This window comes from Phyllobates terribilis, unplaced genomic scaffold, assembly GCF_046119375.1.
Source record: "Phyllobates terribilis strain yellow unplaced genomic scaffold, ASM4611937v1 Scaffold_1__5_contigs__length_1240528914, whole genome shotgun sequence".
Lineage (NCBI taxonomy): Eukaryota > Metazoa > Chordata > Amphibia > Anura > Dendrobatidae > Phyllobates > Phyllobates terribilis.
The window spans coordinates 274,531,578-274,819,935 of record NW_027362761.1 but is presented as its reverse complement, the minus strand read 5'-3'; the positions used below and the strand labels follow the sequence as shown (position 1 = coordinate 274,819,935).

The window sequence follows — 288,358 nt, the reverse complement described above, 5'->3', positions numbered from 1 at the left end:
CAAACTTTACTTTTCTTCTGAGACACGTCTGATGTGTGTGTTCTTTCTTAGTGTGACAGGTCTGATGAGTGCGCTGTGCTTGTGTAATGTGGATGATGTTTGCGCTGTGCTTGGATCATATGTCTGATGTGTGCACTGTGATTGTGTGACATATTTGATGTATGCGCTGTGCTCGCATGTACAATGTGTCACTTGTGTCACATGTACAATGTTTGCGCTGTGCTCGCGTTAACGTGTATGATGTTCGTGCTGTGCTCATGTGACGTTTACAATGTGAATGTTGTGTTTGTGTGACATTTCTGATGTGTGCACTGTGCTTGTGCGATATGTGTGCTTGTGTGACATCTAAAGTGTGCGCTATGCTTGATGTGTCTGATGTGCTTTTGTGATGTGCCTTACGTTTGCACTATGCTTGCGTGATATGTATAATGTGTGTGCTGTGCTTGTGTGAAGTGTTCAGTGCACTTACAGTAGCAACTAAAAGTTTTGCACTTTTTAAAAAGTGTGATTACTTCTGTCTGGTTGTTGTGATTCCAATTTCCTGGTGATTTTAGTAAACCGGAAGCAAATAATTGTCGGCTATAAGGAAGAAAATTGTGTTGGACATAGTTTTCAACATTTGTGCCAAATGTTCTGCATATTTTGTCATGGTTAGTCGAATTTTTGCCTACATTTTTTTTATTTTTTTTGTGTGTTTTTAGGTTAAAACATGGGAAAGACAAAGCCAAATTTATCACCAGATGTCAGGAAGCTTATTATTCTGAGAGTGAAGTCAGGCAAAATCCAAAAAGAGGTAGCTATGGAATTCAACTGTTTTCAGAGTCAAGTGTCACGTATATTAGAGAAAGAAAAAGAAGGTTATGGAACAGCTGACAAACCTATAAGTGGATGTGAGAGTAGGATTTATATTTATCTATCTGGACTCCATCTTGGATATTCTAAGTCCATTTTCTGTTTTCTTAAATGCAGTTTGAGCCAGTATGTGCGTGTGAGATAAGGAGTCTTTGGAATGTCTTTCTCTAAAGACTTAGAGAAACATAAGGAAGAAACGAAACTAGAAAGTGAGAGATTCCTATGAATCTAAAATCTGGGTGTAGACAGAATTATCTTTAGCCAATGAGATGTATGTATGCTAATGTCAGCACATATGTAGAGATAAGCTGAGCCAATTATATTGTTACCATGTATGACTATTAACAAGCTATAAAACCTTGACCGATGATGTAATGAAGTTAGATCTGCCCTGATGCTCAATGTATCAGACGTGGTTTTTCCGTGCACGTATTTGAATTTTACAATTTAGTTTGGAACAGGCACAACGTTTCACATTATGTGGCAACGACATGGATGACCACGGAAAACTTCCTCCAAAGTTGATCACATCATTAAGAAAAAGTCAATATCTGATGTCCATAAAAGTGCTGTACAGATTTCGCACAAAATGATCAAAGAATATGGGGTCAAAGTGAGTTGCCAAAATGTAGTGCAACGGCTAAGAGCAGTAGGAGTGAATGCACGAGCAGTAGGAGTGAATGCACGAGTACCAGTCAAGAAGCCTTTCATCTCTGCAAAGAACCGGAAGGCTCTTTGAGTTTGCCAAAGAACACAACCAATGGAAAGAGACAGATTGGTCTAAGGTGTTGTGGTCAGATGAATCAGAGTTCAATCTGTTTGATAGTAAAGGCAAGCAGTATATATACCGCCCAATTAGAAAACGTACTGATGTAAGGTAGCAAACACCTACAGTGAAACATGGTGTTGGCAATGTCATGGTTTGGGGCTGCTTTTCTGCATCTGTCATTGACCCTCTGCATATAATTGATGGAAATATGAATGCTGCCATGTACAAGGATATACTGGATAATGTAATGCTTCTACATGGTAAAACCAAAGTAGGCAGGGGGATGGAAACTCCAGCAAGACAATGATCCTAAACACACATCCAATTTAGTAAAAAATTGGTTAGCAAAGAAAAATGTTCGCATGTTGCAATGGCCAAGCCAATCACCTGATTTAAACCCTATAGAGCACCTTTGATATGAATTAGGGTGACAAGTTGGGAACCGTACCCATAGCAATAAAGATGAATTGTTTGCAGATTTGCAAATGTCATGGAGCAAGATCCCTCAAGATGTCTTGAATACCCTAGTGGCTTCAATGCCCTGTCAGTGTAGAGCAGTAATTAAAGCAAGAGATTATGCTACAAAAACACTAAGTTATGTCACTGTAAACAATGAATTACTCTCTATGTTTTGATCAATAAATAGTATATGCAAAACCTTTGGCAGTCAGTTTTCTTTAACCTCTTCACCCCGAAGCCTGTTTTCATCTTCCTGACCAGGCCATTTTTTTGAATTCTGACCACTGTCACTTTATGAAGTAATAACTCTGGAACGCTTTAACGGATCCTACTGATTCTGAGAACATTTTTTTGTGACATATTGTACTTCATGACAGTGGTAAAATTGATTTGATATGACACATTTATTTGTGAAAAAATGGGAAATTTGGAGAAAATTGTGAAAACATAGCAATTTTCAAACTTTTAATATTTATACCCTTAAATCAGAGAGTCATGTCAGACAAAATAGTTAATAAACAACATTTCCCACATGTCTACTTTATATCAGCAATTTTGGAAACATAATTTTTTTATTAGGAAGTTATAAGTGTTAAACGTTGACAAGCAATTTCTCATTTTTACAACAAAATTTCCAAAACCATTTTTTTAGGGACCACATCACATTTGCAGTGACTTTGTGGGGTCTATATGACAGAAAATACCCAAAGGTGACACCATTCTAAAAACTGCACCGCTAAAGGTGCTCAAAGCCACAATCAAAAAGTTTATGAACCCTTCAGGTGCTTCACAGGAATTAATGGAATGTGGAATGAAAAAATAAACATTTAACTTTTTTCACAAAAATGTTACTTTAGACCTATTTTTTTTTTACTTTCACAATGGTAACAGGAGAAAATGGACCCCAAAATGTGTTGTGCAATTTCTCCTGAGCACAGAGATACCCAATATGTGGGGGAAAACTACTGTTTTGGCACACGGCAGGACTAGGAAGGGAACGAGCGCCGTTTGACTTTTTGAATGTAAAATTTGCTGGTATAACTAGCGGACTCCATGTCGCATTTGGAGCCGCTGATAGGCCTAAACAGTGTAAACCGCCCACAAGTGACACCATTCTGGAAACTTAACTCCTCAGGGAACTTGTATAAATGTGTACTGAGCATTTTGAACCCCCAGGTGCTTCACAGTTTATAATGTTGAGCCATGAAAATAAAATAAAAAATCACATTTTTCCCACACAAATGTTTTTCAGCCCCATATTTTGCATTCTCACAAGGGTAACAGAAGAAATTGCACCATGCATTTTGTTGTGCAATTTCTCCTTACTATGCTGATACCCAATATGTGGAGGAAAACCACTGTTTGGGCGCACGGCAGGACTTGGAAGTGAAGGAGCGCCATTTGACTTTTTGTATGCAAAATTTGCAGGAATAATTAGCAGATGCCATGTCGCGTTTGGAGAGCCCGTGATGTGCCTAAAGAGTGGAAACCCCCCAACAAGTGACACCATTTTGGAAACTAGACCCCTCAGAGAACTTATCTAGATGTGTAGTGAACACCTTGAACCCCCAGGTGCTTCACAGAATTTTACAATGATGATCTGTGAAAATGAAAAAAATATATTTTTTCCACAAAAATGTTGTTTTAGCCCCATATCTTTCAATTTTCACAAGGATAGCAGGAGAAAATGGACCCCAAAATTTGTTGCGTAATTTCTCTGGAGTAAGCTGATACCCCATATGTGATTGAAAACTACTTTTGAGGCATAGTGCAAAGCTTAGAAGGGAAGAAGCGTCAGTTTAGATTTTGCTGGACTGGTTTGAGGGTGCCATGTCATATTGGTAGAGCCCCTGAGGTGCCAGAACAGCGGAACCCCCCCATAAGTGACCCCATTTTATAAACTACACCTCTCAATGAATTCATGTAGGGATGCAGTGATCATATTGACACCACAGGTGTGTCACAGCATTTTATAACATTGGGCAGTGAAGAAAAAATAATTACATTTTTACCACCAAAATTTTGGTTTAGCCCGATATTACATTTTCACACTGGGAAATGGGTAAAAATGGCACCAAAATTTGTCCCCCAATTTCTGGTGAATGTAGAAATACCCCATATGTGGCCGTACAGTACTGCTTAGCCACATGGCAAGACTCGGGAGGGATGGAGCGCTATTTGCCTCCTGGAGCACAGATTTTTCTGGAATAGTTTGCAGACTCCATATACAGAGCCCCTAAGTACTAGAAGACCAGAATCCCTCCTCAAATGACCCCATTTTAGAAATTATACCCCTGTGGGAACTTATTTACAGGTGCAATGACAATTTTGACTCCATGGGTATTTTCTAGAAACAAACAGCAGTGGATGTTGCTGAGTGAAAATGTCAAACTGCCATTGTAGTGACCAGTACGTTGTAGTGGCCAGTATGTTGTAGTGCCTGCACATTGTGCCCAGCTAGTGCTTCTGGAGACACCCACCCGTAAATTAGGCAGGCTCTCATCGCTACAGAAATGCCAAACATGTGAATGCTAAATGTGGTTTAGGCACACTGGGGTTCAGAAGGGAGGGGGGCATTTGGATTTGGGAGCGCAGAATTCACTGCATTTCTTTTGGGGGGAGAGGAGCCATTTAGCTTTTCCAGAGCCTTTTTACTAACAGTAATGTAGAAGCCCCCTATATTTCAGATAACAGATAACGGACTTGAGTGGGGGCTTTTTTTGTGGATTGAGTTGAAGCTTTTATTGGGAACATTTTACATAACATGTTGGATCACATTTATCCAGCGCACTACGCTGAGCACTTACTTTTGGGTTTCCATCTAAATCTTCGAGGGAAGTGATTCAAATGAAACCCCCGAGGGATCAATTTACTATGGACTTCACCTGGCTTCTGTTCAGCGTTGTCCTTCTTTTCAGAAGTGCACAAAACTGTGGCAGACCGCACTTTTATGCATTGTAGAAAAGACAGATCATAGGCCAGACGGCTTCCTCAGTGTCTCCATCTGCCTCATTGTAGGAAATCTTCCACTGCTGGTTCTGTCTGAATCCCGTATTTCAGAGATTTACAAGGAAACCCCGGTGTACGCGCTCAGTGCAGAGTGCAAGATAAATGTGCGCCGAGCCATACTGTGATCTCTGGGAGGCAGAATGAACAAATCAACAGCAGGTGAAGAATTGGTTTTATTTCTTTTTTACGTCATTCCTCATGCGGTATAAGTGATTAGACTACTTTATTCTTCGGATCTGTGCGATTACAGCAATTACACAGTTAAATATAGGATTTTTATGTTTGGCTGCTGTCACACACTAAAAGATGCTTTTTTTTTGCAAAAGCATCGCCATATTTTGATAGCTACAATTTTTCCATATTTCGGCCGACAGAATTCCATGCTTGGCAAACTTCTTAATAACATTTCACAATGCTGAAACTGGGATACCAAGGTCTTTTGAGATGGCCTATACCCTTTGGAAGTCATGTGTTTGCTAATAATAGCAGTTCTGATGTCCTCAGACAGCTCCTATGTCTTCCCCATTGTGACAAAGGATCAGGGCGCACCATGTGGCTTTTTAAAACACTGAAGTCATCATTCACTGGCTAATTCATGCCACATGGGCACTGACAATTAAGCACAGGAGAATCTTTTTTGTGATTTACCACAAGCAAGTCAGAATGTGTTTCCATACTAAAGTAATGCAAAGGGTGCCAATACTAGTGACACAGCAAGTTTTAGGTTTTTCTATTTTTCCCTCCCATTGTTTTTGGTTTTAAATTATTGTTTATCATTTGCTCTTTTGTATTTAACACGAGGGCTCTATACAAAAAAACTGTTTCACTTGATTCATTTTTTTTCAAGAGATATTCCACATTATGTACTTAAACTTCATGGGTGCCAATAACAATGAACAGGACTATATACGGCACGTGTCAGGTAGGGGTTAATTAAATGACCATACCTATATTCAAAAGCATTTTGGTTAAAATTAAGGCCTCGCATTATGATAACTTCATGCACTTTCAGTTCATCACCAGGAAAACGGCATCACAATAACCAGACAGAAGTAATCACACTATTAAAAAAAAAATGCAAAACTTTTGGTCGTCACTGTATGCTATGCATTGCACTGCTTTTGTGAAGGGTGCTTCATACTTATGTGACGTCCGAATTGTGTTTTTTTGTCCAACCTCCATTTTATTTAATACTCATAGCCTTGTGCTAGAGAAAAATAATGAAATTAGCTATTCCTTCTGTATTTGTTTACAGGTCTGACACTACAACACATGACCACTTCAGCCAATCACTGAGCCAAGGTAGACGGTACAAGCGGCTGAGTCCAGTGATTGGCTGCAGCGGTCACGTGTAATTGTGAAGTAACCGATGCCAGCTGCGAAATAAAACTGAAGCAGTTGTGGAGAAGCTAAATAATTCTGATTTTCTTATTTTCCCTCAAGCATATGGGCATAAATAAAATGGAAAACCCCTTTCAGAGAGGGGGTCCATACACTATTCTCACACAGGGGGTCCTTTGCACTCAGTGTCTGCCCCACTCATATTATATCCCACAGTATATACTATACTATATCCCAAAGTTTACCATACACTACCCTATGTCCCATATTATACACTATACTATAAAATATCCCATAGTTTACCATACACTACCCTATGTCCCATATTATACACTATACAAGTACAGCACACCACTCTGTGGAACACAGCAGCCTGCACACGGAGCCGCCATCCTGCCTCCACCTCACGCAGGACTCGTCACACTCCTGAGGTAATCGCTCGATCCAGTCATCCGTCAGCTCCTCCCAGTCAGGTCAGTAGAGCTCCTCCTCCAGGATCCCGGCCCCGCCCTCCTGCTGCAGAGATGGAGCACGGCATGGTGCTGAGGAGGATGGAGACTGTGCGCGGGCTGACACCGCTGCTCCTGATCCTGCACCTGTCACTGTACACACACAGCGGCCATGCCCAGACAGACAGCACGCCGGAGCACAGCCGCCCGTATCATGTGCTGCTCAAACAGAACCTGGGTGAGTCCAGCGCTCTGTCCGCCCGTCCTCGGGCTCAGTGTACGGGGTGGGAGAGGAAGGACAAGCAGGAGCGCAGACTCAGCATCACCAGGGCCAAGGCAGCTCCTCCAGGACAGCGGAGCGGGGATGGATCTGCTGCCATGTCTACAGCCATTATCCCTTCATTATTGGCGCGGGTGTTTGTCTATAGGGACGCAGATTCAGAAAATGGGGTCATGGGCAGCAGCTGAAGTGAATCCAGCACATGGCAGTCTCTGCCAGCCACAGGGCCACCTACAACAGCTGTAGTCGTGTGTGGCTGCTGCTTGATGCCTTGATCCTGTATATACACTCCTCCACATGACATTGCAGCACCCAGAAGGAAAAGTTGTGCAGTGATGGATAGACATTAGTGATGAGCGAGCGTTAACGTTTAACCCTTTCGCCGAGCACGCTCGGGTGCTTTCCGAGTATCTTCGGCATGCTCGTATATTATGTTTGAGTCCCTGCGTCTGCATGATCTACGGCTGTTAGACCGCTTCAACACATTCAGGGACTGCCTGTTTGTTAATGAATCCTCACATGTGTTGAGGCGGTTTAACAGCCATAAATCATGCAGATGCAGGGACTCTAACATAATATACGAGCACGCCGAAAATAGTCGGAAAGCCCCCGAGCGTGCTCGGCGAAAGGGTTAAATGAGCACGCTCACTCATCACTAATAGACATGATAATGATATACGTGGTCATATAAATCGTTTAAGAGTTGAAATCCTGCTGACAGATTCCCTTTAAAGGGAAATTCTCAATTTTGAAAGTTAAATGGATAGGGATTAATAGGGAATAACTTCACTATTGCTGGGGGTATGACCGCTGGGACCCCTATAAATTTTGAAAACTGGGGTTCTATGAATGAAGCAGTGGTCTATCTCTGGTTCCACTTATTCTTAAGGGAGTGCAAAAGACCAGCTGAGCACAGCGAGCTATCTCCGGCAGTCTCATTATGAATGAATGGAGCATCAGTTCAACCACCGCACCATTCACACAGGGCTTTTTAAACACCGATTCTCAGGATCGGTGGGGTTCCCAGTGGTTGGACCCCCAGAGATCAAAAAGGTATCCCCTATATTATAGTGATCATAAGGCTGCTTAGTTGAAAACTCTGAGTGAAGCGGCATGATGTTCTTCAGGACCGATACAATATTGGGCTGGTGGTTTTATTATTATGGCAGATTAGTGTATATCATATGCAGCACCAAAGAACAAAAGTAATAAAGTATGCAAGATGCACAACAAAGCCTAACAAAAGAAAGCCACAAATATAGATCTAAAGATGTTTGGATCAATTTGTTCCTTACAAAAGCAAATTGTGTTCGTATGTCATCCCTGCCTAGACTATACACCTCCAGCACTTGTACAACAAAAGTTTATAAAGATTATGCATTTTTACCCGGGGCCACAAATTCTGTTACATTGGAAGCAACGTATATGGGCTGTTGTTTGCCATATGTCACAGCTCAAAATGATTCATTCATACAAACTGACTAAAGAATAGTCGGGACTCGTACTTTTCTGTTTACATCCACCACTGGCTTTAAAATTAGTCTGTCAGCCCAAACTTACAATATAAACGAAACACTCAGCTTAGTAGGGGATATAGCCGATATAAAAATCATACGTTTGAGGTATGTGCACATTGAGTTACTTTAGGATTTTTGGGGGCTTAAGAACCAAATAGTGTAAATATGATATAAAACATCACTAACTTTATTGAAAATGCATCAGATAAAAACATATAAAACAATAAAATTAAACCATAAAATAAAAAAGAAGTGGGACAATCCAAAGTCCTATATACAGTGGGGAAAATAAGTATTTGATAAACTACCGATATTGCGAGTTTTCCCACCTACAAAGAATGGAGAGGTCTGTAATTTTTATCGTAGGTACGCTTCAACTGTGAGAGACAGAATCTAAAAATAAAAACCAGAAAAATCACATTATATGATTTTTACTTAATTACTTTGCATTTTATTGCATGAAATAAGTATTTGATCACATACCAACCAGCAACAATTCTGGCTCTCACAGACCTGTTAGTTTTTCTTTAAGAAGCCCTACTACTCTGCACTCGTTACCTGTATTAATTGCATCTGTTTGAACTCATTACCTGTAAAAAATGCACCTGTCCACACACTCAATCAATCACACTCCAACCTCTTCACCATGGCCAAAACCAAAGAGCTGTCTAAGGACACCAGGGACAAAATTGTAGACCTGTACAAGGCTGGGATGAACTACAGGACAATAGGCAAGCAGCTTGTTGAGAAGCTTGTATTGAAGGGAGGATGGATGGGGTCATGTATCGCGAGATTTTGGCCAACAACCTCCTTCCCTCAGTAGAGAATTGAAGATAGGTTGTGACTGGGTCTTTCAGCGTGACAATGACCCGAAACACACAGCCAGGGCAACTAAGTAGTGGCTCTGTAAGAAGCATTTCCAGGTCCTGGAGTGGCCAAGCTGGTTTCCAGACCTGAACGCAATCAGAAATGTTTGGAGGGATTTGAAACTCAATGTTGTCCAGCGACAGCCCAGAAACCTGAAAGATCTGGAGAAGATCTGTATGGAGGAGTGGGACAAAATCCCTGCTGCAGTGTGTGCAAACGTGGTCAAGAACTACAGGAAACGTCTGACCTCTGTAATTGCAAACAAAGGATTCTGTACCAAATATTAAGTTGTTTTTCTATTGTATCAAATACTTATTTCATGCAATAAAATGCAGATTAATTATGTAAAAACCATACAGTGTGATTTTCTGGATTTTTTTTTAGATTCTGTCTCTCACAGTTGAAGTGTACCTACACTAAAAATTACAGACCTCTCCATTCTTTGTAGGTGGGAAAACTTGCAAAGTCAGCTGTGTTTCAAATACTTATTTTCCCCACTGTATGTGTAAGGTTAGGCACATATAGAATAACACATTCAAATAATTCCAAACCAAAGATAATAGGTCTATGTATAAATATGCTTAAAACAATATAGCAGCTGTAAATCCAAAATGTAAAACATTAAAAAAGGACTACTATATCAAAACATATCATAAATACAGAGAAAAATCATAAATATGTAAATAGAAAGTCAAGATAATAATGATAGCCAAGAGATCATAGTGGGCCCAAATTCACAGAGATAATATCAAAGTGCCTATTTATTTTTTATTATGAAGTTATGATTATTAAGCTGGTCATATGTTCAGTCTTTTTGAGGCAGGTGCCAGGATTTCGCCTGGAACCCGCCTGAAAAAGCTCCACACAAAGTGAACATAATGCACAGCAATGTAAAAACGACTTTACTGTGCACAAATTCTGTATTTTGTTTCTTCTGTTAACCACTTCAGGGTTCAGAAAAAGTGAAGCTGATAAAAGAAGTAGCATGTTACTTCTTCTCGCTAGTTATAATTTAAACAACTGAAAAAAGATGCCGCAGAAACAACTGCAAAACCGCCAGTGAAGCCACTTCAATAAAACGTCTGCTGGCTTTTTCCTGAATTGTCTTCAACAAAGAAAGTCTTGGTGGCTCCACCGTCAGAATAATGACATCATGTGCACATACCCAAAGAAGGAGCGTTTCCTGAAGCAGTCTCCACTTGAAAACCTCTTATTTTTGACCACCTCAAAAAAATTCTATATGCACATAGGCAAAATTTTGAGTGAGCTTTACTGTTGTCAAAATTGCCAATAGTAAAGCATCCTGAGACCATTCGTAAGTTGGGTTGTTTTTCATCCAAGGGAGTAGGGTCACTCACAATTTTTCCTAAGCGCACTGCCATGAATAAGGAATGGTATCTAATCATCCTGCAAGAGCATCTTCTCCAGCATAGTGGAGCACCAAGGTACAAGGCAAATATTAACCAAGTGGCTCGGTGAGTAAAACATTGACATTTTGGTTCAATGGCAAGGAAACTCCCCAGATTTCAATCCTATTGAGAACCTGTGGCCAATCCTCAAAAAGTGGGCAAACAAAACCACAGAATTTGTGATACACTCCATGCATCGATTAGACAAGAATGGGTTGTTATCAGTCAGGATTTGGCCCAGACACTGTTATCCAGCCTGCCAGGAGAATTAACAGAAGTCTTGAAAAATAAGGGACAGCAAACTTTGTGAAAACTAAGATTTGTGTCAGTCTCAACAATTGTACATGCCACTGATGGAATCATTGACTTCAGTGAGGCAAATGGATTCCAACTTACTGAGTTTGACCTCATTTCCGGTGGTAGCTGTCATTTTAGCCAGTAACAATAGCATAGACAGAAGCACCATACAGGGTCACAAACAAGTCATAAACAGGGACACAGACATTATTTGAATCTGACGTAGAAGAAAACTGTAAAAAAAAAAATCTAAACATCTCAGAATACTTATGACGATAAAGGTATGATAAATTACTTGTATAAGTTTCCATTCTAAATGTGCACTGTAATTATTTCATTAATACATTACCATTGCTGAAATTTAGTTGATTTCCCTTGTACCCGGTAGAGTACTATGGTTTACTTATGTGAAGACTGAATCTGTAGAACAGTGTAATGGCTCTTCATTCAGCCTATGATCGCTTTGCACTTCATAATACAAAGCAATACTTTTGTACAGCAGCCTTCAAATGCTATTCACAATGTCAAAAGAGGAAAGAAGACAAAGAAAGTCATTTTAAAAAGTCATGAGAAAAAGTAACTATATATATATATATATATATATATATATATATATATATATATATATATATATATATATATATATATATATATATATATATATACACAGTGTATATGTGTGTGTATATATAACACAGTTGTGCTCAAAAGTTTACATACCCCTGCAGAATTTTTCCTTTCTTGGCCGTGTTTCAGAGAATATGAATGATAACAAAAACTTTTTCTCCACTCATGGTTATTGGTTGGGTGAAGCCATTTATTGAGTGAATTTCTGGAATCCAGACAGACTTTTACATTTTTCATCCAGCCACTAACGTTTCTGGATTGTGAGTCATGGGGAATGCAAAAGAATTGTCAACGGATCTACGGGAAAAGGTAGTTGAACTCTATAACACAGGAAAGGGATACAAAAAAATATCCAAGGAATTGATAATGCCAGTTAGCAGCGTTCAAACTGTCGTTAACAAATGGAAAGTCAGGAGCTCTGTAAAAACCAAATCACAGTCAGGTAGACCAACAAAAATTTCGGCCACAATTGCCAGGAAAATTGTTCGGGATGCAAAGAAAAACCCACAAATAACATCAGCTGAAATTCAGGACTCTGAAAACTAGCGGTGTGGCTGTTTCAAGATGCACAATAAGGAGGCACTTGAAGAAAAAGTAGATGCATCTGACTAGCTTTTTAGAAGGACCAGGGCCTGTGTGCGTCAGTCTGCTGGATGGAGCAGAGTTAAGAGTGCTGCTGGTGAGTGACCAGCCAAAATGTGAGCTGCAGCTGAGAGAGAGAGACTTGCCGGGGTCTCTCTCTGAATGGCAACTACATGAGTCAGCTAAGAAAACTGAGCAGTCTGTGTGTGCAGATAACCATGTGAAAGCTGCAGCCTGTTCAGTGTGAACTGTACATGTAGTTAAATACTTTTGTTTGGTGCTGGAAGCTGCTGGAGCAGCATATTTTCATGACAGATCACTTTATGGTGTAGAACTTTTTTGCCATTGCACGAACCATTATTAAATTATGTTTGAAACATCCAAAAAACTGATGTTAGTGCCAAGTAACTCCACTAGGGGGTTGTCTTGTATTGGATTTAAAGCTAGACCTAGTAGTTACCATAGGGTTATGAACGTTTACAATAGGACGGTCTGACATGGCTGCTTTTTCCAAAAAATAAACACTTCTTTAAATGGGTTGTCTGGTATTGCAAGTCATCTCCATACAAATAAATAGGACAGAACTACAATGTCACACACAAACTGTAGAGAGAGGTGGCACTATTTTTAAAAGAAAGCAGCCATGTTTTTCGAAACTTGTGTCAGTTAACATCTGAATACACTATGCACTGTAATACTTAGACTAATTATATATTTTCTTCCAGTTCTCCTTGGAAGCGTCTTAGGTGTCCTGTTCATTGCTATGATCCTCCTGGCTGTCTGTGTGTATAAACCTATAAGAAGACGATAGCAGAGATATGGACTAAACAGGAAAGAAGGATTAACAACACCCCTCGATCATCAGTCTCTGGTCCCAGGGAGTGGTTGCCCAACTTTCATCAGGATGGAAAAAGAGATTTCTGATTCTCTTCTGTATGCTGCTTCTAATGATTTTTTTTCTAATAATTATTTTATTATTCTGTACATAACTGTCCTCAAAACAATGCTCAGCTTCAATTTATGTGACCATAAATACAGTGATATTTTTTGGTGTGCAGCAGTAAGGTTGAGAATAAAGTAATTACAAGGGCTGAAATGATCTTCCACTGACAGGTACAATTGTATTTGTGTTGCCTCAATCCTTATTTGAGTGGGTGACCCAACTTCTATATGTTATATTTCTTTGGGACACTGGACTAAATTTCTATAATGTATGTGCAGTATTAGATTTTTGACTATTTCATTGTTTTTTTTCTTTCTGAGCAAGCATGTCATTTAAGTTTTACTATGTATTTAAAATAAACAGCAAATGTGCTTTTTATGTTAAACTTGTGTGTTTCATGATATGACCACACATTGTGGTTTTGCTGCAAAAAAATGTTTGCAGCATTTTACTGTACCAGCATGCTGCTTATTTTTTCTTTGCAGATTTGAAGCAATTTCAAAACTGCACGATGTCAATTCTTTAAGAGTTTTTCACTCAGTCAAATTAATCGGAAAACACTTATAAAAAAAACCACATGAAAAATGCTCATATGTTACACAGCATTTTTTCTGCCAACACTCCATAATTTTCAGGCAATTTTTCTGCTGCAAATAAAGAACATATGCACATTCCCTAAGAAGGTTATAATGAATGATGAGTGTGTTGCTAGTCACTACTCACGGACAAGCTATAAGGCTGGTAGTCCAGATGTCTGGGGTCAGATACCAAGAGGGCTAGTCATAAACAAAGGGGTAAGGCTAAGGTGTAGTCAGGTCAGGATTCCACGAAGGTAGCAGATAAAGATAAAGGGCTAGTCAAACGGATGGTCAGAGGCAAGGTCAGGCAGCAGCAAATCAGTGACAGAACACTGAAGAACAAGGCAAACATTCACTACCGAGCTAAGGCTACAGGTGGCAGTAATCGGAGGCAGCCAGCCAGCTAAATAGCCAGAAAATCACTCAGAACAGGAGACACCTGTAGGAAACTCATCACGCCACCACAGCCTCAGATTGGACGGCTGAGCTGTCACTTACCACACTGAGTGGAGTAATCGTGACAATGAGAGTAACCTAAATTTTTCAATGAGTAGCCCCAGTTTTTCATTAAGTCACTTTTTCTATTTTGTTTTGTAGTATTTGTCGTAGAGAATCCATACAGATCTCTCCAAGGAGAGGACATGTCCCCCATATATTGAACATATGGGCAGAGAGAAAGAACTAACACTTCAACCTCCATTTAAGTAGATCTCCACATTAAACATATAGGATTAATTATAGCTGGGAAGAGAACTAGAGCCATCTCCATTGAAGTAGGGCCCTCCTGCGGTGATCATTTAATTACAGCAGGGAGATTTGCTGGGAAGAAGACAAAACTGGGATTTGTTTAATCAGAGGTGGAGAAGTATCTTTCCCAGGGATAGTGGAGGTTTGCAACGATCCGATATTTAGAGGAGATATATTTTCGGTGTCGTAGTGAGCAGTGATTTGGTCAGACTATTTCCCGCACAATGGTTAGGTGATAGTCATGACATTGCTGGACATTCAATGTTGCCTTTCACCTTAACAGATGCAATCTTCAGCATACATAACTTCCTTTTCCCAGAAGAAAAACCTGAATCTAAACAATACAAAAGACGCAATGTTTGTCTTCAGCTGTCTATGGTTTTCTTATCCACAAAGACTTTTCAGCTAGACCATTATTATCTCTAAATACATTTGATCCAATGTGTTATCTTTAAGGTTAGGAAGCTAATTTGATGTTAAACGGACTGTCAGCACAGAATGACTGTTAAAATCAAGTACAGGTGCTCGGTGCATCACGGCAGGACCAAACATTTAAATACACCTTCCCATCTATTTGTTGTCCCTCTATCTCCACCGCAACCTTATATGATTGGCAGCTCTAGCTGTCACTAACAACTAGCAGTCAGGATACAAATTAATGATATCATATTTTTATATGAGTGAGTAGGGAAAATGTAGACTTGGTTAATCATATCTCTGCAGTGTTGACCCCTGTTATCTCTTATTTTTGTGTCACATTGTTTAATGTTTGCTAAAGATGGGGATTTTTCCTACTGGTTTTTGATAGTTATCAGACAGAAGTAGTGGATAATATGGAGAGAAAAAACACATTAATGAAACATGAGACTTTACTTTGGGTATATTTGTGGCCTGTAAATCTAAAGCATGCGCCAGTTTTAATGAATGGCTTGCTGGAGTATGATACTTCCAATATAAGTCTATTTCCGCAGAGTATCCAATTCAAACTACTAATATTGACCTACAAAGCCATCCATAAACTGTCTCCTCTGTATATCTCTGAACTAATCTCCCGATATTTTCCCTCACAATCTCCGGTCCTCCCAAGACCTCCTTCTCTCCTCCACACTTACTCGTTCCTCACCCAATCGCCCCCAAGACTTCTCCTGAATATCCCCCATCCTCTGGAATTCTGTGCCCCAACAGGTCTGACTATCCACCACATTCAGAGCCTTCAGACGGAACTTGAAAACCCATCTCTTCAAGATAGCCTACAGCCTGCCATGACCCCGCTACCTCCTCAACACCACTGGAGCTGCCACCTCACCAACCCCCGAGCTGCTGCAACCTCCCAATTTACTGTCTCCTTCCCCATCATCCTGTAGAATATAAGCCCGCGAGGGCAGGGTCCTCTTCCCTCTGTACCAGTCTATCATTGTTAGTTTGTTTACTGTATGTGATATCTGTATTGTGTATGTAACCGATTCTCATGTACAGCACCATGGAATCAATGGTGCTATATAAATAAATAATAATAATTTGTAAAAAGCAAAGTTGCCTATTTTTTATTTTAAAGCAATAAAAAGAAGTTGAATTCAAAAGTAAATATAGCCTCTAAATCAGGGGTCTCAAACACGCGGCCCGCGGGCCGCATGCGGCCCCTGAGGCTGCTTTATGCGGCCCGCAGGCACAGACCCCTTGACGATCCCGACCTGGTCCAGGAGGAGCCGCCGACAGCAGCGCTGAATTGCCGCACAGAGACTGTTTCCCAGCACTGTATTTCCAATGCCAGCCGCTGGCCAATCAGAGGCCAGCAGCTGATATCTGCGTGTCGGCGCAGCGAGTATGACGTCATTGCCATATGCAGATGTCAGCTGCTGGCCTCTGATTGGCCGGCGGCTGACATTGAAAATGCTGTGCTGGGAGACAGTCTCTGTGCGGCAATGCAGCGCTGCTGTCAGCGGCTCCTCCTGGACCAGGTCGGGATCGTCAAGGGGTCGGACTCTGTGGTGCCTGCGGGCCACATCTGCAGGAAGGCCGCCGAGGGAACGGAGGACAGGTGAGAATCATCTTTTTTTTTTTTCTATTTTATGTGTGTGAAGAACAGCACAGGGGGCACAGAGCCACAACATGGGGACCAGGATGGGGCACATAGCCACAAGAGGGGACCTGGATGGGGCACATAGCCACAAGAGGGGACCTGGATGGGGCACATAGCCACAAGAGGGGACCTGGATGGGGCACATAGCCACAAGAGGGGACCTGGATGGGGCACATAGCCACAAGAGGGGACCTGGATGGGGCACATAGCCACAAGAGGGGACCTGGATGGGGCACATAGCCACAAGAGGGGAACTGGATGGGGCACATAGCCACAAGAGGGGACCTGGATGGGGCACATAGCCACAAGAGGGGACCTGGATGGGGCACATAGCCACAAGAGGGGACCTGGATGGGGCACATAGCGACAAGAGGGGACCTGGATGGGGCACATAGCCACAAGAGGGGACCTGGATGGGGCACATAGCCACAAGAGGGGACCTGGATGGGGCACATAGCCACAAGAGGGGACCTGGATGGGGCACATAGCCACAGGATGGGGACCTGGATGGGGCACAGAGCCTCAAGATGTGGACCTGGATGGGGCACATAGCCTCAAGATGTGGACCTGGATGGGGCACATAATGGGGACCTGGATGGGGCACAGAGCCACAAGATGGGGACCAGAGCCACAAGATGGGGACCAGAGCCACAAGATGGGGACCTGGATGGGGCACATAGCCACAGGATGTGAACCTGGATGGGGCACAGAGCCTCAAGATGTGGACCTGGATGGGGCACATAGCCTCAAGATGTGGACCTGGATGGGGCACATAATGGGGACCTGGATGGGGCACAGAGCCACAAGATGGGGCACAGAGCCACAAGATGGGGACCAGAGCCACAAGATGGGGACCAGAGCCACAAGATGGGGACCTGGATGGGGAACATTGCCACAGGATGGGGACCTGGATGGGGCACATAGCCCCAAGATGGGGACCTGGATGAGGCACATTAGTACAAGATGGGCGCCAGGATGGGGAACGTTGCCACAGGATGGGGACCTGGATGGGGCACATAGCCACAGGATGGGGACCTGGATGGGGCACATTAGTACAAGATGGGGACTTGGATGGGGAACATTACTACAAGATGTTTTCCATTATTACTATATGATGCTAATTGTAAGACAATATTACTGTATGTGGCCAATTGGGGGAAATAAAATTGTAAAAAAAATAAAAAATAAAATAAAGCATGAAAAAATATTGGGCACTAAAAATGCTGTTTTATATGTAAACTAAAGTAAACACAAAAAAGTGCACGTTTATTATCGCCACATCCATAACGACCCAAGCCATAAAAAAATAAACACGGCAAAAATGTTCAAAAGGTGTACACAAAAAAAAATGGTATCACTAAAAATGTCACATTGAACAAAGAATGCGGCCCCCCAAATTAAAATTTTTTCCATGTGCGGCCCATATACCCAGCCGAGTTTGAGACCCCTGCTCTAAATAGTATGTCTATATAAAGCTTGTGTTCACAGGGGTGCTGTAAAAATATTTGAGGGGGGGGGGGTTATAATCCACCCTAAATGCTATATTAACGATAGATTTCATCACCACTAACTTTAACCCCTTAACACAATATCATGTACATGTCTCACTTAAACTGTCACCACACAAAATCGCACTTTGACAGTTTATGGAAATCTATTGTCTCAGACACCGGAGACCTACTGCTCACCGACTAGGGACCAATCAGCCTTGGCTTTGCCCCGCGATCACTGTGATTGACCAGTTAGACCAATTGTATAGACAGACCAATCACAGTTAAGTTACTGTCATAGCGCTGGTTTAGCCAACTTTCCTGGATCTAATCTCAGAAGAAAAGACCAGAGCCGGTTTTCTTCAGCCTACAGTCGTCATATTAACGCCTTAGCACTTCAAAGTTATTTAAATTGACCCTTTAACTGCACAAATCGCCCCCAGCCTCTGTATTTTAATCACCCTCCCAGTATGGAAATTACCACCCCCAGTATACCACTCACCTGCAATCACACACCAGTTTTCCAGTCACCTCCCTCAGTACCCAAATCGCCCCCTCTACTGTTCTAATCACTCCCCCAGTACTCCAGTTGCCACCCCAGTCTTCAGTACTCCCATCATCAGGCAAGCCAAGTACTCACATCATCACCTCTCATCTTCTCACACAGTAGTAGCGCCTGAGCTACCAATAAGTGTCTGCCTATGTGGCTACCAGTTTATTTGGAGCATTTCTTTTTCCTCTTCTTTTTTTTGTTCTGTTAAAAAAAATGAACAAAGCAAATATATAAAAAAGTTTAGAGATAGTATCACGTCATGTTTCCTTTATCTCTCTCTTGGCATAAATGGCACGCCAGTATCACCACATAGTAAATAGCTGTGCTTATTCTTAATTGGATAATATATTTTTCTTCTTTTTTTTTCTGTTACAAAATAAAAAATGAAATAAGAAATTTAAAAGAAAAAAAACATTTCGTTATAGGCACACGTTAACATCTTAGCATGACAGGCTCCCTTAAAAAAGTATTAACTCTTTGACTTAAACTGTCCAGTGACGTTACTGTCAGCCTGTCAGTGAACCAGTTATAACGTGTTCGGTTACATTGTAGTTTTAGTTTAGATAACACTTTATTATTTGCGGCTTTTTAGACATTTAGAAAATGTTTCAATAGCATTACATTACTGATGAGGCTGTTGACATTTTATGGTCAGACTCTGGTGACAGTGGGGATGAGGTGCAATTTCTTCTCTCATCCTCTTCTTCTAGTGATTCATCACTAGATGGACCTCCCCACAGGTCCATCGCGCCCGCACACATATTTGGTATTGCTGCATCCGGAACGACCTGACCTATAAATCTGTCCCACTAGTTAACCCCTTTAGTGAAAACGGTAAAAAAAATAAATAAATAAACGAAGCTAAAAACAATGCTTTATCAGCATTCTGACGAACAAAATGTGGAATAAAATGTGATCAAAAAGACGAATGTAAATAAAAATGGTCCCTCAAAAATAAGCTCTCAGAATAAAGCGATGCAAAAAAAAAAAAGTAAAAACACCAAAACATAAAAAAATATAAATGTAGTATCGCTGTAAAAGTACTACTGACCTGAAGAATAAAGATGCCTTATCAATTTTACCACTCGTGGAACGGCATTAAAAAAAAAAATACTAAATTGTTGATTTTTGTTTATTCTCGCAAAAATCGGAATAGAAAGCGATCAAAAAATGTCATGTGCCCGAAAAAGGTACCAATTAAAACATCAACTTGTCCCGCAAAAAACAAGCCCTCACATGACCCTGTTGGCCGAAATATCAAAAAATTATAGTTCTCAAAATATGGCAATGCAAAAACTAGTCTTTGCAAAATAAAAAGCGTCTTTTACTGTGTGACAGCTGCCAAACATAAAAACCCGATATAAATCTGATAGCGCTGTAATCGCACCAACCTGAAGAATAAGTCATCTATGTGTCCGTCTTTTTATTAGGCGTGCATAAAAGCGTAAAAAAAAGTGCGGTCGACTGTCGGCCACAGTTTTGTGAACCTCTGAAAAAAAAGGACACCGCCAAACGGAGTCCAGAGTAACTCTGCTGCCTCATTATAGTGAATGGATACCTTGAGATAGGGTTAGGGTTGTGTTAGGATTAGGGTTGTGTTAAGGTTAGGGTTGTGCTAGGGTTAGGGTTGTGTTAGTATTAGGGTTGTGTTATGGTTAGTGTTAGGATTAGGGTTGTGTTAGGGTTAGGGTTGTGTCGGGGTTAGGGTTGTTTTAGGATTAAGGTTATGGTTAGGGTTGTGTTAGGGTTGCATTAGGGTTGGGGTTAGGTTTGTGTAGGGGTTGGAATTTTTTCAAAAGTAACAAAAAAAATGATGACGATATGGCGACTGGTGTTGAGCGCAAATCCTCTCTACTTAAGTTTGCATCGGGTGCTCGGTTATGCATCGAGTATCACGGGTGCTCGAGTGACATGCTCCGCCCCATATATTTCGCGGTTGTTATACTGCCAAAAAAACACGTGGGGATTGCCTGCTGTACACGAGCAATTCTCGTATGTTTTTTTTTCTGGGTGTCTAACAACTATGAAACATGCGGGGCAGGGACTCGAGCATGTCACTCGAGCACCTTTGATACTTGATGCGTACCCGATGCAAACTCTAGTAGTGAGCACTTGCGCTCAAGGCTAATGACAACATATTGAATATGATGACCTAATGTTATCAAATTTTGTGTCGTACCTCTGGGTTCAAAATGTTTGCTATACACCTTGATAAAATCCTTTATGGATGTAGTTTCCAAAATGGGGTCACTTGTGGGGGGTTTCCACTGTTTAGGCACATCAGGGGCTCTCCAAACGCAACATGGCGTCTGCTCTCGATTCCAGCAAATTTTGCGTTCAAAAAGTCACACAGTGCTCCTTCCCTTCTGAACCCTGCCGTGCCTCCAAACATGGGTTTTTCCCCACATACGGGGTATCGGGCTACTCAGGAGAAATTGCACAACAAATGTTTTGGTGCATTTTCTCCTGTTACCCTCATGAAAATGCAAAGTTTGGGTCTGAAATACATTTTTGTGGGAAAAAATTTTACGGGTCAATGTTATAAACTTCTGTGAAGCACCTGGGGGTTCAGGGTGCTCATCACACATCTAGATAAGTTCCTTGAGGGGTGTAATTTCCAAAATGGTATCACTTGTGTTTTTTTTTCACTGTTTAGGCACATCAGGGGCTCCCCAAACGCGACATGGCGTAAACTTTACATTCAAAAAGTCAAATGGCGCTCCTTCCCTTCTGAACCATGCCGTGTGCCCAAACAGTGGTTTTCCCCCACATATGGGGTATTGGTGTGCTCAGGAGAAATTGCACAACAAATTTTGTGCTCCATTTTTTCCTGTTACCCTTGTGAAAATAAAAAAAATTGAGTCTAATGTAAACTTTTTGTGAAAAAAAGTTAAATGTTCATTGTTTTCTTCCACATTCCAAAAATTCCTGTGACGCACCTGAAGGGTTAATAAACTTCTTGAATGTGGTTTTGAGCATCCTGTGGGGTGCAGTTTTTAGAATGGTGTCACTTTTGGGTATTTTCTGTCATAAAGGCCCCTCAAAGTCACTTCAAATGTGATGTGGTCCCTAAAAAATAGTTTTATAAATTTTGTTTGAAAAATTAGAAATCGCTGGTCAACTTTTAACCCTTATAACTTCCTTGCTGATGTAAAATAGAATGTGAGAAATGTTATTTATTAATTATTTTGTGTGACATATCTCTCTGATTTAAGGACATGAAAATTCAAAGTTTGAAAATTGCTACATTTTCAAAATTTTCGCCAAATTTCTGATTTTTTCACAAAGGAACGCAAGTCATATCGAAGAAATGTTACCACTTTCATGAGGTACAATATGTCATGAAAAAAACAATCTCAGAATCAGTGGGATTTCTTGAAGCATTCCAGAGTTATTACCTCATAAAGTGATGCTGGTCAGAATTTTAAAAATTGGCCTGGTCATTAATGTGCAAACAGCCTTCTGGGGTAAAGGGGTTAAAAAGAATTTGTCAACCATCCTAAGCTATCTATATAAGCATGTTGGTCATTGGAAGCAGAATAAAATGATACCTTGATACAGTTAGGTCCATATATATTTGGACAGAGAAAACATTTTTCTAATTTTGGTTCTAGACATTACCACAATGAATTTTAAACAAAACAATTCAGATGCAGTTGAAGTTCAGACTTTCAGCTTTCATTTGAGGGTATCCACATTAAAATTGGATGAAGGGTTTAGGAGTTTCAGCGCCTTAACATGTGCCACCCTGTTTTTAAAGGGACCAAAAGTAATTGGACAATTGACTCCAAGGCTATTTCATGGACAGGTGTGGGCAATCCCTTAGTTATGTCATTCTCAATTAAGCAGATAAAAGGCCTGGAGTTGATTTGAGGTGTGGTGCTTGCATTTGGAAGGTTTTGGTGTGAAGTAAACATGCGGTCAAAGGAGCTCTCCATGCAGGTGAAACAAGCCATCCTTAAGCTGCAAAAGCAGAAAAAAAACATCCGAAAAATTGCTACAATATTAGGAGTGGCAAAATCTACTGTTTGGTATATCCTGAGAAAGAAAGAAAGCACTGGTGAACTCATCAATGCAAAAAGACCTGGGCGCCCACGGAAGACAACAGTGGTGGATGATCGCAGAATAATCTCCATGGTGAAGAGAAACCCCTTCACAACAGCCAACCAAGTGAACAACACTCTCCAGGAGGTAGGCACATCAATATCCAAATCTGGCATAAAGAGAAGACTGCATGAAAGTAAATGCAGAGGGTTCACTGCACGGTGCAAGCCACTCATAAGCATCAAGAATAAAAAGGCTAGATTGGGCTTTGCTAAAAAAACATCTAAAAAAGCCAGCACAGTTCTGGAAGAACATTCTTTGGACAGATGAAACCAAGATCAACCTCTACCAGAATGATGGAAAGAGAAAAGTATGGCGAAAGCGTGGTACAGCTCATGATCCAAAGCATACCACATCATCTGTAAAACACGGTGGAGGCAGTGTGATGGCTTGGGCATGCATGGCTGCCAGTAGCACTGGGTCACTAGTGTTTATTGATGATGTGACACAGGACAGAAGCAGCCAAATGAATTCTGATGTATTCAGAGCCATACTGTGTGCTCAGATCCAGCCAAATGCAGCCAAACTGATTGGTCGTCGTTTCATACTACAGATGGACAATGACCCAAAACATAAAGCCAAAGCAACCCAGGAGTTTATTAAAGCAAAGAAGTGGAATATTCTTGAATGGCCAAGTCAGTCACCTGATCTCAACCCAATTGAGCATGCATTTCACTTGTTAAAGACTAAACTTCAGACAGAAAGGCCCACAAACAAACAGCAACTGAAAACCACCGCAGTGAAGGCCTGGCAGAACATCAAAAAGGAGGAAACACAGCATCTGGTGATGTCAATGAGTTCAAGACTTCAGGCAGTCATTGCCAACAAAGGGTTTTCAACCAAGTACTAGAAATGAACATTTTATTTACAATTATTTAATCTGTCCAATTACTTTTGGTCCCTTTAAAAACAGGGTGGCACATGTTAAGGAGCTGAAACTCCTAAACCCTTCATCCAATTTTAATGTGGATACCCTCAAGTGAAAGCTGAAAGTCTGAACTTCAACTGCATCTGAATTGTTTTGTTTAAAATTCATTGTGGTAATGTCTAGAACCAAAATTAGAAAAATGTTGTCTCTGTCCAAATATATATGAACCTAACTGTATCTGTGATCCAGGTATCCACTCTATGATACAGCCCACACCTGCTGATAACAGAGCCATGTTCAGTTGCTGCTGTTTAACCATTTTCAATCTCTTACAGTGGCATAAATAGAGCCATTGTGTTGCATAATTATTATTCCTCCCATCGCCCCCATAACAAGACCACAGGGAGTCAATGAGTTAATTAAATGGGGCCTTGATTGCTTGCTTGTAGCACAGAACTGCCCTTATAACATCTAAGGGCATGGCCCCACTATCAGTGTTTGGTCAGTATTTTGGCTGCCACTCCTGAGAAAAAATACTGACCGAATACTGACCAAATACTGATAGTGGGGCCGTGGCCTTAGGTGTGGTAATGCTGTTGTTCATAATCCTTAGTATTTGAACCAGAACTTGTAATGCACTTATCTTTCCCAATTCCCCAATTAAACACTCCTGTGTTCTTTAACCCCTTTACCCCCAAAAGGCTGTTTGCACCTTAACGACCAGGCCAATTAAAAATTCTGACCACTGTCACTTTATGAGGTAATAACTCTGGAACGCTTCAACGGATCCCACTAATTCTGAGAAAGTTTTTTCGTGACATATTGTACTTCATGATACTGGTAAAATGTCTTCAATATGACTTGCAATTACATGTACTTGTGAAAAAAACAGAGATTTGTCGAAAATTTCAAACATTTTGCAATTTTCAAACTTTGAATTCTTATGCCCTTAAATCAGAGAGATATGTCACACAAAATAGTTAATAAATAACATTTCCCACATGTCTATTTTACATCAGCACAATTTTTTTAAACAATTTATTTTGTTAGGAATTTATAAGGGTTGACCAGCAATTTATCACTTTTCTAACCAAATTTATAAAACCATTTTTTTAGGGACCACATTACATTTGAAGTGACTTTGAGGGGCCTTTATGACAGAAAATACCAAAAAGTGACATCATTCTAAAAACTGAACCTTTCAAGGTACTCAAAACAACATTCAAGAAGTTTATTAGCCCTTCAGGTGCTTCACAGGAATTTTTGGAATGTGGAAGAAAAAAATTAACATTTAACTTTTTTTTCACAAAAATTTTACTTTAGACCCAATTTTTTTATTTTTGCAAGGGAACGAGGAAAAAATGGACCCCAAAATTTGTTGTGCAATTTTTCCTGAGCATGCCGATACCCAATATATGGGGGAAAACCACTGTTTGGGCGCACGGCAGAGCTCGGATAAAAAGGCGTGTGATTTGACTTTTTGAATGCAAAATTTGCTGGAATAATTAGTGGACGCCATGTTGCTTTTGGAGAGCCCCTGATGTGCCTAAACAGTGGTGACTTCCCACAAGTGACACCATTTTGGAAACTAGACCCCTCAGGGAACTTATCTAGATGTGTGGTCAGCACCTTGAACCCACAGGTGCTTCACAGAATTTTACAACGTTGATCTGTGAAAATAAAAAAAATATATATTTTCCCAACAAATATGTTGTTTTAGCCCCCAATTTTTTCCCTTTTACAAGGATAGCAGGAGAAAATGGACCTCAAAATTTGTTGTGCTATTTCTCCTGAGTACAAAGATACCCCATATGTGGTCGAAAACTACTTTTGAGACACATGGGAAAATTCAGAAGGGAAGGAGCACCATATTGGAGTTCATATTTGTGGACTGGTTTGACAGTGCCATGTCACATTAACAGAGCCCCTAAGGTGCCAGAACAGCAGAATCCCCCCATAAGAGACCCTATTTTACAAACTACACCTTTCAATGAATTCATATAGGGGTCCAGTGAGCATGTTGACACCACATGGGTCTCAAAGAATTTTACACCATTGGGCGGTGAAGAAAGAATAATTACATTTTTACCACCAAAGTTTTATTTTAGCCCCAGATTTTACATTTTCAAACTGGGAAATGGGTAAAAATGGCACTAAAATTTGTCACACAATTTCTGCTAAATATAGAACTACCCCATATGTGGCTGTGCAGTACTGCTTAGCCACACGGCGAGACTCCGTAGGTAATGAGCGCTATTTGTCTCCTGGAGCGCAGATTTTCCTAGAATAGTTTATGGACTCCATATACAGAGACCCTAAGTACTACAAATCAGGAATCCCTCCTCAAGTGACCCCACTTTGGAAATTATACCCCTTTGGGAATTTATCTACAGGTGTGGTGACAATTTTTAACTACATGGGTGTTTTCCAGAAACAAGCAACAGCGGATGTTGCTGTGTCAACATTGCAAACTGCCGTTTTAGTGACCAGTATGTTGTAGTGCCCAGTACGTTATGCCCAGCTCATGCTTCTGGATACAGGCACCCATAAATTAGGCGGGCTCTTATTGCTACAGAAATTTCCAACATGTGGACGCTAACTGCGGTTTAGGCACACTTTGGGGCTCAGATCGGAGGGGGGAATTTGGATTTGGGAGCACAGAATTTGCTGAATTTCTTTTAGGTTGAAAGGGCCATTTCGCTTTTGCAGAGCCCTTGTGCTATCAGTAACGTGGAAGCCTATATTTCTGTTAACAGATGATGGACTTGAGTGGGGACTTCCTTTTTTTTGGATTGAGTCAAAGCTTTATTGTGATCCAAAATGTTATGTAAAATGTTCCCATTTATCCTGTGCTCTACGCTGAGCACTGATATTGGGATTTCCATTTAAATCTCTGAGTGATGTAATTCAGATGAAATGCCTGAGGGATCCATTAACTATAATGAAGAAGCAGAGATACTCTGGACTCCGTCTGGCCTCTGTTCAGCTGTGTCCTTCTTTTAAGAGGTGCACAAAACTGTGGACAACATTGTTTTTATGCACGCCTAATAAGATGGACACCACCGGATCATATGCTAGGCGGCATCCACAGTGCCTCCATGTGCCTCATTATAGGGAATCTTCTGCCTGGGGTTGCATCTAAATCATGTATTCCAGAGATTTACACAGTGTTAGCGCTCAGCACAGGATAAATGTGCGCTGAGCCTTACTGCGATCCTTGGGAGACAGAATGAACAAATCAACAGCAGGTGAAGAATTGGTTTTATTTACTTTTTACACTGTTCCTCGTGCGGTATAAGTGATTAGACGACTTTATTCTTTGGGTCGGTGCGATTACAGCAATACCAGATTTATATAGTTTTTTTTATGTTTGGCTGCTGTCACACACTAAAAGAGGCTTTTTTTTGCAAAAACTGGTTTTGCATCGCTATATTATGAGAGCTATAATTTTTTCAATATTTCTAACAACAGAAGTCTTATTTTTTGCTGGACAGTTTGATGTTTTTATTGGTACGATTTTCAGGCACATGACATTTTCTGATCGCTTTCTTTTCTGATTTTTGGTAGGCAGAATAAACAAAAGCCAACAATTCAGAAATTGTTTTTTGGGTTGTTTTTTTCAGGTACCGCACTTTTTTTTGTCCATCAGGATGAAAGCGAATCCATGCTCATGTCTAGCATCCCACTTTCAGACCATATAAGGGGTCCTGTTTTTAGCCAGAAAAAAATCCTCCCGACATGTTTCTGCCCTATTCAGGATTCATCAGAGGATAGAATGATTTAGACAAAGAGACAAAGATAGGTTTTCACCTTCACCACCTGTGTGAAAGGATTCACTTTCATCCTGATGGACCAAAAAAAAAGTGCCCTACCTGAAGCCTGAAAAAAACTGCTAGCCTTGGGTAAGAGAATTCCTATTCTTTATAGGAATTCCAGACTTATGGTAAAGCTTGCTTACCTAGTATGTGGGACATTTTTTGGCTGATGACATTGCATTCGATTTACACTTGGTACGTTTTTTTTTTTGGGAACTTGAACAAATACTTTACTTCTGAATATTCATATGTGTTGTAGTTCAGGCTTCTTGCTGTTCCATTGCTCAAAATAGAGTTTTCTCAGTAGCTTTACCTGGTAGCCTGTTTTGAAGATAGCAGGTAGTGATGAGCGAGCACTGAAATGCTCGGGTACTCGTTACTCGGGTCAAGAAAATCGTAATGCTCGAGTTCTCGACCCGAGTAACGAGTACAATGTACGGTAAGTCAATGGCAAACTTGAGCATTTTTCCATCTTTACGGTGCCCCCCCCACCGAGGGGGTCTAAAATTGGTAAAATAGTTGGAAACAGTGCTGAAATTACATGGGAACAACATGAGGAAGACCCCTGCCTGGAAGCTTCTCTGAATCCCAGGTCACTACTGTGAACAATGTTGTCAGAGTATTACGCCACTTTTACAGACTGAGAATAAAACATACAAAAACAAAGCTAAAATGGATTTTCCTGGAAAAATGTCAGAAAGCTGGGTTTGCACCCTAGGTCTTCCATGGGTCTTCTAGGAAACATACTTCAAGAAGCACCCAGAAATGGATGGAAACACAGCACTGGAGAGTTCTGAAGTAGTAATTCCAGCTCCATTCAGAAGCTACAGAGAAACTGTGAATGGACACATTACATCAGGAATTTTTTTTTAACTTTCATTAATTACTGTCAAATTTGAAGAATTTCTACCAACTTCGATGAATTTCTGTCAACTATGATAAATTTCTGTCAAATTTGATTAATTTCTGAGTACAGATCACCGTAAAAATTATGAATCGGTCAATGAGTGCATGGAAAATATCAATCAAGTAATGCACTGTGGAAGAGATGTATGTGACGACAATTAACACTCATATCCAGCTGACGATACCTGCATTTACAATAAGGAGAGGTGCAAGGTAACAATGGTATCAATAGGGAGTATATATATATTTATGTATATATATATTTATATATATTTTTTTCAGCACGGAGTATAATACAATAATCCCTGACTAGATGCCTGTAAAACGCTATTTCTACTGCTCACCCATACACAAATCACAGATAAGAGAGGTAATATTGTAGAATGAAAAATAGAATTTAACTGGCTCCGAAGAGGGTTTTTTTTTTAATGCACTGTGGAAGATATGAATGTGACAATAATATGAACACTCATTTCCAGCTGATGATACCTAGCACCTGTCCCTATTCTAAAAGCAGCTAAAAGCGGTATCAATAGGGAATATTATTTTTTTTTCAGCACAGAGTATAATACAGTAATCCCTGACTAGATACCTGTAAGGCACTATCTCAACTGTTATTGCTCATCCGTACACGAATCTCAGATAAGAAAGGTAATATTGTACAATAAAAATAGATTTTAACCGGCCCCAAAGGGTTTTTTTGGGCTACGTGACAGCATCAAACTATGGAGGAACGCAAGCAACCCTGCCTGCTTTGATGAATTTCTGAGTGCAGACTATATTAAAAAAACATGAATCTGACAATGATTTTTTGAAAAAAGCAATTAACTTATGGATTGTTATAGAGATGTATGCGACCGGAATGAAGACTCATTTCCAGCTGATGATACCTAGCACCTGTCCCTATTCTAAATGTAGCTAACAGCGGTATCAATAGGGAATAGAATTTTTTTTTTGCAGCAAAGAGTATAATACTATAATCCCTGACTGGATGCCTGTAATACGCTATCCCTACTGCTATAGCTCACCCATACACGAATCGCAGATAAGAGAGGTAATATTGTAAAATAAAAAATTGATTTTAACCGGCTCCGAAGAGGTTTTTTTGGTACGTTGCAGCACCAAACTGCGGAGGAACGCAAGCAACCCTGCCTGCTTTGATGAATTTCTGAGTGTAGATTGTATTAAAAAAGATGAATCTGTCAATGATTTTTGGAAAATAGCAATCAAGTTATAGACAGTGTAAGAAATGTATGCGACAAGAATGAAAACTTATTTACAGCTGATGATAGCTGCATTTAGAATAGGGACAGGTGCTAGGTAACAGCGGTATCAATAGCGAATAGATTTTTGTTTGTTTGCTTGGAGCAGCAAGTGTATAAGGCAATACTCCCTGTCTAGATGCGTGTAATACACTATCCATAGTGCGATAGCTCACCCGTACACGAATTTCAGATAAGAGTTAATATTGTAGAATATAGAATTGATTTGAATTGGCCTTCCCATTATTAAGGAGTGGGTCTCCTATACTGTTATTGAGTATGCAGTAAGTGCAAGGGCTGCCAAAAATTAGGATGCACTCCAATACAAATTTGAAGAGACGTAATGGAGGGAGCAGTAAAAAAAATATTTTCTATTATTAAGTAGTGGGTCTCCTATACTTTTATAACGTATGCAGTAAGTGCAAGGGCTGCCAAAAATTAGGATGCACTCCAACACCAATTTCAAAAAACGTAGTGGAGGGCCTCAGTAGAAAATGTATTTTCCATTATTAAGGAGTGGGTCTCCCATACTGTTATTGCGTATGTAAGGGGGAAGACCGGGGTGTAAGTACTTTCAGAACAAGGGATCCGAAACTGCCGGGGCCGTGCCTCTGGTTGCAGGGGGAAGACAGACTTCGAGCACAGGAGTCAGGTGACCGGGAAGCTGCGGGCTTTTCCAGAGCTCAGGGGTCAGGTGACTGGGGAGCTGGGGGCGTTTCTAGGAAGAGGGAGAAAAAGGAGTTTTGCGCTGGAAAGCAAACAGTTGACAGTTGGAGTCAAGCCCGACTAGAGGGAGAAGAGACGCAGGGTCCGTGGAGCCGAGCAAGTGAGGTGCAGTGTTATGGACTAGGGGCTCAGCAGGTCAAACCGGAGACCGCCCACTGCCGCCAGAAGACAGAGCATTATTTAGGCAGGGAAGCCAGAAGAAAACAACACCGGCATCAGCCGGCATCTGCCTTGTGAGGAACAAGAGTCAGCTAAGTGTAAAACTGCCGATTACAACCATTTCGACTCTACTACATCTAGCCAAACTGTGGATTGTCTGTTATAGCCTGTTAACTGCTACTCCCCTTGTTGTCCCCATATTTCCCCTGTTACTCCCTGCGTGGAGATTGACCCTGTTACAATAAATCCCCCCCCCCCGTTTGTTAACCCTGTACTGGCAGCTCTGTGTTTCTGTGTCACTGCATCTAAAGTACCTGTGTCACATGTATGCAGTCAGTGCAAGGACTGCCAAAAATAAGGACGCACTCCAATACCAATTTGAAGAGACGTAGTGGAGGGCCTCAGTAAAAAAAATTATTTTCCAATATTAAGGAGTTGGTCTCCTATGCTGTTATTGCGTATGCAGTAAGTGCAAGGGCTCCAAAAATTAGGACGCACTCAAATACCAATTTGAATTGAGTCATAGTGGAGGGCCTCAGTAAAAAATTGTTTTTCCCATTTTTAAAAAAAATCATGTGGGTGTTGCATGATGGTCAACCTGGTGATATGGTGGTGGTGGAGGATGAGGAGAAGGAGGAGGATGACATAAAATGGACAAAATTGTGAAGCGTATATTCATGTCTGGGTGTGAAGGGGTGCATTGGAATAGACCCTCCAAAAAAAAACACTGGATTTGAGTTCATGTTAGGCTGCTATCATCCAGTTGTGTTGAGAAGTCTGGCGCAATCCAGACCTTGTTCATTTTGATAAGAGTCAGCCAGTCAGCATTTTCAGATGACAGGCGGATGCGCATATCAGTTATAATACCCCCGAACGCACTAAAAACCCGCTCTGACAAAATGCTAGTGGCAGGGCAGGCCAGGACCTCCAAGGCGTAGAGAGATAGTTGTAAGACACAGAGGAGTCATGGAGGATGCTGGTACGGTCAGCAAGGTACTGCTTCAGCATCTTCCAAAACTTTTCCCTCCTTGTTAGAGTACCCCGCGCATCAGGGCGTGGGTGCTGGGAGGGTCTGAGAAAACTGTTCCAGACCTTTGACAGTGTACCCTGCCTCTGCTGCTTCTGGTTTGTGTCTCTCTCACCTGTACCTTTGGTTATCCAAGGCACTGTGACCTCTGCCGTCAGCGTTGTCAGATGGGAATTTTTTTAATAATTCTTCAACAAGGGCCTTCTGCTACTGCCACATTTTATTAGACCTCTCCCCCATGGGAAGAAGAGATAGAAAGTTCTCCTTGTAGCATGGGTCTAGAAGTGTAAAAAAAAACAGTAACTACTGTTGGCCAAAATGCGTACAATGCAAGGGTCACATGAAAGGCTGCAGAACATAAACTCAGGCATGTGTGCCGGACTGCCAACAGCCTAGACTTCCTGGTCCCCACCAAGAGGACAACTGTCCACATTCTCATCCTCCTCGTGGTCCTCCTCCTTGTCCTCTCCCTCTTCAGGCCATCCACACTGAACAGACAGTATGAATGTGGTGTGGGTAGTACCGTCTGTAGCGCAGGAAACCAGCTCCAGTTCCTGTTCCTCCTCCTCCTGCTCCTCCTCATTATCACCCAATCCCCATTGAGATGAGGCTGGGCTGTGTAGCATCACCCCTTATAGTTCCTTGCACCATCTCATCGTGCTCCACCTGCAAATGCCTCCTCTTAAATTTTGGACAGAGAGCGTTTCAGTAGACAGAGAAGCAAGATGGTGACACTCACCATCTTGGTCGAGTCCTCAAAGTTTTGGAGAACGGCACAGATGTCAGACATCCATGCCCATTCATCAGCTCTTATGTACGGAGGCTGACCGGAATACCGACGGGCATATTGAAGCTGATACCGAACAACTGCCCTCTGCTGCTCACAAATCCTTCCCAATATATACTACGTTGAGTTCCAACGCGTGGTAACATCGCACACCAGTTGGTGAGCTGCAAATGCTAATGAAGCACTGCCAGGGCGGCGAAAGCTGCAGCTGACTTTCTGAAATAGGCACACACACGGCATACTTTCACAAGCAGCTAAGGCAGATCTGGGTAGGTTTTGAGAAACCGCTGAACCACTAAGTTGAGCACATGGGCCAGGCATGGTACATGTGTAAAGTTGCCAAGCTTCAAAGCCGCCATCAGGTTTCGGCCATTGTCACACATGACCATGCCTGGCTGTAGGTTCAGCGGTGAGAGACACAGATCTGCCTGCTCTGTTACAGCTTTCAACAACTCTGCAGCGGTGTGCGGTTTGTCACCTAAGCAGATTAGCTTCAGCAGAGCTTGTTGCCGCTTGGCCGAGGCAGTGCTGCAATGCTTCCAGCTTGCGACTGATGTGGTCATTTTGGAGGCTAAAGAGGAGGAGGTGCAGGAGCTATAGAATGTGGGGGCAACCCTGATTGACCCAGGACCCGCAATCCTCTGCGTCGGGAGGAAGTGTTGCGTCCCAGTGTCTGACTGGGCCCCAGCTTCCACAATATTCACCCAGTGTGCCGTCATTGAAATGTACCGTCCCTGGCCACAAGCACTTGTCTACGTGTCCGTGGTTAGGTGGACCTTCCCAGTAACTGCATTGGTGAGGGCATGGGTAATGTTCTGGGACACGTGTTTCTGTAAGGCGGGGACGGCACACCAGGAGAAATAGTGGCGGCTGGGCACCGAGTACCGAGGGACAGCCGCTGCCATGAGGTTGCGGAAAGCTTCCGTCTCCACGAGCCTAAAAGGCAACATTTCTAGTGCAAGCAGTCTAGAAATGTGGCAGTTTAGTATTGTGGCCTGTGAGTGGGTGGCTGCGTATTTGCACTTGCGTTCCAAGGACTGGGGTAGGGACAACTGAATGCTGCTTTTAAATGGAGTATAATATTTTGCAGCTTGCAAAAAATGTCAGGATTATTACCGCAGAAATATTTGATCACGTCTGATGACCATGTAGAGATGCAGTGGCGGTATAGCGATGCTATTGGTCATCGACCAAGTGTGAATATGTTTTGAGCATACAACTGGCAGACTTTAAATGGAGTATAATTAGTGATGCACTGCTCGGTGTTAGAACTCTCCTGTTAGGTTTTTTTTTAGTTTGCTGGTCACATGACCATTTTTGCCTATTTAATCCGGCTCCGCCCTCCTGGTCTTTCTGGACTTCATTGTATTTACTACTCTTGAGCTAGCTTGGTGCTCTGTTGCTGTTCTCTGTTAGTTTTGCTAGGTCTTCTGACCTCTATGCTTTTTGTTGTGTGTTTGTCTTTGACTGCTACTATTTCTGCTAGGAGGTGTCCAACTTATCCCAGTCCCTAGTTCTTGTAGGGATCCCTCCCTCACATCTATAGGTCTTCGTACAGACTAGCCGAGGACTTTAGCGGGTCTGATCGCAGGATCAGGTTCCCCGTTACATCGTAGGGATCTAGTTTAGTTCTATTGTAGGGACAGTTCTCCTGTCTTTCCTTAGTGCTTGTAGCAGATCATAACAGTAAGTCCAGCCCTAAAAGAAAAAAAAAATTTTCTCTAAGGAAAGACCTCCAGTTTTCCATCATGGTCTCGGTTCAAGATTTGGCTCAACGCTTGCAGGGACTCTCTCTGGAGGTGGCCGAGCTCCAACAACACGTGAGTAGCTGTTCTGGAGCGCATTTTGTGGAACCAAAGGTACGTCTGCCTGATCTATTTTTTGGCGAACAACAAGATTTTTTTTCTTTTAAAAATGCTTGTTTATTGTATTTTCGTTTGAGACCCGGATCCTCTGGTGATGAATCACAGCGCATAGGGTTCATAATGTCACTTTTGCGCAAAGATCCTCAGGGATGGGCCTTCTCTCTCCAACCTAGTGATCCGTGCTTTAGATCAGTGGATAGTTTTTTTCTGCTTTGGGTTTGTTGTATGATGATCCTGATCGTGTCTCATCTGCTGAGTCTGAATTGAGACGTTTGAGGCAGGGATCAGGTAATGTGGAAAAATATTGTTCTCACTTCCGTCTGTGGTCTGCCCAGGTGGGGTGGAACGATTCAGCTTTGAAAAGCTTGTTTCTTGCAGGGCTAGGTGAAAGGGTTAAGGATTTACTGATTGCTTATCCCACACCTGGAAACTTGCAGGAGGCAATGCAATTAGCTATACGGGTGGACAGGAGACTGCGTGCAAGGGTTAATGAGAGCAAATCCTCTGCTATGTCAGCTCGGAGTCCTGAGAGGGTCTGTGCTGACAATGGAGAGCCGATGGAGATTGGGGCGATGACACCCCGCTCTCAGGAAAAAGACCGCAGGCTTTCTGAAGGCTTGTGCTTCTATTGCGGAAAGTCTGGTCATTTTATTAAGAACTGTGTGCTTCGTATGAAGAAAGAAAAAAAAATGGTCAGTTATGCCCGTATTGCCTGTTTAAATTCTAAGGGAGTATTCCTATCTGCCACTACTGCTGCTCAGGATGAATTAATTGAATTTCGGGTATTTGTGGATTGTGGTTCTACTCGGAATGTGATTGATGGGGGATTCTTGGAAAAACTTAGATTAGAACCTAAAACTTTGTCATCCCCTATTGCTGTGGTTTCTGTTGATGGCTCTCCCTTGAAGAGTGTTACTCATAAGGTCTGTGAATTTCCCCTCACTATTAATGGTATTCATCAAGAAAATTTGGATTTGGTGGTATTGGATAATTTGCCTTCTCCAGTAATATTGGGGTTACCCTGGTTAAAATTGCACAATCCTGTACTGGATTGGTCTACCAATGAAATTAAGTCCTGGAGCCCTAAGTGTTATGACAAGTGTTGTAACGGACGTATTGCTGCTGTGGATAAAGGGGAATTGCCTGTATCTATTCAGGATTTTTGGAGAGTTTTTTCTGAGGAGGAGTCACAAATTTTGCCTCCCCATAGAGACTATGATTGTACCATTGAATTTGTCCCTGGAGCGACTCTTCCTAAAAGTCGTTTATTTAATCTTACTATTCCTGAGAGAAAGGCTTTGGAGGAATACATACAGACAAGCTTGGCCGCCGGTCACATTAGGCCTTCCAAGTCTCCTGTGGCTGTTGGATTTTTTTTGTAAAAAAAAAAGATGGCGGTTTACGTCCTTGTCTGGACTTTCGTGAGATTATTAAAATTACTGTACGCAATCCTTACCCACTGTCATTGATTCCTGATTTATTTAACCAATTAGTAGGGGCCAAGTGGTTCTCTAAAATTGATCTCCCGGGGGCATACAATTTGTTGCGCATGAAGGAGGGTGATGAATGGAAGACTGCTTTTAACACTCCTGTGGGTCATTTTGAGAATCTGGTTATGCCTTTTGGTCTTACCAATGCTCCAGCATTTTTTCAGAATCTTATTAATGACATCCTTAGACCTTTAATCGGCAAAAATGTGGTTGTGTATTTGGATGACATTCTGATTTATTCGCCTGATCTGGAGTCTCATTGGCGGAGCGTACGTGAGGTATTACAGTTATTAATGGACAATTCGCTTTTTGCTAAGCTGGAGAAATGTGAGTTCGCTGTACAGAGAATTAGTTTTTTGGGCTACATTATCTCCAGTGAAGGTTTTGAGATGGACCCGGTTAAAGTTCAAGCTGTGCAGGAATGGCCTAGGCCTATTGGTTTGAAATCGATACAGAGGTTTTTGGGTTTCGCCAATTATTACAGAAGATTCATAAAAAAATTTATATTATTGTCAAACCGCTGACCGATCTCACCAGGAAAGGTGCTAATGCGGTTCAGTGGACTTCTGAGGCCATTGAAGCTTTTGTGTTTCTAAAGGAGAGGTTCAGCTCTGCTCCCATCCTTATGCAGCCTGATGTGACTAAGCCGTTTTTGGTTGAGGTTGATGCTTCTTCGGTGGGGGTCGGTGCGGTGTTGTCTCAGGAAAACAAGGATGGAGTACATCCCTGTGCCTTTTTTTCCAAAAAATTTTCTGAGACTGAACTTAATTACGATATTGGTAATCGGGAATTGCTGGCGATTAAACTCGCATTTGAACACTGGCGTCACCTCTTGGAAGGTGCTGAATTTCCCATTCAGGTTTTCACTGATCATAAAAATCTGATCTATCTTGATGCTGCCAAGCGCTTGAATGCCCGTCAGGCTAGGTGGGCACTTTTTTTCTCGCGGTTTAATTTTTCCGTTACTTACATCCCGGGTACCAAGAATGTTAAAGCGGATGCTTTGTCTCGCAGCTTTTCTCCCATGGTCGGTGTTGAGGAGGAAGAGGAGAGCATTTTACAAGAAGGTGTTGTGATTGCTGCTTTGGACTCCGTTTTGGAGGATGAGATTCTTAAAGCTCAGGAGAATGCCCCATCTAACACTCCCCATGGGAGGTTGTTTGTGCCTAGGACCTTTAGGAGAGATTTGTTTGTTGAGTGTCATGAGTCTCGGTTGGCAGGTCATCCAGGAATTTCTGAGACCAAGAGACTTGTGGGTCGCAGTTTTTGGTGGCCTGGATGGCAGAAGGAAGTCATTAAGTGGGTGCGTCAATGTACTGTGTGTGCTAGATCCAAGTCTTCGCATGCTCCTGCAGCGGGGTTGCTTTGCCCTCTGGAGGTTCCTAGTGCACCTTGGACACATCTGGCTATGGACTTTATTACTGACCTTCCCCCCTCTGAAGGTTTCACGGTCATCTGGGTGGTCGTGGACCTTTTTAGCAAGATGTGTCACTTGGTTCCCTTCATCAAACTGCCTTGCGCTAAGACACTCGCTAAGGCCTTTGTCAAGGAAATTGTCAGACTACATGGTGTTCCTACTGACATTGTTTCTGATAGGGGACCTCAGTTCGTGGCTCGTTTTTGGCATGCCTTTTGTGACAGGTTGGGAGTTCATTTGTTGTTTTCATCTGGATATCATCCTGAGTCTAATGGCCAGACAGAAAGGAAGAACCAGGATGTTGAGCAGTTCTTGCGTTGTTTTGTGGCAGACAATCAAGAGGGGTGGTCTGAGTTTCTGCCACTTGCTGAATTTGCTCTTAACAACCATACATCCTCTTCTGCTGGGTGTTCACCTTTTTTTTGTTGTTCTGGGAGACATCCGTCTTTTGGGTCATTTTCCAAATTGGTTTCGGCTGTGCCTGAGGAGGAGAGTTTTTCCGGTGATTTGGAGAGAGTTTGGACGGATGTGCGTGGTAATCTTCAGGAGGCTAACAAAAAATCTAAGAGGTACTTTGATAGGAAACGGCAAGAGGTTTTGTTTGCTGTTGGTGACATGGTTTGGTTGTCCTCTAAGAATCTGCGATTGAGGATTCCTTCTAAAAAATTGGGTCCCAAGTTCGTAGGGCCCTTTAAGGTGCTTCAGATAGTTAACCAATCTGCTGTTAGGTTGGAGGTTCCTACGTCCTGGAAGATTAACCCGGTGTTTCATGTTTCTCTGTTGAAAAAAGCTGATGTGTCGGATGGTGACGCCTCTGCCACTGTTCCTCCGGTGGTGGAGGACGGGGAATATGAAATTTCCCGCATCCTAAATTCTAGACGGTATAGAGGGAGTTTGCAGTATCTCGTCGCTTGGAAGGGTTTCGGACCTGAGGATAACTCATGGGTGAGGGCGGATGATGTTTCTGCTTCCAGACTTGTCAGAGCGTTTCACAGGAGGTTTCCTGGTAAGCCTGGGCCAAGGGGATCCGGAGGATCCTCTTAGAAGAGGGGGTACTGTTAGAACTCTCCTGTTAGGTTTTTTTAGTTTGCTGGTCACATGACCATTTTTGCCTATTTAATCCGGCTCCGCCCTCCTGGTCTTGCTGGACTTCATTGTATTTACTACTCTTGAGCTAGCTTGGTGCTCTGTTGCCGTTCTCTGTTAGTTTTGCTAGGTCTTCTGACCTCTATGCTTTTTGTTGTGTATTTGTCTTTGACTGCTACTATTTCTGCTAGGAGGTGTCCAACTTATCCCAGTCCCTAGTTCTTGTAGGGATCCCTCCCTCACATCTATAGGTCTTCGTACAGACTAGCCGAGGACTTTAGCGGGTCTGATCGCAGGATCAGGTTCCCCGTTACATCGTAGGGATCTAGTTTAGTTCTATTGTAGGGACAGTTCTCCTGTCTTTCCTTAGTGCTTGTAGCAGATCATAACACTCGGTACTCGCCCAAGCATCTCACTGCTCAAGATGCTCGGCACTCTGCGAGTATTTCCTCGTTGCTTGGGCGGGAGCTCAGGTCTCCGCCCTGCATGTTTGGAGCTCTTTAGAGAGCCAATGAACATGCAGGGATGTAATGTGTGCAGTAGCCATGTTGGTTGTGGAATTATATAGTTAATAAAAAAGTGTGAAACAACTGAAAATATGTCTTATATTCTAGTTTCTTCAAAGTAGCCACCTTTTGCTTTGATGACTGCTTTGCACACTCTTGGCATTCTCTTGATGAGCTTCAAGAGGTAGTCACTGGAAATGGTTTTCACTTCACAGGTGTGCCCTGTCAGGTTTAATAAGTGGGATTTCTTGCCTTATAAATGGGGTTGGGACCATCAGTTGTGTTGTGCAGAAGTCAGGTGGATACACAGCTGATAGTCCTACTGAATAGACTGTTAGAATTTGTATTATGGCAAGAAAAAAGCAGCTAAGTAAAGAAAAACAAGTGGCCATCATTACTTTACGAAATGAAGGTCAGTCAGTCCGAAAAATTGGGAAAACTTTTAAAGTGTCCCCAAGTGCAGTTGCAAAAACCTTCAAGCGCTACAAAGAAACTGGCTCACATGAGGACCACCCCAGGAAAGGAAGACCAAGAGTCACCTCTGATTCTGGGGATAAGTTTATCCGAGTCACCAGGCTCAGAAATAGCAGGTTAACAGCAGCTCAGATTAGAGACCAGGTCAATGCCACACAGAGTTCTAGCAGCAAACACATCTCTTCAACAACTGTTAAGAGGAGACTTTGTGCAGCAGACCTTCATGGTAAAATAGCTGCTAGGAAACCACTGCTAAGGACAGGCAACAAGCAGAAGAGACTTGTTTGGGCTAAAGAACACAAGGAATGGACATTAGACCAGTGGAAATCTGTGCTTTGGTCTGATGAGTCCAAATTTGAGATCTTTGGTTCCAACCACCGTGTCTTTGTGCGACGCAGAAAAGGTGAACGGATGGACTCTACATGCCTGGTTCCCACCGTGAAGCATGGAGGAGGTGTGATGGTGTGGGGTGCTTTGCTGGTGACACTGTTGGGGATTTATTCAAAATTGAAGGCATACTGATCCAGCATGGCTACCACAGCATCTTGCAGCAGCATGCTATTCCATCCGGTTTGCGTTTAGTTGGACCATCATTTATTTTTCAACAGGACAATGACCCCAAACACACCTCCAGGCTGTGTAGGGGCTATTTAACCAAGGAGGAGAGTGATGGGGTGCTACGCCAGATGACCTGGCCTCCACAGTCACCAGACCTGAACCCAATCGAGATGGTTTGGGGTCAGCTGGACCACAGAGTGAAGGCAAAAGGACCAACAAGTGCTAAGCATCTCTGGGAACGCCTTCAACATTGTTGGAAGACCATTTCCGGTGACTACCTCTTGAAGCTCATCAAGAGAATGCCAAGAGTGTGCAAAGCAGTCATCAAAGCAAAAGGTGGCTACTTTGAAGAACACTTTTTTGGTTAGTATATAATTCCACATGTGTTAATTCTTAGTTTTGATGCCTTCAGTGTGAATGTACAATTTTCATTGTATACAGAAAAATCTTTAAATGAGCAGGTGTGTCCAAACTTTTGGTCTGTACTGTATACTTACCTTCTGATGGCCTCCGGAGTCTTTATTCCATCCATCCTGGCTTGCCGGCAGCTCGCGGTACACTGAAGGACCTGCCGACATCAGCGTCGCATGACCCGTCACATGACTATGACGTCAGCGCAGGTCTTTCAGTCCACCGCGAGCTGCCGGCAAGCGAAGACAAAGACACCGCGGGCCATCAGAAGGTAAATATAATGTTTATTTTTTATTTTATTCTTTTTTTTACAGGTTCTATGGTACCCGGGTTTGGAGGAGAGTCTCCTCTCCTCCAGACCCGGGTACCATCCGCACATTGAAACGCATGGATTCCGCATCTACAGATGCAGTGATGCATAATCCATGCGTTCCAACGCAAGTCAATGGCGGCGAAAACGCAGCACTTCTGCAAAATAATTGGTAGTGCTGCTTTTTTTTCCGCAATGATAACCCGCAGCGGAAATTTCCGCAGCATGTGCACAGCACATGCGGATTATCATTGGGGAACATGGCAGGCCTTCTACCAAGCATTTAAGCGTTTCTGCAGCGTTATTGCCGCTGCGGAAACGTTTAAAAAACGCATCGTGGGCACACAGCCTAACAGTGCAATTTCCTGCCAGCTCATTACTGCTGATCTAAGCTGGCGAGAGAGCGTGCTGTCATTGTGCACATATCTCAGGCACTAGCCACTTCAAGTCTGACCACAGATTCTCAATTGGATTAAGGTCTGGGCTTTGACTAGGCCACTCCAAAACATTTACACGTTTTATCTTAAAGCACTCGAGTGTTGCTTTAGCAGTATGCTTTGGATCATTGTCTTGTTGCAAGGTGAACCTCCATCCCAGTCTCAAATCACTGATAAATATCAAAGACTGACTGTCACTTCCAAACAGAACAGGTGTGAACAGGTGCATATTAACTAACATATATAACTAACAAATAACGTTGCACTCTGTAAGTCTATAGCATGCAAATATTCATCTCTAGGAAATAGGAAAAAAATGAAGATACTTGGCACATAAATTGGCCAATTCATATATGCCCAGCAGCCACGACAAGATGATCTTCCTTGCTGGTAACCTAGGTTTACACTCGCTCTCTGGCCGAGCACTCCATCCATCAGCATATGGCAGTTTAATCACAGCAGGATCCTACCTACCCATATAAATGTAGGCTATCAGCCCAGGAGAAGAATCACATTAGGCTAGGTTCCCAACAAGTAAGATCGCCTTGTCGTGGCTACTAGGCATACATGAATTGGCCAATTTTTGCACTAAGTATCTTCATTTTTTCCAATTTTCTAGAGCAGTAATGCAATTCCAATTTCATATATTTCATTTTGCATGCTACAGAGTGCAACTTTATTTGTTAGTTATATATGGACACTAATTCAAAGTATCTAAGTTATTAGCGCAACTTAGAACTGTCTTATTGTTTTGCTTATTATGTCTATTCTATTTGGCCAACTTATACAATGTAGAAAATAAGTATTTGATACACTTCTGATTTTGCAAGTTTTCCCACCTACAAAGAATGGAGACTGAGGTCTGTAATTTTTATCGTGGGTACACTTCACCTGTGAGAGACAGAATCCAAAAATAAAAACCAGAAAATCACATTGTATGATTTTTAAATAACTAAATTGCATTTTATTGTATGAAATAAGTATTTGATCACCTACAAACCAGCAAGAATTCTGGCTCTCACAGACCTGTTAATTTTTCTTTAAGAAGCCCTCCTACTCTGCACTGTATTACCTGTATTAATTGCACCTGTTTGAACATGTTACCTGTATAAAAGACACCTGTCCACACACTCAATCTATCACACTCCACCTCTCCACCATGGTCAAGACCAAAGAGCTGTCTAAGGACACCAGGGACAAAGTTGTAGACCTGCACAAGGTTGGGAAGGGCTACAGGACAATAGGCAAGCAGCTTGGTGAGGCAACAACTGTTGGCACAATTATTAAAAAATTGAAGAAACACAAGATGACTGTCAATCTTTTGGTCTGGGGCTCCATGCCAGATCTTGCCTCATGGGGTAAGGATGATTCTGAGAAAGGTCAGGAATCAGCCCAGATCTACACAGGAGGACCTGATCAATGACCAGAAGAGAGCTGGGACCACAGTCTCAAACAATACCATTAGTAACACACTACGCCATCATGGATTAAAATCCTGCAGGACATGCAAGGTCCCCCGGCTCATGCCAGCACATGTCCAGACCCGTTTGAAGTTCGCCAATGACCATCTAAATGATCCAGAGGAGGCATGGGAGAAGGTCATGTGGGCAGATGAGACCAATATAGAACTTTTTGGTATCAACTTCACTCGCCGTGTTTGGAGGAAGGAGGAGGATGAGTACAACCCCAAGAACACTGTCCCAACTGTGAAATATGGTGGGGGTGCTTTTCTGCAAACTGGACAGGACGACTGCACCGTATTGAAGGTAGGACTGATGGGGTCATGTATCGCAAGATTTGGGCCAACAACCTCCTTCCCTCAGTAAGAGCACTGAAGATGGGTCGTGGCTGGGTCTCCAACATGACAATGAACCGAAACACACAGCCAGGGTAACTAAGGAGTGGCTCCGTAAGAAGCATTTTAAGGACCCTGGGATTTTCCGTTTTTGCATTTTCGTTTTTTGCTCCTTTTGTTCCCAGAGCCATGGCGTTTTTATTGTTTGGTCAATATGGCCGTGTGGGCTTATTTTTTGCGGGACGAGTTGTACTTTTGAATGACATTACTGGTTTTACCATATCGTGTACGGGAAAAAAAATTCCAAGTGTGGTGAAATTGCAAGAAAAGTGCAAATACCACAGATTATTTTTTTTTTTTTTACCATGTTCACTGAATGCTAAAACTGACCTGCCATTCTTATTCTCCAGCTCATTACGAGTTCGTAGATACCAAACATGTATAGGTTCTTTTTTACTTAAAAAAAAAAAATCCAAAGTTTGCTAAAAAAAAAATAAAATAAAAAAAAAATGCCGCCATTTTCCAAGACCCGTAGCGCCCATTATTGCATTTTATTGTAATTTTGTGGCGTCTAAAAAATGTAATTCTGCCGTTTAGAATTTTTTTCTCGTTACTCAGTTTACCGATCGGATTAATTCTTTTTTTATATTGATAGATCGGGCGATTCTGAACGCGGCGATACCAAATATGTGTATGTGTTTTTTTTTTATTATTATTTTATTTTGAATGTGGCGAAAGGGGGGTGATTTAAACTTTTATGTTTTTAATTTTTTTTATATTTTTAAGAACTTTTTTTTTTTTGCACACTTTTTGCTTGCTTCTATAGTCTCCATAGGAGACTAGAAGCAGAAACTGTCAAATCTCCTCTGCTACATAGAGGTGATGAGCAGATCACCTCTATGTAGCAGAAATGCTCCTGTGCTATGAGCGCCGACCACTAGGTGGCGCTCATTAGTGATCAGTACATGACAACCACTGGGGTCTGCTGCAGACTCAGAGTTGTCATGCCCACCCATCAGTGACCCGCGATCACGTGACGGGGTCACTGATGGGCAAGGTAAGTGACGTTCTTGCGGCTCTGTTAAATGCCGCTGTCAGAGATTGACAGCGGCATTTAACTGGTTAACAGCTGCGGATGGATCGCGATTGCACCCGCAGCTGTTGCGGGCACATGTCAGCTGTATAAATCAGCTGACATGTGCCCGGTTCAGTGCGGGCTCAGCGCCAGAGCCCGCGCTGAACAGGGGGTGATAGTACGCACCAGGCTATTACGCCCCACGCTGTAAAGGGGTTAAGGTCCTGGAGTGGCCCACCCTGTTTCCAGACCTGAACCCAATAGAATTTTTTTGCAAGGAGCTGAAACTCAAGGTTGCCCAGCGACATCCTGGAAACCTGAAAGATCTGGAGAAGATCTGTATGGAGGAATGGGCTAAAATCCCTGCTGCAGTGTGTGCAAACTTGGTCAAGAACTACAGGAAACATCTGACCTCTGTAATTGCCAACAAAGGTTTCTATACCAAATATTAAGTTCTGTTTTTCTATTGTATCAAATACTTATTTCATGCAATAAGATGCAAATTGTGATCTAAAAATCATACAATGTGATTTTCTAGATTTTGTTTAAGATTCTGTCTCTCACAGTTGAAGTGTACCTACACTAAAAATTACAGACCTCTCCATTCTTTGTAGGTGGGAAAACTTGCAAAAGCAGCAGTGTATCAAATACTTATTTTCCCCACTATATGTTTGACCGAATGAAATTCAATGCACAGTACCGTATATGAAAGCTGTACTTACTGAGTGCTGTCCTCGGGCTAGGCTGATTTCAGGGACCTAGGTAGGAAGCTTAGGGCAAGGACCTCCAAGGTAGTTTTCTCAGAAATACTACCAATCCCGCGAGCCACACAGGAGCGCCAACGGGAAGTTAGGGAGGTGAATAAGTGGCTAAAGAGTTGGTGCAAGGCAGAAGGGTTTGGGTTCATGGAGAACTGGGCCGACTTCGCGGTCGGCTACAGGCTCTACCGTAGGGACGGGCTGCACCTCAATGGGGAGGGTGCAGCGGTGCTGGGGAAGAAGATTGCTAATAGGTTGGAGGAGTTTTTAAACTAGAGACGGGGGGGGGGAAACCAAGGAAATAGGTGGGATGTGAGGCAAGCAAGGGGGAAGGGGAGAAGTGAATATAATGAGGGTGGAGAGGGGGGTGGGGATAGTACAGTTAGATCGTTAGAGAAGAATAGGATGCTAAATAACATCAAAGTTTTATCTTGCATGCTGACCAACGCAAGAAGCCTGACCAATAAGGTGGATGAGCTGCAGGCGCTTATATCGGAGGAGAGGTATGACATCGTAGGTATAACAGAGACTTGGTTAGACGATAGCTACGACTGGGCGGTAAATTTATTAGATTATAGTTTATTTAGAAGGGACCGGAAACAGGGGAAAGGCGGAGGAGTCTGCTTATATGTAAAGTCATGTCTAAAACCCAGACTAAGGGAAGATATAGGAGAGGGAGAAGAGGGGGTCGAGTCCATGTGGGTAGAGATAGAGGGAACTAAAAATAATAATAAAATATTACTGGGGGTCTGCTATAAGCCACCAAATATAACAGAGGAGAATGAGAATCTGCTATTAGGACAAATAGACAAAAGTAGCAAAACATAATGAAGTGATTGTAATGGGGGATTTCAACTACCCGGATATTGACTGGGAAACAGAAACCTGTAGATCTCAGAAAGGAAAAAGGTTCTTGACAAATATTAAGGATAATTATCTCTCCCAACTAGTGCAGGAACCAACGAGAGGGAAGGCCGTGTTGGACTTAATATTGACTAATAGGCCTGATAGAATAACTGAGGTACAGATAGGGGGGCACCTAGGTAATAGCGACCATAATATTATTGACTTCAAAATGCCCTTCAGTAGGGTTATCAATAAGGGAACAACAAAAACATTAAACTTTAGGAGGGCGAAGTTTGATCAGCTGAAAGAAAGCCTTCAACTTATTGACTGGGACAAAGTACTTAATCAAAGGAATACGAATAGTAAATGGGAAACCTTCAAAAGAATTCTGAATACTCAGTGTGAGAGGTATATACCGTATGGGAATAAAAGGGCCAGAAATAAGAGGAAACCAATATGGTTGAACAAGAACGTAAAAGGGGCGTTAAATAGCAAAAAAGAGGCATTCAAGAGATTAAAACAGGAAAACAGTAAGGAGGCACTAATGTGTTACAAGGAAAAAACGAGAACCTGCAAAAAACAAATAAAAATAGCGAAGGAGGAAACAGAGAGACGTATGGCTAGGGAAAGTAGATCAAATCCCAAACTGTTCTTTACGTATATAAATAGTAAAAGGATTAAATCGGATAATATTGGACCGATAAAAAGTGAGGAAGGCAAAATCATAGAGAAAGATGAGGATAAAGCTAATCTATTAAATCATTTTTTTTCGACAACTTTCACAAAGGAAATCGAACTAACAGGCGAAATGAGAAGTGACAAGCTTAATCCTCCACTAAGTACGACTAATCTAACCCAAGCTGGGGTACAGAAACGCCTCAGTAACATTAAAATAAACAAATCACCAGGACCTGATGGCATACACCCACGGGTACTAAGGGAACTAAGTAATGTGATAGACAGACCATTATATCTTATATTTAAGGACTCTGTTGAGACTGGGTCTGTGCCACTTGATTGGCGACAGGCGAATGTAGTGCCAATATTCAAAAAGGGAGCGAAAAGTGACGCCGGAAACTATCGGCCGCTGAGTCTGACGTCCGTTGTGGGCAAAATTTTTGAAAGCTTCATTAAAGAGGCAATTACGGAGCATCTTGATGCTAATAATCTTTTAATCCCGAACCAACATGGATTCATGAGGAATCGCTCCTGCCAAACAAACCTGATTGACTTCTACGAGGAGGTTAGCTCTCGATTAGATCAGGGGGAACCAGTGGATGTCGTGTATCTCGACTTCTCAAAAGCGTTCGATAGCGTGCCACATAATAGGTTGGTATACAAAATGAGAATGATGGGGCTGGGGGAAAATGTCTGCAAGTGGGTAGCTAACTGGCTAAAGGATAGAAGGCAGAGGGTGGTTATAAATGGAATATACTCAGATTGGGTAAGCGTCACTAGTGGGGTACCACAGGGGTCTGTACTAGGCCCAATGTTATTTAATATCTTTATTAACGACATAGTCAACGGGATAAATAGTAAAATATCAATATTTGCAGATGACACAAAGTTATGTAAAACAATTAATACAAAAGAGGACAGTGCAGACCTATAGAGGGACTTGGATAAGCTGGGTAGGTGGAGCATTAAATGGCAAATGAGGTTTAACGAGGAGAAATGTAAGGTCATACATATGGGAAGGAAAAATGGAAGTCACCAGTACTCACTGAATGGGAAATCATTGGGGAATTCAGAGATGGAGAAGGACTTGGGCATCTTGATTGATAGCAAACTAAATTGGAGTGCCCAAAGTCAGGCCGCTGCTGTAAGGGCAAACAGGGTAATGGGATGTATCAGAAGAGGTATAGCTGCAAAGGATGAGAACATTGTTCTTCCACTGTACAAAGCACTGGTCAGACCACACTTGGAATACTGTGCTCAGTTATGGGCCCCAATATATAGAAAGGATATAAATGAGCTTGAAAAGGTACAAAGGAGGGCAACAAAATTAATAAAGGAAATGGAGGGACTGCAATACCCAGAGAGGTTGGCAAAACTAGGACTATTCAGCCTGGAAAAGAGAAGGCTGAGGGGGGACATAATAAATGTGTACAAATATGTTAGGGGACAGTATAGAGACCTTGCCCGGGATTTGATCAAAAGGAGGGATATTACGGTAACAAGAGGGCACTCACTAAGACTGGAAGAGAAAAGGTTTCAGCACCAGCATAGGAAGGGGTTCTTTACGGTAAGAGCAGTGAGAATATGGAATTCACTGAGTGAGGAGACGGTAATGTCGGATTCACTACACCAGTTCAAGCGGGGACTGGATGCATTTCTAGATACCAGGCAGATTTCAGCATATACTTAAAAATAATATAAAATAGTAGGTTGATACAGGGATTTATTCTGACTGCTGGTTTCAGAGTCGGGAGGGAATTTTTCCTCAGGTGAAGATTGGCTAAATCATTTGGGGTTTTTGCCCTCCTCTGGATCAACTTTAGCAATTACAGAACTAACAGGTCGAACTTGATGGACGCAAGTCTTTATTCGGCTTTACAAACTATGTTACTATGTTACTATGTTACTGTTCGATTGACCAAGTGTGGGGTTGCTAGAGTCCCACAATACAAGCTTATTTATGTTCCTCGACATGGTCGGTTTTTTGAGTCCGTGGAGGCGTTTTTTTTGAGGGGGTGGGAGGGTGGGCGAGATCTTGGTTGCCAGAATGCTTCTGGCTGAGAACTTCCTGTGGCTGATACAATTTTCTGGTTCTTTTGAGTTGTGAGAGTATAAAAATCGGATGCCATACGGATGGTCCATGTGGCGTTGTTTTTTTTTCTCGCACCCATAGACTTGCATTGGCAAGTCTAGTCCGATATACGCGGCCACTCTCAGCCTGCTGCGATTTTTTTTTTTTCATGCCGAACACCGATGAGAACATCCACAGATCTGCACTACCTTATTGAAAAACATTGGTCCGAGTGCAGTCCGATTTTTTATCGGATTGCAATCATTCGATTTATACACAAGCGTGAGCGAACCCTCAAAAATAAAATAAAAATTTGGGTTTTGTTATTAATATCAAAATTGGCTACATCACTAAAGGCGCAAATCCTTTGACGAATTTGTCACAAATCAAAAAGTCACTGATTGAGAGATGTTCATGCTAAAAACTGGCAGATGTGCAACGATCGGGCCCAAAGGTTGTTTTTTTTTGTTTGTTTTTTTTAAAACTCCTCCTAGTATAACTATACAAACATCACTACTGGGAGCTCAGCTCAAAAATAAATAGGTTTGCATTAAACAAACTCCTTCTAGTTACTGCAGTCAACCGAAAAACTTTAATTATCCCAGATATTTTAAGATTTCAACAAATTGGAAAAACCCATTCTACAAAACATTTTCAGTTATTTTATTTAACGAGTTAGTTATATATAGATGTACTGAAAAAGTCCATGTATAATAAAAATATTGGACATTTTACCGTATATAATGGATACATTTAGAGTACATTCATACATTTTTTATGAGCATGCCTCAAGGTATTCCTTGTTCCCTTATATTTCCTATGCCCGTCCAGGAAACAATTCTTTGACGGAATGGTTTTTCATTGTTGTTAAATCACAAGATCTCCTTTTACGGACCGTACGCCTCTGTCTATTTTGGTGGCTATCCTCAATGGGCACTAACCTTTCAGGGATAGAGCTCTCGGGATCTCAAAACACAAGGCCTGTGGTCCCACAGCGCACATTCCAGGAATGGACAACTGGCTGACAGTGCTTCAGCTGCAAAAGTGTCAAAAAAGGCTAGATTCACACATCTGTGTTTCTTAGTTTAAGTATGGACCAACTTACATGGCCTGGTCACGGGTCTCTTCACTTGAATTCAACAGCCTCATAGGCATGTATGAGGCTGTCACGTTTGGGTCAGGATACCTGCAGCTGATCCGTACTCTGACCGTGAAACACGGATGTGTGAATCTACCCTAAGGTGGATAATCTCTCTCCCTGGAGATCTTGAACCAGATAAGCTCCAGGTGGGCTTGGGTCAACACCCTGTTCGCTCCTTGGGGGTCAATTCAGTCTGCTCTACATCTTCCTTATCCTCATCCACAGGACTCTCAAACAAGACATCGAGCATACCAACAATCCTGGTAACTGCACACTGGGTTTGTTGGGCTTGGTACACTAAAATGATATCTCCACATCTGGCAACTGTCACTCCAGAATGACCTTCTCTCCCAAGGACCTCTGTTCCACCCATATGTAGAATGGATAAATTTAATGGGATGACTTTTGAAGCTGCCGTTTCAAGGGATTGCATATTTTCAGAGTTGTTATCCAAACTAGGTTTAAGGCCAAGAAAGCCTTAGTTACTTACCGGTAACGGGATTTTTCGGAGCCCATGACAGCACCACGTGAGAGAGAGGATCCGCCCATCAAGGACAGGAAACCTACAGGTTAAAAAGGGTGGCCCTCTCTTCCCACCTCAGTTTAGTTAACAGAGCATGAGAGTACCGCCAAGGTTAGTTATAACAAAACATAATCACATTAAGTACATTACTTTTCATCAATTTCCCGCAAGGGTGCACAAAAAGAAATCAACTCTACGGGAGTGCACAACACCAGTGAAGGGAGGGAATATACGGGTGCTGTCATGGGCTCCGAAAAATCCCGTTACCGGTAAGTAACTAAGGCTTTATTCGGTCTCCCATGACAGCACCACGTGAGAGAATTACAGAGACGAAGGAAATTAGGGAGGGACCACAGCTTGAAGCACCCTTCTCCCGAAAGTGAGATCTGCAGAGCCACCCAGATCCAATCTATAGTGCCTATAGAAAGTAGAGGGAGAAGACCAAGTGGCAGCCTTACAAATTTCCTCAATGGAAAGCCCTGTCTTCTCCACCGAGGAGGTTGATACCGCTCTGGTAGAATGCGCCCTCAATCCCTCCGGTATCTCTTTATCCCCTGAGGAGTATGCGAGGGAAATGGCCTCCTTGATCCATCTAGCGATTGTAGCCTTTGAGGCCTTACAACCCTTTCTAGCCCCCTGATAGCAAATAAATAGGGACTTATCCTTTCTAAATCCACGTGATACTTCTAAGTACTTTAGTACGCACCTCCTAACGTCTAAAGTGTGAAGCCTCTCCTCTTTTGGATTTTTGGGCGGGAAGCAAAAAGTCGGGAGAACTATCTCCTGGGTTCTATGGAATCGAGTGGCCACTTTAGGAAGAAAGGCTGGATCAGGTTTTAATATAATCCTATCGTCCAGAATTTGCGTAAATGGAGGGCATATTGAAAGGGCCTGTAGGTCACTGACTCTCCTGGCTGAAGTTAGCGCTACTAACAGGACCGTCTTTAGGAAAATAATTTTGGGGGAGACTAAATCTAGTGGCTCAAAAGGAGGACTGGTCAAGGCATCTAAGACAAAATTCAAATCCCAGGGAGACATCTTTACCTTGGTAATGGGTCTACACCTAAAGGAAGCTTTTATAAAACGGGCTATCCAATAGTTATCTGCAATATTGGAAGAAAATAAAGCCCCCAACGCCGACACCTGTACTTTCAAGGTACTGGTAGAGAGACCCAATTCTAAGCCCCGCTGCAAAAATTCCAGAATTTTCCCAATAGGGGGCCCCACCTCCACCTTAACTTCTGCAAAGGACAGAAACTTATTCCAGGTCCTGGCATAAATACGGGTGGTAACAGGTTTTCTGCTAGCCAGGAGAGTATTCACTACATTTGCGCGGAATCCGCTGTTGGTCAATAACACCCTCTCAAATTCCACGCAGTCAAATGTAGACTCGGGGTTGGAGGATGGGAAAGTGGCCCCTGAGTGAGGAGGTCCGGAATCTCCGGAAGAACCCAGGAATCTGATATGGACATCTTCCGGAGACCAGGGAACCACGGTCTTTTGGGCCAAAAGGGGCATATGAGGATCACTCTGGCCCGGTCTGCCCTGATCTTTCTTATTACCGCTGGGAGCAGGATCATGGGAGGGAAGGCATATGCCAGAGGAAATCTCCAGGGAACCATGAAGGCGTCCACTGCCAGGGGTTCTTCTCTGGGGTCTAAGGAACAAAAATTTTTCCACTTTCCGATTGGCTCTTGTTGCGAATAAGTCCACAGTCGGAAGGCCCCACATTTCTACGATTCTGGAGAATATTTGCGTATTTAGGGACCACTCTCCCTCTTTTACAGAAGTACGGCTGAGGAAATCCGCTGTGATGTTTTCCTTCCCTTTTAGATGAGTAGCCGAAAGAGAGGGACAATGATCTTCGGCTTTCAGCAGAAGTGCGTTCGCTACCCTCATCAAGTTTCTTGAGCGGGTTCCCCCTTGGTGGTTTATGTAAGCTACCGTGACTTGATTGTCCGAGAGTATACAGACATGCTGGCCCTGTAAATATATAAGGAACTCGTTGAACGCATGCTGCACCGCCAGAAGCTCCTTAACATTTGATGACATCTGTCGCTCACTGCTTGACCAGGTTCCCTGCACTAATCTCCCTTCAAAGTGAGCTCCCCAACCTGTAGCACTTGCATCAGTGGACAAGACTGCAGTTGGACTACGTTCCCAGGGAACCCCTTTAGCAAGATTGTCTTGTTGCAACCACCAATGAAGGGACCTTATGGCACGAGGACCTAGCGTAAACTCACGGTCTTGATGCCCCTCTAAAGCTGCGTTATTGTACAACACATCCCACTGAAAAGCTCTTGAATGTAATTGTGACCAACGAACCGCAGGAAAAGTGGAGGTGAAGGTTCCCAATAGTGACATGGCCTTACGGAGTGACATAGAAGGTTTACGCATGCATTGTGCTACCAACCCCCGGATTCTATAAATTTTTTCTTCTGGAAGACAACATAGCTGTTTCCTGGAATCTAATATGACCCCCAGATATTGTTGTACCTTGAGTGGAGATAGAAAAGTCTAGACTAAATTTAGAAACCACCCCAAGCTCTTTAAGACCGACATGGTCTCCCGCAGTTGGGTCTCGAACTGAACCAACGAGTTCCCCACTATCAGGAGATCATCCAGGTAAGGGATAATTAGAATGTCCCTTTCTCTTACATGTGCCATAACTTCCGCCATTACTTTAGTAAAAACTCGCGGGGCTATAGCTAAACCAAAGGGGAGTGCAGTGTATTGAAAGTGTTTAACCACCCCGTCAATTTCAATGGCCAGCCTCAAGTATTTCTGATAGTGACTATGAATTGGGATATGGTAATACGCATCTTTGAGATCGAGCACTACCATATAGCAGTGGGGAAAGAGATTAGTTACTTACCGGTAACGGGATTTCTCGGAGACCATGACAGCACCACGAGAGAGGGAATCCGCCCACCAAGGACAGGAAACCTACAGGCTTAAAAGGGGGCGGCCCTCCCTCTCGCCTCAGTTTGGATTACAGAGCATTGAGAGGACCGCTCGGTTAGTAGACATAGCAACATAATCATGAAACAAACAGTATATACATTTTCTTACAACACCGATGTGTGAGAATAAAGAATGAAAACAGATAAGAAGTGCTCCCAAAAAGGGGTGAAGGGAGGGAATATATAAGGGTGCTGTCATGGTCTCCGAGAAATCCCGTTACTGGTAAGTAACTAATCTCTTTATCGGTCGACCATGACAGCACAACGAGAGAATTGCAGAGATGAAGATTCTAGGGAGGGACCACCGCTTGGAGCACCCTTCTCCCAAATGTGAGGTCAGACGAAGCACCCAGATCTAGTCTATAGTGCTTATAGAAGGTAGATGGAGAAGACCAGGTAGCTGCCTTGCATATATCCTCCATCGAGACGCCAGACCTCTCTGTCCATGAGGTTGCCACCGCCCGGGTAGAGTGAGTTTTCAGGCCACGTGGTGCTTCTTCTCCGCTGGATACATAGGCTAGCGTAATGGCCTCCCTAATCCATCTAGCTATGGTGGATCTAGAGACCTTAAGCCCCTTCCTAACCCCCTGATAGGAGACAAACAGGGAACTATCTCTCCTAAAGGGCTGAGTGACAGCAAGGTACCTAACCACACACCTTCTCACATCTAAAGCATGGAAATCTGCTTCTATCTGATTACTAGGGTTCGGACAAAAAGAGGGTAATATTACTTCCTGAAGTCTATGAAACCGGGAAGCTACCTTAGGCAAGTATGCTGGATCTGCTCTAAGAATTATTCTGTCGTCCAGAACCTGAGTGAAGGGAGGGCCAGAGGACAGAGCCTGAATATCACCAATCCTCCTAGCAGATGTTAGGGCTACAAGAAGCGCTGTTTTGAGGGTAATAGATCTCAGGGATACAGAATCTATTGGTTCAAAGGGTGCCCCAGCTAACGCTTTCAGAACCAGGTTTAGGTCCCATGGAACGACATTAGTTTTGGTAACCGGCCTGGACCTACCTACTGCTTTTATAAAGCGGGAAATCCAATAGTTTTCTGCGAGAACACAGTTATAGAGGGCACCTAGTGCCGACACTTGGACCTTCAAGGTGCTCGGTGCTAACCCCAGCTCGAAGCCCCTTTGTAGGAACTCTAAAATCTTCCCAATTGGTGCTCCCTTATCCACTGAAGATTTAGAAAAAGATAAAAACTTGTTCCAAACTTTTGCATAAATTTTGGTAGTGACAGGCTTTCTACTACGTAATAAAGTAGATACTAGACTCTGGGAAAAACCTTTTAGTTCTAGCAGGGACCTCTCAAATTCCACGCCGTCAAGTGGAGGCCCGGAGCTCGCGGATGGAGCACTGGACCCTGGCTGAGGAGATCCGGAACTTCGGGCAGGACCCAAGGGTCCGAGATGGACAAGTTCCTCAGGCATGAAAACCAGGGTCTTTTGGGCCAAAAGGGGGCGATCAAGAGGACCCTTGCCTTGTCCTCTCTGATCTTTCTTAGTACCATAGGCAGAAGGTTTAACGGTGGGAAGGCATAGGCCAGACTGAAGTTCCAAGGGATTTGGAGAGCGTCTACAGTCAGGGGCCTTTCTCTCGGATCTAGGGATCAAAAAACCTTTGTCTTCCGGTTTTGTTTTGTGGCGAAGAGATCCACCACCGGAAGACCCCATTTCCGGATTAATAGGGAAAAAATGTCCTGTTTTAGCTCCCATTCGCCTTGCCTTAAAAAATGACGGCTTAAGAAGTCTGCCTTTGAATTTTCTTTCCCTTTGATGTGGAGGGCTGTTAAAGAGAGGAGATGGTGTTCCGAGATCTGAAAGAGATGATCCGCCACTCTCATTAGCGATCCAGCACGAGTGCCCCCCTGATGGTTAATATAAGCTACTGCTATATTATTATCGGACAGGATCCTAATGTTCTTATTGTGAAGGAATGGTAAGAAATGATTAACAGCCCTATCAACTGCCAGTAGTTCCCTAGTATTAGAGGAAAGAGCTCTCTCAGCGTCCGACCAGAACCCCTGGGCAATCATATCCCCCAAGTGAGCTCCCCATCCATGTAGACTTGCGTCAGTTGTAATTATTTCAGGTATTCTGACCACCCAGGGAACTCCTCGAGACAAGTTTTCTAAATTCACCCACCACTGTAGAGTGTCAATAGACCGGGGAGATAGGAACATCAGTCTCTCCAAGTGCCCATGTAACGAGACTGTTATGATCTGCTACAGGGACTAAGGAAAGACAGGAGAACTGTCCCTACAATAGAACTAAACTAGATCCCTACGATGTAACGGGGAACCTGATCCTGCGATCAGACCCGCTAAAGTCCTCGGCTAGTCTGTACGAAGACCTATAGATGTGAGGGAGGGATCCCTACAAGAACTAGGGACTGGGATAAGTTGGACACCTCCTAGCAGAAATAGTAGCAGTCAAAGACAAACACACAACAAAAAGCATAGAGGTCAGAAGACCTAGAAAAACTAACAGAGAACGGCAACAGAGCACCAAGCTAGCTCAAGAGTAGTAAATACAATGAAGTCCAGCAAGACCAGGAGGGCGGAGCCGGATTAAATAGGCAAAAATGGTCATGTGACCAGCAAACTAAAAAAAACCTAACAGGAGAGTTCTAACAGAGACCTCATTCTGTAGGACGTCCAACTGTAAAACTCTGGAGTGGTATTGTGCCCACATTACCTCTGGCAGACAAGATATCAGGGTACCAAGTAAGAACATTGCAGCCCTAAGGGACATGACCGGGTTCGGAAGAGCTCCTTCCACCAGCCTTTTGACCTTCTGTTTTTTGGCTTCTGGAAGGAAACACATCTGGAGGTCTGAGTCTAGCATGATACCTAGGAACTGCTGTACTCTCGAAGGGACTACCCTGGATTTCTCCAGATTTAGGATCCAGCCCAGGCCTTCCAGAATAGAGGAGACCAATTTAAGATGGGAGAGACATTGAGAGGCTGAGTCTCCAATGATCAAAAAATCATCTAAGTAAGGGATAATTAACACATTATGTTCCCGTACATGAGCCATCACCTCCGCTATCACCTTCGTAAATATTCTAGGGGCTATAGCGAGACCGAATGGCAAGGCCGCAAATTGGAAATGTCTGATTTCATCCCCTATGACCAAGGCCCCTCTAAGGTATTTTTGGAAGCTTCTGTGTATAGGTATATGGTAATATGCGTCCTTTAGATCCAGTACTACCATGTGACAGCCTGAGAACAATTGTTTTATAGTAGACTTAATGGACTCCATTTTAAAGGTGGGAATTAACAAAAATTTATTCAGGGCCTTAAGGTTAACAATACACCTAAAGGATCCGTCAGGTTTAGTGACCAAAAACAACGGTGAGTAGAACCCCAGTCCCTTCTCTGCTATCGGGACCTCCACTAAGACGGCCTTCTGGACCAGATTCAGGACCTCCACTTGTAGGGCCATCTGCTCCCGTGTTGAGGACCGGTTTGGGGTCAGGACGAACCTCCCACGAGGGACTCGCTGAAAGTCGAGTCTCAGGCCGGAACCTACCAGACCAAGGATCCAATTATTAGAAGAGATATTTGTCCAGGCAGGTAAGAAGCCCAATAACCTCCCCCCTACCTGGACCGTGAGTCATTGGCTCGGTTTTCGGGGGCCTTGGCTAGCGGAAGAGGATCCGAACAGGAGCCCTTTACCTTTCGGTCTACGGTCTTCCCATTTATCCTTACCCTTCTGGCGCTTATTACGTAGAAACCTTCTTTTCTGAAAAGGACGTTTGTACGTGGGGGCAGATAGGTTAGGAAATCCCTTTTTTGTGTCACTTGCTCTATCCAGTAGCTCATCCAGAACCGACCCAAAGAGATGTCCCCCTTCACAAGGGATAGCGCAGAGTCTTGTCCTCGCATGAATGTCCCCCGGCCAACATTTTAGCGACAAAGCTCTCCGGGCCGAGTTAGACATGGCGGCCGACCTTGCTGCTAATCTGACGGAATCTGCTGATGCGTCCGCCAGAAAGGCTGCCGCCCCCTGAAGAAGAGACATGTCCGCCAAGATTTCCTTCCTGGGGGAATTGTTTTTAAGATGGGCTTCCAGCTGGTCCAGCCAGATCATTAGGGACCTGACGGTACAAGTAGCTGCCACCGCGGGTTTTAGGGCTCCCACCGAAGTCTCCCAGGTCCCTCTAAGGAAAGAATCAGCCTTTCTATCCAGGGGGTCTTTAAGAGCTCCCATATTATCAAACGGAAGGGAGGAACTCTTAGAGGCTTTGGAAATGGCCACATCAATTTTAGGGGCTTTTTCCCAGGAGGAAGAGGCAGATTCCTCAAAGGGGTACTTCCTTTTGAAGAATGGAGGTAGAGCGCCCTTTCTTTCCGTTTTTTTCCATTCGCTAAGGATTAAGCCTTGGATTTTTTCGTTCAACGGAAAACTCCTTCTCTTCCTTTGACCCAGCCCCCCGAACATAACGTCCTGGACTGACTTCTCCTGCCTGGCCTCTGTGATGCCCATGGTGGACCGAACCATTTTAATCAATCTGTCCACTTCAAGGGGGAAGCAATTTTGTCCCACACCACTATCAGAGGAGGAAGCAGAGGAAAAGTCTGCACTATCTGAATCCGACTCATAGGGAGAGGATAGGGGGTCATCCAAGACTAAGGGGATCTCACAGTCCTAGTTCATTTTCTCTTTAACTCTTTTGGAGAGGACCTTGTGAATCTCTGTTTTAACTAAGGTTTTTAAACCAGAAGCTAGAGCAGGACCCTCTTCTGCCAGTGTCTGGTTTATGCACAACTGACATAGCTTTTTAGGGTATCCGTCAGGAAGAAGAGACTTGCATAGCGCACACTGTATATGCTTTGCCTTGGCGGTACATTTCTTCCCCTGATAAAATATGGAAGGGGAGAAGGGATACCATATTACTAAGTGAACTTACTCGAAGATCACTTACCCAGGCAGCTCAGGAAGAATAAACAACTGGTACCGGATTGGAGGAAGGACCCTTCTCAGCCGGGGGACCTTCCCTAGAGGCTGCAGATTCGTCCGTTCTACCAGAGGTATGGTGACCAGACCTAGACCCCGAGCTCCGTTTTCCTGAGGACCGGCTACCAGGACCACGTGCGCAATGCGTTTTTTGGGGCTCCCCAGACAGCCGCTGAGATGAAGATGGCGGCTGCTCAACCTGCTGCTGCTGCTGCAACAGGACACCTTCAGACTCCATAATGAAAGAATGAAGCTTTGGGAAGCACTGAGCCATGTTACCTGATAGTTTAAATAGGTATTGACTCCTCCCCTCTAGCAGCGCATCAGCACACTTTTTCCATTTTTTTATTTTTTTTTTGAATTTCGCGCTCTTTTGCCGGCACATGAACGCCGAGTCGCAGTGACGTCATCGGGCCGCGACTTACCGAAACCCGGAAGTACGCGCCGCACGAGCTTCGCGTGAGGACGCATGCTGTCAGCGCTACCTCAGGTAAGCCGCACTTTAGCGATGCACCGCGCTGCGTTCACCCAGGGCAGGGCGAGGGGACATAATCACCTTGGCCCTCACCCCCCCTCCCCATACTTACGGAGGGTGATGGTGGGCTGTCACCCCCACTCGGGATGCTGACCCCACCGCACTTTTGGGGCTCAGCCAGGGCCTACACTCCCACGGGAGGCGCACCTGGCTTGAGGCAGAAAAGGGGATGCCACCCCAGACAGGGGCGCAGCCCCACTGCAAAAGGAACCCCCAGTGCTCAGGATGCTGTGCCTCTCCCATATAGGGGCGCACCAGCATAGGCCAACGCTGGAGCTGCCGTCCCCAGACAGGGGCGCAGGATCGACAGCCGTCGCCATCCACGTTCTTTCGCCTGCGACAGGCTTCCTCCATCAAGGACGGGAAACCAAACTGAGGCGAGAGGGAGGGCCACCCCCTTTTAAGCCTGTAGGTTTCCTGTCCTTGGTGGGCGGATTCCCTCTCTCGTGGTGCTGTCATGGTCGACCGATAAAAAGTAACTTTATTACTGATTTTAAAGATTCCATTTTAAAGGAGTGTATTTTAAGGAAATTATTCAGGGATTTCAGATTTATGATTGTCCTGAAACTTCCATCCGGTTTCGGAACCAAGAAGAGCGGGGAGTAGAAACCAAGACCCTTTTCAGCCTCCGGAACCTCAATCAGGACGTGCTTTCTTATTAGGGTTTGTACTTCCGAAACGAAGGCAGCCTGGCGTTCTGGGGAAGAACTGGAGGGAACAACCATGAATCTTTTATGAGGCAATGCTTTAAATTGAAATTTAAGACCATACTTAATCAGGCTTAAAATCCAATTACTATGAGAAATCTTGGGACAAAAAATGACAATCTCCCTCCCACCTGGGCTGATTGTGTATCCCCTGGCTTCTGCTCAATTTTTGGAGACGGACCAAAGAGTAGACCTCTACCTTTTCGACCTCTTTCGTCAGACTTGTCTTGCTCCCTGAAATATCTCTTCCGGAAAAATTTCCTCTTCCGGAACGATCTCTTAAAGGAGGGTAGAGGTACTGATGGAAACCCCCTCTTAGGGTCCCCAGCTTTCTCCAATAAGTCATCCATGGTCTGACCAAAGAGGTATTCTCCTTCGCACGGGATTGTGCACAGTCTGGATTTAGTCTGTAAATCCCCTGGCCAGCATTTAATCCACAAGGCTCGCCGAGCCGCATTTGACAGTGCTGCTGATTTTGCTGCCAACCTTACTGAGTCCACAGATGCATCCGCAAGAAAAGCTGCCGCCCCCTGAACCAGTGTAAGGGAAGAAATAATGTCTTTCCTAGAAGTCCCATCCTTCAACTGACTGTCTAGCTGTTCAAGCCACACCATCAGGGCTCTGGACGTGCAGGTAGCTGCTACTGTTGGTCTCAGTGCTCCCGCAGCTGTCTCCCATGCCCCTTTCAAGAAAGTATCCGCCCGTCTGTCTAAGGGGTCTCTCAATGCACCCATATCATCGAACGGGAGGGAAGTTCTTTTCGCTGCTTTGGTAACAGCAACATCCAGCTTGGGTGCTTTTAACCAGGAGGAACACATAGCATCCTCAAATGGATATTTCCTTTTAAAGGATGGAGGAACACTACCCTTCTTGTCAGGTTTCCTCCACTCCTTATCAATGAGGTCTTTCACCTTTGAATTTACCGGAAAGACCCTTCTTTTCTTTAGCCCCAGACCACCAAACATAACATCCTCAGCTGATTTCTCTGCCCTCGTGTCCACTATCCCCATTGTAGATCGGACGGCTTTTACTAGGGCATCGACCTCCTTCAGGGGAAAGCACTGTCTATCTGGCTCACTGTCAGAGGAAGAGAAGGCGGAGGAGGAGGCGACAGACAGTTCAGAGTCTGAACCCGGCTGGGTTTCTTGAGGAATATGCCCAGACTCTGAACCCTGCAATGCTTTGCCTATTTCTTCCCTTATTAAAGTTCTTAGGCCTAGGGAAAAATCTGGGGTTTCCTCCAACATCATTTTGCTAATACAAAGCTGGCATAACCTCTTGCTATATGAATCAGGGAGTGGACCGCTGCATAAGGCACATTCTCTGTGCTTGGATTTCGAGGAACATTTCTTGCTCTAAAAGAAAGTTATAGATAGAAAGAAGGAGGAAATATTAGTAGAACTTTCACAAAGATTCCACTCACCCCACAGAGCCTTCGGTACCGTAGAAGCAGAGGAATCAACATGCATGGCGAGGAATCACGCCGCACCGGACCGTAGTGACAGCTCTTCTACCTGAACGACCAGACCCTAGCCGGGAATGGCGCTGCACCACTAGTTGTGAGGGCTCCCCAGGGGGCTGCTCCTGCAGCAGATGTTGTTGCCTAGGTGACAGCTCTTGTGAAACTTCCATAATTACAGTGTAAGAATGGGCTGGGAAGCACCTCTGTATGTTACCAGACCCTTTATATACTGGCCATACCGGTACCATGTGTGGGTGTGTGCTCTTTTTTTTTTTTCCCCCAGGAGGGCGTTACCTGCTCCTTGATCTTCCTCCCCAGGTGGCCAGGTGGGTTCCAGGTGGGCTCCTCGCCGCCAGGACCTTAATCCCCCGGCTTTCAGCTGCTCGCGCGCAAAATACAAACGAGCTCCGCCCCTTCCGGTGACGTTACAGGGACTTCCTGCCCGGCGCACCGGAAGTCACGTCAGTAGGTCGCGCCCATCACGTGCCCCGCTGGCGCGACCTGGATCTCCTGCAAATTGTAGCGGGGGGGAGGAAGCCCGCTAGCGGCCCCACACCTGGCAGACATCTACCTCCCCGTGAGGTGATGTCGCGCTCGCCGCTATGCTCACGGAGGCGCCCCACTGAGCCCTACCGTGGCGTCTCCAGAGGACCGGGACGGACCGGCTCCAAGCACCTGCTGTGGCCCTCTCTGGGACAGGAGTCCATCTTCTGCAGGTAAGCCTGCGAGGTCTCCCATCATGGACAGGAAACCTAAACTGAGGCGGGAAGAGAGGGCCACCCTTTTTAACCTGTAGGTTTCCTGTCCTTGATGGGCGGATCCTCTCTCTCACGTCGTGCTGTCATGGGAGACCGAATAAATATTCCTTTAGAATCTTCACCCAGTACGCTTTTGTTTCCAAGGTAGCATCTTTCCTCTAACAGGGTGTACATTTTGACTGGCTCTGGCTTCCCTTAAGCCCCAGTCTCGGGCTTGTCGCTTCATTTCCACCACCCAATGACCTCCTTACAGACATCCTTAACATCTGTGGCACCAGAATGTTTAAGGTCATTTTCCAATCTGCATCTTTACTGTTACAATTTTATGGGGAGAAAATCTGCTGCTTTTAAACAGTTTAAGCAAAGTGGATATGATTTCAGAAAAACTCATCCCCACTTTGTGTTTAAAAATGCTATTGAACTATTAATCTTTTGGTTCAATTTTTCTCTATAGGAGTCTATGGGGAGCCTTAAAAAAATATTTAAAAAACACAGCTGCATTTTTAAGTGCAGAATCCCAGCACTTCTATACTAAAATAGCATGGCTTCAAATATGTACCAAAACACAAAAAAAGCAGCAAAAAAGCAATAATCAGAACCGATTGCTATTGCATATTGTGTTGTGGATACCTGCAGAAAAAAAGCAGAGGAAAAAACAAAAACATTTTTATATGTGGAAACATGGTTCAACAATTCACTTTTCTTTTTAACTCCTGTGGGAGATCATCATTGGTCTTCTTTTATGTAGGTTATCGTAAGGAAGTCCCCAATAAGTAAGGAGTTTCTGAACATGCACAGCTTTTAACCTTATACATGCTCTGGAAAAGAAAAAAAAATACTAGAGAAATAACGAGCATGCATATAAGTTCTGAGGGTTCTGCATGGAAAAGCTGTATCTTCACATCAGTAAAGGAAACCAACCACCTGACAAACCGCTAGGTAGCATGAATCACTTTAAATATCAGTCCGGGGATTATAGTCGGAGAAGAGACTAGACCGGTCATCGGCTGGCTTTTCCAGCACCACTATAGGCAACAGGTGTTGCAGAGACGCCGCTCCACTTACCGCCGTGGCACTGGTCCGGCATCTTCCGCTCCTCCCTCCTGCTCCGTCGTGTTTACCTGGGGTGCACGCACCGCGCGCATATCCCCGGGCACTGTTCTTAGGATACGCGTGCTCCCTGTTTCTTAAAGGGGCCGCACGCGCAGTCCTAAAATGGCCGGAGGACATCTGCTATATAAGGCACCTCCTTTAAAATGGAGGTGCCTGTGCAATGTTGTAGTTTGTTTTTCTAACACACTCTCCAGCCCTCAGGTCCCATGGCTTGCCCGCCAGCCTGTCTGCCTACCAGCCGTGCTCATCTGCCAGACCATCCGCCGTGCCTGTCCGCTTCGGCTGCCAATCCCATGGGGGTTGCCTGCTCTGAAAAGGTCGGTCCCAGAGTGGCACCTGGTCCACCTTCCCGGTCCCTCCTTGGCTCATGGAGACGACTAAGCCGCCGTGTAGCCAGGGCCGGTCCGGGTAGGCTTAGTTACGCTCCTCTGGCTTAACACCACAAAATGCTTTTACAACTAAAATCATATTGCTAGATCTTCTCCAATGTATCTACTGCAACGAACTAGCAATGCTGCTCCCACAAAAGACTAAAAAGAGGAAAATTACGTCCCTCTCTAGAGCTTGGTAGTCATGATTAACTTCCATGTTGAGGGGGTGGCAGTACCGATAGCACAGCAACAGTAGGTCATTTGCTGTAAAGAAGGTGATTAAACTGGATATGCAAAGCTGTACTGAATGGAAATAATGGCAGCATGGAGGCTGTCATTCTATTGTAAAATCACTGAGAAGGTATGTCGTAAGTAAGTGTCATGGAGTCTATGACACAACAGTAAGCGATTTGCTATTGATTTGTCTAGAGCTCTTCTAGAGTGTGGTTTCAGATATCCAAACTGGTGCTGACCAGCCTTGAGGGCTCTAAGTGCACCACACTGGTAGTCAAAGCACGTTTTTTATTGACGTTACTTTCGGGATCACATTGGATTTGTAAGATCATTTATTTTAGAGGGAAGCTATAATCAGAAAATGACATGGATTAATATCAGGTTTTTATGTTACATGCATTTAAACATTTTACATTTTTTATTCATATCACAATTATTGAAAAAAAAAAAAAATAGGTAATCTTGCAATTTTCACACTGACCACTGGGGCTTACTTGGAAGATTACTTCCAGTCCTTTCTTTTCAGTAGAGAAATGATTACCATGACAGGTAACTATTGATGAGAGAGCGTGCTCGGATAAGGTGTTCTCTGAGTATCTTGGGCATGCTCTGTCAATATGTTCGAGTTCCTGAGGCTGAATGTTTTGCAACAATAGAAAGATGCAACACATTCAGGGATTTCCGATCAAACAGGCAATCCCTACATGTGTTGCATCTGTCTACCGCTGCAAAACAGGCAGCCACAGGAACTCAAACATATTAGCAGAGCATGCCCAAGATACTCAGATAATACCTGATCCGAACACGCTCGCTCATCACTACAGATAGTGCCTCTATACACCGCTGATAACACAGGATCCACCAATCACAATAGGTGATGTCACATCTGACCCTGTTCACCTTCCCTTCCCAATGACCTTTAAACACAATCATTACATGCTTCAATACAAAAGATGGGGCTGAGGGCTGTTCATTGAGGTTATGTACATGTAAAAAGAACACTTCTACTCACCTCTGTTGCCATTCCAGCAGGAAATTAAAGCTGTGGCTGCTCCCACTTTCCCTGGAATCTGATTTGTCTGAAGGAGAGGAGAGCGAAGCCAGCGCTGATTGGCCGCAGGGATCGCATGACATTGGTATCCCAGGAGAGCCAGTGCCGACACTGCTGGAACAGCGCAGGCACTGAAGGTGTTACTTTACCGGGGAGAAGAGGGATTCAGAAAAGGTTGTCAGTCAGTAGTGGACAACACCTTTAAAAAAGGTAGACCCAAGTGTATTCAGCATTATTTTCTGTCAGAGAACAGAGCTGTCAGATCTAAATCTGATGAAGACGATCTAAAAAAATAATGCAAAAGTGGCCTAATGTGAATGTGACCCATGTATAAGTTTTAATTAAAAGATGACAAAAAACAACAGGTTACAAAGCCTATAGTTAGTAGAATAGACAGAGTGTGGCTGTCAGCTAGGGTATTTATTGTGAACAGGCCATACAGACTCTTAAAACATTCACAAGGCATCCCCAACACCGTGGCAGTCAGTCTCCAGCATAAAGCCACGTTCACACGTTCAGTATTTGGTCAGTATTTTATATCAGTATTTGTAAGCCAAAATCTGGAGTGGAGAAATCAGAGGAAAAAAGTATAATAGAAACATGTCACCGCTTCTGTATTTATCACCCACTCCAGGTTTTGGCTTATAAATACCAATTTAAAATACTGACCAAATACTGAACGTGTCCTAATTCTTCTTCACTCCACTTATATTCCACAAGGAAAAAACCTGACTGAGCAATAAGGAAGCATCACTAGCAGAGATTATATGTAGGTATGGCTACCACCTGCTCGTTGTGCTTCTTACAGATACTATAAAACATCCGAAAACCCTAAACAAGTTGACAATATTCAAATGATTAGAATATCATGCTCGCCTTCTGAATCTTACCCTGTAAAAAAAATGTAAATAAAAAAAAAAAGGATTTGCAGAAAAAAAAAAAAAAAAAAAAAGAATAAAAATATGTTGTGTTCTGCTTTATTCATACCGCGTGCACTCAATATACAACACAACAGAAGCCCTGGACATTTCATCTCCTCCGCTGACAACAGCAGGCTTCACAGCTTCTTTCCTGCATGGGAAACTAACCCACGGCCAGAAATATCTGGGCTGAATTAATCAGCAGTAAATCGTTTGCATATATTTATAGATTAAGAAACATATGAGTTACGTTACTTTCAAAAAACTAAATCCTGCAGCAATATAAAGTCATATATACACACCACATATTCAAATACAAGAAAATATAGAAAAGCGTTTGGAAGAAACGGTATATTTTAATTTATTTTTAAGCCATGGAGTGATCATATATTACATATAATGGATTAAAGATTATTTAGATTTAATGTCATAGAATACAAAAATGACCAAAATTTGTCTGTAAAAATAGTGGTGGAAATATGTGACGTTTGTTCTTTTGGCCTGGCAGTCACAATAATGTAACATTCAGTACTGTATGTACACCACAATAGCTTTGCTCTAGCAAAGTTATTACAAAACTAAATGTCTTAATAGTTCAGAAACATGTCACAGCTTTCACCAAGGTCATCAACGTAAAAATGAGAAAATTTGGCTCGTGAAACCCCAGTGAGTCTTGTTGCCATTCAATAGTCCTAAAAACAGACTCCAATCATCCTATTATTTTACAATGCTAAAACCCATCAGTTATTGGCAGGCTTGAAGATATTTAGAAGGTTAATATACAAATCCCTTATTTAATTTTAACCCATCCCATTTTTTTTTTTTTTTTTTTTTTTTTGTTTCCTACTCCTATGTGGGGGGACACGCAAGACATGGCTGACATTTTCTGGGTTGGAAACATACAGTATATATAAACTAATACTAATAAATAAATGTAACTGGCTGCTACAATGTAGAAACCATACTGTAACAGTGGCTAGAGGGAGGCTATGGCACTTACCACATTACATATACTGTAATTTTTCATTTTATATTGGACTTTTCCTTTATGCTTCTGCCCTATGTGGAAAGCTGCATATTTTATTTATTTATTTTATTTTTTTTTTTAAGAGGAAAAAAATAAAATAATCAAGAGATTAGTGACATCTTTTTAAAACTTCAAAATTGTGATGAAAATATCTTGTCTATAGCACCAGAGTCAAAGGCAACTGTAGTCGTCCACTTCATTTATTAGCTGGTAGAGCCTTTTGGGATCAGTAATGCATCAGGACTAAAGAAGACAAATCTGTTATCGATCAGTTTGGTAAAAAAAAAAAAGACTATATTGTCCCGGATTCTTTAAGTGAACCGCCATGTTGAAAATGTTATCTGATCTGTAGGCAGGATGTTATTATAGAGCAGATCAGATTAGATTTTTGTGGGAAATGTTTCACTAACACTTGCACTTTATTCACTTAAATCCCTGGTGTTTATATGTGTAAGAGTCCAGTGGGCGGTCCTACTAGTGATTGACAGTCTTCCCTGTATGACTATACATGCAGAGACAGCTGTTAATCACTACAAGGACCGCCCACTGGACTAGTATGTATACCAACAACAGGGACTTCATTAAAAAAAAATAAAAAAATTACACTGGATCTTTTCATCATTCTGCTCAGCTTCTCCTCCTTTATACAGTGCTGTCCACCAATCAGACTGCATGTACGTGCTCTTCCCTTTAAATAAAGCCTAGGTGAGCTGACCTGGAAATGTTTTTGATCCACTGTTACAAATTAGTTTTGTTCTATAATTTTATTTCTATACAGCACTTAAATACACTCTATAAATCATCCACGATGCAGTAGCTACTGATGCCAACTTCTGGTCACCTCTAGTTCAATAAAAAGACGCACCAGGTATACAGTATTTACATGCCAGTGCCCCCCACATGGGGTCTACACTGCTCTGCATTCACTTTAAATCAAAAAAGGACACTTCTGCTGTACTGCTTCCTGAAAAAGAGAAAACCTGTAAAACAATTTATTCCATTTACATCCTGAATTCAGCTCTTTAGCAATGGTTGTTCATTACAAACTGCCTGTTCGACTACAAAGAAATCAGAAAGGAGGAGGCAGAGTCCCTGGTTTGAAACAGAAAAAAAAATAGACATCAGAAGTATCAAAAATGTACAGTTCTTTGGTGGATACAGAGTCTGTGGGTGACTTTTAGCCCCCCCCACTCATGGCATCTTCACTGCTGGCATTAGAAAAGTGAAGGCTAGACCCGTATCATAAGAGGTTCACAAGCCAGTTTCATTTTTTGTAATTTGTACAGTTTATTTCTCTAAAAGCGAGAGACGTAGAATCTCCGCCAGCTCAGCCTCTTCTTGTAGACGCATTTTTTCCTGTTCTTCTTGTTCCTTGGCAGAGAGTTCCATAGCAACTTGTAAGTCTTTGTCGAAGCTCTGAGAATGGCTGCTAAGACTTGAGTGGGCACTTTGAGAGTTGGCAAGAATGCTTTCCTGCAGAGCCCTGGTGAATAAAGATAATTGTATTACTTCTCATTTTTTTGTAAATGTGAGCCTTTATAAAAGAGGTAAAATATAAGATACTGCGTGTGGATATACAGGTGACTCTCACTAAATTAGATCATCAAAACGTTAATTTATTTAAATTCTTCAATACAAAAAGTGAAACTCATTATATAGAGTCATTACAAACAGAGTGATCTATTTCAAGTGTTTATTTCTGTTAATGTTGATGATTATGGCTTACAGCCAATGAAAACACAAAAGTCATTATCTCAGTAAATTTGAATAATTAACAAAAAATACCTGCAAAGACTTCCTAAGCATTTAAAAAGGTCCCTTAGTCTGTTTCCGTAGGCTCCACAATCATGGGGAAGACTGCTGACTTGACAGATGTCCAGAAGGCAGTCATTGACACACTCCACAAGATCCCAGAGTTCCAATTTTCATTTGGAAATCAAGGTCCCAGAGTCTGGAGGAAGAGTGGAGAGTCCAATATCCAAGCTGCTTGAGGTCTAGTGTGAGGTTTCCACAATCAGTGATGGTTTGGGGAGCCATGTCATCTGCTGGTGTAGGTCCACGGTGTTTCATCAAGACCAAAGTCAGCGCAGCCGTCTACCAGGAAATTTTAGAGCACTTCATGCTTCCCTCTACCGACAAGCTTATTGGAGATGGAAATTGCATTCTCCAGCAGGACTTGGCACCTGTCCACACTGCCAAAAGTACCAATACCTGGTTTAAAAACAACAGTATCACTGTGCTTGATTGGCCAGCAAACTAGCCTGACCATAACCCCATAGAGAATCTAAGGGGTATTGTCAATCTAAGGGGTATTGTCAAGAGGAAGATGAGAGACACCAGTCCCAACAATGCAGACGAGCTGAAGGCTGCTATAAAAGCAACCTGGGCTTCCATAACACCTCAGCAGTGCCACAGGCTGATCGCCTCCATGCCACGCTGCATTGATGCAGTAATTGATACAAAAGGAACCCCAACCATGTATTGAGTGCATTTACTGAACATACATTTCGGATTTTAAAAACATTTTTCAAGCTGTTGTTATAAAGTATTCTAATTTACTGAGATAATGACTTTTGTGTTTTCATTGGCTGTAAGCCATAATCATCAACATTAACAGAAATAAACACTTGAAATAGATCACTCTGTAATGACTATATAATATATGAGTTTCACTTTTTGTATTTAATCTTTTTGATGATATTCTAATTTAGTGAGATGCACCTGAAAAACAGATATAAAAAGTGTATACATGTCCACTGCAAGAGTTGGAAACCCAGCAGTCAGTACCAGCCTAGAACACATTTTTGACCTATCCTTTTGTAGAAAAATTACTTTACGACAAACTTACAGGCGATTGTTGATTAGTTTACCTTTCATACTGAGCATCAAACACCTGATTTGTAGAAATACTTCCATTTGAAAAGCTTGGCGACATTTGCTACCGGAACAAAAGAGAAGGAGTATTAATATACTTCATGAAGTAATGGTGTTTTAGAGAAAACAATGGTTACAAAGTACAGTTAAGAAAAAAGATCTGCGCTGCCCTTTTAAGGCGTCCCAGACTGGTCCTCCCTGGCAGCCAGACCAAGGCAGTCTTATCAGATCTTGACCATACTTCAGTGCTTCTGGTGCACAGTTCTTTAAGGCTACGTTCCCATGAGGAGTATTTTTTTTAAGTTTTTGAGTCTGCAAATTAGGTTGCTTGCATTTTTCATTGACTTGGACTGCGTTTTTTTACATAAGTTTTTATCGTGTTTTTGACTTGAATGTCATGTTTTAAATATAGCTACTTTGATTTTCATACATCTTGGTATTTAGCTTTGAGAAAACTTTATTGACACAGTCATGTGCGGATTACATGCGTTTTTAACCAGCAGATTTTCCGAACCTAACTCCGCATACCGGCAAGAAGAAGAAAAAAAAAAAAAAAAAAAAAAAAAACCCCAACAAGTTTCAGAGAACAAACACTTTTTGGTGCAGCGAAAACAGTCAAAAGCTCACCAAAAACTTATTGTGCTAGAGAAGCACAGCCATTCAAATTTTTATCCTCTTAGTATATTGCAGTCATCATATTCTATAGCACTGTTTACTTACAATTGCTCATTTTGCCTTTCTACCCAGTTAATTCTTCTCTTTTCCATTAGGTCTGTGACATCATGTGGTTTAAAACTGACTAGCTGAATTCTATTAAGCTCTATGTAGAAACAGGTCTCTTTTCCCTGCATGAGTCAGCATTACAACTACAATTCTACATAACTGCAAAATCCCTGGCAGGAAAGGGGAGCGGAGTAGTGGGGTCAGGAGTTGAAGAGGGGAATGACTCTTGCAGGGAAAAGACTTCCTGTTTGTACATAGAGCTTAGAAGCATTCAGCTAGTCAGTTTTTAATCACATGAGGTCATAGACCTAATGGAAATCAGAAGAAATAACTGGGTAGAAAGTCAAAAGGAGCAATTGTAAATACACTGTGCTATATAATATGACGATTGCAATATATTAAGAGGATAAAAACTTTAATGGGAGGAGTGCTTCTTTAACTTTGTTATCTTCATGGCCCTTTTGTATCCAGCTACCTTTTTACTGGATTTGATTGAAACAAATATGGCCAATTTGAACTTTCTTTTTGAGTAATATGAAGGAAATTAAATTCACCTTGAATCGATTTGCTCATTTCTACTTTTTACAATATTTTCACTGGATGCATATGTAAAGCTGACCTGATTTCCACTGGACTCTAGAAGACTTTGCTGAATAGCAAACTGCATGATTTCATCATCTTCATCACGGATATGAAGGCTCCTTCCATTTTCCTGAATATGGTAGGACGGTGGAATCTCAAAGACAGATTGATCTACTTCAAATTTTGGAGCAGCAGTGGCTAAAAGAAAGAAGAGAAGGACCAGTGTATGAAATATGACCAAAATATATACAAAAAAATAAATAAATTTACAGTATGTAGAAAGTTATCAGCTATGAACCTTCATCTGGCGTTCCACTTGGAGTACTCGGAGAACTCTCTTCTGCCGTGAAGCAGGTGTTCACATTTCCAAATGTAATTCTTGCATTAAGCACATGAAATAATGGGATTTCTGTAGGAAGAAACATGGACTTTAAAAGGGAACCTGTTACTTCCAGAAACACAATGTACCTACAGATATAGGAGTAATCTGCAGGTAATTAGCGTTAAAGCCCTGTGTAGCTGGCTCTCTCAATTATACCTAATTTGTATGGTATACAAGAACCCCTAGTTTACTCCACAAAATGGGAATTAGGCCCAATTCACGGTGTCAGACGTGTGGTAAGGATGAAGCTCATTTATTGCACATGCTATGGGAATGCACAAGAATTGGAGTATTTTGGAAATAGGTGGTATCTCTGATAGAACTTTGGTTAGATCCAAGAGTGTGTATTTTGGGTATACTAGAAGAGGGGATGGACCTCGTGATCACGATAGTGATCGGTATGCTCCATATTTTATTCCAAGCTCGCAAATTACTTGCCTTACACTAGGTAGATTCCAGTCCCCCTACTACTGCAGAGTTTTAATAAAATAAATATAATAAGACTTAAAAAAAAGCAGTGTATCAAAAAAGAAATGCACTGCACAAATTCGAAAAAAATGGATGGATACTCTAGGGTTGCCTTCTAGTATGTTAGTAAGGCCACGGCCCCACTGTCAGTATTTGGTCAGTATTTTTTCTCAGGAGTGGGAGCCAAAACCAGGTGAGGAACAATCAGAGAAAAGGTATAATAGAAACAAGTCACCAATTCTGCATTTATCACCCACTCCTGGGAAAAAAATACTGACCGGATACTGATAGCGGGGCCGTGGCATTAGAGAAGGGATGATACATCATAAAAGCACTGAAAACATCTGTATCTAAATGAAAACTGATAGAGGTTGCATTTGGCTTTTGACCCGAAACACATACTAATGGGATGGGGGGGTTGTCAATTTACCTTTGCCTAAAAATAGAAAATACTGTTATTTATTATTTCGAGTTTGAGAATAGGCTTAACTGTGTTCACATAAGAAATATGCAACTTTCAAATTGTGTTATATGGATAACGCCTTATATTGTATTTCTTTTTAGTGTTTGTGCTTTGTTCCCTTTTGGAAAATGGAAAATGTAATGCAGTGGTTTTTTTTCCAATAAAATTTCTCTGATTTCAAAAAATCTGATTTATCAAAATATAGAATACATACAGTAGATACGGTAAAAAAAAAATAATATAGTCATTTTGGTCACCTCATCCTGGAAAAACAAACAAACCACGTATGAAGAATATTCTACAATAAATCACATGTGCCCTGGTTGTCAGGTTTCCAGGCACAGCGTAACCCGACTCCCAGCTGCAAGAGAGAAGGCTTCAGTGCCAGTGTCCCTCTGCAGCTGTGCTGACAGGCAGGCCCCCTGCAGTGATCCTTTCCTTTGTCCACTAACATGTGCTGTTTTGTTAGGGTACTATATTTCAATACAGAGTTGTGGAAGATCTATATCTCCCAGCTCTTCACAAAATGGATATTCTAGCTCAGGGGGAGATAGCGAATGCCAGACTGCATCCCAGCCCAATCTAGCGTGCAGGGATGAGGAGATACACGTCCCAGCCTTTTGGAACCTCCTAGGACAAGTGTGTTTGGTATCAACACAAAGCAGGGGCCCGGCTGGGTCCGTTGACACCAGAACCGGTTCCCTGGGACCTTCCAGTAAGTAGGTATGGCCCACTTTAGCTCTTGGAGTCTCTCAGCTAAGCAGGGGTGGAGACTTGGGCTTGCGCCAGGGGGGCGGTAGTGGGAGCTCCCAGAGATTTTGAAAGTCTCTCTAGCTAAAGCCTATTGTCTTTTCCTGGGGAAGCTGGTGACATCAAGACGTGGGAGAAGTCCAGCAACCAAGCAGGGCCCACATACCTTACCCATGTGGCCGCCCATCCCCCCGAGCCATGCTTTCCATCTACTGGTAAATGACTTTAAGATCGGTTATGATTGATGTACCATGCTTTTGTATTTGTAACTCTGACCACTGTATACGTATAACCCTGATGTACATAGTAGATTGTTTAGTGAGCCCTTATGGCGATTAAATATATAATTTAATCTTGGGCTGTTCTTGTATCTTGATCCACGAACCCTACGTCTGTTGTTCGGTCCAACGAATGTGCTACCGAGCTGGTTTCTAGCCCGATATATGTCTATTATATCAAATAGAAACTAGTGGCAGCTCTATCCAGGCCAACAAGGCTCTGCTTCACTGGAGTAGTGAGAGAACCTCTCAGCCTGTCAGGGGTGTGAGAGTGTGGGGCCACGTCAGCATCTGAGTTGACCACCTAGTCCCACTCCCTGGTACCTCTCTGTACACGTGTGAACAGGAGGTGACTGTATAGAACTGTGCCAATATGACCTTACGCGTCCTTGAGGGGGTTGCGGAACGTCACGTTGGTGCAAAAGGTAAATCCGCATCACGTACTCTGTCTGGCGTAGTGTGAGTCAGGCGGGTGGCGGAGTGGGGATCCACCGGAAGAAGCGGCGACAGCGAGATTTTGTGGCCCCCCTGGTGCAGTTTCTTCACACCACGCAATAAAAAAAGCTTTTAAAAAAACGCATGTTCCCCAAGTTGGTAGCAGTAAAAATATTGGCTCACCATGCAAAAAAACAAAACAAAAAAACAAGACATACCTTTTTTTTACAAAAATTCTACATTTTCTTTTTTTTCATCACTTAAGTAGAAATAAAATCAATCAATTCAAGTTTGATATCACTGTAATTGAATTCAAAACTACATCTCCCACAAAACCTCATACATCTATGCCAACATGAAAATAATCATAAAAAAAAAAAAGTTAGAAAAGTTATGGGTCTTGGATAAAGGCGGTAAAAAGCACAAAAATGAATTGTTTTTTGTTCCCCTTCTTCCCAGAGCCATAACTTTATTTTTCCGTCAATATGGCCATGTGAGGGCTTATTTTTTTTGCGGGACGAGTTGTACTTTTGAACGACACCATTGACTTTACCATACAGTGTACTGGAAAACGGGAAAAAAAAAATCCAAGTGCGGTGAAATTGCAAAAAAAAAAAAAAATTCAAATCCACAATGGTTGTTTTTTTTGTAGTTTACCATGTTCACTAAATGCTAAAACTGACCTGCCAATATTATTTTCCAGGTCAGTACGAGTATGCAGATACCAAACATGTATAGTTTTTTTTTTTTTTTAAGTGGTGAAAATCCACAACTTCCCCTCCCCACCCAGAAATTAGTAAGGGATCTGGTGAGGGCTTATTTTTTTGCACCCTGAGCTGAAGTTTTTATTGGTACCATTCTGGGGTAGATACGATGTTTGGATTACAGTAAAATACAACAGGCAATGTTGCGGAGGCCAAAAAAACAATTCTGGAGTGTAGATTTTTTTTTTTTTCGTGACGCAGTTTACCAAATCGGATTCATTTTATATTTTGATACATCAGACATTTTTGAATGCAGCAATACCAAATACGTGTATTTTATTATTTATTTTTTGTAATTGTTTTATTTTCAATTGGGAAAAAGGGGGGATGGTTTGAAATTCTATTAAATATTTAAAAAACTTTTCTTTTTTTTTTTTTTTTTTTTTTTAACTTGAGACTTGAAGCTGCGATCATCCGATCGCCTGCGCTACAGATGTATCAGAAATCGTCATCCTATCAACAGCCACGAGCCAGCCTTCACAAGAGATTTACAATGACAGGCACGGGGGTCTTCTGCAGACACCCGGCTGTCATGACAACACATCGGCGCCCTGTGAGCTCGTGACAGATCAATGTGCAGGGAAAGATGCGGGCTCAACGCTGGAGCCCACATCAAATGCAGGTACACTACCTTAGACGTATATATACGTCCAAGGTCGTGAAGAGGTTAAAGGACAAAGATAGTCCGTTGTAAAATTCATGTTAAGCAGTCCCTAGTGTTTACAGGGTTGTCCGAACTGTAAAGAAATGTTATAAATTGTAGCGAAATATTGAAAATAATAAAATCAGGCATATCCACTTTTTAACACATGTGGATCAGCGCAGGCTACTCCAGTGATCTACGTTATTGGACATGTCTCTGACTACATGCTGTCCCAGTCACCTGACCACTGCAGGCAATCACAGGACTCAGTGGTAAGGTGAGGAGAGAATGGGAAGTCATGGCTTCTGGTCCCGCCACAAACTAAAGTGGCCCACGTTGGATCAACAAGGATTACAGGTGGTGACCATACCGGATTTTGTTTAATAAATTCCTGCAGTAGCTTGCAAAATTTCTCTACAGATAGGACAATCTATTTCAAGGGAACCTGTCACCAGAAATAACACTATTAACCTGCAGATATGTGGTCAATCTGCAGGTTAAAAGTGTTCTTATGCTGCCCGGCGTCTGCATGCAGCCGAATGTAGCGGGGAGAAAATGAACTTTATAAGCTCTTCGGCCCCGACTGACGGGCAGGGGGCGCGATTACAGAGGCAGCTCTGTATACTCAGGGTGGTGACTGAACCTTCGCTCCCCGTGACCAAATCCGAATGCTGGCAGGGAGAGTAAAAGTTCATTTTTCTCCCGGCTGCATTCGGCTGCATGCAGGTGCCGGGCAGAATAATAACACTGTTAACCTGCACATTAACAGCGTCATTTCTGGTGACAGGTTCCCTTTAACAACCGCAGCATCAAAACAGTGACCGATCCATTTTAGAATACTAATAATGGAAAGGGATTAGTGATCCTGATAATATATTTAAGAACAGGAAGATTGCGTAGGTTGGATAACAATTGTACCAAATGCTCTGCTGTTAGAGGTGGCATTTGTGTGTTTTTAGCCTCTGAGTGGAAACAGCAATATTCACATTTATCAACAAACTATAAATCTTGAAAATCATGTAGAATTAGAGAAAAGTATATTTGAATGCAGAGTTTTTCCTTACACAATAATTGCACTTTACTAACATTACATATAGTACATAAAGTCGCACCTATTTTTACTGGAAAGCCAGGAGGGAATTGTAGTGTTATAAAGTCCCGCAGATGAGCAAAGTGAGAACTTGTCCGAGCCATTAGATCAATGATGGGAGTGACTTGCTCAACTAGCGAGAGAGGGAAATCTTCGCACATCCACAGAGTGCCTTTAAATCTGTTAATAAGTCACAGGTTTTCTACTGAATATACTGAGGAGAATGAAAAGCACTCACACATTATATACATTTTATATACAGTCATGGCCAAAAGTGTTGCCACCCTTGAAATTGTTGCAGAAAATGAAGTCTTTCTCACAGAAAATTATTACAATTCCACGTTTTGTTATACACGTTTATTTCCTGTGTGTGTGTAATGGAACACAAAAAAAAGAGGCAAATTGGTCCTCATTTCAGAAAAAAACCACAAAAATGGGCCGGACAAAATTGTTGGCACCCTCAACTTAATATTTAGTTGCAAACCCTCTGGAATAAATAACTACAATCAATCGCTTCCTATAACCATCAACAAGCTTCTTACACCTCTCAATTGGAATTTTGGACCACTTAAATTGCAAACTGCTCCAGGTCCCTGATATTTTAAGGGTGCCTTCGCCCAACAGCAATTTTAAGATCTGTCCACAGATGGTCAATGGGATTTACATTTGGACTCATTGCTGGCCAAAAGGGTAGAACAAAACATGTGTAATTGCAATAATTTTCTGGGAGAAATACTTTGTTTCTGGAACAATTTCGGCCATGACTGTATATTTGTGTATACACACATAAATTAGCGGTAAGACATGCCTCAGGCCACAACATAAAGGACCCTTGCTGCACATACAGGACTATAGCCTGTCACACCTTCGTTTCCTCTACCCAACAGCTAAACACGGTAATCCCCAGTATAGTGTACAGGTTGTGGCCACATTCTGCTATTTCATTGACTAACTGGACATACAATATCCACTATCCATAGCGAATTCAGACCGTTACATTCTTCAAATCTCCAATTTATATGATTTCTAAAGCCCCTGACGAAAACCCATGTGGGTTGAAACGTTGGGCAGGAGCCTCTTTTTGCATTCGGATTTCGCTGTATGTACATCAATAAAAGGACATAAAAAGAACCCTTGACCTCTGTGTAAATGTTATTTTGAGGGCCAGAACCTTATCTTTATTTAATGCCTCAGTCAACGACACTATGAATATCCTTGTATGAAGTATTAGGTGTAAATTTACAATATAGACACATACATGTAGATTCTGATATATTGTGAAAAATCATCAGCATAAGAGTAGGTTCACACAAGAGTAGAAAAAAAAAAAAGTTCAGTTTCATCCAGAAAAAGATGATTATTTTCTCCCTTATCATCCGGGTGCAATCAGTTTTTTACAGCAGCAGCTATTAATCACTTACAAGCCCACTTACAGTTTCCTATGCTATAGAACTGCAATGTATCGATAAAAAATGGGTGCTATACTGTCGCTCTGTACGGCATCCAATTTTTTTTGGGTACCAATAGACTTGAATGGGCGAGTCTCATACAACTTATGGGAGAAACTAGTGCATGCTACGATATTTTTTCACACGCAGATTTGGTCAGGGAAAGAAAAATAAACATCAATCATTTGCACTGTCCTATTGGATAACATTGGTCCAAGTGCGGTCGGTTTTTCATAAACGGCAATTGGGCTGAAAATACAATCGTAAGAAGGGGTCCTCACAGAAAGGATGCAAATCTTCATTCACACCTACTCACTTCTGGGTCCTTATGGCCAGATCCTTAGGTCTTCCAATGTCCCGGTTTTTAAGGTCAAAATCAGGATTGAAGTATTCCTCTGGAGTGATAGCTGTCGGATTGTTGGCTGTTGCAAACTCAGTGGTAAGATCCTGAAAGACGGCAGTAATACAAGTACATTGAGAAGGTATACCGGAGACAAAACCAACAAGCGCTTGAGCACTGTTCCCTTTAGGCCATATTGGTATTAAAAGGCCGTGTGTGCCATGACTAGAATATTGCCACCGTTCTTCTCCTATGAAACCCTGCGTTGCAAGTCTGGTACATAACATGCTTTATTTCCTTCCAACCCCCACCCTCTTTCCTCCCTGGTCCATTAACTGAATGTAATATAACAAGAGGAGATTCTGTTACAGGAGAAGCCGGTCCTATACCCTGCTTCTCCCAAGTAATGATTCACTCACTCATTTGGAAGCCTAATGACAGCGACAGTCCATGAGTAATGAGATCCTGTACATCAGGGGTGGGGAACCTCAGTGACCTTTTATTCGGCCCCCGGCAGATTCCCAGGGACTATAGTGCTTGGGCCAGCAGCTGTATTTTAATGGCCGCCAGCCCTTTAATTTCTTCTTGCATTGTGAGCACACGCAAGCAGTGTTCAACTACTGAACGCTGAGGCGCATGTAATGAAAGACTATGTCCTGACACCAGTGCCAGGACCGCATTATTTGTACAGCCCCAAAAGGGTGGTACAAATATCAAAATGGCCCTTGGAAGAAGAAAGGTTCCCCTCCCTGCTGTACATGTAACATTAATATTTGGGCAGGGTCTTTTATAGTTAGAAAGCAAAACATCATTGCTCTCATTGATTCGTTGTGTTAACAGGACTTAAGCCAACGAGAACCATGGCAGCCTATACGCACTGAGCAATCTATTACAGATCGTTTCGTGATCATAGTTTACTTTGGTCTTCCTCCGTAAACAGGCTATTAAACGACCGCTGATTGGTAAAAGTTTACAGATCGGAGGGCGAATCATGCAGACGGTCGGTCAATGAACACAAACCCCAAGAAAAGCAGCTGAAGCTTCCAGAACAAGACTTTAATCTATTTAGAACTACATGCCATGGACAATACATGGTCCTGCTAGTTAAAACTGCGCCATCGAGAAATTATAACATTATTTTGTTAGCCTAAGAAATAAAATTGTAAAAAAGTTCTGTTCAAAAGACCACGCAGTAAATTGATAACTGGAGCGTTTTAGGTCTAAATGAAAAGATCATTTTAGCAAAGAAAGTCTCAGGCAAAAATACCCAACTGGAGATGGCAAATCAAATAGAGGATTTTGAGCAGCTAAAACTGCTTTAATTTTACCCCCTCAAACCCACCAATCTAGTGCAGACCCTTCAATGTTGGCTCCAGTCTTTGTTTACATGTGGCCAGCATGTGAATACTGCAGCCAACCAGTGGCTGTCACATCACGTGTTACTTTCATCATGGCTGGTCCACTGAGCAGTGATGGGCACAGTATGCAACGATTGGCTGCAGCACTCACATGCCATCTGAATGTAAATAAAGACTGGAGTCATTAGGGGAAAAGATGATGAGCGTAGTAGTTTTTGATCTTTTAAATAAAACATCCTCAATAGTTTGTAAAAAAATTTTTTTACATTCGATTACCCCTTTAATGTGCAGGAAATTTTGCTTTGAGATACACAAAATTATTTGCTCAGGAGATGGTGATAATACAGACATATATTACACAAGGCAAAAGCATGATTATATAGAAAGATCGCTAAAAGGCAGTAAAATATAGAAAGAGCACTAACACTCACCCCTTGTGCTCCAAACTGGTGCTCTACAGTCCCCAATAAAGACTCCAAAAAGTTTCTGTCAGCTAAAGGATGAAAAGAAAGAAAAAAAACAAAAAACAAACCCATTATGTCTAATATAGAACAAATACATACATATACACACAGCACTGGGCATAGTATGAAATGCACCCACTTTTCAGGAGTAGCTCCTCTTGCACAAATTCACTAATATGGCAGCGCAGTCTTATTTAAAAAAATTAATAAAAATAAATCGGTGTAAAGAAGGGAGCAAATGAATTCTCACTGAAGTGCTGTGGTCCCTTTCATCAGCTGATTGCCAAGTCTGTGGGGGGGGGGGGGATCAACCCCCACTGAACTGTTCATCAATTTTGTAGTCCTGAAAAACCCCTTTAAGGCTATGTGCCCACAATGCAGAAATGCTCCGATTTTTTCCTGAGTGTTTCTGCATCTCCCTGGCAGAAAAACCGCTTTCCAAGCGATTTTAGCATCACTTGGAAAGTGCTTGACAACTTGGTCACACTATATAAATCCATGCAACCGGCATGGATTTATATAGTGTGACCGTAAAAGAATGGTAAAAAAATAAAAAAATAAATATTATACTTACCTTCTGATAGCCCCCGGAATCCATGTCCTGGCATGCCGGCAGCTCGCGGTGGACTAAAAGGACCCGTGGTGACGTCATTTAGTCATGTGACGGGTCACACGACCGCCGATGTCAGTGGTCGAGTGAGGACATAGCAAGTGAACATTTCGGATGATCGCAGCTTCTAGTCTCCCATAGAGACTATTAAAGCATGCGAAAAGTTTAAAAAAAAAAAATCAAAATATACACATTTGGTATCGCCGTATTCAGAATTGCCCGATCAATATATATATAAAAAAATAATAATCTGATCGGTAACAGACGTTACAAGAAAAAAAAAAGTTAAAAAGCCAGAATTATGTTTTTTTGGTCGCCACAACATTGCAATAAAATGCAATAAAATGCAATAACGGGCGATCAAAACATCGCATCTACACCAAAATGGTAGCAATAAAACATCAGATTGGTGCGGAAAAAATGAGCCCTCACCCAGCTCCAGATCCCGAAAAATGGAGACTTTTTTTTTTTTTTTGCAAACTTTGGATTTTTTTTCACTACTTGAATCATAATGGCAGGTCAGTTTTAGCATTTGTGAACATGGTAAAAAAAAAAAAAAAAAAAAAATGGTGGAATTGCACTTTTTTGCAATTATATTTTTTTCCCCCCATTTTCTAGTACACAATATGGTAAAACCAATGGTGTCGTTCAAAAGTACAACTTGTCCCGCAAAAAAGTGGCTATGGGAAGAAGAGGGGAGCAAAAAACAAAACCAAGGTGGTAAAGTGGTTTATAAAAAAAAGAAAGAAAAAAAAATTATATATTTCAACTGCTGGAATTATGCCATATATTGTCTATATCATTTATTGGTCATTAAAAAATATATATTATGCTACCTTTATACCGAGACTTTTCTTCTTCTGTTAAATGTTCTGTCCTTGTTTTTGTAACAACATTTACATTATTGGCAGAGTAAACCTGATGAAAAGAAAATTATTAATTAATCCGTAGAACAAAGAAAGAGCATGCGCTTATAACCATAGCATTATATCTAGATGGCAATGTATACACAACCATTACCTTTGCTTCATAACCATTCACCGATTCTGCTTTATCGGTTCTCCAGCCCCAGAATCCAGACTTTGTTCTGAAAAGAGAGAATTATGAAAATAGCAAGAATTATGGTAAGAAGTGTTTTATTTCAGACGGAGAATAGAGGTCTCTTACTTATGGACATGCTCTCCAATACCTGTCATATTAATCTTTCTTTAGAAAATTGTTTAATTTTTAGTTTTTTCTTTCATAATGAAACTAACAAAATGGAGTTACAGGCCAATTGAAAAGTGGTCAAATGCCTGTACTTCTAAATGTAATGACAGAAACTTCAGTGATCAGCTCATAGGCTGTGTGCCCACTATGCGTTTAAGCGTTTCTGCAGCAGCAATTCTGCTGCAGAAAAGCTTAAAAAAAAACGCTTGGTAGAAGGCCTGCCATGTTCCCCAAAGATAATCCGCATGTGCTGTGCACATGCTGCGGAAATTTCCGCTGCAGATTATCATTGCGGAAAAATCCGCAGCACTACCAATTATTTTGTGGAATCGCGGCGTTTTTGCCGCCATTGAATTGCATTGAATCACATAATATCCGCATGACTACATGTGCACATGCGGATATCATGCGGTTCAATGTGCGGATGGTACCCGGATCTGGAGAAGAGGAGACTCTCCTCTGGACCCGGGTACCATAGAACCTGTAAAAAAAAAAGAATAAAATAATAAATATACATTATACTTACCTTCTTATGGCCCCCGGTGTCCTTATCTGATCTGTCCTGGCTTGCCGGCAGCTCGCGATAGTCTAACCACCGGGGGCCACCAGAAGGCAAGTATAATATTTATTTTTTACCATTCTTTTCAGTCACACTATACAAATCCATGCTGGTTGCATGGATTTATATAGTGTGACCAAGTTGTCAAGCACTTTCCAAGTGATGCTAAAAATCGCTTGGAAAGGTCTTGTCAACCCGAATGTGGAAATGCAAGTGAAGAACGCTTCACATCCTCATGTCCCTGGCAGGAAAACGCATGTACAATCCGCATGTACAATCCACATGCGTTTTTTTCTGCCAGGGAGATGGAGAAACGCTCAGGAAAAATCTGGAGCATTTCTGCATTATGGGGACATAGCCATATTGTCAAAATAAGGTTTGCTAGGCCATACAGAGGAAATGTATTCATGTACACATGAATAGCTGACCTTCTAATTCACATGCAGCCAAGTCTGCCAAAGTAGTGTGTGTATATATCCTTTAATAATAAATTAAATCATATTATATTATATATGTATAAATAAGTGTTTCACTCTGTTTCATTGCAGCCATTCACTTTTTTTTTTTCTCATTAAAGTACACTCTGCACCCCATCTTGAAAGCAAACATTTCTACATTTGTTTTTTTTTCAAATTTATTAAAAAAGAAAAACTGAAATATCACATGATTATAAATATTCAGACCCTTTGCTCAGTATTGAGTAGAAGCACCCTTTTGAGCTAGTACAGCCATGAGTCTTCTTGGGAATGATGCAACAAGTTTTTCACACCTGGATTTGGGGATCCTCTGCCATTCTTCCTTGCAGATCCTCTCCAGTTCCGTCAGGTTGGATGGTGAACGTTGGTGGACAGCCATTTTCAGGTCTCTCCAGACATGCTCAATTGGGTTTAGGTCAGGGCTCTGGCTGGGCCAGTCAAGCATGGTCACAGAGTTGTTCTGAAGCCACTTCTTTATTATTTTAGTTGTGTGCTTAGGGTCATTGTCTTGTTGGAAGGTGAACCTTCGGCCAAGTCTGAGGTCCAGAGCGCTCTGGAAGAGGTTTTCATCCAGGATCTCTCTGTATTTGGCCGCATTCATGTTTCCTTCAACTGCAACCAGTCATCCTGTCCCTGCAGCTGAAAAAACACCCCCATAGCATGATGCTGCCACCACCATGTTTCACTGTTGGGATTGTATTGGGCAGGTGATGAGCAGTGCCTGGTTTTCTCCACACATATAGCTTAGAACTTTTTGGTGATAATTCTATCTTCGTCTCATCAGACCAGAGAATTTTATTTCCCATAGTCTGGGAGTCCTTCATGTGTTTTTGAGCAAACTCTACGCGGGCTTTCATATGTCTTGCTCTGATGGTTGATTTTGTGGAACTTTCTCCCATCTCCCTACTGCATCTCTGGAGCACAGCCACAGTGATCTTGGGGTGGTTCTTTACCTCTCTCACCAAGGCTCTTCTCCCACGATTGCTCAGTTTGGCTGGACGGCCAGGTCTAGGAAGACTTCTGGTGGTCCCAAACTTCTTCCATTTAAGGATTATGGAGGCCACTGTGCTCTTAGGAACCTTGAGTAATGCAGAAACTCTTTTGCAACTGTGGCCAGATCTGTGCCTTCAGCTCCTTGGGCAGTTCCTTTGAGCTTATGATTCTCATTTGGTCTGACATGCACTGTGAGCTGTGAGGTCTTATATAGACAGGTGTGTGCCATTCCACATCAAGGCCTATCCGTTTCATTAAACACAGCTGGACTCCAATGAAGGAGTAGAACCATCTCAAGAACAACAAGGAAATGGACAGCATGTGACTTAAATATGAGTGTCTGAGGTAAGGGTCTAAATACTTATGACTGTGATATTTCAGTTTTTCTTTTAATAAATTTGCAAAAATTTCTACATTTCTGTTTTTTTCAGTCAAGATGGAATGCAGAGTGTACTTTAATGAGAAAAAAAAATGAACTTTTTAGAATTTACCAAATCGCTGCAATGAAACAAAGAGTGAAAAATTTAAAGGAGTCTGAATACTTTCCGTACCCACTGTACATACATTCCATCTCTCTATATATACACACTGCTCAAAAAATAAAGGGAACACTTAAACAACAGAATATAACTCCAAGTAAATCAAACTTCTGTGAAATCAGACTGTCCACTTAGGAAGCAACACTGATTGACAATCAATTTCACATGCTGTTGTGCAAATGGAATAGACAATAGATGGAAATTATTGGCAATTATCAAGACACACTCAATAAAGGAGTGGTTCTGAAGGTGGGGACCACAGACCACATCTCAGTACCAATGCTTTCTGGCTGATGTTTTGGTCACTTTTGAATGTTGATTGTGTTTTCACACTCGTGGTAACATGAGACGGACTCTACAGCCCACAGAAGTTGCTCAGGTAGTGCAGCTCATTTAGGATGGCACATAAATGCGAGCTCTGGCAAGAAGGTTTGCGGTGTCTGTCAGCGTAGTGTCCAGAGGCGCTACCAGGAGACAGGCCAGTACGCCAGGAGACGTGGAGGGGGCCGTAGAGGGAAACAACTCAGCAACAGGAAAGCTACCTCCGTCTTTGTGTAAGGAGGAACATGACGCTTGGCATTTGCCACAGAACACCAGGATTGGCAAAATCGCCACTGGCACCCAGTGCTCTTCACAGATGAAAGCAGGTTCACACTGAGCACATGTGACAAACATGACAGAGTATGGAGACGCCGTGGAGAGCGATCTGCTGCCTGCAACATCCTTCAGCATGACCGGTTTGGCAGTGGGTCAGTAATGGTATGGGGTGTCATTTTTTGGAGGGTCGCACAGCCCTCCATGTGCTCGCTAGAGGTAGCCTGACTGCCATTAGGTACCGTGATGAGATCCTCAGACCCCTTGTGACCCCTGGGTTCCTCCTAATGCAGGACAATGACAGACCTCATGTGGCTGGAGTGTGTCAGCAGTTCCTGCAAGATGAAGGCATTGAAGCTATGGACTGGCCTGTCCGTTCCCCAGACCTGAATCCGATTGAGCACATCTGGGACATCATGTCTCGCTCCATCCACCAACGTCACGTTGCACCACAGACTGTCCAGGAGTTGGCGGATGCTTTAGTCCAGGTCTGGAGGAGATCCCACAGGAGACCATCCGCAACCTCATCAGGAGCATGCCCAGGCGTTGTAGGGAGGTCATACAGGCACGTGGAGGCCACACACAATACTGAGCCTCATTTTGACTTGTTTTAAGGACATTGGAAGTTGGATCAGCCTGTAGTGTGTTTTTCCACTTTAATTTTGGGGGAGACTCCAAATCCAGGCCTCCATTGGTTAATAAATTTGATTTCCATTGATTATTTTTGTGTGATTTTGTTGTCAGCACATTCAACTTTGTACAGAACAAAGTATTCAATGAGAATATTTCATTCATTCAGATCTAGGATGTGTTATTTGAGTGCTCCCTTTATTTTTTTTGAGCAGTGTATATATGCTATATGACCAACAAGTTTATGCCTGACTTCCCCTAATGATAATGCATGCTCTGAAAACAAACATTACAGCCATAGGTGCAGACAGATGGATGACCCTTTTGGTAGTGCCTACCTTTTTAATGAATGGATTCAGCATTTTTCAAAAACAAATACATTCCTTGCACTTGGGTACGTCAAGAACTATGAACAATACATACAGGGGCTGACTCAAAGTTTTTTTGATACAAAAGTGGCGTAAAAGCTCTGAAAAGTTACCAAATTTATCAACAGTGCTGGTGTTTCATAGGCCAGAAATGCTACTTCAGTCTTTGACTGGAGTAGCATTTCAGGCGCAGCGCACCTCATTCAGCAGAGGCGCTGAATTCATGAAGTGGTGTGTATCTCTCAATTAATTTGGCGCCTCCTGTACTCCATCAAGAATGGCGTAGCGTGATTGTGTGCTACACCAGTCCTGATGAATCGGCCCAATAGACTTTAAATCCTAATAATACAATGCCACAAGGTGTTTGCAATCAATAGGAAGAACCAAATATTTAAACGTCCCAAGTGATAACATTTCTGAGCCTGGAATGTGCTAAAAGCATCAAGGAAACAATAACTAAAATGGGTGAGTAACACTGCCTAAACTCCGGCATGCCGCTGTACATGGACTACCTTTCAAATGCAATTGAAGTGGTGTCCAAGGAGGTGTTAATAACCGGAGAGGTGAGCCTCTTGCTGACTTCCCGCTCTGCTGGCTGCATCGAATCCAAAGTAATGCCCTCGATTTCCTGCGAGATGTCAAAGCGTTCCTTTGTGACGGTCCGGTCATCGTGGTTGATCTCCATCAGCTCTGCCCAGTTATCTGTGGACATTGGAAGTCTGTTTGTTTCTTCACAGCATTAACTGGGAAATTAGATTTAAAAAGCTCTCAACATGAAAAGAAGCCGCATCCTTCTGTGAGTTAATCAGCCCTCAAAAGCCTTATGTCAAGGCTTATATTACAAAAGGGACTTGTCGATAAATGGCACTAAGTGGCGAGAGTTTAGAGGATATAAACACTTTCTTTTATTTAAACGGGTTATCCGTGACTTTTTTCATGGTGGTAAGAACAGGCAGGTAGTAAACTATCTGACTATTCTTCCCGACGCTGCTTCTATGATCATTGACCATGCCTGAAGGCGATTCTGCAGCTTCGCGTTAACAGAGCTGCTCTGTTGACCTGCAGTTATGCAGCAGGGAGCTAGTTGTTAATTAGTGTGACATCGACCGTCACACCCAGTCAACAGAACAGAGCGGAAAAGAAGCAGCTGCTTTGTCGACGTGACCGGAAGCTGCAGAATTCCCAGTTGGCAAGGATCAGCGCCAGGCACAACAAGAAAGTAGTTAGCAAGTTAGTTACCCACCTGCAAGCTCTTGGGCCCATGAAGAAGAAAAAAGAAAAAAAAGTCCCGTACAACCCCTTCAAATACATGCATTTTTGGTTAAAAAATAGAATAAAAATTTGTTTTTACATATTGCGGTCTGAAAAATTGGTCAACTAACAGTCAGCACAGCACTGCAGACTACTGGAAAAGGGAATTTCAGCAAATCCATGATTACTATTAAGGGTGTTTGTCAAGCCAGAAACGCATTAGTATTTTAATCTCTGCATGGATTTGCTCGTTTTAATGGATTTCTAATAAAGGAATTTTAAACTACCGGGTGGATGTGCCAAAATTCCCTTTTCCAGCAGTCCCCATTAGAACTACTTCACAGACTTATTCCTAGAGAATGCATTCTGCAGCCAGCAATGGAAAGTGCAACATGGAGGCTGTAGAAGGCAAAACCAGCTAGCAACAGAAAGTGCAACATGGAGGCTATAGAACACAAAACATTGAAAATTCTTTAAAACAATAAATACAATTGCAAAATTGATTTCTAGCCTAAAATACACTTATTTAAAAGGTTATTCTAATGTCCCCCTATCAGGAATGCACAGCTCCACTCCTCTGCCTCCCAGCTTTTTGCTTGCTAGGGAATGGCAACTTAGAAGAATGTGATATAGTCAGGACAGGTTGCAGTTTGAAAGAAGAAACAGCTCCTGAGATGTGTCTCAACTGTCAGAGCTGCAGCATAATAAACATTAATACCTCAGTCGGATGCTGCAACAGAGCAGTGACACGAGAAGAAATCTCTCTTGCTGACTGCACACAGAGGACGAAATCTGGATGAATTATTATTATTATTATTTTTTTTTAACCCCTTAAGCCCCGGAGCATTTTCCGTTTTTGCATTTTCGTTTTTGCTCCCCTTGTTCCCAGAGCCATAGCGTTTTTATTTTTTGGTCAATATGGCCATGTGAGGGCTTATTTTTTGCGGGACGAGTTGTACTTTTCAACGCCATTACTAGTTTTACCATATCCTGTACGGGAAAACGGGAAAAAAATTCCAAGTGCGGTAAAATTGCAAAAAAAGTGCAATACCACAGTTGTTTTTTATTTATTTTTTTTACCACGTTCACTGAATGCTAAAAAACTGACCTGCCCTTCTTATTCTACAGGTCATTACGAGTTCATAGACACCAAACATGTATAGGTTCTTTTATATTTAGGTGATGAAAAAAAATTCCAAAATTTGGTAAAATAAAAAAATAGCGCCATTTTCTAAGACCCGTAGCGTCTCCATTTTTCGTGATCTGGGGCTGGTTGATGGCTTATTTTTGCGCATCGGGCAAACGTTTTTATTGATAACATTTGGGGTAGATCCGATGTTTTGATCGCCCGTTATTGCATTTTATTGCAATTTTGCGGCGACCAAAAAACGTAATTCTGGCGTTTAGAATTTTTTTCTCGTTACGCCGTTTACCGATCGGATTAATTCTTTTTTTATATTGATAGATCGGGCGATTCTGAACGTGGCGATACCAAATATGTGTATGTGGGTTTTTTTTTTTATATTTTATTTTGAATGGGGCGAAAGGGGGGTGATTTAAACTTTTATATTTTTTTATTTTTTTTTATATTTTTTTTTTACTATTTGCATGCTTCTATAGTCTCCATAGGAGACTAGAAGCAGCAACTATCCGATCGCCTCTGCTACGTACAGGGGACGAGCAGGTCCCCTGCATGCAGCAGAAATGGTCCTGTGCTATGAGCGCCGACCACTAGGTGGCGCTCATAGCGACAAGATCATGACAACCACAGGCGTCTGCTGCAGACCCTGGGTTGTCATGCCCACCCATCGGCGACCCGCGATCACGTGACGGGGTCGCCGGTGGGCGGGGCTTATGACGCGCTACCCGGAAGCGCGCGTTAAATGCTGCTGTCGGAGATTGACAGCGGCATTTAACATTTTAACAGCCGCTGGTGGATCGCGATTCCACCCACGGCTGTTGCGGGCACATGTCAGCTGTAAGAATCAGCTGACATGTGCTCCGTTCAGTGAGGGCTCAGCGCAGCAGCCCTCACTGAACGGGCAGTACGCAAATATGCGTACTAATACGTCCCCGGTAATTAAGATTTATTTCTTCTCATTTCACAACTCTGCAGTGCTACTCCTGGGCACAGTTCTATACATACATACACACACACACACTTTTGAAGGCATCCTACATCAATTACATCAATTAGTAGTTCAGAATCAGGTGTATAGTTGTCTTCTTACTGTATTCTCCACACTTTCAAGTGTTTTGGGGTCATATGACTGATCACTAGTCTGTGACATCATGGAAAGTCCTAGAACTAATTAGGAGCTTTGATCTCCTATCCTGCTGCCCTGTTCCTTTTTATGTCTTTTCAGGACCATCAGCATGGGAAAGATCCATGCAGGTCCTGTTCCGTTCTGCCCTGGTAGACCAGTGTCGGACTGAACACTTGTGCAGCTGCACAGTTCCCTCATTGATCTTGTAGGACGGTAAATAAGAACTCCTCTCAATCACAGTAAAAAGCTGCCTGGAGACTATAAGACGCAAACTTTTTTTTCAATATACAGAGCAATACTACATACAGTATTGGTCAGAAGTTGGGTCACATCGGTTTATTTAATGGTTTTCCGTGTTTTTATTGAAATGTGCCCATTGTGGACTCAGACTGAAACAGTAAAATCATAAAGGAACATGCATGAAAACAAGAAGTAAAAAAACAAATGTGTGAAACAAACTAGAATGTGTTAAACCTTAGATTCCTCAAAATAGCCCCCTTTTACTCTGACAGCTTTACACACCCTTGGTATCCTCTAAAGCGGCTTCATCAAGTAGTCAATTGGAATGGCTTTCAATTAACAGGTAGTCCTCATCAAGAGTTCATTTATGGAAGAGCCGGCCTTCAAAAAGGGTTTGCAAGAGAATGCCAAGAGTGTGCAAAGCAGTCATCAAAGCAAAAGGTGGCTACTTTGAAGAACCTAGAATATAAGACATATTTTCAGTTGTTTCACACTTTTTTGTTAAGTATATAATTCCACATGTGTTAATTCATAGTTTTGATGCCTTCAGTGTGAATGTACAATTTTCATAATCATGAAAATACAGAAAAATCTTTAAATGAGGTGTGTCCAAACTTTTGGTCTGTACTGTATATACACATACATACATACACACGTTATGTAGTGTTTTATATGGGTGGCGTATTTGGTTTGGTCAATCCTCCATCTATACAATCCACGCCATACTTCCCATGAGTATATTTATGTGTTTCTTTGTTGTTATTGCCACTATTTGGACTATGGGCATTAAATTATCCATTTCCAGTAATAGTAGGCAGGTTCTATTTCATTACACTTTCCAGGTATCCACGCTTTTTAGCCTCACTTATGCTGTCTTTACATTAATACTTATGGTACTTGACGTTTTATATTTGAATAAAGTGATTTCTTTGCATTATTTTTGGCTTGTATTTTCTTTATTAGTGTTGCCACAGCATTCTGCAATGACATGCCATCCCATCTGGTTTGCACTTAACGGGACCACCGTTTATAATGCAATTCTACAACGATCCAAAATATACCTCCAGGCTACGTAAAAGCTATGTGATCAAGAGGGAGAGGGATAGAGTGCTGCGTCAGATAACATGGCCTCCACAATCAACTGACCTCAACCCAACTGCGATATTTTGGGATGAGTTGGACAACAGAGTGATATCAAAGAACCCAACAAGTGTTCAGCACCTCTGAGAACTCCTCCAAGACTGTTGGAAAGCCATTCCAGGTGACTAGTTGATGAAGGATGCCAAGGATGTGTAAAGCTGTCGGCCGAGTAAAAGGGGGGGACTGGGTACTTTGAGGACTCAAAGTTTTGACAAATACTATAATTTGTTTCATTACTCCTTATTTCCATGTGCTCCTTTGCAACTCAAGACTGCAAACTGTGCACAATCCAAAAAAAGAACAAAAGAAAAGCATTGCATGAACAGGTGTGTCCAAACATTAAAGCAGTACAGTATATTGGAGTAAGATTTGATATTTTGTCTCCTTTAGCATCAGAAAATTTCCAGGAGGTGATAGTGCCTCTAAGTTATGTTCACATCTTGAGTTTTTCAACTAATCCAGTTTTTGTGAAGGAAGACCATGAAAAAAATGGATGCAAACAAAAGCATTAAAACTTTCAAAAATATACAAAAACTTTAAAAAAAAAATATATAAAAAAAAAAATAATACACCAGTTACTCAACTAATTTCCTTATCAAAAACACAGAAATTTGGTGTAGCCAAATAAAACTGAAGGCAACGGAGATTAAAAAAAAATAAATAAATTAAAAATGGTCATCGTTCTACATGCTTCATTTTTTATGTTTTGGGTCAACAGAACTGAAAAGTGAAAGCCCAATGCAGATTTGTACCCAGTCTAAACAAAGAAGAGAATATAATGATAAAAACCACAACTGCCAAATATTTTTAGAACCTGGCAGACAAGGTCATAAAGAATATCAGATCTTACCTTCCTCTTTAAATATAAAGCTATGCTTTCCTCGGATCCAGCTCATGTTCTCAAAACCCAACAGAGTAGCATCAACACGAAGTTTGGCCCCACTTTTCCATATCCGACAAATATCGCTGGGACAGACCCTGGACAACAATGGAACTGCAAGACAGGGGACAAATAAGTTTACTTTTTTTTTTCTCTCCCATGCACAAAACGGTTATTTTGGGGGAAAATTTGCTATACAGTGGGTACGGAAAATATTCAGACTTCTTTAAATTTTTCACTCTTGTTTCATTGCAGCCATTTGGTAAATTCTAAAAAGTTCATTTTTTTTCTCATTAAAGCACACTCTGCACCCCATCTTGACTGAAAAAAAAAACAGAAATGTAGAAATTTTTGCAAATTTATTAAAAAAGAAAAACTGAAATATCACATGGTCATAAGTATTCAAACCCTTTCCTCAGACACTCATATTTAAGTCACATGCTGTCCATTTCGATCCTCCTTGAGATGGTTCTACTCCTTCATTGGAGTTCAGCTGTGTTTAATTAAACTGATAGGACTTGATTTGGAAAGGCACACACCTGTCTATATAAAACCTCACAGCTCACAGTGCATGTCAGACCAAATGAGAATCATAAGCTCAAAGGAACTGCCCAAGGAGCTCAGAGACAGAAATGTGACAAGGCACAGATCTGGCCAAGGTTACAAAAGAATTTCTGCATTACTCAAGGTTCCTAAGAGCACAGAGGCCTCCATAATCCTTAAATGGAAGAAGTTTGGGACCACCAGAAGTCTTCCTAGACCTGACCGTCCAGCCAAACTGAGCAATCGTGGGAGAAGAGCCTTGGTGAGAGAGGTAAAGAAGAACCCCAAGATCACTGTGGCTGAGCTCCAGAGATGCAGTAGGGAGATGGGAGAAAGTTCTACAAAGTTAACCATCACTGGAGCCCTCCACCAGTCGGGCCTCTATGGCAGAGTGGCCCGACGGAAGCCTCTCCTCAGTGGAAGACATGAAAGCCCGCATAGAGTTTGCGCAAACACACATTAAGGACTCCCAGACTATGAGAAATAAGATTCTCTGGTCTGATGAGACGAAGATAGAACTTTTTGGTGAAAATTCTAAGTGGTATGTGTGGAGAAAATCATGCACTGCTCATCACCTGCCCAATACAATCCCAATAGTGAAACATGGTGGTGGCAGCATCATGCTATGGGGGTGTTTTTCAGCTGCAGGGACAGGACGACTGGTTGCAATTGAAGGAAACATGAATGCGGCCAAGTACAGAGATATCCTGGATGAAAACCTCTTCCAGAGTGCTCTGGACCTCAGACTTGGACGAAGGTTCACCTTTCAACAAGATAATGACCCTAAGCACACAGCTAAAATAACAAAGGAGTGGCTTCAGAACAACTCTGTGACCATGCTTGACTGGCCCAGCCAGAGCCCTGACCTAAACCCAATTGAGCATGTCTGGAGAGACCTGAAAATGGCTGTCCACCAACGTTCACCATCCAACCTGACGGAACTGGAAAAGATCTGCAAGGAAGAATGGCAGAGGATCCCCAAATCCAGGTGTAAAAAACTTGTTGCATCATTCCCAAGAAGACTCATGGCTGTACTAGCTCAAAAGGGTGCTTTTACTCAATACTGAGCAAAGGGTCTGAATACTTATGACCATGTGATATTTCAGTTTTTATTTTTTAATAAATTTGCAAAAATTTCTACATTTCTGTTTTTTTCAGTCAAGATGGGGTGCAGAGTGTACATTAATGAGAAAAAAAATGAACTTTTTAGAATTTACCAAATGGCTGCAATGAAAGAGCGAAACATGTAAAGGGGTCTGAATACTTTCTGTACCCACAGTATATGAAGTGTGATTTTCAGCACTTTCTAGCTATACTGTTTACATTGACAGTGTCACGCTGATGGGTGCGGACCGGGGAGAGCCTGGATGGGCCTAACTGACCACATGGTTCTTTACTAGAGCCTCTGATGGTGTGGTTAGACTTGAGCCGCGGGTGGTAGTCAGGTACCACTCCAGGATAGATCCTGGAACCGCAGCAGCTGACCGCAAGGGGACAGTAGCCGGAGGGGCAGGAACAGGATCACGGCCAGAACGGATATTGAAGCTGGTTCAGACGGAGCTCTGACCGCGCGCAGGTGAAGCAAAACGATCTCACCCAGATGTCAGACCTGTATGAGCACAGAGGGCAAAAATCACTGCACACGCTTCCGTGCTTCTCTGCAATCTGCATCCTGCGCACGCTGTCAGACCTGTGTGAGTGCAGGGGGCGTCTCACATACGTTGTGCACACTGGGGAAACTCTTTATGATGACCAGAACTGCACATGCTCAGCCAGCTAATCGGCCACTGGGAGGACAGATAAAGCTCGCAAGGGGAGTATTTCAGAAGATGAAAGTTGTTATTTTATTTGCTAATAAATATTAGCAAATACCTCCAATTAGAAATGTAGAATAGTTCTTCTGATTCGCTATGTCGCGTATCCCGTGTGCAGGGCATTGCAGTAGCTTATGGATCAGAACCTGTCCATCTCCCCACACCCCTGCTTTTTCCAATAGCATTGTCCCGCAACATGGAATAAAGGACATTACTTTTTAAACAGATGAGTGTGTAGTGCCGGCGTCCCTGCCCTCTGCTAGGCAGGGACGCTGTTCCCCTCACCTCTCTGCTCCGTGCCCGGCATCCTCCTCCCGCTCTGCTGGCAGCGCGCGCTCCTTCCCGGCCACTGTGCTTAGGGCGCGCGCGCGTGCGCTCCCTCCCTCTTAAAAGGGGCCGCGCGCGCCGTCCTAAGGAGTCCCCGGCCAATGGCCGGAGGACTTCACCATATATAAGGCACCTCCTCCAAAATGGAGGTGCCCGAGCAATGTTGTTGCACTGTTCACTACTCTGCTTCAGCCCTCAGGTCCCGTTGCCAGTTACCTGCCAGATACCTGCCAGATTCCTGCCAGCTTGCTGTCTTATTCCTGCCTGATTATCTGCTACCTGCCTGCTAGTCTGAGGTCCGACGGTCTGCCTTACTACTCCTGTCAGTCTGTCTAAGGACCAGCCTGTCCGCTCACCTGTGAGCGCACTTCAGCCACCTGCCTGCTTGCCTGAGGTCCGACGGTCTGCCTTCCAACTCCTGTCAGTCTGTCTATGGACCAGCTTGCCTGCTCACCTGGGAGCACACATCTGCTACCTGCCTGCTAGCCTACTTGGAGGCTCCGCCGTCACGTGCTGTGACCACATGCCTGTCCAGTGACTCCTGCCCGCTCACCTGGGAGCGCTCATCTGCTGCCTGTCTGCTAGCCTACCTGGAGGCTCTGCCGTCACGTGCTGTGACCACCCGCCTGTCCAGAGACTTCTGCCCGCTCACCTGGGAGCGCTCATCTGCCGCCTGTCTGTTGGTCTTCCTGGAGGCTCCGCCGTCACATGCTGTGACCACCCGTTCATCCAGAGACTCTCGCCTGCTCACCTGGGAGCTCACGTCTATCATCAGCCGCCACAGGTCGTACCAACCCTTTACCCAGAGACTGCCCCGGTCACTTGCCGTGACCATCTGCCCGTTCATCCAGAGACTGCCCCGGTCACTTGCCGTGACCATCTGCCCGTTCATTCAGAGACTGCCCCGGTCACTTGCCGTGACCATCTGCCCGTTCATTCAGAGACTGCCCAGGTCACTTGCCGTGACCATCTGCCCGTTCATTCAGAGACTGCCCCGGTCACTTGCCGTGACCATCTGCCCGTTCATCCAGAGACTGCCCCGGTCACTTGCCGTGACCTCCAGCCAGTCTTCCCTGGTCGCCACCCGCTCCCTTACAAGGACCGCCCCCTTGTATAGTAGCTCAGAGGTTCCGCCTCCCAGACCCGTTACAGTTTGCTCGGGCCATGGAACCCGGTGGCACCCAAGCTCCCTCGCTCTCGGACCTGTGTCATGAACTGTCCCGTCAAAGGTCCCAACAGGAGTCCATCCTGGGTCACCTGCAGAATGTCAATACTCGCCTGGACACTCTGACTGCTCCACCAGCAACCTCCGCCAGTGCCATGTCTCGCAATCCGGCAGCTCCGCTGCCCACTAATACCATGGTATCCTACCCCGGACCCCGGCTTTCTGCACCTCCTCGCTTCGGAGGCGACTCCGCCCAGGCTCGGGGCTTCATAAATCAGTGCACCCTGCACTTTGAACTATTGTCCCACCAGTTTAACTCCGACCGAGCCAAAATTGCATTCATCATGTCCCATCTCACCGGGGAGGCCCTGGCCTGGCTAAATCCTCTATGGGAGAGAGGAGACCCCCTGGTGTCCAACTTGCCTGCTTTTCTCACGGCTTTCCGGAAAGTCTTCGACGAACCCGGACGGAAGACCTCATCCGCATCATCACTGCTACGCCTCCGTCAGGGAAGTCTCACCGTGGGCCAATATGCCATACGGTTCCGTACCCTTGCCTCGGAGCTGGCCTGGGATAACGACGCTCTGGTATCCGTCTTCTGGGAGGGTCTGTCCGGCCGTATTAAAGATGAACTTGCCGGTCGGGACATCCCTACCACTCTCGATGACCTAATAACTCTTGCCACCCGGATTGACCTACGGTTCCAGGAGCGTGCCAAAGAGGTCACCCGTGAGAGGAGGTTACCACGTCTAGCTCCTACTTTTCAGAAACCCGTCACTCCCTCCGTCTCTACCCAGGTACACTCTCCTGAGCCTATGCAGGTCGACCAGACCAAGATGGTCAAAACCCGTCAGGACTTACGCCGTGCCGAGGGGAGCTGCTTCTATTGTGGCAGTAAGGAGCACCGGATCCGTATCTGCCCGGAGAGGTCGGGAAACGCCTGTGTCTAGGTTCGCTCAGAGAGGTCGACCTAGACAAGAATAAATCCTCTCCATCTCTGCTGCTGTCAGTCTCAATTATCTGCGGGGAGAACCGTTTTTTCGAACTAGCCCAACTTGACTCTGGAGCAGACGGGAATCTTATTTCACAGTCCCTGGTAGAGAAATACCGCATCCCCACCAAACCTCTGGCTGTACCCTTGTCTGTTGCTGCCGTGGATGGGGGTCTCTTACCACGCCCCATCCAACTCATCACCGAATCCATTACTCTGCAGGTGGGAATGCTGCATTCTGAGAGTATCTCCTTTAATGTTCTGCCTGGACTCTCCCACGCCCTCTTGCTAGGCCTACCTTGGCTCCAGAGACATGCACCCGTGCTTGACTGGCAGACCGGAGAAGTCCTTCGCTGGGGACAGGACTGCCATAAGACCTGTCTGGTTCCCGTCCATCCCGTCCGTCCTTCTCCTACCCCAGCTAATCTACCTGGACTTCCGATTCCTTATTGGTCTTATGCTGATGTCTTTAATAAAAAGGAAGCAGAGACACTACCCCCTCATAGACCATACGACTGCCCTATCGACCTGTTACCTGGTACTACTCCTCCCCGTGGGCGTATTTATCCATTATCCGCTGCTGAGACCCGGTCGATGTCCGAATATATTGAGGAGAATCTGGCCAGGGGATTCATCCGGAAATCTACCTCCCCGGCGGGAGCAGGCTTCTTTTTCGTCAAAAAGAAGGACGGCTCTCTCCGTCCCTGTATAGACTATAGAGGCCTTAACCAGATCACGGTGAAGAATAAGTACCCCCTTCCGCTCATTCCGGAGTTATTTGATCGTCTGAGGGGGGCTAGAATCTTCACCAAACTGGACCTCCGTGGGGCGTACAACCTGGTTCGTATCCGTCAGGGGGATGAATGGAAGTCGGCATTCAACACCCGGGACGGCCACTATGAATATCTGGTAATGCCCTTTGGTCTCTGTAACGCTCCTGCCGTCTTTCAAGAGTTGGTCAATGACATCTTCCGGGACCTTCTCTACTCCTGCGTAGTGGTGTACCTGGACGACATCTTGGTCTTCTCTCCGGATCTCCAGACTCACCGGAGGGACGTTCGTCAGGTCCTGCTCAGGCTTAGGCAGAATCACCTCTTCGCTAAATACGAGAAGTGCCTCTTTGAGCAGACCTCGCTTCCGTTCTTGGGCTACATTATTTCTCAGACCGGCCTACGAATGGATCCAGAGAAACTGTCTGCCATCGAGAAATGGCCTCGACCGGAGGGGTTGAAGGCCATTCAGCGATTCCTGGGCTTCGCTAACTACTACCGCCTCTTCATACCACACTTCTCTTCCCAGACTGCCCCAATTTCCGCGCTCACCCGTAAGGGTACTAATCCCAAAGAGTGGCCGCCCAAAGCAGAGGAGGCCTTTCTTTCCCTAAAACAGGCCTTCTCTTCCGCCCCGGTGCTGCATCGCCCGGACGGCAACAAGCAGTTCTTCCTGGAAGTTGACGCCTCCTCCTCTGGAGCCGGAGCGGTACTTACTCAAAAATCATCTTCCGGGAGAATGGTAACTTGTGGCTTCTTCTCCAAACTCTTCTCCTCTTCTGAGCGCAACTATTCCATAGGAGACCGAGAGTTATTGGCCATCAAGCTGGCGTTGGAGGAGTGGCGTTACCTACTCGAGGGGGCTCTTCACCCGGTAATAATTTACACTGACCACAAGAACTTGGCTTACCTCCAGCATGCCCAGAGACTTAACCCGCGCCAAGCCCGGTGGTCCTTGTTTTTTGCTCGCTTTGATTTTGTTCTTCATTTTCGCCCGGCTGACAAAAACGTCAAAGCAGACGCCTTGTCCCGATCCTTTCTGGTGTCTGATCTCGAGGAGGAACCGAAACACATCATCGATCCCGCCAGAGTAATGCAGGTGGCTCCCGTGAGTCTAAATCGTCTCCCTCCCGGTAAGATGTTTGTTTCAGTACCTGATCGGAAGAAGATCCTACACTGGGGCCATTCGTCTAAACTAGCTGGCCACGCCGGTCAGAAAAAGACCCTCCAGCTTATTGCCCGGCACTACTGGTGGCCTACCCTGCACAAGGACGTAATAGACTTTGTTTCTGCCTGTGTGTCCTGCGCCCGCAACAAAGTCCCGAGACACCTGCCAGCCGGTCGCCTCCTTCCGCTTCCTGTGCCTGCTGCCCCCTGGCAGCATATTGCTATGGACTTCAAAACTGATCTCCCCGTCTCCGCCGGTTGTACGGTCATTTGGGTGGTCGCTGATCGCTTTTCCAAGATGGCTCACTTTATTCCCCTGCCAGGCCTCCCGTCTGCACCCGAGCTGGCTAAAGACTTTATCCGCCACATCTTCCGTCTTCATGGCCTGCCCCTCCACATCGTGTCGGATCGTGGGGTACAGTTCACCTCACGCTTCTGGAGAGCCACTTGTAAACTGCTAGACGTCACCCTGGACTTCTCTTCCGCTTACCACCCACAGTCCAATGGTCAAGTGGAGCGGATCAATCAGAACCTGACCAGTTACCTCCGGCACTTCGTTAATGCCCATCATTCAGACTGGGTGGATTTCCTACCATGGGCCGAGTTCTCTTATAACAATCACGAGAGCGAATCCTCCTCCAAATCCCCGTTTTTTGTAGTCTTCGGTCAGCATCCTCGGATTCCTTTTCCTGTCTCCACCTCTGTGGACAACCCGGCTGCGGAATCTCTCGTTAGCAAATTTTCCTCCATTTGGGAGAGTACCCGATCCGCACTCCTTCAGTCGTCCGAACGGATGAAAAGACACGCTGACAAAAAACGCCTGGATCCTCCACAATTTCGTCCTGGAGATAAAGTCTGGCTCTCATCTAAATATGTCCGACTCAAGATACCTTCTTACAAGTTAGGGCCTCGGTTCATCGGTCCTCTGGAGGTCATCAGTCAGATCAACCCGGTGGCCTATAAATTGAAACTCCCGGCCAACTTACGGATCCCTAACTCCTTCCATGTATCTCTCCTCAAACCTGTGGTACTTAACTCTTTTTCCAAGTCTACAGGTACGCCTCCTGCTCCGGTTTCTGCTGAGGACGAGTTTGAGGTAGAGAACATTCTTGCCACCAAAAGGGTAAGAGGAAAGACCTTTTTTCTAGTAGATTGGAAGGGGTTTGGTCCTGAGGAGAGAACGTGGGAGCCCCGGGAGAACATCCATGCCCCTCTTATCCTAGCTAAATTTCTGTCTGGCCTAAAAAAGGGGGGGCCTAAAGGGGGGGGTACTGTAGCGCCGGCGTCCCTGCCCTCTGCTAGGCAGGGACGCTGTTCCCCTCACCTCTCTGCTCCGTGCCCGGCGTCCTCCTCCCGCTCTGCTGGCAGCGCGCGCTCCTTCCCGGCCACTGTGCTTAGGGCGCGCGCTCCCTCCCTCTTAAAGGGGCCGCGCGCGCCGTCCTAAGGAGTCCCCGGCCAATGGCCGGAGGACTTCACCATATATAAGGCACCTCCTCCAAAATGGAGGTGCCCGAGCAATGTTGTTGCACTGTTCACTACTCTGCTTCAGCCCTCAGGTCCCGTTGCCAGTTACCTGCCAGATTCCTGCCAGCTTGCTGTCTTATTCCTGCCTGATTATCTGCTACCTGCCTGCTAGTCTGAGGTCCGACGGTCTGCCTTACTACTCCTGTCAGTCTGTCTAAGGACCAGCCTGTCCGCTCACCTGGGAGCGCACTTCAGCCACCTGCCTGCTTGCCTGAGGTCCGACGGTCTGCCTTCCAACTCCTGTCAGTCTGTCTATGGACCAGCTTGCCTGCTCACCTGGGAGCACACATCTGCTACCTGCCTGCTAGCCTACCTGGAGGCTCCGCCGTCACGTGCTGTGACCACCTGCCTGTCCAGTGACTCCTGCCCGCTCACCTGGGAGCGCTCATCTGCTGCCTGTCTGCTAGCCTACCTGGAGGCTCTGCCGTCACGTGCTGTGACCACCCGCCTGTCCAGAGACTTCTGCCCGCTCACCTGGGAGCGCTCATCTGCCGCCTGTCTGTTGGTCTTCCTGGAGGCTCCGCCGTCACATGCTGTGACCACCCGTTCATCCAGAGACTCTCGCCTGCTCACCTGGGAGCTCACGTCTATCATCAGCCGCCACAGGTCGTACCAACCCTTTACCCAGAGACTGCCCCGGTCACTTGCCGTGACCATCTGCCCGTTCATCCAGAGACTGCCCCGGTCACTTGCCGTGACCATCTGCCCGTTCATTCAGAGACTGCCCCGGTCACTTGCCGTGACCATCTGCCCGTTCATTTAGAGACTGCCCCGGTCACTTGCCGTGACCATCTGCCCGTTCATCCAGAGACTGCCCCGGTCACCTGCTGTGACTTCCTGCCCGTCTTCCCTGGTCGCCACCCGCTCCCTTACAAGGACCGCCCCCTTGTATAGTAGCTCAGAGGTTCCGCCTCCCAGACCCGTTACAGAGTGCTGTTTATGATATTCTTTCTACTGGTTTATTATTACTAGACCTAATACATATAGGGATAGGATCTTTCAGCTGGGAATACCTCTTTAATGTTACACAAGCGCCAAGAGACCTGGCACCACCATCACTATAACTGCACCAGTGTGGAGGGAAGCGGTGGATAGGTCATTTTTATTTTACTTGAGGGACTACAACATTTAAAAAGGGGGTTGTCTAGATAGTGGATAATGCCCTAAAAGTGAAAATTGTACTTTCAACAAATAAATGAATAATTCAAGCGAATCTAAGAAACTTTGTAATATATCTTAAAATTGGAGAAGAGACACTTCTTCCCCCCCGAGAGGGCAAGAACAAAAATGTGCTGGGTTTTCTTACAATTTGTTTTACCTCACTCCCAGAGCTGGACTCACATCTACACAGCTCAGTACTGCTGTATAATTTCATCCACTTCTGTCTGTGTGCTTACTAAGGGATGAAGAGTAAGAATTCCTCTCTCTGTGTGTCATGCATGGGAGACATTATAGCAGATAGTCTCTTCCCACCAAGACAGAATTTTTTTTTTTCTTCCTCATGTGAATATCATATCCTGGATACAGCTGGGGGGGACACTTAAAACTGATAAGGAATATAAAAGCATACACTATTGACAAAATACCAATAAAGACCTGTATGGGAGAGTTAGATGGAAAAAACGTTTTTTGTATTACATACAAATCGGTATCAGCTTACCCCAGCTTGTGAACTCCCACTTCATTTCCACATAAAAATCAGAAGCCTAATAAAAATAAAAAACAAAGAAAATATGAATGTGCCATTTACTAATAGATGCTAAATAAAAATTAAAATAAGTTAGCTCTGCCTCTCATTAGATAGAGTTTCTAAAGTATACTTTTAAAGCGGTTATCCAACAGTAATAAATACATACTACAACCCCTGGCAAAAATTATGGAATCACGGGGCTCGGAGGATGTTCATTCAGTTGTTTAATGTTGCTGAAAAGAAGCAGATCACAGACATGGCACAAAACTAGTCATTTCAAATGGCAACTTTAGGGCTTTAAGAAACACTAAAAGAAATCAAGATTAAAATTGTGGTACTCAGTAAGGTTAATTTTTTCAAACCAAGCAGAGGGAAAAAATTATGGAATCACTCAATTCTGAGGAAAAAGTTATGGAATCATGAAAAACAAACACACAAAAGAACACTCCAATACATCACTAGTATTTTGTTGCACCACTTCTGGCTTTAATAACAGCTTGCAGTCTCTGAGGCATGGACTTAATGAGTGACAAACAGTACTCTTCATCTATCAGAATAAACATACTCCGAGGCTGGTGATTCTGTAATTTTTGCCAGGGGTTGTATATACAGTTGTGCTCAAAAGTTAACATAACCCCAGGAGAATTTTTCCTTTCTTGGCCTTGTTTCAGAGAATATGAATGATAATAAAAAAAACTTTTTCTCCACTCATGGTTATTGGTTGGGTGAAGCCATTTATTGTCAAACTACTGTGTTTTCTCTTTTTAAATCTTAATGACAACCAAAAACATCCAAATGACCCTGATCAAAAGTTCACATACCCCAGTTCTTAATATCATGTATTGCCCCCTCTAACATCAATGACAGCTTAAAGTCTTTTGTGGTAGTTGTGGATGAGGTTCTTTAATTTCTCAGATGGTAAAGCTGCCCATTCTTCTTGGCAAAAAGCCTCCAGCTCCTGTAAATTCCTGGGCTGTCTAGCATGAACTGTGTGCTTGAGATCTCCCCAGAGTGGCTCAATGACATTGAGGTCAGGAGACTGAGATGGCCACTCCAGAACCTTCACTTTGTTCTGCTGTAGCTTTTCAATTATTCACTCGTATCAAAATCTCTGCTTGCTCTCAGTAAATAAAAACACATGAAGAGGCAGAAAGTGGAGCTGACCTGCAGTACCCAGCAGTGCCTGCTACATATCAAACAGAGCTGTGTAGTGCAGCTTCATTCACTATTTACACCCAGCCACCACCAGTGCTAATAACAGCTGATCAGCGCGAGTCCTGGGTGTCATACAGCCACCAATCTGAGATAGGAGAGGTCATCAATATTATATGCCCAGACAACCACTTTAAGCTGCTGATGTATTTAGCTCACAGCAGTGGTTTCATTGGAAATGGTTTTCATGTCTATAAGTCCCTGCATGTAGTAATGAATGTTATCATTCACTGAATGAAAGCTAGGATGTCGAAAATGGTAAGGATCTGAAACACAAAGTTAAGCATCTTATGATAAAAAAAAAACAAAAAAACCTTAAAGCAAGTTTTTGTTTTGTCCCTTTGTTAGGGATCACACAGGTGAGCGTAATGCATGTAGTCACATACTCAGTCTTCACCAATTTCTGTCCCACTCCGGCACCACATGACTGCAGTTGTGACCGGTCATATCACACAGCGATTGCTGTGAGAAGCAGACATCACTTTTTAAACCTTCTCAATGCAAGTCTGCGGGAATTAAGAACAAGGCTCTATAGTCTCATTCTAAGGCCACGGCCCCACTATCAGTATTTGGTCAGTATTTCTCAGGAGTAGGAGACAAAACCAGGAGTGAGTGATAAATGCAGAATTGGTGACTTGTTTCTATTATACCTTTTCTCTGATTGTTCCGCACATGGTTTTAGCTCCCACTCCTGAGAAAAAAATACTGATCGAATACTGACCAAATACTGATAGAAAAATGACTTTTGGAACACACAGTAATCCTGCAAGTTATAAAAGTTGTTACCTGATGCCAGAGTGGGGCTGAAAACAAAGAAGATGAAGAAGCAGGCAGGTGAGTATGTAACTACATGCATTATACTCACATACAAAAACCCTTACAAAGGCATAAAAAATAAAAAATACGCTGGAGTAGTGCCTTAAACAGTTGGCAGATAGAACACTTGGAATAGCACTAGGAAGCATCAATTAATAAGTAGTATGCTTTTTAGGTACGAGTAAAGAGGTTTCTAACAAACTACCCTGCTGTAGAAATGTCTGTTAAAAAAGAAATCCGTTGCCCATTAGGAATGAAGGAGCCTGCACTAGTGACTTGGGGGGTGGTACACAGTCTTTAAAGTACATTCAGATTGGGAGTAAATATGGCAAAAGCTGCAACCTTAGATCTGAAAGTAAAAACTGTTTGTTTAAATAAAATTAAAAAAAAAGGCTCTCAAATAATTGGTTGCAGGGTTGACTTGGCCCTACAGCATTTTGTTGCAAGAATAAGATAAGGTCACCTCCAGCGTTTTCTTCAGTAGTTCAGGTACTCCTCCAAGGGCTGTGGATGCCTTGTGAAATTCCCGATACTGCAGAACCATCTGCACCATCTCTGGGTCTCCGGTGCTGACTGCTTCATGCAAAACTGGAAGAGATCATGTACTGTAAATACACTACAAATGTACAGGCATTACAAGACGAATGCAGTTAGTGACTATGGAGGTTGAACATCATTCCCTTTGTGAGCAAGTGTGTTATACAAGGATCACTAAATACTTCCTTCTAATCAATTCCAAGTATACTGTGTAATTCATCTTATCAGAGAAATAAGCTTCTTCCCCCACTTATCGGCCACTTCTCTTCCGTTTGCCTCCTGAACTCATCATTCATTATGAAAAACTTCTAAAATCTTCTGACTCAAGACAAGACTGTCCCCTCAATGAGGGGCGAGGGAGGAATACGGCGAAGCAGAGATACAGAGAGATGCATAGAACACCCCAGTGTCAAATTCACAGCTACACTGCTCAGTGCTGATGCCATTTGTGGGAGGTGTGCTAAATAAGGACAGCAAAAATCCCTCAAGTCTGTGTACAGCAGACCTGATAACACTATTAACCCACTAGCTCAGATGATTGCAAATTAAAGATACAGCTATCAGAGGGGGGAGAATGTGAAAAATGCACAAATCATGTAATGAAAAGAAGAATAGGTACTTCATGTGTAAAATCAGCGGAATTGGAGTAGGGAATAGAGACTTGTTGGAGCCGCTCCCCTGATCAGGTTTTGTAAGGTAACTCACTTTGGGCTACAAGGGAATGTTCTATCACACTGAATCTATTCAAATTAATAAAGCATAAAGTTTAATAGAAGGGACAAAAAGTACGATTGATGTTTTACCAGTCCAGCCATCACTGTTTTCTTTTGTGACATCTGCTTTATGCCTGAGAAGTACTCTAGCAGACTCAAGATGTCCTAGGGAAACCGCAAGGTGCAACGCTGTCCTGCCCCGTGGGTCCAGCTCTTCAATATCCTGTTTGAAAATATGAAAATTAGGAATTAAAAGTGATCGCATAATACCATTTATTTTACTAGAAGAGACCGGAGAAGGTTGAAGTAGAGAAATGTCCCTTCTGTCATCAGTACCCTATTCGGCTTTGACCTTGGATACAGCGCATGTGACCAATTTATATTTACTGCTCCACTTAATGCAATTAAACTGGTAGGAATATAGCTTAAATATCCAAAATGTATATATGGAGCGCTTTAGAGTCATAGGTGCCCCTAGGTTCTGGATATCAATAGGGTTAGAAGGCATCAATGATATGTCCAACTGCAATTAAAGTGGTGTGCTCATCTTTCTTAAGGGGGCGCACTGCCCCTCTTCTTCCCGATTTCCTGCTTGTTGGAGCGGTGGTGCGTTCCTGAAGATTGACAGTTCAGACCAGCAGGATGGTTGGTCTAAAAACTATACCCTCTCCCATGCTGTTGAGAGACTAAAGGCAGTTTACCGGATTCGGCTAGCTTCAGAGCGGCGCTTGCATGGGCACGCTTCTAGCTTAGGAGACTGGTCATTCTGTAGTCGTTTGTCTAGCTCACCACGTGCTGTACACTCTAGAAATAAAAATACCTCCATTCTTGGGAACGGAGAGTATTTTTAATAAGATGTCAGTTGCAAAGTTGGTCAGTTTTTACATATTGTTACCATTAATGAACACGAGACAGCCCCCTTTAAATCCAGACACACTGTAATGGAAATCTACCAGAGTGATCATAATATCAGCCCACAAACCCATAGATATCAATAATTCATGCACTATTGTTTAGTCCGCTGAAGACACCTCGACTATTAAGAAAACCATTTGCTATTAAACCTCGTTTTTTGGCTGTCAGACATGATGAATTAGTATTAGAGAAGCCACAAATACAGAAATTACAGATCCTGGCTTGGAATCAACTTTATTAGAAGAATATTCCTTCAGTGTGGCAGGCCATGGCGAAGCGAGGGGTTTTTGGGTATAGCGATCATATCCCAGACTTTACACCACCCACAGAGTCAAGAGGATTTCGGAGATTCCCTGTAGATCTGGAATACCTGTTCATTATCTACTGGCACCTTGGTTTATAACAGGATAGAAGTCTTCCAGTTTATTTGTTTTGTCCTACACTGGTAAAGACCTGGACATAAGCCAGCACTAAAATGAAAACCTCCAGCACAATAAGACTAAAGACGTAATTAATGTTAGTTAATCCATCGCAATTACCGTAAGTGCCTGTTAATAGTAAATGGTGTGGGGTAATAGTAAGAGGATTACAATAATTAGGAATATTACTACAGTACCACACAAGATTTTAGAGGAAAAAAACCTTTAGTGTATGTAAGCTGGTACGCATATTTATAGAAATCCTGCCAATTAATCTCGAATATGCGGCATATCTGCAATATGAAACCCCGGCAGGATGTCTCCAATGCAGCAGTGAAGGCTTAGTTATCAGCATGCTTATTACCAGTCAATAATGATAGAAGGAAAATATTATAAAGGGATAAAACCGTATTCCAAAATATAGCAATTGAAAATATTAATAAACCTTCATATAATGCAACGATTACTATAGGGGTTACACTACACTAACAAGAAGGCAACACTGCCCTGAATACTGCTAGGGGCTCCTACTTTGAATGGATCTATCATATCCTAGTTTTAGACAAATAAGACCCATTTTAATTACTTCTACCATACACATTAATGGCACAGTCAGACGGCAGTATAAAATCGGACAGAGATCTGACTGCAAGGCATGGACTGGCCAAAGGATCTCCCGACCCAAGTGTAACAGCTGCATAGTAATGTATAAAGCTGGCACACTCTGGTTGGGAGAGCCAACGGCCAGTCCATGCATTGTGGTCAGATCTCTGTCCGATTTATACGGCCGTCTGACTGTGCCCTAAATGGGTTGCCCCCTTTCACAAAAACTTTGGCAGTAATAAATACAAACTGAGTATTATTTACCCATTTAGGGTCCAGCTCGCTACCCCGGTATCTATTGTTTGTTTGCAGCACTGAGGTCACGGTGACAGCACTGCAGCTAATTAGAGCTCAGATATTACAGCAATATTCGGGTTATTTTTAATTTTATTTTTTTCAGAACTACTGCAGATTATAGCCCAAATTTTTGTGAAGGGGGACAACCCCTTTAAGGCCATCCTCCCGCATAGGGCAAATACTACCTTATTTTGTGTGTTCACAATTGAATGTAACAGTTAATGAAAAGTGGATTTGATTTTATGAAAACTCATGTCCACCATGCGGTTAAACTGTTCGCTCCCCCCGCCCCAGGGAGCTTGAAAATAAAACCCACACATTTACGGTTCCTGCACTAAAAAAAAAAACCAAAACCCTCAATGACAAATCTGCACCAAAAACAACGTAGCAGAAGCAAACTAATCAAAGAAAATTGCTATTGTGCATTTTGGTGTGGACATGTGCAAAAAAAAAAAAGTCAATGCTTCACGGAGTTTTCTTGGATTTTAGACAATTTGCCCGAGAATAGGAAATGCTATAAAATATACAGAATTAAACAGCAGTTACCTGTTGAATTTCACTCAGGTGGGCAGTGATCGATTGCAGTAGTTATATGAATGATGGAGACAAAGTGTAATCACTGCAGGACTACCAGAATGGTGACAATGGAGTAACTAGTCATTCAACAGGTAATATTTCCTACTTTAGGGGCAAATTTGTAAAATCACAGAAAACATCTAACTTCTATACGGCGTCCTTGACTGCTGAGTATAATAAATCAATAAAACTTAGTGAGCACCATGTCAAAAAATACATAGTCACGAGTGGTAGGCTGTGTGCACATAGTGCATTTTAGCTGTGTTTTTTTCCGGGCGGAATTGGCCCAAAAACGCAATGGAATCCTTATGCCAGCTAAGTCAATTAGAAACCTGAAGTGCTGTGCACATAATCAGTAATTTTCCTTTCAGGATTTGCTGTGCGTTTAAATTTGCAGCATGTGAATTCTTTGTGCTGTTTTGCCACATTTTTCACCCATTGACTTCAATTGAGTCAGTCAAATCCGCAGGTATAAAAATGTTTGCGGATTTTTGCTGCTTATTTGACTGACTCAATTGAAGTCAATGGGTCAAAAATGCACAAAGAATTGACCGCGGGGTCCCAGGAGTCGGCTGATGAGAGACTACTACTCCCATCAGCCTACGTCTGTTGTCGCTGGTAACAGCGAGATCAGGAGCCGTTGACTGGAGAGGTCATCAGCTGGCGCCTGTGCTCATAGTATAGAAAAAAAAAAAAAAGTTGAAAGAAATAAATACTGAAATAAAAACAAACACCACATTATATTCACCTAAAACCAAATCCCTTAAGTCCATGTCACCAGTAAAAAAAAATAAATAAATAAACCACCATATCCCTCATCTGTCCGCCCTAATCCATGTAGTCCAGAGTTTCCCCCCGGCAATCGGATCATTTGTAGAACAGTCACATCAGCAGATTTGACTGTTCTACCCGGCAGCTGGCTACATACTGACCGGAGAGTAATCGCTGCCGCAGTGTACAGCGCTGATCTGCTGTGAGAGCGGTCACAGCAATTCATCAGCTGATGAGATCTGGTGATCAACTCACGGTAACCGCTCTCACAGCAGCTCAGAGCTTTGCACTGACACAGGAGTCATTGTCAGTGTTGGCCTGCTGTCATATAGAGCAGTCACATCTGCTGATGTGACTGATCTACAAATAAACAGATTGCCTTGGGACAATATGGATTATTTCATCACTTCGGACAGGTGAGGTATATGTTTTTTTTTTTTTACAGGTAACAATGGCTTCAAATGGATTGGGCATTAGTAGAGTATAAGGTTACTTTTTTTTTTTTTTTTTTTTTTTTTTTTTTTTTTTACAGGGGACAATTGCTTCAGGGATTAGGCTAACGCCTAGAGAGTATATGGTGTCTATGTTTAAATAAATGTAAAATCGTGTGGATTTTTTTTTTTTTTTTTTTCAGACCGTGTATTTATTTCCAAACTTTTACTATGGGTTTAGTAATGGGGGATGTCTTCTAGACGCCTCTCCATTACTAACCTGGGCTTCACGCAAGCTGAAAATACAAGACTAACATGAACCTCAGCGAAGATATGCTGCATCCAAAGCGCTGCTGTTCCCGATTGTGGGGACGTAGCCCTAGGCCACCTTCACACGTCTGATTCCAGTACATGTGGCATCATTTTTCACACTTAAACGATGGGGCTGCATACATGTCCGAGTTTTCAAAAATTCTATTCCGGTACGTGTCACCAGAATGTTACACACAAAACAGCCAAAAGAAAACCACATGGATTGTTAAAACGGAACGTCTCATGCATAAGTTTTGTTGTTTTTGTTTTTTTAAGTGTACGCGTGAATGGGGACTCAAATACTTATTTTTCCACCTCCAGTAAGCAAAAAACGGATCATTTTCAAATGGGAGAAAAACTGACTGTTATTTTATGGATCAGTTTTCCATAGAATTCAATGTTTACTTTTTTTCTTTTTTTTTTTTTTTAAAACATTGAATTCTATGGAAAACTGATCCATAAAATAACAGTCAGTTTTTCTCCCATTTGAAAATGATCCGTTTTTTGCTTACTGGAGGTGGAAAAATAAGTATTTGAGTCCCCATTCACGCGTACACTTAAAAAAACAAAAACAAAACACACTAACCCCCCCAAAAAAAACAGCATCTATTAAAAACAGCGATTTGGTTTTTTTTTTTATCATACGGCAAAAAAAAATACTAAAATGTAGTAAACGAAAATGTGATTATTAAACGTGGATAAGACTAAATTATTTCAGACAAGATCTGGACACTGAAGGAAGAGGTAAGGTTTCAACACCATGGCAGCACATAGCTGATCATCACCATTCCTCATAGGCCATAAGGGGCGGATAATGGCCATCATAATTTTTTAAAGTTTTTATTATGCTTTGCTTATATAGAGCCATTATATTCTGCAGCGATTTACAGACATCATCAACACTCTCTCCATTGGGGCTCTATCAAATTATAGCAGAAATCCCTACATAAAGGCCATTTTTTGTTTCTGGCAAGTACGCTGCCGATTTAGTCATAAATTTGCATCCAAATCGGCAGGTGTTACACGCGGGTTTGCCAAGGCCGTTGCAGAATTGACATAGATTTTACTGTATGCTTTATAGAGGAGATGGCCATGATGAACACCAAAGAGAATGTGAATGCCTGCATCGCATTTTAAGTTACATGTGGAATATATTTGCAATTTGTAGAAGAAATTTGTGAAATACATGTATTACACCACGGACATGCCTCTGGAAAATCTGCAACCTATCAATATACACCAGCAAATCTGTGGCTAGTGGGAATGAGCCGTGATCGGACATGTGTCCGTCCGCTCTACACAAAGGTAATGGCACTGAAGGAAACCACCAAGAGACCTTATGGCTAGAAGGAAGGTGATTGGGGTCCCCCATTCAGATAAAAGGTTCTTACCCATCTAGTAGTCATTATCCTGCAGTGGATAAACAAAAAAACGTTCTGGCTGGAATATCCGTTTTAAGAGGACCTGTCACCAGGTCAAAAGGAACCAGTTTTATTCTCATGTTTCCGCTGGTCACCTGAGCGGCCCATTATTTATTTTTTTTAAGAAACCCACCGTACAGTTTCAGAGATATTGGCCTTTTTAATTTAGTGCAAATATTTACAGTACAATACCTGTAGATGAGGTTTTCCAATCCACACATAGGTGCAGAAATCAGAGCAAAAATGTGAACATGCTGAAGATTTTAACATTTTAGGAGATTTGCCGCCAAGTAAGCAACAATATTCAATAGAAACTGCAGTAACACCAGATGAGAAGGCCAAGGCTAATCTCAAGCTATTGGTTGTGAATATTAAAATGTGTTATAGTGGGGGATGGGTTCTGTGGTGTAGCATGTAAAAGGGGGTGTTGCTGTAGCTGCCAAATTCTATGGGGGTGAAAAATTTGAAGTGAGTGCCCGTCTGGCGAGCTAGACGAGAAAACATTGGACTGCAGTCGGTGCTGCAGGTTCCTCAACAGGGAATACTGGTTAAGATGAGTTTACCATTGGCTGCTGCAATATGAATAGGCAGAAGCGCGATGACAAAGCTCTGTCTATGAAGAGAGTTTAGTGATCCAGGTTAATGCCTATGCAGAGCGCCGCAACCGAGGACAAACTCCCCTCGACTGCAGAGTTCAGCATAGCCAGTGATGGCAAAGGCTGCGCTCCTTGACTCTCCTCTCACATTTGTAAGGCTGAGTTTACACGATGCGTATTTAATGCGTTTCCGCGGCGTTTTTGCAGTTGCGGAAACGCATTAAAAACGCATGGTAGAAGGGCAGCAATGTTCTCCAATTGAAATCCACATGTGCTGTGCCCATGATGCGGATTTTTCAGCAGCGTAAACGCTGCGCTCAAAAATCCGCAGCATGTCAATTAATTTTGCGGAAACGCGGCGTTTTCGCCGCCATTGACTTGCATTAGAGCGCGCCAATTCCGCAAGACTGCATCTGTACTTGCGTAATTGGCGCGTTCTAATGTGCGGATGGTACCCGGGTGTGGAGGAGAGGAGAGTCTCATCCACACCCAGGTACCATTAAAAAAGCTGTAAAAAAAGAATAAAATAAAAAATAAATGTATTCTTACCTTCTGTCGGCCCGCGCAGCGCTCCTTCTTGGTTCCCGGCACTTGCAGTGAGTTGTAGGACCTGCGCTGACGTCAGAGTCATGTGACGGGTCACGTGATGCTGACGTCGGCAGGTCTTTCAATTCAAAGTTGCCGGCGAGGGAGAATGGATTGAGCAGGACAGCGCGGGCCATCGGAGGTAAGTATATACACTCTCTCGGGTCACACTATATAAATCCATGTCGGCTGCATGGATTTATATAGTGTGACCTAGTTGTCAAGCACTTTCCAGGTGATGCTAAAATCGCCTGGAATGCGCTTGTCAATCCACATGCGGAAACGCATGTGAATCCGCATGTATCCTGCAGGAAAAACGCATGCACAATCTGCATGCGTTTTTTCTGCCAGGGAGATGCTGAAATTTTCTGCTTCATTTCTGCATCGTGTGCACATACCCTTATAGAATAAAATTTTGCGCAACTCGTGCAAAAATTTAGACTTGGCGTTTTTTTGTTATACCAATCCTAGCCGGCTCTGTGTTTTTGAAAAGTGGGTTGAATCCCTGCACCCCTGAGCCTGTTTTCACCTTCATGACAAGGCCAAATTTTTACAATTCTGGCCAGTGTCACTTTATGTGGTAATAACCAGGGCTGTGGAGTTGGCAAGCCAAACCATGGACTCAGACTCCTCAACTTATCTGACTCCCGACTCCACAGCCCTGCCTCACTACTGAGCGTGTACGGAAAGTATTCAGACCCCTTTACATTTTTCACTCTTTGTTTCATTGCAGCCATTTGGTAAATTCTAAAAAGTTCATTTTTTCTCAATAAAGTACACTCTGCATTCCATCTTGACTGAAAAAAAAAAAAAATGTAGAAATTTTTGTAAATTTATCAAAAAAGAAAAACAAATATCACATGGTCATAAGTATTCAGACCCTTTGCTCAGACACTCATATTTAAGTCACATACTGTCCATTTCCTTGTGAGAGCACAGTGGCCTCCATAATCCTTAAATGGAAGAAGTTTGGGACCACCAGAAGTCTTCCTAGACCTGGCCGTCCAGCCAAACTGAGCAATCGTGGGAGAAGAGCCTTGGTGAGAGAGGTAAAGAAGAACCCCAAGATCACTGTGGCTGTGCTCCAGAGATGCAGTAGGGAGATGGGAGAAAGTTCTACAAAGTCAACTATCAAAGCAACCCTCCACCAGTCGGGCCTTTATGGCAGAGTGGCCCGACGGAAGCCTCTCCTGAGTGCAAGACATATGAAAGCCCGCACAGAGTTTACTCAAAAACACATGAAGACTATGAGAAATAAGATTCTCTGGTCTGATGAGACGAAGATAGAACTTTTTAGTGATAATTCTAAGCAGTATGTGTGGAGAAAACCAGGCACTGCTCATCACCTGCCCAATATAATCCCAATAGTGAAACATGGTGGTGGCAGCATCATGCTAGGGGGTGTTTTTCAGCTGCAGGGACAGGACGACTGGTTGCAATTGAAGGAAACATGAATGCGGCCAAGTATAGAGATATCCTGGATGAAAACCTCTTCCGGAGTGCTCTGGACCTCAGACTTAGCTGAAGGTTCACCTTCCAACAAGACAATGACCCTAAGCACACAGCGAAAAAAACAAAGGAGTGGTTTCAGAACAAGGTTACCAGTAACTTTAATTAGGTTTAGTAATGAAAGGGTCTGATTGACACCTTTTCATCACAAAACAGAACTGCTAGGTGTCAGCTAATCCCATACACCCAATCTCATTAGCATTTCCATTCAAGTCATTTCTGGGGCAGCTGGAGATGCTATTTTTAGCCTAGGAAGGTGTCATTAGGCAAACATGTTCCCTGACTTAATAACAGCTCACAGCTGTTTCGTTAACCGCCAAGTCCCCACGATCAGCAACAATCAGCACTTTGGACCCAGCGTATTTTCGCTGTGTCCAAAAGGCTCTGCTCTGATGCCGCACTTTTGCTGTCAATACATGTGGATCCGATCCACCGTATATAATTACACTTCAATCGGTCAAAATCTGCAGCAGAGACTAGCGTGTCCGCTACAGAAATTGACATGCTGCGGGTGAGCTTGAGTATGCCCATGGGTACGTGCCATGGGCATGCCCATGGGTTCGTGCCCATGATCAGGAGCCGCTGCGGGTTTGAAGCTGCGCGTTTATGCAGCGTCAAACCAGCAGTGTACAGATGTTACAGCATAGTGGATGGTATTTCTAGAAATCCCACGGCCACAATGCGTGCATCTGAGGCTGCGGATCACCCGCGGACACTGACATGCGGCATGTCTTTCAGGAGCGCAGCATGTCAATTTCTCTTGTGGAGTCGCTAGTCTTTGCAACAGAAATTTGACCACTAGAATGTATTGAATGGGGTGAATACGCACTGTTCAGTGAACACATGTGGATTTACGTGCGTTCAATAGAATGCAACGTTTTGGGCGAAGTAAAAATATGCTGCGTCCAAAGCGCTGCAACATCCGAATCGTGGGCACATAGCCTAAAATTTTTTTAAAAAATGGCGTCGGCTCCCGCATCATTTTTATAACGAGCAGAGGGAAAGCCGACCGCTGGGAGCTGATATTAGTAGCCGGAGAAGGGGCCCATTAGCCAAAAATGGTCCATGGCCATTAATAACAGCCCACAGCTGTTTGCTTAGCCTTTACGGGCTAGATTAGAGGGGGGACCCCAGGAAAAAATTTTACGTAGGGTCCCCCTACAAAATCTGGACAGAAAAGGCTAAACAGACAGCTACGGGCTGATATTAATAGCCAGGGAAGGGGCCATGGATCCTGGCCCCCTCCGAGGCTAATAATATCACCGCTAAGCAGTCCCAGAAACGATGCATCCATAAGATGCGCCAAATCTCGCACTTAGCCTCCGCTTTTCCCACTGCCATGTAGCGGTGGCAAGGAGGGTAATAGGGTTGGGGTTCATGTCAGCCTTGTATTGGCGGCTGACATGAAGCCCAGGTTAGTAATGGAGAGGCGTCTATAAGACGCCACCATTACTAACCCCGTAGTAAAGGGTTTCAACGCTTTTTCAAGAAAGACACAGCCAGAAAGAAGTCTTTTAATGAAATAAGTTTTTAAAACCGTGTGACATTTTATTTATTATACTCCTAATCCCTCATCTCCTGAAAAATAAAACAAAACAAACAAAAAAAAAACAAAACAATATCCCTCACCAGTCCGCCGTCATGACGTAATCCAGATTGTCCAACGGCGAACCAGGTCACTTCTATAGCAGTCACATCAATCACTGATGTGACTGCTGTAGAAGACAGCACTGTACACTGACAGGAGTGTAATCACTCCTGTCAGTGTACATTGCTGCTGCTAGATGAGGTCACGTGAGTTCATCAGCTGATAAACTCCAGTGCTTTCATTACTGCATCAGTGAGGCGTTGAAACATTTGTGAGAATATTCCCACACAGCAATGGTGCCGTGTAGTGAGGTCCCGGAGCTAGTCAGCTGATGAACTCATGTGACCTCACATACACACCAGATTGGATGAGCAGACTATTTCTCCCCTCAGCCGCGCCGCTCTCACTGTTATCAGCAGGGGTGGCGGTTGGATGATGGGAGAAGTAGTCTTCTTTCCCGGCCTGGGTACCATTCTTTGTGTGTTTTTGCGCTGCAGAAACGCTACAAAAAAAAATGGACATGCTGCGGATTTTAATGCAATGACAATCCTGAACGGAAAATTCCGTATCATGTGCACAGCACATCAAGATTGTCTTTGCAATAGCTGGCAGACAGATTACCTAGCCGGGTGTCAGCTGAACACCTGGCAGCGCTTGTGTGTGCACAACTCCTGTGCTCGCGTGATCACCATGATACATCTATACCTTATCGGTCGGGAGCTCCTTCCCTTCCATGACGTATAGATACGTCAAATGGCGTGAAGGGACCTGGCTGTGCATGCCCGAAAAAATTCATCATAATTTATGGTGGCGAAAATTACAACAGAAAAGAATTCCAGAAGGGATGCGGCAGCTGAAAGATGTGCCACATCCATTAAGAGGCAGACTGCAATGAGTTCGGTGCATCTTACTGAACCGTACTATGGAGGGCCGGAGACAGAAGATAGATACACAAAAAAAAAACAACCATAATTTATTAACCTGTTATGATGTATTTCAGCAAAAAGAAGAGAATAACTACAGGGTCAAAGGGGGGGGGGGGGGGTGCAAAATCCTTGCCAGGGCGCTGACAACCCACCCACAGTGCAGTGCACATATATACCCTCCCCACCCCCATACACTGGAAGCCAGCTGATAAGGAGCCATCACATGACAGCTCTGCACACAGGCAGCCTACTCCGGCGCTCTTACCTTTCCGTCCAGCTCCCTCTCCAGGGCTCGGAAGTCATTATTCCAGACCAGCACATGCAGGGGATACTCGGCTGGCGGCTCCTCTCCGGCACTCATCCTACAGCACAGGCTGCGCTCTGGGGCCTGACTCCGGATCTCCCCCTCGGCTCGGGCCGCCCTGCGGACACCGGGATCTCCAATACAACTTTTCAAAACAGGGAAGTGCCGGGAGGCTCACAAGTGACAGCTGCAGGGGGGACACAAGAACAGGACATCACTCCACAGTCAGCGAGCCGGCGCAGGCGCACAGTGCACACATAGCGGCATGCTCAGACGCTCACACATGAGTGCGCCACACCCCAGCGTCACTGGTCTACAGCAGCCGGCATTCTAGCGCAGCAGCTGGACACCCCCGCTGGGAGGTGCTGCAGATGGTGCGGTCCATGGGATGGACGCGGCCATTGTCACAGTGCGGGGAGGAGCTCGTCCGTTCTCTTGAGTTTCCGTAGATGACGAAGGCCCGCTCTGGGCGCGACCACTTGTGCTTACGTTACGAGGTGCTGGAGACATTCCCATGAGTCATAGCCACATACCTAGTAGGGGCTGTGACCCCCGTCATATACGCAGGTGCGAGAATCCCTCGGAAAGACATGCGGAAGTTAGAGCAGCCTTTTGCGTTCCAAATGTTGCGTTTCACGTCTCTGTCCCCGCGCTGCTGTACGTGCGGCCGCTGTTTGTGGGCGGAGCAATAGTGACATATTGCAGTTCTTACGCTGAACGTTCACTCGCTTGACAGTATTCAGACCACGCCTATACCTGCATCCGCCCAAGGCGATTGGCTGGAGCAGGCTTGTCTGGTAGTCTGCTGTTAGGCCTTGTTCACACACTGCAGAGTGAAGCATTGCTATTATCACAGTGATGCTAAATCCTGGAGGTGACACAACAGTCACTGAAAACATCAGCAAGCCAAACATCCCAGAACAGCAGCCCCACTTACCTGGTCACAAAAGCAGTGCACTGCAGGATGCATGATAACAGGGGGCACATACTGATGAACAAGCCCTCTCCCACCTACCACCTATGGGGGCCCAAAATGTGTTTTAATTAGGCTGCACAGTATTGTAGAAGATTTAGCCCCTATAACAACCATACTATCACTGTACCTGTTACTGGTACAATGCCTAAGAAACTAACTTCATTTGTTTGCAAATGAGGGGGCTTCCGTCAACTTAGGCATGGGCAAGAGTTTGGTGCACCGTTATGCCTCCTCATTTCCATATTGGGGCCCTTCCCCCACTTCTGACTGACAGCGCTCTCTTCCCAGAGTGAGCACGTTCCGAATGCGCTGGCGTGTACGCGGCTGCACGAGTTCTCTGCCCTGTCTCCTTCCCTAAGGCTGGCTGAATACAGACAGTTTTGGTGTCTATGCAGCACTCCTAATCTGCAGAGGCCAAGCTGCCGGCAACATTGGTATACATGCCATTCAGACTAGCAGCTTAATCATGCAGCTGGCCCAAACTGTCAGTTATCGGGAGCACATGTCCTCTGGCAAGTGAGAAGTCGGGAGAACAGTGCTCAAGAAGAATGGTCGTGAGAAAACCCCTTGTAATTGGAACCTGTCAGGCGATTCGGGATAGGGGTGCACACGTGCTGGGTTGTGCACACGTCTTCTTGTGCAAAGTGGCTTCGGAGATAAGTGGCAGCTATTTCAGAGGCCATGGACTAACATCCGTCTTCTTCTCTTTTCACACAGGTACATGCTCTTCTCCTGCATAATTCCTCTGCTTGCTGTATATGCCGCCATCTAATTCTCTGCTCTCCTGATTCAACTCACTGGTACATGCTCTTCTCCTGCATAATTCCTCTGCTTGCTGTATATGCCGCCATCTAATGCTCTGCTCTCCTGATTCAACTCACTGGTACATGCTCTTGACGCGCCCCTGGGCCTGTGTCGCGCTGCGTTGCGCACGCGGGAGCTTACCCGGAGCCGGATCTGTTGAGGGTTGTAGTCTCGTGGCGGTGATCCGGTCCGTGCCCAGGGAGTCAGACTAAGTGGCGCTGTTTTAGCGGTAGATGTTGGACGACTACGCCACCCGTTGAGTGCAGCCAGGGGGCTGCTGCTGCAGGGCAGACCGCTGAGGCCGGTGGTAGGATTGTGCAGCGTGATAGTATAACCCCCAACGGGAGGGGTATGGCCTCAGGGCAGCCGACGTGGATGATGGGGGTAGCAGGAACCACTCGGAGACGGTACTGTGTAGTTCAGGGTCTTTACTGGTGACAAAGATAGACCCTCCCGGAGTACTGGCTAGCGATTGGGGCCTGGTCAGTCCTTGAGCAGATGGGATCTCCCCTGGCCGGGCGGAGTTGTAGGCCTCCCAAACTAACGATACTCTTCTGGCTACCTTGCTAGAGGCGGGTATAAGTAGCCCACGTCCCTGAGTGTACCGTGTGGTGCTCACCCGTATGGCCGGTGACTCGGGGCCTTCGGGTTTCTGGGCCAGAGGACCTGCAATCCCCTGCCGGTCGGTTTCTGCTGCTGGATAGGAGTTAGTCCCCACAACCTCGGACTCCTGGTCCGGTGATAACTTCTCAGTCAGGGCGAGCTCTGCAGCTGCCAGCCCCTGACTCTTTGTAACACTGCTCCCACAGAGCTCCTGTTGTTTCTTCCTATATTTGCTTCTTTTCTCTGCTTCTTCTCTACTACTCACCCTGCCTCAGCCCTAGGTTTATATAGGGCAGGGGTCTCAAACTCGGCTGGGTATATGGGCCGCACATGGAAAAAATTTGAATTTGGGGGGCCGCATTCTTTGTTCAATGTGACATTTTTAGTGATACCATTTTTTTTGTATACACCTTTTGAACATTTTTTCCGTGTTTATTTTTTTATGGCTTGGGTCGTTATGGATGTGGCGATAATAAACGTGCACTTTTTTGTGTTTACTTTAGTTTACATATAAAACAGCATTTTTAGTGCCCAATATTTTTTCATGCTTTATTTTATTTTTTATTTTTTTTACAATTTTATTTCCCCCAATTGGCCACATACAGTAATATTGTCTTACAATTAGCATCATATAGTAATAATGGAAAACATCTTGTAGTAATGTTCCCCATCCAAGTCCCCATCTTGTACTAATGTGCCCCATCCAGGTCCCCATCCTGTGGCAACGTTCCCCATCCTGGCGCCCATCTTGTACTAATGTGCCTCATCCAGGTCCCCATCTTGGGGCTATGTGCCCCATCCAGGTCCCCATCCTGTGGCAATGTTCCCCATCCAGGTCCCCATCTTGTGGCTCTGGTCCCCATCTTGTGGCTCTGTGCCCCATCCAGGTCCCCATCTTGTGGCTCTGTGCCCCATCCAGGTCCCCATCTTGTGGCTATGTGCCCCATCCAGGTCCCCATCCTGTGGCAACGTTCCCCATCCTGGCGCCCATCTTGTACTAATGTGCCTCATCCAGGTCCCCATCCTGTGGCAATGTTCCCCATCCAGGTCCCCATCTTGTGGCTATGTTCCCCATCCAGGTCCCCATCTTGTGGCTATGTGCCCCATCCAGGTCCCCATCTTGTGGCTCTGTGCCCCATCCAGGTCCCCATCTTGTGGCTCTGTGCCCCATCCAGGTCCCCATCTTGTGGCTATGTGCCCCATCCAGGTCCACATCTTGAGGCTATGTGCCCCATCCAGGTCCCCATGTTGTGGCTCTGGTCCCCATCTTGTGGCTATGTGCCCCATCCAGGTCCACATCTTGAGGCTATGTGCCCCATCCAGGTCCCCATCTTGAGGCTCTGTGCCCCATCCAGGTCCCCATCCTGTGGCTATGTGCCCCATCCAGGTCCCCATCTTGTGGCTATGTGCCCCATCCAGGTCCCCATTTTGTGGCTATGTGCCCCATCCAGGTCCCCATCTTGTGGCTATGTGCCCCATCCAGGTCCCCATCTTGTGGCTATGTGCCCCATCCAGGTCCCCATCTTGTGGCTATGTGCCCCATCCAGGTCCCCATCTTGTGGCTATGTGCCCCATCCAGGTCCACATCTTGAGGCTATGTGCCCCATCCAAGTCCACATCTTGAGGCTCTGTGCCCCATCCAGGTCCCCATCCTGTGGCTATGTGCCCCATCCAGGTCCCCTCTTGTGGCTATGTGCCCCATCCAGGTCCCCTCTTGTGGCTATGTGCCCCATCCAGGTCCCCTCTTGTGGCTATGTGCCCCATCCAGGTCCCCTCTTGTGGCTATGTGCCCCATCCAGGTCCCCTCTTGTGGCTATGTGCCCCATCCAGGTCCCCTCTTGTGGCTATGTGCCCCATCCAGGTCCCCTATTGTGGCTATGTGCCCCATCCAGGTCCCCTCTTGTGGCTATGTGCCCCATCCAGGTCCCCTCTTGTGGCTATGTGCCCCCTGTGCTGTTCTTCACACACATAAAATAGAAAAAAAAAAAGATGATTCTCACCTGTCCTCCGTTCCCTCGGAGGCCTTCCTGCAGATGTGGCCCGCAGGCACCACAGAGTCCGACCCCTTGACGATCCCGACCTGGTCCAGGAGGAGCCGCCGACAGCAGCGCTGCATTGCCGCACAGAGACTGTCTCCCAGCACAGCGGCCAGCAGCTGACATCTGCATATGGCAATGACGTCATACTCGCTGCGCCGACACGCAGATATCAGCTGCTGGCCTCTGATTGGCCAGCGGCTGGCATTGGAAATGCAGTGCTGGGAAACAGTCTCTGTGTGGCAATTCAGCGCTGCTGTCGGCGGCTCCTCCTGGACCAGGTCGGGATCGTCAAGGGGTCTGTGCCTGCGGGCCGCATAAAGTAGCCTCAGGGGCCGCATGCGGCCCGCGGGCCGCGTGTTTGAGACCCCTGATATAGGGGAAGTTCTTCCCCTCCCAGGACTGGGCAGGAGGTGTGGCATGCATAGGATCCCTGACCAAGAGACCTCCCACCTGCTCTCAGACATAACATTGCTGTTACTGTGGAAAACCAGACCCCTGGGGTGCCACATTACCCCCTAGTGAAATTTAGTACTCCGGGACTAAACATATTTTAGAAAAACATAACAAGATATAACAATAACAATAAAGAAACACATAAAGGTGGTCACGGCATGTCCGTAACCGGGTGCAGTCTTTGAAGAAAGCAAGGTGTCCATTTCACCAAAACAGGGAGACGTAACCAGGTAGGGGTCTGTCCTGCCCCGAGTCCTTAACAGTCTTTAGTCCGTCCTGGGTTACGCTCCAACTATGTACAAAGGATTCCCGGTAAATCCACCAAGGACTCCTAAAAATAACTAGAAACACATAATTATACACAAGCAACAATAAACAGGTAACCACAAATAAAACAATTTATACACTTCAAATCCTCCAACGTGCGGGTAACTGGCCCCTAGTGGCCCTAGTGGACCTACAGAGCTGACTGTCTGGCCCTGAACTACAGGGTGTAGGAGCTGTTAAGGGTAAACTGGGCAGCGGTCTACGGGCCCTTTGGCTCACTAGGGATATGGCAGGCTCACTGCAAGCAGAGGGTTGATCCTCCTGGTCTGCTGGTGTGGGGTCTTCTGCCTCCTGGACCGGCTGTTCTTCCAGCTCTACCTGTTGCTCCGTAGGTGCTTGGGATGCTGGTTGGAGGAAGGTGAGTACAGGTACCACAACTGCACCATTGACTTGAGTCCAAGACCGAGGGAAGTCTCCGAGCACAGTATTAACCATGTCTTCCCTTTCCTCTACGGGTCGAGGGTCTTCTTGTTCCTCTTCAGGGTTCCGTAGCTGTTCGGGCCACTTCTTCAGGTGATCCCGGGATACAATGGTTGTGGTTTCCCCTCCGTCTTTACTGATGGTACAGACCTTTGGGTTGTCGTGGCTTGAGGGCAGTACGGTGTACGGGTCCTTATCCCACTGGTCGTCCAACTTGTGGAGCCGTCTTTTTCTCTTCAAGACCTGCTCTCCGGGTACCAGGGGAACAGCGGGAGCATACTGGTTGTAAGTTTTCTCTTGTCTTTCCCTAGCCTGACAGAGACTTCGCTCCACGCTCTCCTGTACTCTCCGGTACTGCTGCTGCCTCTCTGTGTCCCAGTCTGCTTCTGGTGAAGTGTCCTCAGGTGTCAGGACTCCCATTTCCAGGTCAACAGGTAACTTACCAGGTCTCGCCCTCATTAGGTAAGCCGGGGTACAGTTGGTGGAACCTACCGGGATGTGGTTGTATAGGTCCACCAGATCGGGCAGCTTCTCAGGCCACAGACTGCGTTCTTCCAGGGGCAACGTTTTCAGAAGATCCATTACCACCTGGTTCATTTTCTCACAAAGTCCATTAGTTTGCGGATGATAGGGTGTCGTCCTTATCTTCCGGCAGCCATACAGAGTGCAGAATTCTTGGAAGACCTCCGCTTCAAAGGCAGGTCCCTGGTCTGTCAACACTTGGTCCGGGTACCCGTGTGGACGGCAGAAATGCTGCTGGAAGGCTCTCGCTGCTGTTCGAGCTGTTAAGTCCTTGACGGGGACGACAACCAAGAACCGGGAGTAGTGATCCACGATGGTTAGTGCGTAGACGTAGCCACTTCTGCTTGGGGTCAGTTTTACATGATCCAAGGCTACCAGTTCCAACGGCTGCCGGGTGACGATGGACTGCAGGGGAGTCTTCTGGCTGGCACGGTCCTTCCTTCTTAGGTTGCACGGGCCACAGTCTCTGCACCACCTCTCGATGGTTCCCCTCATGCCTACCCAGTGGAACCGCTCGCGCAGCAGGAACTCCAGCTTCTTCCATCCGAAGTGTCCAGCCCCGTCGTGGTATGCCTCCATCACCATGGCTGCGTCTCTTCGTGGCACCACTACTTGCCAGATTAGTTCATGCGTCCGGGAGTTAACCATTCTGCGGCACAACTTCCCCTTATAAAGGAACAGTCGACTCTTCTCAGCCCACAGTTGCTTGGCTTCCTCCGGAGCGTCTGGGTCAAGGCGAGCCTCTGGCCGAGTCAGCATCTCCTTCACCAGTCGGACGGCAGGGTCACTGTCTTGCGTTTCCTCCCAGTTGTAGTGAGGCAAGGGGTTAAACGTAGCGGCTTGCTTACTCCTTACCCGGTGGGAATACTGGATAGTCCCATGCCGGTGGAACGCAGGGAGTTCGACTTCTTCCAGTCCCTCTGGATCTTCTCCTACGTCCGGTAGGTTTTGCATCCTGGACAGGGCGTCCGCGTTGCTATTGGAGCGTCCTGCCCGGTATTTGATTGTGAACTCGTAGTTGGACAGACGGGCCATCCATCTCTGCTCTAGGGCACCGAGTCTTGCTGTGTCCAGGTGTGTCAACGGGTTGTTATCCGTGTACACGACGAACCGGGAAGAAGCGAGGTAGTGCTTAAAGCGTTCGGTGACTGCCCACACCACTGCCAGGAACTCTAGCTTAAATGAGCTGTAATTCTCAGGGTTTCTCTCGGTGGGTTGCAGTTTTCGGCTGGCGTAAGCGATTACTCGTTCTTTCCCCTGCTGGATCTGGGACAGCACGGCTCCTAGCCCGATGTTACTTGCGTCGGTGTAGAGGATAAAGGGCTGGCTGTAATCCGGGTACGCCAGGATTTCATCCCCCGTGAGGGCCATCTTCAGCTGGCGGAAGGACTCCTCTTCCAACTTCTCCCATCTGAAGGGCGGCTTCTGGTTCTTGGCCTTCCGGGACTGGCCTATCAGGAGGTCCTGCATAGGAGCTGCCTTTTTGGTGAAACCGGGGATGAACCTGCGGTAGTAGCCTACCAACCCGAGGAACTGCCGCACTTCCTTTACACTGGAGGGACTTGGCCATTCCTTAATTGCGGTGATCTTATCAGGGTCGGGAGCCACTCCGTCAGCGCTCCCCACGTGTCCCAGGTACTGCACCTTTGGTTTCAGGAGGTGACACTTGGAGGGTTTCACCTTTAGGCCGTAGCTTGCCAGAGCTTCGAACACTTCCGCCAGGTGTTTCAGGTGGTCCTCATAAGTCTTAGAATATACGATGACATCGTCCAGGTACAACAGGACCGTCTCGAAGTTTCTATGGCCCAGACAGCACTCCATTAATCGTTGGAAGGTTCCTGGTGCGTTGCAGAGTCCGAACGGCATGCAGGTAAACTCGCTAAGTCCCATCGGGGTGGTGAATGCGGTCTTCTCCCGGTCCGCCTCTGCTACAGGAACCTGCCAGTACCCACTAGTGAGATCCAAGGTAGAGAAGAAGTTAGCAGATCTTAAAGCAGCCAAAGACTCCTCTATCCTTGGTAAGGGGTACGCATCCTTGTGTGTGATGCGGTTGATTTTCCGGTAATCTACACACATCCTCATGGTGTTGTCTTTCTTTTTGACTAAGACTAGTGGAGCTGCCCAGGGGCTACAGCTATCCCTGATCACCCCAGCCTCCTTCATGTCTCTAAGCATCCCCTTGGCGTGTTGGTAGTGTGCAGGGGGTACGGGTCGATACCTCTCTTTTATGGGAAGATGGTCTCCCGTGGGGATGTGGTGTTCTACCCCCTTGACTCGCCCGAAGTCTAACGGGTGTTTACTAAACACTCTCTCGTACTCTTGAACCACCCGATAGACTCCCTGTTTCTGATGTGAGGGAGTGGAGTCAGTACCCAAATGTAGTTGCTGACACCAGTCCTCCATTGTTTTCTTAGAGCCGTTACCTTCCTCCGGGTGAGATGGAGGCAAGGGTTCCACAGATTGTATAGCATTTTGGTTAATGGTATATAATTTGGCTAGCGTGGCATACCGGGGCAGGTACACTTCCCTCTTCCCGATATTGATTATGCGAACGGGCACCCTCCCATGGCGTACATTAACCACCCCCCGTGCTGTCAAGATGGTGGGCCTACTGTCTGAGTAAACTGGTTCTACCATTGCCTGGTAATCTCTACCTCTCAGACCAATAGCTGCCCGGCACCAAATCATCATTTCACTTTTTGGGGGCATGGCAATAGGGAAAGGGTCACACATTCTCACGCTACCAATCTCACCGCCGGAGAGTTCCACCTGTTGCCGTCGCATCAGTGCCCGGATCTCTTTTTGGAGCACTCGCTGCTCGCCGGAGCTGGCGTTCTTGGCAACCTGCTGTAAAAGGAAAATCACCTCTGCAAGACAATTTTCAATTACATTAGTTCCTAGAGTTATCTTTGGGTGACTCTCGTGTTTGTCAATGTCTACAATGATCAGTCCCTGTGCTGCCAGTTCAACTCTACCAATTTTAATGGTCACCTCTTTAAATCCGATCTGTGGCACGGGCTGACCATTGCTGGCGATGATACTCAAGTCGTCGTCAGGGTAGCGGGTAATATCCGAGTCATTCCAGTACTGCTTGAAGAGCACGTACGGGATGGTGGTGACCTGTGACCCGGTGTCCAGTAGGGCACTCATAGGAATGCCATCCAGTACCACAGGCAAGACTGGACGTCCTCCCACATATTTGTCGCGCCAGTTTGATGGGCCTGATGATCTTTTTCCTAGGGGTTGGCCCTCTACCCTAGGTTGTGCCAGTTTAAAGGACAGTACCTTGCCATATGTCCGGGTTGATTACAGCGGCGGCAGATGGGTTGTCCGTCCTCACTGTATCGGTCACTGGGTCTTCCTCTGGCCGGTGGGGTCCTCCTTGGTCGACGCCACGGGATGTCCTCCGGTCCGGATGCCAGCTGGATCTTCCCTGGAGTGGAAACCTGTAAAGACTGCACAGTTCGGGTTAGCGCAGCAACGCTTTTAGCTAGCTCTTGGACCTGATGGTGCAGGTCTGGAGCCGAGTCATTGTTCAAAGCCTGCACATCAGCTCCCACAGGCCCTGCCGACAAGGGCGCCGCCTCCTGGTGGTAGGTGGTAGTGGGGCGTCTGTGGGTCACAACGCCACCTGGTGCCGGTTCTCGGAGCACCCGGATGGCTCTGTCCTTGAACTGTGCAAATCCCAGATGAGGGTCCTGTAAGGCCATTGCCCGCAACTGGGTTCGGTGGGCATTGCAATATAAACCCTCTATAAATTGTTCAGTTAACAGCCTGTCCTCGTCTCCCACGCCGTCAGGGTCGGTCTGCTTAATGGCTCTCAGGGCCTCTCGTAGGTTCAGGGCATAGTCCCTTATACTCTCATGTGCCCGCTGTTTGCACCCGTAGAATTTAAGCTTGATCTCGGCTGAGGTGCGGGTATCAAAGGTGTCCCTCAGCCGGGTTAGTATCCCTGCGACAGTCCTCCCCCCAGGTGGCCAGGACTTTACCTCCCTTTGGGCTGCCCCGGTTAACTGGGCCACCAGGATGTTCACTTTTTGCTCCTCTGTGAGGGGGTACACCTGGAAGAGGCTATCCAGCTTTTCTCTAAAGTCATGCAGGGTATGTGACTCCCCTGAGTACTGGGGTAGCCAGGCTGCCCCCGGGATATAGGGCATGGTGAAAGGCATGACCGCAACAGCGGTGGCGCTGGCGGGGGTTGGAGCGGTGAAGCTCTCCTCCGTATCCGACATCCTTCTCCCCCCTAGTGGACCGTGGCCTACCTTGCGATGATCCTCTTCCGTAGGCCGCGGCTCCGCAGTGGATCGTCAGGGTTGAGGACCTTCCGTCGCGCTCCTGTGACGTCGGCGTCTGCTGGGCTCCTTCCAGGACCTTACGCAACGTCCGGACGTGAGGCGGGGCTTCAGTTCTCGCGCGTTTTCGGAGTCCACGCCCCTCTTCTTCCCGCGCGGCGTCCTCAAGATGGCGTCCAATGGCGGGAAAACTCCACGGATGGCGGGAAGAAGGCCGAAGATGGCGCCGGATGGCGGGAATCTTCACCACGGGTAAGTTTTCACAGTCTTTTTCAGGCATTCAGTACCCGGTGGTTGCGGGCACGAGATCCTGCCGACTACACCAAAAGTTGACGCGCCCCTGGGCCTGTGTCGTGCTGCGTTGCGCACGCGGGAGCTTACCCGGAGCCGGATCTGTTGAGGGTTGTAGTCTCGTGGCGGTGATCCGGTCCGTGCCCAGGGAGTCAAACTAAGTGGCGCTGTTTTAGCGGTAGATGTTGGACGACTACGCCACCCGTTGAGTGCAGCCAGGGGGCTGCTGCTGCAGGGCAGACCGCTGAGGCCGGTGGTAGGATTGTGCAGCGTGATAGTATAACCCCCAACGGGAGGGGTATGGCCTCAGGGCAGCCGACGTGGATGATGGGGGTAGCAGGAACCACTCGGAGACGGTACTGTGTAGTTCAGGGTCTTTACTGGTGACAAAGATAGACCCTCCCGGAGTACTGGCTAGCGATTGGGGCCTGGTCAGTCCTTGAGCAGATGGGATCTCCCCTGGCCGGGCGGAGTTGTAGGCCTCCCAAACTAACGATACTCTTCTGGCTACCTTGCTAGAGGCGGGTATAAGTAGCCCACGTCCCTGAGTGTACCGTGTGGTGCTCACCCGTATGGCCGGTGACTCGGGGCCTTCGGGTTTCTGGGCCAGAGGACCTGCAATCCCCTGCCGGTCGGTTTCTGCTGCTGGATAGGAGTTAGTCCCCACAGCCTCGGACTCCTGGTCCGGTGATAACTTCTCAGTCAGGGCGAGCTCTGCAGCTGCCAGCCCCTGACTCTTTGTAACACTGCTCCCACAGAGCTCCTGTTGTTTCTTCCTATATTTGCTTCTTTTCTCTGCTTCTTCTCTACTCCTCACCCTGCCTCAGCCCTAGGTTTATATAGGGGAAGTTCTTCCCCTCCCAGGACTGGGCAGGAGGTGTGGCATGCATAGGATCCCTGACCAAGAGACCTCCCACCTGCTCTCAGACATAACATTGCTGTTACTGTGGAAAACCAGACCCCTGGGGTGCCACATTCTTCTCCTGCATAATTCCTCTGCTTGCTGTATATGCCGCCATCTAATGCTCTGCTCTCCTGATTCAACTCACTGGTAGAATTCTCTGCTTGATATTTCTGCTTTATCTGTCCCTTTCCACTCAATACTCACATATGTCTGTCCTTTCCCCACTGTAGACTTTATCTGATGTTTAGAGGTGCTAAACTGTAGAGTCCGAGCCCTGTCTTTGATCACCCAGCCATGTCCTGGTGAGATGACCAGCTGCTAATTTAGCCACAAGCAGCTCCCACAATGCCCCTCACCTGATGGTTTAGTGTGCCCTATATATTTAGAAGCTCCTTAAGGGGTGCACGCGTGCTGGGTTGTGCAAAGTGGCTTCGGAGATAAGTGGCAGTTCTTTCAGAGGCAATTAGTCAGGGCAGGAGTCAGGTAACCAACACTTTGACCACTTACTCTCTTTTAACTATGTTTCTGTTAGATCTCACTTTTTCCTCTATAGTCCTCCACTTTCTAATAACCCCTCTAATCCCTACACCTAGTAAGAAACTCTTCATCTCTCCCTCCATCTTCCCCATTCATCTCACCTCCTCCTCCAAATTATTCCTCAACATTCAATCCTGGATCTCCAAACACAGACAGCCACCTCATGCTCTCTCTTGCTCCCACCTGCTAACACTTTCTCTGCTCCTCCTCACTGTTGGACATATCTCTCCAAATCCTGGTCCTCCTCGCCATATCCCCACAGTTTCTTCTACCTCCTATCCACGACCTTCCACAAACTGTCGCAACCCTTCTAACCTCATACCCATCCAACTAATCCCCACTTCCTTAGTTGCTCTAACAGGAGCTCTATGGAACGCTCGCTGCGTCTGCAACAAACTTTCCTACATCCACGACCTTTTCATTACTAACAAACTTTCCTTCCTCGCCATTACTGAAACCTGGCTCACCCCCTCTGACACAGCCTCCCCAGCTGCACTTTCATATGGCGGATTCCACCTTTCTCACACACCCCCCCCCCCAACGGCAAACATGGCGGAGGCGTAGGTTTTCTCCTGTCAGATACCTGCGCTTTCACCCAAATATCACTGACACCCTCTGTTATACTCCCCTCTTTTGAGGTGCACTGTGTGAGCATCTTTTCCCCCTCTGACCTCCAACTGGCCGTCATTTGCCGACCCCAAGGGCTGGCCACCACTTTCTTAGACCACTTCACCACCTGGCTGCTTCACTTCCTTTCCACTGACATCCCCACTATCATAATGGGTGACTTCAACATCCCCATTGACACTTCCCACTCGTCTGTCTCTAAGCTCCTATCCCTCACTTCCTCCTTCGGCCTTGCTCAATGGTCTTCGGCAGCTACTCATAAAGATGGCCACACACTGGACCTCATCTTCACCCGCCTCTGTTCCCTATCTAACCTCTCTAACTCACCTCTCCCTCTCTCTGACCATAACCTCCTCACATTCTCTACCCTCTCCTCTCCAAGTGCACAATCCCTACTCCACAAACTTACACACGCTCGCAGAAACCTCAAACACCTTGACCTACACTCACTCTCTGAATCCCTTCTCCCTCTTATAGACATAAATTCCTTACACAATGCAGATGTTGCTGCCGCTTCATATAACACCACAATAGCTGCAGCTCTCGACTCGATCGCCCCTCTCACACATACCAAATCTCGCACAATCAACAGGCAACCCTGGCACACCAAACTTACTAAAGAACTGTGACGGGCCTCCAGGGTTGCGGAGAGGACATGGAAAAGGTCTCACTCCATCGAGCACTTCATCGCATTCAAACAATCCCTCACTATCTTCAAGTCCGCGCTCACTACAGCCAAACAAACCTACTTCTCATCGCTCATATCCTCCCTGTCTCACAACCCTAAACAGCTATTTAACACTTTCAATTCTCTCCTTCATCCCCCAGCACCTCCTCCCTCTTCTCTCATCTCAGTCGAAGACTTTGCCTCATTCTTCAAGAAGAAGATTGACACCATCAGACAAAGCTTTTGCCTAAAGCCCGCACAACCCCTCCTCATATCTACTCAACCTTTCTCCTCCAAACCCCACTTCTCCACCATTACAGAAGGTCAAGTCTCCTCTTTACTCTCCAAATCACACCTCACCACCTGCGAACTTGACCCGATCCCATCCCACCTCATCCCTAACCTTACCACAGTCTTCATCCCAACCCTAACCCACCTCTTCAACCTGTCACTAACAACCGGTGTCTTCCCTTCATGTTTCAAACATGCCGCAATCACACCCATCCTCAAAAAGCCCTCCCTTGATCCATCCTCTCTGACTAGCTACCGCCCCATATCACTTCTCCCCTTTGCCTCAAAACTACTAGAACAACATGTCCACCTTGAACTGTCCTCCCACCTCTCCTCCTGTTCCCTCTTCGACCGCCTACAATCTGGTTTCCGACTGCATCACTCGACTGAAACTGCCCTGACCAAAGTCACCAGCGACCTACTAACTGCCAAATCCAAGCGACACTACTCCATCCTCCTCCTTCTGGACCTGTTATCTGCCTTCGACACAGTGGACCATTCCCTCTTACTACAGATTCTCTCATCTCTTGGCATCACGGACTTGGCTCTATCTTGGATCTCCTCATACTTAACAGACAGGACATTCAGCGTCTCCCACTCACGCACCACCTCCTCATCTCGCCCCCTATCTGTCGGTGTCCCCCAAGGTTCAGTTCTAGGACCTCTGCTCTTCTCCATCTACACCTTTGGCCTGGGACAGCTCATAGAGTCTCACGGCTTTCAGTATCACCTCTATGCTGATGACACACAGATAGCTCCTCCCTACTAACCAAAATCCCACAATGTCTGTCCGCCATCTCATCCTTCTTCTCTGCCAGATTTCTAAAACTCAACATGGATAAAACAGAGTTCATCATCTTTCCACCCTCTGATTCATATCCCCCATCTGACCTATCCATCAACATCAATGGCTGTTCACTCTCCCCAGTCCCACAAGCTTGCTGCCTTGGGGTAACCCTGGACTCTGATCTCTCCTTCAAACAACATATCCAAGCCCTTTCCACTTCCTGCCGACTCCAACTCAAAAATATCTACCGGATCCGTGCATTCCTCAGCAAAGACTCTGCAAAAACACTAGTGCATGCCCTCATCATCTCCCGCCTCGACTACTGCAACCTCCTGCTCTGTGGCCTCCCTTCCAACACTCTTGCGCCCCTCCAATCTATCCTAAACTCTGCTGCTCGACTAATCCACCTGTCCCCCCGCTATTCCCCAGCCTCCCCCCTCTATCAATCCCTTCACTGGCTCCCCATTGCCCAGAGAATCCAGTTCAAAACCCTAACCACGGCATACAAAGCCATCCACAACCTGTCTCCTCCATACATCTGTGACCTAGTCTCCCGGTACTTACCTGCACGCAACCTCCGATCCTCACAAGATCTCCTTCTCTACTCCCCTCTTATCTCCTCTTCCCACAATCGCATACAAGATTTCTCCCATGCATCGCCCCTACTCTGGAACTCTGTACCCCAACACATCAGACTCTCGCCTACCATGGAAGCCTTCAAAAGAAACTTGAAGACCTACCTCTTCCGACAAGCCTACAACCTGCAGTCACCTACTGTATCCTCACCCATCCCTTGTAGATTGTGAGCCCTCGCGGGCAGGGTCCTCACTCCTCCTGTACCAGTCGCTGACTTGTTTTGTTAAGATTATGTAAATGTTTTTGCTATGTATATCCCTATCACATGTAAAGCGCCATGGAATAAATGGCGCTATAATAATAAATAATAATAATAATAATACCCACAGGGGATATATATATATATATACCAGGATGGGGCCCAGGATAAGGGACATATATACCAGGATGGGGGATATATGTACCAGGATGGAGCCCAGGATAAGGGACATATATACCAGGATGGGGGATATTTATACCAAGATGGGGCCCAGGATGAGGGACATATACCAGAATGGGGGGTATATACAGTGAAGGAAATAAGTATTTGATCCCTTGCTGTTTTTGTAAGTTTGCCCACTGACAAAGACATGAACAGTCTATAATTTTAAGGGTAGGTTAATTTTAACATTGAGAGATAGAATATCCAAAAAAAATCAAGAAAATCACATTGTATTAATTAGATTAATGTATTTGCATTTTTTAGTGAGAAATGAGTATTTGATCCCCTACAAACCATTATGAGTTCTGGCTCCTACAGACCAGTTAGACTCTCCTAATCAACTCGTTACCTGCATTAAAGACAGCTGTCTTACATAGTCACCTGTATAAAAGACTCCTGTCCCCAGACTCATTGAGTCAAACCCTAACCTCTACAACATGGGCAAGACCAAACAGCTTTCTAAGGATGTCAGGGACAAGATCATAGACCTGCACAAAGCTGGAATGGGCTACAAAACAATAAGTACGACACTGGGTGAGGAGAAAACTGTTGTACGATAGTAAGAAAATGGAAGAAATACAAAATGACTGTCAATCGACATCGATCTGAGGCACCATGCAAAATCTCACCTCGTGGGGTATCCTTGATCATGAGGAAGGTGAGAGATCGGCCTAAAAATACACGGGGGGAACTTAATGATCTCAAGGCAGCTGGGACCACAGTCACCAAGAAAACCATTGGTAACACATTGCGCCTTAAAGGTTTAAAATCCTGCAGTGCCCGCAAGGTCCCCCTGCTCAAGAAGGCACATGTGCAGGCCCGTCTGAAGTTTGCCAATGAACATCTGGATGATTCTGTGAGTTATTGGGAGAAGGTGCTGTGGTCAGATGAGACAAAAATTGAGCTCTTTGGCATTAACTCAACTCGCCATATTTGGAGGAAGAGAAATGCTGCTTATGACCCAAAAAACACCATCCTCACTGTCAAGCATGAAGGTGGAAACATTATGATTTGGGGGTGTTTCTCTGCTAAGGGCACAGGACTACTTCACCGCATCAATGGGAGAATGGATGGAGCCATGTACTGTAAAATCCTGAGTGACAACCTCCTTCCCTCTGCCAGAACATTAAAAATGGGTCGTGGCTGGGTCTTCCAGCAAGACAATGACCCAAAACATACAGCCAAGGCAACAAACAAAAGAGTGGCTCAAAAAGAAGCACAGTAAGGTCATGGAGTGGCCGAGCCAGTCTTCAGACCTTAATCCCATAGAAAACATAGAGGGAGTTGAAGCTCCGAGTTGCCAAGTGACAGCCTCAAAATCTGAATGATTTAGAGATGATCTGCAAAGAGGAGTGGACCAAAATTCCTCCTGACATGTGCGCAACCCTCATGAACTACAAAAAACGTCTGACTGCTGTGCTTGTTAACAAGGGTTTTGCCACCAAGTATTAATTGTTGTTTGCCAGAGGGATCAAATACTTATTTCTCTCTTCTAGCTGAAGTATTTGCTGGCGTTGGCAGGCCCCTCACTCTGTAGTTAAGCCCCTGACTCTGGGGTGCTTTCACACAGCGTTGTGTCCTCGTCTGGGCATACGTCCTAAAATTCCCCGCAAAGCGGGGTCTGGACGTATGCTCTGACAGGGCCATAGACCGCAATGGTGACGGCAGAGCGAACTTGAGCTCTGCCGTGCACTTTTTTCGGGAGTCTACGCCCACAAGAGGTGGACACTCAGACTTTGGCTGCTGCGTACCGCTACAGGTGTCCCCCATTGGTTTCCCATGGTGTCAGGTGATAGCTGCAGCCAATCAACAGATGTTAATTGACTGCAGTGACCACAGACCATCTGAAGTAGAAGAAAGAGACAGGAAATGGTTTCTGCCAGCTCTACCGTAACAAGACCGCTGTGGCTAATCAATGGCCATTTATTGACTGTCGCGGTCACCTGATGTCAGGGAGACTGATGGGACAGTAGTAGCAGTATGGAGGAATGTCAGTGGTCCAGTAGATGTTTTTTTAATCTTAGTACCTCCATGGGCCCATTTTAGACAACATTTTTTAGAAGTGGACCAACCCTTTAAAGAGAAACTGTGACCAGAAAAAAGTGCTACTAACCTGCAGATATGGGGATAATCTGGAGGTTAATAGCGTTACTAACTTGCCTGGTGCCCACACTTAGCCAAATGCTGTTGGGAGAAAAATGTACTTTATTCCCCCCGCAGCGTTCCGGTTTCAGTCACAGGGGCGGCGCTAGTTCAGTCACCGCTCTGAGTATACAGAGTGGCGGCTGTAACCAAGCCCCCGGTCCTGACTGAGGCTCTGCATTAGGGCTCACTACCAGGGGGAATAAAGTTAATTTTTCGCCCGGCAACGTTTGGCTAAGTGCCGGCTCTGGGCAGATTAATAATGCTATTAACCCCATATTTGCTAATAGAAACTGACTGATGGCGGTAGCCGTGGGTGAGTTGCTCTTCCATGTCACCCTGGCGTTTTACAGAAAAGATGGGTCCTGGATGGGTGTTGGTGTTAGTGTTGTGAGGGCCTTGCACCGTGCAGGCCGTCTTTAGCTGATGGTATTGGCTGGCCAGGATCACAAATTCCACAAATTAATAAAGGAGACTTCCGTTTACTGAGCTTGATAAGGGTTATGTACAAGGGATAGCGGGTATACAGTCTTGATTACGTTTCCGCCACAGTAAGAAACCTTTTCATTGCCACTGTATCCTTCCTTTGTAGGATACTCCAGGGCTCTGCATCTTATCTGTTTCATCTCTGTCGCCACAACCCAGTTCATAGGCCATAGTCCTGATCAGCGAGTTTCTTTCTACTTGCTCAACGGTTCCGCGTCCTATCACTATGGACGCCCTGGATCTACCGCTCGGGACCCCCACGCTCCCAGTCCTCTTTAGGTCTGTTACCTTCAGCACTAGCAAGCTCTTAGGTTTTTTGTGACTCGGTGTCTTATCCAATAACACCTTCTGGAAGGTCTCTCAGTCTCATCAGTAACAGGATCTCGCTAGTCCTTGTGACTCGCCCCCTGGGCCGTGGGGCTGATACGGCTTTCCTGGTCCCTTCTGTTGTGGCAGGGCCTTCAGGCTTCTTAGGCCAAGGAATATACAGTCCCCTGCGGACTGGTTATCTGCTGGAGAATGTGGAATCCTCCCAGCCTCAGACACCAAAGTCTGATAAATTAAGTCCTTTATCTGCCAAGACAGGCTCACTTCGCCTCTTGTCTCTGGCTTGTGGCTCTCCTCCTGCCACACTTACTCTTAGGTGCAATACAACTTTCTGTCCCTGCTCTACTCCGGGACACGTGTCAGTGCTGAGACAGGTCATCCAGTTCTCCCTAACCCTGCCCCCAGTTCCAGCTTTTATAGGGGTAGCCTGCTCCCCCTACTGGCCTGAGACAGGAGGTATTGCATGCTAATGTTCCCCTGACTAGAGAACCTCCCCCTTGCTCTCAGACACAGCTTTATTAGATTTTGTGGCATCCAGGCCAGGGTGACACACTTGCTCCAGTCTCTTCTAGCTGTGGATCACCCCTTGGCAGCACTGCACACTTGTCACTCTCCAAACTCTAATTCCTATCTCACTATCATGAGGCAGACAGCTTTCCCAGGTGCTAGCCCCTCCCACTGTGGGCTAGTCCCAACTCTTAACTCTCACTTACCCTGCTGTCTGTTGCTGGGCAGAACTTCCCTACAAAACACTATTTTACAGTTAACTATCTACATCCTATACTATACTCTAATGTCACTATCTATGTCTTATCCTACACTATCCACATTATACATGTTACACTTATGCATTACCTCTACATTACTCATGCGCTATACATTACACACGTAAACATATTACACTTCACAAGATACACAAAAGACGCATAACACTAAATACACAACGCGATTTGTGTCTTTAGGGGCAGGAACGTGGCAGTCCAGTCCACACCTCTTACATTAATAGCGCTTTCTCTGACAGGTTCCCTTTAAATATATGTTCTGAAATATTGGCAGTCACTGATGTCATTGATTGGCTGCAGCACTGACGGTGTGACGTCCCCTCTGCAGCACAATAATTGAGGCAGCGGCAGAGTCACAGCACTGGGCACGGGAAGAGTCACGGTAGATTTTATTTTTATCACGGCAAGCATGAGGTTTTTTTTTACAAAAAGATGAAAGGGGAAATCTCCTTTAGCGGGCATTTGCTGCTCGCTAACTGTAGTGGGATCTGTTTCGGTAATGGCGTCGTTTTACTGAATATCATACTATTTTGGCTGGAAATAGAATCTGCGATGGAGGCATCACAAATATGAACACATTGTTAAAGGGCAGCATCATCAGAAAGTGACTTAGTGTTTACATCAGGATTCTGTGAGAAATGTATTTTTCCCTTGCTCGACCTCCGCTCCAGTCATTGTCTATGGGATGGCTCGCCTCTATTTCCCGCAGTCCCATAGCCAGTACATGGTGGAGACTGAGCATGCGGCTCCATTCAGCACAAGGCTACAGAACTTCAATCTCCGGATCCCTGGAGGTCCCAGTGGTCGGACCCCCAGCAATCGGCAAGATATCCCCAATCCAGAGGATAAGGAATAACTTGCTTTATTGGGAATAACCATTTAAGTTCTCTTCATTTTTTGCTGATTTCCAGCAGCGGTCACGTGCCGTCCATTTTTCAAGTGACCGATGCAGCCAATCCCTGGCAGCAAAGGTGATACCGTCATGTGACTTGGCTGAGGCCAGTGACTGGCTGAATGAATTTAGTATGACATGTAACCACTGTAGGAACCAATAGGCAGCACTAAACTGACAATGAATTCTATTTGTGTGTTTTTGTTGTTTTTTTTTTTTTTACAAACCCCAGGCAAGCCCTTGTATTATTGACCCTGCAGGCTTTCCGTCCCCCCGTGAGGTGACACTGTGCAGGGCACGCATTCCTGTGCTGGGCCTGCGGGGAGGGTGCGCGCTCCCGCACACGCACACAGTCTTCCAGGACGCGCGTGAAGTGGATGGGGCGTGGCCAGGACGTGTGGGCGGGTCTAGTCGTCAGCCAGGCAGTCGGGGCTGTGTGGTGTCGCTCTGCCCTACACCCGGCTTTGTGTCCCGGGCCCGCAGCGTCCGTGCGAGCATCTCCACAGAGCGGAGTCCCGGGCCCTCGGCCACCGCCATGTCCAAGCGGCTGAAGAGCCTGGAGGTGTGCGCAGACTGTAGCGTGCAGGGTAAGTGGGCGGCTGTCATTGCTAGCTGAGGGGCACCATGGTGGGCATCGCTGCTGCGATCAGGCCTGGGATGGGCACATATTTGGAGATGATGTATTTCTGGGCTGTGGTTTGGCCGGGGTGCCTCCATGATGCTGTTTGTGCCCCTTGTTTGGGCGCTGGGCTGTGATGCCGCACAGCTGTGCCTTATTTACCATGGATCCCTTGGCACTGACTGCTGCCCGGAGTGTCAGACAATCCTGCCCACATATGGCATGTCCTAGTAGTCACTGCCCCATAAGCATGCCAAGGTGCCCAAGCAGACATGAACTTCCAGTCTGTGCAGAGACTTGGCACAGTGCCCACTACAGTATTGATCCCCAGAGGATGACATATATTGGCAGGGGTGCTGGTGCCAGTCCTGGACTGTTCTCAGATGTAAGTGGGCACATACCCTATAAATGGCCATAAATGCTGAAGTGGGATTGGCATAAAGGGGCAACAGAGTGCGGCAGCTCCTGACCTAGTGATTAGTAGGGGTGTCTGTGCCTGACCCTCACCAAAGACTGCTGTGGCACTGATCGCGGAGTGTTGGGTCCAGGACGTAATATTGCACCTGACGTCCATCTGCATACGATGGGGTTTACAGTGACCTTGATGATGTTTTGTGGGGTTTGCTGCCTATCCTGCCCCAGGTCTTATTGCCGTGAGCCCTGACCTTACAACACCGACATCTGATTAGTTCTTCCATTCTGTGGACAGTCCACCTCTGCCTAGGGTTCTCCATACATGTCATGGGCACACGACGGAGTGTTCAAATATTAGAGCCTCGCTAAAATGATAAAAGGAATCACCAGAAGCCGTGATCAATCAGCTTTTTGGTTATACTGCTCAGTGACAATCAATATGGCGACCACTATAGCTCCTGCCAGGTTCTCACCCATTCTCCCCATCTCCACTGTGGTGCAGGTGGAGACATATTTACTATTCAGTCCTGGATCTCAACAGCATTATTCTTTCATCGGGTGGAAATAAGTGCTGACTGGCCGTTTAAATGGCCCATAAAGGAATCTGTCACCAGGTTTTTGCCACCTAATCCCAGAGCATATTGTATAGACAGAGACCCTGATTCCAGCAATGGGTCACTTACTGGGTTGCTTGCTCTATTTTTGATAAAATCACTGTTTTATCAACAGGAGATGATCAATGAGGATGAGTACATGAGCTATTTACAACCCCGCCCCCACCACTGGCAGCTTTCTGCCTATGCACAGTGTACACATCGGTCAATCAGGGGTGTGGACGGGTTATACAGAGCTTAGAATTCAGAGAACTGGTAGATCTGCAGCTGATAAAACAGTGACACAAAGCTGGAATCAGGGTTTCTGGCTCTACATTACACCATTCTCAGATGTGGCACCAAAAACGTGGTGACAGGTTCCCATTAAAGGGTTATTCCCATGTTTAGAAAATATTGCCTCTCCTTGGGGTAGGTGATAACTTGCTGATTGGTGGGGTCTGACCGTCTGAATGGACTGGTGACGAGATATGTGGCCCACTACTCCATTCATTCTCTATACAACTGCTTGAGATAGGCTTTTTCTGTCAGTCCTCTGCGGTCTCATGTAATGAATGGAGCTGTGGGGCTTATGTCTGGATTCCACTATACTCAGAAAGCTTTGTACAACCTTGTTCTCGGGATCTATTAGGGTCCATCTGGTTGGACCCCATTGATCTGAAAGTTAACATGTGGTCTAAGAAAAGTTGATAACTCCTAAAGATGGGAATAACCATTGCTTGTTTGACCATGCTGTTGTTTTTTTTTATTTGGGAAAGTTTACTTTTCTATTTAACACATTAGATGCTGCAGTCAATATCTGTGACGTGTAAGTGGTTAGACAGTGGAATGGGGCTTTCTGTCACCCCAGTAGCCCCATCCCCACCCGTATGCCATCACTGGGCACCATTAGGTTGTCAATGCATCCCAAAGCACAGATATAGCCCTCTGGCATCTCTGCGCACCCATGAAGCCCTTCCTATATGATAGATGCCTTGCCCTGATGTACTGCAGTGTATTGACTCATCTAGAGATTGAATGGTCATAGTGTGTGTCTGTATATATCAAAGGTGGACATACCATTAGTGCAACCTGTGCAGCCATACAGGGGTCCAAGAGATATGGGGGCCACTTCTACCTCTGAAACAAGTGGGATAGTGAACTATGATGAGCTGTTGGACTGCGAAGGGCCCATATATTATTCTTCCACAGGGGCCCTCTTCTGTGTTCTCGAGTGTGTGTGTATATAATTATATGTATATGTATTAGTGTGTCTTTGTGTAAATATGAAACGAATAGTAATTGGAAGTATATAAAATGCATGATTGGGAGGAAAAATGAAAACAAAAAAAGGGTAAATTAGTGTGTAGACGTTGTCCGTCACAGCTGCCTATACACGGTTGGTAAGAACACGACATAATAAACGTTCGCTGTTTTCTATTGTGATTTGTCGCTGTCATTTTTCCGTCTCGGCCACATATGGCCCTGGAAGTGCAGTGTACAGGAGATATTTACCCTGCAGCATTGTGTAACCCCTCGCTCCCCGCAGAGAGGATACATGTAAACGTCTGCTCGGTGAGCGCCAGAAATCTTGGTGAGATAGCGACATCCTGTCTTCCTGTTGCAACTGCACTGTCTTTTCTTCATGTTTTGACAGCAGATGCCACAAATCTGCCCTTTTTAGGTCTGTTTTTCACTCCGGGTGCAGCAGAAGGCAATCCTTGTGTGCTCCTCCAGAGAGCAGAGTCAATACCGCCTCGATTTCACACTATTTTTCTTGTGTGCAGTTGCAGAATAAAGTGGCATATACAACCCCTGGTTGATCAAGACAGGAAGAAGATTGCAGAAGTCTTTACACTTGAAGTTTAGCTGCTCAATCTCTGGAGCTCTAGAAGCTTTGTTTGCCTTGAATGCAGTTTGTAGTATTTGGTGCATTCTCTTATAAATGCCATGTACCTCATAAGCAATCTGTATTTTTCTTCCAAAAATGTTAAAAATCTGCAGTATACTTGTTCTTCTGCACACATTTTTTTTTTACTGACAACAATCAATTACTTTCATCTTATCCTTCCTGGCTGATTCTTCTTTAGTTCTGTATTTTGCTGCTGTCCTTGTCACTACTGATAAAACGAGCTGGCACCTGCTGCTCCTTTAGGTTGCACAGGTAGTCCAGATCCTCCAGGACTGCACAGTATGCAGACAGTCCTTGGATGACACAGACATTGAGCTTATTGCCTGTCCTTCATGTTCCCCGGACCTGAATCCCCATTGAGCGTCTCTGGGTCACAGAACGTCCAGGAGATCACTGATTCCCAGATCATTGACGTCTGGGAGGAGATCACCCGTCACCTCATTCCCAGATGTTGGGCCATGCTCACTTCAGCGTTACCGTGATGAAATTCATATAAATCGATCTGCCTGTGATTTCACTTTCCTGCATTCGTTTTGAGGTGATGTAGAATCCAGTTCTCAATAGGTTAATGATTTTAGTTTTCATACACCACTAATGTAATTTTCTTCTCAATAAATGACTCAATTTTCAGCTCGAATCTTTTGTTCAAAAATCCTGAAACTTTGCAGTTGTTACACTGAGCCTCATAATAGTCTGATATTACCTATTCTGTAGAGATTGTTTCTCACTGATCTCATTATTGATGGGTAATGTCACGATTCCACCGCTCAGTGTATCTTGGATGCATTGATTGACAGCTCAGTCATCCAATCTGGTGCAGGGGCATGCTGAGCCATCTATATTTTGAGTGACAGCTTGGCCATCCAATCTGAGTCTGGGAGGGGCTGAGCTCCCTTCAGGTGTTCCCTGGTGCAGTGATTACTTAGCTACATAACTAAGCTGTATGGCCCAGATAGCTACAAATCATAGCTTTCAGCTCTACGTGGCTTGTTCCTCTGTGTCTTGTCCTCAGCTTTCCTACACTTTGTTGCCGGACCCTGGACTTTCCTATTGACTACCCTTTGTGTTACCCCTTTTGCTCTGATCCATTATCTTCCTGTTATTCTGACCTCGCACCGTTACCTGACTACGCCTTTGCCTCTTCCCTCTGTTTGATGTATACTCTTGGCTTTTGACCTCGGACTCCTTGACTAGCCTGACTTACGGCTTTTCTGTGAGAATTGACTCCGTGTCACCAGTAACACTTCTATATGGGATCCACCATTCACAGTAGGTGATGATTATGGTCCCCCTCCCTTCATGACAACTATTGAAGAGATCACAGAGCATGCCTTGAAGTAGGCTGCTGCCATGGTTGTATGCACAAATAAAATAATAAAATCTACGTGACAACGTATTAGTTAAATGTTTAGCAGTATTTGTTTTTTTTTAATGATCTAAACAGTTTGAGACATTCAATGTAAAAGATCTGATATTGATGTCCTGATGCCAGATACCACTGGATACTTTTTAGAGATCTTGGGTCTTGATAGGTCAGAGTTGCGTTGGTTGCATGAGATGCCCCAACATAATAGACAGCAGGTGATTTTAATATTATAGCTTATGAATGTATGCAACATTTTTTTTATTTTCTGTGCGCGTCCAGGAAATTCACACTCCTCAGATCCAGCCACACCAGAAAATACAGGTTTGACAGGAGACAAAGGGAGTCTGTCAACCCAAACTGCCAATATAAACTAAGCATGTAGGGCCCAATTCATCATTTGCATTTTGAAGTCACTTTGTCACCTCAAACCTGAAAAAAGAAGACTGAAATTGGTTATATCCCAGAAGAGGTAATGAAGAGAGGTTTGGACCTCTACAATCGGACATGTACAACCCATTAACAATTTCTGAAATCTTTTTGAGCATATTTTGGTGTGAGCTCTTATAAACGATATTATAATATGTGTATGATATATTCTGTTGTAATCTGTAATCTTGTCTAAACTAAACGTATTAACTCAGTGTGACTAATTAGGGGATTTTGTTTTATTATATATATATATCCAGCTAACCTATGTGAAATCCACTGTATTGGATTTTGCATTGACCTTTGCTGTCTATCATTAGCAACAAGTTAAAGAGGTTTTATCAGGCTCAGTATGAATTTCTACACTTGCTGTATGTAACTGCAGATTGCTGAATCCTGATAGCGTGCACTATACACCCTGTCATAATAATTACCATAATTTTCACTTTTAGTACGCAGTTTCATGACCATACTCATCCGCTTCTCCCAATAGAACCTTAAAAGATGGAAAAGTTGCTAGTCTTCCAATCACACACTTAAATCATTTGACTGCCCACCTGAGCTGGAAATAGACTTGAGTCCTGACAGTGTGCACAATGCACACTGTCAGGATTTAGCAATATGCAGTCACATAGCGTCAGGGCTGTGGAATCTGAGTCGGTGTCCGTTTTGGTGGCGTCAGTATAAAATGGACAGACACCTAAAATATATCATAAATTGGGTTCAGTGCAGGATGTGCTGTAAATGTCTTCATAAGAATTTGGGAACGTTATGAAATGTCCCATAAATCTCTCTTCTATTCCTGATATAAGAATCTAGATCATACATGTCAAACACTATCCCAGTGTTATGAAAAGGGTAGAAGTATATCCCATAATAGTAAACAGGGATAGTTTATTTAATAAATATGGCAGAAAAAAATATTAAAATAATATAAACCATTAGCACACATAAATGTCATGGTAGTACACACATAGGCCAGGTTGTAATGGTAAACCAAACTGCGAACAAGTAATACTAGACCTTGGTAGGTCTAACCAGAGAGTGTGGCGCCCACCACGATGCGCGTTTCAGTACCCACTGACGAGTGCAGTCCGATTACCACGGACTCTAGCAATGGAGGAGATAGAGAAATTACTTTCTTCATCTCCTCCGCACCTGTGCTGCGATTTTCTCATGCGAGAGGATTGTTACACAGTAGCATGACACTCGGCTCGCGCTCACAACAGAGTTTGAGCCAAGTGTCATTAGCATAATCAACCCGATAATCTCGCATGACAGAATCATCGCTCGTGTGTCTAAAGCTGCTACTCACTTCAAAATGTTTAATTCAATTGTGGCATGAGAAAGGGCTATGTAATGGACAAGAAGAAAAAGTTCTATATGGCGCTAATATATTCTGAATATTGTCAAAATAGTCTCCAAAAATGCATCCATCACGAGTTGTTTGTAGAATCAGGGCTGATAAGATATACTCGTACTCCCTCTCCGATTAGTGGAAGGAAGTAAACTGCAGCCAGCCACCACTTTTTTTAAGAAAGGATTAGGCATTTTGAAATCCAACATGCCCGATCTTTCTTTCCTCCTTGCAACTTATGTCAGACTTTGGGGAAGAGTGGGGGCAATTTAGGAAATGTTGAACGCATGATGCAGGAAGTAAGAGGGGAAAAATGAATTCTCACTGCAGATGTGATTTGTGAGTGTGGGGATGGTAAGCGTTTCGCCCATTGTCCTGGTCTCTAGTATCGTTGTGTGTGTCTTACCCCATTGGCCCTGGGTGAGGTTTTCTGACTCTCAGCCATGCCCATGATGTCGTTTTATACAGTCTTATCTTGAACCTGTGGAAGGTGGGCAGGTCGTTGGGCACCTGTCATTTCTGTACATGCACCAGCTGATCATAAACTCAGGCCGTGTCTGTGTGGAGTCTATGTTCATATCAAAGACTCCACTACAATAACTAGTACATGATTTCTAGAGTAGTTAGACTTGTACCGGCCCAAGCAGTGACTTATTGTAACACTGACATCTTATTTCTGTACAAATTGGAGATCATTATCCCAGCCCTTATTGAGATCCTTACAGGGCTTCTTATTTACAGTGGCCACCAAAAGTTTTGCATTTTTTTAAAAGTGTGATTACTTCTGTCTGATTGTTGTGATGAATTGAAAGTGCATGATGTTGTCATCATGCAAGACCTTAAAGGGAATGTGTCACCCCCCTGGGCGATATCAGACTATGGGCATACAGGTGATAGAAAAGTAAATCTATACTTACCTGTATGGCCCATAGAGGTCTGATTGCAGATAAATCTGGTTTTATAAAGTCTGTTTTCCAGAGGCTTGGCGTCTGTGGGACGTCAAGCAAACCCCTCCTATCTGCTTTCTATTCCCCTAAATCGCCACCTCTGTGCTAAATTACCATATTCCCCCCCTCCCCTGCACGTCACAGGGCTCTGTGATGTGCCCTGCTCTGCCTTCCCTCCCGCGCATGCTCCCATGGAGCGCACTTTATTTCCCTCCTCCCCCGTTTGCCTGTGTACTGCCAGCGGAGCGGAAGTCTCAGTGACTCTCCGTCGCTTGCGCAATACAAGGCTGCAGCGCAATACGCAGCCAAACGAGGCTGGAGGGAAACAAAGCGGGCTCCATGGGAGTTGTGCTCTGCGCATGGTCGGGAGGGGAGGCAGAGCAGGGTACGTCACAGGGCCGTCACAGGGCCCTGTGACGTGTAGGGGAGGGGGGAATATGGTAATTTAGCACAGAGGCGGCGATTTAGGGGAATAGAAAGCAGATAGGAGGGGTTTGCTTGGCTTCCCCCAGACGTCAAGCTTCTGGAAAACAGACTTTATAAAACCAGATTTCTCTGCAATCAGACCTCTGCTATGGGCCATACAGATAAGTATAGATTTACTTTTCTATCACCTGTATGCCCATAGTAGAGGTCTGATATCGCCCAGGGGGGTGTGACACATTCCCTTTAATTTTAACCAAAATTCTTTTGAATATAGGTATGGTCATTTAATTAAAGAAAACTGATTGTCAAAAGTTTTGCATATACTATTTATTGATCCCAATATAGAGAATAATTCATTGTTTACAATGTCATAGCTTAATATTTTGTAGCATAACCTCCCTCTTGCTTTAATTACTGCACCACACTGAAGGGGCATAGAAGCCACTAGGGTATTCAAGACATCTTGAGGGATCTTGCTCCATGCCATTTGTAAATCTGCAAACAATTCATCTTTATTGCTATGGGTACGGATCCCCAACTCATCGCCCTAACTCATCCCAAATGTGCTCTATAGGGCTTAAATCAGGTGATTGTCTTGGCCATTGCAACAAGCGAACTTATTTTTTTTTGTTAACCAATTTTTGACTGAATTGGATGTGTGGTTAGGATCATTGTCTTGCTGGTATTTCCATCCCCTGCCTACTTTGGTTTAACCATGTGGCAGCATTACATTCTCCAGTATATCCTTGAACATGGTAGCATTCATATTTCCATCAATTCTATGCAGAGGGCCAACAGCTGATGCAGAAAAGGAGCCCCAAACCATGACATTGCCCCCACCATGTTTCACTGTTGGTGTTTGCCACCTTACAGCATTACGTTTTCTAATTGGGCGGTATATACAGTTATATGAAAAAGTTTGGGCATCCCTATTAATCTTAAGCTTAATGTTTTCTTAAAATTGGTGGTTTTGCAACAGCTATTTCAGTTTGATATATGTAATAACTGTTGGACACAGTAATGTTTCTGCCTTGAAATGAGGTTTATTGTACTAACAAAAAATGTGCAATCTGCATTCAAACAAAATTTGACAGGTGCATAAGTATGGGCACCTCACCAGAAAAGTGACATTAATATTTAGTAGATCCTCCTTTTGCAAAAATAACAGCCTCTAGTCGCTTCCTGTAGCTTTTAATGATTTCCTGGATCCTGGATGAAGGTATTTTTGACCATTCCTCTTTACAAAACAATTCCAGTTCAGTTAAGTTTGATGGTCGCCGAGCATGGACAGCCCTCTTCAAATGATCCCACAGATGTTCAATGATATTCAGGTCTGGGGACTGGGATGGCCATTCCAGAACATTGTAATTGTTCCTCTGCATGAATGCTTGAGTAGATTTGGAGTGGTGTTTTGGATCATTGTCTTGCTGAAAGATCCATCCCCTGCGTAACTTCAACTTTGTCACTGATTCTTGAGCATTATTGTCAAGAATCTGCTGATACTCAGTGGAATCCATGCATCCCTCAACTTTAACAAGATTCCCGGTGCCGGCATTGGCCACACAGCCCAAAAGCATGATGGAACCTCCACCAAATTTTACTGTGGGTAGCAAGTGTTTTTCTTGGAATGCTGTGTTTTTTTGCCGCCATGCATAACGCCTTTTTGTATGACCAAACAACTCAATCTTGGTTTCATCAGTCCACAGGATCTTCTTCCAAAAAGAAATTGGCTTCTCCAAATGTGCTTTTGCATACCTCAGCCGACTCTGTTTGTGGCGTGCTTGCAGAAGCGGCTTCTTTCGCATCACTCTCCCATACAGCTTCTCCTTGTGCAAAGTGCGTTGTATAGTTGACCGATGCACAGTGACACCATCTGCAGCAAGTTGATGCTGCAGCTCTCTGGAGGTGGTCTGAGGATTGTCCTTGACTGATCTCACCATTCTTCTTCTCTGCCTTTCTGATGTTTTTCTTGGCCTGCCACTTCTGGCCTTAACAAGAACTGTCCCTGTGTTCTTCCATTTCCTTACTATGTTCCTCACAGTGGAAACTGACAGGTTAAATCTCTGAGACTGCTTTTTGTATCCTTCCCCTGAACAACTATGTTGAATAATCTTTGTTTTCAGATCATTTGACAGTTGTTTTGAGGAGCCCATGATGCCACTCTTCAGAGGAGATTCAAACAGGAGAACAACTTGCAAGTGGCCACTTTAAGTAGCTTTTCTCATGATTGCATACACCTGGCTATGAAGTTCAAAGCTCAATGAGGTTACAAAACCAAAAAAAGTGCTTTAGTAAGTCAGTAAAAAGTAGGTAGGAGTATTTAAAACAAGAAAATGATAAGGGTGCCCATACTTATGCACCTGTCAGATTTTGTTTGAATGCAGATTACACATTTTCTGTTAGTACAATAAACCTCATTTCAAGGCAGAAACATTACTGTGTCCAACAGTTATTACATATATCAAACTGAAATAGCTGTTGCAAAAACACCAATTTTTATAAAACGTTAAGCTTAAGATTAATAGGGGTGCCCAAACTTTTTCATATAACTGTATAGTGCTTGCCATCACTACCAAACAGATTGAACTTTGATTCATCTGACACAACACCTTAGAGCAATCTGTCTCTTTCCATTGGCTGTGTTTTTTTGGCAAACTCAAGTCGGACCTTCCGGTTCTTGGCAGAGATGAAAGGCTTCTTGACTGGAACTCGTGCATTCAACCCTACTGCTCTTAGCCATCGCACCACAGTTTGGTGACTCACTTTGACCCCATATTCTTCTTTCATTTAGTGTGAAATAGCACTTTTATGGACATCAGATACTGACTTTTTCTTAATAATGTGATCAACTTTGGTGGAAGTGTTCCGTGGTCGTCCACTTCTAGGTTTGTCAGCTGTTCCATACTCTTTTTCTTTCTCTAATATACACTACCGTTCAAAAGTTTGGGGTCATTTAGAAATTTCATTATTTTTGAAAGAAAAGCACATTTTTTTTCAATGAAGCTAACATTAAATGAATCAGAAGTACACTCTATACATTGTTAATGTGGTAAATGACTATTCTAGCTGCAAACGTCTTGTTTTTATTGCAATATCTGCATAGGTGTATAGAGGCCCATTTCCAACAACCACCACTCCAGTGTTTTAATGGTACATTGTGTTTGCTAACTGTGTAAGAAGGCTAATCAATGTTTAGAAAACCCTTGCACAAGTATGTTAGCCCAGCTGAAAACGGTTTGGCTGATTTGAGAAGCTATAAAATTGACCTTCCTTTGAGCTAGTTGAGAATCTGGAGCATTACATTTGTTTGTTCTATGAAACTCTCAAAATGGCCAGAAAAAGAGAACTTTCATGTGGAACTCGACAGTCTATTCTTGTTCTTAGAAATGAAGGCTATTCCATGCGAGAAATTGCCAAGAAACTGAAGATTTCCTACAACGGTGTGTACTACTCCCTTCAGAGGAGAGCACAAACAGGCTCTAACCAGAGTAGAAAGAGAAGTGGGAGGCCCCGCTGCACAACTGAGCAGCAAGACAAGTACATTAGAGTCTCTAGTTTGAGAAATCGACGCCTCACAGCTCCTCAACTGGCAGCTTCATTAAATAGTACACACAAAACGCCAGTGTCAACTTCTACAGTGAAGAGACGACTCCGGGATGCTGGCCTTCAGTGCAAAGTGGCAAAGAAAAAGCCATATCTGAGACTGGCTAATAAAAGGAAAAGATTAATATGGTCAAAAGAACACAGACATTGGACAGAGGAAGATTGGGAAAAAGTTTTATGGACAGACGAATCAAAGTTTGAGGTGTTTAGATCACACGGAAGAACATTTGTGAGACGCAGAACAACTGAAAAGATGCTGGAAGAGTGCCTGACGCCATCTGTCAAGCATGGTGGAGGTAATGTGATGGTCTGGGGTTGCTTTGATGCTGGTAAAGTGGAAGATTTGTAGAAGGTGAATGGAAATTTTGAATAAGGAAGGCTATCACTCCATTTTGCAACGCTATGCCATACCCTGTGGACAGCGCTTGATTGGAGCCAATTTCATCCTACAACAGGACAATGACCCAGAGCACACCTCCAAATTATGCATGAACTATTTAGGGAAGAAGCAGGCAGCTGGTATTCTATCTGTAATGGAGTGGCCAGTGCAGTCACCAGATCTCAACCCCATTGAGCTGTTGTGGGAGCAGCTTGACAGTATGGTATGCAAAAAGTGCCCATCAAGCCAATCCAACTTGTGGGAGGGGCTTCAGGAAGCATGGGGTGAAATTTCTCAAGATTACCTCAGCAAATTAACAGCTAGAATGCCAAAGGTCTGCAATGCTGGAATTGCTGCAAAGGGGGCATTCTTTGACGAAAGCAAAGTTTGAAGGAGAAAATTATTCTTTCTAATAAAAATCATTATTTCTAACCTTGTCAATGTCTGGACTATAGGACTATATTTTCTAATAATTTTGAAACTCATTTGATAAATAAAAGTATGAGTTTTCATGGAAAACACAAAATTGTCTGGTTGACCCCAAACTTTTGAACGGTAGTGTATGTACGTGACACTTGACTCTGAGAACAGTAGAACAGGTGAATTCCATAGCTACCTCTTTTTGGCTTTTGCTTGACTTCACTCTCCGAATAATAAGCTTCCTAACATCTGGTGATAAATTTGTCTTTGCCATGTTTTAACCTAAAGACATATAGTACATAAAAAAAAAAAATATTAGGCAAAATTTGACTACCCATGACAAAATATGCAAAACATTTGGCCCAGCAAATGTTGAAAACTAACACACAAAGGGATAAAACGTCAAACGCAATTTTTGTCTTTATAGCTAACAATTATTTGCTTCCGGTTTACGAAAATGGCGTCACAACGACCAGACAGAAGTAATCACACTTTTAAAAAAAAGAAAGCAAAACTTTTGGTCACTACTGTATACCCCATGTTCTGCTGTGAAGCACTTTGTGAACTTAGCTTGATGCAGCACTCATATTTTAGTATTTTAATGAGTTTTATTTCTCATTCCTTTTTCATTTATTTTTTTTTATATATATATATAATATATATATTTTTTGCATTTTCTATAATTATCAACTTCCTCTTGCTTTTTACATCTTGCTACATAATCTCAAGTGTAAGGGGAAACACGTGCTAGCGCACAGTTGTTAGTGTGGGTTCGTTAAACTGGTTTTTGATTTCCTGCTGAGAACAAACCTAAAGGGGTTATTTGGGATCGGCAGAAACCTTAGCAGGCACGATAAATGCCTATATAAATGCCCATTGTAGTGTAGACCTTCAACACACAAATCCCGTGTATTTTACCCCATGGCCCTCTGCTTCTTGGATATATGATTTATAGGCATCAACCTAATGCAAACAGGCACATTCTCACTGTAAGGGCAGGTTCACACGGGCGTATAAAAAATAATTCAGTTTCATCCAGAAAAGTGGGACGATTTATTTATTTTTTCTCACTTGTCATCTGCGTACAATCCGTTTTTTACAGCAGCAGGTATTAGTCATTTACAGGACCATTTACAGTTTCCTATGTTACAAAATTGCAATATATCTGTAAAAATCTGATGCTATACTGTAGCGCTGTACAGCATCCATTTTTTTTTTCTCAACATACCCATAGTCTTTAATGGGTGAGTCTCATCCAATATACAGAAGAAACTAGTGATTTTTTTCTTTCACACACAGATTTGGTCAGTGAAAAAAAAATCTCTCATCTGCATTGCCCAATTGAATAAAATTGGTCAGGGTGCTGCCCGTTTTTTCCACAAACAGCATTTGGATCGAAAATACAGCAATGTTCACACTTAGTATTTGCAGCAGATTTTTCTGCACAAAAAAAATGAATTTTTGGGAGGAACAATTATACCTGTAATATGCACGTTTTTTTGTGTTTTTACATGCGTTTCTTTTCCTATTCATTTGATTGGGTGAAAAACGCTGAAAGAATTGACACGCTGCAAATTTAAAATAAAACGCATTGATTTTTAAAATCCGGGAAAAAAAATAAGCAACGTGCATGAGATTTCAGATATCTCATTAATTTTGGCCGTACTGTAAATCGCAGCAGTTTTTTTATACTCTTGAAAAATGTGTCATAAACGCAAGGTATGAACAAGTCCTTACTGAGCAGGTGCAGCAGCGGGGCTTTGCACATGACTGGTAATGCGTGGTCCGAACAGGCTTGCATTCTGACGATTTCTCACTTCTGGGCGGTTGTCAAGCAGCTGTAGACTTGGCCCTTATAGATGTCACCATTAGTGACTGAAACGAGTCGGGATAGATCACATGTCAAATATTCAAGTGGAAAGGAAGCAGAGCAACGGAGTCACGTAGGGGAGCTCTGAAACCCTGCCCCTGACCTGCCTGTTTGTTTTGTGAACCTGGACAAACCCATTTGTGTTAAATGGTTTGTAAGCGTTTAAGGGAAGCTCCTTACTACTGCATTTTTTTTTTTCATTTGCAGATCCTCGCTGGGCATCTATCAATAGAGGTATTCTGATATGTGACGAATGCTGTAGTGTGCACCGGAGCCTGGGAAGACACATCTCACAAGTGAGACATCTTAAACACACGCCATGGCCTCCTACCTTGCTACAGGTAATGGTTCAAGGCTTCTACACAGCCGTGTTATGGTCTGGTCAGGTAGTGCCAGTCCACGTTCTCACCAGGAAATGGGCATGGCTGTAATTAATTGGGTTCCAGGAGAATTACTTTGCAGGGTAAAATTAGGATTGGTGGGGGTGCAAATTTCATGATGAAATATCCTTGCAATATGTCTTTACTTTATAAAATGAAAATAATCCTTTATAGTCAACGGGACATGGATGTTTGAGAGAGTGCATTCTCTTTCTGCCTCTTAGCTTGTCTCCTCTTGCAGTCATGGGGAATTATTAGTTTTCACCTCTGTCCTAACGTGTTTTCTCCATTCACTCTCTATGGACCTGAACCTAGAATCTCCATCAGTCCCATAGAAGTTCAGTTTGTGTTGCACATCCTCATTACGGCTTCACTTTACCAGAGGTCCGAGGGACCCCGTAGAGACCAGGGACAATCCCCCTCACCACTTGCAGTCACATGCTTCTGACTTGTAGTGCAGATAGGTGATGAGTTAAAAAGCCCCTTTTTCGTTACAGCTGGGAGACCCCCTCTTCTGTACTTTTCAGGATCAAATCTTGGAGCAAGAGAGAGGGATACATTCCCTAATGTTCTGACCTGACGTCCAGAAGTGATCTCCTTTTGATTAAAATACGAACCTTATCATTTATTTTTGGACATATCTATGTATGTGCACTAATGTATGTGTCTTGTGTAATTTAGATGGTACAGACCCTCTATAGTAATGGGGCGAATTCAATATGGGAACATTCTTTGCTGGACCCCGCATCCATAATGAGTGGAAAGCGGAAAGCCAATCCCCAGGATAAGTTGCAGTAAGTCTATGCTATTTTCTGTATAATTTTTCCTCTTCTTGGTGTCTATATTCTATGAATTATTACATGCCTCCATTTATTCAGAGTGGGAATTATCCGAGGTCTGGGGGCTCCTTTGTCTTCTTGGCTCTCAGTAGAGGAGCCAGCGCTGTAGGATGTAATTCTTCTCTACCACACTGACTCCCTCTTTGATACAGAACACTCTCCTGGCAATGGATGGATGTGAGCAGCTCACCGTCCTGCTGTGTGGAAACAGAGCAAGTATTGTATTTAGAAAAGCAATTTGAGCACACTCCTGCACCCTATTCGTTTTTCTGTATAGCTGGAGGTACACTTTAATATTTCCTCCCATGTCTTAGTTTTGACATCTGAAGATGACTACAAACAAATATTTAATATCCTTCTTAATTGCGTTTTAATTTACCAAATAATTGAAATAGTTGGGTCACTACACTTGGCACCTTGCCTAAGATAATGGGCCATTAGAACGCAGCTTGTAGCAATCAGCTTTTGATGCTACTTCGACCAAACATGTTGGTCAGCTTAGCAACAACCAGAGGAAAAAAAGACCCCTAAAAAGTAACTTTTATTAATTTAAATCTAAAAAGGACTGAAAAAATCCATACACGAACAACAATGATACTCATCATAATGGAACATCAGATTCAGGTCTTATACCGACAGGAAGGAATACAGACTAATACTGTCCCTATTTTGTCCCTAATTCCTGACCCTTCCTGACAGCGGAGGTTGGCACCCTAATTTGTACTTTGTGGCGCCCCCTCTCCACATCGGTATCCCTTATGTCACTACAAGGACCCTTTTCCTAATATTAAAAAAACCACAATGGTGAGAAAAAGGTAGAAAAAGAAGTGAACATATAAGTTTAGAAGCCGATATATAATAATAAAAATGACCAAATCTGTTCAATGGGACATACACCAGCACCTGGAGACTTGAAAGCCAGATTAATCTTAGTATTACTTAAAGTACATCTATTTATGAATTGATTTATCTATCAACTAATATCATGATCCATTATAACGATCCAGTGCACAACTATCTTGATCAATCTCTCTTATCTTAGCTATATAACAATAAATCTCCAATGTGGGTTCCACTCAGATAGGTATCACATATACAGCATAATGTTAGATCAAAAGATTATATATAGAGGGCTGTTTCACACAAATGTCTGTAGGTCTTCAGCCCACAATTTGAACCAACAGTCTGACAAGTCATACAGACAGAAAATGGCACTTAAAACTTAATAGTCCCATATATATAGTCCCAAATGAAAAATGGCACTTATCATTAGTAGTCCCTTAGACCCAACGCGTTTCCACCAGGGTTCATCAGGGGTCCTGAAGAGGACATCAATCTCTCTCCTCAGATAACCAGTCAATGCTGCGTACATCATGAAACAGCTCTCTATATATAATCGTTTGCGCTGATGAATAGTTTTGATCTAACATTATGCTGTATATGTGATACCTATCTGTGTGGAACCCACACTAGAGATTTATTGTTATATAGCTAAGATAAGAGATTGATCAAGATAGTTGTGCACTGGATCATTATAATGGATCATGATACTAGTTGATAAATCAATTCATAGATAGATGTACTTTATCTAAGTAATGCTAAGATTAATCTGGCTTTCAAGTCTCCAGGTGCTGGTGTATGTCCCATTGAACAGATTTGGTCATTTTCATAATTATATATCGGCTTCTAAACCTATACGTTCACTTCTTTTTCTACCTTTTTCTCGCCATTGTGTTTTTTTAATATTAGGAGAAGGGTCCTTGCAGTGACATAAGGGATACCGACGTGGAGTGGGGGTGCCACGAAGTACAAATTAGGGTGCCAACCTCCGCTGTCAGGAAGGGAGAGGAATTAGGGACAGTATTAGTCTGTATTCCTTCCTGTCGGTATAAGACCTGAATCTGATGTTCCATTATTATGAGTATCATTGTTGTTCGTGTATGGATTTTTTTCAGTCCTTTTTAGATTTAATTAATAAAAGATACTTTTTAGGGGTCTTTTTTCCTCTGGTTGTTGCTGAATAATTAGGACCTGTTTCATATTTTTTGCCTGGGTGTTTAACATGTTGGTCAGCTTGCCCATATAGGGTTGCCTCTGTACGTGGCTGACCGCAAGTAGGACAAAGTTGGCACCATTGGACTTGGAGCACTGATAGCATAGCTCTTTATTATGGATCTATACCATGCTTCATCAGGTGCTGTAAGTATACAGCTGTTTTCTCCAAAAGCAATGCTTCTAGGGCAGAAAAAAAAGTAGTTACAAAGAGATTTTCTGGTGTAGACCCTAATTACTCTATAAATTAAAAGTTCTTTAACTTTCTAACATACTTCCATGTTTCACTTCCTCCTCATGCTAAATATATAAGTTTGCTATGAGAAAACGGTTACATGCAGATGCTGAAAATTGGTTCAAATCTCTGGCTTGGTTCACATCTGGCAGATGCCATCATTGTTAGTGCATGGCTTCAGTCATGTAATGGATCTGTCCCTGCCATTCATTCTATGCATAGTATGGATCAGTATAGTAGGAAAACATGTTAAAATATCCTATCTCCTGCCTGCATTACTCGCCCTCCTCGAGTCCAACGCTGAGCCTCCGCTGCTGTGTCACATCACGGGTTCTCACTTACTCACTGCAAACTAAGACAAAGTTCTCATATGTGGGAAAGACTAAGACCAAGTCATAAATGTGGGAAAACTAGCACCTCGTGCTGCACTATATTTTTCGGCAGAGTTACAGACACCATGAAGAAGAAAATTCAACTGTCAAAGGGGGCTGTTGGGCAGATTCAGTAAACTCGTCAATTTCATTTTTATACTCCTATCATGGGACAGAAAAACAGAAATGTGACTGCAGATGTTAACCTACAGAGTTTCTTGAAAATGGTGAAGAACTAAAAGGGTTATCTACTTTCGTCATTTTTTTTTATAAAGCATTAACATCGGTAAGCACAATAAAAGAAGCTATCCTCGCCTCTCCCTTCCCCTGCTGCTCCTGCTTTGACACTGTCCTTCTTTCCCTGCTGGTCTCTGCATCCTGCTGCTGTGATTTCACATGTTCCTATATCAGAACGTTTACTGCGGCCAATATCTGGCTGTAAGGGGATACTGATATGGCCGTTGATTGGCTGCAGTGGTCATATGTCCCTGGTAGAACATTATCACTACAGCACAAAGTAGAGACCGGCAGAAGACCAGCTTCTTTTATTGTTTCAGTACATTTTGAGCATTTAAAAATTGTGGAAGTGGTCAACCCATTTATAAAAGAAACTATATTTGAAAGTTGTAGAATTTTTAATTTACATGAAACACAGGCAGCTTGTAGAAATTCCAGGAATTTCTAGAAGTATTTTCATTCAAGGTTCAAAACACAAATCATAAATGATAAATATAATGTAAGCATATTGATATAGAAATGGCAATGGGTTTGGTAAACATATATGTATGGGCTTGCATAAATGTAAGAAGAAATTATTTATCCATAGGATAGGATCCGTGGTGGTCTGACCACTAAGACCACAACCTGCCAGACTTTTGCCCTCTTTTTTTTTTTTAAATGGAGTGTTTGTTACCATGGTATGGGGGCTGACTGTTGAGACCACTAATCTATAAGTTATTACCTATCCTATGGAAAAGTGATAACTTCTTAGCGGAATATTCCTTAGTTTGTATTCATAGGCAGTGCATGCTAAAACTGTCTTTGCTGGGGGAAATAATTGAGAGATTGACTATGTAATTTTTGTTTCTTTGGTAAAGGTCCCTTCCATCTCTAACATTCTATGATTCTATGAAAAGTTCCTACATTTATTTTTTGTTTCCTGACAGCCCAAACAAAGCTGAGTTTATAAGAGCAAAATATCAAATGCTGGCATTTGTTCACCGTTTACCCTGTCGAGATGATGATAGTGTTACAGCCAAAGATCTTAGTAAGGTAAGCATTTTTCTCCTAATTGGGCATGCTTCTGTCTGAACGTCTGACTAGTTCTGTCTTGTTACAGCAAATATCCTGATCTCTGGCTCAGTGGTCTATGAAGAAAGAATATGTTAGCGTAATTTATCTAGAGCACTACGTGATCCGAATCCATGCTGCTTCTACCTTACCAAATATATTCAGGATTACATGTTGGGCAGCTATTCCTTAAAGGGAAAAGATCATATTTGATCAACATCCTACACCATTCAACATTTAGAATACAGTGGGTATGGAAAGTATTCAGACCCCTTTACATTTTTCACTCTTTGTTTCATTGCAGCCATTTGGTAAATTCTAAAAAGTTCATCTTTTTCTCATTTAAGTACACTCTGCACCCCATCTTGACTGAAAACCCCACAGAAATGTCGACATTTTTGCAAATTTATTAAAAAAGAAAAACTGTAATATCACATGGTCATAAGTATTCAGACCCTTTGCTCAGTATTGAGTAGAAGCACCCTTTTGAGCTAGTACAGCCATGAGTCGTCTTGGGAATGATGCAACAAGTTTTTTTCACACCTGGATTTGGGGATCCTCTGCCATTCTTCCTTGTAGATCCTCTCCAGTTCCGTCGGGTTGGATGGTGAACGTTGGTGGACAGCCATTTTCAGGTCTCTCCAGAGATGCTCAATTGGGTTTAGGTCAGGGCTCTGGCTGGGCCAGTCAAGAATGGTCACAGAGTTGTTCTGAAGCCACTCCTTTGTTATTTTAGCTGTGTGCTTAGGGTCGTTGTCTTGTTGGAAGGTGAACCTTTGGCCAAGTCTGAGGTCCAGAGTGCTGTGGAAGAGGTTTTAATCCAGGATATCTCTGTATTTGGCCACATTCATGTTTCCTTCAATTGCAACCAGTCGTCCTGTCCCTGCAGCTGAAAAACACCCCCATAGCATGATGCTGCCACCACCATGTTTCACTGTTGGGATTGTATTGGGCAGGTGATGAGCAGTGCCTGGTTTTCTCCACATATACCGCTTAGAATTATCACCAAAAAGTTCTGTCTTTGTCTCATCAGACCAGAGAATTTTATTTTTCATAGTCTGGGAGTCCTTTGTGTTTTTGAGCAAACTCTATGCGGGCTTTCATATGTCTTGCAGTGAGGAGAGGCTTCCGTTGGGCCACTCTGCCATAAAGGCCCGACTGATGGAGGGCTGCAGTGATAGTTGACTTGGTGGAACTTTATTCCATCTCCCTACTGCATCTCTGGAGCTCAGCCACAGTGATCTTTGGGTTCTTCTTTACCTCTCTCACCAAGGCTCTTCTCCCACGATTGCTCAGTTTGGCTGGACGACCAGGTCTAGGAAGACTTCTGGTGGTCCCAAACTTCTTCCATTAAAGGATTATGGAGGCCACTGTGCTCTTAGGAACCTCGAGTAATGCAGAAATTCTTTTGTAACCTTGGCCAGATCTGTGCCTTGCCACAATTCTGTCTCTGAGCTCCTTGGGCAGTTCCTTTGAGCTCATGATTCTCATTTGGTCTGACATGCACTGTGATCTGTGAGGTTTTATGTAGACAGGTTTGTGTCTTTCCAAATCAAATCCTATCAGTTTAATTAAACACAGCTGGACTCCAATGAAGGAGTAGAACCATCTCAAGGAGGATCACAAGGAAATGGACAGCATGTGACTTAAATATGAGTGTCTGAGCACAGGGTCTGAATACTTATGACCATGTGATATTTCAGTTTGTCTTTTTTAATAAATTTGCAAAAATGTCTACATTTCTGTTTTTTTCAGTTAAGATGGGGTGCAGAGTGTATGTTAATGAGAAAAAAATGAAATTTTTAGAATTTACCAAATGGCTGCAATGAAACAAAGAGTGAAAAATTTAAAGGGGTCTGAATATTTTCCGTACCCACCCTATGATTAGCAACATGAGAAACTTTTCTTCATTTATTTTATGCAATTTTTTTTTTCTTCTCTATTCGCAATCAACTCTGAATAGAAAATTGTGTTGGACAGCAGTGCATTAGAAAAGCTCAAGTTGCCTGACAATTAGCTACAGCCCTATGAGAGCTAACATTGTGTGATCTTTATACAGTAAAAGCAGATCTGCCAGGAGATTTCACAATGCAAACTGCAAGTTATTAAATAAATGTCTTGAACTTTGATGTTGCTGGTATAAGTATATGTACTTATACGGTATATGTGTTCTCAATGGGAGAGCGTGCAGTAAGCCGATGTCCGTAATGGAATTTTTTGCAACTGAGTCTAAGTCTACACCTATTATCAGACCTATAACAGGGCTCAAGAACAAATAGGCTTAATATCTGATTTTTGATAGTTCAAGTATGGGCACTGATGTCTTCAGACCCAAACTTGGAAGCCTCGTAAAAATCTATGAGGTTATTGAGTTACGATCAGGAGACCTATTGACAGTCTTGACATTGGGCATCTAATTCAGACTGTGGATATCGGAAATGTGAAACCGGCCTTACCAAATGAAATCTAGACTATACATACACATGTTGTTGTTGTTGTTGTGTCTGCTTTTAATGTCCAAGAGGAGCATTGTATGACCTATAAGTCTCCTTACACTGACACGTCAGGCAAGTAATTCTCCACAAGGAGAGATATTACCTTTTAGATCCCAGTCAGAGGCCTCATAAAGCCAAATCATATCTTTTGCTTTGTGCAGAAAAGGGGCAACACCTTAAACATGTCTCTGCAAATACAGATTTTGGTTTGGCTTTTATCCAAAGTCATGTGGCAAGTTTCGTTAAAAGGTTGATATTGACTTTTAGGATTGCTGTTTCCAATAGGTGGCACTAGAGTTCAAGTCCTCTCTGAAGAGGCAATTTTAATATTTAGTATCCCAGCGGAACATTGCATGGCCTATAAGTCTCCTTACACTGGCAAGTCACTCTCCACAAGAAACATTACCCCCTTAGACACCAATATGTTTTAACAGTACACATAATGTTTACCACTTCCACTGGTTCATTTCCTTGTCTAGATGTGACACACTCACACATGTCCTGTTTTTTTTTCATTCATTCTGTGCAGAGAAAGTACTCATATTTTCTGGCTTGCTGTTACATTTTTGTACTGATCATACAGTCGTGTATTGAAGGTGATAGATTGGTTTCAGAAGCCTTACATTATACAATAGCAGTCTGCGGTCTGTTTGGAGAAACTGATGTTATTTAAATCACCCTATAAAATGTGTTCAGTAAGTTTTAAAACTGATCAGCATTTAGTTTGGGGTGGTCATTTAGGATACTATATAGTGTACACACACACTGCGGCACTCTTTCCTTGTATCTTATATTTTACAGCTCCGTGTTTATAGCGCTTTAACTCTTAAATTAATTTGTTTTCTTTTCTTTTTTTTAAATGCATCCAGCAACTTCACTCAAGTGTTAGGACTGGTAATTTGGAGACCTGTCTGCGACTTTTATCACTAGGCGCACAAGCAAATTTTTTTAATCCGGTAAGTTGAGGCTTGTATTTTAAGTGTTGCTTGTTTTTTAGTATTTTTCACTGGATCTACTCCTAGTAAATTTGATTTTAATTAGTGGCAGCTATTACTTTAATAATTGAAAGTAGTAATTTTTTTATAAAATTTTTACAAAATAAATAGAATGTAGTTAAGACGAGTCTGTCGCCGCCAAAAAGGCAATTCTTCCATTCCTATGTCCTCCACAATTCTCTGTACTTCCTGCTTCATCTGGACAGATATTAGACTAGTGAAGCCAACAGCAGGCAGCAGTGGTAACAAGCAAGTCACCACTACAGCCACTGAATAGTTACAGCAGTCACATGTATAACTCACCACCAAGTCTCCTGACATAAACAATGTCATGTGACAGATGCTCACGATCGGCGGCTGCTGATCAGCTAAAGTTTTAACAATTTTGTCCAAGCACAAGAAACACTGTTCAAGGCAAAACTGATGGAACTTGGGGGTTCCTTGTACTGGTTGCTTCTAGAAAAGTGATTATTGTAGATAATGTGAATTTATATCCAGTAGTGTTAATTATTTGTTTAAATCTTGCCTTTTTTAGTAAATGTATTTCTTTCATTTGACCTGCTTTAAAGGGAGTCTCACACCCAAAACTAAAATTGAACTATTTAGACATTCATATAGCTGATTATCCAAAATTAAAATCATACTGGTACTATAGATTTTGCTTTTATTCATGTTGTATGAAAACAGTTGTATTACATATGTAAATGAGAGGACTTTGGTGTACCCTCAGCCTGGCCAAGAAATGATTGCACCATATTCCCCCCTCAAGTACCATTCTTCGACCCTCCCCTTATAGTAATTGGAGCGCTTCCTAATTGAAATCGCCAGCCAGACAGAAGGGAGATGAGTGCGCACACAGACACTGCATGTCAGTGTGTGCAGAGTTGGTGATTTAGATCATTGTTTTGTTTGGGGATGGGGGCCACCAACTTGGGTATTCTCAAGTTGTCTCTTGAGCAGTTCTCAATTCTGGTATGGTAGGCACTAGTTGTGTGACAGTTCTGGTGAGCAGCAGTGCTCTAGTTATAATAGAGCTATCGGGCCTTGTTCACACTTTGTGTTTTTGCCGCAGAAAAAGAGCCGCGTTTTCAGTACCAGCAAAGTGCATAAGATTTCTAAAATCTTATGCACCCGCTGCTTTTTTTTTTCATTGCAGATTTGACCCTTTTAGAGTGTTTTTTTTTTTCAAATCTGCAGCATGATAATTCTTTGCCTTTTTGCAGCATTCTCACCCATTCAAATGAATGGGAAAAAATGCAAGTAAATACATCAAGAAAGTGTGTATTTTATGAAACGTTTTTCCTGCCACCACCCTTGTTTTTGCAGCAGAATAATCTGTGCTGAGAAGGAGGATGGTGAGCAGCTAACTGCTGTATAGAAATCATTGGGCTGTAGAGGTGACTGCTGGTATGTTAGGAGTTATCCCTTGTCCTAGAATGTAGCTTCTGCACGAAACTTCCTAGGCTCTGGGTAGGTACTAGTAGCCGAGCTCCATGGAAACCAGCTGTAAACTATGATGGATAAAAGCTCTTATTGCAGAAGAATGACAGCAGATAGAAAAGTTCAATTGCAGACTTGCTTATTTTCATGCAGTTTAATCAATTAAAAGAATTTAATAATTGGAGAATACCACTTTAATACTATAATGGTAGAATTGTAGAGTTTTACTTTAATGTTTTCCAGGAAAAGGGAAGTACACCCCTTCATGTGGCGGCCAAAGCTGGTCAGCTACTACAGGCTGAGCTGCTCACAGTTTATGGTGCGGATCCAGGGACACCTGATTCGGCTGGGAAAACACCCATTGACTATGCGAGGTAAGGAACACATCCCTTTTTCATGTCAAAACCTCCAGCCTAACTTCTATTGCCATTTAAAAAAAAAAAAGTACTCTTCTCCTCAATGTTACACTCTTCGCCTTTCTATGACCTGGGTACGATGCTTCCGTTCTAAAGGCATAAATATATTATGATGCTTGACTGAGTTACAAATCTTTTTTATTTCTGAGTAGAAGACCGTGGTATACACTGTAGTTTACCGTGCAGTGTACATTTTGTTGCAGTGGGAACCTATTTCTCATTGGTATTGGATCAGAGCCCAACTGAGACCTTGAAGATTTTTTTTTCTTATTCACAATAGCGTCATAATTTCCATTTATAACTTCAACGTCACAGACTAATGCTAAGTAGGTTAAAACTTGGTGTGAATTTAGCCTTTAGTTATCATGTATAGTGGAGGTAATAAAGCTACTCACAGCTGGTTATCTGTGACTTAAGAGGGACCTGTCACTTGAAAAAAAAAACGCGATTAACCTGCAGATATAGGGTTAATAGCGTTCGGAACCTGCCCGGCGCCAGCACTTGGAGCCCCACTGCCAGGAGGAAATTAACTTTATATCTCCTGGCAGCTTTCGGGTTTCAGTCATGAGGGCTGCATTGAGTGGTGACCGAAACTGTGTCATTGTATAGAGTGACAGCTGTAACTGCGCCCCCGGCACTGACGGTCAGCCGGCTCTAATGCTGAGCGAGTTGTCAGTCAGTGCCAGGGGCGCAGGTACAGCCGCCGCTCTCAATACGCAGAGCAGTGCCGGCACCATCCCCATGACTGAAATCCATACGCTGCCTGGAGGAATAAAGTTAATCTCCCAGCGGCAGGGCTCTAATTGCAGGCGCCGGGCTGGTTCAGAACGCTATTAACCTGTGGATTAATAAGCCCATATCTGCAGGTTAATAGCATTATTTCACGTGACAGGTTCCCTTTAAAAATCTGCTCCCATTAATTTAGCTTTTTTTTTTTTTTTTTTTTTTTAATGAAATGTATGTATTTGTGCATGTAATGTGGTGTGAGTATATTAATATACTCACCTACCCCTGCTCTCTCCGGTGTACAGCACCGTTCTTCTCCTCTTTTCGGTGACTCCACTGCAATTGTGACTACCCTGTTCGCCCTATGTTCTATGCGTGAGCCGGAAGTTTCTTTTACAATGTACATTTAGGGAGCCTGGTTCTGATGCTCCACAGACTTACACTTTAAAAATCACTTCTGGGTCACACAGAGCTCAGCGTGTTACGGACAGTCTGCAGAGCGGTGACAACGCTAAGAAGAGCAGCAGTAGGCGAGTATATTAATACACTCACACTATATTACATGCACATGCACCAAGGACAACATCTGCAAGGAGTTTGTATGTTCTCCCCGTGTTTACGTGGGTTTCCTCCAGGTTCTCCGGTTTCCTCTCACAATCCAAAGACATACTGATAGGGAATGTAGATTGTGAGCCCCAATGGGGACAGTGCCGATAAGGTCTGTAAATGGTCTGAATTGTCAAGCACAGTGGAATATGTTGGCGCTATATAAATAAGATTATTATAACAAAAACTAAAAAAAAAAGATTATTATATACATACATTTAATGCATATAAAAAACCTAATGGGAGTGCTTCTTTAAAAGAATACATGGAGAAAATACAATAATGAGCTGATGTATGTCAAAGGGTCCCTTATTGGGCACTCATTAGATCCATTATAGCCTATAGGTTATACGCTGTATACCTGAACATATGTAGGGGGAACAAGGGCATCACAAACAAACTGTATTATCTATACATTCTCAATATACGTTGTGGTGTAACTTAGTTTCCCCGCCATGCCATGTACATGTAACAGTGATCATATAACATCCTATATCGCTGTACTGGCCCCAGCATAAATCAGTCGTCACACAGAACATCATGTGATTTCTGGAAATCAATGTGGCACACTAAGTAGCGACAGGTCACTTCTTCTTGTCTGAAGCAGGAATTTCTTATATTTACATCTATAGCATGTATGTGTTTCTCCATGTCCGACAGATCAGATTGCACATTCTTCACATACTTGTGCGTTGTATTGATGAGAAATGGGATGAATGCCAGAAAAGTGTGCAAGATGGATGGCTGAGTGCTGGAAGCGCAATTCAATTGTAATTCATTTAGTTGTCAGAGGATGTCCAGTAATTCTAGATTAGTTGATTAATGGCTATCTGCTATTTATCCTCTTCAGTCTATTGTAGCTATGGCCATTTACTGCAGTCTAGCGATATTGTGTAAGGATCTATTCACATTTGTCACGTGTGTCACGCTGTCTTTGTAATACGCAGGACTTTCCAGGGAAGAAAACTGTGGCCTCAATCCTATTCCATGTAGTGGGGGGGGATCTTGAAATGGAGACCCCTCTATATAAACTCAGAATACACCAAGAGGCTATGGCATGAAGGGTACAATGTGCTACTTTTTTGAATGGGTAAAAACCCTCCTATTGCTGAGGGGCCAAGCAGCAGTGTGAATATTCTCTTGGCCTTTAGGATATGTTCAGACTTTGATTTATTAAGTCTTTAAAAAAAGAAAAGCTCTGTTATCCATGGCGTTAAAAGAAAAAAACTGAACGCTAAGCCCAGATTGCTGATATGTGCAGTTTTCTTTTACGCCTTTTTGGTAAATGAGACAAAAAGATAAAAATGTTAAAAGTTTGGAGGAAGTGTGTCCGTAATGTTATGTACACCTGCTGTCCATAATGTGTTTAAAAGGGGTTGTACGGAAGTAGGAAAATATATATTTTTTTCCCAGAAACAATGCCACAGTTGCCCACAGGCTATGTGTGGTATTGCAGCTTAGCCCAATAGAGTTAAGCTGGATACCAGACACAATCCATGGACTGGTGAATCAATGTTTTAGGGAAAAAAACAGCCATGTTTTTCCAGTGCAGTACAACCCCTAAACCAATCACACAGTGCCCGAAACCTTAGTAAATCTTTGTTTTCCTCCCAACAGGCAAGGAGGCCACCATGAACTAGCAGATCGCCTTGTGGAAATTCAGCATGAATTAACAGACCGATTAGCATTTTATCTTTGTGGGAGGAAACCAGGTACGAAGGAAAGAAGGTTATAATTAGGAATTTTGATAATGAATTAAGGGGGTTTAGTTATCTGAAGTTCATAAATGGGTGAAATTGCAAAGTGCTTGGAAAAACAATTGCGATTTACCTCTCCATTCTAAATAAGAGGGTTTGTTTTTTTAATGTTGTAGTGTACAGCTTGTTCCAGCATGGTCAGTTACGTAGGCAAGGTGCATGGTCCACTAGCAAGCTCTATGCTTTACAAGCATGCTCATGCCACACTGACGATGGCTGCATCTGACCAGCCTCAGTCCCCCTGCACTTCTCCCATGCCGCAGAGACCAAGCCGCCTCTGCCAAGAGCCTGGGAGAGAGCTTAATTTGGGCCAGCAGTGCAACCATACCACCACTTCTTTGAACTGTCGGTCTTCAGGAGCATAAGAAATCTTGGCGTTTTGAAACTCGTATGGTTGCGTAAATTTTTTTCTGCCTTCGTCCCCCCTCCACCTCCTTTAGAGGTTTCACTGCCTGTTATTAATTTTTCATATTTACCCTTAATTTTTTAAATGTTTATAATAAAGGACTATTGGTTTTAACACATTATGGAAATATGAATCTGAGAGCTGGATCATATCCTTTCTTACCCTGCAATCTTCAGGAGGTCACTGTCCCCCAGCAAAGCAGGAAGTTGGGGGCCTGGAGTGGTGAGCCCCTGATGATTGATTTGGAGAAAACCTCTTTAAGCAGGTTAACCTCTTTATGTATAATTTTTACAAAACTGTGTGAAAGGAGAATGTAAGAAACTTATCAATATATGCTCCATTAGAAGTGTTAGACCACGTTCACACGTACAGTATTTGGTCAGTATTTTACATCAGTGTTTGTAAGCCAAAATCAGGAGTGAAACAGTCAGAGGAAAAGTATAGAAACACGTCACCACTTCTGTATTTATCACCCATTCCTGGTTTTGGCTTACAAATACTGATGCGAAGTCCTGACGTGAACATGGGCTTACACAGTTTTATCATTCCACTAAGCCTTGCCCTTATTGGCATAGTTTTCTCCTCTGTAAGCACCATTGCTTTGTCCAGAAAATGCCCACAGATGACGGATCATGTACATCATCCTCTATTGAAACGCACTGCATTTTCTCTAGATTTTTGGACATCCCGGACCTGATCTAGTGTTGATGAAAGCTTAGAAGTAAGACAACCGAATACTCTCATTTGCGCAGGTCCGGTGTGTTCAGGAAATGATCACATATGCTGTGCGTCTTAATGAAGGTTGCTGACGTACCGATCACGTCTTGGGCCACTTTCTGGACTGGATTGCTGTGCTGTCAGAATGAGGCGGTGGGGTTGGCGGAGACTGTTATCCAGGGCGCATCAACTCATAGAATACTAAGACAGAACCTCGGCGTACATAGTGATAGGATGCCTATATTACCCTCTGCCACATTTGGAAACATTATACATAGCATGGATAATGCCTGTTATTAATCAAATAAAATAATTAAGCATTGGATTTTTTATTTTTTTAGACCACAGAAGTGGACAGCACTTTATTATACCCCACATGGCAGACAGGTAAGATTAGATTGTATCTCTAATGGAAAGCGGTTCTTAATTTTAGCTATTAAATGTCAAACTGTAGGCAACTTATATATCCATTTGCTATGGATCGATGTAACTGATGAATGAAAATGCATGAATAAGTAAATCCATATATTGAATTGAGCTGGTATGTATCTTCTATATGTATTGTAAGTAAGATATTGAAAAGTAAAGCCTACAACAATGCATTCATTATCTCCCGACAATCATTTGAGGTAACAGAATACTTGCCGGGAAATAATATGCGGAATTCTGAGCAACCATTTAACTTCAAAGTGCCACAAGCGGCTGTCCTTGTAAGCAGTAACTTCAGCTGTTATCCAGGCTTTTTCTTTTTTTACATTATACAAGAGAGAGACAGCTGCAGGGCAGCTGCGGGAAACCCTGCTAAATAGGCGCTTTGTTGTGTAGACAGCTTTCATGGTAATGTGGAAGGTTTTTTTTTTTTTCTTTTGCATTTTAAATATGCATCCATAATGTTAATTTTCCTTTTTGTTCTGCGGCTGCTCATGTGGAAAAAGGAGGCTGTAAGTACAGAATCTTTTTCAAGGATATATTATTCTTTATTACTTATGATTATGTTAAAATGAAGCCAGTTTGGGCGTTGTATAATATACTGTAGCTGCCTCGTATTATGGTAATTTGTGGATAAATCATTCTTTAAAGGGGTTTTCCCAAGAACAAAGTTTTTATTTTAATCAATAGCTCTTGGAATAATAATAACTTCTACAATTGGTTGTGATGAAAAAGCTTGTTCCTGTTCTGAGATAATCTTATAAATGTGCCCCTGCTGTGTACTGTGTAATGGCTGTGTCTGACCGTACAGGGACATGGTCTGATCTTACCACATCTCCTGGGCAGGGGAGGAAGCAAAAGAGAATACAGATAGGACAGCACAGGACACAGCTCCTGGGCAGGGGAGGAAGTAAAAGAGAGTATACAGATAAGACAGCACAGGACACAGCTCCTAGGCAGGGGAGGAAGTAAAAGAGAGTATACAGACAGGACAGCACAGGACACAGCTCCTGGGCAGGGGAGGAAGTAAAAGAGAGTATACAGATAGGACAGCACAGGACACAGCTCCTGGGCAGGGGAGGACGCAAAAAGAGTATTCAGTCATTACAGCACGGGATCACAGCACAAGAACATTATTTTTACTCACATTTAATCTTGGAGCTTTTTTTCATCTAGTGATTAAAATGAACTTTAAGCCCTTTAAGTAAAGGCGATCTTTGGCATTCTTCCATCTTTTGACTATATTTTTTTTCTGAATTTTCCTGTTAAGATGGATTATACAAAGGAGAAACGTATTTCTTTTTTTTACTATAGTACTTGCTTCTATAGGGCTTTTTGCTCCTTTTACTTTTACTACTTTATTTGATCCGTAATAATTTAATTGCCCTTAAAGAGGTTGTCCACTACTAGGACAACCCCTTCTTGAGTTTAATGTTTGGCGCCAATAAAATAAAAAAGCTTATATTCATCTCCTTTGCTGGCGCCGTTCCAGCGGTGTGGACACTTGCGGTCCCAGGGCTCTCGTGCGGTTATGACACTTGAGCCCGGCGCCCAATCAGCGCTGGCGTCACCGTCTCTACCTTCGTACCAATTGAACATGAAGATGTTTTTCATGTCAGTCTTGATGAGGAGATGGGCTGGAGTTAGACGCTCCTGATTCATGATGGAGCACATTTCCTTCATGAATCAGGAGCGTCTGACGAGTGGCGTGCACCTCGCCACAAATCCTACTCCAGGCATGATAGGGGGATCATTAAAATCAATATTAGGAGTTTGATGATGTGCTGCTAATGCATTATAGAGGTTAAACCTAGTAACAGGTTCTCTTTTAATAGAAAATATAGTAGCCGGTTTTAAGCTAACCCTGTCTGAGCACTTTTGTGATGGGTGGGTATCTTAGCATCCGGACCATCAGTGATCCAAACTTCTGACAGTCTTTACCAATGTCCTCTTCCCAATGCTTGTATGGTATACCAGAAGATTTTCACTATAGTCCCCATTTTATACATGATATCTGTCTTCTAATTACTCATTACAACTTCTTTTATTGTTTTCAGCAGTCTAGACTTATCAGAACTGGCTAAGGCTGCAAAGAAAAAACTTCAGTCTGTGAGTATGAATAGTGGTAGCTAACGCTAGATAGGGTTGTGCATGGGGAATTTCTCACACGTGTCGTCTTTGCAGTTAAGCAATCACTTATTTGAAGAATTGGCAATGGATGTTTATGATGAAGTTGACAGACGAGAAACTGATGCAGGTAAGTGATATTGAAATGACTGTGTAGTCCAGTGCCTACAACCAGATAATAATTTTCATGCATAGCAGTGGTAGTGAAAGCCTTCATCACATTTACAAAGCCAGTGATGTAGTGGGACAAGTATTCTGAGCTCCAGCTATTTCTCCTTCTGGAGTTGGGGGGAGCTTAAATCTGTACACAGGGTGATATCTGTACACATATATATATATATTTGAGCCATAAATACAGGCAATTAAAAAGTTTGTGTGTTTGAGCATCAGTAGAAAACTGACTGCAATAAGATATACTTTATTTATCCCGGAGGAAATAGGCGCTTATGACTTGTAGCTGGTGGTGTTTCCTCTGCTGTTTTAGGTTTCTGTTTTCCTGTGTTTTGTATAACACAAAGCGTTCATGTTGGATTTGTCAGTAGGTTATTGCAAATAAAAATATCCACAAAAGCAGTTCTCTGCTTCATGGTTGCATAATTATATGTGTTACGAGTTATTCCCCAGCCTCCAATTTGCCCTTTGTTGCAACAATGAGTTATTAACTCCTTCACAATATTTGACGTAAATTGACGTCATGGTCGGGAAGGAGTTCCTGCAAAATTACGTAAGTTTACAGCATGGCGATCTTGCGGGCACAGGAGCAGTGCACGCACGATCGCTGCTGGGAGCTCGGCTTAAAGCTATGTTCACACATGTTGTGTGTTTTTTTTTTTTTTGTGTAAATCAAGTTTATTGAAACTAAGTATGACACAGCAAAAGAAAATCACAGTTTTGACTTATTGAGAAAATGCTAGTTATAAATGAATAACAATTAAAAGTTACAGTGTGGATTACATAACCTTAGAATCGTTAATAATCATTCTAATCAATATTGGAGTATGAAATGAAATAAAATAGTAGAAACATGTGTAAAAAGGGAATATATAGAGGGGATTAAAAAAGTATGAGAGGGGAAGAGCAGAAAGGGAAAAAGGAGCGGGTTGAAACTAAGATCTCATCTCCGGACTAGCCCGGATCCCCCACCCGATGAGTAGACAGGGGTCGACTGATCCAGGACATGGTTTGCTTGTGAGTCTCAAAGTATCGGGGGTATGAAGTTGGACATTCTATTTTAGAGTGCGGGTTGATGTCCTGTCAGCCAGGAATCCAGGTCTGGAGTCTCCCTAAATGCGATCCAGGGAGCCCAAGTATTATAAACTTTATCAGGATCTGCAGTAACCTGACCTATCATCTGCTCCATTCTATAGATGTTATTAAGTTCAGATGCAAATTCAGAACGTGGTGGCGATTTTTCTTGTTTCCAATACCGGGGAATCAAGTTCCTGGTGGCTGTGAGAAAGTGTCTAAGAAGGCCCCTCTTGAATTTAGAGATCGAATTGTCACTTAAGGATAATAAAGCTAATTCCATTGAGGGTTGAATCTTGCGTAGAGAGAGTTGATTGTACAATTCGAAAATTGCCACCCATACTTTCTTAATAGGAGAGCACGCCCACCATATATGTGTGTATGAGCCTTTTTCTTCTAAGCATCTCCAACAGGTGTCTGGGGTTGTAGGGAACATAGAATGAATGGTCGAGGGACATCTATACCATCTTGATAAGATCTTGGAACTCCTCTCATGTGATACCAAGCACAACGAAGATCGGAATGTGAATAATAGAATTTTCGATTGATCCTTGGGAGACAGAGGTCGTCCCAATTCACTCTCCCATTTTGAGAAGAACAAAGGAAAATCATGAGAAGTTTTGTTCCTCTTGGTAGAGTTTGTATAAGAGAGAGACGGTATGGTCTGGAGGGTTCTTTGATATACATAATGTTTCGAAGGGGCTAAGCGGTCTAAAAATATTAGTTTATTTGGCCATTGTATTAATATAGCTTTTTAATTGTTCATAGAAAAAACAGGAACCTGCAGGGGCTTCTTCACCTAGGAAGATTTCTTGTAATGATCTCATTCCAGTTTGGTTTATGTAATCATATAGAATCGGTTGTGTATTTTTATGTTTGTTTAAGAAATTTGATCTATTGATACCTGCTGGGAATGCTGGGTTATTGTATACTGGCGTTAATGGTCCTGGCGAGGAAGAAATATAAAGAGCCATATTCCCTTGTTTAATAAATAGAATGAGATTCTTTTTTTTTAAATCAGATACTTTTTATTAAAATACTTTTTGAACATTACACATAAACAACATTGAGGCATCACCCAACTGGCAATGCCCTTCAAAACCCACCCGTTCCCCTTCCCCCCCCCCCCCCCACCCATTACACCCCCAAAAACCATATGGCAAAGCCAAATTTTATTGCAGACCGCATATTATCATATAGCTTATCTAACTGTTAAAGCATTGATAATTTGATCCATGGATACAGAGCATAATATCCGACAGTCAGTGATTAGTCAAGTAGAACCTGAGAGACAAGAACATTTCAAACTCAATTGATATTTAAAATGGATATAATATGTAGAATGAGATTCTTAGTGAGGAAGGGAAGGGAACTCTTCCTTCCACTGCTCTTGTAGACCACAGGCCTGCCTGAGGGTCACGGCAGATGAGATCCTTTTCTAGATAAACCCATTTTTTATTTCTCCCATTGTGAAATAAATCTAGTATACATGTGCCGAGTGATACATAACTATATAGGGTAAAATCGGGAAGACCAATTCCACCGGCTTGTTTAGGCCTGCTTAGTAAAAAGTGAGTTAGACGTAGTTGGTTATGTGACCAAATGAATCTGGAGATCGCTTTCTTAAGTCTGGAGAAAAAGGAAGCAGGTAGGTATAGCGGAATCATTTGAAAAAAGTATAAAAGGCGTGGTATAAGGTCCATTTTTATCATTAACCCTGCCAAACCAGGATAGTTGTAATTTATGCCACTTCTCTAGGTCAAGTTCAGCTACGTGTAGAACATTCTTGAAATTGGCATCATACAACTGAGACGTTTTGGCAGTTAATTTGATTCCTAAATAGGTGATCGAATCAGAACGCTATTTGAAAGGAAGAAGCTAATTGGTTCACCAATGATGGTTCTAATGATATGTTCATTATCTCAGATTTGTGGGAGTTTATTTTGAAGTTACTTAGGGATCCAAATTTATGTAATTCTGAAATTATATTTTATACTTGTTATGGGGGATGTAATATATAAAAGAATGTCATCTGCAAATAAAGTTAGTTTGTGTTCCTCCGATTGCAACTTCACTCCTTTAATCGAGAGATTGCCACGTATTGCGGTTGCAAGGTTTTCCATGGTGAGCAGGGCTGTGGAGTTTGAGTCGTGGAGTCAGTCGGAGCCCATTTTGGTGGAGTCGGTATAAAATGGACCGACTCCTAAAATATATAATAAATTGGGTACAGCAGTTCAATGCAGTTTGCGGGGAATATTTTTTCATAAGAATTTGGGAAAGTTATGAAATGTCCTATAAATTTCTGTCCTATTCCTGGTCTAATATGCAAGAAGAGTTGTCTCCAGCGACCACAGGAGATAATGTTCTTAAAACTTGACGTTTATTTAGCCATCATGTTAAAAAGCACAGACATGCAGAAGTGAGCAATCCCAGTGCAGGGAACAAGTCCTAGGCGTTTCAACCTACACGGTCTTGGTCATGGATTCCTGATCGAAGGGTCTAGACTTTTAGCTGAGATGAATCTATGATACAGTAAATTTGTCAGTTAAGCATGAGCCATGTATGAGGGAGTCGGTGTCATGGAAATTGAGGAGTCGGAGGTTTGGCTTACCGACTCCACAGACTTGATGGTTAGTATGTATAGGAGGGGTGAAAGGGGGCAACCTTGCCTCGTACCATTTTGTATTAGGAACGAGTTTGATATAGAGCCATTAACTTTTACTTGAGCAGTAGGAGAAGTGTATAATGCTGTTATTCTACGGAGCATATTTTCTCGTAGGCCAATTCCTTCAAGAGTTTGGAATATGAATTCCCAGTGTACCCTGTCGAACGCCTTTTCGGCGTTGATTGACAGAACACACATAGGATCTGCCCCCCTCTCTGCTCCATCCATCAGCGAAACAGTCCTTATGGTATTGTCTCTTGCCTCAGGCCCCGGGACGAATCCCACCTAGTCCTGATTTATCAATCCTGGAAGAAGAGGACGTAGTCTATTTGAGATCATTTTTGCATACATTTTGATGTCTAGATTAATCAGGGAAATGAGGTGGTAGCTGCTACACGATGACAGGTCTTTTCCAGGTTTGGGGAGCACTGTAATATGGGGAGATAAGGCCTGAGATGGGAAAGAGCCTCCCAAAGACATGGAATTACATACTGAGAGGTATAAGGGGCTCACTAGTTAAGTAAACTGTTTATAGAAACCAGCGGAAAATCCATCCTGGCCACAGCTTTCCCCCAACTTTAATTCTTTCATGGTTGAAGTAACTTCTTCAAGGGAGAAATCTTTTTCTAGATCTAATAGTGTTTCTTCCGGGACTGTGGGTAGTTTTTTCTGTTGTAGGTATGATTTGATTTTGTCGCGGAGTGCCTTCACTGGGAGGTCTTTTAAAATGTCCAGCTATATTGTACAGGGATTTATAATAATCACTAAAACTAGCAAGTATATCGCTAGTACTGTGGACTTTCTTCCCCTTCAAGTTTTTAATGAATGGAATATATGTGTTTGGGTTACGTGGGTGAATAGCCCTAGCCAGCAACTTACCACTTTTTTGTTTCCCAAGTGATAAAAGCGGCTGCTAATTCATTCTCTGAAGCATCGTGTCTTCTGGTCTATTATGGCAAGTAATTTTTGCCTAGCTGTGGAAAGATGTGAATATGTATTCGCAGATAAGTCTTGTTTATGTTGTTTTTCAAGTGTAAGAATCTGAGCAGATAATTTGACTACCTCGTCGGCTCGCTCCTTTTTAAGGCGTGCTCCATGGAATATAAACACACCCCTCAGGACACATTTTAGTGCTTCCAATCTGATAGATGGAGATGACGAGTCTCCACTATGATCGGCCATGAAATTGGTTATTACTTGTTCTATTTCTGACCTGCATGATGAGTCTTGAAGTAAATTTTCATTTAGGTTCCATCAGAAGCCTGGTGTATGATATGGGTTTAATAGTATCGAGAAGAATATGGGAGCGTGGTGCCACCATAGTATCGACCCCCACCTCTGCCTTAATTAGGAAATCTAATAAGCTATGGGAAACGAAAAAGTAATCAATTCTGCTATAGGTATTGTGTACCCGCGAAAAGAAACTAAAATCTTTAGTGTTGGGGTGCAAAACCCTCCAGACGTCTACCAGTCTCAAGCTGCGCATCTGTTTCTTTACCGGTTGTAAAGAAGAAGGGGAGCATGAAGACTTACCCGAGGAAACGTCTAATGTGGGATTCATAGGAAGATTGAAGTTGCCCCCGAGTATCACAGGAGAGGAGCCAGCAAACTCCTCAAGTCGCCTCTTACATTCTGCCCCAAATCTCTGTTGCCCTTGGTTTGGAAAATATAAGTTAGCGATAACAAGTTTGCCGGCCGCCCAGGAAATTTGTAGAAATATATACCTGCCCTCTGTATCGATTATGGAGTCCAGGATCTCAGGCATGAAAGATTTATGGAAGGCTATTGAAACACCTTTTAGATTTGGAATTTGGGTTGGAACTATGAAACCACTTAGGATAATATTTCGATATACATTGTGGTACAGCCCCAGTTTTAAAGTGAGTCTCTTGGAGCATTAAGACTGAGACCCGTTGTTTGTGGTTTGAGTATAATACCTGTCTTTTCTTTTCTGGTATATTTATCTCCTTCATGTTGAAGGAGCAGAATTTGATTTTATCCATAGTCTATGAATTTTTCTGAGGCCCGAGACCCTGGAACCTAATCCGGAGGAGAAATTGGGGGAGAAGCGGTAGAATTAGGGGAGAGGGTATGTTGGTAAGAAGGAAGCAGGAGAAGATAGAAGAGGAGAGATAAGAGGTTAGGGTGAGTGATATTGGGACTTGAACACCGAGTATCAAGCGCCATTGGTGCGAGTATTGGTAGCAATTTTCTACCTAAGCACCAAAAAGGAGTGAAAGGATGCAAAGGACGAATCAACGTTCTCGCCATGCTCCCCCTCCACCCAACAGGTCTCATATATGTACTAGAACTATTACTAACTAAACCTATCAAATAGGTGGCAAGTTTAAATTTAAGATTAGGGTTAAAGTTATAGCTAGAGTTAAAGTTAAATCAGCTCAAAACCCTGTGTGAGCAAGTGACTATAGGACATATCAATAACTAATCAAACCCTGCTACTCATAACCATCCACCAGGGTTGGTCTTCTTGTGCGACCTTTAGATGAAAATGGTGAGTGGGTAATTACAGCAGGGCTCCCTCCTATAAAATATTGCCACCACAGCACAAATATATGGTAAACTGGAATGTAACTGAAACTCGTCAAAATTCACTTAGTAACAAACAGGCAATTTGGAAAAAAGTCAAATATGATGAGTCCAGGTGGGTTCACTGAACCTTGTGTGGCGCAGTGGTTAGCACTGCAGCCTTGCAGCGCTGGGGTCCTGGGTTCAAATCCCACCAAGGACAACATCTGCAAGGAGTTTGTATGTTCTCCCTGTGTTTGCGTGGGTTTCCTCTAGGTTCTCCAGTTTCCTCCCACACTCCATGGGGACAGCGACGATAATGTATGTAAAGAGCTGCGGAATATGTTAGCGCTATATAAAAATAAAGATTATTATTATGTGTGGTCCCCGTCTTATGGTAAAAATAGACCAAAGAGGATATGGGAACAAAAGCAGGGTAATGCGTCAAGGGAATGAAAAAAGAGAAGTTCTTCAGGTCACGTTAGAAGGTGCCCTGTGGTTCTTCTGTTTTTTTGGTTTGATGAGCTTTGAGCCATCTTGGTGGTGCATCCGGGAGTGATGGGATCTGAGGCCATTCAGGAAGGTCTATTATGATTGGGAGTTCAAAAGTTCCAAGAAAGTTAGCCAAGTCTCCAACACGACGGAATATGGCAGTTTCCCTCCCTTGAAGGCTGTCAGTTGAAAGGGGTAGCCCCACCTGTAGGAAATGTCTTTCTTTCAGGCCTGATAATAATGGTTTAAGCGCTCTTCGTAGTTGTAGCGTGTGTCTGGATAAGTCTGAGAGCAGTAAAATTTGATGACCAGCGTGATTTATGTTCCCTTTTTGTCTTGAGGCTGTCATGATGGCTTCTTTAACTTTGTAATAGTGAACTCTGCAAATAACGTCTCTAGAGCGTGTTTCTGATGATGGTTTTGGGCTCAAGGACCTATGAATGCGGTCAAATTCTATTGTATTAGCTTTGTTATCTAATATGTCCAGGAAAATGTTTTGAACTGTGGAATCGAGTTCTGATGTACTTATGGATTCCGGTAAGCCGCGTATACGGATATTATTTCGTCTATTACGGTTTTCCAGGTCTTCCAGTCCAGATGATATGTCCTCCAGTTTGAGAGTGTGTTTAATTATATCTTTTGTGAACTTGTAGTTCTTGGAGAATATCTTCCTGAGATTTCTCCACTTTCTCAATTTGTGAGGTGAATTCAGCTTTCAGGTTGTGGAGTTCTTTTTTTTATAATAATTTTCTAGTCTGCACACAAACTCCTCCAGATCTTTTTTAGTAGGTAGAGTTTTTATGTATTTGCTTAGTTCAGATATATTCATGTCATCAGCAGCTTCACTGTCTCCTTCATGTTCATCTGTTAGCTTAGGAAGGGAACCATGGGAGATCAGGGACTCCCGTGATGAAGAATTGTCACGGGGTGTTTTTTGAGCCATCGTGGATCTTGTATTCCTGGCCTGAGAATTTGAGCTTAGATAACGCTTCATTTCTTCAGAGGTATCCTCTATGTTGTGGGGGGTTTTTTACGTCACAAATCTGCAGCAAAACTGATCTCTGGCAGGAAATCAGCTGCGTCAAAAATGCTGGTTTTCCCTTTGTTTTTGTGCGTTTTTTCAGCGTATTTTTTCACTGTCCTTCTATCTTTATTTATGCATGTACATAAAGTTCTGTGAAAAAAAGAACCCCATTCTATTTTGCCATCAAAAGCACTAAAAAACACTGATGCAAATTTTGGAGAGTTTTTTCAGCGTTTTTTTTTACCCCCCATTACTTCCTATGGGTGAAAAAACGCTGAAAGAAGGGACATGCTCTATTTTCCAAAAACCCAACCAAGGCCCAAAATACGCAACAACAAAAAAACGACGTGTGGACAGAAAATTCTGGTTTCTCATAGACTTTGCTGGTACTGCAAAACACAGCTGAAAATTTGCATAAAAATCTGCAGCAAAAAACGCTGAAAAACATAACATGTGCGAACATAGCCTAAGTCTCCAGGCCATTTATTCTCCTAAATGCTGCGATCAATAGTGATCGCAAAATTTAGACAGCTTTGAGAGGGATGGGGCTCCCTCTCCCTTCCCATGGCACCCCTGTGACGACATCGTGATGGCCTGATCGTTGCTATGGCTACCCAAGGTCGTCATGATGACCTCCATGTCTGCCAGCTACGGTGTCCTGTTTTAGGCCATGCCAGGGAGTGTAATCTTAAAAAGGCTTCTATCAGCATAATACTGACCGGTATAATGCATATCAATGCATTATACAAGTGGTCAAAGTGATAAAAGTTAAACTCCCATTGAGGGACTAAGTAAAAAAGTAAAAAGAAATTGTAAAAATACTTAAAAAAAAAAGAAAAAGAAATCATAAAATAAATAAATAAATTAATAAAACCAATTAATTAACAAAAAAGTACACATTTGGTATCGCTGTGTCCAGAACGACCCTTCTATAAGATTGTCACACTACTTAACCACTTCAGTGAGCATAGCAAATGCTATGTTTTTTTCATCATACTGCTGTGTAATAAAACGCCATCAAAAAGTCCGATGTAAATAAATATGGTATCTCTGAAAACGTCATCTTGTCCCGCAAAAAACAAGCTGCCATACAGCTCCATCAGCGGAGAAGTAAAAAAGTTATAGCTCTCAGAACAAAGCGATGCAAAAATAATAATTTTTTCTATAAAAAGTTTTTGTGTAAAAACATAAAAAAAATGATATAAATGTGGTATCACTATAATCGTACTGACCCGAAGAATAACGTTGTCTTAGCAATTTTACCACACGCAGCACGGCATAAAAAAAAACAAAACAAAATTCCTGAATTGTTGGCTTTTGTTAATTCTGCTTCACAAAAATCAGAATAGAAAGCGATCAAAAAATGTCATGTGCCCGAAAATGGTACCAATAAAAATGTCACCTCGTCCTACAATAAACAAGCCATCACATGACGCTGTCGGCAGAAACATGGAAACATTATATCTCTGAAAATATGGCGATGCAAAAAAAACAAAACATCTTTTAGTGTGTGACAGCAGCCAAACATAAAAACCCGATACAAATCTGGTCTCGCTGTAATCGCATCGTCCTGAAGAATAAAGTCGCCTAATCAATTATACCGCATGAGGATCGCAGTAAGACTCGCCTCACATTTATCCTGCGCTCTACGCTGAGCACTTACATCGGGGTTTCCGTGTAAATCTCTGAAATACATGATTCAGGCGGAACCCCCCACGGAAGATTCCCTATAATGAGGCAGTGTCCAGTCTTGAGACATCAAGACATGTCTTTCCCATTTACCGTATATACTTGAGTATAAGCCGACCCGCATATAAGCCGAGGCACCTCATTTTACCACAAAAAACTGGGAAAACTTATTGACTCGAGTATAAGCCCAAAGTGGGAAATGCAGCAGCTACTGGTAAATTTCCCCAATCCTGGTATGCATAGCTCCCTCGTCCCCAATCCTGGCATGCATGGCTCCCTCGTCCCCAATGCTGGCATGCATGGCCCTCTCGTCCCCAATGCTGGCATGCATGGCCCCCTCGTCCCCAATGCTGGCATGCATGGCCCCCTCGTCCCCAATGCTGGCATGCATGGCCCCCTCGTTCCCAATGCTGGCATGCGTGGCCCCCTCGTCCCCAACGCTGGCATGCGTGGCCCCCTCGTCCCCAACGCTGGCATGCGTGGCCCCCTCGTCCCCAACGCTGGCATGCGTGGCCCCCTCGTCCCCAGCGCTGGCATGCGTGGCCCCCTCGTCCCCAGCGCTGGCATGCGTGGCCCCCTCGTCCCCAACGCTGGCATGCGTGGCCCCCTCGTCCCCAACGCTGGCATGCGTGGCCCCCTCGTCCCCAACGCTGGCATGCGTGGCCCCCTCGTCCCCAACGCTGGCATGCGTGGCCCCCTCGTCCCCAACGCTGGCATGCGTGGCCCCCTCGTCCCCAACGCTGGCATGCGTGGCCCCCTCGTCCCCAACGCTGGCATGCGTGGCCCCCTCGTCCCCAACGCTGGCATGCGTGGCCCCCTCGTCCCCAACGCTGGCATGCGTGGCCCCCTCGTCCCCAACGCTGGCATGCGTGGCCCCCTCGTCCCCAACGCTGGCATGCGTGGCCCCCTCGTCCCCAACGCTGGCATGCGTGGCCCCCTCGTCCCCAACGCTGGCATGCGTGGCCCCCTCGTCCCCAACGCTGGCATGCGTGGCCCCCTCGTCCCCAACGCTGGCATGCGTGGCCCCCTCGTCCCCAACGCTGGCATGCCTGGCCCCCTCGTCCCCAACGCTGGCATGCCTGGCCCCCTCGTCCCCAACGCTGGCATGCCTGGCCCCCTCGTCCCCAACGCTGGCATGCCTGGCCCCCTCGTCCCCAACGCTGGCATGCCTGGCCCCCTCGTCCCCAACGCTGGCATGCCTGGCCCCCTCGTCCCCAACGCTGGCATGCCTGGCCCCCTCGTCCCCAACGCTGGCATGCCTGGCCCCCTCGTCCCCAACGCTGGCATGCCTGGCCCCCTCGTCCCCAACGCTGGCATGCCTGGCCCCCTCGTCCCCAACGCTGGCATGCCTGGCCCCCTCGTCCCCAACGCTGGCATGCCTGGCCCCCTCGTCCCCCACTCCCGGCATGCCTGGCCCCTTCGTCCCCCACTCCCGGCATGCCTGGCCCCCTCGTCCCCCACTCCCGGCATGCGTGGCCCCCTCGTCCCCCACTCCCGGCATGCGTGGCCCCCTCGTCCCCCACTCCCGGCATGTATACGTGTGTGTGTGTGTATATATATATATATATATATATATATGTATATATATGTATATATAAAATATATATATATGTATATATAAAATATATATATATATATATATATATATATATATTTTATATATACATATACATATATATATATATATATATATATGTATGCTAAGGAGGCAATAACCCTTTAAAGGGAACCTGTCACATCCAGGAACGTAACTACTGTTTAAAAAGGGAATCTGTCAGTAGGATTAACCCTCCTAAGACATCTATATGGGCATATACAGTACAGACCAAAAGTTTGGACAGACCTTCTCATTTAAAGATTTTTCTGTATTTTCATGACTATGAAAATTGTACATTCACACTGAAGGCATCAAAACTATGAATTAACACATGTGGAATTATATACTTAACAAAAAAGTGTGAAACAACTGAAAATATGTCTTATATTCTAGGTTCTTCAAAGTAGCTACCTTTTGCTTTAATGACTGCTTTGCACACTCTTGGCATTCTCTTGATGAGCTTCAAGAGGTAGTCACCGGAAATGGTTTCACTTCACAGGTGTGCCTTGTCAGGTTTAATAAGTGGGATTTCTTGCCTTATAAATGGGGTTGGGACCATCAGTTGTGTTGTGTAGAAGTCTGGTGGATATACAGCTGATAGTCCTACTGAATAGACTGTTAGCTGCTTTTTTCTTGCCAAAATACAAATTCTAAGTAAAGAAAAACGAGTGGCCATCATTACTTTAAGAAATGAAGGTCAGTCAGTCCGAAAAATTGGGAAAACTTTGAAAGTGTCCCCAAGTGTAGTTGCAAAAACCATCAAGGGCTACAAAGAAACTGGCTCACATGAGGACCGCCCCAGGAAAGGAAGACCAAGAGTCACAGTCACCTCTGCTTCTGAGGATATGTCTATCCGAGTCACCAGCCTCAGAAATCGCAGGTTAACAGCAGCTCAGATTAGAGACCAGGTCAATGCCACACAGAGTTCTAGCAGCAGACACATCTCTACAACAACTGTTAAGAGGAGACTTTGTGCAGCAGGCTTTCATGGATAAATAGCTGCTAGGAAACCACTGCTAAGGACAGGCAACAAGCAGGAGAGACTTGTTTGGGCTAAAGAACACAAGGAATGGACATTAGACCAGTGGAAATCTGTACTTTGGTCTGATGAGTCCAAATTTGAGATCTTTGGTTCCAACCACCGTGTCTTTGTGCGACGCAGAAAAGGTGATCGGATGGACTCTACATGCCTGGTTCCCACCGTGAAGCATGGATGAGGAGGTGTGATGGTGTAGGGGTGCTTTCCTGGTGACACTGTCGGGGATTTATTCAAAATTGAAGGCATACTGAACCAGCATGGCTACCACAGCATCTTGCAGCGGCATGCTATTCCATCCGGTTTGCGTTTAGTTGGGCCATCATTTATTTTTCAACAGGACAATGACCCTAAACACACCTCCAGGCTGTGTAAGGGCTATTTGACCAAGAAGGAGAGTGATGGGGTGCTACGCCAGATGACCTGGCCTCCACAGTCACCAGACCTGAACCCAATCGAGATGGTTTGGGGTGAGCTGGACCGCAGAGTGAAGGCAAAAGGGCCAACAAGTGCTAAGCATCTCTGGGAACTCCTTCAAGATTGTTGGAAGACCATTTCCGGTGACTACCTCTTGAAGCTCATCAAGAGAATGCCAAGAGTGTGCAAAGCAGTCATCAAAGCAAAAGGTGGCTACTTTGAAGAACCTAGAATATAAGACATATTTTAAGTTGTTTCACACTTTTTTTTGTTAAGTATATAATTCCACATGGGTTAATTCATAGTTTTGATGCCTTCAGTGTGAATGTACAATCTTCATAGTCATGAAAATACAGAAAAATCTTTAAATGAGAAGGTGTGTCCAAACTTTTGGTCTGTACCGTATATATATCTATCTATCCATGCAAAAAAAAATTTGGACCAAAATGTTGCCATATGGGCTATTAAACCTTATCACTTCACTCTACTCTGTGTGCTGCCTCCATTTTTGCATGGATATCTAAAGGACTGGTATGTACCTGGGGGGCTTCTTTTGCACCAAAAACATAACTTTTTGTGCTGATTCCTATTTTTATATATATATATTATTATAATGCCGAAGCTGACACCGGCACTACACTCCGCTCACGGGTCCCATTGCGCAGGGGTGCCCGACGGTGAATGGGCTCCCCCGCCTGCTTAGTACCCCTGTACATGCCTGGGTGCTGACGCCGGGCCTGTATATAGAAGTCAATGGGCAGGAGAGAAGTGGATGGTATAGTAGGAATTAACACCTCTCCTGGATTGTAGCTACTGCGCTCACTTGGTCAGGGTCTGGGTAGGTATTAGTAGCCGAGCTACATGGTAACTAGCTTCACACTTTGACAGATAAAAGCTCGCATTGCAGGTGAATGACAGCAGATTGAAAAAGCATGTCAATTGCAAATTTATTTTCTTGCTGCCTGGCTAAAGTAATTTAATAATTAGGGAATGCCTCTTTAAAGCTGAAAAAAACATATTTATCAGGTCCATTAAGTATGGTTTATACATTGTTGATCCAAACTTAAGGCAAATGTATAAGTAAATATTCCGTACATAAGGCAGGTAGGTTAAATTTTAAGGCACTCAGCTGATTCATGCAGGTTGATCCATTGCCTTCATAAATCGAGACTGGCACCATTATTGCAGCCTTGTATTTTTCACTCTGAAACGCCATGGTGTTAAAGAGAAAACATTCTTTGAAACTGTAGCCAGGGATATATGCACACATAGGAAGGGACCTGTGTCAGTCTGAGGGACTCCTAGTTGCATGATCCCCGGCCACTGATTTAAAGTACTGTATATATATTTTTTTAAACACCTCAGTGTTACGGCGTGTAATTTACCGTACATGGCTGCAGTAACAAGGACTGTCTCTTATTCATGCTGCCTCTAGGCCTATGGTCTGCCGTGACTTATTCATGTGAGAGAGGATCAGTTGAGAGGGTCGCTTTTAAAAGGGAACCCAATAAAAGATTCATGCTAGCCGAACCATGGGCAGCATGAATCACACACTGTCGTGGATGTTTACTCTAAAATGCTGTGGTGATACAGAAGAAACACTAAGAATAGTCACCCAAGATGCATAGTCCCAGGATGGCTTTTCTAAGGAAGGTCCCAGGCGGCTTCTTCCCGTCTGCTTTTTAAAGTATGCTCTCTCTGAAACACCACAATCAGTCCCAGAGTCATGCTGCCTTGGGTTCAGGCAGAATGAGTCTCCAATCTGGTTACCCTTTTTTTAGAGGAAAAAGACATTTATTTTAGTGGTGTAAATTTAAAGGTAACATTTAAAAATTCTACCAATATCTCTTGAAATTTGTCTAATTTTGCTTACAGTTTGGCTGGCTACTCAGAACCATAGCACACTTGTCACTGAGACCACTGTAGTACCGTTCCTTCCTGTGAATCCTGAATATTCCTCAACACGTAACCAGGTAACTTATTTAGCTTAGAAAAAATTCCTAACAAACATCTCAATCATCTTTTCTAATGATTAAAGGAGTTGTCCATTACTCGAACAACCCCTTATCAATCCCTATGTTTCCGCCTCCCAGTCAGCGGCCTCTTCACTCTTTCCTCCTTTGGACAAATCACATAAATCCAGAGTAAGGCTATGTGCCCACGATGCAGAAATGCTCTGGATTTTTTCCTGAGCATTTCTGCATCTCCCTGGCAGAAAAAACGCATGCGGATTGTACATGCCTTTTTCCTGCCAGGGACATGCGGATGTGAAGCGTTCTTCACATGCATTTCCGCATGCGGGTTGACAAGCGCCTTCCAAGCGATTTTAGCATCTCTTGGAAAGTGCTTGACAACTTGGTCACACTATATAAATCCATGCAAACGGCATGGATTTATATAGTGTGACCGTAAAGAATGGTTAAAAATAAAAAAATAAATCTATACTTACCTTCTGATGGCCCCCGGAGTCTTTATTCGATCCGTCCTGGCTTGCCAGCAGCTCGCGGTACACTACACTGAAGGACCTGCCGTCACATGACTATGACGTCAGCGCAGGTCCTTCAGTCCACCGCGATCTGCCGGCAAGGGAGGACAAGCGTACCGCGGGCCATCAGAAGGTAAGTATCATATTTATTTTTTATTTTATTCTTTTTTTTTTTACAGGTTCTATGGTACCCGGGTCCGGAGGAGAGTCTCCTGTCCTCCACACCCGGGTACCAACCGCACATTGAAACGCATGGATTCCGCATGTACAGATCCAGTGATGCGGATTCCATGCGTTCCAATGCAAGTCAATGGCGGCAAAAACGCAGCTCTTCCGCAAAATAATTGGTAGTGCTGTGTTTTTTTCTGCAATGATGACCCGCAGCGGAAATTTCCGCAGCATGTGCACAGCACATGCGGATTATCATTGGGGAACATGGCAGGCCTTCTACCATGCGTTTTTTAAGCGTTTCTGCAACGTTTTTGCCGCTGCGGAAACACTTAAAAAATGCATCGTGGGCACACAGCCTAAGTGAAAGCTGATGATCCTCCTGATGTTTTTGATTTGTCCCAAGGAGGAGAGAGTGAAGTGGCTGCTGATTGGCCTCAGGGATTGCGGAACATAACAATGTCACTTGAGCCCAGTGAGAGCCAGCGCCGACACAGCTGGAACAGCGCCGGCACCAGAGGTGAATATAGGTGTTGCTATCTTACATGGGGGGAAACCTAGGAATTGAGAAGGGGTTGTCTGAGTAGTGAACAACCCCTTTTTAAAATTTGAACAGATTATAAGCATCCAGCTGTATACCGTTTTATGTCCCAAATGTATTTATTGTGCTTTTGTTTTTGTATATAATATTTTATTTTTACATTTACTTACATATTCACTGCTGTCCTATACTTTTAACACACATTCCTGATCTTTGTGCCTTTTACCACTATCGGACTGCTACTTGTTTTTTAGGGAAGGCAGAAGTTGGCCCGTTTCAATGCCCATGAATTTGCCACTCTGGTAATAGATATTTTAAGTGACGCCAAAAGACGACAACAGGGAAATTCAGTCGTTGCACCCAAAGGTAATTAGTTAAACCGTATTCTTGAATACAGTATGATGTGTTTATTCTGAAAACCGAATATTGTATTGAATGAAAGTGAGAACACAGCCAAGCTCTGCTGCCAGGGAAACTAATCTCACTTTTTAACTACAGTACTTTTACCATGTGTACCTGTTAGATTTTCGCGGGCAGGCGTACAATATAGTCAGGAGCTGGTCCTGTTCTGCCCCCGTCTATTTTGCGTCCAGTTAGCACATAATAAGGTGAGTTACTAAAGTAGAGACTGTCCTGATTGGGTCACTTTGTGGCAGTGGGATGGTTTTACTTTTCTTTTTTTTTTTATTTAAAAAAGTCAACTAAGTACCCTATATTTTTTATTTGTTACTATGTATTTATTTACTGCAGTGATTTTATGCATTGTTTTTATTTTAGATTATATTTGTCTTTTAATGATCACAGTGTATATGTGCACCTTCATATTACACCTATACTAAATGATGTGCTGACCCTTGTTTTTTGGCTATGTTAATATTTAAAAAAATAAATACCAAAACTCCTAGCAGCGGTCTCCATGTTGAATGATTTCATAATGTAATTAGTCTTTTTTCCCGTCTTCTGCAGATATTGCAGCACAGACTGTACGGCGCTCTCATAATGGAGAGAAAACGGATTCTCCTAGATTCCTGTAGATTGCGCAGTCAATTCTGTGTAATGTAAAGTAAATCAATAAGAGATGCATTTGTGAGGCTCAAATTGCGACTCGTATTGATTGCATTAGGAATATTGTATCATCCAATCCTGTATTGTCTACGCGAGCTCTGGTGACAGGCCATTTATCTTATACTGAAATATCTGCAGAAGAATAAAAAAAATAGTAAAATTGTTAACGTAACCCTCATGATACATTTAACGGTCAGCATTCTGCCTTTTCATCATGTGACACGCTCCCCAAACCTGAATTCAGAAATACAATTGCTTTCTGAGTCAGGGTTGTATGTTGCATGTAGGACACCTACAGTAGCCCAGAGGTGGAGGAACGCAGGCAATATATACCAAATACAGTGCTTTGATAAAGTATTCATACCCTTTAAACTTTTCCACATTACACCCACAAATTTAAATGTATTTTATTGGGATTTTATGTGATGAAAGACCACAAAGTAGTTTTCCAGGACCTTTCCTTAGGGATAGGTCCTCAGCATATCATCACTGGGGGTTTGACTCTCAGCACCCACCAGAATGAGCTGATGGGGCCATGACACTCCTGGAAAATCTACAGTCGTCTATACTTGTTCTCCCGGCACAGTTCCATGCATCTTGTAGCTGGTCATCGCTTCTCTTTGACTCCTATATTATATTATATTATATATTTTCAATTCTAGATAATGTGGAATTGGTCTTAAAAAGTATAAGCAATCAACATAGCATCGAAAGCCAAGATAACGACCAGCCTGACTACGATAGTGTCGCGTCTGATGAAGAAACTGATTTGGAGAATGTTCCACCCAATTCTATTAGGGGAAAGGTATATATATATATTGCATATCTGCATTTAAAATATAATAGTAATATAATACTCTTAATAGAGTGCCCCAAATTGTCATAACAGAAAGGTTTGAGTTGCTGATGTGTTTTGTTTAGGTTATCAGAACTCTGCAAAATAAAATAAAAACTATGACTTTGTTTTCCAAATAAAAGCATATATGAATAACCACATATATGTTTTTTTTGGCACAGCGTAAACATATTATCATTATCCCCCCGTTGATAACTGGTATTGCGGCTCCTTTTATTCCTTCCCTACTTAAAGTCTACAGAAATGGAAACCTCACTCCATGCAAACTCCTCACCATGGAAAATCTGTGTGAGCAGGGGCTGGAAACCCGGGACCCCCTTTCTAGTGATCATTTGGTGACCTACGGGTTAGATCCGGACTTTAACATTCAGTTATCACCTATCTTGTGGATAGATTATAAATACCTCTTTAAATACTATATATGTGCTCTTTAGATCTGTTAAATGTGTTGATAGCATCCTGCAAATTAATCTGTCAGCTACATTTAATGTTCCAGTTGTATGGTAGGTATGGGTTGGCAAAGAAATGGTGAGCAGTTGGGTCTTAGTTGAAAAAAAGGGTATAGAGAATCTTGGTTGGGTTTTGTCACCCTTGGTCTTCTCCAGCTGGAAAGCCAGGAGAAGATCTACCATGTCTTATAGCTGATCTGTCACCAGATTTCCTAACACATACTATATACATTTTTAAATAGATCTACTAGACCTGGTGAAGCTGGTGTACTTATTTTCTAAATGAATGTCAGAATGGCTGTACAGTCCTAATATAAATATGAGCATTTTGAGTCCAGCAATGAAATTGCTTAAGAATCCAAGTGTATTCAGTGTCCAACCAAGCAGCCTGAATGACAGCTGAGCAGTGTGAGGTCTCGGCAGCAGGATGCACATTGAGATGTCAATCAGTCGAGGTGGGTGGAGACCGAGTGGAAACTTTTATAAAGAGTTATACAGCCATTCTAACATGAATTTTCAAAGTAACAACACCAGCTTCATCAGGTCTAAGCGATCTGTGTAATAATGTAAGATACTTTTGTATTGTGTAATCTCGTGACAGATCCACTTTATTCTGCTTTAAAATAAGCTCTTTGTTTTGTAGTTACATATATGTGCATCTTGTTTCCAGAGTTTGGATTCGGACTTATCTGATGGGACATTTACGGTACAAGAGTTTCTGGAGGTTAAGAATGCCCTGACTGCATCAGAAGCAAAAATTCAACAGTTAATGAAAGTTAATAGCAATCTCAGTGATGAGCTTCGGATAATGCAAAAAAAGGTAACAAGTTTCTTGTATACCACTCCTACATATAAATGTCACGCAGATTTTATCCTCTACAGCCCTACTTAACTGTGTCTCCATTGCATGCGCTCCGCACCATCTATTTCCATTAACATTAGTTCCTGTACTAAGAAGAGACCGTATTGCTGTCACCTTTATTTAGATTGGTTTTCGTGTCCTCTTTAAAGCAGTAGGTGTCCTGAATGGCTCTCTAGAAATAGGGGCTAACATTGAAAGTCTGACCAAAGCAAGTACATTAGCCGCCAAATTCTATAACTAAGTAAAGGGGTTGCATGCACACGTTGCTGAGCGTTCATGTGTCTTCTATTGGAAGAGTGGAGTGATCTGCTTGGTATGGCGTATATATTAACAATGGAATATATTAACAATGGAACCTAGTCCTTTATGTTAAATGTTCCCAGAAATCCCCAACTAGAGACAACGGAGGTATTCACAGTAATCAAAAATTGCCCAGCTCTGCCTACATGGGTGTAGCTGGGGTGGGACAGGGCTTAGCTACTCCTGAAAAGCTAAATTTTAACGAGCTGTGGCATACATATGCCACAAATATTTCTCAAGTCTGACTTGTGGCAAGCCACAGGCCACTTTTTAAGATTCAGCTGATTCGTTAGAAGGTGTGCATCGCACTCCAACATGCACCCTCATTAAGACCGACGTGACCAATGATGGTCTTGATGAATCAGGCCGTACTATTTATTAGATATGCTTTTAAGTCCTATGGGACCATGGGGAAAATTTGGGCCCCCACCAGCACGTTGGTCAGATGTATGGACCCTTATAGCATTCTAGATACTATCAAGACGCATGTTTGCGCTCTACTCCCCCCCACCTTCTCCTTCCATAAAAAAAATGACAGATAATAAGATCATTTTCTAGGTAATACATCTAAATAGTAGTCATACAGTTACCAAATAACAAGTTTTGCCATACTTTTAATAGGTAATAAGCCACATAAAGATGTTAAATATTGCCACACAATAGCCATGTATGATCACCACATACTGTTACTGAACAAAATCTACTATATGAAGACAATTATACAAATAATACGCATACAGTACAAGGGATAAATACTGCCACACCATGACCCGACCACATAGTAACAAAATAATACCACCATACTGGCCATTATCAAAAAAAACACTGTACATTAATAATGCCACCAGTGAAATTATACATAGGAGCGCCATAGACTGTATACGTGTATAGAGTACAGGTGAATCCAGTGACTTTCCGGCAACTCCTCAAAGTGAAGGAATTAGTTTTGCTTTTCTTCATCTGGCACAAACCACTATGAATTCTTCCAGCTGTTGCTTGTCTCTGCAGAAAGTAACATACAGACTTCTATAACTAATCACTTCTACAGCACCCTCCCCACTTTTCCCCGACTTCTCTACACTGCATCAGATGAAGAAGAAAAGTGCAATTGTACCACCCTGGGGCCCTGCATTGTAAGGCTATGTTCACACATTGCGTTTTTTCAGGGGTTTTTTTCTGCAACAAAACCTGATCTCTTGCCAGGAGGTTTGTTCAGGATTTTTATTGTTTTTTTTTGCTTGTTTTTGGTGCGTTTTTGCTGTTTTTTTTTTCCACTGTCCTTTTGTCTCTTTATACATGTACATAAAGTTCAGCGAAAAAAAAATCTCATTCTGGTTTTGGCACAAAAAACGCTGAAACACCTGACACATGCGTTTTTGGTGCGTTTTTGGTGCGTTTTTTCAGCGTTTTCTTCACCACCCATTACATCTAGTGGGTGAAAAAACGCTGAAAGAAGTGACATGCTCTATTCTGCAAAAAAACATACAAGGCACAAAATACTGATCAAGTAAAAACCAAGCTGTGTGCATGAGATTTCTGGAATCTCATAGACTTTGCTGATACTGTAAAACGCAGCTGAAAATTTGCATAAAAAAAAAGCTGAAAAAACGCAATGTGTGAACATAGCCTAACAGTACTTCCTGCTTGTTCCCCCACATACTAACAGAATCCTCAGAAATAAAATATATTACAGTAGTGATCTTCCTTTGTGACCTCCCTCGCAGTAGAAATCCCCCCTCTGAATCCCCCATTCAGCATTAATGCTTATGTCCCCTTTTGTGGCACCCATGCAAAATTTTAAATTCCTCTTTATGGCATTATTCAGTAGGAATGTCCATTTACATGCTCAAATACAACAGTAATGCCCTCTCCCCAGTGGCAAAAATATTATAGTAATGTCCACCATTTCTGCTCCGATACAGTAATAGCGTCCACCTTCTATGTTTTCATACAGGTGGACCATACTATATTGTATATTAATTTATGGGCCACAATGGGCAATTTTATTAATGCCCCCCCAAGTTTTAGTAATGGTTTCCCCTATTCTGGCCCCCATACAGTAATAATGTTCCCCAATTGACCCTATACAGTAATTGTGGTCCCCACTTTCTACCATAAACCAGTAATTTATGTTCCTCATTCTGGCCCCTTACATTAGTAATTTCTCCATTCTTTAATAATATTCTGAATCCTGGCCTGTTTCATTACTAATATCTCAATTCTGGCCCCCTGCCTGTAGTAATGTCACATGTCCCTTGCCCCTTTGTTTAATAATGTCCCCCCACCCTCGTACTCTTTTCAAACACATTTAAAAAAAAAACAACAACAATTCATACCCCTTACCTATCACACAACGTGTGATGTCCTGTACTCCATAGCCTGCATAGAGAAGTGGGTTTGGCACTGACGTCATGCGCTGCCTACGACGGGCATGTCTACTTCGGCTTCTGGCCTCTGATTTGCTGGCGGCATGTATAGCAATTGTGGTGCAGGGAGCTGGTGGTTCTCTGCTCTGCAATACATTTTGGCTCAATGTGCATCCGGTGGGCCTCCTGAATGCAGAGGCTTTGTCACCCACGATTCTTATGTCTTTACTTGCAATGGAGGATCCGAAGGTCAGCAAAGTAGGAAGGAGCTCATTAAACATGCTACACTCTGGGGGAATGTTGATAATTGTATCAGTGACAAAAATTGTTACGTGAGGCTTTAAAGAAACATGATCAGTCTGGATCTATGTTGGTTGAGATGCCATTCAGAATAAATGTCATTTATACTCAGGTTAAGCCTTGATCCATCTCAACATAGATGCAGATTGGTCATGTCTCTTTAAAGCCCCACATGACATTTTGCATTAATGATTCATTCGAACTGGGGGAATGTTGATAATTTATACAGTACAGACCAAAAGTTTGGACACACCTTCTCATTTAAAGATTTTTCTGTATTTTCATGACTTTGATAATTGTACATTCACACTGAAGCCATCAAAACTATGAATTAACACATGTGGAGTTATATACTTAACAAAAAAGTGTGAAACACCTTTTGCTTTGATGACTGCTTTGCACACTCTTGGCATTCTCTCGATGAGCTTCAAGAGGTAGTCACCGGAAATGGTCTTCCAACAATCTTGAAGGAGCTCCCAGAGATGCTTAGCACTTGTTGGCCCTTTTGCCTTCACTCTGCGGTCCAGCTCACCCCAAACCATCTCGATTGGGTTCAGGTCTGGTGACTGGAGGCCAGGTCATCTGGCTTAGCACCCCATCACTCTCCTTCTTGGTCAAATAGCCCTTGCACAGCCTGGAGGTGTGTTTGGGGTCATTGTCCTGTTGAAAAATAAATGATGGTCCAACTAAACGCAAACAGGATGGAATAGCATGCCGCTGCAAGATGCTGTGGTAGCCATGCTGGTTCAGTATGCCTTCAATTTTGAATAAATCCCCAACAGTGTCACCAGCAAAGCACCCCCACACCATCACACCTCCTCCTCCATGCTTCACGGTGGGAACCAGGCATGTAGAGTCCATCCGTTCACCTTTTCTGCTTGTTGCCTGTCCTTAGCAGTGGATTCCTAGCAGCTATTTTACCATGAAGGCCTGCTGCACAAATTCTCCTCTTAACAGCTGTTGTAGAGATGTGTCTGCTGCTAGAACTCTGTGTGGCATTGACCTGGTCTCTAATCTGAGCTGCTGTTAACCTGCGATTTCTGAGGCTGGTGACTCGGATAAACTTATCCTCAGAAGCAGAGGTGACTCTTGGTCTTCCTTTCCTGGGGCGGTCCTCATGTGAGCCAGATTCTTTGTAGCACTTGATGGTTTTTGCAACTGCACTTGGGGACACTTTCAAAGTTTTCCCAATTTTTCTGACTGACCTTCGTTTCTTAAAGTAATGATGGCCATTCGTTTTTCTTTACTTAGCTGCTTTTTTCTTGCCATAATACAAATTCTAACAGTCTATTCAGTAGGACTATCAGCTGTGTATCCACCAGACTTCTGCACAACACAACTGATGGTCCCAACCCCAATTACAAGGCAAGAAATCCCAGTTATTAAACCTGACAGGGCACACCTGTGAAGTGAAAACCATTTCCGGTGACTACCTCTTGAAGCTCATCAAGAGAATGCCAAGAGTGTGCAAAGCAGTCATCAAAGCAAAAGGTGAATACTTTGAAGAACCTAGAATATAAGACATATTTTCAGTTGTTTCACACTTTTTTGTTAAATATATAATTCCACATGTGTTAATTCATAGTTTTGATGCCTTCAGTGTGAATGTACAATTTTCATAGTCATGAAAATACAGAAAAATCTTTAAATGAGAAGGTGTGTCCAAACTTTTGGTCTGTACTGTATATTAATCTGTCCGGCTTCTCCTGCTCCATAACACACTCTGCCCATATATTGCACAGCAACTCCAATATGACAGGTTCCCTTTTAAACCCCTCCCTACCAGGCGATCTTTTTATTTATTTATTTTCCCTACCCTCCCAAGAGCCATAATTTTTTTTATTTTCCGCCGACATACAGGCTTGAAAGCTGTATGAAGGCTTGTGTTTTGCAGGACGGATTGTAACTTAAATGGCACCATTCACTCTACCATATATTATAATAAAAAGCGAGAAAACATTTCCAAATAGTGTGAAAAGAAAAAAAATACTTAAGCATGCACATAATCGTGCTATTGTTTTTATGATCTCATGTTTAAGGTGTTCAGCGTGTGGTAAAATGACTTGGCAATATGATTCATCAGATGAGCAAAGAGTGCTTTTTTAAAGGTTAAAAAGAAAACATTTTTTTGTTTGTTTCCATTCTTAGAGATCTTTAACTTTCCTTTATTTTCTGATCAATTGACTTGTTTACTGAACTATATTTTTGCCAATGGATATTTTTATTGATACCATTTTGGATATGTACTTCATTTTGATCATTATTATTACATTTTCTGGCATTTCAATTTTTTTTTTTTTTTTTGCTTCATGGAGTATGATATATGCTCCATTTTTTTTTTTTTTTTTTTTCATTTTTATATTTTAGTCTCTTGAGGGACTTGAACCTGTGATTGTTTTATATTGCAGTATACAGTATATGGAGTACACCCCTCACATTTCTGTAAATATTTTATTATGTCTTTTCATGGGGACAACACTTTGATAAAATGTAAGGTAGTCAGTACACAGCTTGTATAACAGTGTAAATTTGGTGTTGCCCTCTAAATGACTCAGCACACAGCTATTAATGTCTAAACCGCTGACAACTAAACTGAGTACACCTATAAGTGAAAATGGCCAAAATGTGCCCAAAGTATCAATATTTTGTGTGGCCATCATTATTGTCAAGCACTGCTTTAGCTCTCTTGGGCATGGAGTTAAGTAGAGCTTCACCGATCTCCACTGGAATCCTCTTCCACTCCTCCATGACGACATCACGGAGCTGGTGGATGTTAGAGACCCTTGCCTTCCACCTTCAGTTTGAGGATGCCCGACAGATGCTCAGTAGGGTTTAGGTCTGGAGACATCCATAGCCAGTCCAGCACCTTTACCCTCAGTTTCTTTGGCAAGGCAGTGATCGTCTTGGAGGTGTGTTTGGGGTCGTTATGTTGGAATACTGCCCTACAGCCCAGTTTTTGAAGGCAGGGGATCCTGCTCTGCTTCAGTATGTCGCAGTACATATTGGCATTCATGGTTCCCTCAATGACCTGTAGCTCCCCACAGCTGGCAGCACTCATGCAGCCCCAGATCATGACACTCCCACCACTATGCTTGACTGTAGGCTAGACACACTTGTCTTTGTATAACATTTTGGTGCAACACTTTAATGAAACCCTACTGCAAAAATAATTTGATGGATTCATATGAATGCATTTAAAAAAAACTGTCACCAATGGCGGGCAACCCCTTTTAATGACAGCTCTCCTTGTAAGCTAAATTTTGTGGGAAAAGTTGTCAATCACTCTATGTGGTAGGAGGAAGCAGGTCTTCAGTGCTTTGAGTCCTTATGACAGTAAATTCAAGCAAAAAGCATTTTAAATGCTACCTGATGGGTTAGCATAGCTGATGTATATGAGAATGTTCAGCCACACACCATAATTGTACTGGTAGCATGATCTTTATCTAATCTTCCACAGTTACTGGCAAAAGAGACTAAGTGAAGAAGATGAGCCGCTTTTCCTGATGGCAAAATAATCTGCAATGGATAAGTCTTATCTAATTATTAAATGGTGGCTCCATTTGGGAAAAGTAAGACTGATCTTTCACAAAAGAGTGTATAGAACCTGGAATTAGTACCAAAAGTTCACACTTATTACAGTTTTATTTGGATGGAAGAAGAAATGCCAAAGAAACTAACATAGTCCTGTTGTCTCTTTAAAAAAAAACAAAAAAAACAAAGAGAGCAAAAGAACACACAGCAGTTTTCATCCAATTCACCATTGTCCTGAATGTTTTCACTTGCGTTTATTTTACCTGGAAATATTTTTGAAGATACAGCATTGAAAGGCACAAGTGGACGATCTTGGCTAATTTCACATACCGTTTCTATGCAATCCCCGGAAGCCTGCAGGACATTAAACGCATAAAATTTTCCATTATGCTCATGGATGAGAATCATATATACTTTTAAATATGCTAGATCTTAAGCCTACAGTTATTTTTCTGCTGTAGTTTTCTATCGCTGCTATTGGGTAACGAATGCAAATTTCCAATTTCTCCCTACACAAATATAGATGTAAATAAGTTTTCACAGCCAAACAGTAACAGACCGTTTCCATTATGGTTGAGCCTCCTTTTTAAAATGTATAGATTGGGACTGTTTCCTGAGTTTCCCTGTAAATGTTACGTGAGAACACCCTACTCCCTAGTTTCTTGTCATGTCCTCTATATACTTCTCCATAACTTTTTTTTTTGATTACATGTTTTTTGAGCGAGCAGATTCTTCATGGTGGGATGCCCTCACTTTCCTGAATTTCTTCACATCCCATAGTACTGTGTACGGCACCCCTGGTCTCCCCAGAAAAGCTGCAGCTGTAATCCCTCATTCTCCATCTTCTAATCTACAGTTGAAACCAGAAGTTTGCATACACTATATAAAAAGACACACATGCATGTTTTTCTCAATATCTGACATGAAATCAGAATAAACCTTTCCCGTTTTAGGTCAATTAGGATTCATTTTTAATATTTACCAAATGCCAGAATAGTGAGATAGAGAGAGAATGTTTTAAGGCATTTTTATTACTTACTGCAAAGTTAAAAGTTTACATACATTTCATTAGTATTTGGTACCATTGCCCTTAAACTGAATGACTTGGGTCAAACTTTTGGGATATCCTTCCACAAGCTTCTCACAATAGTTGGTCGGAGTTTGGGCCCATTCCTTCATCTATTTTGTGACGTGCACAAGTCCCTCCTGCAACAAAACAACCCCACAACATGATGCTGCCACCCCCGTGTTTCACAGTTGGTATGGTGTTCTTAGGATTCCATGCTTCTCCCTTTTTCTTCCAAACGTAATGATGGTCATTATGCCCAAAAAGTTCAGTTTTAGTTTCATCAGACCACAGGACATGTCTCCAAAAATGAAGTTCTTTGTTCCTGTGTGCATTTGCAAACATTAATCTGGCTTTTTTATGTTTCTTTTGGAGTAATGGCTTCTTCCTGGCAGAGTGGCCTTTCAGCCCATGTTGATACAGTACTAGTTTCACTGTGGATATTGACACAATCTTGCCAGTTTCCGCCATCATCTTCACAAGGTCTTTTGCTTTTGTCCTTGGGTTGATATGCACATGTCGGACCAAAGCATTTTCACCTCTGGGACACAGAACCCGTCTCCTTCCTGAACGGTATGATGGCTGGACATTCCCATCTTGTTTATACTTGCGTATAATTGTTTGTACAGATGAACGAGGCACCTTCAGGTATCTTGAAATTGTTCCCAAGGATGAGCCAGACTTGTGCAAGTCCACAATTCTCTTTCTGATATCTTGGCTGATATCTTTAGACTGTCCCATGATGCTACACAAAGAAGCAGTGTGTTTCAGGTGTGCATTAAAATACATCCACATGTGTGTCTCTAATTAACTCAGGTGTTTTGGCAACATCTATCAGAAGCTTCCAAACACATGACATCATCATATGGGCAGTCAAGAATTGATTATAGGCATAGTAATCTTAGTGTATGTAAACTTTTGACTTTGCAGTAAGTAATAAAAATGCATTAAAACATTCTCATATTATTCTGGCATTTGGCAAATATTAAAAATTATAGTAACTCTAATTGGCCTAAAATTGGAAAGGTTTATTCTGATTTCATGTCAGATATTGAGAAAAACATGCATATGTGTCTTTTTATATAGTGTATGTAAACTTCTGGTTTTAACTGTACCAATCACTATATTATGGCAAACAGATTAATGTTCGTGGGTTGGATGGGGGGCTGAGTATCTATTTACATTTAAATAGAGCCCGTAGGCAGACCAAGGGGATTGACAGACTGCTGGAAAGTAAGATGCCACTTTCCATCTAATAACATATATTGCAAAGTTGACAGTTTTTGTTTTTGTTATTCCCGCTGATCCACTGAGTAATCCCTTTATTTATTTATTTAATTTACCACACGGATCCAGAGATATGGGCCTTTTTATTTAGTACTAATTTTTATGGTCTTTACTAAGGAGGCGGTGCTCAGAAGGTAATTATGCAAAGCATCCTAAAGACACTCCCCCAGGGATTCCTGTGAGCCACACTCCCTTGCAAAAACATTAAAAATTAGCACCAAATTCAAAGGCCCATATGTCTGGAACCATATAGTAAATTTAACTCTCCAAAAGAAAAAAAACGGTTTACTCAGGAAAGCAAGTGGGAATAATGTAAGAGCAAAAACTGGCCACTTTTGACTTTGGGACAGGTTCTCTTTTAGGAACTACATTAAACTATTGATAACTGTTTACAGCAAATCTGTCGTCGGATTTCACAATACAAACTAAATACATTATTATATAGATCTTTTTTAGACCTGATAAAAGTACTTTGAAAATCCATGTCATAATGGCTGTATAATCCCGATATTAAGAGGGACAGCTTTAGAATGAAACTGTTTATAAGTCCAAGTGTGTTTAGTCTCAACCTCAGCCTGTACTGAGCAGTGTGAGATCTCAGCAGCAGGAGGGACACTGAGGAGCTGTGTCTCAGGATAGGTGGGTAGAGAATGAGTCTAAACTTCCAAAAATTATTATACAGGTATTAAGACATGAATTATCAAAGTAAGTACACCAGCCAAATTAGGTATAAGAGCTATTTAATAATAACTATATACATTTACCCGATAGCCACAATCTATATGTAATAACCTAATGGTATCACCATATCAAGTCACCAAGATAGATCCGTTCAAGGCTAGTTAATAAAAAAATATATACACTTTATTAAAGCACCATTAAAATCAATATCCTACATGCAATATTGTTATGTTTTTAATGCTTTAATGAAGTATATATTTTTTACTTTCCTTCCATGGATTTACCTTGGTGTTCTTTAATATTAATGTATGACCTGTAGGATGCCATTAGTTAAAGAGGTTGTCCACTACTTTTTCATTGATGACCTACCTTTAGGATAGGTCATCAATGTCTGATCGGTGTCGGCTGCCGGAACTGCTCGATTGCAGAGCTGTTCCATCTTCTTATAGAGGCCATGGCAGGGTACTAACACATCCGCCTCCTATTGATTTTGAATAGGAGGCAGATGTGTAGTACCCTGCTGCGGCCACTATCATAAGACGGAGCAGCTCCGCAGTTGAGCAGTTCTGGCTGCTGACACCGATAGTAGCTGATCGGTCAGAGGTGCCGGGTGTCGGACCCCAACTGATAAGACATTGATGACCTATCCTAAGGATAGGTCATTATTGATAAGTAGTGGAAAACCTCTTTAACCTTTTATAGTGGCCTCTCCTTTGGAGATCTAAAATTTCGCAAGTATCGTATGAACCTCAATTCTTATTGTTAGTAAACCTACTGCAAGGTCAGAGGGTGATATGACCACACATACCTTTCACCTTTTAGGCTGGCAGGTTTTCGTTCAGGGGTTTTTTTGTGTGTTATTTTTAAGCCAAAGGTATAAGTGTTTTCAAAAGAATTGGGAAATATAAAGGAAGGACTTCTTCATCCATTTGTGCTGTGGCTTATAAATCCCCTGTACATGATAGTGAAAACCACCACATAGTCCAGGCATAGGCGCCACTTTCTCTTGGCTTACTGAAATTGAATATTAAATGTGTGTGTGTGTATATGTATATATGTGTATGTGTGTATATATATATATATATATATATATATATATATATATATATATATATATATATATTGGTAGATAATTACAACTTTTTTAATGTACAAACTGTATACATTTTAATAAAACATATTTGAAAGTATTTTTGCCTGCATTCCAGTTAAACGATTCATTCAATTTTCACCATCTTTTGTAGCTTTGCATGTCTGTGCCATGTTATGTTTTTACATTGTCATTAACAGCTACATCACCATGATTCCATGTGATTTCAGTCAACATTCACATAGCATGACGTATGCATTTACATTAAGCATGCTTTGCTTAACACATAAGACTGGGGTTGTACTTTTGGCTAGCCTTACATTACATTACTGGGGGCTTAAAGGGAATCTGTCACCAAGTTTTTGGTACCCCATCCGAGAGCACCATTATGTAGAAGAGACGAGACCCTGATTCCAGCAATGTATTGCTTACTGAGCTGCTTGCTGCAGTTTCGATAAAATCAGTGTTTTATCTACTGCAGATGTACTCAGAATGCAGAGCTCTCTACAACCCCGCCCACACCACTGACAGCTTTCTGCCTATGCAGTGTATACACAAAGTTGGCAATCAGTGATGGGGTGGAGTTATAAATGAATATGGAAGACTACATAGCAGCAGGTTTTAGTCCTCTAGTCATAATTTCCTGCTGAGAAAAAAGGGATTTTTATCAAAACTATAGCAAGCAGCCCTAAAAGTGACACATTGCTGGAAGCGGGGTCTCTGTCTTTTAGGTGTCAAAAACCTGGTGACAGATTCCATTAAATCAATCCCCTAGATACGGTACATAGTAGAGCTGATTCTAATGTGTAAGGTATTTGTACTTTTAAGCAATACAGCATCCTTTTCCATCCATGAAAGTGAGGCGTTGGTGTTGAGAAGTCCAGCCATGCTTGCTTTACTAGTGTCGTCTGCTGTCCGAGAGCTGATTGTTTGTCACCCTATTGCCCTGCAACCTCATTTCAAAGCAAAGTCCCACTACTAAACTTTCTTTCAGCTCCAAACCCTGCAATGTGAGAACACCAACCTCAGGAGACAGGCCACAAATAACCTATATCAGGTCCCAACTGGGTCAGAGTATACAGACCTCGCCAACCCACCTGCATTAAAGAGGCGGCCTTCAGGACGAGGTAGCAGGCCCATGTCTATGTATGAGACGGGATCTGCCCAGAAGCCGTACCTCCCAATGGGAGAAGTCACTTACCCAGAAGAAGGTATTAAAAGACTACAACCTTTCCCACCACATGTAAGTAAGACCAGTGCTTCTCCTGCTCTGCATGCCTCTCCTTTCTGTGCAAATGACCTCATACATGTCTCTATATGGATTATATTTCTTTTCTTCAAACTTTATATCCTTTTGTCTAATACTTATGTTGCCGTTCAGAAGCAAAGCAGGTAAGCTACAGATGAGCAGAGACGTTACCCCAGATAACATGCTCCTTGATATTGTACTCTCAGGTGTACCTCCATTTTTCTCCAAAAACTGGTATAAATAGTGTTAACTCAAAAGGAATTCTTTTTAAACTCGTATATTGAGGAACTGTATGTTGAGGAATTCCTTGATGTAATGATATCAGTCTGTCTGAGAAGGTCTGATTTTAAGATAAGTAACCCTAGCCCCCTCGGAGACCATTTACTGCCTGATGTCTACTCAAGACTGGATTTTGTGCCAAATTTCTTTCTACATAATATTGGGGTGCATAAATACATTACAGAATTGTATTTTTCATTTCTTTATGCAATGCTTTTTATGACCAATATTCATTAACATATATATAAAATGAGAGAAAATATACAGAGATAAACAAAAAAATGCTCATTGACTTCTATCTGTGACTTTGCGGGATTGTCATCAAGTCTATTAAAAACTTGTGATTGCTAAAACACTTAGGGATACATCCTCTGCTTTTTGTCTAATTTAGCAGGTTTTCCTTTCAGAAGCCCATGAAATGGTTTCCATGTTAAAGCTTATCTAAGAAAATTCTGGAAACAAAAATTCATTTCCTGCCTGGTGTCTTTCTTTTTTAGTTTTTTTTATTTTCTAATTTGTGTTTAGTTACCCTCCATACAAATACGTTGTTTTTTGTTTTTTTTTATTTGTTTATTTTTGGGTATCTCTAGTGTTTTTCTTTTTCCCTTCAGATCGGGAGGAGTGCATATGTGACCTCCTCTTCATCCCTGCCTTCCTTCCCCTCTACGCTTTCCTGGTCAAGAGATGAAAGCACACGAAGGGTTAAGTACCTTCTAAGTTAGCTCTGCTCAATGGAGACCTTACTTTCTCCATGAGAGCTCCACATCTCTCCCTTTACCATTTTTTCCCCTTTTGCTAACAGACCTTTCTCTGCATGAAGCAACAATGCCTCATTGTAACATCATTCACCTCTACCCATACAGATCACAACCATTTAATGCTACCGGCACGATGCTCTATATAATTAATCCTCCCACCAGAAGGTTTTGTATCCACTCACTTGCAAGATTTGACTCTTACACTCTTCTACACTGTTTGATACTTGCAATTGCAGTTCAGCCCTTTTGTTTCTGTTTATATGATGTTTTAATCACAACTTTCAATTTCAGGGTTTTTTTTGGGGGGGGGGGGGTGGCGGGTTAACTAAAAGGTAGGAAATGGTATGTCGGAATCTGGACCTCTTCCCATTTAACCTTTCACTGTGCTGATAGCCCACCTATCAATCAGACATTGATGACCTATTTTAAGAAAATCTATCATCAGGCTTTTGCTGAATAATCTGAGGGCAGCAAAATGTACAAAGACCCTTATTGCAGCGATGTGACACTTGCTGGGATACTTGATTTAGTTTTGATAAAATCACTGTTTTATTAGCAGGAGATTTATCATTAAATGACTAGTGAACCTGCTTCCATGTAGCCCTCCACATTCATGAGCTCTGTATAACACCACCCCTAACCACTGATTGACAGCTTTCTACCTATGCACAATATAGAACTGGGAGATGTCAAGCAGAATTTATTTTTTATTTCATCAAAACTACAGAAAGCAGACCAGTAAGTGATACATCGCTGAAATCAGGGTCTCTGCCCCTACATCATGCTGCACTCTGGTGTAGCAAAAAACCTGGTGACAGATTCAATTTACAGAGGACCTATCACCAAATTTTTCATGTTGAACTGGACACCTGATTTAATAGTGGCTGCAGAGCGGAATAAATTATTATTTTTTATTTCACCTCTCTGTTGTGGATATATTAGCAATCAAATATCTGGCCTCCTACTGAGTTAAACAGGCAGCAACATAGAAGTGCAGAAAGACCTGTGATGTTATCGGGGGTCACATGGCCAGAATCCACAGGACCTGCCAGCCGGAGTGTGCAACATAAATAAGCACTGAAGATAAATTACACAGCACAGAAGTGTGGAGGTATTACCTCCAGGTAATAGTTCTGGAACTTTTATGCAGCGTAATATTTCTTCCATTAACACTCCGGCTTACAGGTCCTGTGGATTCTGGTCATGTGATCTAGATGACATCATCACTGGACCTTCTGCACTTCTATGTTGCTGCTTGCTTATGATTGGTTAGCGTCATACAGGAGACAAGTACACACCCCCAGTGAAAACTATCTTAACTAAAGGTAACTCATTAGATGCCAAATATTTGATTTCTGATATCTCCGCAACGGAGAGGCAACATTTAAAAAAAGAAAAAATGTTTTATTCCGCTCTGCAGCCACTATTACATGGTATATCTAGTTGAACATGAAAAAATTGGTGAAAGGTCCTCTTTAAAGTACTCAAATATCTTGTGTAAGGGCTTAAGCACCCTATGGTATGACAAGAAGATCGCATTCATGCAGGACCCTGCAGTGCCTCCTATATAACGTAGACATTAAGGTTTTTTTTTTCAATCCAGTAGAAAACAAAATAATGGTATGTTCCATAAGATGCCCTAATATTCTCCCATAATAGAGCGTTTTGTGGGACTATCATGTTACTTACAGCTCTGTACACATGGGTCTGCCATGTGCATAAGGGTGCTTTCACATTGTGTTTTGCCACCCATTCTTTGGTCCCGTCGGGGCTTGTGTCCCAACCCAACCGCTCTATGGAGGCCCTGCTAAGGCACTATACAAAGTGGAGCTTTAATACAGCCATGTGCATTATCCCTTAGGGTAGTTACAAATCCAGTACATATTAATCTGAGTATCTAAGTGGTTGATCTGTGTGGAATATACACATAGTGGGTAGAGAAAACACTTTGTTGTCTATCACAAACAATCACAGCAAAGCTTTCATGTTAGCAGTGCTGGTTAGAACTGAAAGCGGAGCTCTTTTGAGTAACAAATACATTTTTTTGATAATTCCGTCCTGCTATTTCGACTGGTTTTCAAACAAATGACTGTTTTTCATCTTATCCAACATTTCTAATCACAGTCTATATATAGTTACAGTCATAATTGTTTTCAGACCAAAATTTTAAACAAATTATGACAATTTCTGACAGATGAGATTAGTATGCTTCTGGTTCAAAATTAGGGTAAAATTTGTGTAACTGACCGCAAAGATTTCTTAAGCTCATCACATACAATTTATTCATTTTTTTTTTTACCTCCCGGAGGTAGGTTTTGAAAGCATGTTCTTTACTGATGTTCTATCCGGTGTCAGCCAGCTGTTTATATTATCACTTCCAGCAAAACTTGGTGAATGCATTCCTAAAGTAGGGCCTCTAGTGGGGATGAGTGGATCAGGCAAAATGCAAAATCGCCGTTGTGTGTGTTCTTTACTGGGAAACTTTATTCGCTGAGAAGACAAAAGAGCATAATAAATGTAACATATAAAAAAATTCCTTATACTCACATCAACACTCTCCTCTCCAGCCCCATCCATTCCCCACTGTCAACCGCCTGGTCCTTGACGCACCTTCTGACCTCCCTCCACTTTTGCTGGAATCCCCACAGCTTTCATGCTCAGATGGAAATTCGTCTTTCATGAAGAGGGTTCTAAGCAAGAATGCAAAAAGTCATATAGTCATGACGTCACAACGTGGGCCGTGACCTTCTGTGCGCATGCTCAGAACTCTCCCAGACCCCATAAAAGCTGGAAATCCTGGCTCAGCATGAGCAGCCTGGGGATCCCAGTGAGAGTGGTGGGGGATCGGAAGAGGTGAAGGAACTGCAGACGTTAGTGGTAAGTTGAGAATAAGGATTTTTTTTTCAAAAAATTTTTTTTTACTTTTTTGGTGGCCCTTTATGGCTCAAAAAAACCTTTGCATCCGCGAATCTATTGAATCCTCACAGAAGCGAATTACCAAATAAATCTGCATTTTCCTCAATGTGGATTTTTATAAAATTCCAGTAGAATTCAATTCCACTCAAATTTACTTGCTAATATCTAGCCTCTAGTGAAAGGTATGTAACAAAGGGATTGAAAGATCATCACCTTGTCAAGCGCAACCATCAGGTATACAAAATTGTATCAGTTTTGCATGGTGTAGCTTTTGAAATTTAATTAACTGCTGAAAAACCCAGTATGGCAGATCAAATATTCATCATTGCTGAAAGGATTATTACTGACCGTAAAACATTTGACAAAACTTGGGTGAATCTGACAATTTCTGGATGTGTCAATTATGCCAAGTGTCTTGAAGTATTCTGACTCTTCCCCAACATCTGCTGGATTTCAACATGCCAACAATTATTGAAAGTGTGAATTGTTTTCACCAACATTTATTGTCATCTCCTGGATGTTTTGTTACCTTGTGGATTTGGTTAAACTACCATCAGAGTTTCCATTTCTAATGAAATCATGACCTCTATGGGACTGATCAGTCTTTTTATGAGATCCAAAAAGACAGTGATGGATTGTACTGACTTTAAGGGAATCTGTCATGTTCCTAAATGCTATTAACTTGCAGATATGGGGTTAATCTGGAGGTTAATAGCATTCTAAAGCTGTGTGGCCGCCACACTAAAAGCACGGCTACTGGGAGGGAATTAACTTTATTCCTCCAGCTTTCAGTCATAAAACGCGGCTTCAGTCTCCGCTCAGTATACAGTGAACAGGCCCTAGCACAATGATAGCTGTCTCTGCAGCGTATCCCTGCACAACCGACTGTCAGTCAATGTACCGGAGCCGGCTTCCAGCCTCTGCTCACTGTGTACTGAGCAGAGACTGAAGCCACACCTCTATGACTGAAATCCAGAGGCTGCCAGGAGGAATAAAGTTAATTTCCTCCCAGTAGCCACGCAGGTTTAGAACACTATTAACCTGCAGATTAATAATAATTAATTTCTTTAGTGCCAACATATTCCGCAGCACTTTACAATAAAGCGCGGACATGTACAAACAATAAAGGCATTATAGCGTAACACATAGTTCAACAGTTACAGGAGGTGGAAGGGCTCTGCTCGCAAGCTTACAATCTATAAATTAACACTATATATTCAGGATAATAACGTTTTGAGGACATAACAGGTTCTCTTTAATGCGGTATCTTAGGGTAATATTGTCTTTGGCACCAATAATTGCAGACTGCATTATTCTTGCTACCAAAAATACCAGAAAGTCTAATGAAAACTTAGATTGGACTACAAAATACAGGGTCCAAGATAACAGCCATTTTCCAGTTATTATTTATTAAACATTGACTTCATGAACTAGAGGTTTTAAGAACAATGTGTTGAGACCGAAAAGAGAACTTTTAACTTAATATCAAAATTCTGCTTCCTGAATAAAATATAGAAACATCTCGTATAGCTTTTAATCTATCCAAACCAACATAGCAGACATCCTAATAAACTGGTGCTTTTTTATTTTTTGAAAGGTTTTTGGAAATTTACTGTTTAAAGCAACCCTCCGCCTTTCTTTTGCCTCTTGCTGCTTCAACTGCTCAGATTGGTGTTTTGTTGCTCTGGCCTGGCTGCCAAGATTCTCCGCTTTGTGGCATGGAGAATGCGGTGGTCTGGGAATCCAGGGAAAAGAACGCCGATCTGAACAGAGAAGGCAGTGGGAGACAGGTCACCAGGTAGGGGGTGACTGTGAGAAATGTACAGTTCCTTTATAGTCCCAGTTTGGAGGGTCACTTTCAAAGAAAACCCTTTAATGTTTGAGTAGCGTTAAGTTTATATCATGCTTACAAGAGTTGTAATCCTAGACCTATTTTACGCTTTAGGCTGCTTTCACATCAAATCTGTGCCATATGTTGTTGTTTTTTTTTTTTGGTCTGTCATAAGAGCAGAAAAATGGAATTTATAGCAGGTCCATCACATGATGGAAACTAACAATGGCTGACAGACCCCATTGGCTACAATGAGATCTATCAACTGTCTTCCTTTTATCAGAAAATATAACACAATAGCTATGCTATTTTGTGGCTTTTTAAAAACATCTACTAACAGAGCCTGTGACACAGATGTGAATGAGGACTTCGCTATCTGCATTTTCATCAATGAATTTCTTGACTAAATATAAAAAAGAAGGCTTTCTGCAGAGCGGCTACTTTCTGATTCAGGAAAAGAAAAATCATTGATGGCTTAATCTGCTGTTTCTATATACTTCACTTCCTTTAATCTGTATATCTTAAAGAAGCACTCCTCCCATCAAAGTTTTATCCTCTTAATATATTGCAATCATCATATTACATACAATGTGTACTTACAATTGCTCATTTTTCTTTTCTACCCAGATAATTCTTCTCTTTTCTCTGCTCTATATAGCAACAGGAAGTCTCTTGTCCTCCATTTATCATTTCCCTCTTCAACTCCTGACCCAGCTGCTCTGCTCCTCCACCTGCCATAGACTTTTGTACGGACTCATAACTTGTGCAGAGAAAATTTGACCTCCTGTTTCTACTTAGAGCTTAGAAGGGTTCAGCTAGTCAGTTTTTAATCACGTGATGTCGCAGTTCTAATGGGAAAGTGAAGACTTAGTTGGGTAGAAAGGCAAAATAAGCAATTGTAAGTACACAGTGCTATATAATATGATTGATTGACTGCAATATATTAAGAGCATAAAATCTTTGATGGGAGGAGTGTTTCTTTAAACCAGATAGTCTTACCTTTACTATAGGAATGTCTTTACACACACTCAAAAGAAAGATAAATGACTGGAGGTAAGACTTTACTCCAAGAACACTACCACCCTTCCAATTATGTTATGAAAGGATATCAAAGGCCGATAGCACTTGTATTTCCATACAGCTGATCTGGTCTAGTATTCACTTGCTCCTTTTTGCACAGGTAGGGGTACTGATAATAGATACAAATTATGGAATTTGGATAGGTAACCTTTTCTAAATCTGCAATGGTGCCATAACCACTATAGAGGGATTCATTCATTGTGATTCTAAATAAAGACATGTTTATAATCTGTTACATTTGATGACAAAAAATGCCAAATTCTATTGGGTAGAATATGTTCACAGCACATGTAAGATGACCTCATTGACAGCAGCTGAATGTGGCAGCTGATAACTCACATGTATTTGGTTCATTTGAAGTATGGGAACAACAGTGCAAAAACCATTCTTATTTCTGGATTCTGAGATAAAATTGAAAAGGGTAAAAAAAGACCATGACAATTTATCAATGTGAAACATAAATGCAACACTTTTGGAAATTTACTGTTTAAAGCAACCCTCCGCCTTTCTTTTGCCTCTTGCTGCTTGAACTGCTCAGATTGGTGTTTTGTTGCTCTGGCCTGGCTGCCAAGATTCTCAGCTTAGTGGCATGGAGAATGCGGTGGTCTGGGAATCCAGGGAAAAGAACGCCGAACTGAACAGAGAAGGCAGTGGGAGACAGGTCACCAGGTAGGGGGTGACTGTGAGAAATGTACAGTTCCTTTATAGTCTCAGTTTGGAGGGTCAAAATTATTAGACAAAAAAAAGTGATATGCACAAGTGGAGCATTTTCAAACTATGTATATCCAGTTTGCCAGTAAATATTTAAAGGGGTAGTCTCACATTACAAAATTTGGTATATTTAGTTAGACAGCATGAAAATAAGCACATTTGCTATTGACTTGCTTTTTTTATCTACTGTCATTCTCCTGCTATGGAAGCTTTTATCTTGCTTAGTGTACAGCTTTTTCCCAAGGAAATTAACCACCAGAGTCTCACTGAGTATACGCAGTAGCTACAGTACATTCCAGGCAGAGGAGTTTACTCCTCGGATAGCAGTCATCTTTGTCCAACCTATTGATTTCTATACAGAAGTTAATGACTTGCCTCACCCCTCATCTCAGCTTCTTACCTGTTAATCCTGCAGAATCACCAGGCTTCACCATCTGCAGTTTCCAGAGCAGATCTTCTAATCACTACTCTCACTTTGCCCATCATGTTCAAATGATCTGTTATCTTTATATGCAGATATATTTATAAAATATGTAGACTTCAAAGCAGACTGTTAATATGTCACAGCAACAGGAGGAACTACTGATCAGAACTGGCGTTCAAGGCAGATTGCCCGTACCTCAGCAACAAGGATATGAAGAGCTGTGTGGTGCTCGAGACACAACTTGAGAATAACTCTTCAAAGGGGTTGTCTGGTCTTCTGAGAAAAGTCTACAATTACTCTGTGACCGCAAACTTCTGAATCCTTAAAGTGTAAGCACTGCACGATGTCAGGATTCTCCAATATTGCCAGCTAGAGTGGACGTTCAGTTGACTGCAAGTATACGATTTGCACACTTCCGGCCACATTCCGATTAGATGTTTGTCCTCTCTCATTGCAAGTGAATTAAGCAAAATTGAGCATGTATAGTCGGAATATGGCTGGAAGTTTGCTAATCACATACAGTTGAAACCAGAAGTTTACATACACTATATAAAAAGATACATATGCATGTTTTTCTCAATATCTGACATGAAATCAGAATAAACCTTTCCCATTTTAGATCAATTTTTAATATTGCCAAATGCCAGAATAATGAGAGAGAATGTGTTAAGGCATTTTTATTACTTACTGCAAAAGTCAAAAGTTTACATACACTAAGATTACTATGCCTTTAAACAATTCTGGACTGCCCATATGATGATGTCATGTGTTTGGAATCTTCTGATAGGTGTTTTGGCAACATCTGAGTTAATTGGAGACACACCTGTGGATGTATTTTAATGCACACCTGAAACACACTGCTTTGTGCTGCATCGTGGGACAGTCTAAAGAAATCAGCCAAGATTTCAGGAAGAGAATTGTGGACTTGCATAAGTCTGGCTCATTCTTGGGTACAATTTCAAGATACCGGAGGTGCCTCGTTCATCTGTACAAACAATTATACGCAAGTACAAACAAGATGGGAATGTCCAGCCATCATACCGTTCAGGAAGCAGACTGGTTCTGTGTACCAGAGGTGAACGTGCTTTGGTCCGACATGTGCATATCAACCCAAGGACAAAAGCAAAAGACCTTGTGAAGATGATGGCGGAGGCTGGTAAGCTTGTGTCAATACCCACAGTGAAACGAGTACTGTATCAACATGGGCTGAAAGAACACTCTGTCAGGAAGAAGCCATTACTCCAAAAGAAACAAAAAAGCCAGATTAATGTTTGCAAATGCACACAGGAACAAAGACCTTAATTTTTGGAGACATGTCCTGTGGTCTGATGAAACTAAAATTTTACTTTTTGGACATAATGACCATCGTTACATTTGGAAGAAAAAGGGAGAAGAATGGAAGCCAAAGAACACCATCCCAACTGTGAAACACGGGGGTGGCAGCATCATGTTGTGGGGTTGTTTTGCTGCAGGAGGGACTGGTGCACTTCACAAAATAAATGGCATCATGAGAAAAGAAGATTGTGACAATACTGAAGCAACATCTCAAGACATCAATCAGGAAGTTAAAGCTTGGGCAGAAATGGGTCTTCCAAATGGACAATGACCCGAAGCATACTGCCAAAATGGTGAAATAGTGGCTTAAGGATAACAAAGTCAATGTTTTGGAGTGGCCATCACAAAGCCCTGATCTCAATCCTACTGAAAATGTATGGGCAAAGCTGAAAAGGCAGGTGCGAGCAAGGCGACCTACAAACCTGGATCAGTTACACCAGTTTTGTCAGGAGGAATGGGCCCAACTATTGTGAGAAGCTTGTGGAAGGATATCCCAAACATTTGACCCAAGTAATTCAGTTTAAGGGCAATGGTACCAAATACTAATGAAATGTATGTAAACTTTTGACTTTGCAGTAAGTAATAAAAATGCCTTAGAACATTCTCTCTCTCTCATTATTCTGGCATTTGGCAAATATTAAAAATTATGGTAATCCTAATTGACCTAAATCGGGAAAGGTTTATTCTGATTTCATATCAAATATTGAGAAAAACATGCATATGTGTCTTTTATATAGTGTATGTAAGCTTCTGGTCTCAACTATACTTAAGGTCACGTGACATGGCAGATTTCAGACGTGTGCAAAAACATAAAATTAATACATGATTTTATCAGAAGACCGGACAACCTCTTTAATGTCCACAAAACTATGCTCAAATAACAATTTTGGTGTCCAACAGCATAGTGCTGGCTATTTTTGAACAACCATTGTAATCTATAAATATGTAAAGTATCTGCTCACTCACTTTAGGGGTCAAAAGTAGAAAAGCAGACAAGCGTTCCAGAAAGTGACTATGATAATACCCTTCATGATGCAGAGCTGGAAGAAACCAGGTAGGTCCAAAATGTGTGTGTGTATATATGTATAATTTTTTTTTTTTTAAAACCATTCAACTTTGAAGATTTACGGTGAATATAAATTAACAAAAAGGAACAAAGTTTGGTTAAAATTATCCCACTGTTTTGTAGGTTATTGAGAAGTAGCTTAATGCAGCTGCTGCTCAAGGTAGGCTCCAAACAAACACTATATATAGTCTACTACAGTAAGTACGGTGTTACTCCACCCTGCCGCTTCTTACCACAACAGTGCTAAAGAGTAGGTTATCTGTGGTCAGATCCGGATACTTTAATATTGAAGTTTATGCAGAAATCACAACTTGCACTGGTATATCAAGTGTATTTGATAAATGGCAGAGGGGCATGGGTTAGAGAATTGTGAGACCGGAGAAGAATAGAGCTCAGGCCTCACAGGGTAAACACACTATACTCTGCAAAACAGGCATCTCGTAGAAAACAGGTCTAAAATAAGAGAAGTAGTAAAGCAGTCAACCCCCAGCATGGTAACCCATTTAGTAATCTAGATATTTATTGTGGTGTTATTATATTGAGTGTAGAGGCAGCGAATGCTCAGGTTTGCAGACTTTATTTCCAGGCTGCTATGACTAATGTCCTGTACTTCACTTCTGTAGCACAGGAAATGAGAAATGTAATTTAAAAATCACTGTGGTTGACAATAAGCTTTCACCTGACTAATTTGCTCACTTCTGATGATCTGGTTTTTATATCAGTAAGGTAACGCCATGAGTTATATTAAAGGACCCAGTCTACTACGTCTGGGTGTCCGCCTCCAATAAGCATAGACACTCAAAAATGATGCACTGCAGAGAGTATACATTCGCTCTGCCGGCACAATTATAGTCTATGGCCCTGTCTGCATATATGTCCGAATCCCATTTTACGGGGAAGGTACGGACGCAAGCCCCAACGGAACCCATGAACGTGTAACTAAACGCAATCTAAAAGCACCCTAAGCCTCCTATGTCTATGCAGTTCAAGTAGGAGAGGACGGCAGAGAAGCATGCCCTGGCACGGAGAAGGCGCCATTCCTGAAATGGACGACCCTGATGTAGTTGCAAGCACCACTCTCCCCAGCACTGAGGACGTCATACGAAAGACTGAACAGATCACCAAAAATATTCAAGAGCTGCTTAGGGCAGCACAAGAAAACAAACATGACAGGTAATTTGGTCTATATACTGTGCAAAATAGACATTAAGGCAATTGTGTTTCTTCAGTCAATGCTTAATGTTGGAGACTTGTTTTAAACATCATTATACTTGTTTAAATATATATACCTTTACATGGCCAGTCCTTTCCTCCATTGCTGAAAAATCAGTGTTTGAATTGATTTGCAAAGGAGGCTGAAGAACGATCTGTAGATCTGAAGCCTCTGTCACTACAGCTCTATTCCTGGCTCAACTACGCCTCATGTTTCTTGTCGGACAGCCTTTATGCTGTATGGTTACAGGCAAAGGAGTTGTCAGTCAAGAAGGAGGAGGAGGCGGAGGTGAATAGAGCTGGAGTGACAGAGGTTTCAGATCTACAGCCTCATTTGCATATAAATTTAAATGCTGATTTCTCAATAATGGAGGAATGGACTGGCCATGTAAATGTATTGCTTGACTTGTCTTTGAAAGAGCTACATGTACATATAAATAGTGTAGGGCAGTGAAATCCTGCTGACAGATTCCCTTTAAAGGGGTTATGCACATCTCAGATACATAAGGCTTATCCGCAGGATATGCCATAAATGTCTTGACAGATGTAGGATCCACTTCTAGCCCCGTGCCATTATTGGAGAAGTGGAGTCGCATGGACAGCACTCTCCATTCAGTTATTTGGGAGTACCAAACAATTAGACAAAGCTTAGCAAGGTTCGGGACACAGCTCTAAAAACGAATCTAAACAAACCTAAGGATGTCAAAGTCTGGATGCACACAATACTAATATCGCCTTCTTTCACACCAGTATTTAGAATGAAGTTCCCTTCTTGTAGTAAATATGGTTGTCATAGTATACCTCCCCAACTTATCACAGCAGAACTTCCTCAAACTCCCCACCTATAAGTAATCTGATATCTTCATGCTGTTGTATTCACCAACACGCTTCCACCATGCAACCTTCCACTGGCAGGAAGCTGAATATTGCCGGCTGCTTTGTGCATCATTCTCTGATGGTGGCCTATTCAGAAGGACCACAAGGTGCTGTCATTATGCGCTTTCTGGGCCTTGCAGGGGAAGCACTGAAGGCAGTCGTCATGTGATAGACATTGTGTTCTTCTTGTGATGAGACTTAGGGGTCTTTGCCTGTCTCAGCTGGTAAAGATGAAACTATATACATGTAGCTGGAAAGCCATCACTGCATCAATTTAGCAGGTGGAAGCAACTTTAAGCCAGATTCATGAAGAGCAAGGAGCAAAAACTGGTCACCAAGTTTGAGGTTTTTTTGTTTTATTTTTTTTTGCAACACGGTCACCTGATTTTGAGTAAAGCCCATGAAGACTTGCACTATGTAGTAGTGAAAAGAAGTGTATAACTATCAGATTTGCTTTCCCAACGATAGTGGTTTGCCTCTGCCTATTTGGAATTAAAAGCAATATTAATATTGATTCAGTATGATACAGTGAGCAGAGAGAGACAGAGCAAAATGTAGCAAATGAAAAAGCCCCAATCATCTGCACTCCCCCACCACACACACACACACATTCACAAGTGGAAGGCAGTTATACTGAATATATACTGTATATACACTTTTGCAACACCAAGAAGGAAAAGTAGTGGAATTATGGAAATCACAATGGGTAGACATTTTAGTGATATGCAAATTATGGAAAAAGTGGAAGCAAATTTTTGTATTGACTATGGGTGCTACATGCAGAAATACACGTACTTACATGCCTTGATGTGCTATCAATGAGCTTATTAATGGCACTTTGGAGAAATGGTCGTATCACTGATTCCACAGTTGATCCATTCGGTACTGAAAGTGAAATTGGACATCACATACCAAGTGTAAGGTGTCACACAGTGTCCATCAGAAGGCGTTAGCACAACATTTGACTATGAGCCATCAGTCCAGCTACAGGTTCCATTGACCTTACACCACTGCTCTCTAAAGCGGTCATGGTGCAGAGCCATATAACATTGGAGGCTAGAATGGAGGTCTAGCCTTTTCAGATATTATTGCATCCAAGGCAAAAGTAGGACTCATTTCTGGAGATTGGTCTGGAGACCACGTGGGCAACACCATGAAGAGGCCTTCATGAGAAAACGTCTCACTGGTCCTACTCTCGGGATTATGGTGTGGGTTGGCATAATATACCATTGCCAGGCCCCTCTAGTTTTCTTCCCAGGTACACTAACAGCTTGGCATTACATTGATTTGATTGTGGAACCAGTGGTACAGCCATTTTTCAATATGACAACGCATGTCTCATGTGTTTCAAGTGTCTCTTGTGCTGCTGTGAGCAGCCTGTGAGGCCTAGATGTGCTACCATGGCCTGCAGCATCTCAGACTTGACACCCATCGAGCAGATCTGGGACAAAATTGGTCAGAAATTACAAAGGGAGTTGCCAACAGTGGATCTTGATGATTCAGCATGTCAGAGCATTCCTCAGGCAGCCATTAATACACACCTTTGCATGCTATCAATGAGGTTAAATGTGTGTATTTCTGCGCACGGTGCTCATTCTCGATACTCATTCGAGATGTTATGATGTCTTCGTTTCTATTTTTTTCATTTTTATTCATTAACATGTCTATCGATCCAGTGATTTTCATAATTCCTCAACTTTTCCTTCTTGGTGTTGCAATTTCACTGATCTGCTGATTAGTCTATATTTATTTAGACAGCTTCCAGGTATGATTGGAAGTTTTCTCTATTCAGTTTCGTGATGACTAAACCTATGTGTCATATTGTAAAAGTGAACGGTCAGTGCATCAAGTTTGTGCAAAGCATAGCATATTCTGATCTTATTATTAAGTTATTAGTAGAAGTAAGCTGCATAGATTAAGATGCTTAATGAAACCACCTACGTAGTCTGGAAGGCTTAATTAAAATAATCGTTACCATTAACTAAAAGGCATCAATTACTGAGGACTCTAAATATTATTTTTTTCCATCTACTGACTATCATGTTACACACACAGAAGTTTGCTTCTAAAGCAAAAATTATAATGGCAACATGGCATCTCAGCACATGAAGCCAGCCATTATGGCAGTAACAAATAAGTAAGATAGCCTGTCCATCAAGGGAATAGATTTATTGTTCAGAACATAAGCCTTAAAATACTATTTTATGCCACAAAAGGATATATGTAATGTTTTCTGTAATTTGGCCACAGCTAGGCCAGGGCTACTGAAATCGCAGCAACACATTGGAATAGTGGATGAAATGATTTCTTATGGTGTCGCATTACAACACACTGCGAAACAGAGTTGCAAATTTTCCAAATGTGTTGGATTTTCTGTCATTGGCTTTAAGCGACTCATTTGCCATAGGCTTCAATGAAAGTTAAACGTGACTTGTCTGCAACTTGGCTGTTTTTATTTACAGCAAAATCTGAGTTCTAAAATAGTTTCCCGACAGCATGTCAGACAAGTCGCATAAATCTTTTTGTGGCATGACTTTTCTGAGAGTTGCTGTTGAGTGGCACATGTCGTCGTGTAGCCCTAGCCTTACAATATATTGCATAACTTTGTAGTTGCCGTAAGACTGATGAACCACGTTCATACATCACGATGGAAGGAGCATCTGCTGAAAAGCTGCGTTTGGATATCATGGCCTAAAAGAAGCTCTAAAATGTATTCCTCCGGTACATTAGCTGTATGGCCGGGCTGGGAGCTACTATAGGCAGTAAAGCCCATACTTGGCCTTTTGAGGGTAAACGTTTGCTGAAAGTATGACATACAATAGTTAATCTTTATGTATTTCACAAAACCATTTCTCTATTGACATTTTGTTTTTCTGTCATGTCCTCCACTTATTCTGACACAGGCCCTTTGAACGTGAAAGTGTGCGCAGGCTGAGGCATAGCCTTGGTTGTTTTAGCACATTGGTGCCTTGGGCCGAGAAAGCCCCACTGCAGCCACTGACCCTCCAGCAGCCAGACTCTACCTCCTGGTACTCCGGCCTCTGTCCCTGTTTCCCAGGCACAGTGACCTTTATATTTCTCTGTTTTTGCCTGTCTCTCTTTGCTGCAAGCTGTCATGCCTATTGGTGGAAGTAAATAACCCATAATGCTAATTTACCGTGTACACTAAATATGAAGAACATACGTCTGGTTTTACTTCTACCTCTGGTCTGAACACTCATCGCATGCCTATGTCTGTATTTCCTGACCCACCATGGCTACTAATTGCAGGCTTTTCCTATCGGCAATTGTTTCGCTGTATTACGAGCTATATATAGTAGTTATAGGAAGTGTTCCCATCATTGTTTGGAGTGGAATACTGTTGAAGGTAAGGAAAAGCTGAGGTTTCCCTCTGATAGCCATATTACAGTAGCGTGTTATTTATTTGTACATATTTGAAAATTGACTTTCTGGGACCGTTATGATACAGAATGTTCCTTTGTGATTTCACCCCTTTTGATTCACTCACATACAAATTACTGCTACATTCATGCTGCTATTCAGTATCATTCTAGAAGTTTTAAGGCTAAAACTCCTGACAATCAGAGGTATGAGAAGCTGAGATATGGAGAGCTTGTTGACTGGGACCTTAAAGGAAACCTGATGAAATGGTTTCTGATCTGCAGGCAGATGTATATAGCTGATCAGATTAATATATATTTTTGAGGGAAAAGTTTCAGTGAATTTGAATTTTTTTCATTGAATTCCTTGATATTTGCATATGAGTTCAGTGGGCGGTCCTATTCAGTGACTGACGGCTAACTGCCCGTGCAGACATACAGGGACCACTATCAGTCACTGAGTAGGACCACCCACTCCACTCGTATACACACAAACACTATGGATCTCAAAGAATAAAATAAAAGTTTTATTGAATCTTTTCCAAGAAACTTGTATATGATTCTGCTTAGCTTCTCTTTCTCTATTCCATGCTGCCCACAGATCAGATTGCGTGTACAACATGATGGGTTCATTTTAAGGTGGCCATAAACAATTAATGTTAGTTGAATACGCCGATTCTTCAAGACCAGAGGTTTTCACTCCGTTCTTGATGGGGAGGCGTGCTATAGTCAGACGCTCCAGGTTCATTAAGAGGCGCACACCTCTTTGTGAATTGGGGACGTCTGTAAAATGCCATGCGCCTCGCTGCAACTCTTACTCTAGTCAGAGATTTAAGTACATTTTGTGGCATAACGAACGCCACTGCTTGTCTTGAATTCGACAGGAGGGGTTGCCAAGCCCCCCTGTCCCGTCCCAGCCCGGCTCACTCAGTTCAACTGGGGAAAAATAGTATGAGAACGCCAAAATTTGCAACATTTTAATGCAGCCTCACATTGCGCCTAAACTTTGTGACTTTTCACTTTTTAATCCAGAATTCTGGTGTAAATGTTTTAATGAATCGGGCTCACTGTGTTTAGTGAAAATGATAAACCTTCTCATGTTTGTAATATATGTTATGGTGTACCAAGTCATCCCCAATGGCGGATGTGGTTGTAAATGAAGGGCTTTGGCGTGTCAGGTTTCCGTATACATAATATTTCCTTGGAGGGATAAGTCCCTGCCAAGGGTTTCTATGAGCGGCATAAGGAGGCCATACACTGTTGGCTGCATGCTTGTTCTGTCAACCGCTATCTCACACAATTTGGTCAAGCATTCATTTGTTCTCATTTGGGAGATAGAAGTAAAGGCTACCATACATAATAGGCTAAAGTCGGCTGAACCTGCTGATATCACCAATACATGATGTTGGGTGGAGTTGAGGATACAGCTTTTTGGATTTTCAACACTCGATCCTCTTGTTCTCCCAGGAGATTAGCCCTCCCCTGGTAGCGACTCCCTCATGGAGAACACCGGAGCGCTCAGCCAAGCCAAGCATTCCTGTATATAGGAGAGAGAGCTTTTAGGCAAACAATCATTCGGCCAACAGCTGTCTAATCTGTATAAGGGCCCTAAACTGCTGCCAGACATCTTTAACTGTGGCTTATCAACCTAGAGATCCAACATGCAGGGAAATAGCTTTGGGTCACCTGTAACACTGGAGACTTGGTGGTCAGTTATATAACATTTATTTTCTCCTGACTTCAGATCTTCACACAGGGATAGAACTGGTACCCATTATAATTTACGGGGCTGTTCACATGTCCATGTGTTTTTGCGGACCAAGTGGTCTACACCATAAAAAGACATGTCCAATTTTAATACTTTTCATAGATCAAACTCATCAATGCAAGTCTATGAAAAAAAAAATAGAATACACTGATGAAAATATGATCCGAAATGCTGAAAGAAATAAGGCCTTTTACTCTGTCGCCTCATTGGGGGACACAGGACCATGGGTGTTATGCTGCTGTCCACTAGGAGGCGACACTATGCATAATCTGAAAAAGATTAACCATGGCTCCTCCTCTGCTGTATACACCCCTGGACGGCATCAGCCTTCTCCAGTTTTTGCTTAGTGTCGCATAGGAGGCACACCTAAAACATTTACTCCGTTTTTCACCGACTTGATTACAGATGAAGAAAAGTGGGTCTACTTCGAGACTCCCGGCATGGCTCCTTCCTCGGCCCCTTATTATGGGGTGCACTGGTGAAGTTGAGATGGCTATTCCCCATGTCGCTCCTTCCCCAGCCCCTTGGGTGCTGGTTCGAAGTCGAGACCCCCCTCCTTCCCCAATTCCGTTTGGTTTCTGGGTTGAGGTCGAGGCGAGGATATAGCCCCCTGACGGTGATAACAGCCCCTCCCTAATCCCCCCCTGGGGGTATTAGGTTGAAGCGCCTCAGGTAGGGCCTGTACAGGCAGCAGCTCCCAGCAGCCAGCACACTACAGCTGAATCCAGGGACCCCAGCCCTGCTGCGGGCTCCTGTCGGGATCGGGGGGAGCGCAGGCAGAACACAACAGAGGCACAGGCCTCCCTGCGCCCTGTTTCTGCGGCACTCTTCACAGGGCCGCCCCTTCCGCTTATACCCCACCGCTATCCTGCCTTTAAATCCGGGGGGGGGGGTCCGGTTCAGATCCGGCCCCCTCCCGGACTTCCGCGCCGGCCTGCAGTCCCTTTGGGAGTCAGGCTTCTAATTCAGGCCGCGGCTTCGGCCTAGCCGAAGCTGCCAGCTCCTCTCCCCGGCTCGCCCCCCGGATGACAAATATGACACTCTGCAGTGTCATAGAGAGGGCGGATCGAGACTGAAAGGGCGCGATTTCACACAGTTCTGCCGCCCTTTTCAGCTCTCCGCCCCCCTTCTTCCTTAACTTTACTCCAGCGGCCATTATCTGCTGCAGGATAAGGGAAAACCAACCAGTCTCCGGGGGGCACAGGAACGTGGATCTTCGGCGCTGGACCTAGGGGCACACCGGTGGGATAAGATCACAGCTGGAGTTCTTCCTCGGCTGTGAGTCCAGGCTCCTCTGCATAGCCACTCCAGTGCACTATGCCGGGCTCAAGGTCCAAGAGGACCAGGCAGGACTGCTATTATGCACTCTGTACAGCCTGCAGCAATACTCTCCCAAGTGGCAGCATGTACCCGCACTGCCAGGACTGCATCCAGAGCCCCAAGAAGCCCATGCCAACGCTTCGGTGTCTAATGCCACGTCGGAATGGGTCACTCAGATGTCGCAATCTATGACGCAGTCTATAGATAACCTAACCTCCACATTGCTTCAGGCTCTGCAGAGTCATGCCTCGGCTATGAACGCTACCCAGTAAAGGGAAGGCTCGAATCAGGGACATGACGACCCGGGCACATCCACGTCTAGGTCAGGACGCAAGCAGACCCACAGGTCACGTTCATCTGCATCATCCCATACCACACGGTCATCCCCTTCTAGGGAGAGACACCGTAGTTCCAGGTCATCTAGACCATCCCCTACCAGGGTCAGACAATGCAGATCTCCGTAGCGATCCCCGACCAGAGAAGGCCTCCACCCTGGTTCATCCAGCAGGAGACGCCTTAGCGATACACAGGATTCGGAAGGCATCTGTGATTCCGACTCAGACAAGGAAACTGAAGGGTCTCTGATCCCAATCCCCCTTAGCAATACAACGCTAGTTGAGGACGTAATCTCGTCCATCCATCGGGTGCTGGACATTTCTGATCCGCCCCCGGAGGCACCACAACACAAGATTTCCTTTGAAGGACTTCTGAAGGCACCTAAGGTCTTCTTTGACCACCCAGAGTTTAAGTCGATCCTTAAAAAGCAGTTCTCACAGCCTGAGAAGAAGTTTACCAATCGCAAATATCTGGAGGCGCGGTACCCCTTCCCACAGGAGACCACCAAGGAATGGACAGATCCACCCGAAGTGGATCCCCCAGTCTCTAGGCTAGCAGCAGTCACTCCTTTCACTGCCAGATAGCTCAACCCTTAGGGACGCAGCAGACCGGCAGGTGGAACGCATGGCTCGTTCAATTTTCGAGGCCGCAGGGGCCTCCCTGGCTCCCGCGTTCGCTTCAGTTTGGGCTGCCAAGGCCATCCTGGCTTGGGCCCAAAATTTACAAGCTGGCCTCCAAGTATCTGCTCCTGAGCTGTCGGACCAAGCGGTTCAAATAGCAGTTGTAGCAGATTACATGCTTCATGCAGCTCTGGATTCTGCAAGGGGTGCAGCGGGGATAGCATCAAACGCCATCACGATTCGGCGTATCCTCTGGCTGCGGGAATGGAAGGCAGACGCAGCCTCAAAGAAGTCCCTCACGCACCTCCCGTACCTCAGTGGTCGACTTTTTGGTGAACAGTTGGACACGATGATATCCAACGCCACCGGGGTTAAGAGTACCTCTCTCCCCCAACTGAAACCCAAACGCACTTACAAGAAGCGTAACCAGACTCTATTCCGATCCTTTCGGAACTCTTCGGGCTGGTCCGTCTCGCGGCCAGCACAAAATTGCAACCGCTCCCTACTCAGGGACAACTCGCGGTCGACGCAAAAGTCAGACAAGACCTGGCAGTCAAAAGCAGGCCAGTCAAAGTTCAAAGGAGGAAAATCTCAGACTTCCTCCTCATCATGACTCACGGACTCCGGAAGACACCCCACCCGTAGGCGGCCGACTTTTGCTCTTTCATCAAGTCTGGCTGCCTATTACAGAAAACAGGTGGGTCAGGGAACTAGTGTCTTCGGGATACAAAATAGAGTTCACTTCCAACCCACCAAACAGACTCTTTTTTTCTGTTCACCCAAAACCGCCAGCCAAGGCTTGTGTCTTCCGCCAAGCGGTCTTCTCACTTCTACAAGCAGGAGTCATAGTACCGGTCGCCGCGGCCGAGCGCTTCCGAGGGTTCTACTCCAATTTATTCGTAGTCCCCAAGAAAGGAGGCGGTGTACGGCCCATACTGGACCTAAAACAGCTCAACAAATATGTACGGGTACGTCACTTCCGCATGGAGTCCCTTCGGTCCATCATTGCGTCCATGGAAAAGGGAGAATTTCTCGCCTCCATAGACATACAAGACGCATACCTGCATATACCAATTGCACCCGCCCATCAGAGATTTCTCAGGTTCGCAATCGACCAGGACCACTACCAGTTCGTGGCTCTCCCGTTCGGACTCGCCACGGCTCCCAGAGTGTTTACCAAAGTCATGGCAGCCACCATGGACGTCCTGCATTCCAGAGGCATAGTAGTCGTTCCATACCTGGACGATCTCCTTATCAAGGCTCCCACCTTCAAGGACTGCAAGCTCAGCGTCTCAATCACAATCGACACTCTGAGTCGCCTGGGCTGGTTAGTCAACCTACAAAAGTCATCACCAACCCCGAGTCAGTCTCTGACCTTTCTGGGAATGCTATTCAACACCTTCAGGGGTCTAGTGCTCCTTCCCAAGGACAAGGCACTGCCTCTCCGTCTAGGAGTTCGCACTCTCCTCAGCAAACCCCCTCAATCTCTCCGGTTTGCCATGAGAGTCCTCGGCAGGTTGGTGGCGGCAATAGAAGCGGTCCCATTTGCCCAGCTTCACCTCAGGCCTCTCCAACTAGCCATCCTCAAGTCATGAGACAGGAACCCTTTTTCTCTCGACAGGGAGTTCCAGCTGACGTCGTCAACCAGGAGGTCCCTGCACTGGTGGCTCAAGCCAACCTCACTAACAAAGGGGAAATCCTTTCTCACTGGTCAATGGAAGGTTCTGACCACCGACGCGAGCCTGACGGGTTGGGGTGTGGTGCACCTACACCACAGAGCACAGGGCAAGTGGTCCCCAGTGGAATCGACCATGACCATCAACAGGACAATGCCACGGCTGTGGCATATGTGAATCACCAAGTGGGGACCCGCAGTGCCCAGGTGATGCGAGAAGTGACACATTCTCCACTGGGTGGAAGACACAGGTTCGGTTCTCTCTGCGGTCCACATTCCGGGTGTGGACAACTGGGAAGCACACTTCCTCAGCCGGCAAGGAATGGACTCAGGAGAGTGGTCTCTCCATCCCGAAGTTTTTCGCCAGATCTGCCATCGCTGGGGGACTCCGGACGTGGACCTAATGGCATTCCATTTCAATGCCAAGGTCTCCAACTTCATGGCCAGAACTCACGACCCGCGGGCGCTAGGAGCGGACGCCCTGGTTCAGGACTGGACCCAGTTCCAGCTCCTGTACATTTTTCCACCTCTCCCCCTGATATCCAGAATGGTGAGGAAGATCAAGCAAGAGGGAGTTCCAACCATCCTAATCGCACCGGACTCGCCCAGACGTACGTGGTACGCCGACATCGTACAGCTCACAGCAGACGTCCCCTGGCGTCTCCCCGACCGCCCGGATCTTCTGTCACAAGGCCCGTTCTACCACCAGAACTCAGGGGCCCTCAATTTGACGGTGTGGCCATTGAGACCTGGGTTCTAACCCAGTCAGGGTTCTCGCCAGACGTCATTGGAACCATGATCAGGGCACGGAAGCCAACCTCTGCTAAGATTTATTACCGTACCTGGAAAGCCTTCTTTACCTGGTGCGAATCTCGTGGCCAGACCCCACTCCCTTATTCCCTCCCCAGGGTACTTGGGTTTCTCCAATCGGGTCTGGAGGCCAGACTGTCCCTGGCCTCCCTTAAGAGCCAGGTGTCAGCTCTCTCAGTGCTTTTTCAGAGGTGCATCGCTAACAAGCTGCAAGTAAGGACATTTCTTCAGGGGGTTTCCTGATTGGTTCCCCTCTACAGACGACCACTAGAAACGTGGGACCTCAACCTGGTGCTCACAGCATTGCAGGAAACACCCTTTGAACTCCTTAGGGAAGTCCCACTCCGCCTTCTATCCCAGAAAGTGGTTTTCCTGGTGGCAATCACCTTGCTACGCAGGGTGTCTGAACTAACAGCACTCTCCTGCAGACGGCTCTTCCTGGCTTTTTACCAGGACAAGGTAGTTCTCCGTACGGTCCCATCCTTCCTTCCGAAGGTTGTGTCCAACTTCAACCTCAATGAGGAAATTTCACTGCCATCCCTCTGTCCGTTCCCGGTTCATAGAGTGGAGAAGGCTCTGCATGCGCTTGACCTTGTCAGGGCATTGCATATCTATGTGTCTAGGACTGAGCCCTTCCGGAAGTCTGATTCTCTTTTCCTTCTTCTGGAAGGCGGCCGCAAGGGTCTGCCAGCTTCCAAAGCTACCCTTGCCAGGTGGATCAAATCCACCAGACAAGAGGCCTACCGCCTCAAATATTCTCCTCTTCCAGCTGGTATTACGGCACACTCTACACGTGCACCAGGCTTTGGCACAACAAGTGTGTATGGCAGCCACCTGGACTAGCCTACACACGTTTACCAAACACTACAGGGTTCATACCCAGTCCTCAGCAGACGCGAGCCTGGGTAGATGTGTTCTGCAGGCAGCGGTACCCCAATTGTAGGGGCCCGTTTATACAATATTCGTCCATTGCTTCCCACCTAGGGACTGCTTTGGGACGTCCCATGGTCCTGTGTCCCCCAATGAGGCGACAGAGTAAAGGAGATTTTTGGGTACTTACTGTAAAATCTTTCTCTTAGCCTCTAATTGGGGGACACAGCTCCCACCCTGTCGCCCGTTCCGGGCCGTTATTATGTTGAGTTCTCATATTGTTTTTTTGAGCTCATACATAGTTGCCTTCTTATAGGCATGGTTATGTTATCCATGTTACGTTCCTCCTAATGCTTTTGCACAAAACTGGAGAAGGGTGATGCCGTCCAGTGGTGTATACTGCAGAGGAGGAGCCACGGTTAATCTTTTTCAGATTATGCATAGTGTCGCCTCCTAGTGGACAGCAGCATAACACCCATGGTCCTGTGTCCCCCAATTAGAGGCTAAGAGAAAGAGATTTTACGGTGAGTACACAAAAATCTCCTTTTTTGCACGCGAGATAAATCGCTGACTGACGTCTGAATGAGCCCTAAGGATTCACCTGAATCCCTGGTTTTGACTGTAGTTGGGTTTTAACCAGAATTTCAGTACACTTGCATATAAGTAGCAATGTAATTTTAGAGCCGACAAAAAAAAAATCCAATGCAAAACAATTTTCCATCATCATAACATAAGTGTTTTTGCTGGGGTTTCTGTTTTTCACAGAACTTAATACATTGTATTTTTGGCCTGGCTTACTAATAAACTGAGTGCAAACTGTGTGATGTATGTCCTAGTCTTGGAGTGGAGCTCTTGGTATTATGCTACTAACGCTGTGGATGGGTTTGTGGTCTTTGCATCTAATACATTACTTATTACGCCGTGCCACCTTTGTGTATGTAAGTTTGAAATACATAGGATGCAGAATATGAGAAGAATCCCATTATTCAATATAATCACCAACCAATGCTGGAGTCATCCTTTCACGTAAGGGTTTGTTGTCCACAAGTCTGGTTAAGGCTAAGGGATTTGTACAAATTTGGTTTGCAACCTTTCTTCCCTTGATAGCCACATTTGGCTCTGAGAGATGGTCGTGAGCCACATCCAGTGACCCCTCTCCCCACCGTAGTGACACCCAGAGACCCAACTCCTCCATTACTGGTATAATGACAGCCAAAGCGTCCCCAAAGAAAGTCCACTGAGACCTCGTGCCCTCCTCCCTTATCTGCAGCATACTTACATCCAGGGGTTCCTACTTTACCCTTATTCAGCAATCTCGCATCAAGCACACTCCCCACACCATTGTATCTAGTTCCAAGCATCCCTCTAAATGGCAGTATCTCCTATGTTCCCCCATCGGTATATGCACACCCAGATCTGCTCTTCTGTGCGGGACTACTCACAAAAGTCCCCATCTGGAGACCTTCTCTTCATAGCTGGCTGGTAGACCTGGTGCTAATGCACCAAGCTGGCAGAATGCCACGAGCCACATGGGCACAGAAGCCACAGTTCGGGGACCCCTGGTATAAATAAAAGTAGCACAATTTATCTCATCCTGATTGATAGTCTCCTTATGATGTCCTCCACTAAAAACAATAGGTCATCCCATCTACTGTATTAATCAGAAATTATATTATATTGATATACTTCTAGAAGCAGAACTCTCATTCCTTTAGTAGAAGACATAGGGAAAGCAAAAAAAATGATGGTATTGGCAACAGAACTAAGCCACCATTTTTACAATACCACTCACACTGTATAAAAAAATAGGGTTTTCCTGACCGCCATTAACCCTTGTGTGGCACACAGCATGAGCAATGTCACCAAGGTACTGTAGTATCACCAGGCAGATTGCACAGATAGTGTAAAGAAAATACTGGACATGGACCCCATAAACCAGACTTAGTATTCATAGATTCTGTTGTTTGTTCTTTACAGCTATATACCATGTTCAGAAAGAATACACGTTGCAGTGACAGAAATGGCTGCCCTCTTCCCAAAGGTAAGCGCAGTACTGTGCATTTGGTGGGCCTGAATTGGTAATCATGACAAAGTGTTAAAAACCCTGCTTATTCCTGAAAATCCATGTGTCCCACCTATAATTATCCCAGAGCTGCATGGTTATATCCTGCTGTCATTGTGACTGCACAACCGTATAAGCATTCTCTATTGAGACTTACATTGGGAATTACACAATAAAAGCAAAATCTGAAAAAGACGACGTTTTATAGAACGCCAATTTTGTGGTACTGCCTCCAATTTAATGACTCCGCTACATAAAGATGCAGTTCTATCTATGTCAAAAATGAAATACTGCTTTCTCTAGCAAGTCAACACTACTAGAAGCAGAAATGCTGACCTTGTGACACACGGACAATAAGTGCAGACTCTTAAAAGGAATTCTTAGCAGTGATTCTTTAAAGGCAATCTGTCAGTAAATCACCCCCCCCCCCCCTCAAAACATGGCATATACAGGTCTTGGAAATTTATATTCATTGACCCCTTCATATCTTTTATCTGTTGCTGCATCTCAGAGTAATTAGAATTTTAATTCATATGCAAATGAGGTGCTGTCAGTCTGACAGAGCATTTAAGAGCCTCTGCCTCCCAAGATTATTTCCCTGCTTTACCCAGAATCTTTAGCTTGATTGATAGCTCACTGTCTGATTTCCTTGTCTGGTGCCTGATGTCACACAGACAGTGAGCTTTCAATTAAACTAAAGAGGTTGGGCTGAGTGGGGAACCAACCTCGGGAGGCAGAGGCTCCTTAAGTGCTCCGTCCTGCCCAGAGCACTTAACACCTCATTTGCAATTACAATTGGTAATCACTCAGGAACGCAGCAACAGATAGAAGAAATAAAGGTATTGATAGATTTACAGTTCAAAGACCTGCTTGCGTCTGTATGCAATTTGAAGGAGTTGATCTTACTGACAGATTTCCTTTAAGTAGTCCTGCAGATAACACTGTACACACATTCTTCATACTTCTTGTATGGTCACATAGTACAGAGCATAAAGAAAAAAGATTCTTTCTTTGTTTTTGATCGCTCACTGAGACCGGATTCAATAAATGCATCACAGGATGAACAGAATTTGGTGACTTTGCATCACGTTGTCAGAGACTTTAATTTCAGCGATGTATCATTGGGCTTTTTGCTGCAGTTTTGATAAAATCACTGTTTTATCTACCTCAGATCTCCCAGCTCTCTGAATTCTTAGCTCTATATAACCCCACCTACACCAGTTGACAGCTTTCTGCGAATACTGTGCATAGGCAAAAAGTTCCCATTCAGTGGTTTGGGTGTGGTTGGATAATATGGCAGCAGGTTTACTAGTCTTCTAGTGATAATCATCTACCGATAAATCAGTGACTTTACCAAAACTACAACAAGCAGCCCAGTAAGTGACCCACCGCTGGAATCGGGCTCTCTGCCAGATCATCAGATTAGGTGGCAAAATCCTGGTGACAGATTGCTTTTAAGGTCCAGAGTTCTGATTGGAGAGTTAGACCAGCCATACACATTAGATAACTGTCGACCAAATGATGCTTCAGCTCCTCTATTCTCTGAGAGAGCTACCAACTGACATGACGGCTTATCTCAGGGAGAACAATGTGATCGGCAGTATGAAATCGGACATGTATAATCGACATCTTTCCCGACCATAAGGCCGGCGCACCCATACACATTAGACTGTCGGGTGAATACGTCGGTATCGGTGGGTAGATGACAGTCTAATGTGCATGGGGACCCTTATTTTAAATACTTCTAAAAAAACACATAATTGCTATTATAGATTTTCAAATTACTTCCGTATTTTGTTGATATCTGATTGCTCATAGGTTTCTTGGAAAAATGTTTGACATGTTCATGTGATGACCTTTTGTGCTCCCTTTTGGTCTTATTAGAAGCCCAAGTCCGACATGGTGAGAACATCGCTCCGACTTCTTACGTCCAGTGCTTACCGGCTGCAAACTGAGTGCAAAAAGACCCTGCCGCTAGAGTCCAGTCCAAGCACTGACGTTCAGCTGGTGACGCAGCAGGTCATTCAGTGCGCCTATGACATCGCCAAGGCTGCCAAACAATTGGTCACCATCACAACCAAAGAAAACACAAACTAAGCCATGGTGGTCACCTCTTTGTTTTTACCTGAAGGACACAGAACTTGATTTTTTTTTCTTAAGGTTTTGTTTGATAATTAGGCAGGTTCATCAGTATCAGTATTACTATTTGCATGTTTTACTTCTAAGTGTTTCTCTGGACTATCATAATTTACCCCACTGCCTTATATGTAAAATTTTCAAAAAAATCATTGTACTCCATCAATTATTCAAAGAACTGTAAAGAGGTTTTTAAAGCCTACAACATTAATGGCATATTTTTAGGATAGCCCATTAATATCAGATTGTTGGGGGTCCAACTCCTGACACCAGCCCTGATCAGCTGACTGAAAACTATGTCCCTTTCATTGTCACCAGTTACCGCCCCGGCCTTCTGGCTGCACCTGGAATTGCAAGTTGACCCCATTTACTTGAATGAGTCTGAGTTGCAATTGCAGATCCATCCATAACACAGGGTAGTTACAGTTGTGCCAGCTAAACAATCAGGAGGCCAAACACTGTGGCCTCTTCAGTCTTTGAAGCTGCTGCGAGTCAATTCCCCAGCAACCTAATATTTATAGCATATCCTAAGGATAGGACATTATTTTGTAGGACCATAAAAAATTCTCTTTAAATCGCTGTGACTACATTTTTGTCCCACTTTGCACAACATACAGAATATTGCTGAAACCCTACTATGTTATCCTGTTTGTTTATGATTTGGGCTGTAACTTCTACCATTTGTAAAATTCTTCATTTTCATAACCTGATAACTTTTTCTTTTGCTTTTCCAGCATTGCCTGTCTGTACAGTTGCCGGTCCAGCTGTCATGAGTTTTAATCAAAATAATTCTCCTTATTCAGCCCACAAGATGTAATTTCTGCTCCTTAATTTGTTTCCATATTTAGTGGGGTTTTACAGATATAGAAGTTTGATGTCACAACTCATCTTGAAGAATATGTTAGGTCTCCTTAAATGTCTGGTCGGTCAGTGAATACTTAAAAGTTAACTACTATTAGTTAAAGGGAATTTGTGAGCAGGTTTGTACTACAAAATCTGACAGCAGCCTGATGTAGAGACAGAGACCCTGATTCCAGAGATGTATCACTTAGTTTACTGGGCGCAGCAGTTATGATAGTCAGCTTTCTCTGCTGCATCTATAGTAGAGCTCAGTTGTGTACTTGTGTACATTGTGTAGTGACAGAGAGCTGCTAATCAGTGCTGGGGGTGTGGTTGGACTAGGATGTATGAGGCCAGTTGTCCTGTAGTGATGATCTCCTGCTGATAAAACACTGATTTGTTGAAACTGCAATACACAGCCCAGTAAGTGACACATCCCTGTAATGTGGGCCTCTGCTCCTATGTATTGTGCATGCAACTCATGCAGGAGCTGCGCACTTCAGAGCAGTGTTTTGACCAATCAGTGGGGGTCTCGGTACTTAGCTTAGACCCCTTTTGATTAGCAGGACATTGCATCCCATTTGATTACGGTATATAAAAAAAAAATTGAATGATAGATGAGCAGAGGGAATGGCAATTTTTTCTCGGAGGAATAAGTGAGCAATGGCGGGAGAGTAGACTGATTCTATTTTCGTAAATGTTACTAATCCCCGTGAACGATCTCTCAGAATTCTACAATGTGTTGTTCCTCATAGACCTGTATAAATAGATAATTGGGAGTTACTGGTTGGTTGATGTCAATGACAGTCTAACAGGGCAGCACTGATTGGATAATGTCAGTAAGGACCTCAGCTGGTAGCACCCAGCAGTCAATTTATTCCTAAATTTATAGGTGCTATATCTCTATATTGTATCATTCCTGTTATATTCCTATATGCTCCAGAATTGCTACATTTCTGGGAATGTGTTTAGTGAACCTCACGTCAGTAGAGCTGATAACTCCTCTATCAATACAAGTGCCTGTACTGATTATGAGAACTGTCCCTCACAAGCGTACACGTTCAGATTAGCGGACAGGATTGTGAACTTTCGAAATTAAAATTCTGCATATTTATAGATTAGCGTTAAATGTGTAAAAATATATTGTAAATACTTAGAGCTTGGTGTGGAGCCATTACCCAAGTCCCACAATATCATAGACCTGGGGCGCCAAATTCAACACTTGTAGATGATGGAATTATTAAAGGGTTGTCCTCAACATCATAAATCAATTTTGTATTCTGTTATTAGAAATCCTTTCTGGTATCAAGAAAGGAGGGATTTTTACTTCTATAGATTAGAGCTTGTTGCCTTGCTTAGCAGCCACTGCTGCAGTCTACCAGCGGTGGCCAGTCTCTTAATCAAGAAGCGCAGCGCTTTCAAGTTCTTTGCTATACAGTCTGCAAGGGCTGCTTAGAAGCAGAGTCGCTAGATCCGGCCCGCTCCAGTGCATGACCCTGTATTCCTCCGATGCTGCAGAGGCAAAGCTCCCTCATAGAGCAGCATTAGATGGTGCACGGTTCAGGCCAGCTGCTCCCCCATGCCACTAGTCCAAACTGTCAATCATCAGGAGCAGACCACCCGCCCCTCGGTAAGCAGAAGCCAGGAGGCTAGGGAGCAGTGTACTCCTGATCTATTTTGAGAACCAGCTGACAGAGGTCATTTCTTTACATAGGTGAAGTGTAAGAACCAACCATCAACATGGTGCTGCTCATGTCAGTGTTTGTCTTATATACTTACTATAGGCTGGATTCGTGAAAGAAAAAAATAAGCTGGTGTTTTGGTACATTGGGTTATTTTACTGCATACTAATAATGCATATAAATGGTGCTAGAAAATAAAGGTCATGTATGTTAAACTTGAGTGTTGACAAAAAAAAAAGTTGGGGTTAAAGAAAAACGAACAACATCGAGGGCATTCCATACACACTAAAAATAAGGTAGCTCTTGAGAGGCGATCAATATTGTGTATGAAGAAGTGCCATTGCACCACAAAGGCCTTATTCACATGTTTCAATTATATTTCTGCTCTGTGTGCAATGTATTAGGGCAGGGACACTGGGCGGTATAACTCATGCGATGATCGCATCGCACTGAGCGGACTGGCCCGACACCTGACCTGAGCATGACAGCGTGATGGATTTCTATGCAGCTGTCCAGCTCCGGTCAGGAGAGGTGCCGGCCAGTACGAGGTCTACGATGCGATCCTCGGACGAGAAATACGGCAATGTGTCCCTGCCCTTACATGCATGTTATAAGTCAATGGTGTGTGTTGGGTGGAACTGTGCTAATGCCAATGCCAAACAACTGTATGGGTATGATCCTGCTTCCTCATGATGTAGCCCATTCTGGCTATGGTCATGTGAATAAGCCTAGACACTGATACGTAGAAGAAATGACCTCTGCAATGAGGATTGATGCAGAAGAGCGCCCAAGGTGCTTTAAATGGGCATTCATGTATGTCCACAAAGACCAGACGTAAAATGCAGATAATGACTGTCAGAGCCTGGCATGGAGACTTGGCGTTGTACCATCGTCCTGTTTTCATTGTGTCTTCTGGCCTTTAGTTGTAGAACAGTAGATTTCTTACTGGTTTCACCAAAAGTCATAACTCCTTTTAGTAAGTGATAAACCTAGAGGAAGCGATGTGAGAAGTGAAGCTCCATGACCTATGTATTCATGGGATGTCTGTCCACTAGGAATCAATTCTGACTTTACTATTGATAGAAGCTTCTGCCAGTTCGAGGATAGTCCATCCGTGTGTGTTGACTGATAAAAATCTACTCAGCTAATGTGAATTGGCTTTTGCTGGACGTTCACATACCCTTGGTTCTGATTATTAATATCATTGGCCTGACGCAGCATCCTGGAGTGGAGATCTGAAAAATCCGATCCACTTATATAAATTACTCTGTGAATGGCTGGGCCGCGTTGTCATCACCCATAGATATGTTACGGTAGTTTCTAAATGTAACAAAGAATGGCTGTGTGTACTTTATACCAATGTAATTTTTATGCTACAGAAGAGAGGACCACTGTTTACTGTGATAACTCCCGGATTTAGGACCCCACGCACACAGAAGACTTGTATATCAGACGGAGACCGTACAGCATGGAGCCGCTTGACCTCAATGTTCTACTCTTCAGGCAATGGAGGTCCATATGAATAGAACTATTCTGCCCTAGAAACATTTAGAATACGTCTGTATGTTTTAAAATAGCAATAGGGCTTGCATTAAAGCAAAGGGGGCTTCTGTTAGGGAGCAACAGGGAGTGCACAGATTTACCTATGATCAAATAACCAAATGATGAACTGGGCTTTGCTCACTTTGTATCTAATTACAGATGGATGTCACTTTCTCCCTTTGTGCCACTATCTCACTTGCTTTACCTTTTACTAGTGCAATCTATGATCACAGACTGAACCATCACATCTATTTCTTGGATTGCTTACTACAGAAGCTTTGTTCAGTAAGTACGGAGTGGCACCCTACCTGTATTTCCTTCACTGGGACACAGTCCCTCAGATCCCAGAGCAACTCCAAATCCGTCCCATTTATTAGAAATGTTACTGAGCTTGATAAACAGTATCCACAACATTACCAGTAGTAGATGCTTTATTATGTTATTCTCTTCTGTAAAGGAAATGATTTGACGCACTTGTGTTGGATATTTAACAATACTATTTGCAGGTTTGATCAGTATTAATACACAGTGAATATGTTTAAATTGCTGCTCTAAATGACATATAAAGATGTAGGTTTTTATATCTTCAGACCACATTCACATTATGATCCCTAGTTTTCAATTTTTGTTTAAGCCAGAAGTAGATCCTAAACACAGAAAAATTAGGAAAGTTATTTTTTTTTTTTTTAAAGGGTATGTTCTAACACTTTGTGCGTTTTGAAGTAGCTCATCCTCCAAATACACATCAGAGTAAAAAATTAACCGAAAGTTTAGTTACTGTTTAAATGAAGTGTAGACCCTTTAATTCTTTGCAGATCAATGAGTTCCCTACTAATTGCTCAAAAGATCTAGAAGTGCACAACTCCAGCCTGAGAACTTGCACAGAGAGGAGTACAACAGATGCATTAGGAAGCCTATAACTTCCTATGGATTCTGTACTCTGCACGCTCCCAATCAGGAGCTGCGTGCTTCTAAGGGCTCGCTTACACTTGCAATGAAATTGGACTAGTGCAATCCGAAAACAATCGCATCCGAGAATTGGATCGCATGCACCCATATAAGACTATAGGTGCATGTGAAATCTCACACTGCACTCGGATATCACCCAAGTGCAGTGCGATTCCCAGGGACGCCGGCAATAGCGAAATGAATTTCTCCATCTCCTTCGATTCTCCCATGCGCGAGAATTGGAGCACAATGCACTGACACTTGGCTCACGCCCACAGCAGAGCTGGAGCCGAGTGTCAACATATCTTTTCTGGTGCCATACACTAATGTGACTCCGGCCTCATGCTTAATAAAGTTAGTTTTAGTCATTAAAAATGCAGCAAAAAACACTGCAAAATCTGTTTGCTGTGTTTTTTTGCAGCATATTTGCTCTTGCTCATTGCTTTCTATCGATGCAAAAACGCTGAAAGATTTCATAATGCTGCAGTGCTCAAATTCAGCAAGGAAAAAAAACAAGCATGTGATTTCTGAAATCTCAGCTTTGTTTCTGCAGAATAAAGCTACAAAAATATTCAGTGTGAACATAGACTTAAATACAGTTTTTTTTCCCCTTCAGAAAAAAAAGGCTGAGTGTGAACATAGTCTTAAGAAGTCTGTTGAGCAATTGGTGTGAATCTCAGGAGCTCGAATATCCTCTGACCTGCAAAATTTAGAATTTGTTTGTGGCTATACCTCAATAGAAAAATTTAGGGATGAAAAAGTTTTATTTTTATTTTACATAGTTAAAAGGCAGTGAATCCAGGAGACTAGCCTAGGCATTTCAATCTATAATGTCCTTAATAGCCACTGATCTGCATGGAATTAATAGGCACACGACATATAAAAAATTATACCAAGCTTTAACTATTATTTTTAAAGTGTTTTTTTTTTCATGTGGATTATGAAGCAGAGGCACTTCCTTCAAAATCCAAGTTAAAAAAACCCCAAAAACTCCTGAACACACTCTTAATCTACTCCTGATGTTGTCTAAGAAAATAAAAGTGAAAAACCACTGATCAAATATTGAAGTGTGAATGAGGCCTAAATCAAGTTACTTGCTTTAGCAGACCTATTTTAATGTGTTTTTTAATGTGCATTTTTAACCTTTTGAACACCATTTTATACATGTATATGTATGGATTCTGTATTACCCTGGTAAAATAACAGCTGCTTATTTTGTTCTCTGTCCAACGGTCCGTGTTCAGCGTAGAATACCTGTTACATGACACAAAACCACTATTTTACAAACCTCATTCTTCCTGTTTTCTTGTGGGTTTTTTGTGCCGACATGCCGCCAATTAAGCATTGCTTGCAGGTTTTATTGTAAACTATATACAGTATTATTAGCACTTTCTTTCCCCCATTTCCAGTGCATTTTTTGAATGAAAGAGCATTTTTTTACTATAACCACTTGCATTGTTAATATTACCTCCAGTGCCAAACGATCTGAAGTGTCGTACATGTCTAAATATTGGATTTATTTTTTTAGATGTGGGATTGCCTTGGTTACCGATTATGAAACCAATAAATCTGAGCAGCTTACTTGATGAGGCTGAATTGGATTTCTCCTTTTTAAGGTTCTTAATACTACTCTTTATGGCATAGGAAATGTAAAGGCTGTTTCTGGCCTGTATTTATGTGGTATTATTAAACCATGCCTTTTGGATATTGTATACATTGTTTATTATTGTACAATTTACTTGTGAATTTTATCTTAGGTTTTAATTTTCCACTTTTAGTTGTGCAATAAACTGTTTTAAGAGTGGCCAGTTTTCAGACTTTGTCTTCTTTGCGGTTTCATCATAAATTATTGAACACTGTCAAAGCTGCCACCAAAATGTCATAAACACCACTCGCTCACGGCACACGTGCCGCAGATGCGACCGTAATGGGGGGGCTCCGCATCCCACTCACTTATTGCAATAGGTCAACAATGAGCTAAGCGCACCCCACACACTGCCTCCACATCCACGCCACAGTGAGAGGCCTGCTCTGGGCAACACATTGTACATTCATACCCAGCTTTCTAAAGCTCCTGAACGGTTCAGAATTTACACTCTGGCTCTAAGGTAACACAGCCAAGCTATGTTCTCTCCTCAAGATTGTGGGTACGTTAAAGCAACCAGGGACAAACTTACTCACCTTTGATTTAACATACAAAAACGTATGACGGTTAAAAAAGTTTGCAAAAGATGCACTAATAAGACATCAGTATAAAATACAGATACGTCTTACAAATTAGACCCGTCAGAGTTTCTGGAGGAGGAGAACGCCGCAGGAAATGGAGACAAATCTGAAATATTCGTTGTTTCTACTGGGTCTGACACGGGTATTCCTTTGATGACATGTTCTAATGGGTCTCGCCAGACCCCCTCCCTCACTCCTCCCTCGTGTGAGGTAAGAGGGGGACAGCTTATTATATCCAATTCTTATCCAGTTTTGGCCCTCATTTCTGCTCTGGGTCATATTTTCCCAGAGAAACCTCCTAGCGAACCAATATGGCCGTCATTTTACTGAACATCCTTCAAGCATTCCATACATACCACACTGGGTTGTACGCTACCAAAAGGTTTGCAATTTTACCAACAGACGCAAACAATGCTCCCCGCTCATGTATCTATCCATGGATTCTGTAAAGCTATAATTATTCAAAACATCTTAAAATATTGCTTTACCCTGTGAGGTCTATGGAGTACAAAAGGAACGGAACACAAGCGAAAACATTTACCCCCCCCCAGTGGAGGCATACATGGACGCATCTGTTAGCCCAGATAGATATCCAACATTGACAGCTAGCTTTTAATTACTCTGTGTACACATTCCATGTCTGCTCTTCATCAGATAACCTGCTTCAATTACCTGTTCTCAGCAGGGGGTGCAAGCAGTGATCAAATGCCCCCAGTCTTTGATTTTTATAACTCTACTTATGACACGCACACTTTTTTTCTGAAAAAAAAACCCTATAATTTTATTCAAGTAAAATATCAGAATGAAAAGTTCATTCAAGTCATAAACACAGATGGCATAATCTTACAAAGTGACACCTACAATACAATATTTGCATTGCCACACACATACACCTTTAGCCAGAAAAAAAAACTTTAAGGGAATCTGTTGCCAGATTTTTGACACCTAATCTGAGAGCAGCATATTTTAGGGTCAGAGACTCTGGTTGCAGTGATGTCACTTACTGGGCTACCTACTGTATTTTTCATAAAATCATTGTTTTATCAGCAGAAGATTATCATTAGAAGACATAAGCCTGCTGCCAGGTAGACAGGCATATTCATAAGCTCTGAATAATCCTGCTCATACCACTGATTGACAACTTCCTGTGTACACTTTTTACTTAGCAGAAAGCTGCCAATCAATGGTGCGGGCAGGGTTACACAGAGGTCCACATTCACAGAAAAGGAGATTTTTGTGTACTCACCGTAAAATCTCTTTCTCTTAGCCTCTAATTGGGGGACACAGGACCATGGGTGTTATGCTGCTGTCCACTAGGAGGCGACACTATGCATAATCTGAAAAAGATTAACCGTGGCTCCTCCTCTGCAGTATACACCCCTGGACGGCGTCAGCCTTCTCTAGTTTTGTGTAAAAGCAATAGGAGGAACGTAACATGGATAACATAACCATGCCTATAAGAAGGCAACTATGTACGAGCTCAAGAAAAAAACAATATGAGAACTCAGCAAAGGAAGGAAGGATGGGACCGTACAGAGAACTACCTTGTCCTGGTAAAAAGCCAGGAAGGGTCGTCTGCAGGAGAGTGCTGTCAGTTCAGACACCCTGCGTAGCGAGGTGATTGCCACAAGGAAAACCACTTTCTGGGATAGAAGGGGAAGTGGGACTAAAGGTGTTTCCTGCAATGCTGTCAGCACCAGGTTGAGGTCCCATGTTTCTAGTGGTCGTCTGTAGGGGGGAACCAATCGGGAAACCCCCTGAAGAAATGTCCTTAATTGCGGCTTGTTAGCGATGCACCTCTGAAAAAGCACTGAGACAGCTGACACCTGGCTCTTAAGGGAGGCCAGGGACAGTCTGGCCTCCAGACCCGATTGGAGAAACCCAAGTACCCTGGGGAGGGAATAAGGGAGTGGGGTCTGGCCACGAGATTCGCACCAGGTAAAGAAGGCGTTCCAGGTACGGTAATAAATCTTAGCAGAGGTTGGCTTCCGTGCCCTGATCATGGTTCCAATGACGTCCGGCGAGAACCCTGACTGGGTTAAAACCTAGGTCTCAATGGCCAAGCCGTCAAATTGAGGGCCCCTGAGTTCTGGTGGTAGAACGGGCCTTGTGACAGAAGATCCGGGTGGTCGGGGAGACACCAGGGGACGTCTGCTGTGAGCTGTACGATGGCGTACCATGTACGTCTGGGCCAGTCCGGTGCGATTAGGATGGTTGGAACTCCCTCTTGCTTGATCTTCCTCACCACTCTGGATATCAGGGGGAGAGGTGGAAAAATGTACAGGAGCTGGAACTGGGTCCAGTCCTGAACCAGGGCGTCCACTCCTAGCGCCCGCGGGTCGTGTGTTCTGGCCATGAAGTTGGCATTGAAGTGGGATGCCATTAGGTCCACGTCCGGAGTCCCCCAGCGATGGCAGATCTGGCGAAAAACTTCGGGATGGAGAGACCACTCTCCTGAGTCCATTCCTTGCCGGCTGAGGAAGTCTGCTTCCCAGTTGTCCACACACGGAATGTGGACCGCAGAGAGAACCGAACCTGTGTCTTCCGCCCAGTGGAGAATGTGTGTCACTTCTCGCATTGCCTGGGCACTGCGGGTCCCCCCTTGGTGATTCACATATGCCACAGCCGTGGCATTGTCTGACTGTACTCTGAGGTGAGAGGCTGACAGTAAGTGATGGAAGGCTCTCAACGCCAGGAGGATGGCACAAATTTCCAAGATGTTGATGGGCATGGTCGCTTCCGCTGGGGACCACTTGCCCTGTGCTCTGTGGTGTACCGCACCCCAACCCGTCAGGCTCGCGACGGTGGTCAGAAGCTTCCATTGACCCGTGAGAAAGGATTTCCCCTTTGTTAGTGAGGTTGGCTTGAGCCACCAGTGCAGGGACCTCCTGGGTGACTACGTCAGCTGGAACTCCCTGTCGAGAGAAAAAGGGTTCCTGTCCCATGACTTGAGGATGGCTAGTTGGAGAAGCCTGAGGTGAAGCTGGGCAAATGGGACCGCTTCTATTGCCGCCACCATCCTGCCAAGGACTCTCATGGCAAACCAGAGAGATCGAGGGGGTTTGCTGAGGAGGGTGCGAACTCCTAGATGGAGAGGCAGTGCCTTGTCCTTGGGAAGGAGCACTAGACCCCTGAAGGTGTTGAATAACATTCCCAGGAAGGTCAGAGACTGACTCGGGGTTGGTGATGACTTTTGTAGGTTGACTAACCAGCCCAGGCGACTCAGAGTGTCGATTGTGATTGAGACGCTGAGCTTGCAGTCCTTGAAGGTGGGAGCCTTGATAAGGAGATCGTCCAGGTATGGAACGACTACTATGCCTCTGGAATGCAGGATGTCCATGGTGGCTGCCATGACTTTGGTAAACACTCTGGGAGCCGTGGCGAGTCCGAACGGGAGAGCCACGAACTGGTAGTGGTCCTGGTCGATTGCGAACCTGAGAAATCTCTGATGGGCGGGTGCAATTGGTATATGCAGGTATGTATGTATGTCTATGGAGGCAATGATGGACCGAAGGGACTCCATGCGGAAGTGACGTACCCGTACATATTTGTTGAGCTGTTTTAGGTCCAGTATGGGCTGTACGCCGCCTCCTTTCTTGGGGACTACGAATAAATTTGAGTAGAACCCTCGGAAGCGCTCGGCCGCGGGGACCGGTACTATGACACCTGCTTGAAGAAGCGAGGAGACCGCTTGGTGGAAGGCACGAGCCTTGGCTGGCGGTTTTGGGGGAACAGAAAAAAAGAGTCTGTTTGGTGGGTTGGAAGTGAACTCTATTTTGTATCCCGAAGACACTAGTTCCCTGACCCACCTGTCTTCTGTAATAGGCAGACCGACTTGATGAAAGAGCAAAAGACGGCCGCCTACAGGTGGGGTGTCTTCCGGAGTCCGTGAGTCATGATGAGGAGGAAATCTGAGATTTTCCTCCTTTGAACTTTGACTGGCCTGCTCTTGACTGCCAGGTCTTGTCCGACTTTTACGTCGACCGCGAGTTGTCCTTGCGTGGGGCGCAGTTGCTATTTTGTGCTGGTCGCGAGACGGACCAGCCCGAAGAGTTCTGAAAGGATCGGAATCGAGTTTGGTTACGCTTCTTGTAGGTGCGTTTGGGCTTCAGTTGGGGGAGAGAGGTACTCTTACCCCCGGTGGCGTTGGATATCATCGTGTCCAACTGTTCACCAAAAATTCGACCACTGAGGTACGGGAGGTGCGTGAGGGACTTCTTTGAGGCTGCGTCTGCTTTCCATTCCCGCAGCCAGAGGATACGCCAAATCGTGATGGCGTTTGATGCTATCCCCGCTGCACCCCTTGCAGAATCCAGAGCTGCATGAAGCATGTAATCTGCTACAACTGCTTTTGGGGTCGCTTGGTCCGACAGCTTAGGAGCAGATACTTGGAGGCCAGCCTGTAAATTTTGTGCCCAAGCCAGGATGGCCTTGGCAGCCCAAACTGAAGTGAACGCAGGAGCCAGGGAGGCCCCTGCGGCCTCGAAAATTGAACGAGCCATGCGTTCCACCTGCCGGTCTGCTGCGTCCCTAAGGGTTGAGCTATCTGGCAGTGAAAGGAGTGACTGTGCTGCTAGCCTAGAGACTGGGGGATCCACTTCAGGTGGAGCTGTCCATTATTTGGTGACCTCCTGTGGGAAGGGGTACCGCGCCTCCAGATATTTGCGATTGGTAAACTTCTCAGGCTGTGAGAACTGCTTTTTAAGGATCGCCTTAAACTCTGGGTGGTCAAAGAAGACCTTAGGTGGTTTCAGAACTCCTTCAAAGGAAATCTTGTGTCCTGGTGCCTCCGGGGGAGGATCAGAAATGTCCAGCACCCGATGGATGGATGAGATTACATCCTCAACTAGCGCTGTATTGCTAGGGGGGATTGGGATTAGGGACCCTTCAGTTTCCTTGTCTGAGTCGGAATCACAGATGTCTTCCGAATCCTGTGTATCGCTAAGGCGTCTCCTGCTGGGTGAACCAGAGCGGTGGCCTTCTCTGGTCGGGGATGGCTGTGGAGATCTGCATTGTCTGTGCCTGGCAGGGGACTGTCTAGATGACCTGGGACTACGGTGTCTCTCCCTAGAAGGGCATGACCGTGTGGTATGGGATGACGCAGATGAACGTGACCTGTGTGTCCGCTTGCGTCCTGACCTAGACGGGGATGTGCCCGTATCGTCATGTCCCTGAGTGGAGCTCTCCCTTTGCGGGGTAGCGTTCATAGCCGAGGCATGACTCTGCAGAGCCTGAAGCAATGTGGAGGTTAGGTTATCTATAGACTGCGTCATAGATTGCGACATCTGAGTGACCCATTCCGGTGTGGCATTAGACACCGAAGCATTGGCTGGGACTTCTTGGGGCTCTGGCACAGCAGTTTGGATGCAGTCCTGGCAGTGCGGTTACGTGCTGCCACTGGGGAGAGTATTACTGCAGGCTGTACAGAATGCATAATAGCAGTCCTGCCTGGTTCTCTTGGACCTTGAGCCCGGAATAGTGCACAGGGGTGGCTATGCAAAGGGCCCTGGATATGCAGAGGAGCATATAGGATTCACAGCCGAGGGAAAAAAACTCCAGCTGTGAAATTACCCCACCAGCGTGCCTCTAGGTCCAGCGCCGAACATCCACAGTCCTGTGCCTCCCCGGAGACTGGCAGGCCTGGTCTGTATCTGCCGACCGGTAGCTGCAGGGTTAATTCTTTCTCCTGCAGCAGATAATGGCCGCTGGAGTAAAGTTTAAGGAAGAAGGGCGGCGGAGAGCTGAAAAGGGCGGCAGTTTGCTGTGAAATCGAGCCCTTTCAGTCTGGATCCGCCCCTTCTAAGACACTGTAGAGTGTCATATTTGTCATCTGGGGGGCGGGCAGGGGGTGGCGGCTTCGGCTAGGCGGGAGCTGCGGTCTAAATTAGATGCCTCATGCCCAAAGGGGCTCCAGGCCAGCAGGGGGCCGGATCTGAACCGGACCCCCCCCCGGATTTAAAGGCAGAATAGCGGTGGGGGTATAAGCGGAAGGGGGGCCCTGTGAAGAGTCCCCCTGAGGCACCATAGGGCTGGTGCTGCCACAGAGACAGGGCGTAGGGAGGCCTGTGCCTGTGTTGTGCCATGCCATGCCTGCACTCCCCCCAGCCCCGACAGGGGCCCGCAGCAGGGCTGGGGTCCCTGGATTCAGCTGCAGTGTGCTGGCTACTGGGAGCTGCAGAGTGCTGCCTGTACAGGCCCTACCTGAGGCGTTTCAACCTAATGCCCCCAGGGGGGGATTAGGGAGGGTGCTGCTGTCACCATCAGGGGGCTTTATCCTCACCTTGACCTCAACCCAGAAACCAAAAGGAATTGGGGAAGGAGGGGGGTCTCGACTTCGAACCAGCACGCGAGGGGCTGGGGAAGGAGCGACATGGGGAATAGCCATCTCGACTTCAACTGTGCACCCCGTAATAGGAGGCAGAGGAAGGAGCCATGCCGGGAGTCTCGCAGGAGACCCACTTTTCTTCATCTGTAATCCCTTCGGAGAAAACGGAGTAAAAGTTTTAGGTGTACCTCCTATGCGACACTAAGCAAAAACTGGAGAAGGCTGACGCCGTCCAGGGGTGTATACTGCAGAGGAGGAGCCACGGTTAATCTTTTTCAGATTATGCATAGTGTTGCCTCCTAGTTGACAGCAGCATAACACCCATGGTCCTGTGTCCCCCAATGAGGCGACAGAGTAAACAAGGATTTTATGAAAGTGACAGATCGCTGGAATCAGGGTCTTTGCCCCTACATTATTCTGCTCTCTCAGAGTAATAAAAACCTGATGACATATTCCCTTTACAGGGGTTTTTCGTTCTGTTTTCACAATTCACAGTTGGGAGCTATGCCGATAAAAGAACTTCTAATTGCCCCTAGAATCCAGTCCAGCATTATCAGTCCCAACAGTCTCTGCAAAACAGGAAGTGATGACATCATGACCAACAGTAATCAGACTGCTGTGGTCACTGATTGGCTGCAGGGTGAGGAGTCTGGTGGATGTCATCACTTCCGGTGAGAAGAGGACTGTCTGAGTGGTAGTACTAGAGTGAATGACAGTTGTTAGTATAGCTTTCATTTTTTATCCACATGATGCCCCACTGTGAATTTTAAATGGGTTTTATGGTCTTTGTCATTTTTTTAGTTATTTTACGGATAGGAAAGTTATCAGCCTGGCCACAGCAAGGCAACCAGCAGATGGGTGAAAATTATGGAATGCTTATAGCCCACCCCCAAACAAAGTTTGAGGTAGGGGGTTTCCTCTGATTAAAAAGGAACTGTACTTTCAACAAACTTTTCAGTACATGCACTTGTCTGAACCTTTGTAATGTATCTTATCAGAGAAATCAGCTTCCTTCTCCACTTATCAGTCTCTTCCTCCCCCCCCCCCTCCGCCTCCTTAACTTGTCATCCATTGTGAAAAATCTTCTCCAGTCAGTCTTGCTCATAGGAAACAGCCCATTATCCTCTATGGACAAGTGAAGAACAGAAGTGAGCAGCAGGTAAGAGCAGAAAAACATTGTGCAGAGCTCTGTAACAGGTGTTTTATCTCACATCAGAGCTTGCTTCAGATTCAGACAGCTCAGCTCTGCTGTATACTGTCCTCCATATTACTGGAGCTTCTGTCTGTGAGCTAAAAAGTGAATTAGGAGAATGAATCCCCCCTCTTTGTGCTGAGCCATTTCTCCTCCCAGCAAACAATGGACAGCAAATTACATACAGAGCATGCAGGATAGAAGTCACACAGTGTTATTTCTCATATACACACACAGGACAGTTACTTGAAAGCTCGGTTATCTTTTCAAGATTGTGGTTTCGATCTCATTTTATATAATTTGTGGGTTGGTACTCTGTCCTGACTGCTGTGTAAAAACACATGCACATAAGAATGAGGTCTTTTCCATTACAAGGGTAGGCCTCATTCACACAGCAATATCTTGGTTATCTTTTTGTTCCTAAACATAGAACCGCTGCAGATCCAAATCATTCCATTTTTCTCCTGTTTGTTTCACTCCAGCCTTACCTTCTAGCGCCTTAGGAATGAGGCCATATATTTGATTGTAAAATTCTCTAAACCACCACAGAAAAACTAAATACTTTAAGTCTTCACCCAGTTTGTAAAATGAAAACAGCAACTACACATCCTTAGGGTCCAATGGTACGCTGGTATATGTTATCAATTAATATGATATTGCAAACGTACACTCAGCCGCACATGGGCAGCGCTTTTAGCCACATGTAGCAGCCCACTGTGAGACTACCATTAGAAACAGAATTAACATATGCATTCAGTTTCTAATGGAGATATACCAGACAGTGCATGATTACAAAACAGTCAATGGCTACCTCCTCAAAAAAAAACAAAAAAAAAACGTTTTGCTTGGCTTGATATAGTGGGAAACAAGTACGTATGTCCAAAACTAGCATCTGTCAAATTTTAACCTCTAGCAGAAGCTTAAAAAATACTTTCCACCACAAGGTGGCAGCATAGAGGCATGCTAGAAATAGTGTTACATGGGGCTGGCCAGAGACAACAAGTTATCCATAAGACTGGCAATAACTTTTTGATCAGTGGGGGTCCGACCTAACCCACACTGATAGGAAGAACAGGGAACCATTATCCCCGTTAGAAAGGAGCAGCAGTTCAGGCATCCGACCTGCTCCATCTTGTAATAAGGACCTAAGTGCCCTATCGGGTATAAAACTTCCTCATTCTGCTGTTCAGTGAGGGTCTCTGGTGCAGACCCCCAGCAATCAGTACTTTGTCACCTATCCCGCGGATAGGTGACAAAGTACTATCTGGACAACCCCTTTCATTTATACATTCCGCATACAAACACACGTTATGTACATGGGAAAGAGAAAGCAAATAAAATGTCCTCTTTGTGCTATCGACAGTCCTGGTACATCTTATCTGTTAAGACCAAGCAGGCCGTGGGCGGCTAAACACCTGCAAAACATAAAAGTTGGAAATCACGAATATATACAACATTACACATGGCTTCTGTATCACATTTCAATTTAATATATCCCTATCGCCCTTCCCCTAATTTAACAGGCGTCTATGGTTAGTATAGACATAAAAAAATAAAATATGCTTTACAAAAATTTTTCCTCACCACATTCATAGATCCTTACAAGATAGTTGAAATCATGTAGTTGGTCCAAAACTAAGGCTGAAGATGGGAGATCCTCCGATAACGTTACCTTAGTTTCCCACTACTAAGCCACGCACCACAAGGATGAGATCCTCTATTACTATTTCCTCTACAATCACTGGAATTCTCATGGGAGAAAGGAAGAAACCTGGGCAATTGTTATTGGCCCTCATTTCATTTTATTGTTAAACCCCTTCAGGCAATGGCCATTTTCCATTGTTTACCCCCTTCTTCAAGAGCCATGACTTGTTTATTTTTTTTGCAGGATGAGTTGGACTCTTGAATGGCACCATTTATTTATTTATCTTTTATTTACCACGTTCACCAAATGCTAAAACTGACCTGCCATTATGATTCCCCAGATCAGTATGAGTATGCAGATACCAAACATGTATAGTTTATTTTTTATTTAAATGGTGAAAAAAAATTCCAGATTTGTATGAAAAAAAGTTTTTTTCGTTTGTCGTCATTTTCTGAGACCCATAACGTTCTAATTTTTCCAGATCTGAGGCAATGTGAGGGCTTACTTTTTCTGCCCCGAGTTGACATTTTTATTGATATCATTTTGGGGTAGAATGTTTTGATCGCCTCTAATTGCATTTTGCAATGTTGCAGTGGCAAAAAAAACATAATTCTGGCATTTTGATTTTTTTTCTTGTTACGCCGTTTACCAATCAGATTAATTTACTTTATATTTTGATAGAGCGGACATTTCTGAATACAGAACTTGTGTTTTGTGGGGTTTTTTTTTTTCCTATTTTAAAAACTTTTTTTTTTTATTTTTTACATTATTTAATAGTCCCCTTAGGAGACTTGAATCTGTGATCGTCCGATTGCCTGTGCTATACATAGCAAGGCTTCAGCACTGCTATGTATAGCAGAAATCATGATCTTCTATGAACGCCGGCCACAAACCAGCGTTCACAGAAGTATTGTAATGACAGACACCAGGGTCTTCTGCAGACCCTTGGCTGTCATGGCAACCCATCAGCGCCCCCCAATCGCGTGATGGGTGGGATCTTTGACGCACCAGACAGCGCGTGTTAAATGCTGAGGGTGGAGCACTGCTCCACCTGCAGCTGTTAAAGGCACATACCAGCTGGTTAAATCTTCTGTCATGTGCAGGTAAAGATGCGGGCTCAGCGTCTGAGCTCTAGGCAGGGACACAATATAGAACTTAAATATACGTCATATGACGTGAAGGGTTTAAAGCTTACTTTGTTATTCATTAACTTATTGCACAATAATTTATATTACTTCATTGACCTATATGATAAAGGTTATATAGAGAATGGTTTCTCTGTGGTCAAATCAACCATTTATTACTCTATTTCCTTTGTTTATATACATTATGTGTTTTTGTAATCTGATTTTTAAAGAATGTTATTAAAATTTTTCAAAACAAAATCAAAATGGTTTTCTGCACGACATACAGTGGATAGACTAAATCTCCCACTCCATCCAAAACTAACACTTCAAGGCTGAAGTGCTGACGACACGGTGGATTCAGCATGATGATCATCATCTTTTTATTAGATAAAGTGAAGATTCACCTTTAGAACCGCAATAAGTTTCACCAGAGGGGCAAACTCATACAACCCAGGCTGCAGGTTTGTCCAGTCATCCAAGGGGCAATTTGCGAAAACTATATAGAAAATTTGCACTTCTTCCATCACAAGAGCTCACTCCTGTTCATGGCTTACAAATACTGATTGTGTGAACTTGGCCTTAAACTGCTATTTCCATTGGCCAACAGATGAACGATGTTCACGTAGTCTTAGCCAATACAAGCACAAACCTCTATAACAATCCAATGCTAAATGGTTTCAGAAATTTCTGCAAATGGTTGAAAATTGCTACTGTGTCCACTGGGACCAGACTACAGTCAAAAGGTTTTCCAATCAATGTTTATGCACAGGTGAAAACAAACTGTACTGTCCCCACCCTCCCCTGCCCCACAGCTGGCAGTCTGCCTATGCTTCTGCTCTTTATTGGTAGACTACAGCAAACGTGACCACTGCAGCCACTCACTGGGCGCAGCAGTGATACTAGGGTGGTGGGCATGAGACCACTGAGCCCAGTGATTGGCTGCTGTGGTCATTACATCATAGCTGCAGTCTACCAGCAGACACCGGGGGCGGCAGCGCAGAGGCAGCTATTGAGCAGCAGTAGGTAAGCAAAGTACAGTTTCTTTTGTCAGTTTGATATCTTTATGGTAAGTCTATGCGATATAGAAACAATTACTGGAAAACCCCTTGAACTTGTGGAAGATAAATCATATTGCACAAGCAGCACAATTTACCCATACCTTTTGCTGTGCGCATACTTATGAGAATCGGTCACCAGGTTTTTGCTAATCCATATGAGCAATAAGGGCAGAGACCCTGATTACAGTGAAGTGTCACTTACTTTACTGCTAACTACAGTTTTGATAAAGTCACATGTGAGCTCTGTATAACCCCGCCCACAACGATTGACAGCTGTGTATACACTGTACATAGGCAGAAAGCTGCCAAACAGTGGTGAGGGTGAGGTTGGACTACATGGCAGCAGGTTTACTAGTGATCATTTTCTGCTGATATCAAAACTACAGCAAGCAGCTCAGTAAGTAAAACATTGCTGGAATCAGTGCCTCGGCCTCTACATTAAATTAGGTGGTAAAAAACCTGATGACAGATTCCCTTTAATAAGATAAAAAGGCACATCATAATATCAATCTAATGTAGTTCTATAGTACTAGGATCATTTACCTTTTCCTGATAACCTCTCTGAGTCATGATTCCTGCCTCCTGTTCTTCCAAATAATTTTCTTCTTCCTCTGCCAATTTCTCCTCTCTTTCCTCCTCTTCCAGGCGGAGCATGGTCTCTCTTTCTTGCAAGCGCCGCTCAGAAATCTAGTAGATTAATTTTTTCGCATTAGAATAATGTACACCTACAACACTGGGGAACAATTCTGAGCATAATTTTTGTTGAGTTTGATTTTTCTGCTGATTTCAAAGCAGTGGTTACTTTTCTTCTATTACGTATCTATACAGCTTATCTTAATGCGATTACTCTTGGCTGGATTGAGGGTAGCAGTAGCACTCCCCTATTGGCTGAGAGTGAACCGGCCTTGAGGTGGGAAGACCGGAGGACGACCTTGGCGAGTGGCAACAGGTTGTTATTTGTCTAGGCTACTCAGTTACACGAGGACAGTGTGGCGAGAGGTTGTATGCTGCTCTATATAGTAAATTGTCTCTTCAGAGAGGGAGAGGACCAGAACTCTAGTGCCACCTACATGAAGTACCAATCCTAAAAGTCAATATCGACCCTTTAATGGGCCTTATCACATGACTTAGGATATAAGCCAGAAACTCAATTTGCAGACAGTGTGTTTCGGGGTACTGCCCCTCGTCAGTGCAAAGTGTGAGTTCTGGTTTGGCTTGGTGAGAGGCGTCAGACCAGTATCTAAGGCTCTATATAGTGAAACGTATTCCGAAAGTCTGTATACAAGGGGATACCAGAATTGATTTTATTTACACACTTATCTTCTTTCTTTCAGATCACGTCTGTCTTGTCGTAAGTGCCTGAACAGCCCTGATTCCTTTTGTTATATCTGTGGCAGTTTCACCATTCCCAGTCAAAGGATGAACAAAGGATGAACATCAGCACATTTATCAAGCAAGGCTATTTTACATATTTCAAAGCAAATCTTGGTGAACAAGATAAGTCTTGAGAGTTTACGGATGCGGACGAAAGGAACACGTGAGGATACCATTTTATATACCTATGGTTTGGCGAGAACCAAGAGATCATTGCAGTGGCTGTTACTTTTGTCAAGTCAAAACTTCAGGATATAACTAGAAAAAATATATAAAAAATAGAGTATCTTAGTCTACCATTAACTACATGTCCAGTGCCTCCTCCAGCTGAAATCCCAGTGCCAGTTTTCCTTGAACTACCCTATTTTCAAGAACAGCATTTTGGTGAGAAACAAAGTAACAGCAATGATGAAGATTTTGAAACTGAAGATGTCTCAGCATGAGTTGAACGATTTGGCACAAGATTTTGGACTATCAAAAAAGGCTTCAGAACTCCTAGCATCAAGACTGCATGAGAAAAACTTGCATGAAGAAGGAGTAATGGTATCCTACTTTCCATCCAAAGAAAGTGCATTTCTGCAATACTTTAGAAGTGACAGTGGTTTTGTGTAATGCCATAACATATATGGTTTAATTTAAGGATTGGAGATTCCATTCTATAACACAAATGAATGGCGACTGTTCATAGCTCAAAGCGGAGCTTAAAATGTGTACTCCACAATGGCAATTTATTTGGTGCAGTCCCAATTGGCTATTCGGTTTGCTTTGTGAATAATAAAAAGACATAAAGAATCAGAGTTGTTGCAGTATCATAAACATAATTGGATCATTTGTGTTGACCTTAAATTGGTAAGCTTACTTCTTGGTCAGCAACACGGATACACCAAGTATCCTTGTTTTCTGTGCATGTAGAACAGCAGAGCTTGTGAGAAGCGTTGGGTGATGAAGGATTAGCCTCCAAGATCTGACCTCAAACCTGGTGATCCAAGCATTCTACATGAGCCACTTGTTGATAGAAAGAACATTATATTCCCACCTCTGCACATGAAACTGGGTCTCATGAAGCAATTCGTTAAAGATTTGCCAACTGAAGGAGACTGTTTTAAGTACCTCATTTTGGCATTTCCTAGCCTGTCATTTGAAAAAATAAAGGCAGGTGTGTTTGATGGTCTACTGCAAGGTTTCCTCAACTCCAGTCTTCAAGAGCCACCAACAGGTCATGTTTTCATGGTTTCCTGAGTATTGCCCAGGTGATGGAATTATTGCCTGTGCAATACTAAGGAAATCCTGAAAACATGACCTGTTGGTGGGTCTTGAGGACTGCAGTTGGGGAACACTGGTCTACAGATCTGGCAGCTCATCAAAGATGAACATTTCATCGGGACAATGTCAGAACTCCAAAATAATGCTTGGCTATCATTCAAAGACCTTGTAAAGGACTTTCTTGGAAATACGCAATCAAACAATCACCCCGAAATTCTCCACAAACTCTTGGGAGAGCTTTTACAAAATGCTTGGTTGCAATACAAGCATCAAGTTGCATTTTCTGCACAGCCATCTTGCTAAGTTTCCGGAAAATCTTGGTGCAGTCAGTGATGAGAAAGGTGAATGATTCCATCAAGATTTGAAGGTTATGGAGGGCCAGTATCAGGATAAATGTCATGTACATATGATGGCTCACTATTGTTGTCGGAGCATCGGACCAGATTCTCCACAGATTGAACACTCCAGGAAAAGCTATAAGGCTGCGTGCCCACTATGCTTTTTTTTAAGCATTTACGCCGCGGAAACGCTTAAAAAAGGCTTGTTAATAGGTTTGCAATGGTCCCCAATGATAATACGCATGTGCTGTGCACATGCTGCGGAAATTTCCACTGCGGAAAAATCCGCAGCACGTCCATTAATTTTGCGGAATCGCGGCGGTTTAGCCACCATAGACTATCATTGAGCCGCATAACATCCGCATGCATACAAGTATGCATGCGGATGTTATGCGATTCAATGCGCAGATGGTACCCGGGTCTCTCCTCCAGACCCGGGTACCATAGTACATGTAGTTAAAAAAGAATAAAATAAAAAACATATACTTACCTTCTGATGGCCCCCTGTCTGCTCCCGGCGGCGCTGCTGGCTCTTCGGCTGCTCGCGGTGGTGTCAAAGGACCTTCCATGACGTCATTTAGTCATGTGACAGGTCACGCAACCACTGACGTCGGCAGTCGGTGGACCTGTCACATGACTAAATGACATAATGGAAGGCCCTTTGTAGAGCCGCGAGCCGCCGAAGACACCGGACGCACCGGAGAAGGGGACCATCGGAAGGTGAGTATAATGGTTTTTTTTTATTATTTTTATTCTTTTTTTTTTTTTTTTACTATTGATGCTGTAACTTGGTCACACAACATAAATCCATACCTGTTGCCGTTTGCATGGATTTATATAGTGTGACCAAGTTGTCAAGCACTTTCCAAGTGATGCTAAAATCGCTTGGAAAAGCGCTAGACAACCCGCATGCAGAAATGCAAGTGAAGAACGCTTCACATCCGCATGTCCCTGGCAGGAAAAACGCATGTACAATCTGCATGTACAATCCGCATGTACAATCCGCATGTACAATCTGCATGTACAATCTGCATGTACAATCTGCATGTACAATCCGCATGTACAATCCGCATGTACAATCCGCATGCGTTTTTCCTGCCAGGGAGATGCAGAAACGCTCAGGAAAAATCCGGAGCATTTCTGCATTGTGGGCACATAGCCTAAGAGTAAATTTTTACCTTAAAGGGGTATTCCCATCTCCAAGATCCTATCCCAATATGTAGTAGGTGTAATAATAATAATATTAGCAAATACCTACAATTAGAAATGTAGTGTAGTTTTTCTGATTCGCTATGTCTCTTTCCTCATGTGCAGGCATTCCAGGGCCTTAGGTATCCATGGTTACGTCCACTGATATAGTGACAGTTAGTTATCTAGCTGCCAGTGGCCGTAACCATGGATACCTAAGGTCCCGCAATACCTGCACATGAAGTAAGAGACATAGCGAATCAAAAATACTATACTACATTTCTAATTGTAGGTATTTGCTAATATTATTATTATTACACCTATTACATATTGGGATAGAATCTGGGAGATGGGAATACCCCTTTAACTGTTACCTAACTTTACTACTTGCACACAATTTGACTTACAGTAGCACCACATCTTTTGTATGAACAAAACAGCTTTAAATAAACATTACACTCAGGTTATTTTGGCATTATCTTCCATTGCATGTCTATTTTGTATGGTTTTGGAGACAAAGGGAGGGTATCCTGTAGCTTAAAAAGTTGTGATAGAGAAAAACTGGGGTCACTTTTGGATTCAGGAGCCAAAAGTTAGTGAAAAATAAGTGTCAAATCTAACTCAACAAAAAATGTGTTCCCCAGTGTAATAGTACAGACCTCAAAGACCATGCAGAAAAGGAAATCTTCTGAATTACAGGCACACAAAGCCACATATTTACAATATTGCTTTTTTGTAATTTATAGACTGACACATAATCAGGGACGTAACAACCGCAGACGCACATTCAGTGCATCGCGGCGCAGAGACTCGTCAGGTTTGTGCACGGCAATACACGCTGCCAGACAATCAGAGGCAAGCAGCTGACGTTGAGGTGCACGTGACTGGAGGTGCATGGAGGTGACATCATGTGTTCCTGTGGCTTGCATCCTGAAATCAGCTGCCTGGCTTCAGAAGAGGATGCTGTGAGGCAGGCGAGGGGAGTATAATGGTATATTTTTTTCTATACATTAAAGAACAGCGGCAGAACGGGGAACCTATATACCAGGATGGGAGATATATATATCAAGATGGGACCAGGATGGAGGGCATTGTAATATATATATATATACACTGCTCAAAAAATAAAAGGAACACTTAAACAACAGAATATAACTCCAGGTAAATCAAACTTCTGTGAAATCAAACTGTCCACTTAGGAAGCAACACTGATTGACAATCAATTTCACATGCTGTTGTGCAAATGGAATGGACAATAGATGGAAATTATTGGCAATTATCAAGACACACTCAATAAAGGAGTGGTTCTGCAGGTGGGGACCACAGATCACATCTCAGTACCAATGCTTTCTGGCTGATGTTTTGGTCACTTTTGAAAGTTGGTTGTGCTTTCACACTCGTGGTAGCATGAGACGGACTCTACAACCCACAGAAGTTGCTCAGGTAGTGCAGCTCATCCGGGATGGCACATCAATGCGAGCTGTGGCAAGAAGGTTTGCTGTGTCTGTCAGCGTAGTGTCCAGAGGCTGGAGGCGCTACCAGGAGACCGGCCAGTACGCCAACAGACGTGGAGGGGGCCGTAGGAGGGCAACAACCCAGCAGCAGGACCGCTACCTCCGCCTTTGTGCAAGGAGGAACATGTCGCTTGGCATTTGCCACAGAACACCAGGATTGGCAAAGTCGCCACTGGCGCCCTGTGCTCTTCACAGATGAAAGCAGGTTCACACTGAGCACATGTGACAGAAGTGACAGAGTCTGGAGACGCCGTGGAGAGCGATCTGCTCCCTTCAACATCCTTCAGCATGACTGGTTTGGCAGTGGGTCAGTAATGGTGTGGGGTGGCATTTCTTTGGAGGGCCACACAGCCCTCCATGTGCTCGCCAGAGGTATCCTGAATGCCATTAGGTAGCGAGATGAGATCCTCAGACCCCTTGTGAGACCATATGCTGGTGCAGTTGGCCCTGGGTTCCTCCTAATGCAGGACAATGCCAGACCTCATGTGGCTGGAGTGTGTCAGCAGTTCCAGCAATATGAAGGCATTGAAGCTATGGACTGGCCCACCCGTTCCCCAGACCTGAATCCGATTGAGCACATCTGGGACATCATGTCTCGCTCCATCCACCAACGTCACGTTGCACCACAGACTGTCCAGGAGTTGGTGGATGCTTTAGTCCAGGTCTGGGAGGAGATCCCATAGGAGACCATCTGCAATCTCATCAGGAGCATGCCCAGGCGTTGTAGGGAGGTCATACAGGCACGTGGAGGCCACACACAATACTGAGCCTCATTTTGACTTGTTTTAAGGACATTACATCAAAGTTGGATCAGCCTGTAGTGTGTTTTCCACTTTAATTTTGGGGGTGACTCCAAATCCAGGCCTCCATTTGTTAATAAATTTGATTTCCATTGATGATTTTTGTGTGATTTTATTGTCAGAACATTCAACCTTGTACAGAACAAAGTATTCAATGAGAATATTTCATTCATTCAGATCTAGGATGTGTTATTTGGGTGTTCCCTTTATTTTTTTGAGCAGTGTGTATAAATAAATTATATATATATATATATATATATATATATATATATATACATACATATATACACATATATATATATATATATACATATACATATATATATATATATATATATATATATATATATATATATATATATATATATATATATATATATATATATACACATATATATACACATATATATACACATATACAGTGTGGTCCAAAAGTAGGTGGCCAGAAAATAATAACATTTATTTTGATTTATATATAAAATTATATATACTAACATAAGCATAACATTGACAATTAAATTTTATTCTGAACAATAATGCAAAAGCCCTTAAATTTTATCAACGCAGATGCTCAGACTGTTTTCCATTACAATTTGCACAGCTTTGAAGTCTGCCTCTTACGCTTCGACAAACTTTTTTGGGTATTAATTTCTTGAAATGCATCTCTTATGTAATTTTTCAAATCACTGACACTTTTTGGTTTTCGACTATAAACTTTGTCCTTGAGTACTCCCCAAAAGAAAAAATCCATTGGGGTCAAGTCTGGTGAACGTGCCGGCCAATCAAGTGGGCCTCTTCGGCCAATCCATTTATTAGGAAATGTTTCATCAAGATACTCGCGGACTACTCTTGAATAATGTGGAGGGGCCCCATCTTGTTGGAAATAAAGGTCTTTTCAATTAGACTGTTGCTGTAACTGGGGAACAACTTGATTCATTAGAATTTCGAGATACTTATCTCCTGTGACTGTTCCATCAAAAAATATTGGTCCTAAAACACCAAAACTTGAAATACCACCCCAAACATTGACACCAGGCTCATTTAGTTGTTGCTCTAATGTTAAATGCATGTTCTCATTATACCAGTAAATACAATTATGTCTGTTAATATGGCCAGATAATGTGAAAGAAGCTTAATCACTCCACATAATGTTATCTAAAATTACTGGATTTTGTTTGATAAATCTCCCCCTTCATAACCTTATTACACTTTCTGTCCACCTACTTTGGACCACCCTGTATGTATGTATGTATGTATGTATGTATGTATGTATGTATGTATATGTGCGTGTGCGTGTGTATACATATATACAGTACAGACCAAAAGTTTGGACACACCTTATCATTTAAAGATTTTTCTGTATTTTCATGACTATGAAAATTGTACATTCACACTGAAGGCATCAAAGCTATGAATTAACACATGTGGAATTATATACTTAACAAAAAAGTGTGAACAACTGAAAATATGTCTTATATTCTAGGTTCTTCAAAGTAGCCACCTTTTGCTTTGATGACTGCTTTGCACACTCTTGGCATTCTCTTGATCAGCTTCAAGAGGTAGTCACCGGAAATGGTCTTCCAACAATCTTGAAGGAGTTCCCAGAGATGCTTAGCACTTGTTGGCCCTTTTGCCTTCAATCTGCGGTCCAGCTCACCCTAAACCATCTCGATTGGGTTCAGGTCTGGTGACTGTGGAGGCCAGGTCATCTGGCGTAGCACCCCATCACTCTCCTTCTTGGTAAAATAGCCCTTACACAGCCTGGAGGTGTGCTTGGGGTCATTGTCCTGTTGAAAAATAAATGATGGTCCAACTAAACACAAACCGGATGGAATAGCATGCTGCTGCAAGATGCTGTGGTAGCCATGCTGGTTCAGTATGCCTTAAATTTTTAATAAATCCCCAACAGTGTCACCAGCAAAGCACCCCCACACCATCACACCTCCTCCTCCATGCTTCACGGTGGGAATCAGGCATGTAGAGTCCATCCGTCCACCTTTTCTGCGTCGCACAAAGACATGGTGGTCGGAACCAAAGATCTCAAATTTGGACTCATCAGACCAAAGCACAGATTTACACTGGTCTAATGTTCATTCCTTGTGTTCTTTAGCCCAAACAAGTCTCTTCTGTTTGTTGCCTGTCCTTAGCAGTGGTTTCCTAGCAGCTATTTTACCATGAAGGCCTGCTGCACAAAGTCTCCTCTTAACAGTTGTTGAAGAGATGTGTCTGCTGCTAGAACTCTGTGTGGCATTGACCTGGTCTCTAATCTGAGCTACTGTTAACCTGCGATTTCTGAGGCTGGTGACTCGGATAAACTTATCCTCAGAAGCAGAGGTGACTCTTGTTCTTCCTTTCCTGGGGCAGTCCTCATGTGAGCCAGTTTCTTTGTAGTGCTTGATGGTTTTTGCAACTGCACTTGGGGACACTTTCAAAGTTTTCCCAATTTTTCGGACTGACTGACCTTCATTTCTTAAAGCAATGATGGCCACTCGTTTTTCTTTACTTAGCTGCTTTTTTCTTGCCATAATACAAATTCTAACAGTCTATTCAGTAGGACTATCAGCTGTGTATCCACCAGAGTTCTGCACAACACAACTGATGGTCCCAACCCCATTTATAAGGCAAGAAATCCCACTTATTAAACCTGACAGGGCACACCTGTGAAGTGAAAACCATTTCCGGTGACTACCTCTTGAAGCTCATCAAGAGAATGCCAAGAGTGTGCAAAGCAGTCATCAAAGCAGAAAGGTGGCTACTTTGAAGAACCTAGAATATAAGACATATTTTCAGTTGTTTCACACTTTTTTGTTAAGTATATAATTCCACATGTGTTAATTCATAGTTTTGATTCCTTCAGTGTGAATGTACAATTTTCATAGTCATGAAAATACAGAAAAATCTTTAAATGAGAAGGTGTGTCCAAACTTTTGGTCTATACTGTATATATATATACACACACATACATACACGTATACATACACACAGGTGCATCTCACTAAATTGGAATATCATCAAAAAGTTAATTTATGTCAGTTCTTCAATACAAAAAGTGAAGCTCATATATTATATAGAGTCATTACAAACAGAGTGATCTATTCCAAGTGTTTATTTCTGTTAATGTTGATGATTATGGCTTACAGCTAATGAAAACACAAAAGACATTATCTCAGTAAATTATTTATTAACAGAAATAAACACTTGAAATAGATCACTCTGTCTGTAATGACTCTATATAATATATGAGCTTCACTTTTTGTATTGAAGAACTGAAATAAATTAACTTTTTGATGATATTCCAATTTAGTGAGATGCACCTGTATATATCAGGATGAGGGACATATATAAATATATATATATATATATATATATATATAAAAATATATATATATATATATATATATATACACACACACCAGGATTGGGCCAGGATGAGGGACACATACCAGGATGAAGGGGGGGGGGGGGGCAGTCCAAATTTTGCACTGGGGCCCATCAGACTCTAGTTACGCCACTGCACATAATATTGTACCTGTGTCTCCAGTTCCAGTCTTCGAGTGGTCTTCTGTTCTTCCTCCTCTTTTTTCTCTCTGGAAGTCAATTGCTTCACCTCCTCAAGCTCTTGGATGAGCTGTTCCCGAGACTTTAGTGATTCCCTCTGTGCACGTTTATTTTGTTCTAATTTTTCCTGGATCTGTAGTTGTCTTCCTGTCAGCACCTGGATAAGGAGACATTGTTATAAAGTATATTCCAATGATTCTAAAGCCTTTTTAACAACAAAGACCAATGAATATATATTTATAAGCTGACAATAATACCTGCCATATATCTAATGTGGAGATAAAATATTGTTAAAAAAATAAAAATAAATAAAACAAATCAGACATTGATTATTCAATTTTCCTTAAGAAAGTAGAAACACATTTTTACTGAAAGCAACATAGAAAATCCACAAATAAAAAAAAGGGCTGTCCAGCACTTCTCTGATGCACACCTCCTTCCCACTACTCTTATTTTGCCTGATCTTCTGTATGTGTCCTTGGAGATTAGCCATTTGCCTTCCTCCTCACTATCCTGTGACTGGCTGTAAGGCAACTGGCTGCAGCAGAACAGAAGAATCACTACGCTCTGCCCCTCTGCAGGTCACCAACCAAAAATGAAACAGATTAGCAGATTTAACGTTTATTTTGAACAGCATTTCTGCAGGACTATTTCATGCTGAAAATCATGCAGACAAACAGTGGGCGTAAGATTATCCCGTTTACTTTATCCATCATTTCTAGGTTTAGTGTTCCTTTAAAGGGTTATTACCATTTTAGCGGGTTATCCCCTAAAATCTTGAGAAATTGTCCCTGAAGTACACAACTGAATGGAGCACATGCACCTCAACTTGATTTATTGTCTTTAGGCCCGCTGAATATAGCCAATAACAGTGCCCAGCTACCTCCGACAATGCCATGAGCAATGAATGCACGGCCAATACGATGGAAATGGCACTTTGGAGCCCTACTTTCTAGATCAGTGGAAGTTAAAGCAGTGAGGATACCAGAAGTCAGCAAGCTACACCACTTTAACTTTGGATAGGTGATAACTTGCTAAGGAGGCAATAACCCTTTAAAGGGAACTTGTCACATCCAGGAACGTAACTACTGTTTAAAAAGGGAATCTGTCAGTAGGATTAACCCTCCTAAGACATCTATATGGGCATATACAGTACAGACCAAAAGTTTGGACAGACCTTCTCATTTAAAGATTTTTCTGTATTTTCATGACTATGAAAATTGTACATTCACACTGAAGGCATCAAAACTATGAATTAACACATGTGGAATTATATACTTAACAAAAAAGTGTGAAACAACTGAAAATATGTCTTATATTCTAGGTTCTTCAAAGTAGCTACCTTTTGCTTTAATGACTGCTTTGCACACTCTTGGCATTCTCTTGATGAGCTTCAAGAGGTAGTCACCGGAAATGGTTTCACTTCACAGGTGTGCCCTGTCAGGTTTAATAAGTGGGATTTCTTGCCTTATAAATGGGGTTGGGACCATCAGTTGTGTTGTGCAGAAGTCAGGTGGATACACAGCTGATAGTCCTACTGAATAGACTGTTAGAATTTGTATTATGGCCAGAAAAAAGCAGCTAAGTAAAGAAAAATGAGTGGACATCATTACTTTAAGAAATGAAGGTCAGTCAGTCCGAAAAATTGGGAAAACTTTGAAAGTGTCCACAAGTGCAGTTGCAAAAACCATCAAGCGCTACAAAGAAACTGGCGCACATGAGGACTGCCCCGGGAAAGGAAGACCAAGAGTCACCTCTGCTTCTGAGGATAAGTTTATCCGAGTCACCAGCCTCAGAAATCGCTGGTTAACAGCAGCTCAGATTAGAGACCAGGTCAATGCCACACAGAGTTCTAGCAGCAGACACATCTATTCAACAACTGTTAAGAGGAGACTTTGTGCAGCAGGCCTTCATGGTAAAATAGCTGCTAGGAAACCACTGCTAAGGACAGGCAACAAGCAGAAGAGACTTGTTTGGGCTAAAGAACACAAGGAATGGACATTAGACCAGTGGAAATCTGTGCTTTGGTCTGATGAGTCCAAATTTGAGATCTTTGGTTCCAACCACCGTGTCTTTGTGCAACGCAGAAAAGGTGAACGGATGGACTCTACATGCCTGGTTCCCACCGTGAAGCATGGAGGAGGAGGTGTGATGGTGTGGGGGTGCTTTGCTGGTGACACTGTTGGGGATTTATTCAAAATTGAAGGCATACTGAACCAGCATGGCTACCACAGCATCGTGCAGCGGCATGGTATTCCATGTGATGGGGTGCTATGCCAGATGACCTGGCCTCCACAGTCACCAGACCTGAACCCAATCGAGATGGTTTGGGGTGAGCTGGACCGCAGAGTGAAGGCAAAAGGGCCAACAAGTGCTAAGCATCTCTGGGAACTCCTTCAAGATTGTTGGAAGACCATTTCCGGTGACTAACTCTTGAAGCTGATCAAGAGAATGCCAAGAGTGTGCAAAGCAGTCATCAAAGCAAAAGGTGGCTACTTTGAAGAACCTAGAATATAAGACATATTTTCAGTTGTTTCACACTTTTTTGTTAAGTATATAATTCCACGTGTTAATTCATAGTTTTGATGCCTTCAGTGTGAATGTACAATTTTCATAGTCATGAAAATACAGAAAAATCTTTAAATGATAAGGTGTGTCCAAACTTTTGGTGTGTACTGTAGGTCATAGGAAGCTGAATAAAATGACACCAAGATATCTGTAATACAATGTCTTATTCCAGAAAAATCCACATTTTTTTAAATATGTAAATTAAGTGTTAGAAATGATGGTCAGGATACAAATCTGCATGGGAATCTGTCTCCAGAACTTATTATACATGAATGGAGGCGTTACCAGTGTGAGACAAATAATGACTGACAGTCTGCTCTCCTGAACAACATGTCTCACACTGGTAATTCCCCCTTTTATTTAAAATAAAATCTGGAGGCAAGGAGATCAGTGTCTGGCCCTTAGATCTTAACAGCTCATTTACATATTCAGAAAAATGTTTATTTCTTGGAAATAAGACATCAAATTGCGGATATCAAGGTAAATTTTTTTCAGTTACCTATGACCAGCATGCCCATATAGATGGCTTAGGAGGGTTGATCATACTGACAAGTGCCCTTTAATCTCTAGTTCATAAATCAATACACGTGAAAATAAGCAACTTGGTAACATATATGATCAGAAAAACCGACTTCTTTCTCTTCTAGGACTAATCAGTCATTTTCAAAATTCTCAATTTAGGGGTAAAATATGGGCACTTCAAGGGAGGAAACGAGAGGAGCTCCCCCTTCTGCCCACACCTCTACATAGATTCTTATCAGTAGCAACTGCCATCTCCTAAGATATTTACTCTTGATTTATGAAATAAAAATTAAAATGGTTACTCTATAAATCATTTCTGTCTGCCCTACGGGAGCAGCAGCTATAGTGAGAAAATTAAGTTATATTCTTGCTTTTAATCAGTGGGACAGTGCAGGGAGCAACTATACTCGCCGCTCACTACACAGAGATCACAGCTGTAGTTAGTCCCCGGCACAATGACTGACAGCCTGTTTTGCAGCTTATTAATGCAGCGTGTGTGCAGAGCAGGCTGTCAATCTATGTGCCAGGGAGTGATTAGAGCTGCAGTGACTGTATAGTGAGCGGTGACGGTAATAGCACTCAGCACCACTCCGATGACTTAAAGCGAGCAGCTGCAGGGAGAATATGACTTTAAGGGGTTAACTACTCATGGGGTACAAGTATCTATCTGACTGCAGACTTGTGAATCCTCACATCGCGCGCAAAGGGTGCTGTCAGGATTCTCCGGGGTCGAGAGCAGGCAGGCGTGTGATAAGTACGTAATTTGCATATATGCTGTCACATACAAACTACACATGCATGGCCGCGCTCAATACAAGTGAACTGAGCAAGGCTGGACATGTCTAGTTGGAATGTGGCTGGAAGTATGAAAATTGCATACGTGCGGTCGCATCAGGGAATCCTCACAGCGTGCGCATTGAGGATTCACACGTCTGCAGCACATACAGTGGGTATGGAAAGTATTCAGACCCCTTTAAATTTTTCACTCTGTTTCATTGCAGCCATTTGGTAAATTCTAAAAAGTTCATTTTTTTCTCATTAAAGTACACTCTGCACCCCATCTTGACTGAAAAAAACAGAAATGTAGAAATTTTTGCAAATGTATTAAGAAAGAAAAACTGAAATATCACATGGTCATAAGTATTCAGACCCTTTGCTCAGTATTGAGTAGAAGCACCCTTTTGAGCTAGCACAGCCATGAGTCTTCTTGGGAATGATGCAACAAGTTTTTCACACCTGGATTTGGGGATCCTCTGCCATTCTTCCTTGCAGATCCTCTCCAGTTCCGTCAGGTTGGATGGTGAATGTTGGTGGACAGCCATTTTCAGGTCTCTCCAGACATGCTCAATTGGATTTAGGTCAGGGCTCTGGCTGGGCCAGTCAAGAATGGTCACAGAATTGTTCTGAAGCCACTCCTTTGTTATTTTAGCTGTGTGCTTAGGGTCATTGTCTTGTTGGAAGGTGAACCTTCGGCCAAGTCTGAGGTCCAGAGCACTCTGGAAGAGGTTCTCATCCAGGATATCTCTGTACTTGGCCGCATTCATGTTTCCTTCAATTGCAACCATTCGTCCTGTCCCTGCAGCTGAAAAACACCCCCATAGCATGATGCTGCCACCACCATGTTTCACTGTTGGGATTGTATTGGGCAGGTGATGAGCAGTGCCTGGTTTTCTCCACACATACCCCTTAGAATTATCACCAAAAAGTTCTATCTTCGTCTCATCAAACCAGAGAATCTTATTTCTCATAGTCTGGGAGAACTTCATGTGTTTTTGAGAAAACTCTATGCGGGCTTTCACATGTCTTGCACCGAGGAAAAGCTTCCGTCGGGCCACTCAGCCATAAAGGCCCGACTGGTGGAGGGCTGCAGTGATAGTTGATTTTGTGGAACTTTCTCCCATCTGCATCTCTGGAGCTCAGCCACAGTGATCTTGGGGTTCTTCTTTACCTCTCTCACCAAGGCTCTTCTCCCACGATTGCTCAGTTTGGCTGGACAAGTCCTGAGCAAGTCCTATCAGTTTAATTAAACACAGCTGGACTCCAATGAAGGAGTAGAACCATTTCAAGGAGGATCACAAGGAAATGGACAGCATGTCACTTAAATATAAGTGTCTGAGCAAAGGGTCTGAATACTTATGACCATATGATATTTAAGTTTTTCTTTTTTAATAAATTTGCAAAAAATTCTACACTTCTGTTTTTTTTTTCAGTCAAGATGGGGTGCAGAGTGTACTTTAATGAGAAAAAAAATGAACTTTTTAGAATTTACCAAATGACTGTAATGAAACAAAGAGTGAAAAAGTTGAAGGGGTCTGAATACTTTCCGTATCCACTGTAGAGTGACTGCACACTTGCACCCCAAGGCCTTTAATTTCCTCCCTGTAGCTGTGCTGTCAACAAGCCAACTACACAGGTTTTCAACACTATTTACCTGAACGTGAAGGTTTCCTTTAACCGGTTCCCGACCGCCCACTGTAGATAAACGTCGGCGCTTGCCGGGCTCTGTGCAGTGCCGACGTTTAAAAACCCCAGGGTCCTGCAAGCACTGCGATTCCGGTGCAGAGCGTTAGCTCTGACAGGGTACATCATCGGGACCTGATTAGATCAGGTCCCAGTGATGTTAACCCTTTGCTGTCTTCTATATGCTGTGATCTATAGTGATCACGGCATATAGGAGACAGCAGGAACAGAGGGGGTCGTCATACTTACCTCCGAAGACCTCCGTTTCCTTCCAGGACCTGGGGTTGCTATGGCAGCTGGAGGTCACATGACCGCCTCCAGCTCTGCCATATATGGTGTCCTTCCTGTCTGACTTCAGCCTGTATGTAGCTGATGCCAGACAGGAAACTGACTGAAACAGTCAGTGAAGATCTCATATAATGTAATATATGTGTATTACATTACATGAGATCAGTGATCAGAAAAATAAAAATTAATGTCCCATACAGGGACTAAGTAAAAATGTAAAAAAAAGTAAAAAAAAAGTTTTTAAACTATTAAAAAAAAAAATCACAAAATAAATAAAAATAAATAAATAAAATATTAAACCAATAAATCCGTAAATTATTACAAAACCAAAAAAAGTACACATATTTGGTATCGCCGCGCCCGAAACAACCCGAGCTATAAAACTGTCACACTAATTAACTCCTTCTGTGCACACCGTAATAAAAATAAATAAAAAACGAAGCAAAAAAATATGCTTTTTCATCATATCGCCAAACAAAAAGTGGAAAAAAATGCAATCAAAAAGCAGAATAGAAATAAAAATGGTACCACTGAAAACGTCATCTTGTTCCGCAAAAAAAAGCCGCCATACAGCTCCATCAGCCAAAAAATAAAAAAGTTATAGCGCTCAGAATAAAGCAATGCAAAAAAAATATTTTTTTTTCTATAAAATTGTTTTATTGTGTAAAAGCGCCAAAACATGAAAAAAATACAGTAAGTGTAGTATCGCTGTAAACGTACTGACCCGAAGAATAACGCTGCCTGATCACTTTTACCACACGCAGAACGGCATAAAAAAAACCTCAAAAAACAATTCCTGAAGTGTTTGTTTTTGTTAACTTTACCTCCCAAAAAACGGAATAGAAAGCGATCAAAAAATGTCACGTGCCCAAAAATGGTTCCAATAAAAATTTCAACTCGTCCCGCAAAAAACAAGCCATCACATGACTCTATCGGCCGAAATATGGAAAAATTATAGCTCTCAAAATATGGTGATGCAAAAACTAGATTTTGCAAAAAAAGCGTATTTTAGTGTGTGACAGCTGTCAGTCATAAAAACCCGATATAAATCTGGTATCTCTGTAATCGCACCGACCCGAAGAATAAAGTAATCTAATCAGTTATATCACACTAGGAACGGCATAAAAAATAAATAAAACAAATATTATTCACCTGCTACTGATTTGTTTATTATGTCTCCCAAAGATCCCAGTAAGGCTCTGCTCACATTTATCCTGCGCTCTGCGCTGAGCACTTACACCAGAGTTTCCGTGTAAATCTCTGAAATACGTGATTCAGCCAGAACCCATGATGGAAGATTCCCTGTAATGAGGCAGATATAGGCCACTGTGGATGCCGTCTAGCCTGGGATCCCACGGTGTCATTTGTTTTAGGCGTGCATAAAAGTGCGGTTGGCCACAGTTTTGTGCACTTCTGAAAAAAAGGACACCACTAAACAGAGGCCAGACGGAGTCCAGAGTAACTCTGCTGCCTCATTACAGTGAATGGATCCTGCAGGGGTTTCATCTGAATTACATCACTTGGAAAATTAGATGGAAACCCCGATGTAAGTGCTCAGCCTAGAGCGCCGGATAAATGTTACGTAAAATGTTCCCAATAAAAGCTTCAACTCAGTCCTCAAAAAAAGCTAGTCCCCACTCAGGTCCATCATCTGTTAAAAATATAAGGGACTTCCAAGTTACTGGTAGCAGAAAGGCTCTGGAAAAGCAAAATGGTCCTTGCCCCCCAAAAGAAATTCAGAAAATTTTGTGCTCCCAAATCCAAATGCCTATTCTACAATAATTTGTTCTCCAATTGTCAAATAGCGCTCCTTCCCCCTCAAATCTCACCGTATGGCTAAGTGGTACGATACAGCCACATATGGGGTATTGACACTTTTAGAAGAAATTGTGTGACACATTTCGGCACCATTTTTACCCATTGCCCTGTGTGAAAATGTAAAATCTGAGGGTAAAACATTTTTTTGTGGTAAAAATATAATTATGCTTTTTTCACTGCCCAATGGTATAAATTTAAAAATTAAAAAATGCTCACTACTTCCCTAGATGAATTCCTTGAGAGGTGTAGTTTACAAAATGGGGTCACTTGTGGGGGTTTCTGCTGTTTTGGCATGTCAGCGACTCTTCAAATGTGACATGGCGTCTGTGCCTATCCCAGCCAACATAGCGCTTCTTTCTCTTCCGAACCCTGCCGTACACCAAATCAGTGGTTTTCCCCCACATATGGGGTATCGGCGTGTTCAGGAGAAATTGCACAACAAATTTCATGGTGCAATTTTTCCTGTTACCCTTATGATAATACAAAATTAGGGAATGAAAAACATTTTTTGAGGGAAAAATGTGAAAATTTTATTTTTACGGCTCAATATTATAAACTTCTGTGAAGTAGCTGGGGGTGCAAGGTGCTCACCACACATCTAGATAAGTTCCCTAAGGGGTCTAGTTTCCAAAATGGTGGCACTTGTGGGGGGTTTCCACTGTTTAGGCACATTAGGGGCTCCCCAAATGTGACACGGCGTCCGCTAATTATTCAAACAAATTTTACATTCAAAAAGTCAAATGGCGCTCCTTCCCTTTCAAACCCTGCCATGTGCCCAAACAGTAATTTGCCTCCACATATGGGGTATCGGCGTGTTCAGGAGAAATTGCACAACAAATTTCATGGTGCAATTTCTCCTGTTATCCTTATGATAATACAAAATTAGGGAATGAAAAACATTTTTTGAGGGAAAAATGTGAAAATTTTATTTTTACGGCTCAATATTATAAACTTCTGTGAAGCAGCTGGGGGTGCAAGGTGCTCACCACACATCTAGATAAGTTCCCTAAGGGGTCTAGTTTCCAAAATGGTGGCACTTGTGGGGGGTTTCCACTGTTTAGGCACATCAGGAGCTCTCCAAACGCAACATGGCGTCCGCTAATTATTCAGACAAATTTTACATTCAAAAAGTCTAATGGCGCTCCTTCCCTTCCGAACCCTGCCGTGCGCCCAAACAGTGGTTTTCCCTCACATATGGGGTATCAGCACGCTCAAGAGAAATTGCACAAAAAAATTTGGGGTCCATTTTTTCATGTTACCCCTGTGAAAATAAAAAAATTGGGTCTAAAGTAACATTTTTGTGAAAAAAGTTAAATGTTAATTTTTTTCTTCCACATTCCAAAAATTCCTGTGAATCACCTGAAGGGTTAATAAAGTTCTTGAATGTGGTTTTGAGCACCTTGAGGGGTGCAGTTTTTAGAATGGTGTCACTTTTGGGTATTTTCTGTCATAAAGACCCCTCAAAGTGACTTCAAATGTGATGTGGTCCCTAAAAAAATGGTTTTGTAAATTTTGTTGGAAAAATGAGAAATCGCTGGTCAACTTTTAACCCTTATAGCTCCCTAACAAAAAAAAATTTGGGTTCCAAAATTGTGCTGATGTAAAGTAGACATGTGGGAAATGTTATTTATTAACTATTTTGTGTGACATATCTCTCTGATTTAATGGCATGAAAATTCAAAGTTTGAAAATTGCAAAATTTTCAAAATTTTCGCCAAATTTCCAATTTTTTCACAAATAAACGCAAGTGATATCGAAGAAATTTTACCACTGTCATGAAGTACAATATGTCACGAAAAAACAATCTCTGAATCAGGGGAATACGTTGAAGCGTTCCAGGGTAATTACTTCATAAACTGGCAGTGGTCAGAATTGAAAAAATTGGCCCGGTCACGAAGGCAAAAACAGGCTCTGGCGCGAAGTGGTTAAAGACCATGTTCACACAGCAACAGATTTTATCTCTAGTAGAGTGGCCAATAACTTATGTGTTAAACGCCACTCAAAGCACTGCACCACACTTTATTCTGCTCCATGTGAATATTGCCTTGTGATATGTTATGCTAGACTATAAATTATTGGAAGGTCTGGCTCTTTACAGTGGCATGTAAAAGTTTGGGCACCACTGGTCATAGCAGAAAGCATTAGGTATATTACAAAGAAATATATGGACAACTGTGGCTGCCATTGGCGGTGTGGATATAAGATGAGAATGTAGCACAGAAAGTGGCCCACTAAGTAGTGTGCACCATTACCTCTGTCATCAGGCGACTCCGTGCGTTCCTCTCTCTGTCCCACTCCGCCTCCCTTTTCTCCCACACCTGTTTGGCTTCCTCCCTAGAAAGTAAATAGTAATAATAGAAATTGCAGTTAATTCACGCTGCTTCTCTGGGTAAAGACTAAGTCTATGGTGTAGTATTAAAATCTCTTTAAGTCCAAAAGGTGGATCGGCGCTGCGTGTGAAGTGGTGCGAGGAAAATGCAATGTATAGAATTCCATTTTTTAAGACTATCCCTTATTAGTTAATTACAAGTGTTAGATTTTAATTACTGTTTATTATCAAGCTCTGAACAGGTAACATCAGGGAAGAGAAGAAATAGAAGTTTGCGTTTCAGGCGTCCGATCCTTTCATTCTCCATAAGATTCTCCATAGATAAGATTTCCCGGTTCATATACGGACCACAATGCTCGGTCTGGTGGCGGTTCTCCTGACCCAAATTTACTTACAGCCGCCTATGTGTCTATGAAGCTGGCAGTGCAGGTCGAGAGACCTGTGGTCAGTCTGGGCATTGTAGTCCGTATATGAGCCGTGAAATATGCTCATGTGGACCCAGCCTTATTCTGCTCTCCCCATAGAGTACACATGAACGCTCAGCCAAGTATGCATGGGGAGTGGGGAGCAATAACAAGTGATTAGCTGACATTGAGATTTCTCAGACTCAGCTCTTAATCGCCTCTTTAGGGGATTAATAAATATTAATCTACTTGGTAAGATGAGAGCAGATTCAGCTCTGTCTTCTGAACCACCATACACATTCTCCTGGTGGTAATGAGGCTTATATTACTGGTGAATCTGTCCTGTACAATCTGCTGGGTATGAAGATGGAGCTATACATTTCTGAAGTCAGAATAGAATTAAAACAACATCCGCTGCATTTTAACAGTTTTTTAGCAAAATATCCTGGAAATGATCTTATAATGCTTGTGTATATGCAGAGTCATTCTCACCATGGAAGATCGTGTCCCAATACGGAGTAGGTGTAAGGGCGCAGTCAGACGGATCGCATCTCAATCCTTGGACTGGCCGTCACCTCTCCTCACCTGAGCATGACAGCTGCATAGAAATACATGACGCTGTTATGCTCCAGTCAGGAGAGCCGCCGGCCAGTCAGTGCGATCGTAGGCAATGTTATACGTCTGCATGACTGCACCCTAATAATATTAGCAAATACCTCCAATTAGAAATGTAGTATAGTTCTTCTGATTCACTGTCACTTACCTCATGTGCAGGGCATTGTTGTAGGTTAGGTATCCATGGTTACGGCCACTCATATAATGACACTGGTTAGCAGTCGTAATCATGAATACCTAAGCAAAGTCCTGCACATGGGGTAAGCAACATAGCGAATCAGAAGAACTGTATTTCTAATTGAAGGTATTTGTTATTATTGTTATTACACCTACTACATACTGGGATAGGATCTTGGAGATGGGAATACCCCTTTAAAGCTGCACTCTCTGATTTCCTATAGTGGCATATACAGTGTCTGTATATAGTATCAGTATGAAAAGTTAAAACTGGTTATTCGGTCTCAGCTTTCAATAAATACTTTGGTTAGACCACACATAAATATGTTCCTGGAGAATAGTCACCTAAGTGCCTATAAGACAACAAATCACCAAAGGTACAGGTAATAATGATCATTCCGCCTTGTCTTGTCACTGTCTGAGCAACGTACCAAATATTAGGGCGTCATTTGCATAACCTGAATGTCAAGGCTATTCACATGGGTTAATCTCAGACACGTACATGCTATTAGAGCTATTATTATCTGTGAGTAGCTGCAGACAAGCACACGAGAAGATTAATCTATAATTATGCTAAGCTGTTATAGACTGAGCACATATGTACACACTCCAATCATCTCACCGACGTAATGAAGTAATAAGACGTCACTGTAACCCTTAGCATGAAGTAGGCATATTACAGTTGTGCTCAAAAGTTTACATACCCCGGCAGAATTTTTCCTTTCTTGGCCTTGTTTCAGAGAATATGAATGATAACAAAAAAACTTTTCCCCATTCATGGTTATTGCTTGGGTGAAGCCATTTATTGTCAAACTACTGTGTCTTCTCTTTTTAAATCTTAATGACAACCAAAAACATCCAAAAGACCCTGATCAAAAGTTCACATACCCCAGTTCTTAATACCGTGTATTGCCCCCTCTAACATCAATGACAGCTTGAAGTCTTTTGTGGTAGTTTTGGATGAGGTTCTTTAATTTCTCAGATGGTAAAGCTGCCCATTCTTCTTGGCAAAAAGCCTTCAGTTCCTGTAAATTCCTGGGCTGTCTAGCATGAACTGCGCGCTTGAGATCTCCCCAGAGTGGCTCAATGATATTGAGGTCAGGAGACAGATGACCACTCCAGAACCTTCACTTTGTTCTGCTGTAGCCCATGACAGGTCGACTTGGCCTTGTGTTTTGGATCGTTGTCATGTTGGAACGTCCAAGTACGTCCCATGTGCAACTTCCGGGCTGATGAGTGCAAATTTGCCTCCAGTATTTGCTGATAACTTGCTGCATTCATCTTTCCTTCAACTTTTACCAAGTTTCCTGTGCTTTGTAGCTCACACATTCCCAAAACATCAGCGATCCACCTCCGTGCTTTACTGTAGGAATGGTGTTCCTTTCATCATAGGCCTTGTTGACCTCTCTCCAAATGTAACGTTTATGGTTGTGGCCAAAACGTTCAGTTTTGGTCTCATCACTCCAAATTACCTTGTACCAGAAGTTTTGAGGCTTGTCTTTGTGCTGTTTGGCGTATTGTAGAAGAGATACTTTGTGGCATTTGCACAGTAATGGCTTTCTTCTGGCGACTCGACCATGCAGCCCATTTTTCTTCAAGTGCCTCCTTTATTTTGCATCTTGAAACAGCCACACCGCTAGTTTTCAGAGGGTCCTGAATTTCAGCTGATGTTATTTGTGGGTTTTTCTTAGCATCCCGAACAATTTTCCTGGCAGTTGTGACCGAAATTTTTGTTGGTCTACCTGACCGTGGTTTGGTTTTTACAGAGCTCCTGATTTTCCATTTGTTAATCAGTTTGAATACTGCTGACTGGCATTATCAATTCCTTGGATATTTTTTTGTATCCCTTTCCTGTGTTATACAGTTCAACTACCTTTTCCTGTACATCCATTGACGATTCTTTAGCTTTCCCCATGACTCACAATCCAGAAACGTCAGTGGCTGGATGAAAGATGCAAGAGTCTGTCTGGATCCCAGAAACTCACTTAGCTTTTATGCACACACTTATTACAAGCAAACAGGTCACAGGTGAGGATGTTACCTTTAGTAGCCATTCAAACTCATTTGTATCAAATTCTGTGCATGCTATAAGGCCAAAATCACCAGGGTATGTGAACTTTTGATGAGGGTCATTTGGATGTTTTTGGTTGCCATTAAGATTTAAAAAGAGAAAACACAGTAGTCTGACAATAAATGGCTTCACCCAACCAATAACCATAAGTGGAGAAAAAGTTTTTTTGTTATCATTCATATTCTCTGAAACAAGGCCAAGAAAGGAAAAATTCTGCCGGGGTATGTAAACTTTTGAGCACAACTGTATGTATAGTGATCAGTAGATAGCAGAGCATTCATTAACCTTGGAAGGGCTCGTTCACATGATCGTACCTTCGATAGAAGTGCTATCCGTGAAAAAAACGGACCAATGTCCACTGTGATAAGCGATTTATTTCAATAAGTGAATCTGCTTGTAAACAGAAATCTCAGCAGTACTCGTTTCTTCTGAAAATCGGATAAGACTCGCTCATTCAAGTCTATGTGTGCGGAAAAAAAAAAATCAGATACTGTACAGAGCTACAGTATAGCATCCAATTTTTATGGATATTTTTAATTTTGTAACATAGGAAACTATAAATGCTCCTGTAAATAATTAACAGCTGCTGCTGTAAAAAGATGGATTGTATACAGAAGACAAGTGAGAAAAAAATCATCCCACTTTTCTGAATGAAACTCTGAAAGATTTTTTTTTTGTGAATCTAGCCTAATACAGAGCGAGCAAAAAAATAAATAAATGCATCAACCTGTGACAATACAAATTGTGGTAAAGCGACTTGCTCGGCTCTCCAAAGGCAGACACAGGACACACGGTTCGGGTTAACTTCCTGCTGGTTGATTCTGTGGCATAAACTTCCAGCAGTGTCCCATAAAAATTAAACAGGCCCTCTCGGGGTGAACGGGAAAAACAAAAAGATAAGGTATGATAGAGTCCATTAGCAAGCAAGGCTCTGCCTGATCTGGGTAGCAGATAAAGTCTAAGCAAACATCAGTCCTCTGGTGTTGCTATCTGGCTTCAGCCAAACACAGCCTGGAGACTTCACTCTCCAGACCACACACTACACAGAGAAAACTACTGGTGAGTATTTAACCTGCTCAACCACACCCTGAGGGGAGGTAGGGGAATGGCCTCCCACCCTCTTTGCCATTCCCATAAAACCACACCCTTTAAGAGAGTTAACCCCCAGCACATAACATGCTGGCAGAAAATTTGTAGGTTTCAGTTCACATAGGCAAACAACCTGAGTGACACATACCTCCCCTCGTATATCATAAAAGTGAATGTCACAAAAAGCAATAACTGTCCACAGTATAAAGAGGTGTAACATTTTTTCTTGTTCGGATATTCAAATAATTCATTATTGCACCTTTTTTCATGAAACATGGGGCCTAATTTTTAAGTTATTTTTATACACTTTTTTTAATCAATATTTTGTGATATTGGTGGGTAAATAAAAGGAAATGTGTGATTTTTTTCCCCATGACCATGAAGAACAAAACAATACATTTTAAAAATTGTTACCATAACCGTAAATTATTTTCATATATTGCAGACTTTCTTTTTCTCGATGAGGGTGGGGCTAATAACAGGAATTTAGATTGGCCTTGGCCAATTCTGCTTCCCGTTTTTTTATTTATTGTTCACAAATTGTGCTCCCCATAAGGTCATAAAAGACCTTTGGGGGATGTGTCAACACTTAACTAGTTGATGACCGGACCATTTTTCCCCCATTCCTGAGAAGGCACACTTTAGGATTTTACCGTACATGCACTTTTAACGTCTCTTTAATTTTTTTTCGTTTGGGTATTCAAATGATTTTTGCCCCTTTTTTTCGCGACACATGGGGCTTCATATTTTATTTATCCTTTCTTTTTTATTTTATTTTTGCTATTTTTTATTTATTTTATTTTTTTCATGTACTTTTTAAACACTGTGCCCCATATGAGGTCTTAAACCCTTTTTACATATTAATACATTTTTTTTTTTTTTTACTCATGATTTTCGGTTAACTAGGGATGGCATACTAGCCCCAGTTACAGGGGAATGTCAGCCTCCTGCCTGCATAGCAGAGGAGGCTGAGTCTCCCGGTACTTAGCAACTCCTGTCCCCTCCTTACACCCTACGATCATATTACCACAGGGTCCGGTGGAGGAAGCACTGTCAGTGCTTACTAATCTGGATCAGCACTGTGTATATAGGGATCAAGAAGGTAAACATAGCAATAAATCATGTTCTTTTTTTTAATCTGCATTCCCATGACAGCGCTTTCTATTCTCTGCTAGAGAAGGTAAAAATGGTAATAAACCTGACAGCCAGCTCCACACTCCCGCAGTTGCATAAAGTTGTGCAGCTGGCTCTACTATGGAGTGACATTTAAGAAGGTCACTGCGAAGTAGAACGTAGATTTTCCAAACACTTATAGTTTATGGATGGTCCAGAAATAGTTAAAAAAGGTTTAGGCAAAAAAAATTATCATATATGCAAACGATAGATAATATATGTGATCATTGGGGGTCCGAAAGCTGTGACCGTCAGAGACCCAGAAAAAGGGGGTCCTAAAGTCCACAGAGCAATAGTATGTACGTGTGACCACCTCTTCAGTCGTGGTCTATGGGAGCATTGGTCATGCATGTAAACTACCCCTTCCACACACTCAAAGCTGAGTGGAGTGGTGGTCGCACATGTATACTACAGCTACCCTTTATCGTATCTTGACTATCATACACTTGTTACCCATCCTGTGGTTTGATGATAATTATTGTTTATGGGACAACCCCTATAAAACATTGTTTATGCATTGCAGCAGAGCCAGGTAGGGCAGGGTTAAGTCCAAGCTCTGCAGAATTTGATTAGATGCGCCTGCCTAGCTTTTTTTTTTTTTTTTTTTTACTACAACCAGGGCCTGTGTTCACTAGGGGTGGCAGTCTGCTGGATGAAGAAGAGTCGAGTGTGCTGATGGTGAGTGTCCAGCCAAAATGGGAGCAGTAGCTGATATAAAGAGACGTGCTGGGGTCTCTCTCTGAATGGAGATTTCATGGGTCAGCTAGGAAAGCTGCAGCCTATTCAATGTAAACTGTTCCGGGAGGTGAACTCTTCTTGGAAGCTGCTGAATCTCAGGCTGAAGGAGATACTTAGACTGGGGAGATCGGGCCTCTTCTGTGTATGAAGTTTGCTCCGGGAAAAAGTACTGTAATCTGTGCGGGTGAGCCCCCTCTGGCATATGTGCCCTGCTAAATTAACAGTTTATTTGCCGTGATACCTTTGTGCCCTGAAGAGGCTGTTTTTCAGTTTTGAATCCCTAAGAGTTTTATGAAAGCAATAAATCTGCACCTGTTTGGACCAAACCACATTGCCTGGGTGAACGCTGCCTAATGCCTACCTCATAGCGTGAAATTATATCCCTAAATTATAATGTCATAGATGTTTCATATGCAGCCTTGATGAATGCAGACTTTTTGTTCCTCTTGCTAAAAAAACCCCACAGCAACCAATGCTGGAACTTCGTCTGTAAAAAGAGCAATCTGTCACCTGAAAAGAGTATCAAGCTCTGCTTCCCGCTGCCTCTCCAGGTGTAGCTGCTCTTCAATGACACGTTTCATCCATGCGGCATCTGCGGCTGCCTGCTCCCGCCTAGCTGAGTGCGAGCGCTGCTCCTCATCTTCTTTACTGATGAGGGCAGCTAGTATCTTCATGTCCATTTCCTAAGAGAACAAGGCAGAACGATGCTGAGCTGCGTGTGAATTGTCTGACCCAGCATTTTTGTTAGCGTATGCACTTGTAATGAATCTGGTGCAAACTTCACTGCAGGATCGACAGGAGCACAGTTCAATATTAACCATAAAAAGCCAAACTATTTCTGGTCTTCAGGACCACACAACATTTTACGATTTTTCATCCGTGCTGGTCCGAATAAGATTTTACAGTAAATATACTACTCATATCATAGATGCTGTGATGATGTGTGATCAGTGAACTAGTTAAAGGGTTGGCCAGGCACCATATCATGCCCTGACCAAGGGCGTGGTGAAATACAACTATACGCCGGATGGCAACTGGCCAAGGTATCTGTACAAAGTTCAGTAAGTATGGGTCCTATTCTAAGGAATGAAAATCATACACAACACTTGCTGGGTGTTAAACATAAGCCTTGGCAATAATACCACCCAGTGTGCAGTTGGACCTCTCCATGTCAGGTGTCAAGGTGGGAGATACGTTTAACTGCTCTAATTAGGTCCATTCTCAGTATTTGTTGTGAGAGAGCAGGGGAAAACTTTACAGCTGCCTCCTGCCACAGATATATAGGTACACTTAGCTTAATTACACTGATGTACTATCAAATCAAGGTTAAAGGGTTAATAAATGTCCACAATCCTATTGAATGTTTCTGTATAACCTGTACCAGCTTTGGTTGGGTATAAATGTTATTAGTGGGCCAACCCCATGAAGGGATCTGTCAAAGCAAGTCTTTCCATGGTCACTTGGATTCTTCATACTGTGATTTGGTGTGTTATATAACTGCTGTTCTGTCATTAATTAATTAGGGGGAAGACATCTTGGCTTTAGTATAAAGTCTAAGAACATATCCATTTTAAGGCCAAAGCGAGAAAACATTGCTTGACAAATTATAAAAAAATGCCCTGCAATTTGTACGTATGACACCTCTCTTACCAGTTCTTCTTGCACCATTTGGGCTCTTCTCTTCATCTGTGCCGTGTATTGCCGACTCAGGAAGTGACTAAAAAGATCATAAAAATGTAATGAATATACAACCGCCTAGTCCACTTGACTAACCGTGAGCGACGGCTTCTTCACTGAATTCCAGTAAGTGTCAGCTCAAGGGTGTAATGATGCATGATTTGACCCTATTAAGATTATAAAGATTGGCACAGGTGCCACGGTTCCTCGGCTCACAGTATAGCAGAGTTTTGTGCTTTTTTCTTTGACTTCTTGTTCATACCGTTACTCCTGTCTTACCCTGTCATACTGATTGTGTCCTAGCCCTCGGCAATAGTCTTTTCCTACAACATTATTCCTCAGCCTCCGTTCGCAGCTTGGAAACGCCATCCAAAGTGGGGATGCTTAGGAAAGGCCATCAAATGTGTGATCGGTGATGGCCTGACACACACCACTCCACAGATGAACAAAACCAATAAATCAAGATGATCATAATATGGGGGTGATCATCTGATCCAAGAGATCATAGGGGTCAACATTTGCAGGACAAGTGCCTGTTGGTAAGTGTGGACAACAGCTCAGCCCCAATCAATTGAAGACACAGCCTCAGGATAACAGATGTCACACTATCCGTACGGCGGTGAGGAGGCCACTTTATTCAGCTTAGAGTGCGAGGTCCCGGGGTCAAGCTGATTACTGATATCTGATTAATGTTCAATTCTCTAGAGAATAAATCCAAATATTTAGGTTGCAGAATCGCATAACTTTATATTAGTGAAAAGTGAATTCAGATGATGCTTGTGAAATAAAGCCAGGGTGTATTTGAAATAAGTTCAGCTTTAATGTAAAGGCACTCGGCACAGAAAGATTGTTCAAACCAAGTTCTGCCGCTCAGGGCTTCACGGCAGGGCCAATAATTTAAGTCACCATCCCACTTGCTTGTTTTCCATCTATCTCTATCCCCCTCTTCTTTGATTAAGCTTCATAGAGCCAGAGAAGGGTGGAGACAGATGAAAACCAAGCAGGTGGGAAGGTGTATATAAATGAGTGGTCCCGCCGTGAAGCACCGAGCGCCTGTTCTTTGTGTGAACAGTCATTCTGTGCCAACAGATTCCCTTTAAAATGGTCACCATTGGTTTTAGATACAGATTTTATTGTACAATGCTTCTAATACAGAAAAAAAAGAAAGACAAAAACAAAATACACAAATACCGAAAAGTAAATGGATAAATCGCACAGTGCATAAAAATAATGATAAATAATAAAGGGTATTTAGTTAATTTTGATCAAAATAATGTAAAAGTCATCCCGCCACGTCACGGCAACCCTTATGGGACAGTCTTAACTCTAATATTAAAACCTTACCATTTGTCAAGTGACATACATATGGATAATGGCAGAGAGACTGAACCCTTAGTAGAAGCATGAACCTGAGAAGCAGAATGAATCTTTCAGTTCAGACAAAGGGCGGCCACACCCTTATATGCACTAAAGCACATTAAACTACAAAGAAAAAACCTGGGAGTCTGGACTGAAACATAAATTGATGTGCATGCATGCTTTTGTCTTTGTTTTTTTTCTGTCTAATGGCTTTATGTGAACATGCATTCACATTTTGCATGCACATCAATTTACATCCATATGTATATCCATATGTATGTCACTTGACAAATGGTAAGGCTTTAATATTAGTTAGGACTGTCCCATAAGGATTGCCGTGACGTGGCGAGATGGCTTTTACATTATTTTGATCAAAATTAATGTTAACTAAATACCCTTTATTATTTATCATTATTTTTATGCACTGTACGATTTAACCATTTACTTTTAGGTATTTGTGTATTTTGCTTTTGTCTTTGTTTTTTTTCTGTCTAATGGCCTTATGTGAACATGCATTTACATTTTGCATGCACATCAATTTACTTTTCAGTTCAGACTCCCAGGTTTTTTCAATGCTTCTAATACAGCAGAAGAAGAACAGTCCAGCAACTCCCACTGTGGCACTCACCCAAGTTCTGACTTTTTCCTCCGTTCCTCAGTTTTCCTCCTCTCTTCCTGAAGCTCCTCTACTTCCCACTGTTGTCTCAATAAGGCTTCCTGTTCTTTCTTTAACTTTTGAGCCTAAGTGATGAAGAGAGTTAGTGATAATTAGGCGTGTTGCATTAGGTATCTGACTATGGTTACTCCATTGCCAAGAGCAGTTGAAAAAAAAATCAATGTAATGGTTAAAGCCGCCTGTTACTGCAATAACTGAAAATATAAGCTCTGTAATGAAGGCAATAAATGATATGGAGCTACACATCAGTAATCAGATTTCATTTCATTTTCTAAACTAATTATAAGTTGCAATAAAAATTGCTTTATTACTTTATTACATGCAAAATAAAAAATAATGCAGCTCTGCAAATGTCATGTCATTTCCTGTGTATAGCTCCTATGCAGACCTATGACCTGGATTGAAAGATGTTGACTCAGTCCTATAAGATAACCAGAGAGTCTCCAAGAGTTTGGATGGAATTTTCCCATAAATTAGAAGAATTAAAATCTGGGTCTTTCCATACCCCTCAGTCATTTTTATCTGTCATGGTCTCTGACATCTCACCTCCACATCCCTGAACTTAAGCTCCTCCATTTGCTGCCGTAGGACCCCAGCGCGTTCCTTTTCCGCTTGACGGCGTCTCTCCTCTTCCTTTTTGATTCTTTCCAGGGCCTCTTTCCTAGCGAGCTCATACTGGTTTTCAAATCGCTTTTTCACTTCCTCTTCAATTATTTTTTCCTACAAGGAAAAATATTGAATTGCAGTCACATTTTTGCAATTGACCTTGAAGAAAAATCTCAAGAAAGAAACTGCACTAAACCACTTATAATAAAAGTCAAATTGCAATAAATCAGAATAAAGGGCCTAACACTCACCTGATCCTTCTCTGTGACCTGCTCTTCCCAGGCATCAACCACGTGCTTTTTATGTAAACTGGATTCCACCTGCATTGAAATTCATAATGTAGAAGATGTGATTTTCTAATAAGAGAAATAAGCACAATCAAAGCATATGCAGCTCTGTGCACATATAGGCCAACGAAAAACTATCCATATCAAACATATACATGTAAAAAAGTGAATATAGGCTCTCAATCTACATGTATACCAAAAGTCAGCTCTGCCATGCTCGTTGGTACCCAGATGCCATCATTTTTGCATGTTTCTACACTGCAAGGAGACTGTTAAGCCAGTTCCTCTATTAGGCTGGTAGTGCTAAAAGGGATATTCTCAACTTGCCTTCATGAGCACACTGCTTCCCGGCCTCCTGCTTGCTGTGAGAGGCACGCTTCTGATTTTTTGACTGTCTGGTCCAGCGCCATGGTCGTGCCACTGGCCCAAACTGTGCACTCTCTGATGCTGCAGAGACAGCTTTATCTCTGCAGCATTAGAGAAGTGTAAGTGGCACTGAAGGTGGCCAGATCCAGCATCCAGCCAGCTGATAAGCTCTGTAGCAAACAGCTAATAAGTGCTGAGCTCCTTATCTAGAAATCTAGCCACTGCTGATAGATGACAGAAGTGGCCGGTAACCAAGGTAATGAGCAGTAAATAACAGAATTAAAAATCCCACCGTTTTCCATCTATTTATGATGGAAGTGCCGACATCGCTGGAACGGCACCAACACGGGGGGTGAGTATAAGCTTTTTTTATTTTATCGGGGTAAACAATTAGATCAAGGAGGGGTTGTCCTAGTAGTGGACAACCACTTTAAGGTTGACATACACATTAGACAATTATCAGCCAGGACCAGCTAAAAATATATGAAGACGTCGGGACAGTTGCTCTCAGGAAAAGTAAGACACCACTAGTGTGTCTGGCAGCAGCTTACTCCCCTCTCCCCATTGAGAACACATCAAAGGGAGGAAAACCTGTTGCTATTATTTATTTTTTTTCTTTCATTTTATTTATACACTGTGCCCCCTATAAGGTCTTAAAAGACCTTTGGAGAAGGGGGCATTTTAACATAACATATTAATGCATTTTTTTTCTTTTGCTAATTTCCCTCTGTAGCTGGGGCTGGTAGATTAGCTCCAGCTACAGGGAAATTTCAATCTCCAGCCTGCAAAGCAGAGCCGACTGGATTTTCTAGGCCCCTGCTGCTCCTGTTCCTCCTTGCACCCAATGATCACATGTTCACTGGCCACGAAGGAGGAGGAATGGTCAGTCCTTCCTAACCTGTATACACAAGCACTGGTTCACCGCTGTGTATACAGAGATTGAGAAGGTAGACATGATAATAACCATGTTTATCTTCTTATCTGGGAAGTCTGGCTGTGTCTGACAGCACCTTCCCTCCCCACAGCTACATGATCTAGTTCTAGGTGCTTTGAGTGCATTGACGTTTTAGAACGTCAGTGCAGGGATAAGTGTGGACCACCCGGATGTTTAAAGTCTATAGGCAGTACAGAAGTAGTTAAAGGGAAGCAGTCGGTAAAATTGTCTATAGGAAAGCAGAAGTACTACAAAATAGAGCAGGGTAACACATTTCCAAGTATACCTATTCCACTGTCATCTAGTGCTCTGAAATGTGTATTTTATTCATATACAAATTAGAATGTGCACTTGCAGTCCTCAGTAGCTCTGCTGTATAACATCACTTCTGCTCTCCACTGTTAACCAAGAAGCAGAGACAGAGCTGACAGAGCGCACTTGCAAACCTAATTTGCATGTCAATAAAATACAAATTTTAGCTCAAGGATGAGAACAGAATATGTATTCTTGGAGATGTGTTACTCTGCCCTATTCTGCAGTACATTAGGTTTCTTAAAGGGGTTGTCTGGTCTAAAATGAATAATCTGCAATCACACTGTGTGACTGCAGACTTTTGAATCCCCCCAGATCACAAACTGTGCACGGCCGTCTAGTGGCTGTCTTGAACATCACCCCCCTGTTGGAGGGATTCAAAAGTCTGCAGTCACACAGAGTGACTGCAGACTTCATTTTACACCGGAAAATCCCTCTAATGAAAGGGAATCTGCTAACAGGATTTCACCATCAAACTATGTATATGTACATGTGGCCGTTTCAAAAACAAGGCCACTCCTCCGTTACTGAGAAATCAGCATTTGAACTCATATGCAAATGAGGCTGAAGGACTATGGTAGATCTGAAGCCTTTGTCACTCCAGCTCTATTCCCCGCCTCCTCCTGTTTGTCTCACAGACTCCATTGTGTGTGACTTCAGGCAAAGAAGCCCTCATTCAAGCAAGAGGTGGCGCTCCGCACAAAATAGAATCGGAGTGACAGAGGCTTCAGATCTACCATAGCTCTTTAGCCTCGTTTGCATATCAATGTAAAAGCTGGTTTCTCAGTAACAGACTGGCTATATAAAGCTCTTGCTGGACTTCTCTTTTAAAGAGCTATATGCGCATATAAGTAGTTTGGGGTGCAAAATCCTACTGATACATTCCCTTTAAGCACAAGCACTATTTTTAGTCAATATCTCTTTTACGAAAACACTGAAAAGGAAGAAGTTAGGCTTTTACCTCACGCAGCTTCATATTATTATTCTTCCACTGCTCGAATAGTAACTCCTCCGCGAGCTAGGAAACAACATTTTGAGTGTCAATTCATGATTTCATCTTTTTAGTAACTTCACTGATTTGAGTAAGGATGAACAATGGTAGGAAACCTTTTTCCTTCTTTCCTCCCGTGCCGACCTCAGCTCATCAGCCTTCTCCCTCATGCTAGTGATATCAGGATCCCTGTTTTGTGCGAGGTCCCGAAGTTCCTCCTCGAGTAAATCTCGTTCTTCCTGTAACAGTTTGCGAAGCTCTTCTCTTCGTCGCTCCAAGTTCCTTTTTTTCTCCTCTTTCTGCTTTTCTCGATGGTAAGCGTTCATACTAAAGAAAGTATATCAAATCATTTTCAGATACCCACAGGTGCATCTCACTAAATTAGATCATCAAAAAGTTAATTTATTTCAGTTCTTCAATACAAAAAGTGAAACTCCTATATTATATAGAGTCATTACAAACAGAGTGATCTATGTCAAGTGTTTATTTCTGTTAATGTTGATGATTATGGCTTACAGCCAATGAAAACACAAAAGTCAATATCTCAGTAAATTAGAATAATTAACAAAAATCACCTGCAAAGGCTTCCTAAGCATTTAAAAGGGTCTCTTAGTCTGTTTCAGTAGGCTCCACAATCATGGGGAAGACTGCTGACTTGACAGATGTCCGGAAGGCAGTCACTGACAATCTCCACAAGGTCCCAGAGTTCCAATTTTCATTTGGAAATCAAGGTCCCAGAGTCTGGAGGAAGAGTGGAGAGGCCACAATCCAAGCTGCTTGAGGTCTAGTGTGAAGTTTCCACAATCAGTGATGGTTTGGGGAGCCATGTCATCTGCTGGTGTAGGTCCACTGTGTTTTATCAAGACCAAAGTCAGCGCAGACGTCTACCAGGAAATTTTAGAGCACTTCATGCTTCCCTCTGCCGACAAGCTTTTTGGAGATGGAAATGTCATTCTCCAGCAGGACTTGGCACCTGTCCACACTGCCAAAAGTACCAATACCTGGTTTAAAAACAACAGTATCACTGTGCTTGATTGGCCAGCAAACTCGCCTGATCTTAACCTCATAGAGAATCTATGGGGTATTGTCAAGAGGAAGATGAGAGACAAAAGACCCAACAATGCAGACGAGCTAAAGGCTGCTATCAAGCAATCTGGGCTTCCATAACACCTCAGCAGTGCCACAGGCTGATCGCCTCCATGCCACATTGATGTAGTAATTGATGCAGAAAAAGCCCTGACCAAGTATTGAGTGCATTTACTGAACATACATTTTGGATTTTAAAAACATTTTTCAAGCTGTTGTTATAAAATATTCTAATTTACTGAGATAATGACTTTTGTGTTTTCATTGGCTGTAAGCCATAATCAACATTAACAGAAATAAACACTTGAAATAGATCACTCTGTCTGTAATGACTCTATATAATATGAGTTTCACTTTTTGTATTGAAGAACTGAAATAAATTAACTTTTTGATGATATTCTAATTTAGTGAGATGCACCTGTATATTCACTATTGAACTCCAGAAGCTCTCAGGACAGATCTCTGTGTGCAGTGTGCTGACATATTGCATAACATAGTTATTAGAAGTTGCGGAATAATAAATGAGCCAAGAGCAATACAATCCATATTAATAGGTATGAAAGGTCCCGACGTAGCTAGGTGCATCAATGTAATGTAACATTTATCTAGTCATGTGAGCTATTTTTTATATCACCACGTACCAATATCTCCTACCTGTAGATATACATCTTACGTTTTATAAATGCAGACAAACTCACATCATTACCTCTGTTCATACGAAATCCGCGAACTCCACTGGGCCTGTTTGCTGCTGCACACATCTGACTGTTTAAAATACCGGTTGGTCATGTCCCACTCATTACGGAATCGGGCCTCCTGCTCTCTGTGGCGTACTATCTGCTTCTCCAGCACCCTACTACGACTGTGCCACTGAGATGGGATTGTAGGTAATGCCATCTGGTAACAACAAAAAAAGACAAAGACATGAAAACCTGAGACTCCACTGCAATTATTCCTAAGAACACTAATTTCATGATAATCATGCACCCAAAACACGCTGCCAATCACAAGTTCGTCGGGTGAAAAGATCTTTTGGTTTGCACAAAAGATCATCGTTCTTGGCAATGCAACGCCTGTGTCATCTGCACTGCCGAGAACAATGGACGCCTATGTGTACTGATCATTCAATGCGCATTTCAAGCACGGTCTGCAGTAAAGCTATTAAATGACCGCTAATCAGCAAACAGGTAACTGACCAGCAGTTGTTTAGCACCCTTGGTCAGCTAGTGTAAATGGACCTTTAGTCTTGTATTGGTCATCACAATCCAGCAGCACTTGACTGGAGGGCGAAATTAAAGGGAATTTATCAGATGGTTTATGCGTACTAAACCGTCTATGGCTTCAGATAAAGGACTTTAAGCCATTTTCAAACATAGTTGTGGTGACAGATGAATTAATCAATGTAGAGAATATGGAGGTCTATTGTGTAAATGAATTGGCAAATGCTCCGAGGGTGGTCACAGTTGTGGCACATGCTCTAGCTGTCTACGCTACACCTTGTTTCCATGGCCTTGATGGACACTTCAACAACTGTGACATTGAGTGTGAACTGTACAGCGATCTGGCTCATGCAGACCCCAGTCATGGCGCATGCACAATACTCTACATGATCTTGGCAGTGGCACTGTTGTCTGCTGCATGGAGAGTAACACATAGGCAACATTTCCGTTTTAATCACAGTAATTGCCACAACAGTCTAGCAGGCTAACAAGGCCTAGAGGTGGCATTAGGTAGGGATTAGTTTTAAGTCTTAGAGCTCTTCCCAAAGCAGGGAATGCACATGGACAAGGAATGATGTTGCATCTGCCAGCTTATTGACTGAATTACCTCGACTTTGATATACAGTACTGTGAGCACAAAGGTACTGTATGTTTGAAAACGCCCTAAAGGGATTTCCTGACCCATCGAAAAAATAACAATATTGTGTAAGATCATATATCCTAACAGTGTGTAATGTACACTGTTAGGACTCCGCTCTGCAGCACTCGCCCTGCAATCCTTAGGACTTGGCAACCAAAATTGTTGAAAGACATCAACAATGTCAAGGCTACAAGTCCAGAGATCTTTATGTTGCTTTGTCCACAGTGCGCAACATAATCAAGAAGTTTACAATCCATGGCACTGTAGCTAATCTTCCAGGACGTGGACGGCAGAGAAAAATTAATAAACAGTTGCAACGCAGGATAGTCCGGATTGTGGATAAACATCCCCAATCTAGTTCCAAGGAAGTTCAAGCTGTCCTGCAGGCTCAGGGTGCATCAGTGTCAGCGCAAACATCTGTCGACATTTGAATGAAATGAAACTCTATGGCAGGAGACCCAGGAGGACCTCTTTGCTGGCACAGAGACATAAAAAGCTAGACTGCAGTTTGCCAAAATCCTTCTGGAAAACCATCTTGTGAACAGAGGAGACCAAGATAGAGCTGTTTAGTAAAGCACATCATTCTATTATTTACCAAAAACAGAATGAGGCTCACAAAGAAAAGAACAAAGTACCTACAGTCAAATATGGTGGAGGTTCAAAGATGTTTTGGGACTGCATTGCTGCCTCTGGCACTAGGTGCCTTGACTGTGTGCATTGCAACATGAAATCTGAAGATTACCAAAGGATTTTGAGTCACAATGTAGTGCCCAGTGTAAGAAAGCTAGGTTTGCGTCCTAGGTCATGGGTCTTCCAGCAGGACAATGGACAATGCCCTTAAACATACTTCAAGGAGCACCCAAAAATGGTCAGAGTCATAAATGGATGGAAACAAAGCACTGGAGAGTTCTGAAGTGGCCAGCAATGAGTCCGAATCTAAATCTCATTGAACAACTATGGAGAGATCTTAAAATTGCTGTTGGGAGAAGGCACCCTTCAAGTATGAGACAAACAGAAAAACTGATCAGCACATCCAGACTAGTGTGTACAGGTGCAAGAAGCTTGTTGATGGTTATAGGAAGTGATTGATTGCAGTTATTTATTCCAAAGGGAGTGCAACCAAATATTAAGTTGAAGGTGCCAACAATTTTGTCCGGACAATTTTTGGGGTTGTGTGTGAAATTCTGTCCAATCTGCCTTTTATTCTTTTTGTTGTTCCAATACACGCAAAGAAAATAAACCTGTATATAACAAAACCTGTGTAATTGCAATAATTTCCTGGGAGAAATATTTCATTTTCTGGAACAATTTCAAAAGTGCCAACACTTTTGGCCATGGCTGTATATGACATATAGTATATACATGGTACAGGTGTATACAGATCAGTACAATATAACACTGGTATATGACAGATATTTATACACCATAGAGATGAATAGACTATAACTCTAGTACATGATATATATCGCAATGATATATACAGATGAGTACAGCCCATGTATTAGTATATAAATGGGGACAGTCCACAGGGCCCCTGTCAGGACAAGCTAACATGCTTGACTTATGACAAGTCCCCGGCACTGCCCTGACCTTTAAGTGCAGCCATGCTGAGAGCTACTCACCTTCCTCTCCGGTCCTATGTACGTCGTATAACGGCCAGCAAGATTTGCAGTTCTGACTTCCTGTTCCGGTGTGTCTGGTCGCCATGGAGATGGCTGTGGCGCGGGGCTGCTGGCTGAGGCGGGGAAGGAGAACGTTACTGTCAGAAACCTCTTGATCGCATGGCGCCATCATGTCTAATGTGCCCGCCTGCCATACCTAATGTGCCCGCCATGTCTAATGTGCCCGCCTGCCATACCTAATGTGCCCGCCATGTCTAATGTGCCCGCCTGCCATACCTAATGTGCCTGCCATGTATAATATGCCCGCCTGCCATGTATAATGTGCCCGCCTGCCATACCTAATGTGCCCGCCTCCCATACCTAATGTGCCTGTCATGTATAATGTGCCCTCCAGCCATACCTAATGTGCCCGCCATGTCTAATGTGCCCGCCTGCCATACCTAATGTGCCTGCCATGTATAATGTGCCCTCCTGCCATACCTAATGTGCCCGCCTGCCATACCTAATGTGCCCACCTGCCATACCTAATATGCCCGCCTGCCATACCTAATGTGCCCACCTGCCATACCTAATGTGCCCACCTGCCATACCTAATGTGCCTGCCATAATATACCACAATGTGCCTGCCATGTATAATGTGCCTGCCTGCCATACCTAATGTGCCCACCTGCCATACCTAATGTGCCTGCCATAATATACCACAATGTGCCTGCCATGTATAATATGCCCGCCTGCCATGTATAATGTGCCCGCCTGCCATACCTAATGTGCCCGCCTGCCATACCTAATGTGCCTGTCATGTATAATGTGCCCTCCTGCCATACCTAATGTGCCTGCCTGCCATACCTGATGCGCCTGCCATGTATAATGTGCCTGCCTGCCATACCTAATGTGCCTGCCATGTATAATGTACCCTCCTGCCATACCTAATGTGCCTGCCTGCCATACCTAATGTGCCCGCCTGCCGTACCTAATGTGCCCACCAGCCATACCTAATGTGCCTGCCATAATATACCACAATGTGCCTGCCATGTATAATGTGCCCGCCTGCCATACCTAATGTGCCCGCCTGCCATACCTAATGTGCCTGTCATGTATAATGTGCCCTCCTGCCATACCTAATGTGCCTGCCTGCCATACCTGATGCGCCTGCCATGTCTAATGTGCCCGCCTGCCATACCTAATGTGGCTGCCATGTATAATGTGCCTGCCTGCCATACCTAATGTGCCTGCCATGTATAATGTGCCCTCCTGCCATACCTAATGTACCAGCCTGCCATACCTAATGTGCCCGCCTGCCATACCTAATGTGCCTGCCTGCCATACCTAATGTGCCCACCTGCCATACCTAATGTGCCCTCCTGCCATACCTAATGTGCCTGCCTGCCAAGCCTAATGTGCCTGCCATGCCTAATGTGCCCGCCTGCCATGCCTAATGTGCCCGCCTGCCATACCTAATGTGCCTGCCTGCCAAAGCCTAATGTGCCCGCCTGCCATACCTAATGTGCCTGCCTGCCATACCTAATGTGCCTGCCATGTATAATGTGCCCTCCTGCCATACCTAATGTGCCTGCCTGCCATACCTAATGTGCCCGCCTGCCATGTCTAATGTGCCCTCCTGCCATACCTAATGTGCCTGCCTGCCATACCTAATGTGCCTGCCATGTATAATGTGCCCTCCTGCCATACCTAATGTGCCCGCCTGCCATACCTAATATGCCCGCCTGCCATACCTAATGTGCCCACCTGCCATACCTAATGTGCCCACCTGCCATACCTAATGTGCCTGCCATAATATACCACAATGTGCCTGCCATGTATAATGTGCCTGCCTGCCATACCTAATGTGCCCACCTGCCATACCTAATGTGCCTGCCATAATATACCACAATGTGCCTGCCATGTATAATATGCCCGCCTGCCATGTATAATGTGCCCGCCTGCCATACCTAATGTGCCCGCCTGCCATACCTAATGTGCCTGTCATGTATAATGTGCCCTCCTGCCATACCTAATGTGCCTGCCTGCCATACCTGATGCGCCTGCCATGTATAATGTGCCTGCCTGCCATACCTAATGTGCCTGCCATGTATAATGTACCCTCCTGCCATACCTAATGTGCCTGCCTGCCATACCTAATGTGCCCGCCTGCCGTACCTAATGTGCCCACCAGCCATACCTAATGTGCCTGCCATAATATACCACAATGTGCCTGCCATGTATAATGTGCCCGCCTGCCATACCTAATGTGCCCGCCTGCCATACCTAATGTGCCTGTCATGTATAATGTGCCCTCCTGCCATACCTAATGTGCCTGCCTGCCATACCTGATGCGCCTGCCATGCCTAATGTGCCCGCCTGCCATACCTAATGTGGCTGCCATGTATAATGTGCCTGCCTGCCATACCTAATGTGCCTGCCATGTATAATGTGCCCTCCTGCCATACCTAATGTACCAGCCTGCCATACCTAATGTGCCCGCCTGCCATACCTAATGTGCCTGCCTGCCATACCTAATGTGCCCACCTGCCATACCTAATGTGCCCTCCTGCCATACCTAATGTGCCTGCCTGCCAAGCCTAATGTGCCTGCCATGCCTAATGTGCCCGCCTGCCATGCCTAATGTGCCCGCCTGCCATACCTAATGTGCCTGCCTGCCAAAGCCTAATGTGCCCGCCTGCCATACCTAATGTGCCTGCCTGCCATACCTAATGTGCCTGCCATGTATAATGTGCCCTCCTGCCATACCTAATGTGCCTGCCTGCCATACCTAATGTGCCCGCCTGCCATGTCTAATGTGCCCTCCTGCCATACCTAATGTGCCTGCCTGCCATACCTAATGTGCCTGCCATGTATAATGTGCCCTCCTGCCATACCTAATGTGCCCGCCTGCCATACCTAATGTGCCCGCCTGCCATGCCTAATGTGCCTGCCATAATATACCTAATGTGCCTGCCATGTATAATGTGTCCGCCTGCCATACCTAATGTGCCCGCCTGCCATACCTAATGTGCCTGCCATGTATAATGTGCCCTCCTGCCATACCTAATGTGCCTGCCTGCCATACCTGATGCGCCTGCCATGTATAATGTGCCCGCCATGTCTAATGTGCCCGCCTGCCATACCTAATGTGCCCGCCTGCCATACCTAATGTGCCTGCCTGCCATACCTAATGTGCCTGCCATGTATAATGTGCCCTCCTGCCATACCTAATGTGCCTGCCTGCCATACCTAATGTGCCCGCCTGCCATACCTAATGTGCCTGCTATGTATAATGTGCCCTCCTGCCATACCTAATGTGCCCGCCATGTCTAATGTGCCCGCCTGCCATACCTAATGTGCCCGCCATGTCTAATGTGCCCGCCTGCCATACCTAATGTGCCTGCCATGTATAATATGCCCGCCTGCCATGTATAATGTGCCCGCCTGCCATACCTAATGTGCCCGCCTCCCATACCTAATGTGCCTGTCATGTATAATGTGCCCTCCTGCCATACCTAATGTGCCCGCCATGTCTAATGTGCCCGCCTGCCATACCTAATGTGCCTGCCATGTATAATGTGCCCTCCTGCCATACCTAATGTGCCCGCCTGCCATACCTAATGTGCCCACCTGCCATACCTAATATGCCCGCCTGCCATACCTAATGTGCCCACCTGCCATACCTAATGTGCCCACCTGCCATACCTAATGTGCCTGCCATAATATACCACAATGTGCCTGCCATGTATAATGTGCCTGCCTGCCATACCTAATGTGCCCACCTGCCATACCTAATGTGCCTGCCATAATATACCACAATGTGCCTGCCATGTATAATATGCCCGCCTGCCATGTATAATGTGCCCGCCTGCCATACCTAATGTGCCCGCTTGCCATACCTAATGTGCCTGTCATGTATAATGTGCCCTCCTGCCATACCTAATGTGCCTGCCTGCCATACCTGATGCGCCTGCCATGTATAATGTGCCTGCCTGCCATACCTAATGTGCCTGCCATGTATAATGTATCCTCCTGCCATACCTAATGTGCCTGCCTGCCATACCTAATGTGCCCGCCTGCCGTACCTAATGTGCCCACTAGCCATACCTAATGTGCCTGCCATAATATACCACAATGTGCCTGCCATGTATAATGTGCCCGCCTGCCATACCTAATGTGCCCGCCTGCCATACCTAATGTGCCTGTCATGTATAATGTGCCCTCCTGCCATACCTAATGTGCCTGCCTGCCATACCTGATGCGCCTGCCATGCCTAATGTGCCCGCCTGCCATACCTAATGTGGCTGCCATGTATAATGTGCCTGCCTGCCATACCTAATGTGCCTGCCATGTATAATGTGCCCTCCTGCCATACCTAATGTACCAGCCTGCCATACCTAATGTGCCCGCCTGCCATACCTAATGTGCCTGCCTGCCATACCTAATGTGCCCACCTGCCATACCTAATGTGCCCTCCTGCCATACCTAATGTGCCTGCCTGCCAAACCTAATGTGCCTGCCATGCCTAATGTGCCCGCCTGCCATGCCTAATGTGCCCGCCTGCCATACCTAATGTGCCTGCCTGCCAAAGCCTAATGTGCCCGCCTGCCATACCTAATGTGCCTGCCTGCCATACCTAATGTGCCTGCCATGTATAATGTGCCCTCCTGCCATACCTAATGTGCCTGCCTGCCATACCTAATGTGCCCGCCTGCCATGTCTAATGTGCCCTCCTGCCATACCTAATGTGCCTGCCTGCCATACCTAATGTGCCCGCCTGCCATACCTAATGTGCCTGCCTGCCATACCTAATGTGCCTGCCATGTATAATGTGCCCTCCTGCCATACCTAATGTGCCCGCCTGCCATACCTAATGTGCCCGCCTGCCATGCCTAATGTGCCTGCCATAATATACCTAATGTGCCTGCCATGTATAATGTGTCCGCCTGCCATACCTAATGTGCCCGCCTGCCATACCTAATGTGCCTGCCATGTATAATGTGCCCTCCTGCCATACCTAATGTGCCTGCCTGCCATACCTGATGCGCCTGCCATGTATAATGTGCCCGCCATGTCTAATGTGCCCGCCTGCCATACCTAATGTGCCCGCCTGCCATACCTAATGTGCCTGCCTGCCATACCTAATGTGCCTGCCATGTATAATGTGCCCTCCTGCCATACCTAATGTGCCTGCCTGCCATACCTAATGTGCCCGCCTGCCATACCTAATGTGCCTGCTATGTATAATGTGCCCTCCTGCCATACCTAATGTGCCCGCCATGTCTAATGTGCCCGCCTGCCATACCTAATGTGCCTGTCTGCAATACCTAATGTGCCCGCCTGCCATACCTAATGTGCCCGCCATGTCTAATGTGCCCTCCTGCCATACCTAATGTGCCTGCCTGCCATACCTAATGTGCCCGCCTGCCATACCTAATGTGCCTGCCATGTATAATGTGCCCTCCTGCCATACCTAATGTGCCCGCCTGCCATACCTAATGTGCCTGCCTTGTATAATGTGCCTGCCATGTCTAATGTGCCTGCCATGCCTAATGTGCCCGCCTGCCATACCTAATGTGCCTGCCATGTATAATGTGCCCTCCTGCCATACCTAATGTACCTGGCTGCCAAGCCTAATGTGCCTGCCATTCCAAATGTGCCCGCCTGCCATACCTAATGTGCCCGCCTGCCATACCTAATGTGCCTGCCAAAGCCTAATGTGCCCTCCTGCCATACCTAATGTGCCTGTCTGCCATACCTAATGTGCCTGCCATGTATAATGTGCCCTCCTGCCATACCTAATGTGCCTGCCTGCCATACCTAATGTGCCCGCCTTCCATACCTAATGTGCCCGCCATGTCTAATGTGCCCTCCTGCCATACCTAATGTGCCTGCCTGCCATACCTAATGTGCCTGCCATGTATAATGTGCCTGCCTGCCATACCTAATGTGCCCGCCTGCCCTGCCTAATGTGCCAGCCTGCCACGCCTAATGTGCCCGCCTGCCATACCTAATGAGCCTGCCATGTATAATGTGCCCTCCTGCCAT

At 43.4% G+C, this 288,358-nt stretch overlaps 4 protein-coding genes across 14 annotated transcripts; 2 read left to right on the top strand and 2 right to left on the bottom strand.

Annotated features, from left to right (window-relative positions):
• Positions 1–6,900: 6,900 nt before the first annotated feature.
• CUNH12orf76 (chromosome unknown C12orf76 homolog) lies at positions 6,901–16,258 on the top strand. The gene is made up of 2 exons (XM_073672869.1): positions 6,901–7,117; positions 13,184–16,258. Exons 1-2 carry the CDS (start codon positions 6,955–6,957, stop codon positions 13,267–13,269), a joined length of 249 nt encoding a protein of 82 aa, XP_073528970.1. The 5' UTR covers positions 6,901–6,954; the 3' UTR covers positions 13,270–16,258.
• A 49,529-nt stretch (positions 16,259–65,787) lies between these two features.
• On the bottom strand, positions 65,788–116,078 carry ANKRD13A (ankyrin repeat domain 13A). Of its 3 annotated transcripts, none has more exons than XM_073672859.1 (16): positions 115,926–116,078; positions 115,354–115,579; positions 104,230–104,362; positions 103,353–103,477; positions 100,832–100,877; positions 90,841–90,984; positions 85,605–85,794; positions 80,745–80,811; positions 80,561–80,642; positions 79,082–79,143; positions 77,269–77,399; positions 75,527–75,684; positions 70,530–70,640; positions 70,269–70,429; positions 68,923–68,990; positions 65,788–67,535 (listed from the first exon to the last, which is right to left on the bottom strand). In XM_073672859.1, exons 2-16 carry the CDS (start codon positions 115,447–115,449, stop codon positions 67,340–67,342), a joined length of 1,770 nt encoding a protein of 589 aa, XP_073528960.1. In that variant the 5' UTR covers positions 115,450–115,579; positions 115,926–116,078; the 3' UTR covers positions 65,788–67,339. The 3 variants fall into 3 exon arrangements, with proteins under 3 accessions (XP_073528960.1, XP_073528961.1, XP_073528954.1); XM_073672860.1 differs by lacking the exon at positions 115,926–116,078 and adding an exon at positions 115,674–115,846; XM_073672853.1 differs by lacking the exon at positions 115,926–116,078 and having other exon boundaries at positions 115,354–115,846.
• A 19,889-nt stretch (positions 116,079–135,967) lies between these two features.
• Positions 135,968–232,496, top strand: GIT2 (GIT ArfGAP 2). Of its 9 annotated transcripts, none has more exons than XM_073672781.1 (21): positions 135,968–136,205; positions 150,155–150,288; positions 151,009–151,121; positions 154,991–155,096; positions 158,479–158,565; positions 160,288–160,418; positions 163,410–163,504; positions 165,014–165,059; positions 167,162–167,210; positions 167,286–167,358; positions 181,795–181,892; positions 183,368–183,479; positions 184,841–184,983; positions 186,154–186,303; positions 197,961–198,209; positions 199,106–199,195; positions 208,521–208,603; positions 209,600–209,788; positions 213,607–213,732; positions 223,460–223,523; positions 225,429–232,496. In XM_073672781.1, the coding sequence occupies exons 1-21, from the start codon at positions 136,154–136,156 to the stop codon at positions 225,639–225,641; spliced, it is 2,403 nt and encodes an 800-aa protein (XP_073528882.1). In that variant the 5' UTR covers positions 135,968–136,153; the 3' UTR covers positions 225,642–232,496. The 9 variants fall into 9 exon arrangements, with proteins under 9 accessions (XP_073528882.1, XP_073528876.1, XP_073528939.1 ...); XM_073672775.1 differs by having other exon boundaries at positions 135,969–136,205; positions 167,159–167,210; XM_073672806.1 differs by having other exon boundaries at positions 135,970–136,205; positions 167,159–167,210; positions 213,607–213,761; positions 225,429–225,565.
• Positions 232,497–241,731: 9,235 nt separating this feature from the next.
• On the bottom strand, positions 241,732–282,466 carry TCHP (trichoplein keratin filament binding). Its single transcript, XM_073672846.1, has 13 exons — positions 282,329–282,466; positions 279,553–279,743; positions 277,877–278,087; positions 277,731–277,787; positions 275,122–275,190; positions 274,811–274,984; positions 274,217–274,329; positions 272,203–272,269; positions 271,063–271,235; positions 264,209–264,290; positions 254,272–254,457; positions 244,809–244,952; positions 241,732–241,850 (listed from the first exon to the last, which is right to left on the bottom strand). Exons 2-13 carry the CDS (start codon positions 279,741–279,743, stop codon positions 241,818–241,820), a joined length of 1,500 nt encoding a protein of 499 aa, XP_073528947.1. The 5' UTR covers positions 282,329–282,466; the 3' UTR covers positions 241,732–241,817.
• Between the last annotated feature and the right edge of the window lie 5,892 nt (positions 282,467–288,358).

Bases quoted from the DNA above. Each gene is read 5' to 3' on its own strand.
- CUNH12orf76 (XM_073672869.1), top strand. From the start codon at position 6,955: ATGGAGCACGGCATGGTGCTGAGGAGGATGGAGACTGTGCGCGGGCTG. The intron at 7,118-13,183 runs GTGAGTCCAGCG...ATTTTCTTCCAG, and splicing joins GCTGCTCAAACAGAACCTGG to TTCTCCTTGGAAGCGTCTTA.
- GIT2 (XM_073672775.1), top strand. From the start codon at position 136,154: ATGTCCAAGCGGCTGAAGAGCCTGGAGGTGTGCGCAGACTGTAGCGTG. The intron at 160,419-163,409 runs GTAAGGAACACA...TCCTCCCAACAG, and splicing joins ACACCCATTGACTATGCGAG to GCAAGGAGGCCACCATGAAC. The intron at 198,210-199,105 runs GTAAGTAAGACC...TTTTCCCTTCAG, and splicing joins TACAACCTTTCCCACCACAT to ATCGGGAGGAGTGCATATGT.
- ANKRD13A (XM_073672859.1), bottom strand. From the start codon at position 115,449: ATGAGTGCCGGAGAGGAGCCGCCAGCCGAGTATCCCCTGCATGTGCTG. The intron at 104,363-115,353 runs GTAAGAGCGCCG...ATTTTCAAACAG, and splicing joins AGAGGGAGCTGGACGGAAAG to GATATTGAAGAGCTGGACCC. The intron at 80,812-85,604 runs GTAGTCCATGTA...CTCTCTTTTCAG, and splicing joins ACTTCAATTGCATTTGAAAG to AACAAAGTCTGGATTCTGGG.
- TCHP (XM_073672846.1), bottom strand. From the start codon at position 279,743: ATGGCATTACCTACAATCCCATCTCAGTGGCACAGTCGTAGTAGGGTG. The intron at 274,985-275,121 runs GTGAGTGTTAGG...TTTTCCTTGTAG, and splicing joins AGGTCACAGAGAAGGATCAG to GAAAAAATAATTGAAGAGGA. The intron at 272,270-274,216 runs GTGAGTGCCACA...TGATCTTTTTAG, and splicing joins AGGAAAAAGTCAGAACTTGG to TCACTTCCTGAGTCGGCAAT.